Source organism: Chionomys nivalis, chromosome 3 (genome assembly GCF_950005125.1).
Source record: "Chionomys nivalis chromosome 3, mChiNiv1.1, whole genome shotgun sequence".
NCBI lineage: Eukaryota > Metazoa > Chordata > Mammalia > Rodentia > Cricetidae > Chionomys > Chionomys nivalis.
The window spans coordinates 50,640,802-50,899,385 of NC_080088.1; the positions used below are offsets into that span (position 1 = coordinate 50,640,802).

The window sequence follows — 258,584 nt, forward strand, 5'->3', positions numbered from 1 at the left end:
GAGGAACACACGCCATGCACCTGCTGCCGCCTGCTTGGTTCTTACTGAATGACTGTGCACAGTTTGGAACAAACCCTTTCAACTTGAGCGAGTCACATGAAAAGATCTTACCTAGTTTGCTTTTTATATCTGAGAGTCTTGCCTTGCTATCCCATCCTAACAAGCATTTAGACAGCTTGCTCTTACTTGCTCCTATCCGTGAAGTTTGTGTCATAAATATTGAAACAAATCGTTAGATATCTCTGCACAGAGAGCTCGGTTATTAGAAGAAAGGGAACCAAGCAGCCAAAATCACAGCAAAAAGACTTCCCCAAGAATCCAGATACAATGTGACACATGCCAGACTAAAGCACTGAACATCTTCCAGGCTAGAGAAGAGGTTGATAAATCACCATGAGAACTCTGATCAGGGATAAATATTAGTATGCTGCCGCTTATTTAGCAACTGCTATGTATTGAAACACATAATTTGGTCAATTATGACCAAAGAAAACCTGTATAACTGATTTTAGGCAGGTAAGAAAATGTAGCTAAGGTTTAAAAGTCTTTTAAAATTTTATTTGTTTGCTTGTTTGTTTGAAGTGTGCAGGTGTTTTGTTCCTGGTGCCCACAGAAACAAGAAAAGGGAATCCCTGAGATTGGGGTTACAAGAGTTGTGAACCAACATATAGGCACTGAGAATAGAACCTAGGTCCTCTGGCAGAGCAGCCAGTGCTCTTTACTGCTGAGCAAACTCTTTGACTTCAGTTTTGAATAATCAACTTTATATGGAGAAACAAAAAACCCAGGATAGCCAAAACAATCTTATACAATAAAGGAACTTCTGGAGGCATTACCATCCCTGACTTCAAACTCTATTACAGAGCTACAGTAATGAAAACAGCGTGGTACTGGCATAAAAACAGAGCAGTCGACCAATGGAATCGTATAGAAGACCCGGATTTTAACCCACAAACCTATGAACAACTGATTTTCGATAAAGGAGCTAAAAGTATACAATGGAAGAAAGAAAGCATCTTCAACAAATGGTGCTGGCACAATTGGATGTCAACCTGTAGAAGAATGAAAATAGACCCATATCTATCACCATGCACAAAACTCAAGTCCAAATGGATCAAAGACCTGAATCTGAACACACTGAACCTGATAGAAGAGAAAATGGGAAGTACCCTACAACATATGGGCACAGGAGATCGCTTCCTATGTATAACCCCAGCAGCACAGACATTAAGGGCAACATTGAATAAATGGGACCTCCTGAAACTGAGAAGCTTCTGTAAAGCAAAGGACACTGTCATTAAGACAAAAAGGCAGCCTACAGACTGGGAGAAGATCTTCACCAACCCCGCAACAGACAAAGGTCTGATCTCCAAAATATATAAAGAACTCAAGAAACTAGACTTTAAAAGGATAATTAACCCAATTAAAAAATGGGGCACTGAACTGAACAGAGAATTCTCAACAGAAGAAGTTCAAATGGCCAAAGGATACTTAAGGTCATGCTCAACCTCCTTAGCGATCAGAGAAATGCAAATCAAAACAACTTTGAGATATCATCTTACACCTGTCAGAATGGCTAAAATCAAAAACACCAAGGATAGCCTTTGCTGGAGAGGTTGTGGAGAAAGGGGTACCCTCATCCATTGCTGGTGGGACTGCAAACTTGTGCAACCACTTTGGAAATCAGTGTGGCGGTTTCTCAAAAAAATTGGGATCAACCTACCCCTGGACCCAGCAATACCACTCTTGGGAATATACCCAAGAGATGCCCTATCATATGACAAAAGCATTTGTCCAACTATGTTCATAGCAGCATTATTTGTAATAGCCAGAACCTGGAAGCAACCTAGATGCCCTTCAATGGAAGAATGGATGAAGAAAGTGTGGAATATATACACATTAGAGTACTACTCTGCGGTAAAAAACAATGACTTCTCGAATTTTGCATGCAAATGAATGGAAATAGAAAATACTATCCTGAGTGAGGTAACCCAGACCCAAAAAGAAGAACATGGGATGTACTCACTCATAATTGGTTTCTAGCCATGGATAGGGGCCACTGAGTCTATAATTTGTGATCCTAAAGAAGCTAAATAAGAGGGTAAACCCAAGGAAAAACATATAGATATCCTCCCAGCTATGGGAAATAGACATGATTGATGGGCAAAAAATTGGAATCTTGGGGGTGGGGTGGGATGGGGATGAGGGGTGATGGGGAGAGAAAAGTGTGAAGGAGAGGAGGAGGGGAACTGGGGGAATCGGGGTGATTGGGGATAAAGGAAGGTTGGATAGGGGAGCAGGGAAACTCATACCTTAGTTAAGGGAGCCACCTAAGGGTTGGCAAGAGACTTGAACTTGAAATGGCTACCAGATGCCCAGGGCAATGTCCCCAGTTAGTTCATTGGGGCACCTGAGGATAGGGAACCTGAAATGAACCTATCCTATAATCATACTGATGAATATCTTGCATATCGCCATAGAACCTTCATCTAGCGATGGATGGAGATAGAGACAGAGACACACACTGGAGCACCGGACTGAGCTCCCAAGGTTATAATGAGGAGCAAAAGGAGAGAGAACATGAACAAGGAAGTCAGGACCATGAGGGGTGCACCCGACCACTGAGACAGTGGGGCCGATCTATTGGGAGCTCACCAAGGCCAGCTGGACTGCTACTGAAAAAACATGGGATAAAACCGGACTCTCTGAATGTGGCGGACAATGAGAGCTGATGAGAGGCCAAGGAGAATGGCACGAGAACCTTCATCTGGCGAAGGATCGAGAGAGAGACAGAGACCCAATTTGGAGCAACGGTCTGAGCTCTTAAGGTCCAAATGAAGAGCAGAAGGAGGGAGAACGTGAGCAAGGAAATCAGGACCACGAGGCGTGCACCCACCCACTGTGACAGTGGAACTGATCTATTGGGAGCTCTCCAAGGCCAGCTGGACTGGGACCGAATAAGCATGGGTTGAACCTGGACTCTCTGAACATGGCGGACAATGAAGGCTGATGAGAAGCCAAGGACAATGGCACTAGGTTTCGATCCTATTACATGAACTGGCTTTGTGGGAGCTTAGCCTGTTTGGATGCTCACCTTCCCGGACCTAGATAGAAGTGGGAGGACCTTGGTCTTCCTGTAGGGCAGGGAATTTGGACTGCTCTTCAGTATCGAGAGGGAGGGGGAATGGACTGGGGGGAGGAGAAGAAGAGTGGGGATAGGGGGAGGGGAGCAGGGGGAGTGGGCAATATGTGGGAGGAGGGGGAGGGAAATGGGAAACGGGGAGCAGTTGGAAATTTTAATTAAAAAAGAATAAAAAAAAATGAAAAAAAAAAGATAAAATTAGTAGCCCAATGCCCAATGAGTAACTACATAGTTGGTAAGAAGCCAAGGCTGTTAATAAGTAAAATACAAATTTGCTGCTTGATGAAACCCCACACAGTCAAGGCCTAGTTGATTCACCCTACTGATATTGGAAAAAAAATCTGTATTTCCAGAAAAGGATAAAATCATAGAAGTTTCATGTAAAGATTTTTTAACCAAATTATAAGAGTAGAAACTACAGCTTGTGCATGCTGAATCTTTTTACTAATACAGAGAAAATACTTCTACAACCAGCAGGATACAGAATTTGTCAAACTCCCAAGCATGGATTTTTAAGCACGAGAATAGGGAACTTATTTCTCATTGGCAAAAAAATGTGTTGATTGTAATGGTTCGCAGTTTGATTAATAAAGACCTCCTTGAGCCTAGCTACAGTGATTTAAATTCATAGTATTCATGGTCTGAAGCTTCAGTTTCCTTTTCACCAGCCTGATGTTTTCCCATAAAGCGGTCTGGTGTCCAGGGTGATTCGACTTCCTAATTAAAAGATTGTTTCCTGGAACCACGGTTGACTTGAACATGGCCTCTCAACCAAGTGCTGTTTGGATGGCCCAGCAGTTTTCATCCCTGCAAATCTGCTTTAGGGAACTGCGTGGCAGCCACTGCTACTGACTGCAGAAGCTCAGCTCTGACTCCAGAAAGAACAGTCACCACCACGGTGTGTAAAGCAGCTGGCACCAGGCTGGTTTGCAGCCTCAAGTCTCTGTGAACTTTAACCCTGTATCACATTCACCCAGCAAGATTGATACACAGTTCCTCACACGGTCCAGCAAAAGGGCTGTATCGGTGGTTCTCAACCTGTGGGTCATGGCCCTTGGGGTTGGGGGTCAAAAGAGCCTTTCATAGCAGTAGTACATCAGAAATCCCACTTATCAGATATTTGCATTACAATTTATAATGGTAGCAAAATTACAGTTAGGAAGTAGCAATGAAAAGAATTTTATGGTTGAGGGTCACCACAGGAGGTTGTATTAAGGGGTCACAGCTTTAGGAAAGTTACGAATCTCTGGTCTATATAGTACTTAGTGGAAGGACAGCCTTTCATTTGCAGGAAGGACTGATTGACTGGTACATACACCCTGGCCACAACCCCTTCTGCCTATAAAGACAAGCTAAGCAGACCATTTCTGAGTTAGTTGCCTCCTGGTGTTGCAGCATTGCTTCCAATAAGAAGCTTTTTTTTTTTTTTTAGGTAGGATGTTTATTTGTTGTGCTTTTGCTTCCCCTATGCTTGATTTTTATCATTTGTAGAGAGGGTCAAGTTGGTAGCACCAAGAAGAGGTAGCGGAAGCAACAGCGGTGTGGTAGCAGTAGCAAAGGTGGTAACAGAATGGGAGGTGTCGCAGCAGGGAAAGCAGTGAGGCATAGGAGCAAGGACAGTGATGAGAGGGTAGTTAAAGGTCCCATGGAGACAACAAGAAAATAAAAGAAATAGATTTGAGTCTCTGGAGCCTATAGCTTGGATCACAAGGACTACAGTTCTCAGGGCATGGAGCTCTAAGCCTCTGTGACTGGTAGTCCAGCCACTGGGCCACGGGCTGCTCCTGGCCTGTGTATAGTTTCTCTCTGAATAGAGCAAAATAGCACCAAACAGTTGCTTGTCCACGGGATATTTCTTGAATGTTTGTGTCTTCTCTTCCCTTCCCTTCCCTGTTACTTCCAAAACGGTCTTTACAGTTCTTAGATGTTCTGTTCCCTTTCATAAGTTTTTTCTATCTCTACATTTCACTCTGAAAATTGCATATTGGCTCATCTTTAACATATTGATTCTCTCTTTAATCATGCAAAAATCTCTCTAGAATTTTCTCTGGAATTTTCCTTAGGACATCAATCTCTATTTTCTTTGACATGTGTTTCTATATATTGTCTCTATTCTCCATTAAATCTCTTACTGTGTCAACCTTAATTATTTTAAATTTTCTGTTTGGTAACTCTATTAATTACGGTTTCCATTAATTATGATTTCTTTCTTCATTTTTCTGGTCTTTTGTTGTACATCACTGAGAAGTGGATGTGCCGTTGAGATGTTGTACAATGGGTCTCTAGAATAAGAACATATGTTATGGTTAAAGTTGAGCTCACTTTAATGTTTGGTGTACTTATGAGGAGCAAAGTCATCCATGTCCTCTGGTGTGATTTTCATCTCCCATTTCACTCCAGGCTCGTTGGCACAGCTTGTCAAGGAGTATGTGTGTGTTGAAAGACTTCCAGCTATTATCTACTGATCGCTGTCTGGAATACTCTTGGTGTGGTAGAACAGTACAAACAGGGGAGAAGGATTCCTAGTCTTCAAGTTTAAATCTTGGTCTTTTAGTGGGCTTGTGTCTCTGACTCAGTTTTTCGAGTAGTTCAAGTGGTTTTTGTTGTGTGATTTCTCCCACCTTGGTGAGGCAGAGAGACAAGAAATTTCCTTACACCATAGGTATAGAACAAGGCTCAGGAAAAAAAAAAATCTGCTCCCATGAGCTGGACTTCATTGTTGACAGGCTCCAGGCACAATTAATCTTCCATTCTCCTCACCAGAATCACAGGAAAAAACCTCTCAGACCTTGAGCGTTTATTGTATTTCCTAGATGTAAAGTTAATACATGTGCAAAGTATCCTCTAAAACGAAAGTCCCTGAGTAACTTTCTTAATAGTCCTCATCCAGCCCTCAGAGTCTATCAAAACTGTGGTTTAAGCGTTCCTACTGGTGCATACTTCAATGGCTTCCGTGTCAGGTAAACAGCCTCACTGTGACTTGTTGGCTTGCTTGCCTCCCATGTTCATGATGATGCTTTCCTTGTCCCACAAGCTGGGATGGGTGAATGAAAAAGTGTCACTTTTTACTTTGTCAAGTTTTTAAGGATAAGGGTGACGAGTGCCAGGCTCCTTAAAACCCTCATTTAACTTTCATTGTTCGTGACCTCACATTAGATTTCATATTTAAGTCTTAAGAATGTTTGTTCCTTTCTTCTTGGCAATATATCAACTGCCGCTGATGTAAAATTTTATAACTAGCCATAAAAAGGCCACAGAGCATTTTATATACCATGCTGTCCGTTTCGAATCTGTGGTACTTCTTTTGCTTGCTGTGATTGGTTTTGTATCCATCAGCCACAAATCTGAAATGTGCAACTGAACATAAATAACGTCAAATTATTCTTTTAAATGTATGTGTGTATCTTTGTTTTACAAAGAAGATTTTACTATTTTATTATAAAGGTTATATTCAAAAGCATGCACAAACCACACACACAATTAGGTAGCAATGGAAATAGTGTCAGACCTTACTTTTGGGAAATCTTCCAGTTTATTTATGAAATAAAGTAATTATGTTAAGTACCAAAATATATGTATAAGTGATCCCTATTTGTATTTTACCAGGAATAGATATCCAACTTTTTCCAATAAATTTGTACATGAATGGAGATATGCAATTTTTCTCACAAACGCATTTTAATGATAAATTAATTAATTCCCTGACATTAACTCACTTTTGTAGTTTTGGACTAAATCCTACTCATCCATAATATTACATTTATCCTATGCTAATGATTGAAGTTTACTAATATTTCTTCAGCATTTGTTTCAACATTCAAATGTATTGGCATATAGTTTTAATTTTTTTGTGTGTTAGCTTTATGAAATTTATACTTTATGCTCTCAACTGCAAAACCTAGATATTGGAATTGTTGTAGTGGTATTTCACTTGTATTTTAATAAATACAACTTATTTAAAAATAATTGCCTGAAGATCAGAGAGTAAAACAACCCCACTTGTCAGCCTTACAGACCAGGTAGTGGTAACACACGCTTTAATCGCAGTAGCCAACTAATTGCCGTAGAAACTGGCTGGTGCATGCCTTTACTCCCAGGGGTGCACACGTTTAATCCCAGCCCTAGAGAGGATTATAAAAAGGGAGGAGACAGCTCTCATTCTGAGATTCCTAGAGGCAAGGATTGCCATTTTCAGACTGAGGTAAGGGCCAGTAACTGGCTATTTTTCTTTTTTTGACCTTCAGGTTGAACCCCAGTTTCTTTCTCTGAGCTTTTATTAATCATGCATCAAATTGTACTTGGTTTGTGATAAGAATATGGAAAGTTGCCTTTTTGTTTTATTTCTTTTTTTCCGTTTCTGAGACCAATTTTAATATCATTGAGATTACTTGCTTTCTGGAATGTGGTACATTCCCCTTGGGAAAACTACATGGTTCTGATGGGAAATTGAGAATTAGTTCATTGACAATTTCTCTTTTCTGTTTAAGAAAATTGTTCTGCTTGATCTCTTCATTTTAGTGTGTCAGTACTGGAACCAGCCTAGATGGCCTCAAACAGACTAATGGGTGAAGAGAATGTGGTGCATCTGTCCACTGGAATTTTATGCAACCACAAATAAAGAAAAGAAAGAAATTATGACAAATGGATGACACCAGAAATCATTATGCTGAAAGAATGAGCTGGTACAGTGTCTCTGTATATGTTTATAAACGTGTTTCCTTACAGTGAGACATTATTCTCTGATTTCTGGCTTAAGAGTCTTCTGTTGATTGTGACACTTAGGGCTTCATTTTTTTTAGACATGTCTACACTATTGCTTTGTCGCCTCCCTTTTAACGGAAAGCTTCCAAAATTTCTAGTTGCAAGAGAATGTTGTTTTTGTTCTTTAATTTTCATAGAGTTTTGTTTTCACTCTTAGTCTTTATGATACAGGATCTTATGCAGTCCAGGTCGGCCTCAAATTTACTTTGTATCTGAGAAGGACCTTGAACTTCTGATCCTCCTGCCTCTAAATTGTAAGTGCTGGGATTGCAGAAGTATGCCACCACACCCACTCAAATTTCCTAATCTAGTTGCACTACAATCAGAAAGTGCTGATGGATTTAATCTTCCTCCTTGAAATGATAGTTTCCTGTGTTACTTGTTGTCTGATCGATCTTTATAAATATCAGTATGTGCTTAAGAAGAAAGTGTGATCTGCACAGCTGCAGTGGAGGGCTGCAGGAATGAATACATACGCACACAAGCTCTGACTGATCCACTTTGTTTCCCCTGTCATTGCTTATGTGTCTGCCGTATGATCTGCTGTAGCATTACAGTGGCACTCACGAGTCTCCTGCATCTGGGTGCTGCCTCATGAAAGGAGGCAGTGAGTTACTGCGCACATAAATTTATCGAGAACTTTGTTATGAGTCTGCTGTTCTATTTCCCTATTTGGAGTTTTAGTTTGTTTTTGTTCTCATTTCAAGTTGAAGATATGAACTATATTTTTTCTGGTATGACATTTCAAACTTCATTTCCTTTTTCTTTGGGTGTAACTTTTGTGTCTTCCTCTATTTCCAGCATTTCCTGCTCTCTTCGCTTATGAAATATCTCTTAAATATGGCATGAGGTTCTGCTAATAGCCGATTAAATGACCTTTTTCTTTTGAATAAAAAGTTGAATCATTTTTATTGATAATAGTTTATGTACTTTTATGTGCACTCATATTCTGTTTTTTTTTTAATTGTACATTGCATGCAGTGTATCTGCTGTGAGCTTTCCATACATGCGCTCTTTTTATAAATGACTTTTAGGTTTAGGAAGGTTTTTACTCAGTGGTTGCTTTTATACTAATGCCTTCTAGAAAGTCTTTACCTCTTTTGTCCCCAACTCATGCTTGTACCATTTTGGTTTATTGCCTTTAGACGATACCATTTGGCTTTTATTATATTCAGAGTAGCTGAGCCACCAAACCCAAGCACTAACAGTTCCCACTCTGGGAAACAATGGCAGTGGTTTAGATGCTGTTCTCAGCTTATTTTGAAGCTTGTTTGAGCATTTTCTAGAGTACAAAGCCATCTCTGGATGGACTCCCTTAGGAGGACGTAGGAGCAAGGCGAGTCTGTAAAACCACAAAGAGACCGTGCCTCAACTCTGATTCTGATGAGAGTCTGGTAAGAGATAGAAGCAAGCTTCCTTAGTATCAAGGGTGATACATTCTAAGGCATACCCTGTTCACATTTGTACCTACAAAACAGGACTGGGTGTGTGACAACCTACATCAACCATGGATGCTCAGTACCATCACAGAGAAGGGATATAGTCTGGATAATCTGATGGAAAGGAGTCAGGCACCCATAGAAAAGTCAGCAAGCTCAGATCATTGAGGTTTGAAATTCAGAGCTCTCGAGTAGGTGGAAACTCTTCCCAGTGTTCTGGACCACGAAAGTCAGAACAGTTATTGCCAGCTCTGTTCTCAACCCTTCCAGCCAGGTGGTCACCAGGTAGAATGGGGCCCTTCTCCTCCCGGTCATACAGTTGAAGGTGGATGCCTTTCATTTAAGAAGAGAACAATTAACAGTTTTGTTTTGTTTTGATTTGGGGGAATTGTATTGTTTTGGTAGTTGCTTTAGAAAAACAATTCCTATAAACTAATTTTGTGGTTTGTGTTCTTTGTGTTTTTTTTTTTTTTTTTTTTTTTTCTCTGTGATTTTGGAGCCTGTCCTGGAACTAGCTCTTGTAGACCAGGCTGGTCTCGAACTCACAGAGATCCGCCTGCCTCTGCCTCCCAAGTGCTGGGATTAAAGGCGTGTGCCACCACCGCCCGGCTTGTGGTTTGTATTCTTAAGGAAAAAAGAAAACAACACCAGGAAATGGTTCCCCTTCATTCCAGCACTCAGGAGGCAGAAGCAAAAGGATCTCTGAGTTTGAGCCTGGTCTACAGAGTGAGTTCCAGGACAGCCAGGGCTACACAGAGAAAAGCCCTGTCTCTGTGTAGAGAAAAACAAAACAAAACAAAAACTTACTAGTAACTGTGCACAGTGTGCGGCCTTTGACAGGGTCATGCCCATTTATGAAGACAATGCATCTTGGGAGGGATTTTGCTGAGGTTCCCCCTTTACAAGTTAAAACTCACTTTGTTGTATGTTTGGTGCTTTCTGCCCTAGACAGGCTGCTAGCACATTTGCACCGGAGTTGAGCATGTTTTAAATATGAGAAGGGCCTGATATAGCTTAGATTCTGTACGTTTTGTTTATAAACATACTTTTTCTGGGAAGCACACATATATGTTACATGCCATGCCCAATTAACATGTCCATTCCACAGAAGGACACAGAGCTGATACCATCAGAGACAGTTCTGATGTCCTACGAATGGAGTGGTCAGTCCCTCACAATCAACAGCACATTTTTGAAGAGGTTCCCAAGGGTAAGGGGTGCATGTTACAGCTATGGAATTGGAAGTTCATCACACCACAGAGGCATCAGGCTCAAACCTTGGGCTTTAATTAGCAAACACTGTACTCTAACCAAAGGACTCTTTCGAAACCAGGACAGTAGCTTGCTTTCTCAACTACACACACACACACAGGTGCATATTTCACCCCAGCTGGCTATAAATGCCGCATAGATTCGTTATTCCTTTCTTTACACATCCTGGTCTGTGGTTTTTCTTACCCATTCAAGCTGTTTTCTCAAGGATGGAAAGAAGCTTGTACAGCCTGAGCTTCTCTCCCCTGCTGTGACCCTGTGTCCTGTGCCTTCACAGGAGACAGGATGGTGGTGGTGCTGCTGCATTCCCGTAGAACATGCACACTGCCCCCTGGTGGTTGTTTTTATTCAGGGTTTAGGGAGTTGCTTTGTTTCTTTTCCAGAATGTGGGATGTCTACCCAGGCAGAAAGGCCTTAGCTTTCCAATTAACCTGAAATATTTCTGCTCCCATGCCGTTCTCCGTGCATCCTGCCAAGCTGCATTATAGTCTGTACTGCGAAACTAAGGAAACTTGCTTCTCTTTAAAAGCAAAGACAAAGGATTTGAATAGACATTTATTCAAAGAAGACATGAAAATGGCTAATTGATATATGAAAAGTGTGTGATGTCAATAAGCACCGGCGAAATGTTAGTCAGAACCACAATGAGAAGTACCTCAGACGGTGGCTATGATCCCGAAATAAGAAGAAAGAAAGTGTCTATGAAGAAGCGGAAGAATGGAGGTCTTTTACCGGTGGAGAGAAATGAAAGACTGAGTGACCACTGCGGAGCATTAGAAATGCTGTCACCTCTCTGTCTGTCAGTCCTCGTAGATACAGATCCAAAGAAGGTAGAATAGAAAAAAAAACTATAGAGCTTGAGCTCACCGCAGCATTATTTATAGGAGCCAAGATAAGGAAATGACTTACATGTATGTCCATGAAAAGTAAAATTGCTGTATTCTATCTTAGCTGATCCATTAAGTGACTGACATAATTATTAATTATCTTGAATTGCCTTTTAGCTGTCAAAACCAGAATGTGTAGGTTCTGGGACTGGAACGGTTTATACCTGACTGATTTTTGAATGTTACGTCAAGCCTGGCTGCTCCTGTAATTACTGTTCGTAGCCTTTTCTGCACCAGCACCACGTTTTCGTTTTGCTTGCTTTTCCCAGGAAGTCAACTCGTAGTTATGACAAAAATACAAATCACTTTGCTGCCTGCTCAATGGGCTGTCTCTGGTTCACTGTTTGAGTTCCAGGGTAGGCCCGGCCTTTGCATTCTCCTCACATTCACGGTGGCCACCTTCAAAGTCCGTGTGCCATGTCCATCACACCACTGGTGATTCCCGCTAGTACGGAATTTATGTCATGCTATTTATTTTTGTTGGCTTTAACATTATTCAGCAAATGTGGCAGGAACATCTACTCAAAGGGAAGACCTTTAGCTGCTGTCTTCCCTTGTAAAGATGAATATGAAAACCCTTGCGCCATTGTTGGGCTTCTTTGAAACACTCATATGAATGGCAGATCTCCGAGAAAGTAGAAACATACACTTTCTTATAACTGATCTTTCCTGAAGTTTCCTGGTCAGTTTGGGGGTCTGTGGCCTGCGGTCAAAATGTGTGGTGTCTTCAGTAACAGAGTTTTTTCTTGTAGTTATGTTGGGTAACCATGGACAGTGGCGAGAGCCTGCATTAGGTTGGAGATCTCCAGGGCCTACCTAAACAGTAACTCTTTGAGAGGTATTCCATGCCACGTATTGTAATATCATTTACTAGCCCATGTCTCCTGGGAGCAACATTGTCCATCCGTGTGTGTAATCACGACTGACCTCTGTTTTAAGTAGTATTTTGAAATCTGCTTACTAACTAATGGGTTTCCATAGGCTTTTTCATAGATTCTTACTTTGAACCTACTCACTACATCCGCTCCCATTCCCTCATGCTCCTCCCTACATAATCCTTTTACCCCTAGTATTGTAATATGTGTGGCAATTTCATTTGTATGTTAACGAATAAAGCTTGCCTTGAAGACCAGAAAAGCAAAGCAGCCACACTGGCCAGCCTTACAGACCAGGCAGCAATGACACAGACCTTTAATCCCAGTAGCCACACTAATTTGTCAGAGAAATCTGGTGGTAGTGGTGCACACCCTTCAACCAGAACTAGACAGGATTGTAAAATGGGAGGAGATAGCTCTCAGTCTCAGTCTCATACTGAGATTCCTGGAGGCAGGACCACCATTTTCAGACTGAGGTAGAGGTAAGAGCCAGTGGCTGGCTGGTTTGTTATTCTGACCTTTAGGTTGAACCCCAATTTCTGTCTCTGAGTTTTTATTAATCATGCTGCAGCAATATAATATAGCCTCAGTGTAAGCTTAGAGATGGAAAAACCTGGCTTTTGGAAGACTGCGTAAATCTCCGTGCTACACTGCATTTGGAATTGTTTCGCCGAAAGGGAGGAAAATGGAATGAGCTCTCATATGTTTAAGACCCTTATGTTAGTTATAGCACCATCCTTTACATAGATCTGGTCTACAGATGAAAAGGCAAATGGAAAGAGGCTGACTAGATCAGGGTTTCCTTTTCCTTCCAGGATAACCCTGAATTCTGTGGAAACTATAAAACTGGTTCCCAATTCAGGTGATTCTTTCACTCGTATTTGACATTTACTCAAAATTCTATGGGGGAATAAAGTTAAGGACTACTCTGTCTTGTTGGAAATTATTCCGTAATTTGAAGTTCTAACATGTGGAGGGCACACCTTTGAAACAAAGTGTTCCCATTCTGTTATCTTCTTATTTCTGAATAGAAAGGGTTGCCACTCCAAAAGCAGAATGAACTATTGCCTGTCTCTCGAGCCCCATGCCCAGCACACAGCACGCCAGGCAGAACAGCTTGTATGGGCAGATGCATGTATGCAATGGAGAGGACAAGTGCCCAGGTCACCTTGTCGTCACTGAACTCAACAAGTCTCCTATCCAGTCCACACTAAAGGACTCTTTCTTGCTTCCATTGGTCCTCTAGAAGACAGAGGCCCCTTGTTTATGGAGAGGAAAGTGGAAAAAATGGAGTGAGGGACTTGAGTTGGGGCAGGGGAAGAATAACACAAAAGAAGGTGCAGGATTGCCTAAGTAAGAGATGTACAAGAACATCGTTAGACATGCTAACACAGAAAGGAAAGTAATGGATGCTGAGAGCAGAAGTAGTCTTCCCCAGGGATGGTACCCCTTAGTTCATAAGCCAATGCCAAGTGGTTAACCTTGGTATCATATATATTTAAGCTATAAATAGACTCAGTAGGATGTATTTATCATAAACACACACATGAAACATTAGCAATTAAAGAAAAAGAAGCCCTGAATTTGAGAGGGGAACATAGGAACAGACTGGAAAAATGTTAAGGGATCAATGTTGCAATTACAGTTTAATTTTAAAATACAGAAAACAAAATAAGTAATCACTTGTTATCTCCACCATTTTTCCAGGGGAACTGATGCCACTTATACCAAACCTACAGTGATAGAGTTAACATATTTTTCATGCTTTCAAGATTGTTTGTGGTCCAAGACAATGGAATTATTTTCTTGGCCAGACCTTCCTAAAATGAAACCTCATGCATGTAAGCCTCTCAGGTCATGGAATGGATCTTTTCTTCCTCCATCAAGAAACTGCCTTTTTACTATAGGTCTCAACATTTCTGTCATGCATTCCCTGTTGTATTTCTTCATTTTATAACAGATGCTTCATGGAAATTCCCATCCATCACCACAACAGAACGTGGTTAGCCATGGGCTAAGTGGAGGTGCTCACATCCAGAGGATGAGTTAGGTGGGGAGAAACTGGAAATAGTATCTCCCTGCCACTCACAGTACAGTTTGCTTCTCAGAAAACCTTACAAAGTCAGGGTGAGAATAGAGACTAGTGAGTCTTAGGGAGATTTGGCTTGACTCACTCCCCATCTTTTTTATAAATGTTTTTATTAGCATATATGACCCTGGTACTCTAGTGAAAGGGCAGAACTTAAGGCTAATATGTGCACCACCAGCCACCCTGCTCTATTTCCATGTGGGTAGAAATGAGCTAAGCTGAGCTAACTCTGGCCCACACCACTGAGAAGTGGTTGGGGGAGGGCACACCTCAAACCACATTGGTATATGTAGCCAACGCTGTCTGCCTTTGTCTGTGGGACTCTGCTGCCTGCTTCAATTAGTCGAGAGAAGGACAACAATTTGCATTGTTGATGGGTTTCTCTGTGCCTTTTCTAAGACAGCTCAATCATTAAACACCCTGAACCCATTACTGTCATCACTTGAGTTCTTTTGATTTTGCTCCTGATGCTACTGTGACTGCTATTGATGGGAAACGGTAGTCACCCTATGACAGTGCTATTTTTTTAAGTAGGAAATAAGTCACTTCAGTGTTAGTGGTCCACTGTTAACTTAAAAAACTAGTCTTTGAGGCTACTGTGGCTTTTACGTCTTTTAGAAATGAGCACTACCAGAAGGTAGTCTTTCATTGCAGTCCTCGCTTTATTCTGCTGAAGGGCTGTGACCTCATCATTACTTACCCACACCTATCTGAATATGCTACATCTAAGGGATAAAGAGATGGGAAAGGGGGTGTCATTTTATAATCTCCCAGAAAGGAAACATGAGAATGACCAGAGACAGAACAGTTCAATAGAAATTCTAGATCCAAACACAAGTAAGAAGTCACGCTCCAACTGTTTGGGAGAAGTTACCACTAAGAAGCTGTTACTTATGGAGGACTAATGTTTAATAATAAGAAAAGGCTTTTTTTTTCAACGTTTAAATGAACACACATCAATTATATGTGTTAATGTGCTTCATTATGACATTTCAGGCATGCATAAATGTATTTTGATCTTATCCACACACATGCCACCTTGTTACCCTCTCTTGTTAGTCTTCCAACTCCTGTTGATCCTGTCTGCTTCCCAGCTAGCCCCTACCAGGACATTCTAAATTAAGAGAATAGCACAGCAAATGTGGAGGCATTGAAGATATGACACTTAAGTTTATCCTTATGGTTGTTGAATCTTCCAAGGTTGACTGTTTTCAAAATATATCAGATGATAGTAATTGTTTACAACTTTAAGTGCCAAACTCAGATAGGAATAGTTTTAGTCTGATTTTTCTTTGTATTTATTCTTTTATTTGGTTTCATCACTTAATTTTATGTATTTATGCTGTGTTGGTCAGATATCTAAATGATTACCATTGTTTAATCTTCATGATGAATTGGGTATTCTATGAGTATAAAATAGTTGTCTTTGGCTTTGTTTTTCTTGTTTAAATTTCATAATTTGCATTTTAAAAATTACCTTAATTAAACTAATAGTTGAGGCTATAACAATCACTTCAAGTCTTCTGTTTAGATCTTGACAAGAAATCTCTTATCAACTCTGCTTTGAGGGTTGAGAGAGCCCTGAAAGCTGGGTGAATAAAACAGAGGCAAACAGGGAGTACAGACTCTCTCTCTCTCTCTCTCTCTCTCTCTCTCTCTCTCTCTCTCTCTCTCTCTCACACACACACACACACACACACACACACACACAAAGGTTAGATGGGTCAAAGTGGCATTTATTTCTTTTGTATAATGCTTGGAAACCGAAAATCACACCTCTATGCCTTCCGGAGTAAGGGCAGTGAGTCCCTGCAGTGTTGGAGCCATGATCCAAGACAAGCTATTAACACTTCCCAGATGTGCAGTAAATTCTTTACTGTATCAAGGTAAGCAGTGTTCTTCAAGTGGTAGTGTTCCTCCTGGCACCAGAGATGGAGAAAAAGGTTGGCTATACTTTTTCCTTGTTCATAAACAGCAAGTGTCCTTGTCATTTTGGGCTAAAGCTTGATTGGGCTGGGAGGAAAGAAACAGGCTGTGTGTTATTTGATGAAAATGCATCAGAAAACACTTATATTTTTATTCTGTACTGGCTACAAGTCAATGATAAAGCAGCAGAGTGAGTCATACAAGATAGGACAGAAATAAGATCTATAGTGAGAGGGACACAGAGGGAGAGACTGAGGGTTCAGTGGCAGGGCATAATAAGGCAGGGCCTGGTGTTTGTCAGGTATACTAGTGCTGCAAGCATTCTACCTTCCTTTCTCCCATTCTACCACCCTTACAGAGATCAGACAACAGTGAGGACCCTTTGCTTGCTAGGCAAGTGCTCTGTCACTAAGCTAAATCTGCCGTCCTGTAATTTTGCATGAGAAAGGAATATGAAATGTAGCCAGAAGAGAAGCCTGGTGCAGGCTGTATCTTTCAGATAAAAACGTGAGAAAGTTTGCTCTCACAAATTTTTAATCCCAGCACTCAGGAGGCAGAGGTAGAAGGGTCTTTGAGTTTGAACCTTGTCTACAGAGAGAACTCCAGGGCAGCCAGGCCTACACAGAGAGTTTTGTTTGTTTCAAAACAAAACAAAACTTTCCTGTTCATTTGCTTCTCTTCACTGCAGGTTTGTCCTTTCCCATTAGTTTCCCACTGTCTCGAGTGTGACCTGAATGGCTGACTTCTCAAATTAGAGGCAGTAAGAACAATAACTACATATTTTTAAGGGGAGGTCATAGAAGCATTTCTAGCTTCCACCTGTATCTCCAAGAATGTGTGTTCTTTGAGTCTCTATCAGACCCATTGCTTCAGGAAGACAGTTACCTTGGAGTCACCAACCATACCTGGCTCTTACAGTCTTTCTGCCTTTTCTTGTAAACAGAACTCTGAGTCCTGAGTGAAATGCTTTGATAAAGACTACCCACTTAGGGCTGAGTGTTCCATGACACTGCAAGAAGAACCTTCTCTGATGAGGGCTGAGCAGAGCACTGAGCTACAGGTATAGTGATATGTCACTAAAAGTTGTTTCGCCGCTCTGTTCATTTAAGAATGACACGGGAACCTTCATCTGGCGATGGATCGAGGTAGAGACAGAGACCCAATTTGGAGCAACGGTCTGAGCTCTTAAGGTCCAAATGAGGAGCAGAAGGAGGGAGAACATGATCAAGGAAATTAGGACCACGAGGCGTGCACCCACCCACTGTGACAGTGGAACTGATCTATTGGGAGCTCTCCAAGGCCAGCTGGACTGGGACTGAATAAGCATGGGTTGAAACTGGACTCTCTGAACATGGCGGACAATGAAGGCTGATGAGAAGCCAAGGACAATGGCACTAGGTTTCGATCCTAATACATGAACTGGCTTTGTGGGAGCTTAGCCTGTTTGGATGCTCACCTTCCTGGGCCTGGATGGAAGTGGGAGGACCTTGGTCTTCCTGTAGGGCAGGGAATTTGGACTGCTCTTCAGTATCGAGAGGGAGGGGGAATGGACTGGGGGGAGGAGAAGAGGAGTGGGGATGGGGGAGGGGAGTGGGGGGAGGGGGCAATGTGTGGGAGGAGGGGGAGGGGAATGGGAAACGGGGAGCAGTTGGAAATTTTAATTAAAAAAGAATAAAAAAAATAAGAATAAATTCAAGCCCACTAAAAAAAAACACCAATGTACATAAAATACATTAAAAAATAAATATTTTTTAAAGAAAGAAAAAAAAAGAATATAGTAGTGGAAGGTTTCCCCCTAAGGCTCATATAGTCTAGACCTATTTGGCCTCAGTTTCATGTCCACTTTAACAGGGTCAGGTATTGGTTTCACTTCATGGAGTGGGCTTCAAACCCAATTAAAAAGTGGTTGGTTATTGGCGCAGCATTTGTGCTACTATTGCATCAGTATATCGTTCAGGGAGGCTGATGTTGTGGGTTGTTGGGTAGCACTGATGATTATTTTTCTCTGGTAGCATGCAGAGTACCTTCCAGCACTGTGAGTACTAGACAGAGTTGAAGCTTATAGCAGAATATCAGTTCAATTTATTCATGTTCAATGACATAATATTCAGCAGTAGGTTACTATTAGTTTGTTCAGGATAACCAATAATCTTTGTAATAACCTATGCCATTTGAAGAGGATTGCCTAAAGGACCCCTTTGACCAAAAATTCATCAAGGTATAATCTGTTACTGGTACTGAGGGTTTTACTGGATGCCTAGTTGGGGCATTGCACCTCCATTATATGGTAACTCCACTTAAATTTCTTTCATATATGTATATGCAATGTAAATTCTACTGTGGTAGGTGTCATACAAAATCCAAGCACAGAAAAGGAAAGTGGACACAATGCCACACCCCTAACCAAGAAGCTATTTGCAAATGATACTTGCTAGAAGAGGAAAATTCAGATTAGTTTTCTTCAATGGAGAGACACTAGGTATACCAACCACACAACCAGGGCAGGAACCATGCCCAGGAGTGGTTGGTCAATACACAAAAGAGACACTGTTTACCACTCTCATTGGCAGCTTAAACATGAGAGAGCAGGGCCTAAAAATGAAGTAGACTAAAGCCTTATGCAATAGCAAATTTATTCAGAGCATTGGACAGTCTATATTCTGAAGGTTAAGACCAGTTACCCGAGTAAAGTATACAATCACAAGGACAGACTGCATGAGGCAAAACCACATTCTCCCACAGAGTCCTACAAACAAATAACAATAGTCAGCTGTAATGAATAATCTAATGTGAACTCATTCCTGCCTGCTACACCTGGGAGGGGCATGGTCACAGTCAAGAACAATTCCATGTTCTTGAAGAAACTGACATCACAAGGCCCTTGTTTTCTTGGACTTTTCCACCAAGCACTCAGAATTGCCCTCACCTGACTCCGTTCTCAGACTGTGTTCTGACAAAACTCGACGTTTTTTTTTTTGTGTGTGTGTGTGTGATTTTTGTTGTTTCTCTTTGGTAGTTTTTGTCTTATTGGGTTTTGTTTCTTAGATTTGATTTCTGGCATTGATTTTGATTGGTTTTAGAGAGAGAAAAAACATGAATTTGAGTTGGTAGGAAGAACCTTAGCGGGGTTGAGAGAGGGAAAAGAATATGATCAAAATACGTTGTATAAAAGTTTTAAGATAACAATTAAAAAAACAAAAGAATGCTTGTTCTTATATGTAGCTGCCAGGGTAATGGATGCTCAGGCTCATGAGAACGTGGCACACAAAGCTTTCTTAAAAATTTATGTCCTAATCTCCAAACTCTGCCAGCAATGTTGAGTTATCCATATTGAAAACTCTGACCAGCTGAGCTTTCAGATGCCCACATTTCACTGAAGCTATGTGAGAAACCCAAAATACCCTTCTGTCTGAGACCATGCCATGTGTTGAACCACAAGAGGCAGTCGTAACACAGAATATTCTTATGTAACCCCAACTTGCTGCTGAGTTTGTAAGATCAAGATAAGGACATTGTTACAAACTTCTTCTTTCTCTTCCTTCCTGACATTAGAGGTGCCAAAATACACACACTTGTTCTTTTTCTGTCTTTGCTTGTCACATCTTTACTTCCTCGAAACTCAATTTCTACCATTCAGAGACTGGTTTTACTGTCTGTGGTTTGTGCTTACTTTTGATTCTTGCTCATTTTCTTGTATTGTTAAGAAATCACTGGAAAAATGGTCTGGTTCAGTAGACTTTTTTGTCACACAGTTTTGCAAAACTCAAGAACTGAGGCCCCACATCTTGCTAACTTCTTAAAGCAACAGTACTGAGAGAGAACAGTAAAGTACAGTAAAAGTGAAGTTATCCGTAAATGTTATGCTCTCAATATCAAGAAGATAAAAAAAAAAAAACAATTAATAAACACATGTGCAAACATTTGTGAGAATAGTGGATGTCAGTATAGGGAGATTTCGTTCAGTAAATGGTCATGAAAGCATCTTCCATTCTTCATGAGACTTCTAGTAAATGCACACTCATGCATAGATATTTGGTGAGAATACAGTTTATTTACAGAATGTTATATAACATGTTGTTATACAGAGAAAGAGAGAGAGAGCTTGGTAAGAAAGATGCTTCCCAAACATGTCAATGAGCTCAACATTTCTTTCATTTCTTAAAAAAAGAATCATATTGGCTACCATGTTGCATGATGTGTGAGTAGGATGTTTATATGGCTGTCAGGAAAACTGGAAAGATCGCCTGAGGTCGGTTCTATGACTAGAGACTAAGGTAAAACCACAAAAATAAATGTCTGTTGTCTGAGGTTTTCTGTCCTACCCGGTTCCCGTATTCATTAAGTCCCAAAGAAATCACACAGAGGTCTACATTAGTTATAAACTGATTGGCCCATTAACTCATGCTTCTTATTAATTCTTACAACTTATATTAGCCCATTATTCTTGTCTATGTTAGCCACGTGGCTCGGTACCTTTTTCAGCGAGGCAGTAACATCTTGCTTGCTCTATGGTTGGGTCACAGATGCTGAGGCATAGACTTTCCTCTTTCTTGAATTTTCCTGTTCTCTTTTCCCCACTTCTACTTCCTGTTTGGTTGTCCCGCCTATACTTCCTGCCTGGCTATTGGCCAATCATGGTCTATTTAAAATATGATTGACAGAATACAGACCATTGTCCCAAACCAAATGTCCACTTGCAAGGAAATGCAGGAAAAACTTTGGAACTTCTGCTTGCCATGAAGTATCCTGTGAGGATAAATCCTATAAACGAAGCAGTGCTTCCTTCTACAAGATCCAGAGTTAACGCATGAGCCCTCACAGTGCTCCTGCTGCATCTGGGGTCTATGTTGATATCTGTAACCCATTTTACCACAGAGGCCATAGGGACCATGTGGGATGAAATCAGAGGGCCATGCTGAGCTGGCCTCACCCATTGCTGACCCTGGAAAAGTTGACCCTGCTCCTCAGTAGACACTGTACCAAGAGAGCTGGCTCTGACTCACAGGGCACCTAATCTCCACACTGGGGAGAATTGGCCCCACCCCTTACCATAGGCAAGGGAGAACTGGCCCTAGTGGAATGGGCATGGGAAAGTTATGCCTCTCACCTGAGGGGGGCAGCTCCAGTGGCCTGGACACACACAGCTCAGGTACCATCCAGGCTCACAGCTGTGCCCTGTATTGGTCCAATCTAACATCTACCCCATCTAGGACGTGCTGGAGCTTGTGAAATGTCTGGTTCTGTGAAATAATACCCACAGGGTCTCAATGACTCTGGGCAGTCATGGAACATTCAAGTGGAGTTTCAGTGAGGATCCAGGAGTGATGGAGTACTGAAAACCAGAGGCCTTGAACAAGACCAATCGACATTGCAGTGAACATTTGCAGGAAAAGCTGATTGGACCAAAGGGTATAAACTCGTTGACACACCCATGGAAGAATAAAGAGGTGTCAGAGAGCAGGAAGGATGGAGGAGTGCAGAGATTTTTGTTTGCTTCTTTGCTCTCTTCCTTGTTTTGGTTTGGTTTTACTTATTTTATTATTTTTTTAATTTTCTTTTGGGGGGAATACGGGAAGAGTAAGGGGCAGATATGGGGAAAATGGGAGATGATCAGAATTGGGATGCATGATGTGAAATTCCTTAAGAATCAATAAAGAAATTTGTTTAAAAAAGAAAAACCTGTTCTAATTTTTATGAGATTTATTTATTCTATTTAATGCACAGAGTGCTTTGTCTGAATGCATCTATGCTATGTGTGTGACTGGTAACCAAGAAGTCAGAAGAGGGGATCAAATCTCTTGGAACTGGAGTTACATGTGGGTACTGGGACCAAATCAAGGTCTCTACATAAATGTGTGCTCTTAACCACTGAGCAATCTCTCCACCACATAGAAATGTGTTTTTAATGAGACATATGAGAATTTTTTCACAAATAGCCTATATATCTATAGATAAATAACTACAACTCAATTTCATTTCTATCTTTAATTCATGATCATTAGCTTTGATAAATCTATTCACTAAATTGACAAGAGAAGTTTTTATTATAGTGATAATCAGTGTATTGGAACTTCTATTAAGTTACCAGCAATTACATTAATTTAAAAAAGTTACTTTTGATGGTCTAAGAGTAGAAAACTGATTTACCTCCTGCTTTGAAAGCATGAAGCTCCACAATCGTCAGTCCCTCACTTACAACACACTTACGTCAAGTAACAGAGTCACTCATTTACGTAACAATAGTAGGGACGTTGAAAATTGCTTCTTAGCTTGGAATTCTGTAAATTTTTCTACACAGGGAGATGCATTGTATCAAGACTCCATGACAGGTGAGGGCTGTGGTATCCTATGGCTTTTTGGAAGAAAGACAGTGGGAAAAAGGTTACCTTGATGAAAGTCAACTCAGGCATTTAAGTTGGAAAGTTTGCACAAACATACTGAGAAGTTAGAACTGCCTGCAACTTTCAGAGTCTTCCTGAACACGGCTTGGAATTTACTGATCCAGTTGAGGAGCTCCATAAAAGCATGGCAGTTTGTTTTTTTCAGGCCAACAATTCATGCAGTATTTTTTTGTTAAATCATAAGGTAGTAGGAGAACCAGAGGGTCAGTCCATTTTCTTATTCCTTCCATATCTCTTCACTACCCATCTTACATGCTATATTGAGGTGAAATCACTGAATTATCAAAATATTTTCTGTCAACAGGTGCCCAGGCTAGAAGTAGTAGCATTAAACACGAACACACGCAGGAACAGATGTGTCTATGTTACCCAGAAAGAAATATTGGGTAACATAACTTTATTATGGACACAGTGAATCAGGTTTTCTGGTGGAGACCATGGTTTCATCATGGTCCTCATTTCACAGTTGGGTTCTCAGCCTCCTCATTCTCAAACCAGTTGGCAGCAGCGGGCAGTGGTCCAGTCCATGCCTGCGCACTGACAGTGGCAAGTAATTCCATTCTGGACATCCCACGATCCACAACCATTGCCACATGCACAACCAGTGACAGCCATACCTGCATGGTCATGTGAGACACAGAAATCAGTGCCCTTGTATTGTAACGAAATAGTAAGTCCCCAACTGTTCTCCTTTGAAAGGTCATGGGGACATCTAAGCTTACGTAAAACTAATTCAATTTTGGAAAGTATCTTCAGGAAAAATGTCACTTAAAGTTCTTAAGCAAAAAAAAAAATCACTTAAACAAAACATTTTGGAGATTCAAGGTCGTTCAATTGATAAATTAACCTCTGCGTTGGCTCCCTGCCTAGCAATGCAAGGGAATAGATTGGGATAGAAATAAGGAGCATATCCACTACTAGACAAAGGATGATACTGGCTGGCATCTGAGAGTACAACAGAAAGAAATGAAAGGAAGAACAGAAACTCAATTTCTCTCAGTAGCATCTTAAAGGCACTGAAAATCAGTAAGGGATGGGTACTGGGGACTGTGGCTCACCTCCATGGTAGTACAAATTTAATTTAATAATTTGATATTAGAAGATTTATGGAGAAGAACATAGGACATATTGCTCAAAAATTCTTATTGTGGAGTTACTCACCAGCAGGACAGGAGGCCCATCTGCCTGATGTTTGGACACTAATGCAAGAGAGCTTCTTAGGCTCTGGAAGAGAGGATGCTCTGAGTAGTAGGGAACAAAGGGCATTGCTTGTGTTCTTGATTTCTCACATCCACCTTGAAAGGTTTCTTTGGTCTTAAAGTTGCTTCCCATCCATTCACCCCCTAAAGTCAGGTTACTCACTAAATTTTGAGGTTTAATTTATTTTTTAAAACCATTTTATGTGAATGGGTGTTTTGCCCACATGTTTGTTTGTGCATCAAATGCATGCCTCAGTCAGATCCTCTGGGGCAAGAGTTACAAATGTTTGTGAGTCACCATGTGGGTGGGTGCTAGGAATCAACCCGGGTCCTCCTAACCACCTTGTCATCTCTCTAGACCCCACATTTCATTTCTTAGTTAATGAAGTGAAAGTAATAGTTACTCTTAGCTTATAAATTGGCTGTAAAAGTTAAATGAACAACCCCGAGTCTGTGAAATATCCTTGATTCACAGTGTATTCTTACATTACAGCTATTACCCTTCTTATTCCTCATCAATGTTTCGATCAAAAGCTCAGGAAGGAGTAGGAGGATAAAGGAATCCCTGATGAGAAAGTAGGGCTAAAGTGGACTTAATCAGAGGCTGGGGTCTTCCTTTGAGATAGAGATGAAGCAAAGGTTTCGATTGCATAAGTAAGGATTAAGCTCAAATTTTTCTTACCCGAATGGTGACTTCTACTATTGAGAGCTTCCTGGATCTTTTTATTCACCGAAGAGTCTTTGGAGGCCTGAGTGTTCACTGGGATCATCAGTTGGAGAAGAGAGATGAAGATAAGAAGGAACCATATTGTAGACTTCATGTTTGTAGAGAGTCAGCCTTCTGGAGCTGGAAGGAAAATGGAAAGAAGGTGAATCTCTGAGCTCTGGTGTGGCCATGAATGAAGAGAGAGGACAATGTCTAATGCCAAGGGAGTAAATAGGGATGAACATCAATATCCATAATGTGGTTCTTATAAATTTTTGAAGTAGCAGGTAGGATTACCAAAAGCAGATTCACTCACCAGAATGTTCAGGATAGGTTTTGTCTGGGAGAGATCCTATCCTCCTGTGGAACTGTAGACCTGGACACCTGTTGTATATATATATATACACATATATGTGTGTGTGTGTGTGTGTGTGTATGTGTGTGTACACACATCAAAATGCCTTGGTGTCTTGTTAGTGGGATGTAACACACCACCATAATAAACTTTTGTGTGTTCTTGATAAGCAACAGCTGCCTTAGCTAGTTCTCTGCCAAGGGAGGTCATTCTGCCTGCTTGTTAACTCCACTCCCTTCTTGGTCACCTGATAAGGACAACACCTACACCTTCAGTTGTCTATCCCTTAATAGAGTCCTCTTGGTTGATCTTTCATCAGGAAGTAGGTGCTTTATGGTCTTCTGAGTGAAAGCTTTACTTAACACTTTTGCGGACACCTTTTATGTTTGAAAGCTAATGCCATCTATGTAAAAGTAGTAAATAATCTCACATTCCCTCACATAGAAATACAGAAAGAAAGGTATGGTGTACTGGCTTTTCCAGAGTCCTTTCAGAGTCTATAATGAGGCTAATCTTTTTGGATTTTTTTTCCACCATTCTTGGTTTATCTTTTGATAGTGCCCTTCTCATAGCCACAAGTAACAATTAACACTTTCTAAATCCAGACTGAGCAAAAATGAAAGATTGAGAACACCCCACTGTCTTTGGAGGTTTTGCCTTTTTCTCACTTTGGAAACTTACTATTTTTCTGTCAAGTTCTGGATCATATTACTTCCCCGTTATACCACATATGTCTGGTGTAATGTTCAATAGTCTCAACTTGGTGGGATTTAGAACCACTGTAGAAATAAACCTTTGTACATGTTTGTGAAACATGTTCTACATTAGGTTAGTTGGAGTAAAATGACACACCATCAATGTACATGGCCCTATTCTGTGGGCTCTGATCTCAGACTGAACAAAAAAGAGAAGTATAACTGGGCACCTGTACTTGAATCTTCCTATCCTCTGTCTGCAGATACAATATGAGCAGGTGCTTCATATGCTTGCCGAGAAATATTGGTTGCCATAATGGACCTCAACTTTTTATTAGCCAAAATAAATCTTTTTTACCTTGAGGTGCTTTTGAGAAAAGTGTCTAATACACAATACTGGGTCCTGAAGTAGGTTTGTAGCTGAATAAACTTGACCATGTTTTGTAAGCCTTTGGAACTAGTTTGCAGAAGGACTGTGAAACAGATTGGAACTTGCGGCTAGAATAATTCCATATTGCTGTGCATAGAGCATTATTGGGCTATTCTTGAGGGAGCTTAGAAGACAAGAATTTCAAGGGAAACATAAACATTCATCACCTCTCTCATGTTACAGAGGGTAGAAAGTACTACCCTGGGAACTGGGCTGGAGGCAATCAGTGTTAGACTTCAAGAAAGAGCAAGGCTGCATTTGCCTGTGCCCTGAGAACTTTAGTATGGTCTAATCAAAAAGTAATGTACTAATTTGTTTAGTAGTCGAAATATAAAATTAGGATTCCATTCTGAGGGTGGTATGGCTACTGCTTACTAGTCTCCAGCTCTGCAGTGTGAGAGCAAATTATGACGTCGAAAGAAAGTAAAAACATGCAGAGTGTGAGTGGTTTAAAATTACAGACAAGGCCCAGGAAGGAAGAGGACACCTGGTTCCAGTTGGCCTAGATGGGTACAAGACAACCATGTCCTTGAAACACCTCGACCCTAGGTGCTCAGGTGCCATTATAGTGAGTGAATATATTGTGGGGAAGTAGGAGAGGGAGAGGCAGAATGGGTTATGTGCTGTGCAGAGAGGTGGACCTGAAGAGATGCCTGTGGTGGGAATGGGCTATTGTGTCTGGTCTGCTTGCTACCTGGGGCCATGTTGACATCTGGGCCCAGACTGCTGCTGAGGGCCATGTCTGGGTCCATGTTCCTGCAGCAGTTGAGGTCTCTGTCTGTTGCCAATGTCACCACAGAGACAAATGTAAACCACGTGTTTTGAGCTGACCCTACCCCGCACTGGCTCTGGGAGAGCTGGCTTCGCCCCTAAAAGAGAACTGGCCCCCACCCCTCACCATGGGCATGGGGGAGCTGGCTCTGGCTCTGGCTCTCACCTGAGAGGGGTAGTCACAGTGTCCCAGAGACCAACACAGTTTTCACGAAGGCTCATATCCTGGGCATTCAGTTGATATACCTCAACATTCACCCTGTATGTGTATGACCTGCTGGAGCACTTAACTGGTTCTGTGGAACCATAGCCACAAGATCTCCATGACTTGGGGCAATAGCAGGGTATGTGAGAAGAGTTTCAGTGATGGTCCAGTATTGATGGTGTACTGGAAGACAGAGGTCTTCAACTTGTTACACCATGAGCATTGCAAGCAAAGCTGTTCGAACAAAAGAATCCACTGTGTGACACCCTACTGCTCCTAGTGGCACTAAGGCAAAGAAGAGGTGAAGAAATGGTGGAAAAGACAGAGAAGTGAAGTGATTTTGCTGCTGGGAGCTCTATGTTTTGTTTCTGTTTTTTGTTTGTTTGTTACTTTCTTTTAGTATTTTTATTTTTGTATTTTTTTAAACTTTTATTTGAGAGGGGGATGCTACAAGAGTGAAGGGCAGATACTGAGGGACTGGAAAATGAGTCGGGCTTAGGTGCATAATATGAAATTCCCAAAGAATTGATAAAAAAATTATCTTAAAAACGAATAAATAAAACAAAATTACAGTCAAGGCAGGTTGGAAAGTAGCTCTAACTGTTCAAGAATCCAAAACTCTTCACTCAGACAATAGGAAAAGTCCCCCAAAGGCAAGATCCCACCCATTGAAGGCTCCATCTTGTAAAGATTCAAATTCATTTGAAAGGAGAGCCCCTAAACTGTGAGTGCCACTGAAGAGGTTCCCTGCTGAAAAACAGCATCGTAGGGAAATGTTTCCTCATAGTCATCACATAGAAGTTGATGCAAATGTGGTCTAGGTGTGCCAATCTTCCTCTCCGTGTGGTAGACAAATGTGGGTGTGTGGTCCGTGTGGTACTGGTTTTACAGGCATGAAAGAAGTAAGACTGAGAAGGTCTTATGTTCCAGAGACACACTGAGGCCAGGATTTAGACTTACCATCGACACTAATATTATGGAGGGAGATTTTTATTATTAATTAGTTGAGGTGGGAAAATCCATTCTAAGACTCAGTGGAGCCATTTCATGAGCTGGGTTTTTGGACAGAATACAAAGGGCAAACAATACTTTTCGCACTCTGCTTCCTTACAGCTCATGGATGTAGTGTAGAAGCTTCCTCACAGCCCTGCAACCATGTCGCCACATCACGAACTGCAAACCAAGTGAATATTTCATTTCTTTAGTCACTTACATCAGCAATTTTGTCACTAGTATTGAAGTTAACTAATCCAGTGGGGTAATCAATAGATCTCTGTATTACATTTCCACTGACATCAAAAGAAGCCAGGAAAAACAAACTTCCAGAAAGAAAATTTAATTTTGACTCACTTTTGTTTTTGTTGTTTGTTTTCCTTGGGATTTCATGTTAGGGTATTACATTTACATCATTTCTATCCCTGTCTCTTACCTTCTAACTCCTTTTCCCGTGTTCATCTCCTTACAACTCTCTCTCAAATTCATGACCTCCACGACCTCTTCTTTTTAAATTATTACACACATGCACACACACAGACAGACACACAGACACACACACACACACACACACACAATTTAACATATTATGTGCCCTTAGTTGAATACTGATACTTGTAAGACATGTAACTGAGTTTGGAATTCTTTTATGATTCTGACCATCAAATTAGAGCAACTATAATTTGAAAGGTTCTTGATAAGGATACCCTTATTAAATACATGTTATATATTTTAGCCTATAATAAATAAAATATAAATTTTATAATATATTTTAAATTTTTTTATTAATTAATTTATTTAATTATTAAAGATTTCTGCCTCTTCCCCGCCACCACCTCCCATTCCCCCCCTCCCCCAATCAAGTCTTCCTCCCTCCTCAGCCCAAAGAGCAAGCAGCTTTCCCTGCCCTGTGGGAGGTCCAAGGACCACCCACCTCCATCCAGGTCTATTAAGGTTAGCATCCAAACTACCTAGGCTCCCACAAAGCCATTACGTGCAATAGGATCAAGAACCCATTGCCATTGTTCTTCAGTTCTCAGTAGTCCTCATTGTCCGTTATGTTCAGCGAGACCGGTTTTGTCCCATGCTTTTTCAGACCCTGGCCAGCCTTGGTGAGTTCCCGATAGAACATCCCCATTGCCTCAGTGTGTGGGTGCACCCCTCGCTGTCCTGAGTTCCTTGCTCGTGCTTTCTCTCCTTCTGCTCCTCCTTTGGATCGTGAGACTTCAGTCCAGTGCTCCAATGTTGGTCTCTGTCTCTGTCTTCTTTCATTGCCTGATGAAGGTTAATATTCAGGAGGATGCTTATATGTTTTTCTTTGGGTTCATCTTCTTATTTAGCTTCTCTAGAATCACGAATTATAGTCTCAATGTCCTTTATTTATGGCTAGAAACCAAATATGAGTGAGTACATCCCATGTTCCTCTTTTTGGGTCTGGCTTACCTCACTCAGGATAGTGTTTTCAATTTCCGTCCATTTGTATGCAAAATTCAAGAAGTCATTGTTTTTTACTGCTGAGTAGTACTCTAATATGTATATATTCCATACTTTCTTCATCCATTCTTCCATTGAAGGGCATCTAGGTTGTTCCCAGGTTCTGGCTATTACAAACAATGCTGCTATGAACATAGTTGAGCATATACTTTTGTTGTATGTTAGGGCATCTCTTGGGTATATTCCCAATAGTGGTATTGCTGGGTCGAGAGGTAGGTTGAACCCGACTTTCCTGAGAAACCGCCACACTGCTTTCCAAAGTGGTTGCACAAGTTTGCATTCCCACCAGCAATGGATGAGTGTGCCCCTTTCTCCACAACCTCTCCAGCAGAGGCTATCCCTGGTGTTTTTGATTTTAGCCATTCTGACAGGTGTAAGATGGTATCTTAATGTTGTCTTGATTTGCATTTCCCTGATTGCTAAGGAAGTTGAGCACGATCTTAAGTGTCTTTTGGCCATTTGAACTTCTTCTGTTGAAAAGTCTCTGTTCAGCTCAGTGCCCCATTTTATAATTGGATTGATTAACCTTTTACGGTCTAATTTCTTGAGTTCTTTATATATTTTGGATATCAGACCTTTGTCAGTTGCGGGGTTGGTGAAGATCTTCTCCCAGTCAGTGGGTTGCCTTTCTGTCTTAGTGACAGTGTCCTTTGCTTTACAGAAGCTTCTCAGTCTCAGGAGGTCCCATTTATTCAATGATGTCCTTAGTGTTTGTGCTGCTGGGGTTATACATAGGAAGTGTTCTCTGTGCCCATGTGTTGTAGAGTACTTCCCACTTTCTCTTCTATCAGGTTCAGTGTGTTTGGACTGATATTGAGGTCTTTAATCCATTTGGACTTGAGTTTTGTGCATGGTGATAGATATGGATCTATTTTCATTCTTCTACAGATTGACATCCAGTTTTGCCAGCACAATTTGTTGAAGATGCTCTCTTTTTTCCATTGTATACTTTTAGCTCCTTTATCGAAAATCAGGTGTTCATAGGTTTGTGGGCTAAAGTCAGGGTCTTCTATTCAATTCCATTGGTCGACTTCTCTGTTTTTATGCCAGTACCAAGCTGTTTTCAATACTGTAGCTCTGTAATAGAGTTTGAAGTCAGGGATGGTAATGCCTCCAGACAGTCCTTTATTGTATAAGATTGTTTTGGCTATCCTGGGTTTTTTGTTTTTCCATATAAAGTTGATTATTGTCTTCTCCAGATCTGTGAAGAATTTTGCTGGGATTTTGATGGGGATTGCGTTGAATCTATAGATTGCTTTTGGTAGAATTGCCATTTTTACTATGTTGATCCTCCCAATCCAAGAGCAAGGGAGATCCTTCCATTTTCTGGTGTCCTCTTCAATTTCTTTCTTCAAAGACTTAAAGTTCTTGCCAAATAGATCTTTCACTTCCTTGGTCAGAGTTACCCCAAGATATTTTATGCTATTTGTGGCTATCATGAAAGGTGATGCTTCTCTGATTTCCCTCTCTGCTTCCTTATCCTTTGTGTATAGGAAGGCAACTGATTTTTTGGAGTTGATCTTGCATCCTGCCACATTACTGAAGGAGCACTGTGTTTAAAGGACCTTTATGCTCCAAGAGGAAATTTCCTCTGCAATCCCATAGATCACTTCTGGGTTATGATCTCTGTCATGGTGTGACATTCAAGTTCGAAAGTCGATTGAGAAAGGACCACGGGGCCTCAACGCTATACAAAGATCTACAGGCCACTAAGGAATTCTAGGAGTGGGAGAATAGCCTTCCCCAGTAAAGACCATACTAATTGGTTATCCAATAGCAAATGGTCAGTTCTGAAAACATACATATAAGTAACATTATACAGACTCGGCAGGTTGTACTTATGCATTTAGAAATATATATATATATATATATATATATATATATGTATATATATATATATACACACACACACACTCAGATATATAACATCAATTAGTGAAAAAGAGACCATGGATTCAAAGGAGAGAATGGAGGGATATATGGAAGGGTTTGGAGGAAGGAAAGGAATGGGAGAAAATATTTAATTATATTATAACCTCAAATAGTAAAAGAAGTAATAAAAATGACTTAATTTATTTGGGGGAATTAAGTGAAAACACGTGTCTAGTGACAGATACTGCAAATGTTCTTTACTATAAGTCTTGCCATATAGCTTAACACAAAACTGCCTTTTATCTCTGATACTGCTTATGCCAAAATATATAATCCTACTGTTCTCACCTCTGATCCTTGAGAGAAATGACAAAAATATTCCTCAGTGAAAAAAGTCAATCTGCCACATATACACTGCCAACTGCTTTTATCTTTAGCAGAAGTACCATGACTAGACGAGAATAAAGGGTATATTTTTAGAAAATAATACATGGTTTTGCATTTTTTGATAATGCATTATTCATATAATAAAGTTATAAAGGTCAATAAATGAAGTGAGAAAAAATTAAGTATATATTTACTTTTCTTTAATTATTACCCATTATTACCACATGAGCATCACATGTTCCCTTTTATATTTGAACATGGGTCCTTTAGAAGAGCAGGCAGTGCTAATAATCTCTAAGTAATTCCTCCAGCCCTGTTGCTGTTATTAGTATTATCATTGTCTAAATGCTCTTAAATCAAACAGCAAGGTGGAGTGAGGATTTGCTTTGGCATGAGTGATCCGGTCTACTGATAACTGGGCAGACTTCACAAACACAAGCAGAAAGATAACTTCCTAAGGCACAGTGTTACATAGCTTCATTCATTTCTTGGGGTTTCTGTGACATATTAACTCAAAACAAAAGAAATTTATTGTGTGTATTATCTCAGCTATAGAGGCTAGAAGCCCTAATCCCAAGTGTCTGCAGGACCAGACTTTCTCTGACAGTTCCTGCATCTTTCCTTGCCTTGTCTAGATTCTGATACTGGCCAGCAACCTTAGGCTCTGGCTTGTAGCCGCTTCATTCCAACTACTACTGAATACACAGCATGTCTGGGTCTCTGCTTATACGAATGTAGGAGAAGAACATCCCTACTCGGATATGACTTCAACTTAACAGTGTGTAGTAGGGAGCTGCGGGCCTCTTCCCACAGCCCGGCTCATGGTTGCCTGGCTAGCTTATGCCCCAAAATAAAGACACACAAACTCTATTCTTTTAAACACTGCTTTCTCAGGCTTTCAGTAGATTCAGTGCCCCAATGTCTGGGCGCCATCTGTAGTGGGAGCCGCGGGCCTCTTCCCACAGCCCGGCTCCCGCATGGTTAGCTTTATACCCGAAATAACAACACAAGCATTGTATTCTTTTAAACACTGCTTGGCCCATTTCTGTTCATGTATGTAGCACCCCAAGGTGCGCTTACCGGGAAGATTCTAGCCTACATCCATCCTGGGTCAGAGCTTCATCGTGTCTGCTCTGGAGAGGAGAGCATGTGTTTAAAAGAATACAATGCTTGTGTTGTTATTTCGGGTATAAAGCTAACCATGCGGGAGCCGGGCTGTGGGAAGAGGCCCGCGGCTCCCACTACAACAGTGTCTCAAAATACCCTGTTTCCATGTAAGGACACATTCACAGGTACCAAGGATTAGGACTGCAATGTATGTTGTTGGGATATAAAATTCAGAAGATGATAATAAAGGTTTAAATTAAAGTTTGTGGTGGTGGAGAGAAGAGAACAGGTCCTTGCAGGGCCTGCCTTCTGCTCCCTCCTGTGTAGTGACCTCCATTGTCTTGACCTAGATTGTGACTAGCTGAGGCACTGGGTCAGCCTCATTCGCAACTAATCTCAGAGTACCTCTCGATCAGGACGTGGATGAGGCAAGGGTTCTAGACACTGGTACCTGGCCACTTGGTTTTTGATTTCTTTAGATAGTTCTGTGTTCCTTTTTTTATTTGGGGGAAGACTGACTGGGTTAAACTAGGGAAATGAAGTCAGAGAAAGGATGGGAGTGGTAGCTTAGATATGTTAAAAAAAAATAGGTTGTGTTATCTCAAAAAAACAGTGCATTCAGAAGTTACTACCATGTAATTTTTGTGTACATTTAAATGTCTGCATATTTCCTTATTCGTTTAAATGTAAAACAAAAACGATACAAATCTTAGCAGTCTCTCCCTTCAGAACAATAACAAAAACAAACTGAAAAAGAAAACTGAAAACTCAGTATCTTTCCTTAGATCGACCACAGGTCTATGGCCACTGGATGAATCAACAACCTGAAAACTGAAGAGGTTGGTGAATATGCCAGCCACTTATTCTCCACAATGACCCATCCAAATCTTCATAAAACCACAGATAGGACCATCCCTGCCCATAGCTTGTTGTCCTAAATGTACATACCTCTGATGGGGTTTAAACCAAGATGGCTACTAAATGGTTTAGGCTCAGGATACATAGCCTTGGTATCCTGGACAAGAGGATAATCTGCATCCCTGGCAGGGCAGGACACACGATTTAATCCTGCCTCTGTATAATATAGTTAGACCATAGTTAATACTGAAAATTTAAAGACACAGATGTTGGGGAAACTATGTAGAGAATGTGGATCAGTTAACTTGAGGCAGAAGCTAATAATAGGTAGAATACTAAAGGGATATTTTTGATGAATTGTGAGAGGTTGCAGACTGTGCTGAGATTTTAAAAACTCCTTGAGGCACATTTGCTTGAGTTTTAACTTTGGGACCCATATCACATTCTCATGGCAAATACAGAAGAAAAATCCTCTCATGTATGTCTCAGCCTACTTGTATTACTTGGGGAGAAAGTTCAAGAAACACTTGTGAAGTACACAGACCAGAGGGATAGAGGGATAGGCTCACTCAGACACTGAAATATGATTATAGCATCCACCGTGGGCTTACAGGCTGAAGGGCTTGCAGAGCCAGACCCTATGCAAGGTGTTCCTAGGCAGTCTAAAGACTGCAAGAGGGCTTATACAGAGTGCATAAACAAGGCAAGATAGGAAAGAAAAACTGTGGAGACATGAAGGGAAAGGAGCATCATCCCAGAGACTGGCGGAAAGCTCACCAATAAGCTGAGATGCTGAATTCCAACATTGACCAGAAGACAATTCAGTGGGTAAAGGGGGTAAAGGTGGTTGCTGCCAAGCCAGATGACCTGAGCTACATTCCTAGAACCCACATGGAAGAAGAAGAGAAATGATTCCCATAAGCAGTCCTTTGACTTTCATACAGGCACCATGAGTAACATGTGTGGGCATATACACATATACATGCTAAATAAGTATATTTTTAAAAAAGAATTCCAACAATTAACATACGGCCTTCCTCCACTTAGAAACTGACAGGTTTCTAAAAATTTTACCCTAACCTCTGCTAAGACACTGTCCTAAACTTTCATGTAAGCCTAGTGGCTCCTGCTTATAGTTATACTCTATCAGATTGCAATCACATCTAAGGCACTTCTGGAGCTACCCTATAAATAATCTTGCCAAACAAAAATAGAGAAAAGTGGGGAGGAGATTTCTTAGCAATTGTATTAGTCAGAATTCACTAGAGGAACAGAACTAGTGTGTGTGTGTGTGTGTGTGTGTGTGTGTGTGTGTGTGTGTGGTTTAAATGAGAATGTCCCCCATAAGCTCAAACATTTGTATGCTTAGTGCCAGTTAGTGTGGCTTTGTTGGAGCAGATATATTGCCGCAGGTGAGCTTTGGGATTTCTAAAGCCTATGCCAGGCCCAACCTTCTCTTTTTCTCCTTTTTTCTTTTACTCCCTCTTTGCCTGAGGATCAGGATTAGCTCTCAGCTACTTTTTCAGCACTATGCTTGCCTTGTGTGCTATCTTGCTCCCTGTCATACTATGCTTGCCTGGTGTGCTGCTACCTTACCCCCTGCCATGATGATAATGGACTAACCCTCTGAAACTGTAAGCAAGCAAGCCCCTAATTAATGCTTCGTCTTAAAAGAGTATCCTTTTAAGTCATGGTATCTCTTCACAGCCATAGAACGGTGACTAAGACGTGTGTGTGTGTGTGTGTGTGTGTGTGTGTGTGTGTGCGTGTGTGTGATCAGAGCGGCTTACAGGCTGTGGTCCAAGTAGTCTAACAATGACTGTCTCCAGTGGGAAAGCTAAGGATCTGGTAGTTGCCCAGTCCACAGAACGGGACATCTCATCAGTCCTAAACTGAATGCTAGCGTCTCAGAGAGGTCCCAGAGAGTTGCCCATCTTCAGTGTATGTTGGATTCTTGAATAAGTAAGTTCTAAAACCAGAGAAGGAATGCCTAGGCAACAGGATGGATGAATCTTCCAGTAAGAGAGAGGGAAAGTGAGCAAACAGGCAAGCCACCTTTTGGGTTTCTCGAATAGCATGGTCTATCTTCTTTGTACTTTCCAATGGTGATTCCTAGCCAGAAAATTTGGAAATTTCTGGGGAATTTTTGGTTGTTGTACCTAGCAAGAACAGGATAATAATTATCTGCCAGTGAATCTAGGACCTGAACAGTGGGAAATATTATGCAATGCCTAGAAGCCTCACAACAAGGAAATTCCTCACATGAAATATCGGGAGGCCTCCAGCATTCTAGCTATGGACATCATGTGAGGACCAAATTAGCTTCTGCCTCTGGTTTCTAAGCATGCTTTATAACTAGTTGCTCACTGTCAACAAAATGTCATTTCAGTACATATCACTACCAAACATGTTCACCTTGCATTTTGAAAGTTGAAATGAATCACAATGAGGTTTTAAAGCTGTGTAGGGCAAAGAAACAACTCAGACTGACAAAAATAAAAGTGTTATCCTGCTCATTTACAGAAAAGCTTGGCTGAATCTTTTCAGCCAGAACCTCTTAATAGCTTAGAGTGAAAAATTCCTTTGTGGCCTTTCGAATACATTTTTAATTTTTGAATAAAATTAATAACGTAAGAAAAAAAAAGAAATATCGGGAGGGCCAAATGTTCATTAACTCTTTACTAGAATGTGTACTTCTATCCTGAGATAGATGAGTCCATTTCTTAACTGAAAAGACTTTTGGTGCAGGTTTTGGAAAATTTAAAACAAAAATCCTTCTAAAACCCTCTGTTTGAACCTAATATACATGCTTTCCTACTCCGTATCTTAGGGGTTCACAAGCCAAATAGAGTAGAAGAGCGACAGAGAATTTGTCACATGTCTGACATTAGTATGTGTCCCTGTAACCCTGGCAATGCGAAGCATATTCTTAAACTATTTCAATTGACCAACAAAAACATACCAATTAAAACACGGGCATCAGGTACATTTCTCAGTAAACTTATACACAAGCAGGCAAAACAGTTACACACATAAAAATAAACAGATCTTTAAAAATAAACATCTAAAAATTGTTTTTCAAATGACCTTTAATGTTAGTTGTTTCTCCCCATCTCCCCATATTCCCTCCCTTACCCTACCCTCCTGATGTGGGATTCCCCTCTGTATGCTGTGAATACCATTGGTTAATAAAGAAACTGTCTTGGTCTGTGATAGGATAAAAGAGGAGAGCTAGGCAGGGAAAACTAAACTGATGCTGGGAGCAAGAAGGTGGAGTTTAGAGATGCCATGGAGCTGTCAGAGGGAAAAGACATGAGCTGCCAGCCAGAAACTTACTGGTAAGCCACATCCACGTGGCAATGCACAGATTAATAGAAATGAGTTGATTCAAGATGTAAGAGTTACCTAGAAATATGCACAAGCTAATAGGTCAAGTAGTGATTTAACTAATACAGTTTTTGTGTGGTTATTTTGGGTCTGGAAAGCCTGAACAAATGAGCGACCTCCTTACAACACCTTACCATATCCCCCCCCCCCAATTTAATTCTCCTACTCCACTTTTCTTTTATCTCTCCAAAGCACTTTATTATATTTCTCCTTCCTTGGGAGATCTTTGTGCCCTCTCTGGCCCCTTACTAGGTATATAACCTCTGTGATTATTCACATTATAGCACACATATCAAAACCTAAGAAGCTAACATGCACAGAAAACACAAAACGTGATATTTTTCTTCTTGGGTCTAGGTTACCTCACTCAAGATGATTGCTTCTAACTTCATCCATATACCTGAAATTTTCAAAACATCATTCTTCTTAAACACCAGGCAATACTCTATTGCATCAATGAACCACGTTTTCATTATCCACTCACCCCTAGACCCAACACAGGTAGCCCAAAGAATCAAATGTACCAGTGCAGAATCATTTCTGACTCCAAGTCAAGACTTAGAATGGAATGAACCTGAGAACCCACACTGGTAAGAACCAAGAAGCAGACTGAGGTCAGTCAATGACTTCATCTTTGCTTTCTCACTACTTGTGTTTGTTATCCTTCCCTTGTGGCAATGAAAAATCCCATTGTCAGGGTCTTCTATTCAATTCCATTGGTCGACATCTCTGTTTTTATGCCAGTACCAAGCTGTTTTCAATACTGTAGCTCTGTAATAGAGTTTGAAGTCAGGGATGGTAATGCCTCCAGAAGTTCCTTTATTGTATAAGATTGTTTTGGCTATCCTGGGTTTTTTGTTTTTCCATATAAAGTTGATTATTGTCTTCTCCAGATCTGTGAAAAATTTTGCTGGGATTTTGATGGGGATTGCATTGAATCTATAGATTGCTTTTGGTAGAAATGCCATTTTTACTATGTTGATCCTCCCAATCCAAGAGCAAGGGAGATCCTTCCATTTTCTGGTGTCCTCTTCAATTTCTTTCTTCAAAGACTTAAAGTTCTTGTCAAATAGATCTTTCACTTCCTTGGTCAGAGTTACCCCAAAAAGAGGAACATGGGATTTACTCACTCATATTTGGTTTCTAGCCATAAATAAAGGACATTGAGCCTAGAATTTGTGATCCTAGAGAAGCTAAATAAGAAGGTGAACCCAAAGAAAAACACATAGGCATCCTCCTGAACAGTAACCTTCATCAGGCGAGGAAAGGAGACAGATACAAAGACCCACATTGGAGAAACAGAAAAGGAGGCAACTGAATGAGGAAGGACTGGTACTAAGGAAGGAGGCCCCAGGCCATGAGACGCAATGCTCACTAAAAGCAGAACAAGAACAACATCAGATAAACTCAAACAGCAATCAGCTTGTGGTGATTTCCAACACTCAAGAAAGAGACTGACTTTTTAAATTCCAAAGCAAGCAATATGCAAACATAGAGGAAAGAACCAAGTTACATACATAGCCCCTCCTGTTTATACTAGATAAGAGTGAGACATTATTGCATTGCTGAGAACATTTTCAGGAAAGAATGAACATGCTTGACTATGAAATTATTATTTGTTTTGAGTTTGGGTGTGATTTATTAGTTGCCTCAGACTTAGAAGCACATGAAAGGAGAATATTTTGAGACTATTCTTCTAAACAAATTTACCACTTTGATAAAGCAAGACCATGTTTTTTCACACTTAAAATGAGCCAATTTAGCCACAAAAGCCCATTAACCAAGACATGGTTGAGTTACTGGCACTGATGTGAAAGAGGATAATGACATAACAATATGGTTTTCATAAAAATGCAATAATATTTATTAAATTCCATTACTACTTTTATACACCGCCTACTTAACCCTCTCCATTGCTCTTTCAAGTGTTGTTTGGCCAGTCTCAAGGTGAGGAAGTTGGGATCTTGAGAAGGTAAGTGGCCTCTTTCTTCACTATTAGGACAGGAGGAAAGGATGCCATTTTTTGAGATGCACTCAGAAGCCATGTAGAGATTGAAGAATAAGACGGGTAATCTGAGATTGTTTGTTGAGGTCAGAAAAAATAATTTGCCCCCCAAAAAATGACCAAAAAGATCCAGGAATGTCAGAGAACAGAAAGTTAAGAAATACCCCTTTTTTTTTTCATATGAAGGGGAATTTTGTGAATTTGTTTCTCTGACAGTGAGAAGGTTCATAAAAGGGGAAAAAACTGTAGAAATATCAGTCACATAGAAACCTGGGTGAGACAATATGATAAAGAATGAGCTGAATCTATTTCACCACCACAAAGTCTTTGTGATCCCCTCAGCTACAGCAAGTTATGGGAGACCCCATGTTCACTGCAGGGACATCTCCGGAATGATATGTAGCTTGAATAGACAGAATGTATGTATTTAAAGGCATGGGAGGCTTGAGAATCAAGAACACTAAAGCCATGTGATACATCAAGAGCTTCAGGTTCTGTTCTTAAATTTACCACTTCATCATACTGACTGTGGCAGGAACACTGAACAGACAAATTCCAGGAATACGGGGCCACTGTGAGCGCCAGCTGTAACACAAGGACCGTTTAATGGCTCTACTGCATGGAGCTCACAGTCACTCACTTTTCCTCGCTTCTTCCTGCACTGCAAACCAGACCTGCAACACTATGGTGTACCTCACTGCCTTCTCCCTGTTTCTTTTCAACAGTGGCCCCTACCAAAATCCTTGTATTTGCCAGCTACAGCTCAGAGGACCCAATGCTATTTCACTAACAATTTTCAAATGCGTTAGGATGTTTGCTCATTAAGCAAATGCTAGCATTATTACTGAATCATTAGCAATTTTCACATTTGTGTTCCTCTCTCAAGTGCCTTCACATCTTTTCAACTACCTTGCTCCACAAGTTCAGCATCTTTCATCAAGATTATTGAATGCTCCTTCAATGTCCCCAAATGTTTTCTTGCTCTGCTCCTTGCTCATGAATGCACAGGGCCCAGATAATGTGTTTCGAGTATGTATCTTTAATCCAGTAATACTCCCTGAATCCAGGAATGAGTGGATATGGTGGATTAGATAGGATCACTAGGAGGCAATGTTCTCCCATCTCCATGGACCATGGCATCTTCGCTTCTCGATGTGCTCCTTTCTCTGGAAATCTCGGGAAGGTTCTTGAGTGCTCTGTGCTCCAGACGATTTTTTGTTTGTTGTTTGTTTATGATTCTGTGACATGGCATGTGAAAACCTAGGCCTTTACAAAAGTACAATGAACAGTTGTGCTATATCTGGGCTATTTTCCTATCAATCCATCTTGGCCACTCCCATCTGAAAGTTCTCACCAGAGGGGTTACATCCTGCTCTGAGTCTTTGCCCCAGGTTGCTCTACCAATCTTCTGTCTCAGCATGGTGCCTTCCCTAGGAAAGACTCTTTTCTACTTTTAACTCTAACTTTTAACAAATGATAGCGAAATCTGCAGTTATTTCTGTAAATTGTTGTCATGTTTACTGTTTTCTCCTTCCACTGTACTATAATCTTCATGGGAGTAGAGGCTTTGATTACATAATATCATGCTTGGTTCTCTGATAGTAACTCAATATTTGCTTTGATTAGTGAATATAAATAAGGTATTAATGGATATAAAATATAAATATAAAAATAAAAGAGCTATCATGGAAGTTTAAGAAATGTTAAAAAAAAAAGAAGTCAGTAAAACAAAAATTGTTTGGACTACCTGCTTAAGTCTTCCCAAGTTGTGCTATTGAGATGAGGGATAGGTGCTCAAATGCTACTTCTCCCCAGAGAGCAGAATTTTGGAGGCAGGACCTGGCAAAGCAAGGACTGCAGCTGAAGCTGAAATATTTAGGACCTGCTTACTTTTCCATCAGTTCTTGATTTTGATAATGAACCTTTTTAGAAGCAAAGAGAGAAAAATGTAGTGTTTTTGTATTCTTTCTGGGAAAATGGAAAACAAAAACAGGCTAGTATCTCAGTCAGTAAATTACTTGAAGAGCAAACATGAGAACATTAGTTTGATATCCAAAACTCATCTAAAGAGCCAGGTATGGTGGTGTGTAATTGTAGTCCCAGTGTTGAGGAGGCAGAGATAGCCAGATTCCTGGGGGCTTGCTGGTCAGCCATCCTTACCAAATTAGCAAGTTTCTGGACATGAGAAAGCTCAAAACACAAAGCGGTCAGATCCTGAGGGCATCACCTAATAACGACCTGGAGTCTCCACACATACTCATGGTTTGCCACTATCCCCAAGACACCCAGAAATGGAGACTAAGTGCCAAAAGGCAAATCTGGAATGAGCATTTTCCTCTAGGCTAAGTCAAGCTCTTAGTAAGAAGTTCCAAATAGAACAACTTCTTTTGCCTGGGTTGAGAACTCAATAGGTGCTTTAGGAGGAACTGTGTGGCTCTTTCTTTGACACTTGATGCTTAAAGGACAAGTTAACTTTCTTAAATACAATGCATGCCTGGCTCTGAAGCCACAGTTCACAAATCTTAAATTGTTAGACTTTTCTACTCAGTTTATAGCATTGCTTTTATGCTTACTCTGTCTCAGGGTTTACATAACTCTTGACATCTTAGGTCCAAGATACTTGGTCCAAGTGGGGCACTTGGAACTTAAACTGAACTAAAATAAACAAATAAATAAATATGTTCACAAAGTTAACATTCTAGCCATCCTTCTGATTTTCTCTCTCTTGAACAACAGATTGCCCAGACCTTTAGTCCTAGCACCAGACTTCCAGGCCACACTTCACAAAGAGGTCGGCAGGGTCCATGCCAACACACAGCGACAACCTCACAAATAACCTGAATTCTTGCCAGATGTATAAATTACAGCTTGTCATTTTACTGTGAAATAAACAAAGAGGATGAGTGCTCAGAGAATGAACAAACATTGGAGTTGTCAGAAAGAGACAGCTAGGAGTCTTGTGCCATACTTGATGTCAACAGGAAATGCTGAGGTCGCATCCCAGATGTCACAGTTGGCATCAGTCAGATTCAGTCAGAACCAGTGGTTTAAATTGTTCCTTAATTCTAGACTTGAACTTTTAAACTCCAGAGAGGAAGTGAAGCAGGGAACAGCAGAAGTGTTCAGAGCAGAGGTAGCTCCTCAATGTTGATCTATGGCTCAACACCCAGGTTTGTGTAAATGTCAGTAGATAATGGCCATTCTGGTTGGCAGGGTAGCTCAAAAGTCTCCTGCCCAACTCGAAGCTCCTTCCCAGGACATGGCACGGAAAAGACAGAATAGTAATTATGGAAATCGCAGAAGACTGTGACATTGATCACAATACACATGATATGTATGATTGGAGGAGATAGTCTACAAAAAGATGAATACTGAACTAGAAGTTGTTGAAATTCTTTCACAAATCTTGCATGTTACTGTTTAGTTCTCTAATAAATGTCAATTACGCAGCAGGGTGAGTCAACATCCATCACTACACATTTGCTTTTGAAAGAATATTGTTAAGGATAATAAGACCCTTGAAGCTGAGTGCAAATAGCCTCTGTGGTATCAAGCGGTCTTGCATCCAGAAAAGAAAAATCAGTTTATGTTATTTTATATTATTGTTTAAAATTAAAGCATAATTTATATGACCTTATTCTTTTATGGTCGGTCTCCCAGTTAAATAGAGCAATGAGATGATATACACAAACTTGACAAATACCACGTCGTATTCCATTTCTTGTATTTCATATAGCCCCAGAGAAGTTAGACAACTTCATACAAAGGAGAATGCAGTGGAATGGAAAGACCTTGGTTCTTGTACCAGCTCCTAATCTACAAAATGCTCATCTGTGATAAATCACAGATGTAAATCACAAAGTAAACACGATGTTCACCTCAGTCTTGGGTTAGTTATCTTTTGAGTGATAACGTAAAATTAGATCAGGTCCAAGAACTTTTCAAGCTCTAAACTCTGATGTTGATGCCAGACTGACATCTGAAACATGAGATGCCTTAGGATACTGTAAGCCCATTCTGGTGGAAGTTTGGAATGTCAGAATGCCAGCAGAACTGTAGAAGGTGAAGACTGGATTCAAGGCATGGAGGGGGAATAAGAGTTCTATTGGGAATTGGACTAGAGACTGTTTATGTTAGATTCTGACAGGGCCTGGATGCATTCTACTGTATCCTGAAATTTTGAGTTAAGCCTTAATTCAAGGGTCATGCATGAATTTTATTGAATTTTGAGTCAAGAAAATGCCTCCACGGACTTGCCTATAAGACAAAGTTGTGCAGGAATTTTCTCAGGTTTTATCTTCCCAGATGACCCTAGTTTGTGACAAGTTAACAAAATCTAAACAGCATGCAAATAACAATTTGAGTAAGGTAGGGTATAAAAATCCACTATTATTCCAGGAGTCCCAGTTAAATATTCAGCTCATTTACCATTGCAGACATGGATACTGTAGGATTTAAAAAGTAACCTTGTCATGTTCCACATGTATTGTACAGGATCATAATACTCCCAAGGATTTAGCATCCCTCTGGTTCTTTTAGTGTATTTTGAGTGAGATCCCATTCTCATTCCTTTAGGTGCACCTGCATGCATGTATTTTTGGTGTATTTTAAAATATACAGAATCCTCAGAATTTAGCATCCTGCTATCTAGACAGTGGAATCTCTTCAGAGAGGATGGTCAGGATAACAAAGCAGGACGATAATCCTATGATAAATAGTGGCACTCTAAAGATAATCTTGAAGTACTCTAAAGGTCCACTGCTGACCATCCCAAGTAAATACAAATTGGACTTGATATACAATAACTAAAGGGTTTAAAAACAACAAAAATACCTACACATTTGCAAGGTCTAATTGAGCATGGGAAAACCCTCTCATTTGTATCAACTGTTTGGCTCCTTCATCATGGAGAATCTCCATGGGATGGGACTCCCATGCATTTTCCTCATCATATGAGGTTTTGGAACTATCGCAAGATACTCCTGCCTGGTTACATCCCACCCAGATTCTGGTACAGTCTGCTTGAACTGCCGCTTTGGCCACTCATATTCTTTCTCCTTCTCTCTCCTCTTCTCTCCTCACTCCCACTTCCTTCCCGCTACCTCTGTCTTGTGTTGTTTCGGTGTAATCCCAGGGCTAAAACAAATTCCGCCCTCAGCATACCTTTCTTCAGGAAGGAGATGCGCACACACAGTCACTCTGGATGGGTCATTGCTCACCGTTAGTGAAACTTGGTGCTTTTTACCTGGACTATTATATTCCCATATCCACCCACTGCTGCCCATTGCTCCTGGTGCTTTTTAGATTTGTCACGAAAGCACTTGGCTCCAGAATCTACCAAAGCCCAAGCAATTTGTATATTAGTAGCAGACTGGTGAGCTCATAGTTTGATAGGAGGTCTCCAGCCCATGCATGGCTCTCCCCTGCAGGCAACTTTGATCTCCCTGTCAGAGAAGGGGCTTCGGTGGTTTCCACCATAACAGGAGTTTCTGAGAAGACCACTTGTACCTTCCTAAGTTTTGCTCTTCCTTTTAACCCTTGGTGAAACACTGATTAGACTTGAAAAAAAAGTGTTCACTTTGTTTTGTTTTAATCAATATCCCTCCCCCTAAGATTTCTAAGAGTTAAAGTCTTGCACGTCTGTTTTTTAGTAACTGTACAGAATTCATCAATTGCTTTTCCTCTCCTCATCTCCTACTGTGTGTTTTAGTATCTTAAAAATTTATACTCTGGTCTCGATCATTTAGACCTTCAAAAGCCTCTCCTAACTGAAGAAAAAAGTCCGGTTTTATCATGGAACTCACCAGTCACTAAAGCCCAATAAAATACTTAAGTCTCTGATTAATTCAATTAAAAAAACATTTCTCCTGAGAACACAGTCCTGGTGAACTAGGGAGTGCATCACTTTTGTAAGTAAGTCTTAGTTTCTTTATTGCTACTTTTACATCGTGCTCTTATTCTATAGTACCTGCAGTTTTAAGTTTTTGAATCCCAGAAAGGGCTCTTAGCACAGGTCTAACTTTGACATTCCATTTCTTGGATCTTTCCAACTATAAGAAAAGATAAATTAATACCTCTATCTCATTTTCTCTTTTATCCAAGCAGAAGCTAATGCTCAGAAAACTAACAGAACATTCCTTTGCCTTTATAATGGCTACCTTACAAAGGCAAGTCCTCACTGACTAACCATCTTGGCAAAATATGACTTTTTACTACAAATGGAAATGGTTATGTGACCTCAGACTTGGCTTATGGATACTCTCTTCCCTTACTTTTTACTCTCAGGGACTGAAAAGAAATGCTCCAAATCTTTAACCTTTTTTGGGTTAACTATGTTCTCATATGGTAGCCCCCACTCTCCAAGCAGGCAAGTCACTCCATATCATACAAAGGAAAATAGCCCCATTTGGATTTCTCCTGCAGACCCTCTACTCAGACTCTTCCTCTGGATAGAAGACATCCTTGATTGTATGTCTCATCACCCAAAGCAAGACCCATGCAACACCGATATCAAAAAGGTGTACAATCCCATCTCATAGGAGGAAGAGGAGTTATATCAAGATTTCTGTCATGGATGTCTATCCTTTTAAAGATCAGCTTCATGTGGATGTCTCAATATCCCAACTCATCTTTGGTTCATGACTATACCCCTGATCATGTATCAAATGAATTGTGTGTACTTTTTTCTCAGAAGAAAAGACACACATGACTATTCTGAGAGAGAACTAATAATGGATTAACAAAACAAATCTACCGAAGCCCAGTTTGGTGAATCAGTAAGTTAGTGGAGTTCTTTATAGGTGTCTAGGTGGGGGTTACTTACAGGAGAAGGGATGAACCAAAAGCAAATGACCTCCTGAAAAACCCATCCAAGCATGGGTGGTTTTAGAGAGCAAAGAGCCCTGTGCAAACAGATACGCACTGGAGAAACCAGGAAAATTAAATTTACAGGTAACTTCTTGAAAGGAATGAGGAGGGAAGCTGTTCTTCCTGGAATACTAGGAATGATGTAGTTTTACAACCCGGTGGTCCTCTTGTCTGATGAGACAGGCTCCGACATGTCTCCCAGAATTTATGTTTTACTTATCCAAGACCTTTTCTCCTATTTTGAGCATTGTTTTTAGACCATAAAACCCACTCTTATGAGAGAGATCACTTGTACTTTACAACAGCCTAAGTGAATTCTGTGTTAATTTAGAGACAGGGAAATCCCAACACCCAAAGGTGTTATGCTTACCTCAGTAAAACTCCCTAGACCATATATCTTGGACACTATCTGCCACTGACCACCCCAGTCTGGTATGGGGTTTTCTGGGACATGGTTCCTCAAAGACTAGGTGGGTGGGATTTGGTGGTGACAAACAGAAAAAAAAAAAGAGGCAGTTTGAATCTGAGTGTATTTTGTTGCTCTCAAGCAGGGTTTTTATAAAAGAAAAACAGGTATTACAATTCTAAAAGATGTGTCCAGTAAAACAGTCAACAAAAAATAATTATAATAATCATTTGGCACAAAAAAACCCACAAAATCAATCAGGTATTACAGTTCCTAAATAGTGAGTTCAAAGAATCAATTACAAAGGGAACAGATAACATCATAATCACTAAATAGAACAAAATACAAAAAAATCACTTATAGTTAATGGCAAACTTTTAGGAGCGAATTCAAAAAGTCTTCAAGGGCACTTGGTTATAACCCCTAGGTCCTGATGAAGTTAGTAAATTTCTATGAGTAATCCTTAACATCTAGTTTCTGTCTTATTAAAAATGCTCAAAGTTTAATTTAAAACTATACTTAAACAATGCTTTTTATATCACAATGTCAGAGTCAACCTCATCTCCATATGCACAGCCATACAAGTTTATATATTGTTGGGAGGATGTTTTATCAAAGTACTATTTTCTAATTATGTAAATGATTATGAAGCAAAGAGTTGAATATCTCAGAGAGGAGGTTATGGCCAGTAACCCCATTTCAAGGGGTGGCTTATTATCCAATTTTCTCACTTAAAATCTTGGCCCAGGCTATCAGAAACATCTCGTAAAGATAGAAAAGGAATAGAAGAAGATAAAGCAGACAAACTGCCATGAGAACTACAGCTCAATAATTTCTCTCCGCCTAAAGAGTTCCACAACTGGTGCCAGGAGACCTCCTCCCTTTGGAGTCTAATGCTTCAGTCTGTGGAACTTGTCATACAGAATCTACTGGGATTGGTGTGGCATCTTTTCCTTTTTTATTTTTAATTGAAGTTTGTAAATATCTCTTTTGGCAGTGGAAATTAAAAAGAAGACTAGTCTGAAAATGAGTGGAGGAATAAGAAGAAGAAAAATTATTTTTGCAGCTATGGCGACAACAATAACTTAATGTAACCAACTTATTGGGTTTAAAGACCGCAAACCGGAATTAATAGACTGAGCCAAATCTTTTAGATTAATAGACCCGTCATGTGTCTTGCTCATAGTTGAGATTTGAGTTTGTAATTGAGCCATATTATGAGTAATATTATTGTCTTTTTAAATTTTTAACAAATGATTTTTAACATATGATTTTTATCATATGATAATGGCTTGGCACTTGGTAGAAAGCTGAACTTTAATAATTTTTATCTCTTGTCTTAATTTTAAAACTACATCTTCTAAAGCATAGAGCTTTATTTTTAATTTTTATTTATAATTTGTTGTCTTGCTAGTGTCAAAGAAATATTTTTATTTAAATCATTAACAAAATGTTTAGTTTTTATCTCTGAGACTAGAGCGGTTGATGAAACTGTAAGTGAAGTTATAATAGCTATTAAAGCATTAATACCTAAAATTAAGGCTGCCATAAAATGTTTTGGTCTAATGAGTTTATTAACTCTTTTAAGTATTTGTAAGGCTTTATTGGCAAACCAAGCATTATCTTTTAAATCTATAGGAAGCATAACTTAGGAAGGTCTTTGTAATATCAAAATGACTGGATAAGTCTTAGCTAAACTAGAATTAACACAATTACTTAAAATACAACTGGAACAGCTAACTTGATAATTTAATAATTTTTAAATCTGAAGATTGTTTAGCAAATATAATAATGATAGCCTAGGCAAGATATAATTTTTATAGGAGTGTTCTTAGATGTTTGAGGCTTTTTAAAATAAGCTAAGCTAGTTGTAGCAGAAAGTCTGAATAATCTTGGAAAAAAAATTTAAAAATCACCTGAGGGAGAATGACTGACATAAATAGGTTTGACCCATCCTGGTGTGAACCATCTATTAACAGACTTTTTTGTAAATACCTTAGGCTTATATCCATGAAAAAGCAATTTAAAAAAAATAAATATGCTCTGTAATTATTAAATGGTGAAACTATAGAATAGGCATGAATTGTTTTTTGAGTCTTTTAAGGATTATGTACTGAAGCCCAGTACTCAAACCCATATTTAAGCCAATTCAGCCTTACATTCCTAAGCAAAGTTTTTTTATATCTTTGTCCCAATATTTTTTTTAGACATGGTTTTAGAGGAATAGTTTTTTATAGTCTTACCATAGTGTTATTATTGTAAACGTCTTTTAAAATCTTTATTTTAATCTCTCATATAAACCTTTCACGATGTGGAAGTAACTTTTTTGGAGCCAATTCATCTGGAGCATCAGAAAGAAAAGTTTTGTAAGCAATGGGAAGGTAACCCATGGGAGTTGTTTCTATTACAGTAATATAAATTGAAGTAGAATTAGACATTTTTCATATTTAATTACAGTGGAGGTCAAATGGGAGGAAAAACTGGCATGTCCTCCCACCAGCCCAGTGTCATTAGTCATCAACCTGATATTCACATCATCTTCCCAACCCACGGGATCAAGAAGGGGAGGATGAAGAACATAAGCCCCAAATGAGGCTGTAGAGGCAGGATATACCTGTATACCAATGACAGCAAGCATAGCAAAAAAACCATATTTTCAATTGATGATGACTTTCCGGTATTGGAGTGCTTTTTGGGTGAGTTTTTTAAATTTTTTAATTGTCCCCAAGTGAGTGAATTTATTTTTGAGATGGATGACGAGGCAGGTGGAGTTGAAGATTCCTGTAAAGAAGAGAGATTAAGCTTTTATATTTTTTTAAATTGTTTTGTCTTTTGACTTTTGTAGGGGTTGATAGAAGTTTTTTGGTGGAAAGGTTGAATAAGTCTGTCTGGGATTTAGATTTTCTTTTTGTATCCTGTGGAAAAACATATTTATATCCTTTTTCTGAGGTTATTAGTACATCTGGCCCTTTTCAAATGCCCGTTAAAAGATTTTTTTTTTCAAATTACTAAAGGAACAGCTAAACAGGTAGGAGGCTCTCCTCTAGGCAGCACAACGGGTCACAGACTCCTAGTTAGTTGCTCCTGTAACACTAGGTAGGGGCATTTTGGAAACACTTTGGGAACACTCAAGTTTCAGATTTCCCAGGCATGTGGAGTTTGTTTACTCTGTGAGGCTCAAGAACCTCTCCACATGTCCTTAAGAGAATGTTTCAGTTCAGAGGAAATTGCAGTTAAAAAAATACACACACACACACACACACACAAAAAAAAAAAAAAAAAAAAAAACAACTATGCCTCAGCTGCCAAAGTTCTTTGGAAGTATAAGAAGTATTTACATGGAAGTGATGGAGGGTTGTGTGTTTTATATATTATGGGTAGCCAGGCTGATAATCCCACAGGGTCTAAAAGCATCCTTGCTTGGTCAGGCCTTAAAAACCTTTCTGGTTTATGTGAGTGAATCTTCTCTGTGAGAACACTCTTTGCTTCTGCAAATAGCTAGAATGGTTGCATCATGGTTACTTTGTTCTTCCTCCCTATTCTCTCCAGAGTATAACTGTCTCTTCTTTTCCCTCACAGCTAGCTACTCCACAGCTCAGTGATTTCATCATCCTTGCCTTTTTCTTCCAGCCCCAAGACACAAACATTCAAAAGGATGAAGACTACAATCTGCTCCCTGCTCATCATCATCTCCTTTCTTCAACTGATGGTCCCAGTGAATACGGAGGAGACCTTAGACTCTGTCATGAAGAAGCTCAAGGAAGTTCGCAGTCTAGGTAACTGATGCGGTAGGAGAATGCTGAGCTTAATCAGGGTTCATGTCTCCTATTCCTAAATTATAATTATATCTCTATCCTATTTCTAGACTCCACCCATATTTATTCAATTCTGGCCCTAACTCCCTGTTCAGGACTTCTTTATAATATTAACCTTTTTTGAGCTCATGGTTAAACACTCCATTTTCATTGATAGTCAATAGGCGTAGGAGGTTTATTTTATGTAATTTATGAACACATTTGAAATATAATATAAAAATAATATAAAGTTAGTTCATTTTAATTTTCACTGCCATTGTAAGAGGTAAGCACAACTACTATTTTGACTTCAAATATGAAGACATTGTCTTTTTTATTGATTTTTATTGAGCTGACCATTTTTCTCTTCTCTCCTCCCTGTCTCTCCCCTCCTCTTCAACCCTCTCCCAAGATCCCCATGCTCCCAATTTACTCAGGAGATCTTGTCTTTTTCTACTTTCCATGTTGATTATATCCATGCATGTCTCTCTTAGAGTCCTCTCCTCATTGTTGTCTAGGTTCTCTGGGATTTTGATTTGTGGGCTGGTTTTCTTTGCTTTATGTTTAAAAACCACTTATGAGTGAGTACATGTGATAACTGTCTTCCTGGGTCTGGGTTACCTCACTCAAAATGATGTTTTCTAGCTCCATCCATTCGCCTGTAAAATTCAAGATGGAAGACACTAAGTCTTAAAACTTAGTCATTAGCCCACTAGTGAAAACAGGGACATCTCCAAGATAGAGCATGACTAAGAACGGGAGCTTTAATAACAAGAGATTATGGCAATAACCCTTATTCTCTTACCTACAGAGCGTCCTCCCTCTGCTATGACTAAGAGTCTCTCCTGCACTACTATCAAGGCTTTAGGTACACTGGCTTCCTGTCCACCAGGTGAGTAACTCATAAGGGGAATTTTGAGTAAGAAGCCCTGTGCACGCCATCAAACTCTAATACCTGTATTTTCAAATACATCAGATTTTTCCTGCCATGGAGCTGAGCCATAATCCCAGTTGCCTAGACATACCTTCCTGATTTCCAGTTTCCTTAAGAATGTTACTGATGGACCCTGTGTTTGTTTTTCCAGTCACTTTTTCCTTCATATGACAGTCTACCTGGACTTCAGTTGTGTGGTCATGGATATGACCTTCTTTTCTTTCCCATTCTAGTCCCTTGTAGTGGTAGAATAGGAGCCAGTGCAGAGGTGGATTTGCCATCAACTGGAAGACAGTGAAACACCAAGTACTTTAAGTGATTTTTTTCTTGATGATCACTCTCAAAATTGATTTAGCTTTATGTCCCACAAAACATAGATATGTGCATGAGCTTCCTAGGGATAACAGTGAAGGGGTCTCCATCTTTTAAAGTCATATGTCTCTAATGGCTTTTTCTCACTCAACCATGCAGGAATGATTGCTACTGGTTGTTCATGTGGCTTTGCTTGTGGATCTTGGAATGTCCAGAATGAAAACATTTGCCACTGTCTGTGTCCAATCATAGACTGGACCGTTGCCCGCTGCTGCCAACTGAGGAAATGAAAAAGATGAGAATCCAGTTTTGAGATAATGATTATAATGAAACTGAGATTCCACCTAGGAGATCTGATTCATTGTCCTTGTTATGAATTCATATTACACAGTAATCCTACTTCTTAAGTAATAAAGAGAGATTTGCATTCATCTATGATTATGTCTTTAATGTTATTATTCGTAGCTTGTGGTGCATGTTGCAAGAAGACAATTTTAGTAGCTCAATGATTATATTTCACTGGACCTGAGATGGGTTGCCAAGAAAGAAAAGGATGGGAACAATGGATCTCCCCCATTCAATTCTCCTACTCACAAATTTTGATACAAGGTATAAGTACATTGGATGGCATGAAATACAGAAAAATGGACTAGCATGCTTTTATGGGAGCCAACATCTACAACATGTTCAAATAAGTTAAGGTAGCTAAGATTTAGAAGACTGTAAAGTGTGGGCAAATGGGGGGAAATTTAAAATAATTTTGTTCTAACTTTTCAACATGTATGTATATGCCTTACAATTCAAGTACCTTAAAGATGGCTTTAAGGTGACTTCTTTCCCAATCACATGTCTCACATATGTCGAAAACCACCACAGTCCTCACCTGTTACTGAGAATTATGATATTGCACCTTACTGGAGCATAAAAAAGTCACAGAGTTCCAAAGCAAAAACTAGTTTTAATATATTGATGACATTGTTAAGAAAGTGAAGAAGTGGTTAGGTAGTAAATGTTCTATAAGGTTGGGGTATCTAATTTTGAGCCTTTGTAAGAGGCTATAATTCATGTGTCAGCTTTAGACTATCAAAATAATTTTAAGTAATAAATAATGGTGTGACTATTGAGAACTTAAAAAGAATTAAAATAAATTAACTACAACTACAATAAAAATCTTTCTTTCCACCTTGTTAATTATGGTAGTAGGTTTCTCAAAGCTAGAAGCCATGAAGAACCCACTTTTTATATTTAAGATTCACATAAAATACCACCCATGTTAGTGTATACTAGTAATCCAAGTATTGAAGGGGCATAGACAGGCAGATTCCTTGGACTTACTGCCTAGCCAGGGTAACTGGATTGGCAAGCTTCAGGCAAAGTGAGAGAACAAGATGGACAAAATCTGAGGACAATTACAAGAATTGACTTCCGGCCTAAGAATTGACTTCTGGCCTGCTCACATATGTACAGAAACACAGCGAATGCACTCACACACACAGACACAGAGTGGAGAGGAGGTAGAGAGAAAAGGAGAGATGGTGAGACAAAAGAGAGGGAGAGAGAGAGAAAGAGAGAGAGAGAAAGGTAGGGATTAAACGTCAGATGGCGCATGTGGAATGAGCATTTTCCTCCTGGGTCAGTTAAGTCTAGGGGAGGAGTTCAAAGTGTAACAGCTGCCCTTACATGAGCTAAGGACACATGAGTTATTTATGTTTCATATTGTGATGTTAATATTAAAGTGAGATCTTAAGAATAAAAAACAAAGAGTTAGAAGTGAATAATGATGTGTTTGTATGTCAAGTTGACATGAGACAATTGTCGTGGTTGGGTTTTTGTTAGAGGTATATTTAGGAGAAGCTGTGGTTCCCCTTTCACTGGGGATACCTTACTGTTTAAATGATAACGACTTTAACTTATTTGAACATTTTACAGGCCAAGCTCTCAGACCGAATTTGCATTGACATTAGACTTTCTCACTTGGTTCTCGGTATTTCTTTTAAACTTACTTTGTCCCAGGGACTGTTCAGTTCACAATTTCTTGTTTTGTACTCCTGATAAAGTGACAGACTTAAAAATAGAACTAAAATTAAAAAAATAAATAAAAATCTTTTCAAAAGCAAACATTGTAGTAGCCCTCCAGGTTTTCTATCTTTTGGACAACACATTGCTCAGTCCTCAAAACCTAGTACTACTAGACTTCCTGGTTATATTTCACAAGGAGTTAGGCTCCTTACCAATAAACAATGGCATCCTCCAAAATGATCTGGATCCTTTCTAGATTTGTGTAAATATAACATACCAATTGTTGATGAAAGAGTGGAGTGAAGGAGAACTGAGAAAGTGAACAAAAACTGTAGCTGCTAGGATAGGGAACTGAGACATTATGAAGCCTTGTGCCAAACTTGATGTCAATAGGGCATGCTGGGATCACATCCCAGATGTATCAGCTGGCATCAGTCAGCTTTAATAATAAATGGTTGCTCAAGTTGTCGTTTAATTCTGTATCTGAAGTTCTAGACTTCCGAGAGGAACTTCAGCAAAGAAAAGCAGAAGTCTTGAGAGTAGAGCCAGCTCCTAGATGCAAATCCATGGGCACAGCACCCAGGCTGGTGCAAGTGACAGTAGATAATGGCTATTCAGCTTGATAACACCGCCTTAAAGTTTCATGCCCAGGTCTTTCTAGGGTTTGGCATGGAAAAGACACAATAATAGTGATGGAGGATATACCAGTGTGTGTAACACCCATGATGAGTGTTTAGTGATGTACTATAAAAACATAAATATCTGTAAGAATTGTTTTTCTTAACTCCTGCAGGTTCCTGCATAGTTTTATAATGAATATTAATTTTCTAGGAGGAGAGAAGGGGGTCAACATCCATCACCATAGCACTGCTTTTGAAACAAGTTTCTTTAGGAGAATAAAACTTTTGAAGCTGAGTATGAGAAGCCTTTGTGGTCTCAAGTGCTTTAGCACTTAAACTGAAACCATTTGTTTTATTTATTTCTTTGTTTGTTTATTGATTTTATTGAGCTCTACATTTTTCTCTTCACTCTTCCCTTACTTCCCCCCCCCCCCATTAAGCCCTCTCCCTTGGTCCCCATGCTCCGAACTTATTCAGGAGATCTTGTCTTTTTCTACTTCCCATGTAGATTAGATCCATGTATGTTTCTCTTAGTGTCTAGGTTTCTCTGGGATTGTGAATTTTAGGTTGGTTTTCTTTGCTTTATGACTAAAAGTCACTTATGAATGAGTACATATGATATTTGTCTTTCTGAGTTTAGGTTACCACACTCAATAAGATGCTTTCTAGCTTCATCCATTTGCCTGCAAATTTCAAGATGTCATTAATTTTTCTGCTATATAATACTCCATTGTGTAAATGTACCATATTTTCCTTATCCATCTTCAGTCGAGGGATATTTAGGTTGTTTTCAGGTTCTGGCTATAACCCAAAATGCTGCTATGAACATAGTTGAGCACATGTCCTTGTGGTACAATTGAGCATCCTTTGGGTATATACCCAAACGTGGTATTGCTGGGTCTTGAGGAAGGCTGTCTCCTAATTTTCTAAGAAATTGCCACACTGACATCAAAAGAGGCTGTACCAATTTGTACTCCCACCAGCAATGCAGGAGTGTTCCATTTACCCCACATCCTCTCCAGCATAAGTTGCCATCAGTGTTTTTGATCTTGGCCATACTTACAGGTGTAAGATGGAATCTCAGAGTTGTTTTGGTTTGCATTTCTCTGATGTCTGAGGATGCTGAGCATTTCCTTAAGTGTCTTTCAGCCATTTTAGATCCCTCTGTTGAGAGTTCTCTGTACTCCAATTTTTATTGCATTATTTGTTCTTTTGATGACAAATTTCTTGAGTTCTTTGTATATTTTGAAGATCAGACCTCTGTCTGATGTGGGCTGAATAAAGATGTTTTCCTGTTCTGTAGGCTGCTGTTTTGTTGTTGTTGTTGTTGTTGTTGACCATGTCCTTTGCTTTACAGAATCTTTTCAGTTTCAGGATGTACCATTTATTAATTGTTTCTCTCAGTGTCTGTGCTACTGGGGTTATATTTAAGAAGTGGTCTCCTGTGCCAATGCATTAAAGTGTACTTTCCACTTTCTCTTCTATGAGGTTCAGTATAGTTGGCTTTATGTTGAGGTCTTTGATCCATTTGGACTTGAGTTTTGTGCATGGCGATAGATATGGATCTATTTTCATTCTTCTACATGTTGATATCCCGTTCTGCCAGCACCATTTGTTAAATATGCTTTCTTTTTCCATTTGATATTTTTTGCTTCTTTGTCAAAAATCAGGTGTTCGAAGGTGTGTGGATTAATATCAGGGTCTTCGATTCATTTCCATTGTTCCTCCTGTCTGTTTTTATGCCAAAACCAAGCTGTTTTCAGTACTGTAGCTCTGTAGTAGAGTTTGAAGTCGGGGATTGTGATACTTCCAGAAGTTCCTAAATTGTATGGGATAGTTTTGGTTATCCTGAGTAATTTGCTTTTCCAAATAAAGTTGAGTACTGTTCTTTTGAGGTCTGTGAAGACTTTTGCTGGAATTTTGATGGGCATTGCATTGAATCTGTAGATTTCTTTTGGTAAGATTGTCATTTTTACTATGTTAATTCTACCTATGCAAGAGCATGGGAGATCTTTCCATTTTCTGGTGTCTTTTTGAATTTCTTTCTTCAAAGATTTAAAGTTCTTGTCATACAGGTTTTCCACTTATTTAGTTAGAGTTACTCCTAGATATGTTATGCTGTTTGTGGCTATTGTGAAGAGTGATGTTTCTCTGATTTCCTCTCAGCCCATTTATCATCTGTGTAAAGGAGGGCTATTGATTTTTTTTTTTTTTTTTTTTTTTTTTTAGTTATCTTGTATCCTGCTACATTACTGAAAGTGTTAATGGGTTGTAGAAGTTCCTTGGTAGAATTTTTGGGGTTGCTTATGTAAACTATTATATCATCAGCAAATAGTGAGAGTTTGACTTCTTTTCTGATTTGAATCCCCTTGATCTGCTTTTATTGTCTTATTGCTCTAGCTAGGACCTCAAGAACTATATTGAATAGATATGGATAGAGTGAACAATCTTGTCTTGTTTCTGATTTCAGTGGGATCTCTGTGAGTTTCTCTCTAGTTGGCTGTTGGCTTGCTGTATATTGCCGTTATTATTAGGTATATCTTTGTATCCATGCTCTCTCCAAGACCTTTATCATGAAGCAATGTTGCATTTTTTGAAGTTTTTTTCAGCATTTAATGAGAGGATCATGTGGTTTTTATTTTTCAGTTTATATGGTTTTCATATGTTGAACTATCCCTTCATCTGTGGGATCAAGCTGACTTGATCATGGTGGGTGATGTTTCTTATATGTTCTTTGATTTGTTTTGCCAGTATTTTATTAAGTACTTTTGCATCGATGTTCATGAGATTGGTCTCTAATTCTCTTTCTTAGTAATGTCTTTATGTGGTTTTCATATTAGGGAAATTGTAACCTCATAAAAAGAATTTGGCTCTTTTTATGTTCCTATTATGTGGAATAATTTGAGTATTTATATTAGTTCTTTGAAATTTTTGTAGAATTTTGAGCTGAAACCATCTGGTCCCGGGCTTTTCTTGGTTGGGAGACTTTTGATGACTGTTTCTATTTCTTTAGCAGTTATTGGTCTATTTAATTTGCTTATCTGATCTTTATTTAACTTTGCTAAGTGATATTTATCCAGAAAGTTGATCATTTCCTTTAAGTTTTCCAATTTTGTGGAGTATAGGTTTTCAAAATATGACCTAATGATTCTCTGGATTTCCTCTGTGTCTGATGTTATGTCTCCCTTTTCATTTTTGATTTTGTTAATTTGGATATTCTTTCTCTCTGCCTTTGGGTTAGTTTGTATAAAGGTTTGACTATTTTGTTGATTTTCTTGAAGTACCTACTCTTTGTCTCCTTGATTCTTTGTATTGTTTTGTTTCTATTTTGTTGATTTCAGATCTCAATTTGATTATTTCCTGGCTGAGTTTGCTTCTTTTTGTTCTAAAGTTGTCAAATGTTCTGTTAATTTACTAGTCTGGGATTTTTTCCAGCTTCTTTATGTAGGCACTTAGTGCTATGAACTTTCTTCTTAACACTGCTTTCATTGTGTGCCATAAATTTGGGTATGTTGTATGTTCATTTTCATTGAATTTTAGGAAGTTTTTAATTTCTTCCTTTATTTCTTCCTTGACCCATTGATGATTCAGGTGAGGATTGTTTAATTTCCATGTGCTTGTGGGCTTTCTAGAATAAATGCTACTGTTGAATTCTAATTTTAATCCATGGTGATCTAATAAGGTATATGGGGTTGTTCCAATTTTTTTTTGATATCTGTTGAGATTTGTTTTGTTACCTAGTAAGTGGTCAATATTTGAGAAAGTTCCATGAGGTGTGGAGAGAAGGTATATTCTTTTATGTTTGGATAGAATCTTCTATAGATGTCTATTAAGTTACTGTGAGTCATGACATCTGTTAGCTCCCTTAGTTCTCTTTTGATTTGTTTTTTTTTTTTTTGTCTGACAGACTCGGTCCAGTGGTGAGATGAAGTCTCCCACTATTAGTGTGTGGGTTTAATGTATGATTTAAGTTTTAGGAGTGTTTATTTTACATATGAGGGTGATTTGTATTCGGGGCATAGATGTTCAGTATTGAGATTTCCTCTTGATGGATTTTGCTTGTGACTAATATGAAACATCCTTCATTGTCTCTTTTGATTGATTTTAGTTTGAAGTCTATTTTGTTAGATATTAGTATAGCTACACCAGGTTGTTTCTTAGGTCCATTTGATTGGTTTATTTTTTTCCAACCCTTTTCTCTGACACGAGGTCCCATTTATTAATTGTTACTCTCAGTGTCTCCATTGTCTCTGCTACTGGTATTTAGAAAGTGGTCTCTTTTGCCCATGGGTTTAAGGGTATTTCCCACTTTCTTTTCCATGAGAGTGTATGATTTATGTTGAGGTCTTTGATTCATTTGGACTTGAGTTTTGTTCATGGGGATAGGTATGTATCTATTTGCATTCTTCTACATGTTGACATCCAGTCATGCCAGCACCATTTGTTGAAGATGCTTTCTTCCATTGTAAACTTTAGCTTCTTTGTCAAAGATCAGGTGATCACAGGTGTGTGGATTAGTATCAGCATTTTTTATTCAATTCCATTTGGGCCACCTGTCTGTTTTTATGTCAGGACCAAACTGTATTCATTACTATAGCTCTATAGTAGAGCTTGAAGTCAGGTATGGCAATTCCTCCAGAAGTTGCTTTATTGTACAGATTTTTTTTTCCACATGAAGTTGAGTATTGTTCTTTCTAGATCTGTGAAGAATTGTCTTAGGATTTTGATGGGGATTGCATTTTATCTATAGATTGCTTTTGGCAATATTGCCATTTTTATCATATTGATCCTACCTGTCCAAGAGCATGGGAGATATTCCCATTTTCTGATATCTTCTTCATTGTCTTTCTTCAAAGATTTAAGGTTATTTTCATACAGGTCTTTAACTTCTTTGGTTAGCATTACCCCAAGATATTTTATGTTACTTGTGGCTATTGCAAAGGGTGATGTTTCTCTGATTTCTTTCTCAGCCCATTTATTTTCTATATAGGAGGGCTACTGATTTTTTTTTTATGTATTTATTTATTTATTATATATACAATATTCTGTCTGTGTGTATGCCTGAAGACCAGAAGAGGGCACCGGACCTCATTACAGATGGTTGTGAGCCACCATGTGGTTGCTGGGAATTGAACTCAGGACCTTTGGAAGAGGAGGCAATGCTCTTAACCTCTGAGCCATCTCGCCAGCCCGGGCTACTGATTTTTTGAGTTGATCTTGTATCCTGTCACATTATTGAAGGTGTTTATCAGCTGTAGGAGTCCTCTGATAGAATTTTTGGGGTCACTTATGGAAGTAGATGCAGAGATTTACAGCTAAGGGCTGGACTGAGCTTTTAGAGACCAGTCAAAGAAAGGGAGAAGTGATAATATGAACAAAGGGGTCAAGACCATGATGGGAATACCCACAGAAACAGCTGAGCTGAGCGAGTGAGAGCTCACTGACACAAGCAGGAGAATTTGCACAGGACCAAAGTAGGCACTCTGAATGTGGGTGACAACTGTGTGGCTTGGGCAGTCCGTGGGATCACTGGCAGTGGGACCAGGATTTATCCCTAGCGCTTGAATTAGCTTTTTGAAGTCCATTGTTTTTAGAGGGATAGTTTTCTCAGCCTAGATACGGGGACAGAGGGTGGGGAGGTTCTGCTTCAAAGTGATGTGACAGACTAGGTTGAATCCTCATAGGAAGCTTTACCCTCTCTGAAGAAGGGATGAAGGGAAGTTAGGGGGAGTGAGAAGAGGGGAAAGAGTGGAATGTGATGGGTATGTAAAATGAGACAAGATTGTTTTAAAAAATAATTAAAATAAAAAATAAAAGAAACAGAAAAAAATGAGTCCCAGTAGCACAACTAGTATAAATTCTTTTAACATTAATGTTGGGAGATGTGGTCACAGGTTTCAGAGTGCATAACACCTAAAACAATGATTTGAAAATAACAAAGTTAGACTGAGAAATTTTTGTTAAACAGCTTTGCGGTGACAAAACTCAAGAAGATAATCTAATGTTTTTGAAAGATACATAGTTGAGTGCGGAACTTGTTAAGGTCAGAGAACAAGAACAAAGTAGCCAATTATCATTGGCTGATGTACCTTTCTTGCTAAAATCAGATGATGACCAAAGGTGATTATTAATTCCATATACACATTTCTGCCCTCAATCTCCTCATATAAAATACTATTAATGAGTGAATATGTAACCTAAGGATTTAAAGTAGAGTTGATTGATTCTTTTTCATATATAAAATTTTGGTTTGTGATTCATTTAAGATTCCTTATAAGGTTATCATTCAAGATAATTAATACAGTAATTGGCCCCTTCTTTGAAACTGCAAAACGTAGCCTGCCAGTAAAAAACCTGACAAAAAGACCTTGTTTGCCCACACAGTTAATCTATAAGAAGTTGGTTGGGTATGAATGTATGTTGCTTTTGGGGATAACTTGATTTTCACCTGTAATGTTAATGTTTAATATGTTAGGGAGACGAAAAACATGTTTTTACCTGTATTCATTATAATCATTCACTTTAAAAACGCTGTAAGTCCTACACTGCCTGAAACTTTGTTGGGGTGTAAAAGCTGTAGAAAAAAAGTATATAGTAGAAAGAACACAGGAAAAACACAAAGAGAACCAAAAATAAAGAAGGAAGCCAAGAAGAGAATGTGGGAGTTTTTTTTTTCCTAACCCCATCAGATAGAAACGTCCTAGCTTCTGCCAACTCCATGGATTGCATTCAAGACCCCGTGCTTCAGGAGGTTGGCCACGCAGAGAGCAAAATCTTACCATCTTGTTCTTTCTTGCAAACAACAGCAATGGCAATGCTTTTTGTAGTGATGGGGACTCAGAGACCTCTCTAGCCAACTACTCAGACTGTTTTCCTACCTCTTGATTCCTATTTAATAACATATGGAAGTGTCATTTTTACCCAATACAGGACGTCTTCTTTTGCCAAGTTCTTTAGCTATTGTTTTAATAATCAATATTATTTTAAAATTAACCAATGCCCGGAAGGGTTGTAAGGCTTGCAGAAGTACTGTTTTTCTTGGTTGTCTCAGTCAATTTCTGTATATCAGTGTTTATAATATGACTACACAAGCCAATCTTTTGTGGGTGTCTATACATAAAACTGAGCTGAATAAAACTTTGATTATGGATTTAGCTGTTATTCGCTTGAATGGAAATATTTGTATTAGGTCTGTAGCTGTGTCCACATACATGAGGGTATATTTAATTTCCTTGCTGGAAGGTACAGGCATTACATAGACTCACTTCACTTCCTCATGGGTCGAATCAGCTTATGTGTGACTACTGGGGTGTTAGGATACACAGCTGTTTATCATGCTGTATAAGATTTTTAGCTTATTCAAATGCTTCTTGATTCATTTCAGACCAATCCTATATCACACTCTTCTGTATATCAAGTTACACAAAGGGTGGGCTACTTGAGCTAAATGGGACTCTTCCAACATCTTGGGTGCTCCAAGAAAACCTGCAGATCTTTTACATGACAGGTATAGGATAGTGTAGGATTTTAATAATAACTTTTAGCTATTATATGTTTCATACAGGACGATAATCCTCCCAAGGATTTTACAACTGTGTCTAGCCATTGTACCTTGTGTGGATTCAGCTTTTACTCTTGTATTTTTATAGGTACATGAATGGTTTTCTATTTTATCTAATCTGAAAAATGCTCAGAGATTAGCATCATGATCACACTATTTTTTTTTTTTTTTTTTTTTATAGAGGACTATCACCAGGACACAGCCAGGACCCAGTGCACCATCCCACAGTAAAGAATGTAACTGTGAAAGTAACTTTGTGGCTATGAATATCTACTGTTGACCATTCCAGGCAAATTAAAGTTGTTTCTAATGGCCAGTAGGTAAGTAAATGCTAAAAAAAAAATGTGTCAGCAAGATCTAATACAGTCTTAAGGTATTGTAATATCTAATAGAATTGTTAGCCTTCCTTCTACTGAAGAAACTCAATGAGACATCCATGGATTTCCTTATGCCCAAAGCCTTGGTGGGGACATTTCAAATTAGTTTGTCCCAGGAACAAGGGGAAACAGCACCTTACATGCCTAGCTATACCACACCCAGGGGCTGATAGACTATTGATCTGAACTACAGTTCTGGCCACATCCACTGTCTGTCCATCCGGCATGCCTGGCATCAGTGAGAGCCCCATATTAGTTGGACAAGTTCTATTCCCAGCATACCTTTTAGTACAATTTTCTCTAGGGGAATTATTGCCCACACCTAGGACCAGCTTGGTTCTTTTCACTTGGACTATTTTCCCCCCAGATCCATCCACCTATTGCTTTTTGGGATTTTCATGCATTAATATAATTTTGGGTTTAATACCATCAAAATCTAAGTAACTTGTACTTTCATAGCAGACCCATGAATTCATTATTTGGCTAGAGGCCTCCACTTGCCTTCTACAGCCTTCAACTGCAGTCAGAGAAGCGGCTTGGTGGTTTCCATCCAATGACTTTGCCTTCCCCTGCATGGGGTGTAGAGGAGATCACTTCTACTCCTCCTGTTTTCACTCCTGTAACCTTTGCTTGGGCTTTAAAGCCTTTCAAAAAGCCACAAGCACAGTATTTGGCTTTTTATCAGTCCTCCCCCCCCAGGGACTTATGACACTTGCGTTTTAGTAACCTGACCATGACTCATCACTTGCTTTTTCCTTTCCTCATCTCTTCCTGAGTGCTTTAACATGTTTATAAACTCAGTTTATTTGCTGGTCTAGAATCATGTAGGTCTGCTAGAGACTTTTCAATTTCTTGTGGATCCTTTGTCACCAAGGGACATAGAAAATGCCGCTAATGCCCTGTAACAGTCTTGGGGTTGCTGATGAATCAAGTTTTCTTGAGTTTGGTTTTTTTTAACTTCTGAGTGGACATGGTCCTATTTTACCAGGTGAACTAGGCATTGGTCATCACTTCTGTAATCCTTACTTTGTTTATTATTTTCTTTTCTTGACTATCTGACTCTTCCTTGGATTTTAAGTATTTGGATACCATGAAGGGATCTTTAGTACAAATCTAACTTGAACTCTCTTTCTCTTCCATTTTGCCAGCTCTAAGAAGTGGATAAGACCATTTTTACACCAAACAAGGGCTCATGCAAAACATAACAGGTATATATTCCTTTTACTTTGTAATTTCTCCCTTCCACAAGCAAATTTCTACTGACTTGCCATCTTAACAGTAGATGTACTTTTTATTACACTTAGCAGTAGTTTGTCAACCCCACTACAGTATATACTCTCTTTCCTTACTTATTGCTCTCAAGGACCATAGAATTTTCTCTAAATCTTTAGCCTATTTCATAGCATTTTGAATTCACACAGCAGACCCCATTTATTGAAAAGGGATGTTACTCTATAATACTTAAAGGAAGACAGTTCCACTTAAATCTCTCCTACCCAGACTTTCCCACTGGGTAGATAGCTCAGCCTTGATTGCATGTTTTATCACCCAACACAAAGCCCCTTACTACTGCCGATGTAGCAACAGGTATGCTTCCCCCATGTGGGAAAAGGACTTAGAACCCATTGGAGAGACATGCACCCTCTCTTCCCTAACAACTCTGGTTCTCCTGTTTGAATTTTGATGCCAAGTGTGCTGTTTAAGACTTGTTTTTAGGACACAGAACACATTCTCTGTGTCTGTCGCTTTAAGTGCATGCATGCACACATGTGTTTGTGTGCATGTGTGTGTATTAATTTCAGGATCTAGACAACTTGAATGCAGCTCTATCACTGAAAAGCTCACACCAGAATAGTAGTGATTCCCTAATGCTGCATCTATAGAGCCCTCTACAAGGTTTTCCAGGAACCTCCATGGGCCAAGAATCATGACTTGGCTGTTCAGCTAAACAGAGTCAATAGCTGATTGCTTCTCCCATAAGTTTGTGGAGGAAAATCTTATTTCAGCTTCATCACATAAGTGAAGAGGCTTTACTTCCTCAATCTCAAGAAATTCACTGTTTGTACTTTAACCAACTGTCTTAATTCACAGGAAATTGCTATACAAGACATCCGGGCTGTCAAAACATACTGAAAGTGTTTACCTCATTGGGGTGTTCTTGTATATATTTGTGTATCCAGGTCAACAATCCCACAGCGTACTAAAGCGTCTCAGCTGCTCAGGCCCTGGAACCACTCCTGAGCTTCTGGTGAGTCAGTCAGCACTGTGGGGACCCTCTCTGCTTCTCTAAACAGCGAACACAGTTACAGCCTGGTGACTTGTGCTGCTCCCTCCCTACTCTCTCCAGAATATATCCTTTCCCCCACAGCCAAGCCAGAGCTCAGAGATCTCATCTTCTTTGCCTTTTTCTTCCAGCCCAAGGACACTGACTTTCAACAGGATGAAGACTGCAACTTGTTACCTTCTCATCTTCATCTCCCTTCTCCAGCTCATGGTTCCAATGAATACTGCGGAGACCTTAGACTCGCTCCTGGAGAAAAAGATCAAGAAACTTCTCCACTGTGGAGGTAAAGGATGAATAGTAGAAACCATAGGCTAATCCTTGCTCATGCAGACTGTTCATAAAACCTAAAGTCCTTTGTATCCCACTCTAAGATCGCAGCCTCTGTTCAGTCCACTTCTTCCCTGCCTTCCTAGTCAGGGATTTCCTTAGTACTCAACCCTTTGGAACTCTTAGGTAAGAACTCAGTGTTCTTGATGAGGATGAAGAAAAGGAGGCTAGGCCTGTAATTTGTGAATGCATAATGAAACAGGTATAATATTAAGCTTTTAGTTAGTTCATTTAATTTTCACGGCCACTTCAGAGGTAAGTATACTTTACTCTTTCTTGTCACAAATAAAGGAACTGATCTTAAAAGTGAGTGGACTAATTACGGAAACAGTGACGCTGCCGAGATAGAAGAGGACTTAAAGGGAATTGTGAGAGAGATCATGTATAACATCACATTTTCCTCTTACTCAGATGACTGTCCCTTCACTGCGACGAAGTCTTTGTCCTGCACTAGTGTCACGGCTAGAGGCAAACTAGCCTCCTGTCCCGCTGGTGAGTACTCCTCAAGGGGTGTTTGTGAATATGGTGTCCCTGTGTCTACCCCATCAATTTCCAAATACCACCTTATCCTAACTCAGGTTTATATTGCCATGGAGCTGAGCCATAGTCTCTTTCTAGTTTTCAGTGACCTGAAGGAGGTTATGAAGGCCTCTGGGCTCATTCTTCCTGCCACTTCTTCCTTGATGTCCCACATGCCAGCCCTTCTTGCTCCTCGATTGTCCAGTCATGGACAATTTATTTCCTAATCTCTATTCATTTCCTAATCTATTTCCTATATTAGTGGGCAGGAGACCACAACAAGGGTGAAATTCCCATCAATTTAATGGCTGTGAAACTCCTCCTTCCAAGTCCTTCAGTTTAAGTAATTTTTGCATTTCATTTGCTTGAAGAGAATTCTGAAATTTGAATAGCTTTATGCCCTGCAAAAACCTAGATCCACCCATGTGCCTCGGAAGATAAAAGGACAGTTAGGGATCTTCTATCTCTTGCAGTCTAAAGATTCTGATGTCTGTGTCTCATGTAACCTTGCAGGGATGGCTGTCACTGGTTGTGCCTGTGGCTATGGTTGTGGATCATGGGATGTCCAGAATGGAAATACCTGCCACTGTCAGTGCTCAGGCATGGACTGGACCACTGCCCGCTGCTGCCAACTGGCCTGAGAATGAGGAGGCTGAGAACCTAGTTTCATCTGCAAATTTCATGATGTTATTTTATTAAGAGCTGAGTAATACTCCATTGTGCAAATGTACCACATTTTCTCTATTCATTCTTTATTGAGGGACATCGAGGTTGTTTTCAGTTTCTGGTTATTATGAATAAAGCTTCTATAAACATGGTTAAACAAGTGTCCTTTTGGTAGGATGGAACGCCCCTTGAGTATATGCCTATGAGTAGTATAGCTGGGTCTTGAGGTAGATCAATTCCCAATTTTTTTGAGAAATGTCCATATTGGTTTACAAAGTGGCTATACAAAGTTTCACTCCCACTAACAATGGAGGAATATTCCCTTTGCCTTCCCATCTCATCACTATGACCGATCACTTGAGTTTTTAATCTTACCCATTCTGTCACGTTAAGACAGAATCTCGGATTCATTTTGGTTTACATTTCCCCGATGGCTAAGGATAGTGAACCTTTTTTCAGTGTTATTATTTGTTTTTCCAAGTCAGGGTTTCTCTTTGTAGCCCTAGTTTTCCTGGAACTCACTCTGTAGATTAGGCTGGCTTTGAACTCAAAGATCCACCTGCCTCTGCATTCCAAATGCAGGGATTAAAAACATGTGCCATCACCTTTAAGTGTTTCTTTGCCATTTGGGATTCCTTTGTTGAGAATTCCCTGTTTAGATTAATACCCCATTTTTCACTGGATTGTCTGATTTGTTGATGTCTAATTCCTTGAGTCCTTTATGGGAATAGATTTTCACCAACTCTGAAAATGATTTTAAATAATATTGACAACTCAAGAGGAATTTAAATATACTATCACTATAATATGAATATTCTTTCCCTGTCTATTTAATAATGACAGTGGATTTCTCAAAGCTAATAACTATGAAAAACAGAAACTCAATTAGATGATGTGATATAGCTGTGACTATATAAACTAAGGGAGAAGACCTTATATCCCCTAGTTAAAAATATATTCATAAGTATACTGTATTGCTGCAACCAGTGCAGCTAAAGCTAAAACTTGGAGTTCCTGGAAGAGAAGATCAATGATCAAGGGCAGATAGAGACATAGGCATCTTGAGTTTCTTTTACTGAGAAAAGAAAACTTTATTTTACAGTTTGGTATATTTTAAGGGCAGAGTAGAGTTACTAGGCATGTCAGCCCTTATATTAGCAGTCATAAGGGTTCACAGCAACCTTCTTAATATATTGAATATACTCACGGTGATCAGATTGCCCTTCAGTTTTCCACAGAGATGCAGATATGTGTGAAAGCCAAGGGGGTAATTATCTGAGTCATTGGTTGCCCTTGACTTTAATTTTGCCCTTTACTGTTCTCTCCATAGCAACAATCTACTTATTAGTTACTTATTCTATTGTTTTTCAAAAGTTCTATTCACTGGTAGACTGTTAATCACTGGAATCCTAGTTCAATGTCCTTATTTACTGCAATTCAAGTGAGCATTTTCAAACATAAAATAGACCACACACTATCTTATTTCACTAACTTCTTTATTCTAACTAACGTGCAGTTATTTTCAACCTATGGGTCATGACCCCTCTGGGAGTCATCTATGAGCTATTTACATTATGATTCATATCAGTAGTACAATTGGTTAAGAAATAGCATTGAAATAATCTTATGAATAGGGGTTACTAGAATATGAAGAACTGTTTTAAAGGGTCACAGCATTAGGAAGGGTAAGAACCATTACTCTAGTTGCTTCCGTTACATGAAAAATTATATCCTTGAGTTCTCAGTAGTCCTCATTGTCCATTATGTTCAGCAAGTCCGGTTTTATCCCATGCTTTTTCAGACCCAGGCCAGCTGGCCTTGGTGAGTTCCTGATAGAACATCCCCATTGTCTCAGTGTGTGGGTGCACCCCTCGCGGTCCTGAGTTCCTTGCTCGTGCTCTGTCTCCTGCTCATGATTTGGACCTTGAGATTTCAGTCCGGTGCTCCAATGTGGGTCTTTGTCTCTGTCTCCTTTCATCGCCTAAATGTTTTTCTTTGGGTTCACCTTCTTAATTAGCTTCTCTAGGACCACGCATAATAGGCTCAACGTCCCCTATTCATGGCTAGAAACCAAATATGAGTGAGTACATCCCATGTTCCTCTTTTTGGGTCTGGCTCACCTCACTCAGGATAGTGTTTTCTATTTCCGTCCATTTGCCTGCAAAATTCAGGAAGTCATTGTTTTTCACTGCTGAGTAGTACTCTCAAGAACATTGGCAATGGGTTTTTGATCCTACTGCACGTACTGGCTTTGTGGGAGCCTAGGCAGTTTGGATGCTCACCTTACTAGACCTGGATGGAGGTGGGTGGTCCTTGGACTTCCCACAGGGCAGGGAACCCGGATTACTCTTAGGGATGATGAGGGAGGGGGACTTGATGGGGGAGGGGGAGGGAAATGGGAGGTGGTGGTGGGGAGAAGGCAGAAATCTTTAATAAATAAATAAACAATAAAAAGAAAAAAAACAAAGAAAAGGCTTTAAGTGGGAAAAAAAGAAAAAAAAAGAAAAAGAAAAATTATATCCTATTTATTTGACCAAGGCTAACAAAATTCCCAAATGCTCTGGCCCCTGAATAGTCTTCTAAATTCATTTATGACCTTTGCTCACTTCACTTTGGCCACATCTGTGTTCCTATACACTTCATTCACCCTCCTGCTTCCTACCCTGCATGAACTAATTAATAAGTGGACAAGTCCAACTCTAACTCCAGGTCGGCTTCTCTTATTTTCTATGACGCTTCCTCTATCACAGTCCTGACGATACAGCAACAGATACTGTTTTAACAGGTGCCTGAGTCCCAAAGCGTCTCTAAATAAAATACATATTTTTCAGACAGTACCTCTGAGAAGGAAAATATAGAAGATGGAGATCAGAGGTTAGCAATAGCAAAGGCAGAAGTAAGACTCTGCAGGTCAGGTTAAAATAGTTGATGACTTTATGACCCATTTCTTGTCTTGTGTGCTAACAAAATTCTGATTTCATTCATGGTTATAAGGTATTTTGCCTAGGAGAATAAATATATACTAGATACAATGATGGAACTCACACCTTTCTTGGCCAAATATTCTGTTTCTTAATCATCTCTGTATAAGGTGAAGTTTTACAGACTAGTGGGTCACCTAAGTCAGACCATAAGAGAAATCTGCTTCAGGTTTCTGAGAGTTTGCTTTTGAAGTTAAAACAAACAAGCAAAAACAAACAAACAAAAAAACCCAGGGATATTTGTCTCGACTTTTGGGAGTAGGGACAGATATCGTTAAATGTATAACACATTTGAATGAAATTTCCATAGTAAAATTCATCACTATATGCAATAAATATATGCTAATTTTAAAAGTAAAGAAAGAAAAACTAGGCTCAAAATTGTCCAAGACCCTTGTTTCTTAGGTTGATCAGTAAGATAATGCCTCGTGCTATGGCAGTTGTCTTTCAGTCTGGAAGTGGGAAGTGTGCTGCTGTTACTCTCCCATAGAGAGAACGAGTTGAGAGCAATGCCATGCTGAGTAAGTAGATGACAACCAGTAATATTTCATCATATCATATATTTACTGCTTTTCCTTGTTGAAACAACAACCAGAGAACTTGTAATGAGAGATGCTATCAAAATTGGCAGCTTCTACCTAGTGGAGGTGGATAAAAGAAAAAAAAATAGGAAGACCCCCTCCCCCCACCCACATACACATAAGCAGAGAACAGAACAAAGGCAACTGGAGCCTCTCAGGACATTAGCTAGAATCTGTCTGTTGTGCTTTTTTTGTGTGTGTGTGTGTTTTTATTTTATTTTTTTTATGAATTTATTTAATTATTAAAGATTTCTGCCTCTTCCCCGCCACCACCTCCCATTCCCTCCCCCTCCCCCAATCAAGTCTTCCTTCCTCCTCAGCCCAAAGAGCAAGCAGGTTTCTCTGCCCTGTGGGAGGTCCAAGGACCACCAACCTCCATCCAGGTCTATTAAGGTGAGCATCCAAACTACCTGGGCTCCCACAAAGCCATTACGTGCAATAGGATCAAGAACCCATTGCCATTGTTCTTCAGTTCTCAGTAGTCCTCATTGTCCATTATGTTCAGCGAGACCGGTTTTGTCCCATGCTTTTTCAGACCCCGGCCAGCTGGCCTTGGTGAGTTCCTGATAGAACATCCCTATTGCCTCAGTGTGTGGGTGCACCCCTCGCAGTTTTTGAAAACTCCATCCTCTCCAGCTATCTTAGCTCACAGGTACTACTGGCATGTTTGCTGGAAGAAAGGAAAGGCTGAAGTTCTGATAGACCATACCTCTAAACAGCATCTATCCTCCCGACCTCTGCAGCTCTGTGATTCTAATTCATTACTATTAATATTCTGTAGCATCCCTGCCTCTCAGGAGTCTACACAGAAGCTTAGCCTTCCTACTCCTGCCAGAACCATGTCCTATTTTCCCTACCCATTTTCTTTGTTATATCTCCCAACCATTCTTGAGCAGTTACTGTATAAGTGTTTTCTTAACTCCTCACTTTTATCTTAAGAGGGAAGCAGTGTTAGTTTTTTTCATTTTACAGAAGAGGAAACTTGAGTTCTAAAGAGTTACATAATTCATCTGGTGGCACACAGCTATCAAGTGTCTTGCTCTTGCAGTTAAAGATTGGGGCAATGGCTCAGGAGTGAAGCATCTGCCACACAAACATGAATACCTGAGTTGAGTCCCCCAGGACACATGTAAATGCTATTAGGGTATGGTAGTCTGCTTGTAACGCCAGCGTTCAGGATGTGGAGACAGTGGCTAGCTAGACTGAGAAAATAGCAAACTCTGGATTCAGGTACAGAACAAAGAAGTCATTTGGTATCTACTTCTGTCCTCCAAAATGCACCAAAGAAAAATTTGTATTTTTCTTGGGAAGTATGAAGTAACTAACCATCTATGCTTGTCTTGTCTTATTTACCTTAAACCTCTCATAGACTTCTGTTTACATTAAATGTTGAGTCCCTCCCTTAGGAAATCTTCTGTGGTTTTGACTTAATTCTGCCAACTATTTGCCAGTGAGTAGTTAAAATTTCCTCTTACATAAGCATATGCAAGTCCTCACACATGCATGTACAATACACATATGCATACATACCACATGTAAAAACAGTGCTTAAGGTCTGGCTAGCCTGAAATTTTTCAGTGGGGTCTGGGATGTAAGATCCCTCCTTTGTAGCCTGTTATTCCCTGGCCTAGAGGTAGCTAGAACAGGTGGAGAATAACCTAGAGGAAGCCCAAGAGAGAAGCTAGAACAGGTGGAGAATAACCTAGAGGAAGCCCAAGAGAGAAGCTAGAACAGGTGGAGAATAACCTAGAGGAAGCCCAAGAGGGAAGCTAGAACAGGTGGAGAATAACCTAGAGAGGAAGCCCAAGAGAGAAGGTGGATGGTGTAATGAGTTACTGATTAAAAAAAACAAACAATGTTTTCCATACCTAGGAACTAGTTAGCAGTTCCTCCAGATCAACAATTCCCCAATTATCAAAGCATGGCTAATTTACATACTTCTTTATAGGTCTTCAGGTTTCTTTCCATTTTATCCACCAAAGGTGTTTGGTAAACAATTCTCTTCTAAAGTACCTTAAATTTCCCATTGGAAATTTTCTGTGCAGTACCTCAGATCCTCTCTACTACACTGCAGTCTCTGTCACAAATGCACCACCCAATCGTCATAGTGTGAGATTTTGTAGGGTGATGATGAGACAGCTGGGCCCAAGATAGGTGTTGGCTGAACCTTGCACAGGGTCCCATGCTTCTGGCTGCCTGGTTCTCCTATCAGAGTACACTTACTGTGAAGCAGTCCTACCATGGAGTCTGAAAAGTTTTCCCAACTTTTCTAGGTTCATTTAGAGCCTAGAACTGGACACTATGCTAATATCAAAAGACAGCCCCAGGAATCACATTAACCTGTAAATCTGTGATACTCAGGAACGAACGGAGGAGGCAGCCTTCAAGTTGAAGAGAAAGTGGCAAGTGTCATCGAGTCTCTAGCATCAATCCTTGGAAACATGCTCTCTATCATGGAATCATGAGCCAAGATGGGGCCTTCAACGTTTGATGTTTGTAGCTTGATCCAAATACATGGGAGATATAATCACTGTGCTACCTTTACACGCAACACAAATTAATCGTCACCTGCTTCAAGCTTGAAACACTGCATGAGTACTCCACACGTGGGATCTGTAGTCCTTCCTGTCAGGCTGACTAGTTCTCACTGATTTTTCAATAAGAAAGCATAAGTCATCAAGGTTACAGGATCTATCTATTGGAATATCACACATGGTTCAGTCTACTTCAATTCCACAATAGGAAATCAACAAAGAAAGAAAAGATACCTAGCTACCAGATGGGAGGAGGAGAAATGAAATCACCATCTCACCCTCATGGGTCTAGTGCGAAATACTCTTGCAAATCTAATTATAACTGACATCTACTACTGTGAGTGCTCCCTAAAAATCAAACTGATTCATTTTAAAGCACTGCTTGCTTTTTTTTTTTTTCAGATTCAAAGAAGTTAGCCTTCATACTGAAATCTCGGGAAAAAACTCTTTGATTCAAGGGGTGAGAGACGTATAAAAAAAATCTGTTACCAGGAATAAGTTTATTAGCTAGATTAAAGAAAACTGCTTACATCAGCGAATCTTTTAAATTACATGTGCATGATCTATATAATTTCAATAACTGTTATGATTATTGGTACTGATAGACTCAGGCTTATTCCTTTGCTTTAGGTTTTAATTAGCAGACAAAGTATTGGGCTTCATTAAGACATTCTCACACATACTTTGTTTTCACTGGTTCTCCTTCCCTACTCCCTTAACTGAGTTCCCTTTCCAGGACCAGTCTCCTGGTCCCCTTCATCCTTCCAGTGACCTTTTTTGGCTTTCTTGTCACATATTCTCTTTTTATTCCCTCCCCACACACCCTTAAGGCATTTTTCTTAAGGTCTTCTTTGTAGTTTCCTGACTTAAATATACTCTTTTAAGTGTAATTATTTTAGTAAGAACACAATATGCCCAAAGAGTATTTCCTGGGAAATATGGAGTAACTAACAACCTATGCTTGTCTTATTTACTTTAAACCTCTTGTAAAAATTTTGTTTACATTAAATGTTGACTGAGTCCCTCCCTCATGAAATCTTCTGTGGTTCTGACTTAATTCTGCTGACTGTTTGCCAATGAGTAGTTAAAACTTCCTATTCCCAGAATTTGTGATAAGTAGGGACGGCCAGGAAAGGGCAACAGGAGACGGATGCAGACACTGAGGAGGGCTGAGACTGTGCTAGATACACATGTGAGTTACTTCCCGACATAGGCTGAGAGCTGATTCTCACTGAGAAACATTATTACGAGTAAGGGTTATAGCCTTCTGTAATTATGAGACATCAGAATCCAACCATCACTAAAGAGCAATCACTTCAGAGATGATCAACCTAGATACTCTTTCCTCTCTTCCTACACTTTCAATGGCACAACCTAGAGAAACCCTCTATGTCCCCTCAGGGAAAACAAGCACAAAACAGAGAAATATAGTTATATCTAATGAACAAAACAACCCAAAATAACTGCATAAAAGTAAATTTCCATTTTGTGACCAAACTATCTACAAAGGTAGGCTCGAACATGCTTTCCAAACTTAAACATGTCTATTGTGTCTTATGATAAGATATTTAAATAAGAGTTTCCTAGCATAATTTCAGGACAAGATTGCATATCTTTTATTGTACCTAGATTATAAAATCACAATTTGAAAGACAAAATATTCATTGACACCAAAGTTGATCTAAATTAGATGTTATAATTATTGGATTAAGACTCTAAAGCAACTATCAAAAAAATGTAAGAATCAGAAAGCTTCTACTATCTCCTTACTTCCCAGTGCTGATAGATAAGTGATTTCTGGATCCTGAGCTGCTGGCCCAAACTAAAGCAATTACTCGAGATCCTGGCATTGGCAGGTAACAAGTTGCCGTATTTATGATACTTTGAAAAACCAGTTAATACCTGCTCTTTACATCTCTTCATTCATATTCTTGCAGTAAAGAAGCAATTCTTCATGAGCTCACACTAAGAAACATGAAGTCTCTGAAAGTATACTAAGTTACAGACATAATATATAGTTCTTCAAAAATAATGACAATTATAGTTAAGATGAACAGTTGATATTTTTAGAATTGCTTGAGTCACAGTATTCATTACACGCTAACTCCAAACTCTGATTTAACCTTCTTTTTGTCTTTCTGGAGGTCAGAAGCCATACAAATAACAATTGTAATAACAATCTAGACTATCTGAGTGTTCTAGTAGTCTGTGGGCCATTATTGAATTATGTCTTTTTAGCTTACATCTACTTCTGCTGCAATTGTCTTTGGGGCAACATAATTTTCTTCTTTTATTGAAATGAGAGGTGGCTGCTTGTTGTAGAATATTATTTTAAGGTGTGTTACATTTATTTATGCTCTGGAACATTTGTTTAATGATGGAAAGCTGTGTTGCTTTTGTCTATACTGCATTTGTTTAACTCTGTGAAGCTGTGGTACTGTGACTATCTAAAATACCTGATGGTCTATAAAAGAGCCAAATGGCCAATAGTGAGGCAGGAGAAAGGACAGGCAGGGCTGGGAATCAGAGAATATAAATAGTAGGAGACATCTGGAGAATGGAGGAACGAGAGAACAAGGAGAGGAGGACATCGGAGGCCAGTTACTCAGTCATCCAGTCAGGCACAGGGTAGAGTGAAAATAAGATACACAGATGTAAGAAAAAGCCCAGAGGCAAATGTTGTCAAAATAATTAGTTAAGAAAAGCTGGCAAGAAAATAAGCCTCCGTGTGTGTTTTATTTGGGACCTGGGTCATGGAACCCCCAAAAGAGCAAAATAGCCCAAAGAGTAAAGAGGAAAAAATAAACAAACTACAGCTGTTTTTACTTTTCTTTTAGGTAACCATCTCTTGACAAGAATGTCTCTACAGACCAACTTTAACTGTCAACTGTCAACTTGTTACAACATAGAGGTACATGGAAGAGAATCTCAGTGAGGGGCTATCTACATTGAGCTGGCCTGTGGACATATCTATATGGGATTGTATTAATTTATATGTGAAGAACTAGTCCATTGTGGGTGTCACTATTCTCAAGGTAGGGTGTCTTGAACTATGGAAGAGTAGTATAATTGGCTGAGTACAAGCAAACAAGAGAGTGTGTGTGTGTATACATACATTCATTTCTTTCTGCTCTTTACTACATATATGAAGTAACTATCTGTTCTAAGTTCTTGCATGAACTTCCCCATAATGATGGGATGAAACCTGGAAATTTAAGCAAAACCAAACTATTTTCTCCTCTAATATGCTTTTGTTTAGGTATTTTATAATAGCAAAACATGTAGAACTAGAACAGATATAGGTAGTGTGGTAGTGGGCACACCGATGTAATAAATCTGACCATGTGGCTTTCATGCCTTTTGACTGTGTATGCATTTGAAAAAGAAGTTGAATACTGGAAGCAGAGATTAATGGGCCATTTTTATAGGATCTCGGAAGAATGCTGAGAGGATATGGTCAAAATTTATTGTATGAGATTCCCAAAATTCTAATAATAATACAAAAAAAAAAGAATATTGAAAGAAACATTGAGAGTTGAGGCCTAGCTCATGGGCTTTAGAGAGAAACAAAGATTCTAGCAGGGATAGGAATAGGAGCTATTCATGCTATATTTTGACTAAGAATCTGTGAATGCTGATCAGGCTCACCTGAAGCTGAACTAAAGTTATGGTCGTTAAGAGATCAGCACCACTGACGTGAATTCTCATGAGCTTCATTGGGACAGTAGGGAAGGAAGTGTTTCCTCATAATCAGGACACAGGAGCAGATACAACTATGATCCAAGGGGGTCAGGCTATATCTTGAGCCAGCTAGCCAACAAGCAAGCATGGATCCATAAATTTCTCTCTGTTCTTGACTACAGATATGGAAAGACTAGCTATCTCAAGCTCCTGGTACTGTAAATTCCCAGTAGCGAGGGATTATAGCCAGGAATTGTGAGTAAAAGTCAACTTTTTCTTCCCCAATTGCTTCTTGTGGGGATAGTTTATTAGGGCAACAGAAATGTAGGTAGAGCACAGGGTGACCAGGATTGACTGACGAGGAAGAGACTCAGGAAAGCTGAGTCTATGCTCGCCTCAAAAACACAGAAAGAGTTTTAAAGTAATATAAAGAAAGCATGAAAAAAATTCAGTGTTACAACAGCAAAACTTATTTCAATGTTGTCATACAAATCCTCTTGCTCCCTGATGATCTTCCCATCAAGATGAGAGTAAAAGAAACTGGTGACAAGTGGTGCACTTTTAGTTTTGAATTTCAAATCAACATCTTTGAATCCACAATTGGGAAGTATTCTTGACAGTAAAGGTTTATTTGGAAAAGACGGGGATTTTCTGCACTGTAAAACATTGTTTTGCATAACAAGGGCAAAAAGCACACAGATTTAGTTTAAACCACAGGGCAGCTAAAATGTAAGGCACATTCTCCAGAACCTTAACCTTAGCAAAGAAAGCCCCTTTACTCTACATGACTGGAGGGGCTCAGAGGCTGTAGAACTACTTACACAATTGGTGCGCCGTCACTAGGAGACCCAGATATATACTCATGTGCTTTTCACAGTCAGAGAGATGATAGCAGTTTAAAGAAAATCCGGTAAAGAGTGAATCTAAGAATGCCTAGGCTTGTGATCTGTTCCCAAACTTCTTGAAAATTTAGAAACTTGCCTGAAGTGATACACATGGGTAGAGTCAAATTAAGCAATCTTTGTCCTAGGTCCAGCTGCATCTCTTACATGGACCTCCATGATAGCCATGTGATCCTGCTTTACCTGCTGAGATCTAATCTGCCCATCAGTATTTTTAGTGCCTTTTCTATTGTTGATTATCAACGTGTTTTGTGAGATTATGCCTAATTATCTATCTTTTGGACACCAAGGACTACTTTTTCCTTGACTTCAATTCCAAGTTTATAGGGAATTCTGGAAGACATACATGCCAGTAAAATGACACCTTCACTCTTCAAACTGGCAGAGATAGAGTGAGTTGAGACCACAGTATGTTGGGACTTTACTAAGTACTAACCACACTGGGCACCACTATGAACCCAAAGCATAGGCTAAGTATGTTCCATTTTAGATGAATGGCTTGGGTGCACAAAGAAGAAAACTCTATGTGGCATTAACCACAAACCTTTGTCTTTTCTATACTTAGCTGCTTGTCGTTAATGTCATATATAAAAGGATATATAGAGTGTTTGTCAATTGCATAGCTTTAAAACATTGATTCTAGCCTTCCCTGTTGGAATAACATGATTAACTATGATTTAGGCTATGACCACATTTTTTTTTCTGTCAAATATCTTCAATATAGTGTTTTTTCACAAATGAGTCCAAAATGTTGAGAGCTGTATGGTAGCATCAAAAGAATATTGATACTATCTCCTAGGATGAAAGAGGAAACAAATTGTTTCTTGATTTGAATATGAAACTCTTGACATTGGTTTGTAAAATATTTACCTATTCTTCTGTACATATCTGACAAAATAAACTTTCTCTTTTTCAGGCCCAAACACCAAGGGGACTTAATCACATTAAAGGTGTATGACAGCAGTTCCCTCTAGCAAATCTGTCTCCAAAAATATTTACATTATGATTCCTATCAGTAACAAAATTACAGTTATGCAGTAGCAACAAAAATAACTTTATGGTTGGGGGTCACAGCATTAGGCAGGTTGAGAACCACATTATTTCACAGGTATTTGGTGAGGTAGTTGAGTTCAGGCCTCAAGAAAGTAGGCTGGGCCTGAATGAGATTATTTAATACATCATCTGTTTGTATACATGATACGACTGGAGGTTGACTGTGTGAGGAGAGAGAAGTCCTGGTCATCCCAATAGGAAATTTGGCAGACTCTGAGTCTTTACCATCCAGGACCACAACAGAGGTCACATGTTTCTTCTAAGTGAATTTCTAATCTGAGTTCCAGCTAGCACCAAGTAATTTTGACTGAAATAGATGTAGACTGTTAAGATATAGTGTGAATTCTAACCAACTAGAATGCACATGAGCCTCTAAGCAACCTGAAAGACTATAGAGTTTAACATGAAACAGTATGTTGTACCTGGCAGAACCAATGAAGGGCTTCTTTACTATCTGCCCTGCTGTTAACCATGTTCAGTTCCTTCCATTTCAAAGATGGGTTCATTTAGAGCTGGATGATATCATCTTTCAGACACAGCATAGGGAAGCACCCTTGAAAATGAGGACCTGGACAGTCTCCTGGGCTCATGATCTTGTAAATGTCTACTTATTCATATAAACCAATATATTATGTGTCCTGACTTGTCAAGAATTTGGCTAAATAGTTTACTGTGACACTTGAGAGAGAACAGAATACAAGTACCTAGTTAAAATCTGGTTGCCTGCTTATGTCTAGGGCTATGCAATAGCCATCGTGTCCACTCACATTTAGCCATTAGAGAATTGCTTGGGGAGCCACTCACATGAACAGACATGTTCAACTGCAAAGAATTTCTACATGTGCAAAAAAGACACCAGCTAGACACACAACTCAAAGGATTGCACTCAAAGCATCCATAATATGAGAATATTTATAGGAGAGAAATCAACAGTAATGAAGTAGTACAAAATGTATTTATATGTCCCTATATGCACAGAAATAGATAATGGGAAGGGACTGCATCTAGACTGTAATCAAGTGGGATTTTCCTTCTGTGTATCAGTTTGATTTATAAACAATGACGCTTAAAACACAGACACTTCTTAGAACAATGGCATAATCTTCCCAAGCCTCTTTTCATATACAAAGTAGGAAGAGTAAAATGTATGTCCACGGGTTATCGAGAGAATTCAATAGATTTATAAATGATTTTATACAAAGCATCAGATAAGGTCCATAGTTAATTGGTGTATGTATATATGTATGTATGTATGTATGTATGCATGTATGCATATGCACATATATTTAAATGATTTTTTAAAGCATCAATTTAGGGTCTAGTCTCTAGCAAGTGCTCTGTATGGTCATTTATATCACTAGAGTTGATATTTCAAAAACATTGCTTCATCACTGACAATCTTATTTTTGTCTACAGCAATCACTTTTTCCCCCTAGTGCAAATAGCAGTGAATCTGGCAGAATAAGGCCTTTATCAAAAGCAGGGAGACCATGCAAAAAGATGTGAGTTGTTCCAGGGATCTGCCCATGTATCATCCCCAAAGAGATAAAGAAGACATCTGTAGAGCATTAACTTATAGGCCCAGAATTCTAAATTACATCGTCTATAAATCTCAGCTGCCCGTGAGTGAGACTTACACACAAGCATGAAAGCTAAAGAAAAATGGTGTTATTTATCTGCTAAAGTCACGTGGATGGCAGAGATCCAGACATAGCACTGATAAGCAAGACTGCCAAAGAAGCACTGACCATTGTAAATCACTTCTGGGTATTTTATCTGGTGGCAGTCTGTGCAGAATAATTCAGACAGGAGGTGAGAGTGCAGGCAGGAAATCCTCTGGGCAGTTTGGCTGGCTTTGCCTGCAGGTTATTTGCTCCCCCAGAAGAAAAGGTTGTAATCAGCAGGATTACCCCTTGTTGGTAGGTTTTTTGTCTTTTTTCCCCTCCTTCAAGAACTCAACCCAGGAGGAGTTTAAATGTGGGTTCTACAGTGCTGGAAGGACCTCAGAATTATGTGTTATGCTGGTTTACCGAGTTATTTTCATTTGTGATTAAAATGTGCCACAAATTGAAGGGGAATAAGGTGTTGTTATTTAATCACTTACTCCTCTAAGGAGAAACTGAAGTTCTTATGGTGTTAAGGTAAAACAGAAACAAAGCAAATACCACCAAAATGAAGATCAGACAAAACTGAGAGCACTATAGACCATCAAGTGACTACTAAAGAAATTTATCAGTAGAGAATAGAAACATAAATTTCCTTAAATGTTCTAGACAAGCTGTTAGCATATAACAATTTCCCAGAGCTCTGAATAAAGAGAATGTATACAGTCAAGGATGACGGAGAAATTTTGAAGGAAATTCAAAATGTGCCTGATATTTGCTATCTTAAAAGTTATCATCAAGGATATTTGTGAAATGTGTCACCATGGAAATGACATGAACTCCAGTAGAGAAATAGATATAAGCACAGACTCTTCTGCTAAGCATTGGTCAAAGGCTTGCATCTTTTGTTCTTACTATGATAGGTCCTGTAGTGGAAGGATAAACAGTAAAATTTATTTTCTGAAACTTCTGGAAAATCTTAATCATGTGAAACTATGTAGTCAAAAGTGAATTCAAGTATAAAATTAATCATTCAAGTTCAGGTTTGAGCTAGGAGTTACTGTTAGAGTAATAAGAAAGATCAAGTTTTAGTCCTGGCATCAACTTGATTTTGGTTCTGAACAGGTTACTTAGAAACCTTGAAAGAGGAACAAAGGCTGGGAAGAATCATGAACAAACTCTAGAGATGATCCTAATCTACCATGTGCCAGCCTGTTCTTTTAACATATGTTAGGATTCACAAGTGCCTGAACATACCATATATATATATATATGTTTAATGCTTGAAAAGAGATATTAACACTTGAGTACACAAGTGCACAATGTCAAATACCAGGCTATGCTGTGATTCATACTCCTTCATTTATCGTGGTTTTGTTATTACTAGGATTTGTGTACTAGGATGCTTTTGGAGTGAGGGTCAAATGGAGAAATAGCTGCCTTGACAACAGGCATTGGGCCTCACTGGTAACTAAATGCAAATTGTAATATACTTTTTATTTACTGGATTGGCAAATAATCAAATAATGATGTTTTAGCCCTTAACACTTCAGCATGGATGAATGACACATGAGTTCTGCCTCTAGCTAAGGAGCCACTGGCAGTTAATGGCTGCTGGGAAAAGGCAGTCATTTTCCTCAGGGAATGTAGTCATTGGTAAGTTAGTTACTCCTCATGATCCTGTAAATAATTTCACATTTGGGTGTATGCAAGATCCCTTTAAATTCAGCAGGTTATAATTTTTTTAAAGATGCGAAATTAGGAGTGAGGTTGTGTTAAGAAGAGAAAAGGTTGAGGGAGCTGGAGGGGATAAGTGAGGGGAATGGGGTGATTATGATCAGTATATACACGTATAAAATTATCAAATAAGGCATAAAATGTTATTTTAAAAGGAGAGTATGGCCTACTGTTAATGTATACACGTGAAGAGATGAGAAATTTCACATAATGGTCACTGGAAGTGGAACTGATGCTACTTTTTCTAGACTGTAGACTTTGACCTACAAATTTTTACAATCTTTAAAAGGGATACAGCCCTTACACTACTAATTTCCTCTAAAGAAACAAGTGTCACAAAATGTACACAAGATTTCTTCTCTAAAATTAACAAGGCATGATTATAAACCTAGACATTTTAATAAATTAGTTAAATAGGATTACAAACATGGTGCAGAATTGTCTGTATTCTGTCAATCATGTTTTAAATAAATGCTGATTGGCCAGGCAGGAAGTATAGGCGGGTCAATCAGATAGGAAGTAGAGGCAGGGCGATGAGAACAGGAGAATCTAGGAAGGAGGAAACCCATTCCTCCCAGTCCTGTCTCATCCACCTAAGAAACAAGATGTGACCTACCCTGATGAAAAAGGTACTGAGCCATGTGGCTAACAGATAAGAACAATGGGTTAATATAAGCTACAAGAGCTAATAAGAAGCCTGAGCTAATGGGCCAATCAGTTTATATCTAATGTAGACTACTGTGTGATTCTTTGAGGCTAAATGGCTGTGGGAACTGGGCAGGACAGAAACTCCAACAAGCAGCCCTCGTGTTACACAAACAGACATAAAGTTTATATAGCCATGACCTAGGTCTCATGAGATGACTGAATAATTAGGCTTATGCTCATCATGAGAGCTTCTAGTCCTCTTAATTTTTCAAAGTTTTAAGTTTCAAATTAAATATATTTGAAACACTTTAGTTGACTAAAACTTAAATGTGCCCTCTTAACTTGTTTTAAAGGAAATGAGAAGCTTTGCCTCTTAAGATTTAGTTTTGTTTTAGTTTTAGGAAATAAAGTTACAAGATAAGCAAATGAAAAGAAATTATTACAACTAATCACTTCCCTTTAACCTCGTTTTTCCTTTTGTTCAGAATCACTATCAAAATGTCCTCTATAGTCAATATGAAGATTAAACAGTACTTGCTAAGTTTTTGAAATAGCATGATATTTGAAAGTTATTGGCATATACATATCGAAAGTAATCTTAGAATTTTAATCAGGAGTGCTAAGAAACCAGACACAGAGGTTCAGGAGACTGAGATATGAGCTGCAAGTTCAAGGCCAGCCTGAGCTACTTCTTGTTTTACTGTCTCTTCTTTCTAGCATCTGAACTCTCTCCTTTCATGAACTGACCTGGTTGGAGACACTTTCGTTCATGCCCAGCTAGCTGTCTCAGGAAAGAAGCTACCAAATAATCCATTTTGAAAACAGTCTTCTAAGTCTCTGTTTCTTCCCTCATCTTCCAGAAGAATCCACATCTATAAACTTTTCCCTCGTTTCTATTTTGTTTTGTGAGCCATTCTGTTTGTGTGCCTGTGTTTAACTAAAATTGGAGGTTAAATTCCCTGAACTTTTTTCCTGTATATCAAATGTTCACCTTTGGTCTTTTATTAATTGAGAAAAGAAAGAATAAAATGCAGAATTCAGGATACAATTCATGACCACATATTATATAGGAAGGCCCCAATAAAATATTTGAGTAAAAAAAAAAAACTCTTATCTCTTTGAAAATGAAGTTTATGACTGAAATTATTGGGGGTAAATATTTTCTTGTTTTGATAAGGAGATTTTTGGGAGTATAAAAGTAGAGTTCTTAAAAAATATAATTTTCTGAGCAATGAGAACAATGGGTTTACAGTGAAGCTTGTCTGACCGTTACTTGATGTGTGGCCATTTCTGAGGGTTGGTTTCTAGTTTCTGAGTCTGTTTCCTTTCTATGAATGGATCAAATAACACCTGAGTATTTTACAGTGATTTGCAAATAGCCAACATTAAAAGTAACTGTCCATCCTTACAATGCACAAGTATTTATAATAATGCTGTCAGATTCAGTTTTATGTTGCCAATGACTGCTGGGGAGTATTAAAATTCATACAATTTTATTTCATTCAAGAAGCAAAGAATGAACAGTTTCTGTCAACCAATGAGCTTTCCTTGAATATTTCTTTTCAATCTTTCTAGGTATTTTAGTATTTTCTTTGTTTCTTGAAGCTATTAGGGATTGAATCTAGGATCTTGTGCACACTAGGAAGACATTTTACAACCGAGTTGTATCTTCAATCTTCTTCCTAAGTTTTAGTTTGAGACACAGTCTAAGTTGCCCTGGTTGTTCTTAAACTCAATCTGTAGCTCAGGCAGACCTTGAGTATGTGGTCCTCCTGTCTGTCTCTCAAGCAGCTGTCATTAAAGAGCTAAGTCACTCCACCCAACAGCCTTCATACTTCTGATACTACCTCTACAGATTCAAGGCTGGGCCTGGAATGCAGATGGCATGTGCAATTGCTAAGCATTGTAGTCTTGTCTTTTCAAAGCTGCTATCACAGAGACATAATTCAAATACTGACTAGAAGGTGTTTTACTATGCAGCATAGCAGAAAGATCATGGGTTTAGAGTTAGGCTGACTTAGCCAGGTCCAGCTCTTGGATAAGTTCCTTTTGGTTCATTTCTTTGTTTGACAGCACTTTCCAACTTTCAGAATGTTTGGAAGACTAAGTAAGGCAGGTAATAGTAAGTTACACAGCAATTTTGGAGCACAGAAGCGAAAGGGTACTCCCATTTCTTCTTTGTAATGCTCCCTTTAAGCCTCTCTTTGCTCTCCATCATTTAGGCTGGTGCTCAGGTATCTCCAGCAACTATGCTTCAGCATGAGATTCATGTTGGCTCTAAACTTGAATGCTGTAAGTCTTACATTTGGAAAGATCCAGCTGTAGAGTACTTTCTCCTTATATGATGCTAATTGCTTGGTCATATGGTATACAGAAATGAGAATTCAAATCTGTCATGATGAATGCCTGCATACTGAATATGCACCTAGGAAAAACAATTTCTCCCAGAAAGAAATGGTTCCAATTTACATATATGTGACTGATGCATAATGTGGGTCTTATAAATCACTGTGTCATCACCACCAAAAAATGCCCTCTAGCCATATTAAAAAGAACCCATGACAAGGGGCCTATCAAATTGAAAGGAAAGGCCATAAAACCATCAGTTCATTTGACATAAAACTGATATATGATGTGATAGTGCTTCAAGAAGAACCCGGGTCCCATCCATCAAACAGGCTGCTCCACACTAGGTTCTGAGCTGTGTATTAATGAAATTGTCACAGCTAACTCAAAATGCAGATTGTGCTCCCCAATCTGCAAAGGAGACACATACCAGAAAATATTCCAGTTGAAAACATTTCATCAGCTAATAAACTTTCCTAGGGGAAGCCCATAAAAAGATAGATGTCACAAAGCTTAATTGGATACATGTTATCACATGTAAAACATCAGGCAAGAGATTTGATTTTAAGAAAACCAAACCTGTCTGGGCTACAGAAGGAGTACAGGAGCTGGGGTACTCCATCTCATAGGTGGGACTTAGGATACCTTTAGCTTTACAAAGAGTCCTGGGCAATGTTGCCCCCCATGGTTTAATTTTTCTACTAAAAGTATTACTCCAGAACCAACAGCATTACCATCAGAAACTCATTAGAAATTCAGAATCTTAGCTCTCACCATAAATACTGAATCAGAACCCAAATTTTAACAAGATGCCTGGTGATTCAATATAGTTTTAGCAATATTAGGGGTATCTCATGGGCTTGGCTCCATAACAGCATCTTTTGGAGGATCTCTGAAGTACTCTAATGTCCCAGTTTTAACAATAAATAGAACCACATGTTTTTGTTGCTTGAATGTTTGCTCTAATCCCTCGTGATTCCAACGTGTTAGCTGGACCTTTGTCACTGTAACAAAATACCTGATAAAAGGGAGGGATTCTTTAATTTGATCCTTATGTTTTGTTTTGTTTTAGATGTTTCAGTCTATAATCCTTCCCTTCATACCCTGAGTCCATGATGTAGTGAGAGCATGTGTCAGATGTTCTTAACTTCCTGATAGACAAAAGACTGAAAGTGGAGAGAGAGAGGAGAGAGAGAGAGAGAGAGAGAGAGAGAGAGAGAGAGAGGAAGGGAGGAAGGGAGGGAGGGAGAGAGAGAGAGAGGGAGGGAGGGAGAGAGAGAGAGGGAGGGAGGGAGGGAGGAAGAGAGAGAGAGAGAGAGAGAGAGAGAGAGAGAGAGAGAGAGAGAGGGAGGAGAGACTGGTCCCAAGAATATGCACCCAGTGACTGACTTTCTCAGCAAGTCTGAAACACTTGTCACTACCTTACTAAATAAAACCACAAATGGACACTAAGTTTTCAACAAAGGAGCCTGTTGGAGACTCTGGCATCCCCAAACCTCAACAAATATGTAGCCAGGCATGAGACCCACTAGCTTAGAATTTCATTTACCCTTTAAACGTGAAGCCTCTGCTGGAGTCTCCACACCAAGATGATAGGAATCGGTACAGTGAAGTAATGGGCTTCAAACAGCAGCAGACAGAAGGGTCCTATTATATTCTTTCATGTCAGTGATAGGGTTATGGTATCAAGTGCTGTAGCTCATGAACAGGATGGGGGCCTTTTGAATGAAAAGTACAGGCACCCAAAGCAGATTATAGCATCCACTCCTTTCTTCCCCGTTTCTCTTTTCATCCTTCTTTTCCTCCACTCCTTTTTTACCTCTCCCCAAGCAGCGTTAAGAAGAGTTTTTCTTGGTGCAGATGCGTACTTCCATGACTTTTGAAGTAATAGTAATTTAACTTCTCTTTAATGCCTCCATCAGGTATATTAAATATTCGCTAAGTTTTCATAGGTTTTTCTAAGTCAAAGTATTATTGAATCAGTTTCTCCATTAAATAACAGAAATATAAGTATATTTATTCTATAAAACTGTATTTTAAATGTTTCAAAGTTTTAGTTTTTTTTTTTGTTTTGTTTTGTTTTGTTTTTTTTTTTGTTTTTCGAGACAGGGTTTCTCTGTAGTTTTGGAGCCTGTCCTGGAACTAGCTCTTATAGACCAGGCTGGTCTCGAACTCACAGAGATCCGCCTGCCTCTGTCTCCCGAGTGCTGGGATTAAAGGCGTGCGCCAGCACCGCCCGGCTGTTTCAAAGTATTAAATTATTACTATGCCTTGAGTGTCAGTGGTAAATGTAGAAAATTCTGTGTGGATTTCTACAATCACTGAAAAGGTCACTCTAGTGAGCAATTGTTTCCAGCCATTGTACTAGTCTAAAATGACTATTCTATGTAAGTTCCATTTAAATCTGTTTTCCATGAGGTTGACTGGCACAGACTGTAAGGCCTATTTAAGCATGTGCAATAGTTTAACCACACTCTTGTGATTTATGTGGCACAGAATGCATGCTGTGAATTATCCCTAAGAGCTGAGATCCTTGTTCTCAGGTTCATCTGTTCAAGAACTATGTGTAAAATATCACTCAGGTATGCTGCTGATCTGTGACTAGTATGCCTTTGATGGGTAAAGAGAAGAGGGAGGCAGAAGACCGATGTGAGGTTTCTCCCTTATGGAACACGCTGCCATGCTTGGTGGTATACAACTGTAATCTCAGCCACAAAGGAAGCAAGAGAATCAATCACTAAGCCTATGAATTCAAGACCAGCCTGAGCTAGGCAACAAGGTATTGTCTCAAACAACCCCAAACAACAAACAAACAAAAACAAAACAAAGAACCTGAAGGACAACATCAGGAGACTTGTTAACACAGGAAATCCACAGGGATCCAAACCCTAGACAAAAAACTACAGGCAACTGTGGAAGGCTGAGTAGGAAATACAATCCTCTTCAGGGAAGAGCCTTCCAACTGGTTACCTCATACCAGGTGGGCCTGAAAACTATTAAGTGCAAGTAACATTATGTGAACTGAACCTGCTGTATTTATATATTCACGAAAGTGTGAGTAGAAACACATTTAAAAAGAATTAAAAAAAAAGAGACCCTAAATTTGAGGGTTGGGTGTAATAAAGAGAATGGAGAAAGTGATGTAATTATATCTTAATTTAAACAAATTTAACAAATAAATTATATATACACATCGCTAACAAATGATGGCCCTAAACTTCCATTTAGCTTTTTATTGTAATGATCTGATAATACTGTAAATGTGATTATAATTTATTAAATAGTTCACTTTTTTAAAAAAAAAAAAGGAAAACACTTCACCTTCAGTTGCTGAGGTATGGCTTTGTCTCATGCTCTTGGGATTGAAAGGAATTCTTCCTTGAATTAAAATAATGTAAACGTATCTTTATTGCTTAGAAACAGCTCTTAGAAGAAACTACAGGTCCCTAGCACCCGTTTCTTCAACATTGCTATTTTCTCTGAGTGGACAGAGCACATTTAACTACGCTACTAAAAGCACAGCAGTGGCTGCTAAACTTCATGGCCCTAAAGAAAGGGTGTAACCTCTGAGACCTGTTTTAAACAAACACCAACATGGCATTAGAAATTTAGAAGGTAAAACATATGCCCTTATCCTTTTAAAACACTGATCAGGAGTCATCAACCTTGATGTTAAAATGTGCATGTCTGACTTTATTCTCAAGTGAGACACTGTCACCTTGTAAGGCTATCCTAATCTTGTTTTGTTTCTATCTTGACTGAAGAAATAACTTCATAACTCCTAAGTACTCAGCTTCTTCAGTTTCCTTTTTTCTATTTCTTTTCCTACAATTCATTCCTTCTTTCTTTTGTCCTCTTTTCCTATCCTCTCCTTCCTTCTTCCTATACCTGCTCCACTTCCTCTGTCAAAAAGCAGGTATAATATGGAGAGAATAACACTGATCGTGGTAGAAAATTATAGCTTGGAGTCATGACTCTATTTATGAGTTGTGTGACCTCAGTAAATCAGTGTCCTTGACATCTAAATCAACAGTTTTCAACCTGTGGGTTGTGATGCCTTTGACAAACCTCTACCAACAAAAATATTTAATTATGATTCATAACAGTAGTAAAATTACAGTTATGAAGTAGCACTGAAATAATTTTATGGTTGGGTGTCACTACAACATAAGCAAGTGTATTTAAGAGTCACGGCATTGGGAAGGTTGAGAAACACTGATCTAAAGGAAGATTAATAACTTCTACAATGGCAGGAAAAATAAGCAAAGTAAAATGATACAAATATATGAAAATGTCACAATGAAACACATCACTGTGTACTCTATCACTGCTGGCTGTTCACAGCCTTATGAGGTGGTATCCATACACTAAAGTTCAAGTAGTTCAAATACATCAAACAAAGGTTATAAGGGTGAGACAGTATTTGGAGTTTTGTAAACTTAGAAGTAGTACTAATGGCTATACTCTCTGGCCTCTTCAACTTATCAAGGGTAGATCAATAAAAAATACATTCTGTCATCAAAAGTAAATTTAAACAGGTTAAATAAGTCACATGAAGTTTGCTACTTTGGGAGAGAAAACAAATAAATGCTCCTTTAATACGACAGCTCTAAGGCATGTACTTGTTTTGTTGTTGATATATTCTAGAAAAAGAGGCAACTGAGAAGTTAGGAAATTTTTTAATTACACCATGTTTCTGGGAATTAAAAAAAATCTAAATTTATGGGGCTAGAGAGAAAACTCAATAGTTGGATGTACTTATTGTTTTTGCAGAAGACCAATGCTCCATTCACTACACCCACATAGTGGGCCACAACCACCTATAAATCCAGTTTCACAGGATCCGACACCCTTCTCTGACACATAGAGGCACTCAGATGGTGCACATACATGCACACACATACACATAAAATATTTAAAAATTCAAACCTAGACTTACTCAAGAAAACCAAACTCTACTATTCCAATAGCTTCCAAAATGTACACTAAACCACCCATCTATAATATTCACTAATGAGGCAGATTCCCAGACCGCTGCTTGGAATATGCATTTATATAAATACGCTACCACGATGGCAGTCTAGGACTGGCTCTGACAACCTGCACCTTCTAGTCTATACAGCTAGTACCTACGCAAGAAAATCATGCTTATTTATTTTATTTGGCTATAAATCAAAGTAGTACACTAAGCTTTTCCAATCATATAATTCATATCTGACAGGTAAATACATTATTTAGGAATATCTTTAAAATGTAATGGCATTCTTGACAAATTTAAAAGCCAAATATGCATTCCTGAACCACAGGATTTGACTCTCATTTTTTAAACTGTAAAAGACTAAGGGAAAAAAAAGTAGTATTAATAATTAAGTCAAGATAATTTTCAATAACTGGAATCATCTTAATCAAACTACAGGGAGAAGTCAAACTCTTGCCACCATGTCACTATATCACTACCATATCTTTATATTTTATATACCAATACTGTAGCCGTAGTAAAAAACGGTCAGCATACTGGGTTTATCCCGCTTAATTGGAAGAGAACTACTTAAGAAGTATTATGTGCTACTTTTGTTATGTACAAAGTAAATCCAAAAATGGATGCAGATGTCAACACTAGTAGAAACACCAACTAGGGGACCACCTGTATTACAATCCCAGCAAATGCTACTATATCCCATTTGTAACTGTCACCTTAAATAAATTATTTCCCCCTTATCTGAGTCTTGAGATTCAACCTCTGTAAAGAAATCATAGTAATATATACTACATATATATCAAAGTACCAAACACACCTGAAGGTATCCTATAAAAGCTGTAAAATAGTATATACATAAAAAATTAACAGAAAGGAATATATCACAAGGCATATCATCCAGCAGAAGCTGTAGATTATTAGATACTTTTAGATATTTTATTACTTTTAAAATGGTATGTTTATGTTATACATATGGAGGTGTGTGCACTTGTGCACATGTCCAGAGGTCAAAAGAAGGCTCTAGTCTCATGTTCTCCCTCTCCCCACCGTATTCCCTTGAGATGAGATCTCCACTGGGTAGGCTAGCTTGTCAGCAAGCTCCTAGCATCCTTCTGTCTCCAACTTCTTGTTAGAGTATGTAAAGGCACGCCAGATTATTTTTTCAGGGTGTCTGGATTTGAACTCAGGTCCTCATGCTTGGGTAGTAAGCCCAAAATATTTTTTTTTTTTTTTTTGGTTTTTCGAGACAGGGTTTCTCTGTGGTTTTGGAGCCTGTCCTGGAACTAGCCCTTGTAGACCAGGCTGGTCTCGAACTCACAGAGATCCACCTGCCTCTGCCTCCCAAGTGCTGGGATTAAAGGCGTGCGCCACCACCGCCCGGCCCAAAATATTTTTGATACAAATACTGCCATGCTAGGAGCTTGTTGGTCATTAGCTGGTTTCCTGAGCATGGTAAAATCATTCCTCAGAAGAAAGCATGGCAGTGAACACAACTGTGCATCGACAATTTTATAGCTCCATTACCTTCACATCTGTAGAACTAGACATGACTTTGTGGGGTATTAAACTTCTACATTCTCACTATATACCAGTGATTGTGTTAAGTCTTCTGGCTCCTTACTTGAAGCCAAGAATGAATTGTGCCACACTGCATGTGAGATCAAAGGATAAGCTGAACGACTAGTAGTTCTTTACTTTCCAGGGATAGAACTCAAGGCATTGGGCTTTGCAACAAACACTCATCAGCACTATCACTCTAGCACAGGAGCCAGGAAAGGAGACACATGGCAGAGTATCGGGACCCATCAGCACCAGGAGGCTTACCTACTACACAGCCACATGACTTTGGGCAAGAAACACCTGCCAGAGACAGATAAGAAAAGCACTGAATCCTCAACTTCTTGTGTTTACAGATGGAAAATGTTATGAAGAGCAATAAAATGCAACTATAAAATCCCACCTTCTTTAAGTCACTTCCATTTAATTTACATGTGCTTTAGATCTGTCTTAATCTCTGGCTCAGCTCTGGTGTGATTAGCTGGTCTATTAGCATGAAGCCAAAGGACATGTTGCATAATACTATTCCAACAATTATCTCATTAAAAGGCTGAATTAAATTCCAATGTCTAAAACTGATCTTAGGTATAGCTACCTGCCTTGCATCAGATCTTGGTTAACTGCCCGTTGGAGTGGCCAGGGAATTTTTCTGGTAGCAAAATATGGAGTCTGCAGGTGGGGCATGTTCCCATGGTCTAACGCACTAAGGAGCAAAATGATTAAGTCAGAGTTTCAAATTTAGCCTAGCAAAGGCAGCTTCCACTCTACACATCAGTCACCAACCAACATGCCTTCTCCTCTGGTGGTTCTGAAAGCCAAGCCATCTGCTACAACTATGGTTTGCTAAGCTATCCATGGCAACGGCAGAGTATTTTTAAGCCAGTCTATTTGGCTCAAATTTGTTTTCCCCCTATTTTAAAAAATGACTAGTAGTTCTACAAGGATATTGGAGAAGCTTGCTGTTTACTCTTTGGTTGATTTTATTTATATTTTTTTCACTTATAATTAAACAAATAACAACTAGGCATATGAAAATTACCAATTCCTTGATAGGGCTCAAAAGCTGAATCCCCCTGGAAGAACAGTCTCTTTTTTTTTACAGATTGTTTTCTGCAGTGAAACAGTAATCCTGAACTGTGAAGTATTTGTTATGTTTTTGATGTTTGAATAATGGAGAGGCAAATCAGATAACAGGATTAAAAGTGTAGGGACTATATTTGATGTCTAATAACTAACCTTGAAGAGTAAACGGAATGAATTATATATTTCCTTTTCACTGGGCAATGGCAAGTAAGTTTTGACAAACATTCTTATTGTAAAATATTCACACATTAAACTTTCAAAATGGAAAAACTGGGTGGCTAAGTGTCATTTTGGAGACTTTATGGGATTAACAATTTTTCAAACCTCTTCAGATCAAAGCAGACAACACACATAATTTTGTACCACATATTTTATCTTTATAACATGGTTGGAAAAAATCAGGCAATTGTTTACTTCCCCAAGAAAAACACTTCTTGTCTAAGATTATCTTTTCTGTTGTTGAATCACATTTTCCCCCAAAGGATTTGGACCATACATTGTAATCAGTAACAGTTACACAGCAGCAGCACCAGGAGTTAATCCATATACATAGTAAGAACACAAAAGATATGTCGGCCTCACATTTTTCTAATATTAATCCAAGTCTCAGAGTCTTCAAACATAAACACAAGAGGTTAGATTACTAAAACAAGTCAGTTTTAAAATGCGAGGGGCCATTATTACATATGGACAATAGACACTGTAGAATTTACAGCAAGGAAGGGTAAAATGTCACTTCTTTGTTACTAGTCACTCAATTGCTTTATCAATGAATATTTCTCCTAGTTTGCTCAAGGAAACTGTATACTGTATACCATTTAAATCTCCAGGCTGTCCTCCTGAAAACAGTAGTCCAGCCATGACTGCAGTGAAAGATGTAAACGTTCTGCATGGCACTCAGAGAAGGAAGTGCAGTGATGGCCAGTGGGGCTGTGAAATGACACTGGATGCTGATACACCTTGTAAGCAAGGCAGTAAGCTTGCTTAGCTGACTAATGCTAAAATATTAACAGGACAAGCTTAAATGTTTACCTGAGAGTGAGATTTGTGAGCACAAGGTAAAACAGAAAGGTTTTCTGGAGACAAATTTTCACGACAGATTACACAGGGCTCCTCTTCTTCCTCTTCATTATCCTAGCCAAAAATAGATATGATAAAATTTAGGCTTTTTTCCCCCTCTCAGATCTAAATGTGTTTTTAGTGAACAAGATCTGTCTCACCAAGTCCTTGTCTCCTTCCCATGTGGTAGAACCTTGTGGTGACTTGGGGGTCTGGGGAGCACTAGGCTGCGATGAAGTGTGGCTGGGTGATGAACTATTACCATCTGGCGCAGATTTTTCTTCACTCTAAAAATAATGTTTATTTTTAAAAATTATCCTAAAACAGTATTAACTGACAGATTGAATAAAATAAATTGTAGCAAAAATTACCAAAAGGATAAATAATACTCATGATAAACCTTGAAATAAAGTGTTGGTAACATTTGTTAGGGCTACATAAAGCATTAGTTTAAATAAAAGAAATCTTTGCAAAAAATTAGAAAAAAGAAACTTGCATTCAGAATTGTTCAAAGCAGTCTTTAGAAAATTCAAAGGGGATCAGTTTTATTCTACTCTGATCTAAAACAATCCATGTCATCTGTAAGTTGAACATGTAGGATTATTTACTGTTAATGAATGATGTCCTATGATTATGTTATTGATTCTTGACTCTCTAAACATGTTATGGCACTATTACAGAAACAAGAATAGAGAATTAAAGTTAGTTGCTGTTGTTTATTGGCTTGCTTGGTTTACCTCAGATTTCTTGGGCTCAATCATTTGAGCAATCTTGTAAACAATTTCATCAAAGGTAAGTCGAGACACGGACTTCCCATGAGAATCCTTGAGCTGTTTTAAGAAATCTGTAAGCTCCTTCCTGGAGGAGATGAAGAATAGAGAAGGTTGGTGTTCCCTGCTCCTCTGAGGAAGTGCCCTCATAGGTGAGATTGAAAATCCTGCCCATATGACACTCAGCAGACAGACTCAACTCAGTAGTTTTGAATCTAAAAAATGTTACCTGCATGCATTTGAAACCATAATAAAAACTACTAATTGTGTCCAAAAGCTATATTTAATGTGTTTACCAGTGAAAGTTAACTATGCTTATGAAAGTACTCATTATGTGGAAACTGAGTTGATTCATTTACATATTGAGAACTTTATATCTCAAATTTCATTCAGGACTAAACTATTCCTTTTTAGTAACTATTTTAAAAATAACTATTTGAATAGCAACTTTTGCTATTATTTTCTCAGTTTTGTAGTATTTAAATGTTTTACCTTCATAAAACTCAGAGAAAAAAATAAAGATTAAAAAAGTAAAGAAAGCAAAAGATACATTCATTGCATGATAAAATAATTAACTTCTAATTACTTTAATCAGTATTTGCCTTTTTAATCCTCCACTGCCACCTATACTTATAATAGGAAGATTTTTCTTTCCTTTGGTTTATAATTTATTCATTTTATAATTATCTATAACTATATAATTCTATTTTTCTATTTATAATTATGAAATTTATTAAAATCATACCCTAATTAGATAACAGGGTATGATATTTTCAAATGAAAATACAAAGTAAAATTAGACTTATTTCCAAACATACAAGAGCAGAGATTTTAGAATTAACTTTTCTTCTCCTAAAGTCAGACAGTGAAAGCCAGAACAATTGTGATATCTTATACTGAACTGTGTTCACTCACACATAAATCATAGGAACCTCAATAAAATAAAAAAAAAAATTGAAACCTGATGACATTGGGCTCAGCATACAATTAATTGAAAATTTGATAACTTTTTATTACGGTAATTATTATACCTAGAAGCATTCAAATTGGGTAAGTTTATAGCTACTACTTCGAGCAAATGAGCAAACATAAATTTAAGTACTTTATCTTCTCATGCCTTAAGACTAATAAAAAAATTAAGTTTACCTAGCATTTCTGTTGAGGACTATGCTTTCTTAGTCAATTTTATTTTACTAAGACCATGGTAAGAAAATAGTTGTACTTATGGGTATATGTTAAGTGTTTCATTTCTACAATTAGGGCTATGAAAACTGTAAAAACAAACAAATAAAAACCCAGTGTAACCACTAAGGAAAAGTCAAAGTACCTTGTTTGCTGTGGAAAAGCCATTCTCAGTCTGTCTGTAATCCTCTCCCAGTTTATCATGAGAGGTTCACTGCACAGACTTGCACTGGGTGACACAGTATCAGCTATAGGCGTTGGCATAGCCCAGGTTATACCAGGCATCTGTAAAGGGCAGAGATATAACCATCAGCTTCAATAAGTAGGTAACACCACATGTCAACATAACACTTTGATGCCTCAGAAGAAAAGCAGAATGAAGAGTCATATCAACATTCTCTTCTTAGAGCTTTTTTCTCAACAGATACAGTATTTCTAACTTGTTGTTATCTATTTTAAAAGCAGGTTGTTTGCCCTGTAATTACCAGCAAATATAGAAACAGAGTGCACTGCTGAGTTTTTAAGAAATAATAGTGAAAAACTGAAAACTACGTAAAATATGCCAACACGGGATTAAGTAAAAGAAATTATAGCAAATCAATCAAGTTTTCACAAATAGATGTATATGTCTGGGCATAAGAGATACCCATGGAATATATTTAGGTTTTTTAAAAATTAGTTTATAGCATAAAATTTATAGTATGACTCCTTTAATATTAAAATGTTTAATAACTGCATGCATATAAACACACAAAAGCATCTGTAAGTTATATAATAATATACAAATGGTTATTTTTTTCTAGGGATTCAACAAGATAATTTTACTTTCAACTGTCTATATTTCTCTATCATCTATATTTTTCCAACTATTAAATATACTTCTATTATTATAAAAATAACAAAGATAAAATTTTAAGTTCTAAATAAAGATGATGATAGTAATAGAAGTGTTTTTGCTAAAAGGCTCAAAAATATCACAGACAATGACAATGTGAAAAGTACAATATATCTAATGGACCTATGACACCAACAACAATTTTTGTGTGTATTTTATGGAAGTTCTTAGAAACATCAAGTGAATTAATATCATTAAGAAAATCTTTAGAGCACTAATTGAGTTACTAAAGCAGTTAAACCATGACAATGTTTACTGAAACCTATGAGTCACCATGAAAAGTAAGCAACAACTAGCAGTAGTTGGTCTCTAACACGATCTGCCTCAGTCTCTAGCTTCCATCAGGAACCCGAAGATAATTTTATTAGGAGGCTAAAAGATTTCAATGTTTTCAATAAAATTCTACTCTGGTCATTAGAGAATAACAGCAAGCAAATTGCATAAGCACCACAGTTAACATAGTGACAAAATGTGTGGTACTTATTTAAAATGTTGAGACTTATACACATAGTTTTGTAGACAGTTAGCATTGACATAAATGAATCCATCTAGCTACAAATTTCAAAAAGATTGAGAGCAAGATACAAAAACTATATACTACTATATATATTCATATGTGGAAATACAAACATACATTCAAACACACACACACACACACACACACACACACACACACACACACACGCCTGAGTTCCTTTATGAGAAAGTCAGAAATAGAAATTTTTTTCCCTAATTATATCTGACATTATTCGTTCTGGAATTTTGTTGTTGTTGTTTTTGTTTTTCTTAAAGTTTAGTCAAGACAACAAAAAATAATTCTAGCCATTCTAAATGTCTTTATTCTTTCTTCTGGTTTGAATAAAACTTATCTGACTAGCTACAATTAGGAAGATTGAAAACTTTAGGATTTTTGTTCCAAGCTGATGTTACTCATTTTATTGGTTACAGATACAGTAGAACCACTCTGGGTGTGTATGTAAGCTTAGTAGCTACATAGTTCACTGTGATTTGTCCCCTTTGCTTTTCTACACAATAGCTATGTCAAAAATAAAAATGCCAATCTATCTCACAGTTTTATTTGTTAGAGAAGTAAAACTGCAATTCCAAGGACTTGAAAGTATAAAAATACAAATTTTGTATTTCAAAACCAGGCTAATGTTATGTAAAACAGGTATTCATTCATCTTTTAATTATCATCATTACCAGCATTACCAAATTATCCTAACAAACAAATGAAGACAAAAGTTTTATTCAGGAATCCCATTATATAGTTATAAAAAACTAGTTAATATTATTTCATCAGGAAAGCCACTTACCAGGGGCGGTCTAGGCTGTACAGCTGCAGAAATAACCCCAGGGCAAACTGCAGGCATTTGAGGAACAGTAAGTATGGGTCTAAAGAAAGATTCCTTCACAAGGGGTCTTCCTAAGAACTGCTGTATCTAGCATATAAAAAAAAATTAAATAAAATAAAACTCTGCGCATATATAGAGTCATTTTTATTTTGGTATGGACAATGCTTTAAAATCAGAACAATGTAGGAGTAAAACACTGATTGGAAATTCAGATACAAAGTATATTGGAAGCAATGAGTATATCAAAATCCTATTTAAATCTATGAGAATTTGAATGAGCAAAGGAAAAAGATAGAATAGAAAGAACAATAATAAAAAGAATAGAAAATTAAGAGTTTATCACGACCTTCTCTGTACCTGGTTGGATAACTCTGGATGCCAAATTCTTAGATTATAAAATAAGAGGCTTAGATGAAACGATCTTTAAGATTCACCCACAGAAGCTAAGTAACAAGATGAACCTTAAGAGAAACATATAAAGATCCCCTTGGGAATGGGAAATAGACAAGATCTCCTGACAAAACTGGGAGCATGGGGGTGGGGGAGAAGAGTGGGTGAAAAGGGAGGAGGATTAGAGAAGGGGAGGGGGAGAAAACTTGAGGGAACAGAATAGACACAATGGGGGAAGGACAGAGACGGAGAGAAAGAAAAGAGATATTTTGATTGAGGGAGCCTTTATGGGACTAGCAAGAAACTTGGCACTAGAGAAATTCCCAGGAATCCATAAAGATGACCCCAGCTAAGACCCTAAGCAATAGAGGAGAGGGTACCCAAACTGGCCTTGCCCTATAGACATATTGATAACTATCTTAAATGTCACCACAGAACCTTCATCCAGCAACTGATGGAAACGGGCAGAGATCCACAGCAGAGCACTTGGCTGAGCTTCCAAAGTCCAGTTGAAAAGTGGGAGGAGTGAGAATATAGTAAAGAAGACAATGACGAGGACACCCTCTGAAACCTGAGCTAATGGGAGCTCAACCACTCCAGCCAGACAAGGAATGAACCAGCAAAGGACAAAGCTAGACCTGCTGAATTTGGGTGACAGGTATGGCTGGGGCAGACTGCAGGGTCACTGGCAGTGACATCAGGATTTGTCCCTGATGTTTGTACTGGCTTTTTGGAACCCATTCTCTCTGGATGTATACCTTGCTCAGTGTGGATATAGTGGGGAGGGCCTTACCCTCTCCTGAAGAGTTCATGGTCGGTAGGGTAGAGTGAAAGGTGGAGGGAATGGGAGAAAAGGAAGGAGTAGGAACTGGGACTGGTATGTAAAATGAAAAAAGATTGTTTCCTTTTTAAAAAATAAGGTGGGGAAAAAAGATCCACACTCAGATCTAATAATATAAGACCCTCAAAGGTATAATATGAATGTACAAAGATATAATATCTATAAATCTCAAAGGTCTCAGAGAATGCTGTACATGTTGAGAAACAATACTCAATAATTTCATTTAAAAATCCTCAAAATTATCCACAGAAAATATATCTGTAAGGAAGCTGCCATTTGATGGAATCTGGATTTTAGTTTTAAAGACAATAGAAGAATGAAGTAGGGCTCATAACAAGGGATACTCCATCACACCTTTAGGGTGTGCTTGTATTTCCAAAGGGGTCTTGGCAATTGTTAGTTGGAGAGAAACTTTGGTTTGTTTGTTTTTTTGAGTATAGAAGGGGACAGGTTTAGGGAATTTTTGCAGTGTGCTAGGTCTAACATGATCATAAATCGGAACAATAATAATTTGCTAAAGTAGAAAAAGAACATTAACAGAGCTCTAAGTTATGATCTTAAACAAAGTGAAAAGTTAATGGTGAACTTTATAGTGCGCAGACAGATTGACACTTGATTCTTAATCACCAGGGAACAGACACTGTATGCCTTATAGGTAAAAAAGGATATTTTGAAACAATTAAAATATAAATTCTAACTAGATATTAAATATTAATATAATCAGTAATTTACAGTTTTATTATTTAAGATAATGATGTTGTGATTATACCTAGTAAGAGTTCCTTATCTTTTCGGATATATATCAAAGTATAAATGGATGAAATTATATGATTCCCAGAGTTTGCTTTATAGTAGTCCAGGGAGAAGGAGATGATATAAAACAAGACTGTCAACTGTTAATAATGTTGAAGCTGCATTTCAATTTTCCTTATTTTTTACATATATTTATTATGTAAAATCAAGTTACACATGAATATAACATATATATGTAACTATATAAGAAATTATATATAAATTTCAATTTTTGTTAAATTTTAAAATGATGAGTAAGTGGTGGGTACTAAGTCTGTATTGAGGTCCCTCTGAGAACCTCTACTGCCAATTTAACAATAATTCTCTGAGAATAATTGTGGACTTTTCCCTTCTTCTGCTACCTAGCACATCATGAAGTTAACTGCTCTTCCATTCCACAATCTTCTTGCCATATGGACCCCTCTGACACTGGCCCAAAAGATGTTCTTCTTCCCTTGTTGCTTTGTTAGATACTTCATCATAGTGACTATAAATAAAAAACAGAACACTAGAACTCAGTAGTGGATTTCACTAATGACTAAATCTGATCATATGGTTTATAGGATTTTGGAACTGGTTGTGGCAAGAATTTGGAAATATTTGACAAGAAAAAAGAATGCTGTAAGCAGAGCTTAATGGGTCATTTTAGTGAACGTTCAGAAGACCAGAATGCTTATAGTAATGTGAACAGCAATGGAGTACAATAATGAAGTTTAGATTGAAATAGGGCTCTACTAAGAATTGGACAACAGCCATTTGTGTTACATTCTAGGTAATAAGTGGTCCTTGCTATACTCAATAGTGAGTAGTAATAAAGTTTACAGAGCATGAATGCCAATATCAAAAGCCACCTGCCTCTAAGTATCTTATCTTTCTTTACTTTCTATATTCAGACTTACACTAAAAATAAAAAAGTATCACCAAATAATAACTTAAAAGTTCATGGAAACTATTTCTCAGATTAAGTACTCTAGTCTCTAAAGTACACAGATCAGTACATCCAGTTAAACCTAATGGCTCTTAATAAGTGGAGTAGTGGTGGAAGGGGAAACTGCTCTTACTGTCAAAAACACAGATTAGAAAAGTTAAAGAAAGTATAAGGTACAAGGAGAGGGGACTGACTCTCTAGTAAGCTTTCTAGGTAATGCTTTAGTTATATAGTTCTAACAGAAGAGAAATGAGAATGCTGAGCATTCGTGAGCTATCTCTCACAATGTATGTAAGTTCTAGAGGATGAAAACAGCACTTTTAGACTTCACATGCCTGATTAATATGAACCAGTCTCAGTCAAACTGTAGCAGCATGGATTGGCCACCAGTAGCAACTGGTATTTAAAACATGAACTTAATTCCATTTGAGTACCCACCAAACATACTGTATATTCTGTATTTTACACCTTATCACTTATCAAAATGAAGACAGCAACTTTCCAAAATGCCAGGAATCTTACCAGTGTCTCAGGACTTGGTGGTGGTGGGGGAAGTTGGATTGGAGGCAAGGTACTCAAGGCAAACCCTTGTTTCACCTTATTGATTTGTTCATTGTACTGTGTCTGAGAGAGAAAAACACATTTTAGACAACCACTGACTTTAAAGAAACAGCTTATAGTAGCGTTTGATTTGAATAATCCAACATAAACTAGTAGTTCTCAACTCACTGACAGAAAAAAATATAACAATTTCTGACATAAAAATAATTCTATAGGCTTTCATGCCCACATTTAAATAGCTGTGTTTCAGGGTTTATTGATAAAATACAGCGACATATTTCAGTTGCTTACTGTAACTCCCCTGTTTTTCCAATGTTTCCAGTTTCCAAATAGAAACACTGACACAAAGTGAGTATAGGATCTAAAGAGTTTAATACCTATAAGAAACACAAGGGCTAATAAGAAAACAAACACATTTTAACAAAGAACCACATATATTGTCAATGTTCATTTTTTAAAGTAAAAGGAAATATTAGAAAAAGGTTAATTATATATTCATAATTTTATATATCTAAAAATATTTCAGCTCTTGCTTGTTATAGTTCTATAAATGTTTTGTTCTCTTAGAGTGTGGGAGTAGGAAAGGGGAGGTCAGAAAAGAGAGAGGAAGAGATGAAAGGAGAGGAAGAGAGGAGACGAGCAAGTTTACTTTGGGAAATTTTAATGTTTTCAATATTTTTTGGCATTACTCCCAGTTTTCTTTGTTCATTTTAGGAAACAACCCATAAGAACTGGATAACCTTTTTTAAATGTAGAGATTTCCATGCAAGAAATAGGTTTCTGAAGATAATATTTTGAATACTCCTAAAAGTACTTTTAAGTACCACTAAAGACAAAGGAACAATGATCCCAGGGAGAAGTGATTAAAACCATCATTTAAAAAGTGGATAAGTCCATAGTGTTTTGAGCTAGCTCTTTGTAACTGACCACCACTGCTACATTTATAGATGTATGTAGTATGGATGCAAAAAATAATGTTAATCAATATTACAAATAAAGATCTTAGGGCTATGACTATAGTCACTAGAATAGCTTTTTCATAGTCTCAATTCAATTAAATCAGTAATTAAGATTCCACATTATAGAAAAATTGTATAAAATGTTAATAATAAAAATGAATATTGCTCTATTCGACATTTCACTTAATTCTATAGCTGATTGGGACATTTAATTTTGTTTGGCTTTGAAATTCTGAGAAAGCTAGGTAAGGAAAAACTTTTGAGTTATCTTTTCCTGGGATAAGGATCTAAAAAGTCACACATTTGACTCTCTAATTTATAACTAACACTAACTATATGAAAACAATTACAAACAGAGAACGTAAAGTTTGCTGAGGTTAAAAATGTTCTAAAGTTTCTCAGCTATTTGCTTTTAGTGTTAGACGTTCTTCCTGTATGTAAGTATACTTCAGCACTCACCCTCAGGTACGCAATCTTGTTTCTAACATCTGCCACAATGGCATTCCAGCTATCCACAGCAGCCTTTAATTGAAGTGATTCTAGATTGCTGATATAGAAAAGAAGACACAGTGGAGCTTTCTTTATATATAACATTTAGGTTTCCAAAAATTTCAAAAGTGTTCTCTAGTATTTATGTCAATAACATAAAATAAAATTATTCAATACTAGCAATTACCTCAAAGGTTAAAGAAACATGGAAAGGTTTGTTATTAAACAGAGAAACTGGCAATATATACACCCGTTCTAAGGGAAGAACAATACACAAGCTTCTAGAATACCATTTTTCTTTCCTATCTTGATAATACCCAATCTATCTCCAATGCAGCAGGAAAGCAGGGAATTCCAAACAGGGAAACTATCTTAGTAAGTAAAGCAATTGCAATCTCAAGAAAGAGTCCCATCTTGGAGGAAGGTTTTGGATCATGTTCATGCTAACCCTGATATCAGAGCCAGAATTGATCTATCTAGCTCTAACGTAATCCATAAAATTAAAGTGTTTCTGAGATGACAATTATAAAAACAATCACACACAGAGATACAAACAAAACTAATGAGTACTTTCCTGTGAGGAAGAATGCTATCACTTCCCTGATGAAGTACAAAAAATGTATCAGTATAGCAACTGTTTATTGGTATATGTCCTATAAATAGTTAAGACAGGAAAAACTCAGAAAGCTTTAGTGCATACAGTTTCTAGAAGAAATTTTCTGTGGATATCCAAAAGGGTTATCTATAGCAGCATCACCTCATCTACATCATGAGCCCCACAATCTACAAAAGCAAAACAAGTCAACACCAAGCTCAGACAAAAAAAGAGCTTCACAATACTCTAATTTGTACAATGTTCTTTCTCCTTCTGGCAAGCAAAGACTGATCACTCACAATCGTACCTTCTCAGCTTTCGTATACATCAGTATTAAAAAATAACAGTAATTTTAAAAATGATGATTTTTATAAAATGTTTTGATCTCAGAGATAATTAACTCATTAAATTTTAAAGGTATACCCTGTAGGATTATAAATTTAAGTAAAATTTCATGAGGTTCATTTTAATTATCTGAAAATTAATATAGCAAAGCAATAATTGTCATTTATCATGTAACATTAGGTGTTATTACCAATTTTTTCATAAACATATTACAAAAGCACTTTAAAAATCAAGCATTAGTAGAAAACAATTATAAAACAGTTTTCCAATAAGATCTATCTTGTACATATCTGGTCTGCATGCATGCCTCTCACTGGGGAGGAAGCTGCCACTGAATTCAGTACTTCTCAGAAATTCAGGAAATGAAACACAATGCATCAAGAACAAGGAAACAAACAAACCCAAGAGCTTGGAATTACTCCAACAGCTGAACACATAAGTAAACTCCATCAACTCTGGAGATATCTGTCCGTCTCTGAGGTCATAGTGAATGAAGAAGAGAAAGTTACCTTGCTGCCATGTGAGTCACCCTGGCGAGTTGATTGAGGCACTCCTTTTCTGTCTGCTCGAGGTGCAGTAAACCAAAATCTCTACGACACTGTAAGAAGTATACCTACAGATTTTTGAAAGAGAAAGAAACTGAAGTAAGCATCTTCTTCTTAGTCATCTTAAGAAAACCAAAATTATTTTTCAGTCTCTCCCAGAAATACTGCAGTGTCCTGACAAGAAGCATCAAAAATGTTTTCTAATCACGGTAACTCTGCAATTGAAGTTATTTTAGTCAATAGTTACTGGGTCAGTAAGAACCTAAGAACATTACTTTTCAAATTTTTCCATATACTGGACTAGTCTTGAAAACTTTAAAAGTGGTGCTTTGGTCCCAGAGATACTAACTTAATTGATAACAGGGATAGAATCTAATTTGCAGCAAAGTCAGAAAATACTCAAAAGAAATCCTGCTGTTTATATGTTCATGATGCAGAGCTACAGAAGTACAGAAGTAATCAGACTACAGAAAATGCACTGTCCCAATTGTCCTTACAAAGCTTCTGGTCCAATATTTGTCCCACAGCAGGAAGACTTACAACATCTTTACTAATGTACTATCATTTAGTCTAAAGTTTTAGCTATTAATCACTCAATAATTACCAAAGTGAATACTCTTAGACAGCATGTTAGAAACTGTTTCCTAAAATTAGTAATACAAGCACACAGGCACATTTAACTAAAGCTCTGAAGAACAAAGAAGAAACATGAGCCAAAAGGTAAGGCGTTTTTTTCCTTTGTGGGGGTAAGGCTACAGGACTGTGTCTATGGTGTGCTTGGATTATCATTCGTTGGTTGTTCTGGAATCCCAAGAACACTACCAGGGAACAGTGCCTACCAATGACAAGTGGCAAGGTTTGTAATGCTTTCTGATGTCAGCAAGCTCTTCAAATAATATGAATCTTATTATAGAGCAAGTTTCATTAGCTATAGATAAAAATTACATGTACTCTTATTTCTTCTGAGACCCTAGCTGTGGTACTATAAGCTAACTTTAACAGTATTAGGTGACTTTCAAGGATTATGGAAAATAAACTGGCTTTTGACATTGGTGCTTATTATGATATTTATGTATTTTTGGAAGACTTGTATGGGACATAGCAGAGAATGTGGTATTACAGCAATAGTGAAATGTTATTTTTACACGTATGACTTACAGACTGACCTAGCTTCATGAGAATTAGTCTCTAACTATAAATATTTGATTTCTTGGACTCACTGAAGGAAAAACCATAAAATTAGAAATATTCAAGTACTCACATGCCAGTGAGACAAAAGGGTCTGAGGAGTTTAAAGCTGTATTTTTCTGAATGATACTAAGGTATTTTATTTCTGTTTATTCAATCCAATTTTTTCAACCTTTAATTATACTAAAGTAAACCTATCCTCCCTCTTCCATTCCCATTTTCCTTTTACCTCAGCTGTTAAGGCTCTATTAGTTTCTGCATTCAGTTTGTTTAAATATGCTTTAACTGTGCTTTCCAGATTATGTTTCTCCATTTCCCACTGAGATCTGAAATGAATGATTGTTAAAAATTAGGAACATTACAATGACAATCCTTTCCATCATATTCAGAAGGAAGACTATAAAACTATCACAAGAAGGAAATGTTTTCTTAGAAAAGTATATAAAGCATAGAAAAACAAGAGAAGTCATTGTTTAAAACTTATAGATATTCTTTACAACCAAAAATACAGTTTTAAGGTCCTTAGTACAGAGGCTATGACTAAATTCTAAATCCATAATCTTAAAATGAATCTTACCTCTGTAACCTATTAAATATAAAACCTTAGACAAAAACAATGGATTGAACTTCTAAATTCTCCTTACTCACAATTCATTAGTTGAAACCTTCAAGCCTGTTCTGTAAGTTTCCTCCAAGATTTAAACATTCCATCTTGCAGAAAAACCACTTAAACAGTTAGGAATAAACAATTTGAAACAGCTTCAGGAAGTCCCTGAAACTGACCAGATTAACTAGGCCCCTCCTTACCAAAGTAAGTAATAAAGCAAAGAGTCCCTCTCAGAAGAGCAGAGCCAAGCTGCAAAATCACTCTGAGACCAACCAGCTACCTAGAAGAGGTTTAGACCAACTGAGACATCTGCAAAGGACACTAACCAACCGATGAGATACCACAGGCTATGCAGTGTGATCCAGGTTTCCAATTTTGTGACCTGCCACCTATGCTGAGATGGATCTTTGTGATGCAGCTGTCTTTGAGACATTTCTGCTCCTATATGTAACTTCACACTCACAAACTCATCTGGTTCATCAAGCTGGACTTTGGTAGTATCTGTACTTTGTCGTGGATTCCCTATCTGGGGTGAGTAGAACAAACCCCAAAGTAAGAATTTTGGAGGAGGCAGTACTTTTTCCCTAATGAGTTGAACACAGAACTTTGGGAAGTAATATGGACAATAAGGATGAAGCTGTTATGGATGGGAATAATACTTTATTTTAAATTACGCATTGAGATAGCTCAACAGCCCTACTATGATGCTAGAGCAAAATGAGAAGATGAAGAAGACCTGCAAGGAGGCAGAAAGCCCTTATTAGATATGAAACTGGGTGTCACTCCAACTTGGAGCCATCAGTGTCTGCTGGAGAGAAACTTAAAGCCATCCCACTAAAATCAGGAACACGCCAAGGCTGTCCACTCTCTCCATACCTCTTCAATATAGTGCTTGAAGTTTTAGCAATAGCAATAAGACAACATAAGGGGATCAAGGGGATTCGAATTGGAAAGGAAGAAGTTAAACTTGCATTATTTGCAGATGATATGATAGTGTACATAAGCGACCCCAAAAACTCCACCAAAGAACTCCTACAGCTGATAAACACCTTTAGTAATGTGGCAGGATACAAGATCAACTCCAAAAAATCAGTCGCCCTCTTATACACAAAGGATATGGAAGCAGAGAGGGAAATAAGAGAATCATCACCTTTCACGATAGCCACAAAAAGCATAAAATATCTTGGGGTAACTCTAACCAAGGAAGTGAAAGATCTATTTGACAAAAACTTTAAGGCATTGAAGAAAGAAATTGAAGAGGATACCAGAAAATGGAAGAATCTCCCTTGCTCTTGGATTGGGAGGATCAACATAGTAAAAATGGCAATTCTACCAAAGGCAATTTATAGATTCAATGCAATCCCCATCAAGGTTCCATCAAAATTCTTCACAGATCTTGAGAGGGCAATAATCAACTTTATATGGAAAAACAAAAAACCCAGGATAGCCAAAACAATCTTATACAATAAAGGAACTTCTGGAGGAATTACCATCCCTGACTTCAAACTCTATTACAGAGCTACAGTAATGAAAACAGCGTGGTACTGGCATAAAAACAGAGAAGTCGACCAATGGAATCGTATAGAAGACCCGGATTTTAACCCACAAACCTATGAACACCTCATTTTCGATAAAGGAGCTAAAAGTATACAATGGAAGAAAGAAAGCATCTTCAACAAATGGTGCTGGCACAACTGGATGTTAACCTGTAGAAGAATGAAAATAGACCCATATCTATCACCATGCACAAAACTCAAGTCCAAATGGATCAAAGACCTCAATATCAATCTGAACACACTGAACCTGATAGAAGAGAAAATGGGAAGTACCCTACAACATATGGGCACAGGAGATCGCTTCCTATGTATAACCCCAGCAGCACAGACATTAAGGGCAACATTGAATAAATGGGACCTCCTGAAACTGAGAAGCTGTAAAGCAAAGGACACTGTCACTAAGACAAAAAGGCAACCCACTGACTGGGAGAAGATCTTCACCAACCCTGCAACAGACAAAGGTCTGATCTCCAAAATATATAAAGAACTCAAGAAACTAGATGCTAAAATGCTAACTAACCCAATTAAAAAATGGGGTACTGAACTGAACAGAGAATTCTCAACAGAAGAAGTTCAAATGGCCAAAAGATACTTAAGGTCATGATCAACCTCAATAGCGATCAGAGAAATGCAAATCAAAACAACTTTGAGATATCATCTTACACCTGTCAGAATGGCTAAAATCAAAAACACCAATGATAGCCTTTGCTGGAGAGGTTGTGGAGAAAGGGGTACACTCATCCATTGCTGGTGGGAATGCAAACTTGTGCAACCACTTTGGAAATAAGTGTGGCGGTTTCTCAGGAAATTTGGGATCAACCTACCCCTGGACCCAGCAATACCATTCTTGGGAATATACCCAAGAGATGCCCTATCATATGACAAAAGCATTTGTTCAACTATGTTCATAGCAGCATTATTTGTAATAGCCAGAACCTGGAAGCAACCTAGATGTCCTTCAATGGAAGAATGGATGAAGAAAATGTGGACTATATACACATTAGAGTACTACTCTGCAGTAAAAAACAATGACTTCTCGAATTTTGCATGCAAATGGATGGAAATAGAAAATACTATCCTGAGTGAGGTAACCCAGACCCAAAAAGAAGATCATGGGATGTACTCACTCATAATTGGTTTCTCGCCATGGATAGGGGCCACTGAGTCTATAATTTGTGATCCTAAAGAAGCTAAATAAGAGGGTGAACCCAAGGAAAAACATATAGTTATCCTCCTGGCTATGGGAAGTAGACAAGATTGCTGGGCAAAAAAATTGGAATCTTGGGAGTGGGGTGGGATAGGGGTAAGGAGAGATGGGGAGAGAAAAGTGAGAAGGAGAGGATGGGGGGAACTTGGGGAAACGGGATGATTGGGGATAAAGGAAGTTTGGATAGGTGAGCAGGGAAGCACATATCTTAGTTAAGGGAGCCACCTAAGGGTTGGCAAGAGACTTGAACCTGGAGTGGCTACCAGGTGCCCAGGGCAATGTCCCCAGTTAGTTCCTTGGGCAGCTGAGGATAGGGAACCTGAAATGACCCTATCCTATAGCCATACTGATGACTATCTTGCATATCACCATAGAACCTTCATCTAGAGATGGATGGAGATAGAGACAGAGACCCACACTGGAGCACTGGACTGAGCTCCCAAGGTCCCATTGAGGAGCAGAAGGAGGGAGAACATGAACAAGGAAGTCAGGACCACGAGGGGTGCACCCACCCACTGAGACAGTGGAGCTGATCTATTGGGAGCTCACCAAGGCCAGCTGGACTGCGACTGAAAAAACCGGACTTTCTGAACATGGCGGACAATGAGAGCTGATGAGAAGCTAAGGACAATGGCACGGGGTTTTGATCCTACTTCATGTTCTGGCTTTGTGGGAGCCTAGCCAGTTTGGATGTTCACCTTCCTAGACCTGGATGGAGGGGGAAGGACCTTGGACTTTCCACAGGGCAGGTAACCCTGACTGCTCTTCGGACTGGAGAGGGAGGAGAAGAGGAGTGGGGGGAGGGGGAGAGGGGCTGGAGGAGGGGAAGGGAAATGGGAGGTGGGGAGGAGGCAGAAAATTTAAAAAAAAAAAAAAAGAAATACACTGTATGAAATTAAAAAAAAATAAAAATGTGTATATAAAGGCAAAAAAAAAAACCCAAAACAACAACAACAACAACAAAAAAATAGTGAGTAATAGTAGAGGAACATGTGAGCGAGATGCTTAGTTCTCTATATTTAGCTTCTACACATGTGAAAATGGACAAAGCTCTATCACCATGAAAAATTCCTCTGAATGTAATTCAGAAATATACATAAACATTCCATGTTTGATATTACGTACGAAATGTTAGGTATTGTTTTTAAATTTTATTTAACAGTGCCTGCTCTTGCATGAACAACAGCAGCCATGTAAATCCTTAACCTTGTAATAAGGAAGTCACTGCAATCAAAGTTTATTAGTTAATTAGGTATTTGGATTTCTTACCTTAGAATGAAACTGAATTCCATAGGTTGGAATATAAGAAGACAACCATACTGTATAGGCGATTACAGACTGTGGAACCTCTGAGGATTCTTTCTCTTTTTACCCCCATCCCTTTCAAGCTTCTTACACTGAAATCTCAGAATTACACAGCCTACAAACTAAATTTTGCCTTTAACAGGAACAATTGAAGGTGTAACTTTATAATAAGCAACAGCACAGAAACCATTTTCAATGTTTTGTTAAGAGAAATACACTCAGATGCTTAAAAACTTAAAAAACTGTTGGTAGGGAACATGAATAAATATATATATATTTATATATATATATAAAACTAAGGATGGCGTTTACTAGGGAGAAAAATATCATAATATATTTAAGCAGATACATTACCTCAACACACACATTAACTATTATGGCAATAAATATTGTATAAAAATTGCCTAAAATAAAAAGCACAAAACAAAAAAGTTGTGCTTTAAAGACATCAGACAAATGGAAAAACAACTTACAGAACATGTAAAAATACTCAGATCAAAATTGTGTACAGGGCTGGTGAAAGCTTATTGCTAGAGCACTTCCCTAACATTCATGAGGCACAGCAAAAATCCTACTTGCACTAAAACTCATGCAAAGAACTCATAGCATTCAGCAGTAAAAAAAAATTCCAAATTTTAAAATAGGCCAAAAGTCTGAATAAAAGTTCACTTAAGAAGATAAAACTTAGAGGGATTTAAAACCAGTCAGTATGTTAAACGAAAGAAGCTAGCTACAAGAAGCCACATATATAACTGCATTTATATGAGATGCTCAGAATACACAAATTCAAATGACACAAAGTAAATTAGTGTTTATCAGAAACTAAAGGAATAAGGAGGGGTAACACTACATAAAAGAGCACATAGTTTGTTTTAGAGGTTACAAAAATGTTCTGAAAATAGACAGTAGTCATAGTTATGTACTTCAAAGACTGTATTAAAATCTAGTGAACCACATGTCCTAGCCAGGTGAATTTTATGCTATATGAATTAGTGAATCTTGGTAAAACTTGCAGCTAGCAGTATTAACAGAAGAAATTCCAGTTTCTGGCGTAATTTGCTGTGAGACCGCAACACTGCTGACTGAACTGTTATCAGTTTTCTCCAGTCAGAGTTACGATAAATATACCTTCCAATTTGTCTACACCTCTTTCTATTTATACCCATTAACCCAATGCAGTTGCTGATATTACTCAATCTAATGTGCAAAAGTGATGTCTGGATAATAAATTATTGGTTATTGCAGCTAAAATGTTGAGTAACATGCAGTTTGAGAAAGGGAGTATCAACAAGAGGAAATGCTGTACCTTTTCATGGAAAGTTCATCTTTAAGGCTCTTAATTTCATCATCTTTAGCATGGATTTGGCGCTGTAATCTAAACATATAAAGAAGTAAATCATAAAACATTAGAAGTTACGCATTAACACAGAAAAGCTCTAGCTGAGAAATTGACTCAGCATGTCTTATATAAATCACAAATCTTAGTCTTGAAAACAGCAAATTAACTTCTATACCTCATCTATTTGAAATTTATCTCTCTATCTTCTTATTCTGACTTCTTCAGAAAAGGACATAAGGCCTCTATAATTCTTACTGTGCAGTCACACTGCCATCTAGTGGCTGCAGAGAGATTAAGACTAAAGGAGGCAAATTCAGAATTTTCACTTTTATTAAAAGTTTGACTTACTTGGACACTTTGTTGATTCCAAAAGCCACTTGTTGGTTAAGAGATACAATAATTTTTTCTTTCTTTTTGATCTGCATTTGATTTTCATGCCACCTGAATGTCACTGTTTTCAGTTGCCTTTTGTAATCCTGTTCAATGAAAAATATTGTATCCAGCATTCAAGTCATCAAAAAGTTGAAATTGAGGTAAATTTTAAATGAGCTTTATTATAAAAACATTTGCAAATAAATCAAAACATTGCATACTCAAATTAACCAGATTAAAAGTCTATACAATGTAATGAACTTATTATATATGATTAGCATTGTCAATTAAAATGGGAGCTATGAAGCTCACATTAAATATTTAATTTTCAGTATCAAATATCTCATGCATTTATCCACAACAAAAAAAACCTATGGTAAAAGAAAACTTTATATTATTTTTCATAACTTATCTATTTATGCATATTTAACCAACCCTCCTCATCCCCTTCTTCAGTTTTTTTTATTCTCTTTACATTATGCTGTACCTACATGCACGCTTGTTTATATATATATTTATTTATATATAATTATATATATACATATATATTATTGACTAGGTTATACATATGAGAATGAGTATGTACTTTTTTCTGAGACTGCGTGATCTCAATTAATATCATACATAGAAGTCCATCCATTTTCCTGTAGATTTTTAAAACTTCATTTTCCTTTAGAGTTAAATTGTATTCATATATGTGTGTATACATACTCTCACACACATATATGCATCAAATTTTCTTTTTCGTCTTTTATTGAAAATAATTTTTTTTTCACATAGTATATCCTGATTATGGCTTCCCCACCCTCTACTCTTCCCAGTTCTTCCCGACATCCCCTCCTTTTCTTGATCCACTCCCTTATAATAAAACAAAACCACATCAGAGATAGACAAAATATGGAATGCTTCACTAATTTGTGTGCCATCCTTGCACAACGGTCATGCTGATATTTCCTATGATATTCCAATTTCAGTCTATGTGCTACTGAAGCTACCATCACCCAAATTTTCATTCATCTACTGATAGAGAAGACTGACCTCAGTTCTTTGCTATAGTGAATGAACTTGCAAAAACCATGAAGAAACATGGGGTGTGCAATTATCTATGGTAGGGTATAGACTGCTCTGAGTATATAGCGAGGAGCAAGGAGGACGGGCCATACTGTAGTTCTACTTTTAGCTCTATGAGAAAATTGACACACTGATTTCCACAATGGTTGTATTAATTTGTACCCCCACCAATAATGAATTAAGGTTTATTTCACTGAGTTCTTTAAAACAATGTCATTGAATTTAAACATTTGAAATATTTATTACTTCCCTTAGATTTAATGACAAAAGTACTCACTTCACACTCATACTGCAATTTATAAAGCTGGTGCTGATAAGCAAGTCTTTCCTTTTCAGTTTCTTTACAGTCTGTACTTTCCTTTCCAGATGAGCCCTTAAGCAAACGGAACAATCATATTTATTTCCTATTAAAAAAAAACCACTAACATTTTTTTACAGGGTTTCTCCTGTTTCCATCTATAACAATTCCCCAAAACGGTTTACTTCCCGAACAGCACTCATTAAATAATACAATGTACAACAGCTGTAAGTTCCGGCTACTGCTGAGTGACACTCATGCTTGCTACTTGAAGTATATGTAATGCTCATATTTTTATAGAAATCATACGATGAGGTACTTTCTATTTTCATTTTAAGATATTAAAAGGATTAAGTAACTTACCTATGTTTGCAGATAGTAAATGGAGGAGCCTGAATTCTAACTCAGGCAATACTAACTAGTATTCTAAATTACAGCAATGCACCAACTTATTTTAATGTGCAACTTCTCTCCTATATTATAAACAGTATACATTAGGACCTCATTATAGCAGTTATCATACCTTGCAAGTGGCTCAATGATTTTTAAATAAGTGAATAAACATTTTCTGCAAGTATGTGACATTTTTATTCTCATTTAGATTTCTTCTGGATTACTGGACTAACATTAATGGCCCCATATGTAATAGCCAAAGTTGCACCAATTCAGTGTGTGTGTGTGTGTGTATGTATATATATATTCTAATACTACAGTCAGGGATTTATTCACATCAACTTGACCCTTGGGGAGTTGGGTACCTGTGATGTATACACATTTTAAACCAGAGAGTAGCTTACCACTAACTTCAAACATGGTGTGTTTGTATATGTGTGTGTGTGTACACGTGTGCGTGCGTTTCAATCCTTCATCTACTTTGTATAGTTAATTACACTTTTGAGCACTAATATTCTTATTATTTCAAGCAGTGGCTACTACCAGAAAAAGAGCTAGAAAAAATTGGTATACACTAAGTGCTTTTCAGCAGAAATTTCATGGTTGTAACCAAGTTTAACTAAAAGAAAATTAAAGTAGTTTTGATTTTTTATGACATTTAATGTAATGGGATTTAAGCTAGTTAATGTGTTGTTGTCTCTTTCTTATTTGTTCCTTCATTCTCTTCAGAAACGACTTTTTTTCCCCCCAGAAATGCATTTATCAACTTTACCCAGTAATTAAGAAATGATTTGTGAGCACATGTGAAGTTCGGAATGTCAATGATTGTTTTTGTAATCCCCTTTGTCTTGCAATACCCCCTTTTCCTGTTTTTGTTGCTTTTCTGCTGGGCTTTTCAAACGACAAACTGCTTAAAGAGCTAGAGAAAACAAAATTAGTTCTTTCTACAAGGACGGCAGAGCTGAGCCCTCTCCACTGCTCACCTGCTCTATCATGTCCAGAATATGCAGTTCGTCCAGACTACAGAACTTGTCCTCAGCTGCAGAATCTTCTTGCGCATCGCTTGCATCAGTTTTTATGTATGTACTGAGTGTGTGCATATCTCCTTGTTCTGTTTCCAGCTGGTCATCCTTATCTACTGTATATGAGCTATAGTGGGGACAAAGTCAAAGTGAACTTTCATAATGGTATAGTGCTTTCTTTATAGGCTACTTCCTCTCAAATTAACATTATACTGCCTTGTGAGATACTCTGTATTAGAAGGTTCATGATCAAAGTCTTTCCAGTGCTCACACTGTTCTTTTCTCTTAAACGCTAACAATGGACATTAACAGATATGAGATAGTATTTGCTCAAAGTACCTATTTAATGGCTCATAGTGGTGTTTCCAAGAATTGTAACATCACAGAGTTTATTTTCCAAATTACAGCTATTAATTAACATTAGTTACTTTGAAAACAGTATTTTGAGACAGGATAGGAAGCATTTCCACATCTTCAATATTATACTGTCATCAAAATTCACACATTTACCCCAACCAAAGAATGTATATATGTCTGTCAGGAACATAAGAATGATCTATCCATTAAAGTTAAGTATTAGTCTATGTATATTAACTATTTTATTAAGCATTAAGTCACTGTCTGAATGAGTTAGTGTGTTAGATGACTTCGAGTAATGTTACAGAAAAAAAAATGGTTATTTTTACAAAGTTAATAATAATCTAACCTTCAGTAAATACCAATTTATTAAAACAAAGAACTATTTTTCTCTTTGGAAGTTTCCAAGAAGATATCTGTGTATTATTGAAAAAGCACACCTTAAAAATACTAAGAAACTATTAAAATGTAAATACTTACCCTTGTTCTTCTTCTGAGTCCTTATCCTGAAAAGACGGTATTACCAGAATTAATAATCTGTATCAACTACTCTAGCTCAACACAGTGATAAGACTGCATTTAGGTGTGTTTCAAACATCTACAAAACTAAACATTTTGTAGAATTATGCTACATACTTATGTATCATCAGTCAATTATGAAAGAGAAATGTGAATTCTATAAAATACATAACCACAGAATATGTGAGGCAATTTTTGTAATTCCTACTTATCCTATTTTCTTTTTAAAATGTTTGTATCTCATTAAATTTATTTTATAATCTTGATTTTACATCACTGATTAAGATGATAGAGGTGAATACTGGACATGAGTTTATATATATGAGGAAACCATGGGACAGAGTGTCTGTAATATCCATTATTTCTACAGTAACAGAAGGATTTTTGAAAAACTACATGGAAAGAAAATAATCAGACAGACAATTGAAGAATCTTATACATTTACACAACAAATTGGGAATATTAATAAGGAGTATTGACTTCTACTATCTATGATTCTGAGTTGCCTATATAGGTACAAGGCTGTTTTCTCATTTTTTCATACTAATTTCTTCTTACGATTTAGGAATATTGACTTCTACCTTGGTTCTAAATATCTGAATACTTGAGATGTATACCTGACATGAAAAGACCTTTAGTTGTTCATACTGAATGCATCTAACAGTTGATTGTTTCCCAAAGCCCACTTTAGCTCTTCCCATAAAAAGTTTAGTCTACTCTAGCCTCTTAGTACAAATCTCTGCAATTCTCTCTATATTGTGACCACCAAATTTAAAGGGCTGGATTCATTGTCTGTCAAGTTTCTTTCTTCTTATGGCTGCCACAAAAAACAAAACAAAACAAAACAACAATAACAACAACAACAAAAATCCCTAGTTTTTTTGCTTGCTCTAAATCTGGTAGGAGATATGCCATATTTGACTGCTTTTCTTGCAGATAACTCCTGATAGGCATTTTTAGGGCTACTGTTACACTGTTAGGTCCATAAGTTATAAACCAAAACAACAGAGAAAGTAGGTTACAATTTCTCACAGAGACTTTGTCATTACTTTGTATAACAAACAAACTTTCTTATGCTAACCATTTTCATGAGAATTCTTGATTAGATAATGAGGCTGACAGCTTTCAGGGCTTCCTGTATATACTACAAAAGTATATACACTGTTGCATCAATTGTAACAATGACTGTGTAACACAAATATAACATAACTACATGCCTAATTATTTTTAACATTTGTAAATAACTTAATGCCAAGACTAAAATATAACATAAATTTGTCTTGTAATGCCAAAATTTCACCTTAATAAAACTATCATTTTCAAAAGTAGCTCAATTTCTTTAATAAAATTAAACTTCAAAAACCCAGAATGTTAAAGAAGCAGTCATTAGATACATGCTAAATTATGGGGTATGACCTTGAGACTTAATGTTGTCTTGGAAAATATATATCACTAATGATTGCTGCTATACCTTATTAAAGAGTAACTATTAAAATTACACTTATTTTTAATGTAATTTTCATAATAGCTATTGAGTAAATGTTATAATGGTTATGATAATATGACAAAAGAACTGATATTTTACTCGGCACATTAAAATGTTATTTTATTCTTAATCTTAATATTTTATAAATTAACCTTCATTAAGCTTCATTCATCATTAAAATGTTTATATACAATGCAGTGGCTAGTAACATAAAAAGCTGATTGTAGTTAGAGAAACTATAGTCAGTTTATAATACACATAAATATTAAGATTTTCGGTATGTTCCACATAGAAAAACAAGGATTTTTCTTTTAACCACAAAGTTCAAAGTTTACATGGCATAATTATTAGCCATATGTCCCATTAAAAAGTTTCCATTTTTCTTATACTTATCAAAGCAAACCAGAGATGCTTTAATGACATCTATGATCTATACAGTAACTTTTCTTTTTGGAAGCTGACAAAAGTCTGAGGACTGGATAATGTAAGATTTTTTTAAAGCTTTGAGAAAAAAAACTTTGGAATACAGTAGGGATATAACAAAAAAAAAATGCTATTAAAATAAGAAACTATTTGTTGAAGGTATTTGTACACGGTATGAAAATGTATTACTGCGATTGGTGTACTATCTAGGCAGGAGGTACAGATGGGACAAAAGAAGAGAAGGGTGAACTAAGGCATGCAAAAGATGCCATGGAGACATAGAATGAGTCAGACACCCCGAATGGGAAAGAGGGAAAAGCCACATGGCAGAATGTAGATTAATAAAAAATATGGGTTAATTGAAATTATAAGAGTTAGGGGGAACAAGTCTAAGCTAAGGTCGAGCTTTCATAGTTAAATAGTAAGTCTCCATGCTATTATTTGTGAACTGTTGGCCCAAAGAAAAATTTGACTAGAGCTATCATTAAAAATGAGAGCATATTGCAGAAATTAATGAAATGAAAAGTGACTCATTTGACAGTTAACTTTATAAACACAGACGTATATAAATTTATGTTCAAAAAGGTTTTGAATAAATAGTATTATATGTCCATCTGGAAGAATTTAAGTTCTAATTGTGACTTCATGTATTAAGATTCAGGTATTCACAATCAGACATCCCTCTGTTACAATGTCAATGCAGCATCTTACCTTTTTATTCTTAGTTTTTTTCTTTTTCTTTGTTTTACTTTTAACCTGATAAGAAATAAACCATTTATTTAGTATGTAAGTCAAGCTGTACAATGGATATTATCTAATGTTTCTTCTAACCACTGAAGTTTGTCTAATACTTATTTTTCTAGATTTTTATAGATCATGTTTTTCTAAAATTTTATGGAAACAAGTATTATATTTATTTAATCTCAATCTTCTACCCTTGAAAAAGAACACAGAACACATACCAAACAAGAACAACAACAAAAAAAGAGAGAAAGGAACTTTTTAAAGAGGAACAATATATTCATACACATAAAAGTTTCAGCCAAAGAATAAATCAATATCTATACAGTAGCTGTTAAGCCATCTAGATTTTATCTAGATGATAATCTCTACTTCTGTGTTAGAGATATTGAAATATCTCAATATTCTTATTTCTTTATCTCTTCTACTCTTATTGTATCTTCTCCCTCTTTCCTCTCCCAAATGTACTTCCAATGATAGGTAATAAAAAACGTACTCCCATAGCTATTACAGAGCTTGACTTTTGGTAAAACAATTACTAAAGGATGTTGTAAATACCACCATTACCGAATGGTAGTAAGTAACGGGCAAAGGGTCATTCCAGTCAGACTCTGTGTGAGCACTGTTGCCTTCAATGTTCTGAATGTAGTACATGCAGAATAAGTTCTTCAAATTCAAATATTAAACCTTGTACCTCCTGAAGATCTTTAACAGATTCTGTTGAAGATTCACTAGGTATTGAGGCTACATCTTTATTTAGTTCTGCTAACTGCATTTCAGTGTTTGATTTCACATCTATACTGTATTCCATTAGAGGTGGACTCAACTCTTCTTCATCATTCTGTAACTCTTCTATATCAATACCTAAATAGTAAAGAGAAAGGTATAAAATCTAGTGGCAAAGTTTTGAAAAGTTCAATCTTTTGTTATAATTATAAAAATACTTGCTAGACCAGCAAGACAATGCAGTGGGTAAAGGCCTGATGACCTGAGCCCGATTCCCAGAACCCACATGGTAAAGGGAGAGAACCAATCCAAGAAGTTGTCCTTTGACTTCAACATTTGCACCGTGGGGAGCATATAAACATTTAGTTATTATATGAAAATTGCAATATTTACTTACTCATAAAACACAGGCATGCACAGAATGGAACAAACTAATATAAATCAAACATTGATATTTAAGTAAATTCCAAGTTTTAGGTATTTTAAATTCTGCCATTGACCTTATTAAAATGCAACTAATATTATTCTATAAAATATAAATGGGACATAAAAAAAGGAAAAACTATCATTTTCTCTTTTACTTTTTCATAAAATATAAGTGCACCATATTATATGACTACTTGTTTGAATCCTTGTTCTCTCTCTCAGTGTCCCAAAGATTCAGCCTTAAAACTTCCTCAAAGATGGCCCAACTTTAATCTCAAACACATGGTATTGTTTTCTAAAGAAAAACTTTTATTTGAGATGTAAATTACATTGAGAATGTAAATTTAATATATAATTGTTCATTTAAGATTTATTTGTATGTGTCCATGTGCATGAATGTGCTTGTACCCGTGTGTGTGTGTGTGTGTGTGTGTGTACAGAGGCAAGAGGAGAGTATGGATTCTCTTGGAGCTGGAGGTATATAGGTATACAGGTGATTATGAGCAGTCTGTGGGTGATGGAAACTCAAGCAGGGTCCTCTGCAAGAGCAGCAAGTTCTCTTAACCACTGAGCAATCTCTTTAGCCCCCTAAATTTTATTACTTAAAGCCTCTGAATGGAAAGTACTAAACCAGGCTGGGAGCCACGTGTTGCAGTCCCAGATATCCAGATACTTATGAATACAGGAAGAAGGTTTGAACATAGCTTGGACAACACTGCTTATAAGAACAACAACAAAAGCAAAACAAAAACAAAAACCAGCTTAAAAAAAAAGGAAGTGAAAACTAGCAATTCACCACCTGTCCCTGCAATACACAACTACAGACAATGGCTTATTAAGACAATAAAGCTACATAAAGCAGCACAGTTAAGCAAGTAGAACAAACAGACAGGCATTTCTGGCTGCTTAAGTCCTGAGTATAAAAATCTTGAGCCTCATCTTTGAGTAAGACGCGTGGAAAGCACCAAAGTCAGAGACTAGGATCAGCGGACCAACATTATAATCATAATTTTTATGTAAGATTTTGGGTAATATACAGTTTAGTATATAGTTTATCTAAATACATGCCAAAACCATATTTATGTCTTAAGATTATGAGCAAAAAAGGTCATTCATGCATTTTGGGTTTAAATGTACTTACGTTGTGTGCCTGTTATTGACTGTAGAGCAATTCCTATGACAAACAGAGAAAAAAATAATTAGGAATGTGATTGCAAGCACAACCAACCAATATCTGACCAGGATTAAGAAATGCCAAAAATCCTTTATAAAGCATTCATCTATTCCGTAACCACCTAGAAAAGAAGCAGCACTGCTCACTAATGCAGTTTATATAGGTACAATCTGACTATCATATAATAGCTATAAATCCAGGATTCAAAAACAGAAGGAAAACAAAAAAGACAGTTTATAATAGTTAAAACCTGGAGCATCAACAAACAACTTTTTTTTTTAGTTGAAATACAATTACATTGTTTGCCCATTCCATGTCTCCTCCTTTCCTACCAATTTTCCCCTGCTTCCTCCCTTTTGAAATCATGGACTTTTTCTTTAGTAGTTATTGTTACATATGCTTACATATAAATACGATCTATTCAGTTCACTTAATGTTACTGGCATATGATTTTAGGTACTGGATAACCAATTAGGGAACTCATTTCCGAGGAACACTATTTTTCCTACTCTCAGCAATGCCTTAGTTGCACACAGTTCTTTGTCTCAAGGTGGGTCCCTCCAGAGATCTCCTCCTTCCATATTAGTGCATCTACTGCAGTTGTACTTCTCATTTCTGGATTAAGCAGTTATATTGCTAAGGTGTTATGGGTGATGCTTCCCTGTCATTTCTAAAAAGCACAATTTCACAGCCGTTTTCCTGATCCTCTGGCTCTTCCAATCTTCCTGCACCCTCTTTTGGAGTGTTCCCTGAGCCCTAGGTGCAGGGGTTGTGTTGTGACTGCATTAGTTGCAGGTGTACACCCATCATCACTTAAACATTTTACATGCAGCAATTCTTATTATTATTCTAAAGACTGTGAAGGAATTCATGAAATGTATAGTATGTTCCTACTGAAAGTTTGAGTCTTCTAAGCCATACAATTTACTCCAAACATGACTCCATTCCCTGTCCTAGTCTATTAAATCTACTGACCATCTATGATATGTAACAGGCTGTATTAGAACCTAGAGATTAAATATTAAAGGTTAAAAAGAAAAAAATATCTTCATGTAGATAGTGGATGTTGGACCTGTAAATGAAAATTGAAGTTTTAATTAATTAAGAAAAGAGAAAAAAGTTACTATAAAAGCCTCTATTAAAGGTATTTGACCATAAACTCTTTAAGTGAAAATTACTTGAAATGCTCTGTACTTAATTACTACTCAGAGCTCTTTACTCAAATATGTGTATACAAATACAAATATGTATATACATATATATATGTATGTATATACATACACACACAATTTGGGTAGTTGTGATTTTTAAGACCTCTAAATTATACATCAAGGGTTCTTGTCTAGTTGTCTTCCATACTGAATAAAAGGCTCTAAAACACTAAATAGGAAAACAAAGTAAGTATACCTAAACACAGAACAGACACTCAAAAATGGTTTGCTGGCTTATGAAGTAATGATTTAGTACCTTGTTGATAGCAGGATAACATCCTCTGGATGATTTCTGGTACTGGTATGCCTAGATAAATGGACAGCTGATGATAATCAAGGGAGATATTCTCAATAGGATTCTCCTTGACTTTGTCAATATCCTCTTGTTTCATTCCAAGGCGCAGAAGAATATCAGAAACTTTTTTCCAAATTGAATTGAACTGTAACTCAGTGAGACCATTCATCAGAATCTCACTGAGGAGGATATCTCTGTACTTGCAGAGCCTCAGAATGTCTGCAGACTTAGAGAGATCAGAAGACGGTGGTTCCATATCCCAGCCTTTTCTGGGTGCAGGGAATACATTCAGATGTTTAATGAGTGCTAATAAGAGGCATAAGTCAAACTGTTTGGACTGTGGTAGTTCCTTGTTTGGGGGATAAAGCAGATGCCATGATCCACCCAAAGGGTGATTGGTCCAAAGATGATTGTAGTAGGGTTCCAGCACATTCTTGTGTATAAGCAGTTCTTTTTTCAAAAGAGTGGGTGGCATAGCCTCATCAAATATTTGTCGGACAATGTCAGTACCAGAAATAATAATTATATGAAGCAGATGATAGAAATAATTATAATCAAGTTTGAAGATAGGCATTTCATCTGAAAATGAATTTGGAGAAGTCAAAACAATCCATATTACTGTTCTTTTTCTATGTGGTTTCTCACATTGCACCCTAAGATCCTGTAGGTCAGAAACTATTTCCAGGAATGAAGTAAAAGTAATTTTACCGTATCAGTGTTCAATATGCATGCTGCTCTCTGACTACCTATCAAAAACTTTAGTCAAAAGGAATATGCTTCTAAGAGAAGAAACTGAAGATTCCTCTAACTCAGGAGAAGGCTTTCAATCAACCATCTATGTTATTTAAGTAAATTAACTTTGGCAAAAAAATGGCAAAGTAGATCTGAAAATTCTGGAATACGTAAGGAATAGCAATTTTCTAAGTTTAAATATAATTTACATAAATATTTTTGCTTATATTTTACATGAAGTCAGTACTGTCCAGTAGAACTTGCCATGCCAAAAGTGGTACATGCACAGTCTACTACACAATGAGTGATCAACAACTGAGACTTAAAGGTTATTTGATGTCACTGCAAATTTAACTACACATGGCTACTGTCTATCATATTAGATAGCTCAAATACATACTAGTCAACATAGTTATCTAATGAGTTGCTACTAAAAGTACAGTCCATAGACCAGAAGTTTCAGCACCTATCTGAGACACGCACAATCTTGGGTACCACCACAAACCTACCTTTTGAATAAACACCTGAGAATTTGTTTGGTTGGTTTGTTTTGGGGGGGTTTCTTTTATTTGTTTGTTTGTTTGATTTTTAATCATCAGATGATAGGATTTAAGAAGGACTTACTAATAAACTTAATAATTGCATTGCTATTTTAACAATGAAATGGAATGAAGAACCAGACTAAATTACTTGATACTTTCCAGTTTAACTAGACTTCAAAGCAAAGTTGGCTAAAATAGGTTTGAAAGTGATGGAAATTCAGTCTATGATAGTATTTAGTTTTTGTGTGAACAGTAAACTGTGTGTTTATCATAAAAATACAGCTTTACTATTTTCCTTCACGGTTTTGTATTTTAAGAGATTTTTAATGAATAACTTTGCTTAGTAAACTTGATATGCCCTGTGAAAACAAACACAATGTAAGAGAAATTTCTCAGAAGGCCTTCTCTACACTGCCAAGCACAGAACACACTAGCAATAGGGGCATCTAGTCTCCCTAGTAAGAGGTGTTGACCCCAATTCTTCTTCCTTGGAAACAGGGACCAATATGGTCTCCAATGGTGAACAGAATTGTGCCTGGTACACTTCTAAAGAGCTGGCAAGTGAATTTAGAATACTTGACCCCAAGCTCCAAAATGTTCAGTCCTTCCCTTTTGGATTGCTTACATGCTTGTTCTTTTAAGTTGGATGAAAACTCTCATGAGGTAAATCCTACCATATACTCACAAATACGTTCCAGAGTTAACATGCTCGCCATAGAATGCCAAAGCAATATGAGAGCCATACATATTGATGTTTTATTGTCTATGGGTTCTAGAATACAGCAAGAACTGTTGGGTGGAATAAACCTGATGTCTGTGAATAGCAACCATTAGTAACTGCATAACTGCAATTATGAATGATACTTTACAGAGACAGTAAATAATTCCACAATACTTTTCTGTAGGAGTTGTATAAAAAAGTAATACCTTTCGTATTGAATTTTAAATCAAATTCTGATCTTATATCAGTGTCAGTTAATTCCAGAGACATCAACTTCTTATAACTGCAAGTAGAAAAAAAAAGTATTATAGTGAAAAGTACCAAAGTGAGATCACATTTTTGATATAACCAACAGATGTGAGTGTTTTTTCTTCTATTTACAAATAATTTGAAAGGAAAGGGAAAAGATAATTTGAATACAAAATAAAAGCCACCAGCAATGACAAGTCTACACTGTAATTTCATTGTAACAAGAAGAACACAGAATTAAAAACATTCATTCAAAGAGAATTCTATGATGCAAGAACTACGTGGTAGCTGAAAGAGGGAAATAAAAGGATTAATAGTTCCAGCTCCCCTATGCCCACTTTAAAGACAAAAAGCAGCAAACCGGAACTCTGTCATGTACTATCATGATCAGAAAAGTTAAATAAATAATAACTAAAGGTATTATTTATTCAACTTATTCAATTTCAAGAGATATTTAAAAAATAAAAACTCTTATAATAATATTAACGTAATTAGAAGGAATGAAAGGAAAAGCGAGAAAATTTGCTAAACAGGTAAATGTTGTCAATAAGTGAAAACTGTATTTTAGCTTTGAAATGAACTTTAAACCACATAACAAATACCAGATAGTAATAATAGGAAATGCACTTTGTGGTTGTTATTGTTTGTTGGTAATGGATCATATCCCTGGTATCTTTATATGGAAAATCTAAAGCTCAAATGAATTACTGTTAAAAAACTAGATAAAAAGAATTATATAAGACTGGTCATAGGAAATGTAAATTGGTAAAACTAATGTGGAAAAAAAGTTTAACAGTATCTAGTAAGTTAAAGATATGCATAAAACGTCTAGAAGTTCTAAGTAAATGTTATGAAAATTTTCCACACATATTTATATTTATTTTAGCACTATTTATATAGTTTAAGATAAGTAACACTATTATCTAATAGTAGTGTAAGTGTTGATATAAAACAAAGTTACAGCAAGGAAATAACACAAATGATTCACACTATATATAGTTTAAGAATGCACAAAATACAAATGTGTTTATACACAGGTTCTCCACAAAAAACTTATTATGAGCAAAAAAATACATTATGCAACTTTGAAAACAAGCTACACTAGGTTAGAAATGTATACTAGAAATTCTTGAGTAACCACTTAAAAACAAAAAAAACAGCATGAAAAGTAATAGGACATCAGTGCTGGAAGGACGGCTCAGCAGTTAAGAGCACTCACTGCGTTAGCAGAAGACACCAGTTTAGTGCCCTGCACCAGCATGTGGCCCACAACTGTCTATAACTTCAGCTCTATAGGATTTAACACCTGTTCTGACTTTCACAAGCTCCTACACACACAAGCGTGCACACACACACACACACACAAAATCTATTAAGACACACAAATAAAAAAACGATGAGATGGAAAAATATAAGATATAGATTTAAATAATCTCAATAACTGCAGAATATACATATTTAAAATATGTATGAATAAAGATTAATAAAGGCAAAGATTAAAAATTGAAAATAAAAGAGATAATCTTTGCTATCTACAAAAATAAATCAAGTTCCAATGAGATACATAGGCTGAAAAAAAGGGATAAAAAAGAAATGCAAATGTTAATACCAGACAAGAGATCTGAAGTAGGATTGTAAGGGACAGTAAAGATTTTAAGTGTGGGACTACATAAATGACGTGCATTTAAACACCTAATAAAACAGCCAAAAATAAATGAATAAATAAATATAAACCAAAGACAGCAGATAACTTTTTTAATTTTGTCAAGATACAGATATAAAACACTGAAACTAAGTGTAAATTGGTACCCAATGTGGGGCCCAAATTTTCACATAGTGCATGAAAGCTGAAACAAACAAAAACAGATATGGTTTCTTTAAGAGGCACTGCTGTGCAGTGGAGAACTTGAGAGGCTGGCACACTAAGTAGAAACAGCAATCTAAGTAAAAATGAGAGTCACAGTGCAGGCACCAAATTCCTAAAATGGGGACAGTTAAATGCAAGCTCAGCTCTCATGGACTCAAGTATGGTGCACAGCCAACTTCTAGAGTCACTGTGGAGGGCCTAGCTGCCACTTAGCAGGCAGTTAAAGGTTGGGCTCATGTATTCAGAGAACACTACAGGTGCACAGTAAAACAGGTTCAGACTTAAAAACAAACAAACAAACAAACACGTTAAAACAGGTTACAGTGTACATAGGTGCTTAAAAGAGAAAAGAAAATGGGTATAGACAGGAAACAACAAACAGTTTAAAACTAATTAAGCAAACTCTTTAAAGGTAAGAGTAAGTGAATAAGCTACACAAAGATGGGAACCTGTATGGTGCTTTGCTGACTTTGAATTGTTTTAATTTTAATCGGTGAACAACAGCTGCTTAGAGATACAGGATTGTAAAAGGAACATACTTTAGGAATATCTTAACTTTAAAATAGAATTCATAAAATGTATTGTGCTGGGGAGGTTATGCTTTTATTTCCACAGGAAATGAAAGGCTGTGGATTCATTCAAAATTAATAGAGATTAGATTTGATTGGGGGATAGCCCCTGGAAATCTTGGCTATAGACATAAAGAAATAAACTAAGTAAAATTATAAGACAGGTGGCATATATGCTGATGCCTTGGCATGGGAACAGCATTAAGACTGGATGAGACATGATAAATCCTGTTAGTTACACAGAGATCTCTCCATGACTTATTACATGCCATCCTTTCACACGGTACGGAAAGCGGTTTGGTTATACAGTCCAAATAAACTTACAAAGTTGACAGACATATTTTTTTTTCTTTTGGTTTTTTGATGGGATTTCTCTGTGTAACAGCCACAGCTATCCTAGCTCCTGTAGATGAGGCTGTTCTTGAACCCAGAGATCTGCCTGCCTCTGCCTCCCAAGTGCTAGGATTAAAGGCGTGTGCCACCACCGCCTGGTTGGTTCGTTTTTGTTTCTTTGTTTCGTTTTGTTGGACAGACATCTTTTACCTGATGAAAGATAAATACTAAAAAAAAATCACCTTTGGCTGGCTAACACAGTCCATATTTGTGTGAATGCAGATACGTATGTTAACCTTTGAAAGATTGTTTGTTTTCAGAAAAAAAAAATGGACCAGATACCAATGAAAATGGGTGGTCCAGGTGATGGGGGATGTCCTTCTGCATATATGTTGCTTTTACTGGCTGATGAATAAAGCTGTTTGGACAAATGGCTTAGCAGAGTAAATCCAGGCAGGAAATCCAGACAGATATATGAAGAGAAAGCAGGCAGACTCAAGGACATGCCATGTAGCTGCTGAAGGAGAAAGACACAGCTAAAACCTTACTGGTAGGCCACAATCTCATGGTGACATATAGATTAACAAAAATGAGTTAATTAAAGATAGAGTTAGCCATGAATAAGCCTGAGGTATTGGCCAAACAGTGTTGTAATTAATATAGTTTTTGTGTGAATATTCAGATCTGGGTGCTGGGGAAATGAACAAGTAGTCTCCGTCTACACCCAGATGATCAAGCCTTTCACAGGGCCTCTGTTGCAGTTTGTTTAGAGTTCTGAGTTCAGAACACTTCAAGGCTGCTAGTTGAGAAATTCCAGCCACATAGATTATTCACGCCAGGACTTCAGATAAGTCATGACTTTCCTATAACAGAAACTAGACAAGTGTTATAACTAGTTTTCTTAGGACTTGACCAGTATTTCATTTTTTTTCCGGCACCCCTGGGGATACCATGGCACACAGACAACAGGAAGAAGTCTAGAGAACACACACCCATATTCTCAAGAGGTGGGGTGGACGATTTCAATCATTTGGTAGGTAATGGATATTTGTCATCATTTTGTGGGGATATAGGAATACAAAATCAAAAGAAAACTATTCATCTCAAATATTTTACATTGGTATGGATTTTTGTATATCAAAAGAAATTCAAGGTTATTTTTGTTACACTATATGTTTCTACTCTTGTTTAAAGTATTGTACCTAAGCAGCTCATTTAAAAATGTAAAGTTCTAGTCCTTGAAAACTATTATTATAAACTGCCCAGAAAAATTAAGAAATGTAGGTCAGCAGTTAGTTATCTATAACAATCAAACTTATAGTTAAGTTAGGTGTATTTTTCAAGGTTAAACATATATATTTTAGATAACTAATCTTTATATGCTTCAGAGAACTACAGAATACGATATTCAAGATGTTTAATAATATAAAGCTTTTCATGATACTGAGACACATCTGCTCTTGACAGCACCATCTACTTAATAAAAGGATGACGGGCAAAGAAGAACCTCTGTATGGAGTTTGCTTTCTTTGTGACAAAGCTAGCTATTTAGGCAAGAACCTACCACTGCCTAGACTACTGACAGTATACTGCAGAGGAACCTTAGGTGACTGTCCAGGCAGACAGATATCTTTGTCATTTCTAGTTTTGCAAGTTGTTTGCTCTGCACTTCCTGTTTACTCACATCATATTAAATCCTTCTCAGGTCTCTAATGGAGTTGAAGACAAGATAGTTATAGTTTTCCTTGTTACCAAATTCAAAAAAGAACTTATAGAATAGATGCAAAGTTTATAAGATTGAGAAACATAAAAGTCTAAATTATTTATCTAAGAAAATATTTTGAGTTTTAAAAAATAATTTTGGGTTGGGAATACAAGTTAGGGTAGGAAGTAAACTAGGAACAAAACTTTGGACTCACCAAGAATATAATACATAATGGAGTATTTTCTCTGAATTTGCCAAATGCGAATGGGCAATCAAGAGCCAGAGAGAGACCGTGAGCTCAGTGGGTTGTGAGCATGTTTGTAAATTCAATCCCTAGATTACACAGGTGGTAAGAGAGAACTGACTCCCAAAAGCTCTCCTCTGCTTTTCACATAGATGCCATGGCAGATGTATGTACACACACACATTCACCATGTAAACAAAGATTTTAAAAGAAAATATGAAGCAAATTAGTAAACACAATACAAACAGAAGCAGGAAAGTAATAAAGAGAAAACATTAAGATTTAAGAAATAAGCCGGGCGGTGGTGGCGCACACCTTTAATCCCAGCACTTGGGAGGCAGAGGCAGGCGGATCTCTGAGTTCGAGGCCAGCCTGGTCTACAAGAGCTAGTTCCGGGACAGGCACCAAAGCTACAGAGAAACCCTGCCTCGAAAAACCAAAAAAAAAAAAAAAAAGATTTAAGAAATACTGCACATGTCTTTAATCCCAGTACATAGAAGGCAGAAGGAGGCATATCTCTTAGGCCAACCTGGTCTACTGGGTTCCAGCAAAGCCAGGGCAATATAGAGAAACCTAGTCACAATAAAAAACAAACAAACCAGAATTTGTAAACAATAAAGAAAAAAACAGTGAGAAAAAAAATAACATGATTCTTGGAAAGAATCAATAAAATTGAAAAAAAGTTTTAATTTAGAATAGTTAAGAAAAAGAGAGAAAAGATCCAAACTGCAAAAACAGGAAATGAAGTGACATTATTACATCATTATAAACCTAAAATTCCTACTTAAAGAAACCATAAAATTAAATCAGTGAAATGAATAGACAGAGTTACCTTGGGAGGAGTCAGAAATTCTCTTGTCTGACCTGCCAGTCACCTAGTGTTTTCAAAATTAAAACAGTCCATCCAAAGGCCAATGATCTCTACTGAAACTACCACCCAAGAAACAAACTATACAGTTTAAAATCAGTCACATTAACCACCTATCAAAACAAAAGTAAATTATACATTGGAGAATAATAGAATTCAGAATCTTATGTTTCAGGTAATATTTTGTGGGCTGGGAGCAAACCAGCAAGCAATACAAAAATACCCTCACTGACTATCAAATGCTTATCTTCTAATAGGCAAGCAAGTATAATAAACATTAGTACATGTTTTCAGAAGCATAGAAGGAGTTATGATTAAACCCCCACTCTCAATAACTAGGCAAAACCCAAAAAAGTACAATATTTAATGCCAAGTCTGAGTGTTTTACCTCTAGGTAAAATTCTGGAGATTACTTAAGATGACACACTCCACTCAACAAACTACAAGAAGCTCATTCATACAGTCGAAGCAGAATGGTAGGAGATGATATAGTGAGTTCAGCAGGACAAGGTGAATATAGAAACAAGCTAAGTAGACTGGCATTGATTCTAAAAGGAACGTGAAGCCTCTGAAATATTGTCAAACACAAAAATCATATATTTGAATTCTTTTCTTTAAAAAGTACTAGTCAAGCCGGGCGGTGGTGGTGCACGCCTTTAATCCCAGCACTCGGGAGGCAGAGGCAGGCGGATCTCTGTGAGTTCGAGACCAGCCTGGTCTACAGAGCTAGTTCCAGGACAGGCTCCAAAACCACAGAGAAACCCTGTCTCGAAAAAAAACAAAACAAAAAAAAAAAAAAAAAAAAAAAAAAAAAAAGTACTAGTCAGCCGGGCGGTGTTGGCACACACCTTTAATCACAGCACTTGGGAGGCAGAGGCAGGCGGATCTCTGTGAGTTCGAGACCAGCCTGGTCTACAAGAGCTAGTTCCAGGACAGGCTCCAAAACCACAGAGAAACCCTGTCTCAAAAAACCAAAAAAAAAAAAAAAAAAAGTACTAGTCAAAGCTAAATAAACAAGAGACTTCAGAAAAAAGCATGGTTAAGGACAGACCTGTTAAGAAGAAATTTTAAAATGGTCATATTATGGAAAGAAGAAATTTTAAAATGGTCATACTATACAAAGCATCCTAAGATTCAATACAATATCTACAAAAACTCCTTAATAATTTTTACTGAACTAAAGGAAAGAATCCTAAATTTCATATAGATAAAGATCCCCAAATAGACAAAGCAAACGTGAGTAGAAAGAGGAACAACCAGGAGTGGGCCTGGGATGGTAAACACCACAGTAGCAGGACTGAGCCAGCGACCTAGGCCAGAGCAGGCCTGAGTTGGGGAGCTCCACAGGAGTGGGGTTGAGCTACCTAGGCCAGAGTGGGCCTGAGAGAAAGCTCCCAAGGAGCGGGAGGAGATCCAGACCAGGGACATTTTTGTAGGAAGGACTGAGCCAGCAACCTGGGCGGGAGCAAGCATTGAACAGCAAACTCCACATGAGCAGGATTGAGCCAGGAACCTGGGCTGGAGCGGCCTTGGACGGTGAACTCTATGGGAGCAGGAACTGATCCAGACCAGGGACAGTTGCAGAAGGACTAGGCCAGCGACCTAGGCTAGAGCAGACCCTAAGAGAGACATACACGGATCTAAACTACATGGGAAGTAGTAAAAGACAAGATCTCCTGAGTAAATTGAGAGCATGGGGATCTTGGGAGAGGGCTTAAGTGGGGGGAAGGTAGGGAGGGGAACAGTGAAAAATGTATAGCTCAATAAAATCAAGAAAGAAGGAAAGATAGAAAGTCAGCATACCACAGAATACTTCTAAATTTATGGATATAATGGCATTTTTCAGAGAAGTCAAGTCATAGAATTAGCCTAGGTTACCACTTGACAATGAATGGGTAAGAAAAACAGAGTAAGATTCAACCACAAGAAGAACTAAATCACATCATTCACAAGAAAATGGATGAAACCAACGAATATTGTATTAAAAAAAACAAAGAAACACGGCCTCTTGAAAAAGATAATTACCATCTTATACCTCACATATGGGATGTAGATGAAATTAAGATGAAGGAAGAGGAGCTGCAGGGAGTAGCAAAAGCAGAAGTGAGATCAGCAAATCTCTGGAGATTACTGGCCAGCATTCTGTCTCAGAAGAAAAGATCAAGAGCACCAAGGAAGACATTCAATGTTGACATCTGGCCTATGAATGTACATGCACACTGCCATATGAATACATACATGTAACTCACCGCTCAACTAATATATTTAAGAAAAGGGAAGGATTAGAATAATGTTTTAATAACTGTAGCTTCTAATTTCCACAGCAATATTTTATGCCTCTGTAAATATGTTCCTTAACATATACATCAACACTCTTGAGCAATGTGTTTTGGTTACCTACAAAATAGGAAGATTTTAAATTTAAGATAAGCTTTGTGGTCTACATAAGCTTTGAAAAATAGTTTTTATATTATGACAAAAAACTTAATGTTATTTTAAGAAATATGTTTTGTTTTCAGAAAATGGTTAGTTTTACAATTAGTGGTAACCATGTAATTTTTCCTTCCTTGTTTTTTTTTTTTTTTTTTTGGTTTTTCGAGACAGGGTTTCTCTGTGGCTGTGGAGCCTGTCCTGGAACTAGCTCTGTAGACCAGGCTGGTCTCGAACTCACAGAGATCCGCCTGCCTCTGCCTCCCAAGTGCTGGGATTAAAGGCATGCGCCACCACCGCCCGGCTCCTTCCTTGTTTTAAAATGCAAATACCTACAACAGTAGGAAAAGAAGGAGGAACAAAGGAGAACTCACTGTGATTTCTTTTTCCATAACAAATACTATCAAATAGATGCCCTAAAACTGACAGAAAACAGAAAGAACAAATGAAACACTGAAATGCTCAGAAAAAAGTAACAATATTTTATTTCAAGCTTACCTTGCTCCTAAATTTTCGATGGTTATATATTCATCCTTTCTCACCACTTCAAACTGCAAGTGATGGAGAAAAAAAGCCCTAAAATAGTTCAATTTTCAAAATTCTTTAAGTTCTTAACTTCCACATTTACAAAAAGATACTTAGTATAAAAGCACATTGACTATAAAACAAATGACACAAGCTAAACAACACAAAACACCATTCAGGTGACAAATTACAGTTGCTCTTAAAAGCAGTCAATTTAACATTATCATGTGATTTGAATGCTGACACTGAAATATAAAGATATAAAAGAACAATAAATAGCAAGACAAATGATAAAAATAAGTTCATTTATAGTTCTAGCTTTAATTCTGCTTATTTTAAACTAAAAATTTCAAATATTCTATGAATTAAAAACTATGTGTACTATGTTTTATTTAACAGGTAACAGATGTACATTAAACATACATTAGTTATTTACAAACTAAATGGTTCAGGGCCTGGAGATAGAGCTCAGCAGTAAGGTATACTTTGAGCATGTTGAGGCCCTTTATTCAACTTGACCTTCTACCAAAAGAGAGAAAGAGTCAGAAAGTCTAAATTTATTTTGAATTTAAATTGGAAAGAAGTAGTTAAATTATCATACTTTATCATTCTTGGTCTATAATATATTCCTCACCACTAGTTCATTGATGGTATATTTATCTATTTCTACTGTTTAGATTTTCTTATACTTAAAGATCATTTAATATACCATATAAAACAGGAATAAAAAGGGCAGAGAGCTGAGTTACCAAAACTAGAATGTAGCTAGGATTCTGTTGTTATTGTTAAGAATATGCCAAAAATAGTACTACAAAGAAGGCAGGCAAGAAAAATCAGGAAAAGTCACTCACCAAAATTTTGACAATTCCAGGTACATCGCATTGTAGCATCCTTACCATGTCACCTGCACATCCATCTTTCAAACATTTTTTCCCACTAAAACTCTAAAATCGTTCATAGAAAAATATAAAATTATAAAATCAGCATTGTACAAATCTAAGGCACTTAAGCAATGAAGGTTAGAAGCAGATAATGTTGTGTGACAAACTGAATGATATGAATAAATTAAAAGTAAGCTGTTCAGTTACAGGTTCAAAAACAGCTTTTACCCAACACCCCCACCCCGCCCCAAACACACACTTATACTTCCCTACAACACAACACTGTTAGAATATATGGACTTAATGTTTTTCCCAGGAAGAATTAGGTCTATTAATTAGACCTTTGTTAGTGACGTGGTCACTGGCATGAAATAATGTCCATAAAAGAATGGGTAAGGGTGCCTCCAGGGTGTGTCAGCTGAGAGCAAGTGCATGTGTGGATAGTTATTATTTAGTAATTCATGCATGACAAAACCTATTAAGGTTTGTACAAAAATGTAAGTACTATTTCTGGATAAGAATTCATAGTTTATTACTATTTTGATCTTGACTTTACTGTGCGACCTAAGTATGTACTACTCAGTAGAAATGACAGATAAGAGATTTCAAATGTTTAAGTAGTCACTATATAAGCAGAGCAAGTGAAATGAGTTATCAATCTTTATTTAAATAAAATCAAAGTTCAACAAAAAATTAGTGAGCTGTTCAATATATTTTTTATCAATGTGTATGTATGTTGTAACATTTTACTTTAATTTTTTAGATTCAAACTTTTTAAATTTTTTTTAAAAAATTATTGAGGTATTCATTTTTCTCCACTCCCCTCCCTTCCTTACCTCTTTCTTTCTACTTTCTCCCTTAAGGAGCTATAATACAGCCTAAAGAATACAAGAAAATCCTGAAAAGAAATTTTAAGTAACATGTACTCAGCACAAAGTGTATTAAATTTCCATAAGCTACTTAAGGATTCTAGAGAAAAGGGAGTAATAAAAACAGTGAGGTTTCTGGCCCTGATCTTGCCATTTCCTCTGGTTAATTTCTATTTTCTGTACTTTTCTGTCTAATACTGAGAAAAACCAATTGTCCCATCAACTACATGGACTTAAAAGTATCTATGTATCACTTTAATGCCTTATATGCTTTATTTTTATAGTATGACATGCCAGTTTATTGCCTTTATCTGCTCACTCCCCCACAAACCCTATGAAATATGTACACCTCTCTGTCATTTCAGAGCTGATAAATATTAGTCACAATGGTGTAGTTACCAGTCTAATAAAATAAAACTGGAACTTGGTTCAAGCTAGATTTGATCCCAAATCTGCCACCTCCAAGTCCAATGTTCTTTTCTACTGTACCCCTATTGCTTAAGGGCATTTTTCTTGTTTACATGATGTAAAATTTGTAAAACTTAAAGTCACAAAATAACCATGGCAATAGAACGAATAATTAATACAGAAAAAAGCTCTGGATTTCACTTTAACACTAACTCTATCACGACTGACATGACTATACCTGAACACTAACTCTTCTTCTCCTATTCCAACTTTCAAATTGAATTTACCCATAAAATATGAGTGTCAAGGAGACAAACACCAGACAGAACTGAAGGTGGAAAGCACGAAAAAGTGAGTGTGAGCACAAAAAGAACACGGGGAAGGGAGTGACATGCTGTGCTGTGGGAGACAGTGCAATACCTCATCACTTTCTCCTGGATACTTTAAGTTCTTGAACTTTTTCCAACAAATTTTATGGAAGTAAACACAGCAACTTTTACTGCACATTAGCTGAAAAAATCCCTTGGAAAAATATAGATACAGAAATATAATTCATGTTAACATAGAAATACCATCTGAAGTCATTTTAAAATTCTATAATTTACAGATTATACTTTATTATAATACTGTTTTATACAACATTCAGAGTTAGCAAAACCTGTATATACCAAATGAACTTCTGATACTGTAGAATTAATAAAGTCAGAAAAATAAGGACAATAAAAAAGGAGAGAAGGGCAATAATTTGAACTAGGCAATGTAAAATTTTCCATATTCTATGGTACAAGAAAATAACAAACACCCTCAATTTTTTTTTTTTTTTGTGGAACACGCTATCTATGCATCCCCACTTTTACATTCCTCTTTTCCTCCAGCTCAACCCACTTCTGTAACATTATTCTTTGAATTCCTCTGTTAACCTCCCAAGAGACCTGGTGAAAGAGTTCCATGTCTACTATATTTTCCAAGAATAAACTGTTGTACTCTCTCCAGGAACTACTTCCTTTAAATAGAAATTCTCCTTAGATTACAAAAGTCTCAACTATAACCAGAACTTTTGTTACTACATGACATTCATTTGGTTGAAATCCTGAAGCTACTCTAAACCATAGACTGACTTATCACAGCCCCAAAGACTTGAATACTACATCTCTCTGCCTGTCCTACTTGTGCAGAGAAACCCACAGCTGAGATGCTAGCCACTTTATTTCAGAAGCAGAATCTGACATGTACTGAGAGTGATAGTTCTCACCCTGATTCAGAGATTACAAGATCAAAGTGGCTCACATTCCTGCTTTTACTCTTTCTTCACCCAAGGATTCACACAGAGAGAATGATCACTTATTTAGTAACATGAGCCCTGAGAATTAATCACTTCTAAGTATATATGCCACTTTTCCCAATTTCTACCATTTTTCTTTATAAAGCAGAAGAAAATTTATCTTTTTATTATCTTACTTTTGAGAACTTCATAAACACTGCATTTAACATCACTTTTCGCCTCCTCCCTCTCAAATTCATCTTTTTCTTATTATTGTACATATACACACATGTCTGAATGTACATAGTGTGCATATATATATGCATATCTGTATAAACAAACTATTGGCTCAACTTAGTGTTGTTAGTCTGTACATGTACACAAGACTGACTGAATAATCTACGCTGCAGCTCCTCCTTGTAAGAATCTGATCGTCCCTTTCTCAGCAGACATTGACCATCTTGGGAAGGGACCATGTGGAATTTTCCCTGTTTGCACTGGCAGGTCAACTTCTGTCATTATTAGGCAACCACATGTTAATATTCAAGGATGTACTTTCCCTGTCAAGTGTAGGGAACACTATGTAGCTTCTGGGCTTCTGGCTCTTATAATCTTTCCACCTCTTATTTTTTTTAATGATTTTACCTGAGTCTTAAGTATTGGGAGTATGTGGCAGACTTATCAGCTGGGGCTGAGCACTCCATAGTTACGTGTGTGTGTGTGTGTGTGTGTGTGTGTGTGTGTGTGTAAATGCTGCTATGTAACATTGGGTGATATTGCTTTCCACAAAAGCCACGCCTATCTGACAAAAACCACAGAGACAGACAGAAGAAAGAAAACTCCCTCCCAGTTGTTGGTCAAAGGAATAGAAGAGTTCCCCAAAACAATGCAAAAAATTGACATTTCCTTTAGTTGACTTCCAGAGCTTTAAGATAAAGCCGTATTTCTGCAGACACCTCTAATATCAGACACAGAATTTGGAGCAACGGAGCAAGAATTGACTTGGAAGCCTCCTCCCTAAATTCCGCTGTTCACGGTTACCAGAATGTACTATAAAAGCTGCTGAAGAAGAAGAGTAAACTCTAGTGTTACTCAGCTATAAACCACAACAACGACTACACCATCAAGATATCCACAATGATGCAATGCTGGCAATATTATCTTGGGGGTAACCAAAAGCTGTCTATTGGATTTAAGGCCTACTCAGTGGGAGGGAACTTGTGCTTCATACTAGAACCTAGCCAAATATCCTTGGCTGGAGAGGTAACATGCCCCAAAGGAGAACTGATCATTGTCATTTTCTAAATGTATAGCCAACATATAACCAATACAATATCTAACTATAGTCTAAATATTTATCCTTATTCCCACAGATAAGTGTAGCTCTTACCACTCATCAAAGAAGCTTCTTTTTGCAACAGAGATTATTTCAGAAATCCACAACTGGTCAAAATATAGAGAACAGATTATTTTACTGTATGAATGATGGGCAAATAGCTTCAGAGGCAGGTGAATATTACAAAAACTTCAGCAAAACCAACCTATTCTTCTACTGATTCATAGAATATAATTAATATTGACTGTGAATACATGTTCTCAGAGACAAACTACTTCTTAATTATATCATATTATAATTAAAGTAAATACTGTTCTTTTTTTTTCACAGAGCTGGGACAAAATCCAGGAACCTGCACTTACCTCAGTAGAGCTCTGACAAAGAGCCACATCCTACACCTTACATAGTATTTTCATGTATATTGCTAAAATAATGTTAACTGTTTTATATTCTATGACATTTAAAATCATTAACTGATAATTATGTTACCTTATAGTTGGTGTTCTTTAAAATGTCAGCTTCACAAGAGCGCTCACAATCAAGATAACTGCAAATGGTCTGTTTCATTATATTACTTTCAGTTGTTTGGATAAAATTATCGAGAACATCCTAGAATTTAAAAACACATACTCTTGTGAATTATCTATAATAAATTAAGCCAGAAACATATCCAAGATTTACCTTAAGTAACATGCAAGGATCCCATTTTAAATTACTCTGTGTTTGTGTATGCATGTATGTATAATAGTAACACAACTTATTTATCCAGTCCAAAGTAAATAAATAGAAAAGCCCTAAACTAGGAAAAAATGGCTATCTTACAGATAGAAAGTAGACAAATCTATGTTTGAATCTCTATTTTCTCTTCCATATTCTAAGCCATGGTATGTTCTTATCAGGAACTGTATACATATTTATTTCAGAATTAGAGCCAATCAAGACACAATGACAGTGGAACTACTACGATGGTGCAATATGACAATTAATGGTACAGTGGGCAGAAGAATGATACAGAAATATTTATCCAGTGCCACGTCATAGCATGGAATAAATTTTCTCATTTTAAACTAGTTAACTTTAAGCAAATTACATTATATTATTTGAGTTAGACAAGGGCCTTAATACCTTTTAGAGAGAATATGTTATATCAAGTAGTAACAATATACAACGAATATATACAATATGAAAAGTAACCCTTTACAGGTTATTTAATGAACCGTAACAACATATATAAATTTTACAAAAATCTGACAGAAGATATACCAAAATAACAACAACAAAACCAATAACAAAAAAAAAAACACTCAAAAAAGTAGTAATATTAGCAAATTAGTCTATTCATAGGGCAAAGACTATGACTAATAAGCATCAAAACAATAAAAAAAATGAGAATTTATCCTTAACAACTCTTAGAAAGAAAATGGAAAAAGTAAAATAGGTTACATGTAAAAAGCTAAAAATCAGACTAACATCAGATTTTTTTTAAAATAAGGTTAAAGGATCGAAAATAATGGAGAAAAAAATGTAATGTGTTAAGCTGTTTGTCCTGTATTATGTTTGTATACCATTTGTGTAGATTCCCCATGGAGGGCAGAGATGGGGCACTCGATCCTCTGAGACTAGAGTTATAGATGGTTATGAACTGCTGTTGGGTCTTGGGATTAAATCTGGGTCTTCTGGAAGAAGTGCCGGTGTTCTTAACCACTGAACAATCTCTCCACGCACCAGGAAAAATTTTTAATGATGGAAAAATTATTTGAACCTACAATTCTATGTCTAGGCAAGGCATATATAAAGTTCACAAAAATAGATTATTTTGAGAATTAAAAGATTTCAAAAAATTTAGCTCCCGATTAAGCACTTAAGCTCGTGTTGAAGTTACACCAGTCAAAACAAGAAAGAAGGCCTAACGTAAAACTTCAGTTCTGAGACAGAATTTTACACAGAAAAGAGAAAGATAAAAATCATCCCCAGGGTGAGGCCAATTTAACAAAATTCAGTAAGATGAGAGAAGTGTGTGCATGAGAGATGGGAGAGCATGTGTATACTTAAAGGAGATGATATCTATTTAAGAGAGTTCTCTAGTCCCAAACTGTTATACAGGAAGGGCAAGACAATACCTAAAAAAATTTAAATACTAGAAAAGCTTTCAAATAAGGAGGGGGGAAAAAGGCTATCTAAAGATCATAAATTATAGATGCAGACAATGAAGCAAAAACTGGACTTTTAAGTCTTTAGTTTTTAATATTTTTCAATAAAATTGCCTCTATAAACTTCTTTGTATGAAATAAAGTGAAACTAAAAGTTTGAATACTAAGGAAAATGATTGAAGGGAGGAAAACAGTAAAAACATTAAAAAAAAACCAATTAGGGACTGTTTAGATAGGAAAATTTGAATACTTTAAAAATATACAAAATTACTATTTAGTTAAGTCCATTAAAAGTCCTTTTCATCTTGACAATGGCACAAAATAATCAGTCTACTGATTACTCATAAATGCATATTAAAATACATCATTCTGAATGGAAGTTTATAAAATTAATCCTTCCAGTTCTGACAACTGAAACCTGATTTTGAACTTCTATACAATACGCCTCTTGATTTTCAGGGATGCTATTAGCCTTAAAGGCAAAATAAAATGTAATTATTCAAAAAGATTTAAAGTAAAAGTTTAGTGAAAGATTTGCTCTTGAAATGTCTACCAAGAGAAACATAGGGCTATTTCCACTTTAAACAAAGCAATTCAATGGCTTTGCATTAAAACTGCCAGAAGGTCTGGGGAGATAGAAGCTCTCATTCTTTATAATGAATATACACTCGTCTTCTGTACTAAGAGGAAGTAAAGAAACAACCATCAACACCTTTATCATGCAATAGCAGTGGCTTCATGAGTCTACCATATAAATGTTATTCTAACAAAATGCTATCAGAATATACAAAGAGAATTTTACGTAAGAATGAAAAAACTGCAAAGTTTTAGGTTAGACTATATATTCAATAATACATACTAGTAGACACAGAGTAAAACTTGGTGTATTATACCAATTTTAATAAACACGCAGGAAATTATTAATGTGTACATCCATATGTATATAGAGAAGCAATTAAAAGGGAGAGAAGAATAATTTCTCCATTTGAATAAAAAGGAGTAAAATTAATTTTTCTTTATAGATAAAGGAGGTATTTTTCTAACCAAATGATTTAGTAATATGCAAATTAAACAAAAAATAAAATAGCAAATACAATTATATAAAAACCTTAATTATTAAACATGTGTTTTTTAAAAGACAAATATTAGGCTAGTTAAGCTACTCGTCTTTGTATCTTGAAAATGGTAATAGTGATTCCTTTTTTATATCTAAATGTGCTCACATTCTGCACCAGGTAATAAAATTAATTAAAGTTCTTTCTTACACACAAAAAATATTGCCAATAAAATAATGTATTATAGAATATTAGACACTTGATTTTAAGGTTACTTGTTAAAGATTACTTTGAGTTGTCACAAGTTGTGAACTATTTTTAATAATTTCTTACTTTGAAAGTTGTAGGGAAATCTTCATCATCTGTAGGATCTACGTCAAACCAATCATCATCTGTATCTCCTATTTCTCGCAAGCTTTTGTGAAATTCTAGTAGTCCTCCATTATACCTGCAAGGCAGTTTAAAGTAAATGTCAGTTTGAACTGGACTCAGGTGCTATATAGTTTATCAATGAGGGAACCAGAAACCCAAGGAAGGTGGTGATAACCTCTGGCATGCTGTAGAAATACAAATACTAGGTCTCTCACCTGTGGTAGACTGGGATGAAATACAGGTAGGAGGGGAGGCACTAGGTTATGTAGTAGCTCAAGCTTGAACAGTATGGGGGCCATGGTAATTAAAGGGGTTGTAGAGTTGGTTGGCTTTTGTTAACTGTCTTGGAGGCCTTGAAGAAAGAGAATGACAGGTATAGGTCAGCCAACTATAAGTTTAGCATGCACTTTGAAAGCCAGAAGGCCTCTAAGGCAGCATTTAAATTGATTCTCATTTCCTATACTCAATGTGTGCTGAAATTAAGGGCCAAATTTAATTAGAAGATAGGGCAAAGTATAAAAGTAAACAAATGCACAGCCTTGACAGGCTATTATCAAATCAGGACACTCTGTAAAAGCTAGAAGAATACTATGCTATGATAGTTTATAGAATTCTAACATTATATCATGTCAAAACTGAGGCCTGAATTTTATAATAAAAGGTAAAGCACCTGCAATAAGACTTCAGGCCGAGCCTCAACGGGACTACTATTCTAAAATTAGGGGTTTGATAATGAATAAATAGACCTAGATATCTGAAATGAGGATATGTAAGTGAATGTGCTCAGAAATTGCAAGTGTATGAATTATTGTTTACCAATTTGACTAGGAAGGATTTCTTCTTCCTTGCTAGAATACAGCTGCGCCCCCCATTATTTAGAGATCATTAAAAAATACCATCAGAGATGCATATCCCAAAAGAAGAAGACTATCTTCTTCAGATTTTTCTCTCTTCACTCACTGCCCTTGGACCATGACAGCTAGGATCAGACATGGCCCAAGATGGAAATCAAAGACCAAGTCCAGGAAGAATAAAACACATATATATTCATCTAGTAATTGTCCAACATGACTGATATGGAAGAAACATGGAAGTAGATCCTAAGAATGTGAAACCAAGGGAAAACACAAGCCTTAATGAGGAAGTGGATACGGATATAGGACAACTCACACACAAGTCATGATTCACTATTCTTTTTTGGGGGGCGGGTGAGACAAGATTTCTCTGCGTAACAGCCCTAGTTGTACTGGAATTAGCTCTTGTAAACGAGGCTGTCCACAAACTCACAGAGATCCACCTGCCTCTGCCTCCTGAGTGCTGGGATTAAAGGTGTGTGCCACCACTGCCCATCTAATGATTCACTATTCTTGCAGGGACACCTGAAGCCAATCCTAACATGCTTTCAGAAACTTGATACAATTATGGTCAACAGTAAATGAGGTACAAAGGCTGGAAATTTCTTGATATAGTATTAATAGAATCAAGAGGTTCAAAGGGTTCTAACAGGGTTGCTCTGTAAGAACACAGAACCTATCATATTTTGGGAGTGTAAAAAGCCCTGCCGGGCGGTGGTGGCGCACGCCTTTAATCCCAGCACTCGGGAGGCAGAGGCAGGCGGATCTCTGTGAGTTCGAGGCCAGCCTGGTCTACAAAGGGAGTTCCAGGACAGGCTCCAAAACCACAGAGAAACCCTGTCTTGAAAAACAAAACAAAACAAAACAAAACAAAACAAAACAAAAAAAAGCCCTGAGTGAATTTGGTCATGGTCCTGTCAAAGATCCTATAGCTACAGACTCAAAAGAATGGCAAAACCTTTCTTGGAGGACAACTGTGAGTGCTGACAATTGCATGTAGAAAATGTGCAACGTAGTTTTCTCCCTTTGGACACTTACAGTCTAAAGAATGTTCCACTATAGACTACTCCTACTGACATTAGCTAAAGCTGTCTCCTTGATCCAGCTACATAAAAAGCCCTATGTCATTGATTATCTGAACTATTACTATTATGTAGTAACTCTACCTCCTTGTTCAGCTGTATGTAATAATTCTGCCTCTTTGTTCAGATCTATATAATAAACATGCTTATTTTCCAGGGCTTTGTGGTCTCTCCAGCCAGGAGTCCAGACCACCTGATCCAAGTTTTGGTCCATGTGTCTCCCTATGTTTTTTTTTTTTTTTTATTCCCTCAATGCCTGAGTCATGTCTGTTCCTGGAGTTGTACTGTATATAGCAATCACAAATGTTCCTGGAAGAAACACTGACTAATGCACTAAGAAATATAAAGGGCATCATTAACTCTGAAAAGCTCCTCTACAGTCCAGGGAAGAAGAATGCATAGTCATGCTCCTTCTACTTGTTAGCTTTCAAGATCTACTATTTCTGCTACTCGACCAACAGTTTTCGTTTGCTTTTATTTTATTCCAACATTAGTTGTATTGAATATTATAATTTTTGATAAGTTGGCTTGTTTAATCACGTGAGTCAAAACTACAACCAAAGTTTCTATAACCTACCATTTTCAAAGACAAAATGAACTTGTTGGAGAAACAGTTGAAATATAGAAAAATAACTTAGAAAGTGATGATTCTGCCATTTAAAGAGGTTTTTGTGTCAATGATATAGAAGACCAATCAAGAGAGAAGAAAAGGTAGTTTGCCTTTCTCAGGAAAGGTACACATCTTTGTATTGATTTATGTTAAGTATCTATCAGTGAATCATCTTTCCATTTGGATCTTTACATTCTGCAAAGCATCATACTAACACTGGGACACTGATGATGTCATTCTAGCCAGACTCAGTGACTAGGAAGTGGGAAGACTCTGATTTTCTAGCACAAGAGCCATGCCAGAGGATAGAAACTAAATCTGAAACAGAATAAACCACCATCTACATGGTAGTTTTAGGTCTGCAATGATTCTTGCCAGCAGCATTCCCTTTCCTAGTTATCCCTTATATATCAGCCAACAATTATAACTTTAGACTTTTGCTGATTTTCTAGATCATTTTGGAGTACCAATAAGTACTTGAATTACTCAGTTTTCTTCCACAGCTCTTAAACATGTTTCATTCTTCATTACTGGGTATTTTGAATGAATACTTGATTAGCCTACATGTTTCACAATACTTTTAGTTCTATATCATGTTTTATAAAGTACTGTATCCCTAGGACCAAGCACAATCCTTGGATAGATGCTTAAGATAAATCAAATAAATGATTGATGCTACAAAAGCTACGAATATCTATAGAGGAAGTGAACAAAGAATTTGCATTGGTTTCTCTATAATTTCACCTTCCTAAAATACGTAATACCTAGCATTCTCAACACTCAGTACTTGGACCTTTCAACTTGCTTGTTTTCATTTGTTTGCTTTAAGTTCTTAGGAGAGAGTATCACTCTATGGCCTAGGCTGACCTTGAACTCATTATCCTACTGCTTTTGTCTTCTTATTGCAGGGATTGGACATATGCGAACTCCCTTCCAATTCTGTTTCAGGTCACTTATACTTAAAAAACTCAGTGGTGAGAATGTCAGTAAGTACAATTATCAATTATCATGAACTAGGCACTGTTATTCACCACATAAAATTTTTATGATATAGATATTAATCTTTGTTACATTTTAGATATCTGAAAAATCAGGCTTAGCAAAACTAAGTTTCTTAGGGTAAGTGGTAGGAAAAATGTATTTGAATCCAGGTTGTCATATTCTAAGCCCATATTACTAACATTGATGATGGGCTGCTTCACACTGCCAAGGCCTGTTAGGTTCTACATTAAGTATTACCAAGCAAATGGAATTATTAACTACCAGGAATTAGAAAGAAGAAAAGAAAACTCTGAGACTATAGATTTTATGAACAATGGTATCCAGTGCAAATGTGATTCCTACTTTACAATAATGAAAGGCAACCAGTGAAGATACACCTAAAGAAAATGCTTACCTCTTCTGAGCGCATCGAAGTAAACCACGTCCAAAATAAGCTAAAGTCATAAAGTTTTCACAAATTTCATTTTCTTGGATCACCATCTTCATCACTAGAAACTTATTTTCAGCTTCTATGAAGTCCTGTAGTGACACAATAGATTTGGTTGGCTGTGTATAAAATGCCTTTTTCCTTTACATTAGATATTCATTCCGCAACTAGAAAACTTAGAACACATTTAAGAATTCAGACTGGAGAGATGGCTAAGAGGTTAAGAAAAGAATAATGATGCAATCATCTGATTATGTATGTGCTAATATCCATAATTTTAACATATCTCAAATTGATTATAAAGCTGAGGTACTAAACATTTAACATAGTTAACAAACAGAAAAACATAACTATATTTTTAACCATTTCAAAGGGAAATTGTGACAATTTTTGGATATAAAATGGTACAAAATTGTCTGCCAAATAAAAGCAGGTATAACCACTATCAGAATGTAATAAATGCTTTTTTTAAAAAAAAAATTCTCATCAGAGAATAATATGTTGAGCTTTTCAAAATGGAAGTGGGTGACTCCTGACCACAGGTATAGTTTCTTCTAAGGAGAAAAACACAATATAGACTTGCAGCTAAAGATTAGAATTAGTTCTAACAATAGATGCCTCAGTTGCATGTGTGTGTGATAAAATTTAGTAAAGAGCAAGGACTGGTAAAAAGCAAAGACAAAGGCTATCAAGGCTGCAAAAAATAAGACAAACAATTAAAAGAAAAGGAAGATTTCTAGTTAATGTCCAGATCTCTATTCATTTGGTTTCACTTTAATTTGACAAAATAAAAAATTGAGGTAAAACTCTTAATTCATCAGAGTAAGATTAAGAAAAAGAGACTAAGCTGCATTTGAAACAGACTAATATATATTACTAAGTATAAAAATAAGAATCACTTAACAAAAATAGCCTCAAGATAGATATTTGAAATATAAACTAATATTAAGTTCCCCTTTATTTCAAATCACAACATAACTCTTCAACATTATTATTATTTATTTAATATAAATATAAGACAGAAAACTTACAGAATGCCTCCAATTTCAAATGTTCTTTGTTTTGGATCAGCACTTTCAACTGCTACAATTAAGCTAAAGAGTATAAAAAGATTTATAAGATAAGTAATACATGTTACATACCTCTTTCTTTCCTCTTTCAGTGAGTGCTACTCCATACAAAAATAGTAATGTCAAGTAATAATCAATATTAATTTGGTGTACCTACAAAAATATGTTAATTGGTTATTTACATCTTGTTACTTTTCAGTTTGACAGAGATACTTAGAAGTCCTTGACCTATTTAATAACTACTAAAAATAGTGCAAATTTTCATTTTATTACCCATTATTTGCTAATAACTATAGAAATGCATATTATTTTCATTTGGCAAAATTATCCACAAAAAAAAAACTTGATTAAAGATAAAAGCAAATTCAATTAAAATTTATTACATTTAGCCTTTCAAAAAATGTTTTATTTTTTTTTTAATAATGCTACATTCTAGTTATTAAAAAACCCCTACAAGACACTACAGGCAAACAAATAAAAAACACAGTGCCAGGAATGAGTTATCTTTTTCCATGTTGTTGGCGAATGAGTTCCTATAGATCCCTATGAATTATAGGCATTGCCACTGCTATTGGTTATTCTCCAGAACGTTATGGTATTGTTGAAGACACAATATGCAACAGATGTTAAGTAGCAGAGCATGGAGATATCAAGCTGTACTGACCTAGAAACTTCTTTCATAGTTGTGGGAGGTGTTGTACACACTACTGGAGGAGAAAGTAATTATTAATGTTTCCTAGTGTGAATTCTATGAACTACTATAATGCCTGGCATGGCAAGACATACCTACTAGTGCAATGGTGTCATGGGCATCATGTAAGTAATCAACAACTTTCCTACTGGATTTAAGTTCTGCTGCATAAGATAAAATCCATCTCTGGCACCACAGGCTAGATAGACTTGTGACTAGATAGGTCTCAGGCCCTACTACTGTTCCACTCCTAAATGGACAGTATTAAAATAACTCCTAATGAACTATTACTATAACCATAATTTAATGCATCTCTCAAACTTCATCAAAGAAAACTTGTATCTGCAGTAGATGGTGATTAGCACAAAGATCTACAATGGGACAAAGTGCAAAGAAGAAGAGACTGTGGGATGCTCAGCACTAAAGGGGGCATCTATATTAAATCCCCTTCTCCTAAGATTCCAGGATCATTGTGAGCAGAGCAGAAAGACTCTAGAGACAGAGGTAGTAGATGAATAAAAGGAAGTAGTGCTCTACAGAGACAATAGGGCACCATAACAGCAGAAGAGGCTAATAAGTCAGGAAAAGGAGAGATGAGGGTTTTTTCTTTCTTCACACTGACAAATGTCCACATATTTATTTATACAACAATATTTGAATACATATGCATTGTATAATGACTACAACAAGACCATTTATACATGAATGGCTTTATATATTTACCACTTTGTGGTAAAAATTTATAATCTCAATATTCTTAAAAATTCAGTATGTTGCTATTAACTATAATCATAAGAAGATATAACAGCTCTCTTAAAGCATTTTCCCTCACAACTAAATGAATTTTATATAATTTGACCAACATCTTTCAATTCCTCCCCTGTACCCTACCTTGATGACCATCACCCTATTCTCTGTTCAACATTTTTGGACTCCTTATGTAGCTACATTTCTGTGTCTGAATCATTTTCTGAAGTTCATGACTGTTTATAAACTGGAATGCCCAGTTCCACCATTCAAGTGTTTTTTAATCTAAGAAAATACAAATAGGCACATGCTGCTGTTCTCTCATTTCGGACATTCGATACAAAATACTCACAGTACAATTAGAAGCTTGAATGTTTCTAAGTGCTGTTTCCAGTTGTGTTATTAAAAACTGTAATGTTAAAGCAGGAACAGTTTCTTCCCCAGTCTGGCTATTAGCTGAAACTTCCCTCTGTGAAGAATAAGTGAGGTGAAAATGTCTTTAAGCTAGGATTTCTAAACATATTATACAAAAAGAAAAGTGTATAATCCTTCCTTGTTAGAGACAAGTATTTTTTAAATTACCTTAGCAATATACACTATTTACATATTTATTATGCTAATGTTAACCAGTCTGATTAATCTCCTCAGTAGGTATTTCCTTAAAAATTCCAAACGAATAAATAAATAAAATTTTTTCGCTTTGTCTTATTAAGTGAGAAGTTGGCAACATGGTTTATTACTTTAGAGAAAAGTCCAATCCCACTTTCTTCTAACCACTTCCATTTTCTAGCACAGGTAAACATTTCTTTGCCTGAGATACTAGGAGAGTTTTCAGCAGCCTTACATCCAGAGAAAACAGAGTGAGCGCATGGCTAGGCAAGAAAGGAGGCTAAGGTTAGCACCCTACTCTCAGGAGGTTCAGCTTCTGATGTGGACAGAATGCTGACAGCCTCTGCTCTCTGTCTCTATTTTCTACATGCTCAACTGATAATTATAAAATCAAAATACAGCCATGCATGGCCCTCCATGCCTTTAATCACAATACTCAGAAGGCCGAGTTAGGTAAATCTCTGTGAGTTGGAGATGTGTCTCGTCTACATACAGAGTACCTCAACAGTTGGGGCTAAGTAGTAAGATCTTGTGTAAAAAACACAAATACCAAAAAAGAATAACGTATGTATTTTTTTTAACTATGGCAAATTTCACTGCATCCTACAAAAACAAATATTCTGCCAATATTTAATTCTTTGTGTAAAAATTAACATCAACCTTATTAGTATACAAATTTGCTATTGTCTTTAATAAATGTCAAATTACGCCTACACAGAATAAATTTCCTATGTTTTATTGGTAGTAACTGTTTGATGTGTATATTATATACTGGGGTGATGTAAAAAATTCTCAGATGAAAAATGATCAAAGAAGAAAGATTTTTTAATGCCCCAATCTACTAAACATTCTGTATGGAATTAATTTTATCAACAAATACAAATATTTAGATATTGTATTTTTTTTTAAAAAAAAAACTTGTCAATATTTTTCAAATTAAGAAAACAAAAAACAAAGTAGTCACTGGCCAGAAGTGTCACATTTATATTACTGTTGAATCATAATCAACACTAAGCTTTATTGTTTACGACAAAAACCTATGTTCCCTACGATGACTTTTAAATCTTTTGGTAATAAGTCCATAGTCAAAGTTGACAGCAAACCTTTGATATGCATCAGATGGAGATTTTAAGACTCTGATTACACCATCTAGCTTTAAAAGTCATACATCGATGTGCATCTGCACTTCGGAGAAATAATGATGTTACCTGCAGAGTCTGGAAGGAGAAATCTTCTTGTATGAACTTTTCAACATTAGGGACCACACCTTTGGGTAGAGCACTGATTGCATTTAATAGCTTCTTTATTTCTAATAATGGGTTAACAGGGTCAAGATCTGTAGGTATATCCTTTTTCTCTTTGTCCTACAAGACATTTAATTTATTAAAATACACATAATACAGTTTCATTTATTTTAGTGACAGGGGGCTGGAGAGATGGCTCAGTGGTTAAGAGCATTGCCTGCTCTTCCAAAGGTCCTGAGTTCAATTCCCAGCAACCACATGGTGGCTCACAACCATCTATAATGTGGTCTGGTGCCCTCTTCTGGCCTGCAGGCATACACACAGACAGAATATTGTATACATAATAAATAAATAAATATTTATTTTAGTGACAAAAATCACCAAAGCATTAAAAAAGGGGGCAAAGTTCTTTCACATATAGAGGTGAAGTGTCAGAACCATAAAATGTAAGAATAAGACCATTTCTGCTTCCCCAAAACTTATATTATACAGATTATTCTAAGTAGGAAAACTATTGTTTTTTAAATGATATGATGATCTTTCAGCTTCTTTCTAGACCATGGATTAAATGGCTTAAGTTTCAAAACTATATTAAAAACAAAGAGAAAGACTTTTTTCAACTTAGTCAGAACTGATCAATTAATAATAATTTTATTCACAGACTTAATATAGTCATCATTAATAGTTAACTAATAAGTAAACAGCCAAACCCTGATAGATATTTACTAACAATAGTTGTAAAGAACCAGTGAAGAACAGAGACAGACAAAGAGACAGATCTAACAGATGGCAGTTCTTCTTCACAAGGGAAACTTCGAGAATATGGTGTCATGGTTAGTTTCTAAAAATCAGAACAAAAAGCTTATTACAGACCTAGAAAGAGCTTACTTACTAAAAATGCCCAAGTGTGAGATACTTAATTCTTGGATTCTTAGCAAAACAATAATTAGACAGAAAAGCAATTAAGAATTAATAAAGCCCACTGTGACCCTGTCTATACTCTCTCTTGTAGGGCTGAGTCTCATAATTATTATCCCATCCTTAGCCATTATGAAGAACTGATACATCTTATATTTTACAGTACTTCATGAATGACAATTATATCCAATGTCTTTTAAAAATAAGGTTAGAAACTGCCAAATATCTGTTACAGAATCTTTTACTTGAAATTTTCAAAAAGTTTTTTTTAAAAAGCCCACAAAAGAGCTTTAAAAATCTTACAAAGAAAAAAAAAATCTTACAAAGAATAATTATCACCTGTGGTACAATTATGTCAAATTAAAGATCAATTCTATCAGCAGAAGTTACTAAGGAGGCCGGGCGGTGGCGCACGCCTTTAATCCCAGCACTTGGGAGGCAGAGGCAGGCGGATCTCTGTGAGTTCGAGACCAGCCTGGTCTACAAGAGCTAGTTCCAGGACAGGCTCCAAAACCACAGAGAAACCCTGTCTCGAAAAAAATCAAAAAAAAAAAAGAAAGAAAGAAAAAAAAAAGTTACTAAGGAATCTGATACGGTTAACACATTTATACATAGACACGATTATGACATGAATAAATACTTAAGAAAATGTCATGGATACTGTAAATTTATGTTATGTTAATTTTAACATTTTAAATTTTGTTGTCAAAATATTTTATGCTTGATTATTTTAAGAAAGTTTATTTAACATATAATCCAAATTGAGGTTGTAATGTATGGTGTTTTGAATGAGAATGGTTCCCAAGGTTCATGCTTTTGAATATTCCAGTTTGTGAAACTGTTTAGGAAAAATTAAGAGGTGTAGTCTTGTTGGAAGTGATGTGCCACTCTCTGCTCCCTGGTTCTGACACAAAATGTAAACTCTCTAATTCTGCCAGCCTGCCATTCTTCCTGCCATCATGGTCATGGACTCACCTAGGAAACTCTGGCCCTCATTAAATGCTTTCTTTTTTAAGTTGCCTAGATTACAATGTCTTATCACAAAATTAAGAAAGACACAGTGTCTAACTTTTCTTAATTTTATAGTCCTAATTTTTATTTAGAAATGCTTTTTCTGGATCTAATAACCCTAGTTCCTGCCTTTACTCAACTGTATAACCTGTGTATACTGGAACATATTATAACTATTCTGAAATATTTTCTAGTGATAAACTCATGCTATAATGGGTATTTTCCTAATATGTTACTATAAAACCCTCCAAAGAAATGCTAGAAGTAAAACCAAAAAGATTAAATAAATAAATAAATAAATAAATAAATAAATAAATAAACTTTTTTAAAAAAGCACGCTTTCCCTTTATGTATGTATGGGCACTGTGTGTGTCTGATGTACACAAAGGAAAGAATTGAGCATGAGATCTTCTAGAACTGAAGTTACAGAGAGTTGTGAATTTCCACATGGGTCCTGAAACTGGATCTACACCCTTGCAAGAACATCAAGTGTTCATAACCATTAGGCCATCTCTCCAGTCTTTCATGTCAATAAAAGTTTTAAATTAATATATAATTCAGGCTCATTATCTTCCACTTACAAGTTCTAACATTAAAGATAATAAAATGAAGAGAATTAGTTTCAGAAATAAGCCAATAAAACTTTTTGATAAAATTCTGGATGTGTCTTTTCCTTCACACACACACACACACACAGACACACACACACACACACACACAGACACACACACACAGCTTGATTTTGTTTGAATTCTTCTTCTCATAGATAAATGAGGTTAGGAGGTTATATATAGTCCTTGCCTAGTATAGTTTCATCCATAGTATTACGAAGAAAAAAACAAATGAAACATGATTGTTCAGATGTTTCTGGATAAGTTCAATTTTCAATGGATTTAAACTCCTCATGAGGATTAGAATATCCTTCACATACAGCAGGAATCATCCAAGAATGACTTAAGAATGAACAATTGACTTTTTCAGAAAATGACTTACTAAAAATTTTATAACTAGACTTTTCATTGTATCTTCACGTACAAATCAATCAACTCATTAATAATTTATTAGGTGTTAATTAAAAGTAATTTTCTCTTACCAGTTGACTGACTGGTTTCTCTACATTATTTTCAGTTTCTTCCTTGGTTTGCTCCTCCACATCAGGATTTTCACTTTAAATTAAAAAAAAAAAAAAGTGAGTTAAGAACATCTCTCAAAGATCATAAATTATAGCAGTCCGGACAAAACATTATCAACGATACATCATTAGGACAATCCCTCGACTCCCAAAGTCAGCAGGAAGCAGTCATGAGAGACTGGGCTACGCCCCTATTCCCTACCCGTTAAGACCCGTCCACCCACCTCGATTTTTTTTTTAATAAAACCAAAAGGGTGAAATGCTGTTCTTTTGGAGACAAGGCCACGCATGCGCAGAAAATACAGCCTCAGTGGACTACGAACCCCAGCGGTACAATGGAAAACCACGCATGCGCAGGACATTTTCTCCCAGAATGCCCAGAGCCCTTTAAAAACGGGCGTTCCAACCCGCCCTTCCCTTTCTCCCCTTCCGTCTCTTCACTCCCGCTCATTGTCTGTTACCCTCCCCCATTAAAGCTCACCCACGTGGGACCCCACGTGTCTCGTCTCTCCTTCCCGCACCCCCCGCATAAAAAATAATAACAGTATTAGTTGCTATATTTTCTCCAGCTTCCAGAGTAAAATTAAGTACATAATCCCAATTAGTTCTCATCTCCTCCTTTACACAACACAAAAACCCCTATCCAGAAAAGTACAAATCTTCCAGGAAAAGTACTTAGCATGTAAGTTCTTAAGTGCATTCACTTTTCTGGTTTTGTATGTGTTTGTGGTACTAGGATTGAACTCGTAATTGAGAATCAGCTGGGCAAATGTTCCACTACTGAACCACATCATCATCTTTCAGGGCCAAGCTAAATAAATTTCTCAGTCTTACTTCAAACTTGACAACCTATTACCTTAGATTCCTATTAGCTACAATTAGACACATATACAACCAACTTAGGTTCTTAAGTACATTTTTTGCTCTTTCCAATTCAAATGATCATCTATTCTATCCTGCTTCTACAGTCATCAAATGTTTCTCATCTTCTAATAATCAGTTCTATGTCTATTTGGTAAAAACTCAATGGCCAATTATTATTTTTTCCCATAAACCCACAATATCTGTGATATTATACTCATATACTTTGCCTAGGGATATACATTTTATATATGTTCTGACTACATCAGAAGCTCTACTTACAAAGTTCTTTTCTTAGGTCTTGATCTTCAAGTACCAAGGAATCAATAAAACATAAAACAAAACCCACTAAAATCAAAGACAATTTATACTTAGTCAATTGAAGTGCCTGTTAAAACATTATTTTTGTTAAAACAAACAACAAAAAATTGCCCCAAGTGAGGGACTGGAGAGATGGACTGGTGGTTAAAAAATGATTAACATGAATTGGTTGCTCATCTAAAGGACCGAATTTTGATCCCCAACACCCACATTGTGGCTCATATCCACTGGGCTCCAGTCCCAGTGGATCGGAAGCCCTCCTCTGGTTTCTTCTCATACTGCACATGAGCACACATACACAGAGCCATACAAATACATGTAAGCAAAACACCTAAAAAAATTTTTTTAAGTGATGACTATGTACCTTGAAAAGAAATGCCCCCAAGTATGGAACACCGTTTGATATTTTGTTCTTTAAAAGTGGATTTCACTCAAGTCTATAATTCACGCCAATCAAAAGTGTTAAATTGCCTTGAAGCTTAGTGACATTTAATTCAGAATAGCTTCTGAAGTTTATGGAGAAAAGTCTTATGTTGTAATACCTTTGGAATACAATAGCTGTAGTTGGTTGTGTTAACCCATTCCTTACCTCACAAAAAATTCTTCTGTTAGAGAATCCATGTTACAAAATGATCCTTTACAAAACTTATTCCAATGCTTGCAAGCAGACTTTTACTACGGCCATTTGACTCTGTAAGAAAAATATTTTTAAAAGGAGGACACAAAATGTTTCTTTCTCCTCTGTACAGACAAATACATGGTTATTTTTTAAATTTCTTGATGTTGCCATAAAAGAATAATAGCTTCAGCATTCAAATATAGTTGCCATCTAGAATTTACAGTTTTCTGGGCACAGGAATATTTTATCAGTCTACAATCATATTGCAATAGTTTCTTTCTTGTAGCACTAAATGCTGTGTCAAAATCACCTTTCACAGTATTTTAGTCTCTGATATTATACAATAGGTGGCTCACTGTGTTTTGTTTGCTGTTCTGTGGGTTGTGCTTAGAACCTTGTGTGCACTGGACAAGCACTAAGCCAGCTAGATCCCTGACCCTATTTGATATTTGTTTTACTTCTATTGGTTCTTTGAGAATTTTTTATAGCACGCTTTGATCATATTCATGTGCAAAATATTCCCAGATCACTCTTATTTTTCTACACATTCAACTTTGAGTGTTTTTTGCAAAATCTCATTAAGACCAGTTTGTATTGCTCAAATAATCATGGATGTGGCACAAGGTCATTCTAAACTGCCCAAGCTAGCTTCAATTCCCCACATAGTATAAGCAGTACTTGAATTATAATGCTCCTTTTTATTAGAGTTTTCTTTCCATTTGATTAGGGTTTTCTTAACCATTTTCTTACAACATAGAACTAGATTTTCCATTTTTCCATCATAAGTTATTCCACAAACTCTACTGATTTCTAACCCTTTTATTATATTAATAGTATTTCCTTACAATAAGTTCAAAGTAGAATTGCTGCATAAAAAGATATATTATTTGGTTCACTTATGCATACTGTCAAATGATTCCTATTAGAAGCACGTCAGTTCCTGCTCAATTATAATACTAACAGTAGTGAACATTCTTTCTTTTCAGTACAAAAATGCTACTATCCTCCCCATAAAATATGACGTGAGATATAATAAGCTCTTGCATATTCGCCAGCTCAAATATCCAAAAAATTTTATACATACACTTTTCTTCTCCCCTTAGCCCCCCTTTTAAAACATAGGGTCTCACTGTGTAGTCCTATAACTTACCATGTAGACCAGGTTGGCCCTGAACTCAGAGATACTCCTGCCTCTGTCTCTAGAGTGCTGGAATTAAGGACATGGGCCATCACCACCCAGCTAAGATTGGTGAAAATAGCTTTTAAAGGCCTTTAAGCATATGCAAGTTTCACATTAATCAAGAAAATATATGCCACAAGATTCATCTATTAAGAAACAGATGGTATTTAAAAAACATTGTCTTTATGATAAAGAGAACTTAAGGATCAAACCCTTGTCTTAAGGTATGAGGATCTACCTACTAATGAACTTAAAATAGGAGGTGGTAAACCACCCTGGTACAAGGGCCATAAGTTCTACAGAGATCATTGCAAAGTAGAAATGTCCTATGAAAGTATGACACTCCCAATAGTCTATACTGACTGTGACTGCAAACCATATAGATTAGAACTGTAAAAGTAACTTAACAATCTGACACCACTCAGCACACAAATGCAAAGACGCATGCAGATGAGGGGAGAACGTTCTGTGAATTTCCTCATTAGAAGCAGAGAGCTTTTTTAACACCTCTCATTTCTTGCCATGTATCAGCTTTAGTATTTACTATGTAGAATTCTCTGTGGTAAATTATTTTATCTTATAGTTTTACTTAGTAAGTAAAATCATAATCAGTCACACTAAATGTGTATTACTAACAAAATACATAAGCAACAGCTAATAATGACAACAGAGAGAGGATGAGTAATTTTCCATACTGACCAGATCTACATCATATCTTAAATAAAAATACAGCTTTGGGAATTTTGTGATTCTGTGAATTATTTTTCTTTTTGGTCCTATAAACGAAAAAAGAACCATCAATAAAGCATTATTTCACAACTATAACACAGATACATGTTTGCCTTTTCTGGATATCCCAGATTTATTAAAGTTCGGACATGGAGACCTTGTTCTCAGGAAGGTCTCCTTTAACTAAACTAAAATTTCCTGTGAAGATCATATGAAAGAATTACATAAGGATGAATATCTGGATACAAGGTAAAAGGCAGAAGTACTCTCTAAGCTGTACTGTATTAAAATGAAAAGGGGTAAAAAGTTAATAAATCAAAAGACATTTATATACTGAATTGATATTTAAGACAGGTCAGTAGCTTTTCTGCCTGTTTAAAATATAACACGAGACAAATCTGTATGAGGAAATGTCCAAGAACGCAGATTATCAATATTATTATTCCCTAGTAGCAGAGCAAGTAGTGTGGCTAGTAGCAGAAACCACATTTTACAGCCTCAGCTGGGAAGGCCTAAGTGCCTAGCAACCAAAAGAAAGCAAAGTGTTACCAGTGTCCAACTACAATAAGCCAGGGGTGTTTAACTTTTTAGAAATGGTCAGAAAAAACCTTTAAAGGCAGGATTAAGATAGGAGAAAAGGTGAATCTAGTTTCCCCCAATGCATTCATTTCAGTAGACTTTCCTTTCATAGGAGACAATTCACTGTCTTCCTGAAACCAAGGCTGCTTCTGTTTCTCAGAACTTATCAGGTTCCTGCTTGACTGGAGGGCAAGCTACAGCTCACTGTCAATTTCTACACATCGCATCCATCAACGATTCAATCCACAGGCTGTTTTTCACTGGCAGAGGAACAAATGTTGCTATCTATACCAGTAAAATGCCTTTTTTATTGTTGCCCTCGAGATCCCAGCTCTCATTTTTATTTACTGCTATTGCAGAAAACTCCTTTACTCATTTGTAGAAGTGGTTTTGGTTCCCATTTTTAGGCTGTGACTAGTCACATCAAAGCAGACATGACAGTTACTTATAATTTAAACCTTTATATTGTAGCAACTGCCACTTTCCCCGACTGTACATGGATTTTTGCAAAATTCCACTCCAATGTTCATCTTGACTAAGTTACCTGCCCAAATTTGTAGACTCTGATTTGTTAAGAAGTTCCCATTTCAGAGGGTGTACAGAGGCCCATAATTCTCTACCCTTCCCAACTCCAGCACTTACTGAATGCAGGTGGAAAACTTATCAGAGTAGGGAACAATAAAAGTAGATCTCATATCTGTCTCAACGCTAGTGTTTAAAAATAAAGCATTATATTTGGAATGTCCAGGAGAGGATTTTATTAAGAGTTTTTCATCTGTAAACTAAGAACTCTCAGTCCCACTGTGGCAACCAATCTATTTCAAGATGATTTCATTCCCTGGAATATAGACTATGCTGGATGGAGAATGACTAAGTTAAAAGAATGCATTGTGTTAAGAAGCTTAAGTAGTAAACATAGAAAAGATTTTGCTCTCAGTAAGAAAATAAGACCATTCTAATTATGATGTTTATATAAATACAGATAATAAAACATGTTTATAAGAAAGTGAAATTGCAAGTTATTATACTCATTCTGCAATATACAGTTCTGTTCAGATACATACTAGGTGTTCAACTTTATATGAAAATTTAAAAAATAATCTATGTGTGTTCATCTGAAAATGGAGATGAAAATGGTATCTGTACTTGATGGAGTTGTAAACAGTCCTTGTCACATACTAAGACCTATAATGCATGTTTCTTCCATAACCATTTTCATTATCATAATCACCACCATCACTTCATTGTTTAGGCACACAGCAAAAATTAGTTCACTTTCCTCTATTCTTCTACTGTGAAAGGAAAATGCTATGGTATAGAAAGCAATAGTAATACTAAGACAAGAAATGGGCAAAAAATTATTTTTTAAATATATTACATGATCTAAGTTGCAACTTAAGAGTCATTGTTTAGCCTCTCCCATTTTCATATTAGTACACAAACATCTACTTTACTCTTTGCCAGTGTATCGTTTTTAACCATGGTACTATTAATGAAAATGTCACTTGTACTAGGTTTGACACATTAAAGAATTTTGCTATTACAGAAATGCTGCATTAAAAAACCTTTAATAGGGGCTGGAGAGACGGCTCAGCCTAAGAGCACTGGCAGCTCTTTCAGAGGTCTTGAGTTCAAATCCCAGTAACCAGAGTGGCTCACAACCATCTGTTTTGAGATCTGGTGCCCTCTTCTGGCATGGAAGTATATATGCAGAAGGAACATTATATACATAATAAATAAATCTGAAAAAAAACCTTTAATAGACAACTAGACAACTTCCTAACATTTTGAGTTTTTGAATTCAAAGAATCTCTATTCCTTTTCTATCTTTTGTGGTTTTTTCTTTTCCTTTCTTTCTTTCTTTCTTTCTTTCTTTTTTTTTTTTTTTTTTTTTTTTTTGGTTTTTTGAGACAGGGTTTCTCTGAATAACAGTCCTGGCTGTCCTGGAACTTGCTGTATAGACCAGACCAAACTCATAGAGATCCACCTCCCAAATAAGTGGTGGGACTAAAGGCAAGCGCCACCACTGTCCAGCTAAGAAGATGTATTCTTGTGAGAAGATATATTCTTGTGACAACACTAATTAAACATATTCCAGAAGTTTATGAGTCTCTTGACAAGCTGAATCTGACACTGCTATTATGTTTGCTTAACTTAAAAATTAAAACTCCTAAGACATAATAAGTCATAACTACTTCAAAATTCAATGTCGGACCCAGTGGCACAACCTATAACCTTGCTACTGAGGAGGTTGAACCTTGATGCTTTCATGTTCAAGATCAGCCTGAACAACTCAGTAGCATTTTTTCCTATAAAATTAAAAGGAGGAAAGTGATAACTGAAGATTTTCTAAGGGCAATTAAGACATTTTGTGACTAGAGCTTGTGTGGTTTAAATAGGTATGGGTCCCATAGATTCAGGTGTTTGAATGCTTGGCCCACAGGGAGTGGTACTATTAGGAGGCGTGGCCTTGTTGGAGGAAGTGTGTCACTGTGGGGGCAGGCTTTCAGATGTCATATGCTTAAGCTACACATCAGCTCCTTCTGCTGCCTATGGGTCAAGATATAGAACTCTTAGCTACCACTCAAGCACCATGTCTGTTTGCATGCTGCCAATGTTTCAGGCATGATAATGGACTAAACTTTTGAACTGTAAGGCAGCCTCAATTAAATGCTATCCTTTATAAGAGCTACAGTGGTCATGGTGTCTCTTCACAGCAATAAAACCCTAAAAAAAAGCTCTTATTATTTAACTGTTGTAATTCTGTGTCTGTTGGAAAAACACCAATAGTGATCCTTAGTGGTTTTTAATATGGTACTTGTCTTTGTCCCTGAGGCTACTATAATGAAGAACAACAGACTGGCTGCCTTACAGACAACTGAAATTTCTCCGTTCCATAGGGTAAAATTCCAGCATCAAGAAACCACCACAGTCAACCCTAACACTGGGTTGTAGCCTGGTAAGTTCTCGTCATATCTTCATGTAGGAGGAATAGGGTAAGAGTTCTCTGAAGTTCAGAAGCTCTATCCCATGAATAATTTCTCTCTTAAAGGCCCTATTTTCTAATGCCATCATACTAAGAAGCTACAATTTAACAAATTTAGAAGGAAGGGAACAAATTCAACCTACTGCATAGGTGATTTGTGTCTTCAGTATCAAAGTCTTTGTTTTTCATGTTAGTGGTATCTAGCATGACAAAAATAGAGTGATTCACCAGACTTAATTCAGTGTCAAGCTGCACAAATCTTTTATATTAGCAGTACTAATAATGAATAAAATGTACTGATGACTTGTGTGTGGAATCATGGAAGTTGGCATAGCCTAGCTGCTTTCAGAGGTTTTTCAGGTTAGAGTCCATTGCTCCTGGGGCACAATGTGCCTTCCAGTACCTGAGAGACCAACACACTCCCTAAGGCAATGAAGTGTTCAGGACACTTTATGTTTCTCTGTATATTCTTCAAGCCAAGGAGGCATAGAAGCTTGACAGGACAATTGGTCTTGGACATCTTGTGTACCCTGTATAGCTTACAAACATCACTGTATTCTGGCAACTACAACTGTATTGATCCTGGCAATTGCCATTATATTCTGTTTCTGATAAAGGTATAAAAAGTCTGATTGCTCTGAATAAAATTGCCATACCTTAAGTTTTGCTGTGGACCCTCCAAGTGGCCTGCTTTCATTCTCACAGCCAAAACAGGTATCCTTGGCCCAGTAAGTAAGTGTGTCTAATTTTTTTCATCTTTAGTATTAAATTCCTGTAGATTAATATCTATATCATAAAAATTTTATGTGGTGAATAACAGTGCCTAGTTCATGATAATTGATAATTGTACTTACTGACATTCTCACCACTGAGTTTTTTAAGTATAAGTGACCTGAAACAGAATTGGAAGGGAATTCGCATATGTCCAATCCCTGCAATAAGAAGACAAAAGCAGTAGGATAATGAGTTCAAGGTCAGCCTAGGCCATAGAGTGATACTCTCTCCTAAGAACTTAAAGCAAACAAATGAAAACAAGCAAGTTGAAAGGTCCAAGTACTGAGTGTTGAGAATGCTAGGTATTACGTATTTTAGGAAGGTGAAATTATAGAGAAACCAATGAATTTAGACAAACATAGACACACCATTATAACTCCCTTCAAAAAATTCCAGGATGATAGTTGGAAAATATTTCCAACTATTTTCAAGATTTTGACCATGCATTTTGTGCACCCCACTAAGAAAAGTTCATTTCAACTCTTGCCTCATTTAGAAAGATGACTGTTAAAACTACTTGGCAACTCAAACTAGGAAACAGGACACTTGAAATGTACACTCACGACTTCCTTATTACAAATTAGCCTGTAAGTATGCCTCCCTACAGCAAAATTAGCATTGTCTCAGCAACAATTTTTTTTTGACACCATATCTTGTTATGTTGCCCAAGATGACTTCAATCTTGTCATGCTACCTCTGATTTATTTCCAATTGCTGGAATTATAGGCAACTACCACTAGCCCTGAGGTAACACATCTTTAATTCTAGTCAAATCTAGTCAGTTGCTTTTGTACATACTTATCTCATAATGGTGACATTGTGTGGTTTCATTAAGAGTAAGATTTCCTCAGCTCCTGTGTATAAAACTATGAACTATATAACTATGTACACTGAATAAACATGTCTCCACACAACACTGAAGGATAAACATTATTGTAATCCGTTAGAAAAACTGTAAAACTAAAGACTTAGAATTCTCATTACTAACAAATCACTGAACATAGAAAATCATGTAAAAATGCAATTCTTTCCACTCTTCTCCTTGACTTCTAGGGCCATACTTGACTTTGTATAAGTTAAGGATGCAAATGAGTTCAGCTAGATCTACATGTACACAATCAGAAACAAAGCTATATGGGCCTACTATTAGCCATCAAATAATCTGTAAATATATTATATGCAATATTTATAGTGAATTAATCACATAAACCTTTGCTAGGCATTTTTCTTGTCAATGAAGTAAATCAGAACAACTATTGACCGGATACTACACATGGTACTGGAATGAATGATATAAACCTGTCTCTGGATTTAAAATCTTTCTATATAGTTTTGACATATCCATTGCTTTCTTTTAAAAAAGCTTCTTGCTTTAATTCACAAGATTCTACTTGTTTCATAAATTTAACTAAAAATTTTTATGAGATATACAGAGGACCTTATTCTATTCAAAGAAGTAGGCCTTCAAGAAAATTATCATTAAAACTGTCAAGTATGTCTCTTGCATCTTTACTTACTTAAGAAACAGAATTCAGAAACAATGTGTAGTAATTGTGTGAAACAAACAAAAAAGTCCAGGCAAATTCTGAACAATATGACATAAAATTAGATGGGAAAATAGGGGGAAAATATTAATTCAAATTATCAAGACTTCTACTCTTGGCATAGATATGAATTCTGTAAAATATATAGAAAGAAAAGCTGTAAGTTTATTTCAAAAGTTGAAAGTAAATTTTATGGCTTGATCAATCAGTAAAGAAAATAGAATTATCATACCTCTTAGTGATAGGAACATCAGACTTTTATTTTACTATTGTACAAACATGTTAAGTGCCCTTTAATACACACCGATAGGGCAATGGAAAATCACTAGACATGGCCTTAATATAAAAAATTTGGTAAACAACAGACATATGAAGGTATTTTTTTCTGGTTTGACGTGACATATACCATTTTACATTAAGCTTTTTAATTACAAATACCAGAGCATTTCAAGGTAATGATAAGTGTGATACAGTAATTACACAAAACATTAATAATTTATTTGTAGCATACATATCTGTATATGCTACACTTTTATATGATGTTGTCATTTAATGTGTTGCATTATGACACCATGGCAACTAGGATGTCACCTGGTCATAGGAAGTTTCCAATTTAACACGATCTTTCTGGACCAACATCAAACACACATCATGACCAAAGCATCATTATGGGGATGTGCCTATTATTTCAACAAAAGAGATAATATTCTTTTCTTTCTTTCCTTTTTTAAAAAACCTTTTTCTTTTTAGCACTTTGGCTTTGTAATAAGGGCTAATATTCCTCATAAATAGGAAAAATCCGATAGTTTCACGGGGGGTGGCACTGCATAAAGGATGAAAAGTTCAGTATCAATATTTGAAAAGTTTTAGTTGTAGCAGGGACATGGCTCTAAATAACCACATGCTTAATCTGTTATTTCTTACTCCTGGATATCTCTGTCATCAAAGTTTAGAACCTAGTAACTGAAACATTTGTTGTGTCTGCTGAATGTCTATGAATAAACCCCTTGTTTTGAAACCTGAGCCAATGAAATATTTGTCCTGTTTCAGTTGATAGCTACTAATAATCCCTTTTTTGGAACTTGGGCCCAAGAAACATTTGTGGTTTCTGTTATTAATGTTCACTATGTAATTCCTTATTTTAGATTTGGCCTCATGTCCCCACTGGAATGCAAGTTCCACAAGTCAGAACATTATTTGTCACCTGACATGGTTTACACACTCAATATTCATTCAACCAATAATGCCACCTATCTCTTTTCAGCATCAAAACCTTGAAGGCAGAACAAGATGCTGCTAAGAGTAAGACTGTTCTGCTAACCTAGACTTCTGTTAAGAGGTAGTAAATAGGTTCTTTAGATGTAAGATGATTACAGGGTTAACAGAGCACTTATATTCGATTGCAGTTCCTTCTTAGTCAGATCTAGGGTTTTCTCCATGTCTCTCTAATCTCTAAATACTTAATTACTCTAAGTTCCAGACTTAGAAAGAAATTTCTTCTCTATCCATACTGACTTCTACAACATTTTGCCTTGAAGCATTCATTTCTTTGCATCCCCAATGTCTTTATTACTAATAAATTTAATAGAATACACATCTCCTACAGAAATCTTGACATAATGTAAACTGATGTCTAGATAGTTATCACTTTCCACAAAATAGCTGAATAGACACACTTAGCCAATTTTAATCTAGGTTGGTCTGACCAGTCAACCTCCACACCCATGAACAAGAAATAAATCCTGATTTTTAACTATTTTGTTTTCTATACAAGTCGGCTGCCTAAATCTGCAATCAAAAATGGAAACATTTTAATCCTCAGTACCATCCTCTCTCTCTTCCCTGAGTTTTCCACCAAAACACATACTAACGTTCATAATTTATTTACGTCTTATATATTATCTCTTCACTAAAATGAAAACTCTACTTGGGTGGAAATTCACCACTGTATCCTCAGAATCGAGGTATGTACTAACCACCTAACTTCATGAAGTATATGATAGATGCATGAACTATTGGTTTGTGCTATGATCCCTACATCACATTCTACAGTTCTATAAAAACTTCATTCAGATTGATTTATTAATATTAAATGTTGGTTATGTTAAAATTGTTGTTTCTATTCAGTACTGAAGTCAATACTTTTAATTTCTTCTGAAACCAAATGAGCTAACAATCTAAAACTTTAGTTTTAAAATCATAAGCAAGCATTATTTCTTTTAAGCCTCTTTCCTACATTATAAACTGGAGGACTATCTAGATAAAATGTAAACCGCAGTTAAAAAAAAAAGCTTACATGGAGGAAAGATTTTATGCTATGAACTGGATTTCATCTAAAATAATGTATTCCTAATAACACTCTACTTTTCCCAGTAACACTTATAGTTCTCCAGACTTTACCCTCTTTCCTGACTAGTTTTTATGTCAACCTGACACAAAAATAACATTTGCCACAAACCCAAAATGAGAAAATAAGAAAAGTACTGAAAATTCTAACTTCAAGACACAAGGCATGGAATCCTGAGTAAAATCAGAAGTCCTTTTGCTACTACTGCCTTTGTGAGCTTCACAAACACCTTATGTCATACTTTGCAATCTATAAAATAGTAATCAACTAGATGGCGCTGACTTTATGAGAATTAAGTAGTCCTTAGAATGTCCTTTAGTGGATGGTAAGTACTCAAAAGTGTTTGTTATTATTAGTAGCCAACAAAAAAAAAAATCAAGCTAATTCGCTGTATTACTTTAAAAGGAAAACCAAATGTATAAACATTTTAAAAAACAAAAGAGATGAAGAGAAATGTCCTCGCCTTTAATCCCAGCACTCGGGAGGCAGAGGCAGGCGGATCTCTGGGAGTTCGAGGCCAGCCTGGTCTACAAGAGCTAGTTCCAGGACAGGCTCCAAAGCTACAGAGAAACCCTGTCTCAAAAAACCAAAAAAAAAAAAAATGTCCTAAACATGAACAATTATAAACTGTTCTGGTTATAATGTTGGAGATCTTCTCTATCATCATGATGTCCATGTTGTCGCGATTCTATTAATGCAATAAACTGAGACACTTTATAGGAAATTATGTTTATAGACAATATACATGTAGGAAACCAAAGAGGTACACTAAACTTTTAGACTTAACAAAATTTGGTAAGTAGCTGACTTAAAGATACATCAAAACCCAGTTAAAAAAAAAAACAAAAAAAAACCCCAGTAACTGTATTTTCGAATAGCAAAATATAATAAGAAAAGGAAATTCTCACATAATACCTAGGAATACACTTAATTAGAAAAATACAGAACTGACAAACTCTATAAAATTTCACTGAATCTAAAAGATACAATTATTACATTATCTCTACCTTCTTAATCCTATCTGGAAACTTGAAATCTGTTCTAGATTGTGGAGATGGCACTTGATATAGGCAGCTTGGGATACTTCCTACTTGTCCAAATGGGGATGATGCTGGACACTTGTCACTATAGTCGTACAACTCCATTTACCAATGACTGTCCTTAACACAGAAGAGCCATCAGTCAACAACTAACCCTTCACAGTGATTAACTGATTTGACAATAGTCTGCAAGACCATTATATGACTTGATTTTCCATGTCACTACTCGGCCTCGCTCTCTGGCGACTACAAGTTCAGGCTCTTCATGGCACACTGTCATATTCCCCCCCTGACCTCTGTCCATGTTACTTCAACTAACGGGCAGCATTTTCTCCTACAGAGTCTGATTCCCAACTATTGAAACGATTTCCTCCATGGTCTTTTTTTGTTTGAGTGAGGCCTATCCTGACCTCTTCTCCTGTCCTCATCACCATTATCCAGAGTATTTTTTTCTCTTGGTTTATTCTATTTTTTTCTCCCCAGAATGTTAAATCCAGTGCCCATTGACTGAGCCTCTTGTGACCAGAAGAGTGCCCACCCCAATGCAGACGCTTGGTAAGTATTTATTGAATGAACAGTCATATGAAACAGGATACCCTCGGATTTTACTTTATGAAAGGACTGAAGCAGTAAGAAGCAATCACAGAGGAGGCAAAGGAGTTTATAAGCCAACTGGCTCCACTCTTCATGGATGGTGCATTTCTCATGTAGTGGATTCCAAGAGTACTTTTCTGCTTAGACCATGTCCCTTATTAGAAGTTGCTTCTCAGCAGGCAACACTTCCCCGTCTTTGTTCTGAGTGCCAATCCCTAGTCCGTTATACATACTTGTTTAAAATGGAATGAATGGATGCATGCACAAATGAATACATAAGCCACGAAGTCTTGCGTAACAGCAGCACAATCGTTGCTACCTCACTTCGTTATATAGCCATGCAATATTACCTCTAATTTAAATATATATATATACATATATATGTATATATATGTATATATATATTTATAAACAGACTTTTTTTAAGAGTCACTAAAATATACAAAGTAATCAATCACGCCAGACAGGAACAGGCACCTTCGCCTACAGATATCAACGCTGATGAGAACACAGCTCGGGAGTACCTCCGGTCAGGGTGCTCTCTGGGGGGAGTGTGACAAATTCCATTGTAAGGCCATGCCTAACTTGCCCCAGGATCCCGAAGGCCACAGGTTTAGTCGAGGACCCAAGAGAGGAACTGCGGCCCCTCCCCCGCCACATCCAGACCTAAGTCACAGAGATGCCGCTCGGAGTTCCTCACCGTGCTAGACTAGGGGAGCGGCCGTGTCCGAGCAGAGGCTGACGCGCACGAACACCAGGCCCCGCAGCGCCGCCGCCGCCGAGGACGCCCACGCAACCAGAGCCCCCGACGCGCACCGACCCCGTGCGCCCCGCAGCCCCTCCACAAGTTGAGCCGCACTCGCGTGTCTCGCGAGATCCCGCGTCTTCGCGGAGCTTCTCGCGGCCGCTCGGCTGAAAGGGGGCTGCAGCGGGGCTCCCCGCCGCCACCTCCCCGCTCACCCAGAGCCTCGACCCTCGGCCCACCCCCGCCAATCACAGGCAGAATTCCCGGAGGCTGCCCGGAGACTTCCGGAAGCCGACCGGAACCGGAAGCAGCCGGAGCCGAAGCGGCGGGACCTAAGAAAATCAAAAAAAGCGCGGCTTCAGCTGGAGGCCGTGGCGAGCGGGTGGCTGTGGCCGCTGACAGGACGGCCCCTCGACATGGACTCCACCGCCTGCTTGAAGTCCTTGCTCCTGAGCATCAGTCAATACAAAGCCGTTAAGTCGGAGGCGAACGCCACCCAGCTCCTGAGGCACCTGGAGGTAAGGGGTTTCGGGGCGCGAGGGGGTGTCCCCTTGAGTCATCCAGCGAGTGGCGGTGACGGCGACTGGGTGGGTGCCCAGAGGGGGACGGTGGCCTGCTCCGGACCAGCAGGTTTAGGAGTGTGTCTTGACTGGAGAGAGAGGGGAAGAGGGGAGTGTGTGTGCGTGTTCTAAATTCATTTTGTTTTCTTTTTTGGATATTGAGTGGCTTCATCATTCGATATAATCAGGGCGATTCATTCAGGTTGCATGCACTAGCAGGACTTACTTTTTATGTTATGTGTAATTCCATTTATATAAGTATACCACAGGTTGTGTACCTGTTGATAGACATTTGGATTTTTTTTCCAGGTCTGGATGGAATTATGAATCAGGTCATTGTAATCATACTTTTTTTTTTTTTATTTTGAATGCATTTGTTTCTTATAAACCTACCAGTCGAGCTATCAGGTTATGAGAAAGGCCTATGTTCCCTATTTTCTTGTTTTAATTTTTTTAATTTAATTATGTTTGCGTATGTGTGATGCACATGTGCCTGAGTGCAGGACCTTCAGAAGGCAGAAGAGGGCATTATATCCTCTGGAGCTAGTGAAGCAGCTGTGAGCTCCTTGATGTGGGTGCTGGGACTGAAACTCAGGACCTCTGCAAAAATTAGTACATTCTCCTATCTGCTGAGCCATCCAATCCACATTCACTTTCATTTCGTATTGCTAGAAACAGTTCTCAAAAAGATTTGCAGCATTTTGCTTCCTAGCAATATATCAAAACTGCCATCACTCAGCCATATCATCCTTAGTATTTACCTTTTTTTGTTAATGGTTGGTGTCGTCATGCCGAGCACTGCAAGCTTTCTGAGGAATATACAAGTATATGTCACAAAAAGAGATATTTTTCATTATTTTGAACTTCTGCTGCCATAGTTTGACTTTAGAACCCCACACAAACCTGCACTTTGAGTCATCTCGTGATGGTCAGGGCAAAGCTGAGCTGTTGTCGTATTTATTGATAGCATTCACATCACTGACTGTGTAACTAGTTATTAAAAGCATGGTTTCACCTCTTTGAAGAAGTCTTGGTTGTGTGCCTTTATTATCAGTGAATGTCTCAGTTTACTCAAATATAAATCAAATCAGTAGCATTTAACTTAAAGAGTTATGAATATGAAAAAGAATAACAGATGTAAAGCACTCAGGCCAATGCCAAGGCCAGATAAGTTTTATCAGTAAAATAAACTAGTTTTCATTAGGAGAAAATTTATTTTTTACCTTGTATTAACTAATTATTATATGTTAGAATATTATTGAAATATAAGTCCAGTTCCAATCATGTTCAAAGCAAAAAGTGTCATCTTCTAGATAGCTAAAATTTTATTTATTTTTTCATTTATTTTTTGTTTTTTCAAGATAGGGTTTCTCAGTGTAGCCCTAGATTTCACTAGATTTCACTTTGTAGACCAGGCTAGCCTCAGACTCAAAGACATCCCCCTGCCTGAATGCTGGGATTAAAGGCATTCACCACCATGCCTGACTAATGGCTAAGATTATTAATAGATAAAAGAGACCATGTTCAGAAAATTATTAACCTCAAGATAAGTTACCAGTTACAAATTTGTTTCCAGTTTTTTGGATTTTTGTTGTTGTTGTTTTGTGTTTTTGAGACAGAGTTTCTCTGTGAAACATTTCTGGCTGTTATGGAACTCAGTTTGTAGACCAGGCTGGCCTCAAATTCAGAGATCTACCTGCCTCTGTTGGAGGAGGCCACTTGTTTTGTTCCTGACTGCTCAGCCCCAAAATAATCACACAGAAACTATATTATTTATGTCACTGCTTGGCCCATTAGGTCTAGCTTCTTATTGGCTAACTCTTACATCTTAATTTAACCCATTTCTACTAATCTGTGTATTGCCATGAGGCTGTGGCTTACTGGGTAAAGTTCCAAAGTTCCATCTGTTTCTGGTGGCTACATGGCATCTCCTTGACTCTGCCTTCTTCATCTCAGCATTCAGTTTAGTCCATCCGTCGTTCCCCCCCCTCCCCGCCTACCTAAGTTCTGCCCTATCAACAGGCCCAGGCAGTTTCTTTATTAACCAATGGTATTCACAGCATACAGAGGGGAATTCCAGATTGTGCTTCTGCGTCCCTGGGATTAAAGGTGTGGCCACCACAGCCCAGCTTGTTTCCAGTCTTATAGACATTAACGTTAAAGCACATTCTGTTAGTGAATAGGTAATGTGAAATTCCAAGAGTGAAGCTTGGTAAGAAAGTGAGAAAATGGGAAGGAGATACAGAAAGGAGGTATTAGACTCTAATAATTAGAGGGTTATTAAAGCAATCTGTTTAGATGTGACTCTTTAGAGTTTGTATATAAGATGTGTTAGTCTAATTCTAAAATATCAAATCGTTTGATACCAGGTTTATGTTGACTCTCCCTTACTAAAATAACTTGGTTGAAAAGTGAAAATTTTATCTTTGCTAGATTTAAAAAATATTCTTCATTAACTTTTGTTTCTGCATAATTTCCTAACTTCTAGACTCAACCTGAAAGGAGTTGTTATCCATTGGGCTTCATATACCATTCTCAGAGTAGATGGTATGAGTATACTAGGCTTCAGAATAATAAATCTGCTTGGGCCTTTTCTTAGTTAGGGTTTCTATTGCTATGAAAAGGCACCATAACTACAGCAGCTCTTACAAAGGAAACATTTAATTGGGATGACTTGCTTACAGTTCAGAGGTTCAGTCCTTTGTTGTCATGGCTGGAAGCAATGCAGCATACAGGCAGACATGGTATTAGAGGAGCTGAGAGTTCTTACATCTTGATGCACAGGCAACAGGAAATGGTCTGAGATACTGGGCCTGTTTTGAGCATACATGAGACCTCAAAGCCAGTCCCCAGAGTGACACACTTCCTCCAAAAAAGCCACACCTCCTAATAGTGCCACTTGCTATGAGTTTATGGGAGCAAATTAAATTCAAACTACCAAAGTTCTAGTATACATTTTTAGTCTGTGTTCAGTATAGTATAATACAGACAGTATATAAATGGTAGTCAGAAGTTCACTAATACATTAATAATAGTATACTGTAAGGCTGTGTAATAAGTAAAACTTAGATGATTTAAGTGGCTTATTGAAATGTTTCTGGAGAAAGTAAACAAACTGAAATCTAGGTAATTCGACTAGAGAAGGAGAGAGTCTGTATATGGGCAGAAAGGTGTGTTTTCTAAACTGGGAAAGAAAAGGCTAAGTAGCACGTCATAAAAATGGTTTACTTGAAATGCAGAAGAAATAGAAATTGCCAGCACTTAACACATTTGCTTCCTATTTCATAGGTAGTTTGTGGACAAAAGCTGACACGACTGTTTACATCACAGCAGATACTACCAAGTGAATGTTTGAGTTGCCTCGTAGAACTTCTTGAAGACCCAAACATAAGTGCTTCACTGATCTTAAGTATTATCAGTTTGCTGTCTCAACTGGGTAATGTGTTCATACTTCCTTTTTTTTAGAGTTTGAAATACTATGAAATTATTTTTTTTAAGATTTATTTAGCTGGGCGGTGGTGGCGCACGCCTTTAATCCCAGCACTTGGGAGGCAGAGGCAGGCGGATCTCTGAGTTCGAGACCAACCTGGTCTACAAGAGCTAGTTCCAGGACAGGCTCCAAAGCCACAGAGAAACCCTGTCTCGAAAAACCAAAAAAAAAAAAAAAAAAATTTATTTATTTTATGTATATGAGTGCTCTATCTGCATGTACTCCTGCACGCCAAAAGAATCCCACTATAAATGGCTGTGAGCCACCATGTGGTTGCTGTAATGGAACTCAGGACCTCTGGAAGAGCAGCTAGTACTTTTAACCACTGAGCCATCTCTCCAGCCCTGAACTTAATATTTTCTAAAGGGCATATAAAATTAATAGAATTTCTTCAAAAATGATTTAGTTTCAAAATATTTCTTCATTGTAGAACCATTTAAAGTTTGTCTTATGGTTCTTTCAAAAGAGTCTCTGTAGCTGGGTGGTGGTGGCACATGCCTTTAATTTCAGCACTTGGGACAGAGCTAGGAGAATCTCTGAGTTCAATGCCAGCTGAGTCTACAGAGTGAGTTCCAGGACAGTCAGGGCTAAACAGAGAAACCCTGTCTCAAAGAAAAAGAGTCCCTGAGTATATACATATATACATACACACACATACATGTACTTATGAACTCATATATATATATACCATATCTCAAAGACTTTCATATTCTATAGAAAAGAATGTATATGGGGAAATGACATTCTATTGAATTTTAAAACAACAAAAAGGCACGTGAACATAATGCCAATATTAAAGACAACAATCAGAAAGATGTAATAGTCTCTAAAAATAATCCTTCAGTAATAGTCTACATTGAACTTAGAACCAAAGATAAACTATAGTTATTTTTTTCTATTACTTCCCGTTATGTTTCATTTTTAAATGTTCATCTATTAATCATTTTCCCCTTGATTTGTGTATGCACAGAGGTGTTAGATATTTATGTCTATGGTTATAATCAGTTATCTTAGTAATAGAGAAGTATTAGCAGAGAGCAGCATTGCATTGTTTTGCAGAACAATCTAAATATTGTTAGTGATAGAAATATTCTGGTTTGTATTGTTCCTTAGAGTAGCCTCTTGCCATATAGGCTTGTCAAGCATTTGAAGTCTGGGGAGCTGAATCTAATTTTGATTAAACTTAATTTAAATAGTTGCAGAGTAATATGTACTAGTGGCTGTTATATTAGATAATACAGATAAGAGTAAAATGGCATGAGTTGTTAGTAATTATCCCAGCCTTCTTTATCATTTCTACCTTTAGGGATACAATCTTAGTTAATGGTTTGATGTGTACCTTCTAATTTAAATTATTTATTTTTAAGTAATAGATTTTATATTTTAAGTCTTTGGATTTATAAAAGAAGTTGAAATGATAATCTGACTGCATACTATATAATCCAGGCTAAGATGGAACTCAAAATTTTCTTGCCTCATTCTCCTAAGTGGGGATTACACGCATATACCACCAACCCCAGCTGTTATATTGTTTTAACAGCCAAGCTTCAAGACATACGTAAAACAAGGCTTTTTTTCCCTTTGATAGTAATCTATGTAGAAAAATTATTTATACTTTGAAATTGGTGTGCATTAATTAAAAAAAAGAAAAAAATCTGTCTTGGCCAGTCATGGTGGCTTAATCCTGTAACCTCAGCATTCCTAAGGCTGAGACAGGAGGAACTGCCATGAATTCCAGGCCAATCTGGGCTACAGAGTGAGATCCTGATTCAAAAACTCAAAATTAAACACTTTCTCATGTTTTGTCTTCTTTAAAGATAAGATTATATGACATAAAATTATTTTACTATTGTGGAAAGATTTCTGCATGTAAAAGTGATACATTTTATGCCATTTTATTTTACCTTTTAGCTGTAGATACTGAAACCAGAGACTGTCTTCAGAGTATATACAACCTGAATAGTGTGTTGGCAGGAGTGGTTTGTCGGAGCAGCACTTGCCACAGTGATTCAGTGTTTTTACAGGTATACAGATCCTCATAGTATGTTGACTCCTGTTCTCCTTTCTTTATTCTCAGACAAGAATGGGTAAGATGTAGCCAGCTTTCCCGGACAGCCAGCTTCAAATCATGATGCAAAGACTTATTGCTAATTATAAATGTTTGGCATTAGCTCTAGGTTTGTTTCTAGCTAGCTTTTTTCTTTAACTTGTATTTACCCCCTTCTTTTAATCTATGTGTTTCCCTGAGGCTCATTTACCTCATCTACATACTGTCTATCCAGCTTTCCTGCTTCTTCTGTGTCTGGCTGGCTGATCCCCTGGCTGGCTGGCTAGCTTCCCTTTTCTCTCTGCGCCCCCAGTCCCACCTATAACTCCTCCGTCTAGCCATTGGCCATTCAGCTTTTTACTAATCAGGTGCCTTAGGCAGGCAAGGTAAAACATCAACACATCTTTACATAGTTAAATAAATGCAACATAAACAAAAGCAGTGCACTGTTGCATAGTTAAACAATTATTCTGCAACACAAATAAATGTGATACTTCTTTATATAGTTAAACAAATATTCTCTTCCAAAACAGTAAGATGTTTTATTTTATATGCTGACATGACATCATCAGGCATAGTACTTATTGGTCATGAGATAGATATGTAAATATTTCTAAAGAAGGAATCAGAGATAACCAGATCTGCATTATCACCACTTTTAACTATAAGTTAAGGAAACAGATGTGTGCTTTTTGAAGTGTGAACTATTCATGTTAAAATTATAATTTAGGTTATATAGCCTTGGACTGTTGAAGAAAAAATTTACAAAGAAAATAATCTTACAAAACTTTAAGCTATGGTTTATACTTGTTTAGCATAATTTGAAAACTCTTTCACCCATCATTTTATTGAATCTAAAATGTCATCATCTGCAAGAAAGATAAACATGACCAATTGAACTGACATTCACTTTTAGACATAAAATGTAAAGGGAAAAAGATATTTTCAAATTAATTCAACCCACACTCAAGTTTAGTGTATGTAGGGGAACAAGGTAGATGACTGGTCAGATTTAGTTACTACAGCTGAATACTTGGGAGTAGTTCATTTGATAAGGAAAAATATGTATTTATCTCATAGGTTTGGTGGTTCAAGGACATGCTATTTATATCAACTATTTTTTAGATCTGGCAAAGGGTCTTCTGGCTATAATCATAGCAAATAGAAAGGGTGGGAATATGATCATATCTCAGGTAAGATAGGAGAGATACTGGGACCAGACTTGTTCCTTTTTCTGCTCTTAAGAACTACCATCAGGGTCACATGGGAAATACATGGTACCTTCAGTGACCTAAGGACCTCTATTTAAGCCCTAACTTGTACAAGTTCTGCCACCTCCCGGTACCATCATCTAAGAAACTAAGGTTTAAATCACAGGACCCACCTTGAATGGACATAACTAGGTGCCATCCAAACCATAGCAGTGACAAGACATTAAATAAAATATGTAGAAATGGATAAATTAAGACATGACTCCCATGGTTCTTAGTAGTCTCATTGCTTAGAATATATGTTTTGAAGTAAAATTAAGCTTAAAAAATGGCATGGATCTTGCTCTAGTGTTTGGTGCCTAAAATGATATACTAAAATGAAATACTTGCAATAGTTTATTTTTATGAGTGGGCAGTATGTTTTCATGTGTATACTCACAATTTTCTTATTCTCAGTGCATTCAACTTCTGCAGAGGTTAACATATAATGTCAAGTTTTTCCATTCTGGTGCCCACATAGATGACTTAATTACATTCCTGATTGGTCATATGTAAGTATACAACCAAGCTGTAATTTATTCATTTATTTTTAAACTAAAACTAGGTGGTAGATCATTTCTCCTTAGTTAATGTTTTCTAACTTTAAAAGCAAAAAAAAAAAAAATTCATTTATTTTTATGTATGTGTTTGTGCCTAAGTACATGAGGTACACCATGTATGTGTAGGTATCTGTGGAGGACAAAAGAGGCCTTCATATTTTTCTGGAGCTGGAGTTACAGAGAGTTATGTGCTGTCCAGTGTGAGTGCTTGGAACTGAGCCCCAGTCCTCTAAAAGAGCAATCATCTTACCAGCTTTCTAGGTTTTTAAACTAATTAATATCTGTTTCCTCCACTTGGATGATTTTAAGGGTTGAGTATCATAAAGCAGGTGTAATTTTCATAAGTAAGATTTAACAAATTGATTTAGGAAGAAAATTAATCAAGGTGAACATTGTATGCTCTGTAGGTGAGCATAATAAAATATAGTCATTCTGACTGCTATTTCTTTATTTCTGTGGCACATTTGAATGGGATAATTTAGCTTTAAAGCATAAAAGAAATAGTATACTCTGACTATGATAATCTTGTTTTTACATGTGAAAGCTTATGTATATTAACTACTCTATGATTTTGACTAATTAGAGTGGATACCATGCTTTCTGTCTTTACAACAGTCAGTCTTCTGAAGATGAGTTAACGATGCCTTGCCTAGGATTGTTGGCAAATCTTTGTCGGCACAATCTTTCTGTTCAAACACAAATAAAAACTTTGGTGAGTTGAGGGTTTGATCATGTATGTGTGTATATTTTATAGGAGGTTCTATTCCTAAATTCTTCCAAGTTTTTCTCTTTTCTTTTTAAATTTCCAATGCTAAGTTTGGAACCTATGGCCTTGCCCATGCCATTTGGGTACCTTTACCAAAAAAGAAAATTTTCTCCAGATTCTGTGTATAACAAATAGTCCTTTAATTTCTATTTATCTATGTTGTAAAATTTTCCTTTAAGTATTAATAATAATTTTCCCGTTTAAAAATAGTCACCGTGTGTTGAAAAGTTCATGATAATGTTCAATAAGCTTGTCCACTCTGTACAATTGCATTTTTCAACCAAAATGTACATTTTAAAATTCAGTTTCTTTCCTCCTTCAGAGTAATGTGAAATCCTTTTATCGAACTCTCATAAGCTTCCTAGCACACAGCAGTTTGACTGTAGTTGTGTTTGCACTTTCAATATTATCCAGTTTGACGCTAAATGAAGAAGTGGGAGAAAAGGTAATTTTTTTTCTATTTTTGAAATTAATTTTGAGATCATAGTGTTTAATATTTTAAAATCATTAAGATATCAGCTTGTAATTTCATGTGTATAACACAGTTTTCCCAATTTTTCAAAGCTATTTCATGCTCGAAACATTCATCAGACTTTCCAACTAATATTTAATATTCTAATAAATGGTGATGGTACTCTAACAAGAAAGTACTCAGTCGACCTACTTATGGATCTCCTTAAAAATCCTAAAATTGCTGATTATCTTACCAGGTATGTTATTTATCAATATAACATTTTTTTATTTATTATTTTCGATTCTGTGTGTGAGTGTTGTGCCAGCATATGTGTGCATATACCACATTTGTGCCTCGTGCCTGTTAAAACTAGAAGAAGGTCTAGGATCCCTGGAACTAGAGTTGAACACGTGTGAGCTGCCTTGTGGATGCTGGGAACTGAACCCAATACTGTGACAAAGAACATTCTTAATTGTTAAGCCATATCTCCAGCACCAGAACATTTTTATATTTGTCTCCAAGTGTCTCTTGTCACTTACATTTGAAAGGCAGTAACATACTTTCTAAAAGTTCATTGCGTTAGAGTCTTTGTAGTAAATAGAAATCATCTTTTGGATGTGGTCTCAGGAAACAGAAAGATGACTACGTAGCAGCCGTGGGAGACTGCTAAGCTAATACTCCTTTCAGTCTCTCAGTTGCATTCTTTCCTTCTCTTTTTTGTACAGAATAGATCTCCAAGAACCATGTTTTCTTCTTTTGAGGCCATTTGTTAAGACCTCAATCTTGAATCTGTTTCTAACCAAATAGGAGAAAATCACACAGCTTTCCCTGGAACAGACCCCTTTTATTTATTCTGCCAGCTTTCTTCATACCTACAATGTCTCATTCAAATATGCATTGCTTTCTTTTGCTGCCTTTCATGCTCAAGCTTACTTTATCCTTTATCTTTTGCTTTTTTTTCTTTTTGGTGTTTGTGTGTGTGTGTGTGTGTGTGTGTGTGTGTGTGTGTAGGGCTGTTTTGGAACTTACTCTGTAGACCAGGCTGGCCTTGAACTCACAGAGATCCACCTGCCTCTGCCTCCTGAGTGCTGGAATTAAAGGCGTGCCCCGCTACAACCTGGCCTTACTTTGTCTTTATTTCAAATACAGGAAAAACAAAATGAAGACTCCCACCTGCTTAGCGTCCCCCCCCCCTTATTTGCACGCCTAGACAAACTTGTTTCTGCACATTCTTTCTTAGCTCTAGCCTGTTCTAGTCATAAACATTTTATTACAGTGTGCTATAAACCTCACTCTGTCATCTTCAGCAGATTATTTTCATATTTCATGGACTGTTTCCTATTCATCTGTCACTTCTCTTATACGTGTGCTTAAGCATTAACTTTTGTTTCAACCATTATATCCCTTTGATCGTTTTCAAGGTAAAGACCTAAATCTAAGCCTGGCCACATACCAGCTTTATTTCTTGACCTTTGTAGTGCTAGACAGTGACTGTAAGCTGCAGGTGAAAATCAGCCCCTCAAGTCACAATGGTAAACAACCAGTCAACTACAATGTACTATGTTGCTATGTTTTATTAGTCAGTAGATCGGGTTGCAGAAAATACATTTTTCACATGGAGTAGTTTTAAGTTTATATGGATTTATGGGTACAAAAACTATGTCATAAATCATGTAAACATTGTAAGCAAATTTGGTATATTTTTTGAGAATTTCATGTATGTTTGTCATATGTTTTGATGAGATCTACCCCTTTGCTTTGCCTACAATTCTTCCTCTTTTGTCATTTAATGTATACCTTTAAACCTAGGTATGAACACTTCTCTTCATGTCTTAATCAAGTTCTCGGACTTCTAAATGCGAAAGACCCCGATTCTTCTTCAAAGGTATGTAAAAGCATGACATTTTGTTTTATACTTTTAAAGATTAAAATGTACAGCAAAACCTAAGTTAGCTGCTCTGCAGATTTAGAAACTTCACACTCATTTAACCAATGTTGAAATCAGAATGAGTGCATTACAAAATGGAAGCTACTTTAAGTTTTTCTTTCAGAGAGACAAATCCCAGTGCCATTACCTTTGGCCCCTCAGTCTGCCACATTTGTCAACCACATTCAGAGGGTCCAGTTTGATCCAATGCTCGTTTGTTCCCAGTCCAGCTGGATTTGGTGAGACAGGTTGGCACACTGTCTCAGTGGGTGAGCCAACCCTTCGTGGTGCTGACTTCCTTGTTCATATTCTCCCTTCTTCTGCTCTTCAACTGGACCTTGGGTGCTCAGTCCAGTGCTCCGATGTGGGTCTGTCTCTGTCTCCATCTGTTGCCAGACGAAGGTTCTATGATGATACTCAAGATAGTCATCAGTCTGACTTCGGGACAAGGCCAGTTCAGACTTGAATTTTGCATGCAAATGGATGGAAGTAGAAAACACTATCCTGAGTGAGATAACCCAGACCCAAAAATATGACTATGGTATGTACTCATTCATTAGTGGTTTCTAACCATAAACAAAATGACATTGAGCCTATAGTTCATGATCCTCAAGAAGCTAAGTATTAAGATGAATCCAAAGAAAAACACATACAGATCCTCCTGGAAATTGGAAGCAGACAAGATTGCCAGGCAAAAGTTGGAAGCATGGGGGCAGGAGGGTAGAGGGAGGGGGGAAAAGGAGAGAGAGAGGGAAGAAGGGGAATGGTATGGGACAATTGTCTATATTCTGTCAATTCCCCAAAAATGGACTATGCTTTTTTTTTTTTTTTTTTTTTTTTGCTTTTTCGAGACAGGCTGGTCTCGAACTCACAGAGATCCGCCTGCCTCTGCCTCCCAAGTGCTGGGATTAAAGGCGTGCGCCACCACCGCCCGGCTGCATTTTTTTAAAAAAAAAAAAAAAGAGGGGAAGTGGTGTGGGACAATTGTCTATATTCTGTCAATTATGTTTTAAATAAACACTAATTGGCCAGTAGCCAGGCAGGAACTATAGGCAGGACAACCAGACAGGAAGTAAAGGTGGGTCAATGAGAACAGGAAAATTCTGGGAAGAGGGAGGCTCCCTCTGCAGTCCTGTCCAGACACAGAAGAAGCAAGATGTGACTACTCCGTTGAAAAGGTACAGAGCCATGTGACTAACACAGATAAGAATAATGGCTAATGTAAGTTATAAGAGTTAATAAGAAGCCTGAGCTAATGGGCCAATCAGTTTATGATTAATGTAGACCGCTGAGTGATTTCTTTGGGACTTAATGACTATGGGAACTGGGCAGGACAGAAACCTCAGACAACAGGGGAGGGTTGGGGAGAGCTTGGGAAAGTGGGATGGTTGAGATTGAGGAAGGACAGATATGGGAGTAGGGAAGGAGATATCTTAATTACGGGAGCCATTTTGGGATTGGCAAGAAACTTGGCTCTGGGGGGCTTCCCAGGAGTCCATGGGTCAGTGGAGAAGAGGGTGTCTGAACTGGCCTTGTCTTGTAGTTGTACTGATGACTATCTTGAATATCACCATAAAACCTTCATCCGGCGACAGATGGAAACAGAATGTTTTCTTTAAAAATGCATGGCATTTTTAGTGTCATTGTATGCTTTGTCTGTTAAAGGCCAATGAAGTTGGTATTTAATGAAGACTTTATATTACACAGGTTTTAGAATTGCTTCTTGCATTCTGTGCAGTGGCTCAGCTGCGCCATGTGCTCAGTCAGATGATGTTTGAACAGTCTCCATCTGGCAACAGCATTCTGGGAAGCCGTCCTAAAAGCTTAGAACCTACTGTGGCTCTGCTTCGTTGGTTAAGCCAACCTTTGGATGGATCTGAAAACTGTTCTGTTTTAGCACTGGAGTTGTTCAAGGAAATCTTTGAGGTAATGAAATGATTGACAAATGGACTTTTCTGCTTTCACTTAACAATTTGTTTTATGACACTTTTGTGTAAGCCAATTGTTCACACATGAGATAAAATTAATTATACTCCAGAGTGTCTAAAGTTCAACTACTGGGGGTTTTGTTTCCTGCAGACTCACATGCATTAGCATTTTCCATGTTTCTACTGAATGCTTTGTATGTATTTTCTTACATACGTACATACATACATGTAAAAATTTCTTAAACTATCTATTACACAGAATCTATGTGATTTCCTATTGTGCTTTAGTTGTTTTCTTTCTCACATTTTGTCTGCTGCCTTTTATTAATTCTATAAAATATTGATCTTAATTCGTGAAATGAGACAGGATGCAGATAGATGCAATGCACTTAGTAGAATGAAGACAAATAATCTTGAGCTGTAGATTATGCTATTAGGCAATTTAACATTATCTACTCTTCACCTACCTGCTTTTATACTCATTCAGCCTCTCCGGTCTTCCATATTATTTTTCAATCTCATAATTGGATACTATGCACAAATATGTATGTGACTGATCAAGTCTATTCATAAAAACTTTTGCATAAATTGCTTTTTGTGTTTTTCTAGGTCCTGACTGATTATAGCATTTAAAAAACCTTTGAAATTATTTGTGATTTTACACTATAAAAGTCAGTCACTTACTATTTAATTTCATTTTGCAAATTCAGGTTATTGTCATTAAACACTAAACATATTACAATAACAATTAAATCGTGGAATCCTTTAAAATGTCTTTTTTACAAAATTATATGGCTTCATTTGAGAAAGAAGCCAGGATAAACCTGAAAGATGGCTAACATGGTAAACTGTTAAACATAGCTTTAAAAATAGAAGACTTGAATGGACTAATGAAATAAAAGGTAAAAATTTAAAGAATTGATATAGCTCAGTAATAACTGCTTTGTGTTACATGTTCCATATTTTCAATTATTCTTGATAATCAATTTTCTAGGATGTCATTGATACTGGTAACTGCTCCTCAACTGACCGTTTTGTGACCCTTCTGCTGCCTACAATCCTTGATCAGCTTCAGTTCACAGAACAAAATCTGAATGAGGCCTTAATAAGAAAAAAATGTGAAAGGATGGTCAAAGCCATTGAAATTTTATTAAATATCCTTTACCATAATATAAATGGAAAGTATAAAACTCCAATTTTGTCTTTATTTGTAATCTTATAAGTTCTTACATAATATCAGAAATAATGGCCGGGCGGTGGTGGCGCACGCTTTTAATCCCAGCACTTGGGAGGCAGAGGCAGGTGGATCTCTGTGAGTTCGAGACCAGCCTGGTCTACAAGAGCTAGTTCCAGGACAGGCTCCAAAACCACAGAGAAACCCTGCCTCGAAAAAACCAAAAAAAAAAAAAGAAAGAAAGAAATAATGTACCAAGGAACTGGGGAGATAGCTTAGTCATTAAAATGCTTCCCTTGAGAGCATGAGAACTTAGTTTAGTTTCCAGCAACCCACACGAAAACGTCAGACAAGCATGATGGTGTGGGCTTGTAGTTCTGGGGCTAGGGAAGCAGATAAACCTGGGGTTTGCTGGCTAGCTGTTGACCTCGTGAAGGACCTCCAGTTCATGAGTAACCCTGCTCAAATAAACAGACTATGGTTCTGAGGATGACACCCTAGGTTGTCCTCTGGCCTCCATTTGTTTATGCATACGAAAACATGTATGAATACGCATTACATAGTAAGAGAAAGGATGTTGAACTGAAAATTAAACAAAGTTTCAGGGATACCTGAAAAAGTTCTCCAGGTTTTCTGTGTTTAATTTATGCTTACTTAAAAGTACTTTTAGAACTCATTTTTTTTTTTTTAGATACATCCTTGTGTGGTTATATGTGTGCATGTGGCCACTGCAGAGAATCAGACTAATCACCTATTATTTACTATTGAACTACATTCCCATCCAATAAATGTTCTTAAAATATGATTGTTTTTAAATAACAGTTTGAGCTTTGAAGGCATATGCTGAGGTGACTCCTTATAACTCTCCTGCAGTTTTAATACCTGTTACTACTTCTGTGAGTTTTTGGCCGATGTATCAGTGCATAAGCAAATACTGATACAGTTTTCATGATTTTAGCCCCCATTCCCTTTGTGTGTGATTGTTTAATCTATTGTGTTTCTTGGTTTTTTTTTTGGTTTTTTTGTTGTTGTTGTTTGTATGTTTGGTTTGTTTGTTTGTTTGTTCTTTGTAGTTTTGGAGCCTGACCTGGAAGTAGCTCTTGTAGACTAAGCTGGCCTCGAACTCACAGAGATCCTCCTGCCTTTGCTTCCCGAGTGCTGGTATTAAAGGCATGCACCACCACTGCCCGAATATTCTCGTGCTTCTGACATGTACCAAGGTTGAAAATTACTGCTATAGAGGCGGAGCAGTTGCTCTGTTTAACCTTAAAGGTGTTTTATAATGTGGCCCTTTTTTTCTGATATTCATAGTAATTTATAAATTATGAGGATATAACTCCCTATAATACATCCAATGTTCATTGAAACATTTTGATTACTGCTAATAGGTAAATAAATAAGTAAACAAACATCCAATGAAGACCTATCCTTTCTCTGCTTTTACCGTGTGTTAAACACTTTTGAGTCCATCTCTTGCTATTTACTAGTCACCTTAATACTTTGGAGTTTCACTTTTCTAACATGCCTTAAAGCAATCAAATAATTACACTGAATTGCAGTGATGCAATAACTTGTTTGAAATTATTCTGAATGCCACAAGTTATATATAGCTACACACTATATACCAAGTATTTTGATTTTTGTGTGTCTTAACCAAACTTAACCTCTGTGTGGAGATGACACTCTAAAAATGCATATTGTAAAAATATTGACTACTATAAAGTGCACCACGCTGATTGAACAACAGTTTACATATGGCAAGATTGACCTGGGATTTGGAACAAAGGTAGCAGATTCTGAATTATGGTGAGTATTTCAAATCCAAATGGAATACTGGCAGTAAAAATTATAAAATATAGTTATCATATTTAAGGATCTTCCCTAATTATGTTCTATTAACTCAAAGGATAGCTGGAAATTGCTTAAATTTTGAATTAAAAATTCAATTTATGGATTGCATACTTCTGAAAGGTTTTGACATCTGCAGTTTATATTTTAGTAGGACTTTTTCTTTCCTTTGCATGCGTGTGAAAGAGAGATTACAGATTCTGAACATTTCTCTTCTGAAACTCCTTTTGACATTGCCGTGGTTATTTAATTTTTGCTTCATTTAATCTTACATTTTTAAAGAGAAAAGCGTGACAAAATGGATAGTTTTATTACCAGAAAGCCAGTCCCTGCTGAAAGCTTAATAACAAAGACAACTCCTCTCTTCTACTTCACACATCAGAGCTTTGGTTAAAGGTGGATGCTCACAGAGTAATGAGCAATTATTTATGCCCCCTTCTCTCGTGAGCAAGTTTTCCTAATGAATATTTATTGAAAACTAATAAGTGCCAAACACTAAAATTTGTTCCCATTTCCATAAATAACTGTCAGCAACTGTTGTCTTCTTCTTCTTTTTTCTTTCTTTGTATAATAGCTCTTAGCTGTCCTGAAGCTAGCTCTTGTAGACCAGACTGGCCTCAAAGAAACCAAATCCACTTACCTCTGCCTCCCGAGTGCTGGTATTAAAGGCATGCACCAACACCACTGCCCAGCAGCAATTGTATTCTTAAACAACAAGAATTACCTTTTCACTTTTAAAAGGTGTGTGTGTGTGTGTGTGTGTGATAAGTATAAGGTCATTTGACCACAGCTTGTATGGATGTCAGTACAATCTGAGGTGGAAAGACCCTTACCCATCGGACCATCTCACCAGTCCTCTTTTAAACTTTTTACTCCCTTTCAGATGCAGACTAAAGTGAGTGCATGGTCTTGCATAATTCATTCTCTTCGTATTAGGTTTTGTTTTTAACTTTAGAAACAGTTACTAAAACTGAAGTGAGTCACGTTCTAATACTTGTATTTAATTCAGCAGACATTTGTACCGTGTTTGTATTTAAGAGTAGATAATGGTCTGAAGTTTATATTCAGTATTAACTTGTTCTTTCTGGAACTCAAGTACTAAAAATACTAATTTTAAAAAATATTTTAATTCTTAGAAGTAATACTTTATCTTTTTGAATTTTATAAACAAATTTATTAGATTTTTCATTTACTGTAGAATTAAAAACAAAAATATGCTATTTTTCTTGTTTTCTAATTTAAATGTGATGACTTTTATTTTTAAAGCAAACTTGCTGCTGATGTAATTTTGAAGACTCTTAATTTGATGAACAAACTAAAACAACTGGTTCCTGGTATGGAAGTAAGCTTCTACAAAATCCTTCAGGTAACTTTAGACTTTTCACATATTTTATTGTCATGTGTTTGTTTGTGTGCATGTTTGTACATATATTTTATATTTACATAGTCTTGTGGTACGTATATGTTTTGATACATGTATGTGCATGCATGTGGAAAGCCAGTGTTGTCTGTCTTCTTCAATTCCTTGTTTTCCTTTTTTTGTTTTGCATCAGAGTCTCACTGTCCTGGAGCTCACCAGTCCAGCTAGACTGGCTAATAGATGAGCTCTAGAGTTCCAGCTCTCTCTGTCCCTGTCTCTCTACTTCCTACTCCTAGGGATAAGACTACAGATGTGACACTAAGTCCTGCATTCTCGGTGGGGTCTGAGGATTGAACTCAGGTCCTTGTGTCTGAGCAGCATCTCTAGTTCCTCTACCATGGTTTGTAATAATTCTCCCTTTGTTTCTTTCTTGATTTCTTGTTTATTTGTTTTATTGTTATCACCATGTAGGTCAGTTTGTCTCTGAACTCAGCTTTCTTCTGCCTTGACCTCATAAGTGCTAGGGTTATAGGCCCATGCATTGTGCCTCTCTTACATATTTCTGCTTTAATATTCTACATCCTTACAGGATATTTTTCTTAGAGAAAAAAGTTGACAGTTCTATGTATTGTAATTAGAATAGTCTCATTATATATCTTAGAAACTAAACTAACTTCCTCCAGGTTCTAAGGTAGTAATTTCCCAGCGTTTCCTTTCATTATTTTTGTACTTGCAGCTTTCTTGATCTATGTTGCCATTGGGAAAGTCTGTCTGTCTGTCTGTCTGTCTGTCTCTCTCTCTCTCTCTCTCTGTGTGTGTGTGTGTGTGTGTGTATAATTATACACCTATGGGTGACAAACGTGTGACGGCCTAAGGATGACTTTGAGTATAATTCCTTAAGCCCTCCTTGTCCACCTTTTTCCCCCTTTGGGTCTCTTCACTGTTCTGGACCTCACCACCAAGCACCACCAAGGAGAATAGGCTGGTGGCTAATGAGCTGCAGGAATCTGTTCCTCTGCCTCCCCAGCAGGGTGGTTACAAGCACATACCCAGCACTCATTAAACTCAAGTTTACTAACTGGGCCATCATCCCTAGGTGAGCTTTTCATTTTGATCAGAGTTGGTGACATGAAATAGTAAGAGGTTAGAAAACATCTGAAAGAAACGGACTAATAAGATTGGTGAGGGTTTGCTGAAAATAGCACAAGCTTACAATATAGTAGCTGAAAAGTTCTAGATGTTATCAGAAAGCAAAGTTAGAACAGACTTAATTTAAAGATTTATTTCTATTTTACTTCCTACTCTGCCACAAACCCAAACCTTAAGACATGCCATATAAGTACTCCATTACAGGGCTACACTACCAGTCCTCATTTGCTTTTCAAGAATTAGGGAACATCTGATTTTGTAAAATCCATGAGTGTTCTTGGCTCAGCTGGAGGTGGTGGGTTTTATAGCTAGAAAAGGGTTCATCAAAAGAAGATTGATTGTCCCTGTTACTTTCCTTATAGGAGAAAGGGCTTTCTATGCTACTATAATTTATCTTGCTTATTTTTGAAAAAATCAAGCTAGAGTTTTTTTTTTTTTATTATGTAATAGTTAGCTCATAGGACTTCATTTTTTTTGGTTTTGATTTTTTTTTTGGTTTTATCTGGTTTTCTGTGTTTAGGCCAGGGTTCAACATTACCCATGTTAATTATCTATATTATCTAGTTTATAAGAGTTATTTAACAAAAATGCAAAATTATTTTTTTCTTAATTAAGCTAATGAAGTAGCTTAGAAAGGGTGAGGGTGAATGTTCAGATAGAATAGAAGCTGAACTGAACCCATAGGCGGTGACAGTGGCCTCTATAACAGCATTATGCTCAAGAGGCATGGTTCATAGTTGGCTGAATTAGTTGCTAGTCAGTGTAGGCTTGAGCAATTAATTTTCCATCTTTGTACTTCAGATACCTTTACCGCAAACAACAATTAGTGATTCTCCACTCTGGGAAAAATTGTGAAGGGATTCTGTTGAGAGTAGTAAAGGCTGAATTGTACTTAAGTACTTACAAATCATTTACCATCTTAATTATAAAAGCTTGATATTAATATTTTCTTCATTAGTAGTTTTTCTTTAAAAGAATTGAGTGAGGGCAGGGGAAATGACTCAGTGAGCAAAGTACTTAAAGTTTAGATTCCTAGAACCCATATAAAAGGTTCTGTATTCCAGCGCTGAGAGGCAGAGACAGCAGGGCACAGGGCTTTCTGACTAACTGGTCTAGCCAGTTAGTGAGCTCCAGTTTCCAAGAAAGACTCCTTATTAAAAAATAAAGTGGAAAGCAATAGAGAAAGACATCTAACATAGATCTCTGGCCTCTATACCTATATACATATCAAAACATGCATAGCAGCTAGTCATTTTTTCCTTTCAGTTTTTAGGTGTTTTTCACGGTAGGTGATTTTAGAGCTTATGGCTACTAGTGTGAAATACTGACAAAGGAAATTTGAGGTGTACTGCTTTAGTCATTAGTTTTCTAATTTGCATTCATTAGTTCAAATATTTATTCAATGACTTTAACAATTATTGGCCATTCAAAGTTTTCATTTATTAGAAATAAAATAGTATCTAAATACTATTTTATTTTGAACAATTTAAATTTATCAAAATATTTAAGTTATAATTCTGATAAGCATAATTTAAAACAAGAAGCCTTTTGCTGGATAATTCTTAGTTTCTCAATGGATTGCAATACAGTACATATAGCTATAAGGTGCTAAAGTGTAAGAACATGCAAGCATCATGCAGGAGTACTTTAGAATACTCTTACTTTTGACTAAAGACTCAGCAGTATGTGAGTCTTACTTGCTGACGCTTACTTGCTGGTTTTTGATTTTTTTAGGATCCACGATTGATTACTCCGTTGGCTTTTGCTTTAACATCAGATAATAGAGAACAAGTACAGTCTGGATTGGGAATATTGCTGGAAGCTTCTCCACTGCCAGATTTCCCTGCCTTAGTGTAAGTTATAATCATTTGCAATGTCTCTTAATACAATTAGATGTCATGCTATGTTTCTTCATAATCCTCCACACATATTTACTACTAAATTGTTGAAACTGAAGATTTTATTGTAATATCAATAATCTTTCAAATAATTAAAATTCTGATTTCTGTAATGGAAAAGGACAAATACTTTTTCAAAGAAAACATAGATGCAGATGATTAGCAGTATTCATCGTGCTGTTCTGAACATAAACTCTAGGCACTGAAGCTTGAACCAATTGCTTTACTTTTTTTTGGAGAAAGAACTTTTCCTTTCTGGTTTATTTGCCAAGGAGTCCTAAGAACTACATTAACTCATACTAAGCTGGGAAGGATCTATGTGGGAGATTCTGAAAGAAATATTAAGTTTTTTTGTCATAAGCTAGAGTAGATGATGGCCAGGCCAAAAAAAAGAAAAATTTACTACGTTCTTTCATTTCAGATAATAGAATTGAATATGATGTGGGGTTTATTGTTTGTTTGTTTTGTTTTCAATTGGGCTTGTGTCAGAGGAAGAGAATATGTAAACTGAATGGTACTGTAGTCTATACTTGGGGCTTAATATTTAGAACTTTAAGTAATTCATATAATAAAATTTGTAAAAGTCACTTAAATAATTTGAAACTAGAGGTTAATAAGCAGGCTAGTAAACAAGTTTTTACTTTGTAAATAGTTTTATCACACCAAAGCCATATCCATCATTCATCTTTAAACCTCTGTTGTCTGTGCTGTTTTTACTCTAAATGTAGGAGATGAGTTTGTTAATCCATGCTGTCTGTTGTTAAGTGACTTTAGTTGCATTTTGCAGAATTGCTCATAAATAATCATAAAAGTTAAAAAACTATTAAACCAATATCTTAGCCAAATATCCATACAATAAAAATTCCTTTCCTCACTTCATGTGGTAGTGTTGGTTTGGAGGGAAAAAACAAACTCAAATCTTCACCAAAAACCCCCCAAAATCCAAGACGTTTGCAAGTTGTTTTATTTTTATTTCTAGGATTATAGCATAATTGCATTTTTTTCCTTTCCTTTCCTCTGTCAGAACACTTTCCTTTTAATTTATGGTTTCTTCTTTCATTAATTGTTATTGCATGTATATATGTGTTATGTCTGTATATGCATGCATATATGTATTTCTTTCTATATGGACATGCTAAAGTGTACTGGGGAAAGCTCACAAGATCTTAACCCTACACAAAGAACTATAGGCAATTGAGGAAATCTGGGAGTGGGATAGAATCTAGATAGTGAGGAGAGTAGACAACCCAGGAACCTAGGGAGAAAACTGTTCTGTTTTTTTTTCTTTTTCTTTGTTTTTTTTTTTTTTTTTTTAAGGTAGCAATGAAATAACTTCTGATGCCATTCTGCTGTAGTCACAGATCAGTGTCTTGCACAGTCATCATCAGAGAAGCTTCCTCCTACAACAGATGGGAACAAATTCAGATATAGAGACCCACAGCCAGACAGTATGCAGAGAGTGAGAGACCTTGGAACACTCAGCCCTAACCAGGATGTCTCCATCAAATCCCTTCTCTCGGGGAACTTGTAAAATAGGAGACAAAAATAGTTTAAGGCAGAAGGGATGGAGGATGCCATGAAAACAAGGCCCTCTAAATCAGCATGATCAAAGCTCATGAACTCAAAGAGACTGAGGCAGACTGCACGGTCTGCACCAGGTCCTCAGTTAATATAGTATAGCTTCCATTGTAATGTTTTCATAGGATTCCCAAGTGTGTGAACCACCGCAACTGAGTCTGATTCTTGTGCCTTCTCTTGGTCTCTTTTCCTTCTGTTAATTTGTTTTGTCCAATTCTAATATGTTAGTTCTTTTATCTTATTATATTTTGTTATTTTATTATTAAAAAATTAAAGGTTCATAAAATGTCCATCAATGTGGAGAGGAATAGCTAATTATTCATATTACATAGGACATTAATGAAAACCTCTCTGGAGAGCTGAATTTGAACCAAGATCCTATGGTAAGGAATCAGCCCTCTTCTGATAGTTTCAAATAAAGGAACAGCTTATCCAAAGGCCTTGAGACATATAAACAGGATTGTCTTTTAGTGGAGCACAATAGAAGTCAGGTGCATGAGGATATACTGGGAGAAAAAGAGGGGTCAGAAGAGAGTATAGATGAAACCAGGTGATACCATATATGATAAGGTTGTCCTGAGTACTACAGTAACTTAGTACTCATTACAAATACTCTACACTCGCTAACTAGTGCTCGAATGCCTCCAAATCAAACATGGAATTGTCATATTTAATAAGTAGAAAAGAGTCCTCTGGAAAATTGGAAATATTTTCCCTAGCCATGCTTTATTGTGATTACCAAAAATATGATTTCCAGTGCATTGAGACATATAGTCCCCAAAGAAGACTCATTGCAAATTTTGCCATAGTTCTGTAACAACTCTGCCTTTTGCTCAATTTTTGTGATCAATTTTTCTTCCTGGCTCTTACTCAGTCTTGGAGAAAGTATAGCAGCAAACAATATATACAGACAGCAAGAAACTGAACATCTGCCCAGGAAAATGCCTTTGCAGCCCTTAAATCCCTGTTTTCCAGCGTCAACGAAGTGCTTGTCGCCTCCTCTTTCAAAGGATAATGCTCCTCCATTGAACATTGAGGAGCTAATAGAAAAACTGCAGGCCGGAGTAATGGTGAGTGATGAATAGCACCGTAAATGGGCTTGTGCTTGGTAGGGCCAGCTAAGTGTCAGCTCTGATTACAGTATTTACTTAAACAACTTTACATGCAGATATTTTCGCCGAAACCTTACCCTTTGACATAAAAAGTAAAATCTGGACATTTTTCAAAGAAAAGAAATGGTATAAAATTTTAACATTTTTTTAAAAAAAGCAGCTATCATTCTTATTCTAGTCCCCTTTTTGCCTGCCTACCAGATGACTACATAAATACTTTTAAATCTCTCACATGAGTACTGAACCTTGCTCAGATAGCCAAGTTAATGAAGTATTTGTAACCCACCTGACAGAATGTGTTTTACTCTTCAACGTTAATGATTTAGTTGCAAAGTAGGCTTTTACTTTTCTTTTGTCAAATTTACATTTTTCTGATTTTAACTCTATAAAACCAGGTAAAGGATCAGATTAATGATGTAAGAATATCTGACATAATGGATGTTTATGAGATGAAACTTTCCACATTAGCTGTGAGTACAAGCTTCTTTTAACTATGTAATGTATGCATTTGACAGATGTTTTCCTAAACAATGGACATTAACAGTGTATTTTCTTCTAGTCTAAAGAGAGCAGGTTACAAGATCTCCTGGAAGCAAAAGCCCTGGCTCTTGCACAGGCTGACAGACTCATCGCTCAGTATCGCTGTCAGAGAACTCAAGCAGAGACAGAGGTCTGTACACTATATAAATAAAGCATGTCTGAGACTTCATTAATGAAATAAAAGCATGCACAGCACTAGTTACAAGTATGTTCCTATCATGTGTTGGAACTAAGATGAATTACCTTGATTTTATGCTCAAGCTTTTGAAGCTTTTTACTACATTATCATCTCAATTTTCTTTTATACCTGATTGTGTATTTGTCATTAATGTTTTACCGTTGAATGTCAGAGATCCTCAGAATTATATTGAGTCCTTCCTTATTTTTCTGTTGTATAGTTTCAGCTACTAATAAAAGTCAATGTTCCCAAATTTATGACAAGCAGAGATCTTTGTGCCTCAGCATTAAATGCATTATGTTACTGAATTTAGTCATTTGAGAAATGCTTGAAACTCTGTTTAATTTGTGGTAAAGCACTTACCCCTGGCTTTAAAATATACTTGTAGTATAGTGGTCTGTGTACTGCTTGAGTTTTCTGACTTAGAACCCTGGAAATCACTGTTTCCCTCCTGTATTATTCACCAGGTTTGGCTGATTAACTTAACTTTCTGTAGTCTTCCTTCTTGTCTGTTACTCAGACACTTACACTTAAGTGGTATTCTGTGCTTTGTCCACTTCCCAAGGGCATCTAAAGGAATACCTCATCCTATTTCTCCAGTGCTCCATGGTAGTTGTCATTGAAATTTTTTATTTTTTTATTTTTTTTTTTGTATTTTTTTGTATTTTTTTTTTAAGTTTTTCGAGACAGGGTTTCTCTGTGGTTTTGGAGCCTGTCCTGGAACTAGCTCTTGTAGACCAGGCTGGTCTCGAACTCACAGAGATCCACCTGCCTCTGCCTCCCAAGTGCTGGGATTAAAGGCGTGCGCCACCACCACCCGGCCTCATTGAAATTTTTTAATTTGACAAAAAAAAAAAAGTCTCACTTCACCCTACTTCTTCTATATTTTGCTAGTAAACTGCGGGTAACTGCTTAAATTGATTTGCATTTTGGTAGAACTTATCATAGTCTTAAGTTTTCCTTAACTTTTAATTCCTTTAACCATATTTAGAGTGCCTTTTCCTCTTTCCTTACTTAATGCCTCATCATCATTGGTTTTCATTTAAATGCCCACATCCCCACAATGGCCTTCCATGGCCATTTTCTCACTCGTATGTTTGACTTTCCTTCTGTGCCTCTACTTTGTGATTGCCTCTTCACAGTACTTCCCATACCATATGAAAATCATACCACTTCCCACCCCTATTGTGATAATAAAGACTACTTCTGAATCTCTAAGCCCCAGTACATCCTTGGCATATGGTTATTACTTTATAAGTTTTATAATTAAAGTATTTATAATATACACTTTATGAGTAAAAACTTTCCTTAATAATATGAAATTCTCAGCAGAATTTATTCATTATTTCTTTAAACAAATTACAAAATTGTAGGAGTTTGAAAGTGGGATTAAAATTGCTGATAAATAAAATACCTTTAAAATATTTGCAGAATAAAGGTATCCTAAAAATTATAAAGAAATATTACTGAAAAGAAAGGGGGAAAAATAAACGTATATTCTATCTCTGATTTATGTATTGTCTAGGTTACATTTCCTATTGCTGAAGTAAAATACCTTGACTAAAGCGACTTAAGAAAGGATTTATTTTAACCTATAATTCAGAGGTATATTGGCAAGGAAATCAAAGTGTTAGGAGTTTGAAGTGACAGGTTACATTGCACACACTGTCAGGGAGTAGAGTAACCAGTACACTAATGCTCTGCTCACTTTCTCCATTTCATGCATTCCTGGATCCCTTGCAGAGGAAATGGTCCCATCCAAAATTGAGACGGGTCTTTCCACATCAATTAACCTAACCAGATAATCAAAAGAGACCCATTTCCCAGGTCATTTCAGACTCTGGTTAGGTGACAAGACTAACCATCACATGTATTAATATAAAAGCATAATTTCCTGTAAAAATAAACCCTCCTCTTTTTAGTATTCAAGAGTTTATATTTAAAAATATATGAAAAAGATTTAAAAAGAAGTAGGAATGCTTAATATCCTTCTTCCCTCACACCATATTTTAGCATGCTTTCATTTTTCTTGACTACATTGAACTTCTAAATGCCAAGAATGGAAATTAGTAATATTCAAAGAGTTATTCTTCTTACTTTTCATACCATTCTCTTACATTGTATGTCTTTTGGGCATATTGTTCATTTTATTACACAATTTAATGTTTTATCTCATAAAAATAACACTAATTATTATCTTTTTTTATAGTCAAGTTTCTATCAAACATTTGAAAATTTCTTTTAATACAAAATGGTAGATAGTATACATTCCTTATTCTAATTACTACTTATTTAGGCTGTGCTTCCTAGTTAATTAGTTAATGTTAGTTTAATTTTAAATGTTAGGTCAGTATCTTGTTGTTGATTCTTACCTGAAATGAAAAAACTGATGTATGTAAACTTAGCAGTATAGTGTTGATGACTACCCCTAAGGAATGTATACTTTCACCTGAATATTATATGGAGAGTTAATTTTTTATCTTTCAGCTGTATTGATTTCTGTTATTCTGGTCATGTTGAAATTGCTTTTGCCAAAACAGTCTATTCAATTATAATTTATAATAGTATAGTTTTAGTGTCCAAATTTTTGAAAGCCAAAATACTTCAAAAATCTGTTATGTTGGACTGATGAGATGGAGTAGTAGGTAGAGGCCTTTTTCACCAGTCCTGATGAGCTCAGTTCAATCCCAAGAACAAAGATGGTGGAAAGAGAAGACTGATTTCCACTCCACATTGCACAGTGATATGCATGAACCCAGAGACACACACAAATAAATAAATGATGCAGTTTTTAAAAGTAGCTTTTAACCCTATCATGATATGGGTGGAAAATTCTCCACTATGAAATTTTAATGACCAAATATTTAAAACAGAAGTTATGTATATGAGGGATATGAAATATAAATAAATTCTACGCCTAGATTCGGGCCTCATATGTATGTTATGTATGTGGAATATCCAAAACCCTGCGGAATATGAAATAGTCCTGATCTTCAGCCTGAATCAGATTTGGAACTAGTTAAGAATATACAACTAATATAGCTTTTTTTGGGGGGGGGTATATTTTTTTTCTTTTTTTGGTTTTTCAAGACAGGGTTTTCTCTGTAGCTACCTAGCTCTTGTAGAACAGGCTGGCCTCAAACTCACAGAGGTCTGCCTCTGCCTCCCTAGTGCTGGGATTAAAGTCATGTGAACCACTGCCTGGCTCTAATATAGTTTGCTATAGCCCAGTACATACTAAATTAGTATTTGATAACTCTTTTAAATTGTACAATTTATCAACTATGATGTTTGTTCATATTGCATGCGTGCATTATTTAGTACATTTTGAGAAGTATGTTAGACAGTTGTAGTGCCAGCATCACATAGTGTACTTAAGCTAAGATAACTAGGCACAATAATCTAGTTGAACCATCACCAGCTAGGTGATACATTTTTATCGAAGCATTCCAACATGATGTATGTATAAATGGTAGTTGAAAAGCACGTTTCATTTTCTTTTGAGGCACGGACACTTGCGAGTATGTTAAGAGAAGCTGAAAGAAAAAATGAAGATCTTAGTATGTTGCTGAAATCACAACAGCTGGAATCGGAAAGAGCCCAGAATGATATTGAGCATCTCTTTCAACACAATAGGAAATTAGAGTCTGTGGCTAAAGAACATGAAATACTGACAAAGTCCTACATGGAACTTGTTCAAAGGTAAAGTAAGTAAAAGTTTCTGTGTGAAGTTAGAACTCAGTGAATATGCCACACTTCCTCAACCCTAAATAATTCTTTAAACATTTCTTAAATTGTGGTGGCACCATAAAATATGTAGTTCGTAAGAGATTTGAGACTGCCTAAAATGAACTGAATGAGAGAACAACAGTAGACATGCCCAAGTAGATAAGGAAAAGACCATGAGCCACAACCCTACACAAAGAACTACAGGTAACTAAGGAGTACTGGTAGCAATAGAAGTAGCCCAGTCCAGGGAAGAGCAGACAAACTCGTTGATTTTCCAATACCAAATGATTATCCATGCAAATATACACGTAACGTTACACAAACCAACAGGTTATATGCATTAATAGTCAGTCACAGGTTATCTGGGATGTAAGCTTATCAGAGACAGGTTTCTTCATTTTGGTCACTGTGACCTAGAAGAAGTAGTGATTGATAGTGAGCAAGATGGCTCAGTGCATAAAGGTTCTTGCTACCAAGCCTGGCAACTTAAGTTTGATCCCTAGAATATACATGTTGGAAGGAGAGAGCCAATGTTCACAGACATTCATACACTCACACCATAGCACATATGTACCCCTCCTGTACACACACATAACCCATATGTAATTGTAAAGGAATTACTGAATGAACTTAGTTGTCACAATTATTATAATATTAGAAATGACTGTTGGTCATTTCAGAAAGTCAAAATTAGTTAAGCAACCTAATACCACAGAAATTTGTGTTACTCCTTAACTTGACTTTTATTATCATTGAATATTGTTTACTGTGCCATGCAATGAGCTCTTTAGTTAAATTGTGTAGTTAAGGAGCATTATGATTGATAATCTTGATGAGCATTTCCAGGTACTTATGCTGCTTTCCTCCGTGAAGACACTAACACATTTCCTTGTATTCTTAGAAATGAGACTACTGAAAAGAAGAATGCCGACTTACAGACTACGTGTGAGTCCCTGAGTAAACAGATTGAGACAGTGAAAAAGCTGAATGAGTCACTCAAGCAGCAAAATGAAAGGTAAAATCTCTAATTCTATATTCTAATTGTTTGTTATTTTGGAAATGCAATGATTCTCTTTCTACACAGATTATTGGTTTTTATTGATAGCTAGTAGACCTCTTCTTTCAGATTATAGTATAAATTTGTCATACTTATAAGTAATTAAAAGTTTTATGTAATATTTTAGAGGATAAAATATTACAAATAATTTTATTCACTTTTCTTTTGTAACTTTAGAACTATTGCTCAGTTAATGGAAACAGAAGAACAGAGAAAAGAAGTCCAGAGCCAATTAGCAGACAGAGAATGTAAATTATCAAGTAAGTGGCTTTGTTTGACACACTATCTGTTTTCAGCCCATTTTGTTTTGGAAGATAATCAGCATTGGTTGTTTTAACTACTTCCCTTGTTTTAAAGATACTGTTTTATTATTCTTTGTGTGTGTGTATCGTTAACTGGGTCATATGCACATGAGTGCAAGTGGCCATGGAAGATGTCTTGGTTAAACTGATTTTCAGCAAAAGCAGTACCTACTCCAAACTGCTGAACCCCAATTTCATTATTTTTCAAATTACTTCCTAAACAACTTCTCCTTTCTTTGAACTTTCGTTGGAGCATTTTCATTCATTTGATCAAGTAGAAAATATGGTCTTTTCCTTCCATTTTAGAGATTATCAGTAATAGCCCTTTTTAAAATAAAATTTTTATCATAACAGCAGGTGGCAGTGTTGGGTAACTTTAGAGTTATTAGTCTCTAAGTGCTGTAATCTGTGAAATGACCATTGCTGTTTTAACTCACCTTTTTTAGTACACAGAGACCAAGCCTGCTTGATTTGCCATATTTTTTGATCCCCATTTTTTGGTAACCCTTTAAGCTTTTCATGTTCCGTCATGCCTCCATCCTGTCCTCATTTTGTGTGTCCCCACCCCCATCCTCTTCTCACAATGCTTGTTTAAAACAGGAAGTGGGGAAAGACATAAAGACTTGCTATTTTATGTAGAATACTGGTAAAAAGGAAGAATTTGGGTTATTTTTGTTTTACTCTTTACATCTGTTTTATAGAGGATAGGCATTGCCCGTGTGGTAGGTTCCAGGGTTTAATTCAGGTGATGGTAAGCAAGTTTACCTTCTGAGCCATCTCGCCCTCTCTTGAGATATTTTTTTAAGTCAGTAAATTTTATATAAACATATTTCCAACAAACTATTTGATTACCTTTCTCATCTTTCTTTTCCTTTTAGTAGTAAATACTTAAGTGCATGACTGTTTGTTTTTAGATTTGCATAAAAAAGCAAAGTCCCAAGAAGAAATGATTAATGTTTTACTAAAGGAAAAAGAAGATAAGCAGGAAACCATTGATATCCTTAGGAAAGAATTAAGCAGAACAGAACAAATAAGAAAAGAATTGAGTATTAAGGTAAGACCCTTCCGTTTTCCTTGCAGGAAAATAAAAAAAAAAAAAAAAAAAAAAAAAAAAAGAAAGAAAGAAAGAAAGAAAGAAAGAAAGAAAGAAAAATAGGTTTTGAATAGAATGAGCATGTGTAGATGTCTTAGGATTTCTATTGCTGTGAATAGACTCTTACAAAAAAAAAGGCATTTAATTGGGGCTGGCCTACAGTTCAGAGGTTTAGTTCATTTTCATCATGGTATGAAGTATGGCAGGACACAGGTAGACATGGTGCTGGAGAAATAGAAAATGAGACACTGGGCCTGGTTTGAGCATCTCCGATGTCAAAGCCCAACCCAGTGACACACTTCTGCAAACACAGCCAGACCTACTCCAACAAGGCCACACCTCCTAGTGATGCTGCTCCCAGTATGTCTATAGAGTCCATTTACATTCAAACCACCACAATAGATTAATGTTGTTCTTTAGTAATTTAAAGTCATTATAGATTTCTTAAGTACATACTACAGCTTTTAAGTGTATAGAGAACATAAAAAGGGGTTCTAGGTCTTCACGTGGCACGCAAGTAGCTTTAGGTTGGTAGCTCTGTCTTTACTTATACGAGTAGTAAGGAATTTATATTTCTTTAGAGCCTTATAATTTGCAAAGAACTCCTAAAATTGTTCTGTTGATTATTTTCTCTAACAAATATAAATATCAAATATTAACACTTGTAACTTACCAAGGAGGAATTGGAGTTACATATAATTGAAATAATATATATTGTCAATTTTAATCTACTCCTTGTATTTCTCAGATGAGAAACGTTCTGGCCTATTTACTCTCTATTTCTTGTCATTTCTTCCTCACTCCTTAGGCTTCCTCCCTAGAAGTGCAGAAGGCTCAATTAGAAGGTCGTTTGGAAGAGAAAGAATCTTTGGTGAAACTTCAGCAAGACGAGTTGAACAAGCACTCTCACATGATAGCAATGATCCACAGTTTAAGTGGAGGAAAAATAAGCCCAGAAACTGTGAATCTCAGTATATAAATATTGTGGCTTTGATGAATTGGCAAATGTATACTTTTGATGTGTTTATATATTGGAGGTGGCAGTCAGTGGAGAAATTGTGACTCCAAAATAGTTATCATTTGCTTACTACCTACTAACTTAGTAAAAATCCTAATTTGACCCTTGTTTTATTTGATCTTTGGAATATTAATTTTTTTTAGATTTTTGTATTTTGGTTTCTCTAATGTTTGCTCTTACATGTCTTAGGTATTCTTATTTCTGATCATAGTCATGGGTTATTTCATATCTACCATGAGTACACTTTCATAAATGTGCTTTTAAGCACTCTCTTTATTGTATTAACACGTTTGAGTAGACACACAGACTACAAGGGCTACAGTGTCTTCTTTTAGTACTGTCATAATAAATACGCTTTGTCACTGACTTTGTGATGATGACAAAGTAATGTATTTGTTAAATTAAGCTTTCTTGATAGAACAGTCTTGAAGATGATCAGTTAAGATCAATTAGTTAAAAGGAGAAATGGTCTGATACTAAGTTAATTTCTCTCTAAAGTTAACAGAAAATAATAGATTGAAAGGAGTTTGTATTACTGCATTTAAAATAAAATAATGTAAGGCCTAAACTCTAAATTTGAAAACAGATGCAGTAGTTATCAGAAATAATGTTTAAAAATTGGGTAGTATCCATTGTGTTAAATGATTACTTAGTCTCTTAAAATTAATAATTTGTAGAATTATTTGCAACTTTTTTCAGTTCTTTTATTTGTCTTTTTCTTTGTTGCTTTTTTCCCCTTGACATCTCATATACCTAAGGTATATTTAACCCACTCAATTTCCGTTTTATTCTTTGCTATTATTTTTAATTTTGTTGTTGTTTGCCTTTTGAGATGACGTTTTTCTCTAATGCAAACTGATCTTGAATTTACTATGGAGTTCATGCTGATCTTGACTTGAGCCCATGATGATCTCCTGCCTCGGCCTCCCAAGGACTGGAATGATAGGTGTGACCTGCTATATCCAGATGTGTTTTCTCCTTAAGATGTGGTATGTTGACAAATTCATTTTTGCTTTCAAGAGTAACTGAATTTTTGTTCTAGCTACAGTCATACATGTTATTTCTTATAGTATACACATCTAATATATAAATATTTTTAATGAGCCATTGACTTTTAAAGCAAAAGTTAAGTATCCCTGTTTAGATATTTCAATCATACAAAGGAATTTTTTTAGCACTTTTCAAATGGTAATAAGTGTAATATGCTTAAGAAACCATTTTAGGTCGGTACTGTAGTTTCAGTTACTTTGCTAAACTTTTATCTGAAAAAGTAGAAATCATAATGCCTAAGTTTTAAATTGCACATGATTCTGAGTTGGTGAAATCTTAATATTTTTTGCTCTATTATGGGTCAAGAATCATCTCTTTATCCATCATGTTTCAACTGCATAGTCCACCTGCAATTGGCCACTTACTAGGTAACTCAGTTATCAAATCATGTTCTTGGATATTATAATGCTGTATTCAACTAACCCTTATTATATAGTACTTAATAATATGGCCCCACATATGCAAAACCTTGTCATTTTGGATATAACTATTATCTAGTATAATTAAAGGAAGTAGAATAAGTACAATAATATTTTGATATTAAGAATATAATTAACCCATTATAGCATCTTTTTATAATTACCATTTTTAATTATTATCAATTGTTATTCCCTTGAAGTACCTAATTTATAAATTAAATTTTGTAGCTTGGTATAACAGTGTGTGCCTACAACTCTCTTTGAAAGCACAGTCAGGTGGATCCCAAGTTCAGGTTCATTTGAGCTGCACAGTGAGGTCTTGGTTTACATAAAGATGAAACCATGGGGTTTAGTAGAACAGAAGTTATTTAAATTTTCTAATATGTATTATATGAAGAATTATAATACATTAGAACTCAGTACTACCTCCAATTCAGGTCATCTGTGAGAGTTTTAGAATATTTCTTTAGGTGGGTGAGGACTACTATACTCTAATATATTACTAGTAGCATTTCTCAAAGTGAAGTCATTTCAGTCTTTCCTCTCTGAAAGAAAAGCATCTTTCATCACTTTCTTTTGTTTCTTGTAGCACATTTCTTATCATTCTTATTGTTCTTTTCAACACTTAGTATATTGGGTACTTTTTTGCTTGTATCTTTTGTTTGATTGATTTTTGTTTCTGGTTCTATGTACCTCAGATTTTAAAAGCAAAAGTTTATATCTAAATACATTTTTTTCTAAAAATTTTTAGATAGTTTCACACTATTTTAACATAGGTGAAAATTTAGAGATGATTAGTATCTGTATACCATGTCTCAAAAGAAAAGAACAAACTTAAGAAATTTATCACTAGTATCTCATCTGCTTAAATTTTGGGGGGTATAAGTTTTCTAAAATACACACTATTATATTTCCTTGTACAATTTATACTTACTGCTTGAATAAATAATGTTCTTTCAACTGATTAAAGTTTATTCTAACTTTATTAATTTAATATGAGGCTAGAAAGATGGAAAGGTATTGCTGTATCTTACAAAGAAATCAGATTAGTGCTCTTGGGTTATAATGTCATAAACACTATCTGAAGATTGGAAGGAGATACCATCATTAATTACATTTGTTATTTTAGGCTGTGGAAGACATAAGGTCATACTCATAACTATTAAACTCTGCTATTGTAACACAAAAGCAGCCTTGGACAGTACATAAGTAAATATCTCTAGCTGGGTTCTAGTAAACCCTATTAATGAAAACTGTCAGTGATTTGCTATTAAATATTGAATTTACCTACTAAGAAATCATTGAAAATCTTCATCTTATGATGTTTTGTTTACTAATATCTGCTAATTAATTTTTGTATTTTCTCTTGTCCTGCTAGATTGTGTCTTTTGCTTTTGTGAATTTACATATAAAATATATGACTTATAGATATTATGTAACTAGAACTGCCTTCTTAAATCTGTTGGACATTAAGTTCTTTTAATTTCATCCTCCATGTAAAAGTTAATATTGTAACACAATATATAGCAGTGTTTCTCAACTTTCTAATGCTGCAGCCCTTTAATACAGTTCCACATGTTGTGGTGACCCCCAACCATAGAATTATTTTGCTACTGTTGTGAATCAAAATGTAATTATCTGTGTTTTCAGGTGGTCTTAGGTGACCACTACAAAAGGGCTTTTTGACACCACCCCGAAGTGGTCACAGCTCACAGGTTGAGACCACTGATAAACAGAAAGTAAATCTTGCTTCTCCATAGCACCGTTCATCACATTATCTTTTATGCTATAGTTGACAGTGTATGTTGCCTATATGTAAATAATTAATACCTATGCGGTATTACAATATTAGCTTTAAGTAGGTAAATGGAAAAGCTTCAGCTGCCATCAATATATTTATTTGCTTGTAATGATGCAGAGTATTTTATTATAATGTGACTTGTGGGTTTGTGAGCATCTTAGTGTTTCTATTGCTGTGAAAAGATACCATGGCCACAGTAACTCTTATAAAGGAAAACATTTAATTGGGATTGGCATATAGTTTCAGAGGTTTAGTCCATTATCATCATGGTGGCATGCAGGTAGACATGATCCTGGAAAAGGAGCTGGTCTCCATCTTGATCCACAGACAACAGGAAGTGAATTGTATTGCTGGGTGAAACTTGAGCATAGGACCTCAAAGCCCACCCCACACATTTCTAAGACCATACCTATTTCAACAAAGCCACACCTCCTAATAGTTGCAGTTCCTGAGGGGGCCATTTCTTTCAAACCACCACAGGGAGTAAGAACTGTTGTAGCCAGAGTCAGCCAATACTTTTCTTCTCTTACAATTTTTATATATTTAGATTAAACTGTTGCGGGAGGTCCTTCCACTCCTCCAGCCAATAGCCGCTGAGATACCAGCCCATTGGGGCATGGTCTCTTTCCCTTTAAAAAAGCGACTACTTCCCTCCTCGCTCTCTTTACTTCCTGTTCCGGTTCCAGCGACTAGACTTCTTCCTAATTGCGCAGAGGGCTGTTGTCTGGGATGGTGATCTGTAAGTTTTTTCCCCTTTAAATAAATAGCACCCTATTAATCATAATTCCAAACTGGTGTGGGATTGTTTATGACTTAAGCCATCATTAAACCTTTTGTTTCTACTTCTTAGCTAAATCAATTATTAAACTGACAGTTACCAATTTTTCCTTTATTTTAAATGGCAGAAATTGAACATTTTTATAATACCATAAATGTATATACCATAAATGTCAGTTAATTATATCATTTATATTTGGAAAATTGAAGTACCTAACAGTTTTGCAATTAGCATAGCATGTTCATAAGTTGAGAGATAGTGAGTATATAGGTACATTGTTACAAACCAGGAGTTTGAGCTTTGTGTACTATATTTGAAAAAAAATAAATAATGGATGTTAAGAATGCTGAAAACAACCAGGCAGTGATAGCATGTGTCTTAAATCCCAACACTAGGGAGATAGAGATAGGTGGATTTCTGTGAGTTGAGGCCATCCTGGTCTACAGAATGAGTTCCAGGACAGCCAGGACTGTTTCACCGAGAAACCCTGTCTTAAGAAGGAAGAAAAGAAGAATGTTCAAGATGACTAGCCAGGAAAGCACCCCACAACTCCAGTAGACATTCTCTGAGTGCCTGCCATCCAAACTTGCTAGAGGAAAGCAAGTAAAGCAGGTAGGTGAGCTTCAGACCTTGACTCTTCCTCCTCTCTTCCAAATCCATCCCCCAGTCTTATCCCTCCCTACTCTGTAGTAGGCTGCCTGTTGTGGCTTTTCCTCTCTGCCCCATTCCCAAGTGTGGTGGTTTGAATAAAAATGGCCTCATAGGCCTGTAAGGACTGGCACTATTATGAGTTGTGACCATGCTGGACTAGGTATGTGTAACATGAAGGCATGGGTGCCATTCTGTAACATGAGGGCCTGCTTGTTAGGGTTTCTGTCCCACCCAGTCCCCCAGCCATTTAGTCCCAAAGAAAATCAGACAGGGGTCTCCATAAGTTATAAACTGATTGGCCCATTAGCTCAGGCTTCTTGTTAACTCTTGTAACTTATATTAACCCATTATTCTTATCTATATTAGCCACATGGCTCGGTATCTTTTTCAGCCAGGTAGGTCACATCCTGCTTGAGTGGTCTGTGCAGGACTAGGGAGGAATGGACTTCCTCCTTTCTAGAATTCTCCTGTTCTCATTGCCTCACCTCTACTTTCTGTCTGGTTGACCTGACTATACTTCCTGCCTGGCCAATCAGCATTTATTTAAAACATGATTAACAGAATATAGACAATTCTCCCGCACCACTTCCCCTTCTTTTTTTAAACAAAGGAAAATATCCACAATCCATTTTGGGGGAATGTGGGCATAGTATTCCAGGCTACTTCCAGCTGGTTGGGGGCGCTGATAATCTTATGGAGACCTAAAGAAAATTTAGAGTTATGATCAAGTCCTGATTGGAGTATCCTGTGAGGCTTGATCATTTCAGGCAGCATCTTTCCTGGACCGATGCATAAACTGAACATAAAGAATTCACAGAGAGATAGATGACTTGCCAAAAGGTGAGATGATCCTACAGGGTTCCTGACACATAAAAGAGTCTGTGAGACATTCTGCAGGATACAGAATAAAAGTGGCTGAGCTGTCTTTAAAATTTCCTGCTTCATGGAAATGTCTGCTGGATACTGTGGGCCTGTAGGCTGAAGATGGATGCCCCAACGGTACAGAGGAACTTTGGGTGAGTGTCTAGGCAGTGAGAAGTCTGTCATTTCTAGAGTTTTGGAAGTTGCTTACAATGTACTTCCTGTTTACTTAGGTAATATTATATCCTTCTGAAGTCTGATAGAGTTGAAGAATTGATAGTTATAGTTTTCCTTTGTTATGATAAAAGATAAAATAGATCTAAATTTGTAATTGTAGTTCTTGCTTTTTACCTGTTATATGTAATTTTACTATGTTAAAGCCTTCCTTTTTGTTTAAACAGAAAAGGGAAAATGATGTAGGAGGTCCTTCTGTATTTGTGTTGCTTTCATTGGTTATTAAAGAAACTGCCTTGGCCTAGTTGATTGGGCAGGTCTCGGGTAGGCGGGGAAGACAGAACAGAATTCTGGGAAGAAGGCCAGAGTGGCAGACGCCATGAAGCTCCTGCCTGAGACTGAAGCTGGTTAAAATCTTTCCCGGTAAGCCACGACCTCGTGGTGAACACAGATTAGTAGAAATGGGTTAGATCAAGATGTGAGAGTTGGCCAAGAAGAGGCTAGATATAATGTACCAGGCAGTAATTTAATTAATACAATTTCTGTGTGGTTATTTCGGGGGCTAAGCTAGTTGGGCGGCAGGATGCAGCCCGTTCCTCCTACAGGTATGGTTTGTTGGATGAAGCATATCACTGGGTACAGACTTTAGGGTTTCAGAAGCTTATGTTAGGCCTGTTGGTTTACTGGCTTTTCCTGCTGTTTGACAATCCAGTTGTAAAATTGTAAGCCACTTCTCTAGCACCTTGTCTGCCTGTGTCCTGCCATTATTGCCATGATGACAGTGGACTAAACCTTTGAACTTTAAGCTAGCCCCAATTAAATGCTTTCCTTTATGAAATTTGCAGTGGTCATGGTGTCTCTTCACAGCAATAAAAATTGTAACTAAGAAGTTGATACCAGGGAATGGGTGTTCCTGTGATAGGCATGACCATGCTTTTGTTCAGAGGAATGTGGTACTTTGGTAATTGGCCACTTTAATTGGATTTAATAGACTATAGTAATAGAAGCATGGAAGATGGTGGTGCTAAGGGTGTTTTGAACTCTAGGGGCTCAGCTCAAGAAGTTTCAGAGAAGAATCAACTAGAGAAAATTCTTAAATATTTTGGTGAAGAATGTGACTGCTTTCTGTCCTTGTCCAAAAAAAAAAACTAACTGAAGCTAAATTGAAGAGTGTTGTATTGATTCCATTTGCAGAAGAAATTTCAACACGGACTGATGTTCACTGTATCTTGTGGTTATTAGTGGGTAATCTTATGCAGATGTCTAATGGAGAAATGCAAAATGTATAGTTAAAGGAGACAGTGGCACCAGGGAGTATAATGGAGCTAAGTCCTGTGTTCAAAAAGATCAACAGATTAAAGAAAAGCCTGATTCTAAATGGAATAAAGGAAATGGTGACCTCGTGTCAAGATCCCACCGAGCTAAATTTCAAAGTTGTGAAAAGAGATTAAAGGAAAGCAAGTGTGTTGCAGTCAACAAAGCTGAAAGGAGTTGGAGATCTGAAGAGCACTTTGACATCAGGCATGGAGATGGAGAGTTTGGAGTTTGTCCAGCTGGGTTTTGGTCTTGCTTTGGTTCAGTATTTCCTCACTATGCTCCCTTTCCTACATTTTGGTGTGATAATGTATATGCTGTGCCATTATATGTTGGAATTATGTGATCTGCGTTTTCATTTTGAGTTTTCAGGGGATTATAGTTAAGGGATTGCATGAATCTGAGAAGAGATGTTGAACTCTGAAACAAATTTGAGAGTGTTATGAACTGGGGACTTTTTAAGTTGGACTAAATGCATCTTGAATTATTATATGACTACAAGCTTTTGTGGGCCATCAAGTGGAATGTGGTGGTTTCAATAAAAGTGGCCCTCATGGGCCCATAGGGAGTACTAGGATATGTGACCTTGTTGTAGAGTGTGTCAGAGGTGGTGGGCTTTGAGGTTTCAGAAGCTCCAACTAGGCATAGTGGTTCACTGGCCCTTCTCACTGTCCTCCAGATGTAGAACTCTCAGCTACCCCTTCAGCACCATGTCTGCCTGCATCCTGCCATGGCTCCCACTATAGTGACAGTGGACTAAACATCTGAACTTAAACCAGGCCCAACTAAATGCTTTCCTTTATAAAGGTTGTAGTGGTCATGGTGTCTCTTCACAGCAATAAGAACCTCAACTAAGACTCCAAGGAACTTAGTAGATCTTGGTGGAACACCCTGCTTTCCTCCCTCCTGTGGACTTCCTAAGTGCTCTTCCAAATTGATCTCAATTTCTAAGTGTCAGGTTCTAATACCTATAAACACATTTTTATCTGAAATTCCCATATCTACATCTAGCAGTATCCCAGAAGAATTCCCTCCCAAAAAGCACAGTCAGCACACTCTCCTAACAACCTAGAAAGGCAACAGAAAATAAGAAAAAAAAAAAAAAAAAAAAAAACACTCACCCAACAAAGAAAGGCAAGAACAGATATAAGTCCCTAGAATTACAATAGTCCCAAACTCAGATGGCTAATTCCAGCATAAAAACAATATCCAGGGCAATATGTCTTCACTGGAGCAAACTAACCCTACCACAGTAGGTCCTGAGAATTGCAACATAGCTGAAGTACAAGAAAAAGACCTTAAAAATAGCCTTTATGAAGATAATAAAGGTCCTTAATGAAGAAATGAATAAATCCCTTAAAAACTAGGAATGTACAAATAAGCAGTAGAAGTAAATGAATAACAGTTCACAGCTTGAAGCTGGAAATTGTAGAAGGAGGGGGCTGCTTGTTAGTCCTGGCTGCTAAACTAGCTTATTTCTGAAATAATCACGCAGAAACTGTATTCATTAAATCACTGCTTGGCCCATTAGCTCTAACTTCTTATTGACTAACTCTTACATCTTAGTTTAACCCATTTCCATTAATCTGTGTATCACCATGTGTACGTGGCTTACCAGTAAAGTTCTGGCATGTCTGACTGGAAGCAGCTCCATGGCAGCTCTTTCTGCCTTTCTTCTCCCAGCATTCAGTACAGTTTTTCCCACCTACCTAAGTTCTGCCCTATTAACAAGACCAAGGCAGTTTCTTTATTCATTAACCAATAAAAGTAACACAGGCAAAAGGACCTCCCACACCAGGAATAGGAACAATAAGGAAGACAGATAAAGTGAAATATGGAAATGAAAAATTTAGGAACTTGAACAAAGGCAAGCCTCACCAACAGTACACAAGAGATGGAGGAGAATGTCAAAGAATGAAGACATGATACAAGAAATGGGATACCTAGGTCAAAGAAAATGTTAAGTTTTACAAACTCTTGGCACAATCTGGAAATTTGGAACACTGAAAAGACCAAATCTAAGAATATTAGGAATAGAGGAGAGGACAGAAACCCAGATCAAAGGCAAAATATACAATCATAGAAGAAATTTTCCCTTAGTAGGAGATGCTTATCTGGGTAGAAAAAGGATACAGAACACCAATTAGACCAGACAAGAAAAGGTCCCTTTAGGACATAATCAAAATACTAAATAGACAAGACAAAAATATTAAAAGCTGCAAGGGGCAAAGGCCGGAGAATGATGTATTAAAATAACATCTGACTTCTCAAAGAAGACTAAAAGCAAAAAGGGCCTGGACAGATACACTGTTGGCCTAGAGACCGCAGATGTCAGCCCAGCCTATTGTACCCAGCAAAAAGATCAATCTTTTTAAAAACTATGACATTTCATTATAAAATGAAGTTTAAGCACTGTCTGTTTACAGATCCAATCACATAGAAGGTGCTAGAAGGAAAACTCAATGCCAATAAATTATTCCACAAAATAGAAACAAACAACATTGTCCAGTTCTTTGAAGACACAATTACCCTTGATACCAAGGCAAACAAAATTACAGAACAAGTTCCTTATGGGCATAGATGTAAAAAGTCTCAATAAAATGTTTGCCAACTAAATCCAAAAATATGCCAAAGTGATCATCCACCACAAACAAGTATGCTTTATGCCAGAGATAGAGGGATGGTTCAACATGTGTAAATAGATGAATGCAATACTCCACATAAGCTGAAAGGCAAAACCACTTGATCATTTCATTAAATGTTAAAAGTGCCTTTGGCAAAATAGAAGACAGTCTTGTGATAAAAGTCCTGAAGAGATTAGGCATAAAAGGGATAAATCTCAACATAATTAAGGCAGTTTTTACAGCAAGCCTATAGCCAAAATCAACATAAATAGAAACTCAAAGCAATTCCACTAAATCAGGAAGAAAGTGAGGTTGTTCACTCCATACCTATCCAATATAGTAATTGTAGTCTTGGCTAGAGCATAAGACAACTTGAGATTTAGGGGATCCACACTGAAAAGGAACAAGTTAAAGTATCTTTACTTGTCATTGATATGATAGTGACATAAGTGACCCAAGAACATCCACCAGGCAACTTTTACAGCAGATAAACACTTTGGGGAAATTACCTGGGTACAAAATTAACTCAGAAAAATCAATAGCTTTCCTAGGGAAACTGGGGAAACAACACATTTTATGATAGCCTCATATAACATAAAATGTTATGGGGTAAACAAGCAATAGAAAGACTTGTACAATAAAAACTTTAAGACATGGAAGAAAGAAATTGAAGCTATCAGAAGATGGAAAGTTTTCTGATGCTCATGGACTGGTAGAATTAATATAGTAAGAATGACCATCATCTCAAAAAGCAATCTATAGCCGGTCGGTGGTGGTGCACGCCTTTAATCCCAGCACTCGGCGGGCAGAGGCAGGCGGATCTCTGGGAGTTCGAGGCCAGCTAGTTCCAGGACAGGAACCAAAGCTACAGAGAAACCCTGTCTTGAAAAACCAAAAAAAAAAAAAAAAAAAAAAAAAAAGCAATCTATAGGTTAACTGTAATTCCCATCCAAATTTAAGACAACAGATTTCGAAATAAAAATTTTCCATTTCATATGGAAACACAAACCCAGTGTAGCTAAAACAATTCTGAATAATAAAAGAACTGCCTAGATATCACTGTCCCCAATTTCAGAGCTATAGGAAGCAACATGGTATTGGCACAAAACAGATCCACAATGGGATGTACTAAAGACCCAGAAGAATTCACACACTTGTAGACGCCTGTTTTGTTTTGTTTTTTGTTTTTTGTTTTTTTATGAAGAAGCCAGAAACATCTTGGAAAAAGCGTCATTGACAAATGCTGTTTGAACTGAATGGCTGTATATAGAAGTTACATACTTGATCACCCTGTACAAACTTTAACTCCAATGGATCCAAGACCTCAACATAAAACTAGATGTACTGAACCTGATAGAAAAGAAAGTGAGCATTAATTACAGCACGTGGCTATCAACATTTTTTAAAGTCATGAAGTTGCATTCTTATTATATCAAAAAATGTAGAAGGTGAGAGCCCAGTAAAGGGAACTATCAGGCAAAGTATTCTCTTGTTAAGTTCACTTAGGTCTTCTATACAGTGACATGATAGCCTGCTAATCTACATTCTGAAACATAACGATGGAACCTGAAATGGCGTTCAGTGTTAGAAATGGAAGATACTTTAATAGAATTTGTTTTAAACAGAACAATAATGTCAATAAGTAAAACTTCTTAGCGAAACGTCTAAGGTGATAATAAAACTCCTCTATGCAGATGTATTACAATTTATCCCTCCCACTATAGTTCTGGAAGCATTGAAGTCTAAAATTTTAAATGGTTTTTCCAAAGTCAATGTTCCCAATAAATATTAGTAATAGCTGAAACCCTGGCTATATTAATATTTGCTTATTTATTTTAACATGCTTGAAATCAAAATAAAAGATGAGTACTGAAACCCTGGTTATATTAAGAAAGAAAGAAAGAAAGAAAGAAAGAAAGAAAGAAAGAAAGAAAGAAAGAAAGAAAGAAAGAAAGAAAGAGAGGCCAGATGGTGGCACATGTCTTTAATCAGCACTTGTGAGGCAGAGGCAGGCGGATCTCTGAGTTTGAGGCCAACCTAGTCTACAAGAGCTAGTTCCAGGACAGGCTTCAAAAGCTACAGAGAATTGCTCGCTTAGGCGGCACATACACTAAATTGGAACAGTACAGAGAAGATTAGCATGGCCCATGCACAAGGATGATATGCAAATTCATGAAGTGTTCCATATATTTAAATACCTGAACGCATGAATAGCTTCAGATGGAAGAATCTCATCGGGATTATAAACCTTGGACTACACAGAATTGCTCAGTAAAAGATTTGGGGTTTCCTCTCAAAACTCCTCCTTCAGTTGAATCACTTTTCTGAATAAAAATATCAAACTTTCAAAAAAATAAAAGCTACAGAGAAACCCTATCTCAAAAAACCAAAAAAAAAAAAAAAAAAAAGTGAGAACTAACTTTGATCTCATTGGCACAGGAAAAGATTTTCTTTTTTTTTTCTTTGGTTTTTCAAGACAGGGTTTCTCTGTAGCTTTGGAGCCTGTTTTGGAACTGGAACTAGCTCTTGTAGACCAGGTTAGCCTCAAACTCACAGAGATCCACCTGCCTCTGCCTCCCGAGTGTTGGAATTAAAGGCGTGTGTCACTGCTGCCCAGTAGGAAAAGATTTTTCTGAAGAGAACACTGTTAGCACAATTCTTAAGATCAGTAATTAATAAATAATACATCATGAAATTGAAAAGCACACTATCATTCAAAGGGACAGTGTACAGAATGGGAGATTTTTACCAACCTTGTATCCTATAAAGATATCAGTAATCAATACAGGTAGTTCTCCATATGGAAGAGAAGTAGAATAGATAGAATGAACTGAGCGTGGGTACTGGAAGTGGAAGATCAAGTGGGGAAGACAGGGAACAAGTTAAATAATATAGTCATAGAAAGCTGAAGTTATTGACCATTTGAAAGGTAGTTTGGAAACCTAAAAGCAATAGATGCTTCCTAAAAATATACACATATATGATGGTGATCTAAATGAAGTTACCAAATAATGGAGATGACAGAGCCTCAACTGAACATCTTTTGTTACCAAATGAAGCTTCATTGCTAGTAATGGATTACATCTAACTTAGTTCTTGACCAACGACATCCCAGGCTATGTCCAAGACTATAGGTTGCTCTTTGGAAACTAACAGTGATGATAAGACAACGCCTATACAAACTCATTGAACATGGATAAATCAAGCCAGTACCTACATAAAGCCTTCACCTCTGTGTGAAATGTACTCTGCACACAAGCAAAATATTTGTAAAGACCAACTAGCTACAATCCTTTGATATGCAGTAGTGGCCTGCCTGAAGTATATGTTATAGCAATGGTGACAGACTTGTGGGCACAACCAACCAGTATCTGATTTGATTCCACTCCATGAGATGGAATTCATCTGACAGTGCTTGGGTGATTAAGAATCTAGGGACCTAAGGTAAAACCAAATACTACTGTTCTGCTAAAAGAATATAGCAATAAAATGACTCTTAATGCTATTCTGCTATACTCAGATCAGTATTGCATAGCTATCATCAGAGTACCTTCCTTCTACCTCCTGCATCAGGGAATATACAGAAACCCAGAGTCAAACAATGTACAGAATGTGAGAGCCTTCTTCAGAACATTCAGTGTCTACATCAAACCTCTCATATCTCTCAGAGCCTTGTGGTAGTGGAGGCAGAAATAGTGTAAGAGACAGAGGGGATGGAGGATATCAACAAAACAAGGCCCTCTAAATAACAGGATGGGTACACATAAGAACTCAGAGTTTAAGATAGCACACACAAGGCCTTCATGGGTCTGTATCAGGTGGAGTCCTAGAGCTGAAAGGAGAAATGGGTACATACCTCCATCCCTAACCCAGAAGTAATTTTCAATTAATAACCACTTGGAAATGAAAATTTGGTTTTGGGATTTTTTTCCAGTGAAGTCTCCTTGGGGAAACAAACTGCTCTTACGGTAGACTGCAGGCCCAGCAGTAGATGGCTAACAGAAAACAAACTCACTAGCATCTTTAGAGGTTCCTTTTCTCATAATGCCATACCAGAACTTATTTTTTCAAGTTTTATCTTTTACTATATTTTATCTTTTTCTTTTTACATGCCTTTGCCTATATGTAGCATCACCTTAAATACTGCATGAGATACTTGAATATGCAAACAAGTGGGTCTTTCTGCATCTGTGTTGATTTAGTTGTTCCTTTTCTTGAGTTCTTTTTCTTTGTCCTATTCTGATATGTTAGAATTTGTTCTATCTCATTTTATATTTTTTAAAGCTTGTTTGTTTTCTAATGAGAAATAGATATGGAGAAGACCTAGATGAGAGGGGAGGTTAAGAGGGGTGAATATAATCAGGATATAGTATATGAAAAAAATATTTTATATAAAAGGAAAATTTTTTGAATGCTGAAGATATTTTGTTTTCCAAAATCATATTTTATTTTCTTTCCATACTCTCTAAGTATTATTAAATCATGAAGTTTTATTTACTTGTATATCACTTTTTTGCTCTTTCAATGATTATCAGTAAATATTAAATGTGTTTCCTTCAATTATAGATTAATAATCATATTTTCAGCTTTCAATGATCTTATATTCAAAATAATTACTTTTTTAATGTGGGCAATGTAACTGAATATTTTAGTTACTTAATTTCCCAATTACCCAGTATTTATAGGGTTTTGCTCTTTCAGAAGAAGATTAATAAATAATACTAGAATACATAATAAAGGCCTTCTAATGTGAATCTGATAAAGCGACATTTTCAAAGTTAATAGAGAAGATTGGATCAGTTTTGTTGTGCTATTAAAAACTAATTTTCCAGTAGCAGCAGAGCATTTGGCAATGTGTTACTAGTCAATATGAGTTTACTCTGTTTTACTTTCTAGACTGACATTTTAAGATATATATTTCATTTTAATCTCAACACAAAAAGATCTAATGTATTAGTATATCTAGCCTTATCCTTTTTTCCATTTTCAAATAAGACAGCTCATGATTAAGCCCTAGGAAAAAACAATAATGTTCATATTCAATTAAGCAAGATTTTAATATACCCACAAGTCTAGGTAATAAGCAATATAATGTCCATAGAAATAATTCAAAGAGAATAGTGAGTTTAAGCTCTTTGTGTTAAATAAACATTAAGGCTCATTTTGTATTTAAAGAAAGTACCCCATGATTTAGATATGAAGTAATACATGATCAAAATGTTACACGTAGATTTTACTTATAGAGATTTATTTAGGTATATTTTTATATTTCTTTAAATGAATATAAGTATAGTTATATTTATTTAGTTTAGTTTTAACTTACAGGGATTTATTATTTATACATTAAAATTTAGTCACAGCAGTAATCATATACCAACATTGCTATCGAAAAAATTTTAAATAAGCTGTCTCAGGCTTTTTACTGCTCTAAAGATATACTATAACTCTTATAAAGGAAAACATTTAATGGGGCGGCTTAAACTTTCTGAGGTTTAGTTTATTATCATCATGGTGGGACATAGTAGCATGCAGATAGAAAGGGTGCTGGAGAAGGAGCTGAGAGTTTTGCATCTTGATATGCAGGGAACAGACAGTGGGTGTGGCTTGAACATATCTTAATCTTTGAAGTCTGCCTCCACAGTAACATACTTTCTCCAATAAGACCACTCCTACTCCAAAAAGGCCACAGCTTCTAATCATGCCACTCTTTTTGTGGACCATTTTCTTTTAACCACCACATTCTACTTGCTGGCCTCCAAAGGCCTGTAGTCATATTGTAATACAAAAATTCATTCAGTCCAACTTCAAAAATCCTCATAGTCTATCACAGTCTCAAATTTGTTCCAAAGTCTAAAGTTCTAAGTCTCTTCTGAGTTTCATGCAATCTTTTAACTGAAATCCTCTGTAAAACCAAATGAAAAATCAGATCGCATACTCCCAACATATATTGGGAGCGTATACATTACCATTCCAAAATGGTAGGGAATGTAGGGAAGAGAGCATAGTGAGGAAATACTGCAACACCCAAAACCAGCTGGGTGAATTCCAAGCTCTGCATCTCCATGTTTGATGGCAAAATGCTCTTCAGATCTCCAACTCCTTTCAGCTTTGTTGACAACACACCTCTTTCTTTTGTACTTATTCCATTCCCTCCTAGCAGCTTTCTTCAGGTGTCTCACAACTCTGACATCTCCAACATCTTGGGTCTCCAAGGCAATCCAGGCTTCACCTTCCCAGATTCACACAATATCCACTCTGGGCCTCCATTCAGGGAGACCCCGAATACATTCCTGACCTCAGCAGCTTTCCTTAGTCATGGAGGAATATTCCCTAACAGCTTTCTTCTGTCCTTGACTCTAAAGCCAGAACCATGTGACCGAAGCTGCCAAATTCTGCTGCATAGCTTTCTGTTTTTGATAGTTACCTTCACTGCCTAAGGTTGGATATTCTGGAACTTGCCCTGTAGACCACGCTGACCTCAAACTCAAGAGTCCCTCAAGCCTCTGCCTCTGTAGTTCTGGGATTAAAGGTGTGGACCATTACACCTGGCTCTAGGATTTTCTTTAATTCCCTTTCACAAGTTGGAAATTTAGCTGGGTCAGATGTTGCCCCGAGGTTACCACTCCCTTTTATTCCTGTTATGCCCAGATCACAGGGTTCCCCCTCCCCCGAAAACCACCGTGGAGTCAGCTCTTTATTCAAGCTCAAGCTTGGACTCTCAGTCTATCCAGTGCAGCAGATGAAAGCAGAGCGCTTCAAGCCCAGGCACGATAGGACTTTTATCATAGTAAAAGTTGGGAGTGAGGTGATTTCTAGGGTTCAATACCCTGAACATTTGTCTAGGGATATCATATTTTAACAAAAGGGGAATAAGTGTGTGCTGAACTCAGGAACATCTGGCGAGCTTATCTAATTTTTTCTAACGGTTGATAAGCCCAGTACTTCCCTTTAGATGCTGGCCCTCCCTGGGTGGTGTCAGCTTATGGCTTTTTCTGGATCCCAGTGCTGCTTGCCAATAAACTGAAACTCAGGCCTACTTTTTAGCTGGTTTTTATTAAGTGTCATTGCAACAGTGGCCAACCTGTTCTGGGCCCCACAATTCTAATTCTCAATCTCTTTAATCCTCTTGAACACAGGACTTAGCTCCATTTCACTTCCTGGTGCTCCTTTTCTCCTTGCATTGTACCCTGCTCATCTCGCTCCTTTTCATTGTAAGTCTTCATTAGTAATACCACTAATAACCACATGACAGAGTCTATACTAGGCTGTTTTCTGAGAAGCTTTGGCACAGCAAAGGACACCATCATTTGTACAAAGTAACAGCCTACAGAATGGGAAAATATTTTTTACCAACTCCATCTGATAGAGGACTAATATCCAAAATATATAAAAAACCCAAGAAACCAGATATCAAGAAAACAAATAATCCAAATTAAAATAATCCAACTTAAAAATTTCCTAAACAGAATTCTCAATAGAGCACTGAAAAGTTTTTACGTCCCAATAAACCTCTCTACCAACGCAATAATTCAAATCAGACTAAATCAAACCGAATTAGAAAAAGCCCAGGTTTAATGAATGCCAGCAGTTGGCCTCCCCTCCCCCCCAGAGAAAGAGACAAGGAAGGAAGACCAGAAAACAACAGAGAGTGAAAAAAGGAAGACCAAAAGACCATATGTTTGTTCTCAGGGCAGTTTAAATAGCCTGTGGGAGTGGTCTTGAGCATCTCTGGGGAGGGGTCATTGTTTGGCGGGCTTTCTTTGAGGTGGAGTCTGTACTGAGGCAATTCCAAGAGGAAGGACTTGGGATGGAATTTACCACCCAAACATTGGAGGCCTTTTGGGTATAGGGCTGCCAGGGACTGGAGTGAAGCTTCCGCACAAACAACCACATACAAATGGCTTAGAAATTCTTTAAAAAATGTTCAATTCTTAGCCATCATAGAAATGTGATGTGAACTGTTTGGGTGGAACTGTCCTTATGTTTCTATTCTCTCTTGTAGCATCTGCTAATCTAGTCCTTAATGGGACCACCTTGTGCTTTCCTGACTTTTGCCATATACACTAGGATTTCTAAGTTGGTCAGCTGACACAGGTTCCTAAAAAAGTTTTGTCTATCTGTTAAAATAATGTGGCCACACTATGCTTCTTTTATGTCTATGTGTGTATGCTTCCATAGTATGCTTGTCTTATTTCCGTGTGTGTATGTGTGCATGTTTTAAGATCTGTAAAACTTGTAACTCCAGATTAAAACATCTCTTAAAAAATACAAACATGTGAGCAACTGCCATTTTGACCTCAGCACCATCTTTGATAAGAGTACTCACATGTGTTGGACCTACCAAGGAGACATTCCACCTATAATATTCTTTGACTTATTAAAATAGTTCTTTTAATCTACTTACATTTACCAGCATTGGTAAGCTGTAATTAATTGGGTAAACTATATGCCTAAATTTAACTTATATGTCTAATTTAAATATAAATAACAGGTAATGGTACCCTAATTCTCAAGTGCATTTACAGATCTGGGAGTATGGCATTTAACAAAAGAGCTTCTAACACAGAAACATGCCAGCTCCTGCAGCATCATGTAGCTCCTCCAAGAAGATGCATGGTTGCAAAAGACCTTCCACCTGGTGGCTTGCCTTTGGGTATGGCAAAGCTACCCACACAGCAGAAAAGCAGCCTTCCACCTCATCAGCTTCCTGGACATTACACTGGGGAATCAATCGTCTCATCCTGCCAAGACAGGCAGACTAAATTCTACCCCCATAGGAAAATCTTCAGGCATCTTGGCCTCAGCAGCTAAGGCAAGTTACTGCTTCTAAGGCTGGTATTCACCAACAATTGCAGAGAGACTTTGGATTGCCTGTATAGCTAAAAATGCTGTCTCGTTTCTGCTCATTTATTTCTCCCAGATCTGTCTAATGACATTTGATGATTTAAGGTACTGGTAGCTCATTACTCATTACTTCATTTTTTTCAAGTTTCCTGCTAAAAATACAGACAGTTGTGCCTCTTTCAGAGGCTTCATAGTCCAGGGTTAACAAGTTTCAGATGTATCTTCAGAGATCCAGAGTTCCCAATTCCCTTTAATTGTCTTCTAAAATGTTCCTGTTCTAGTTGTCTTACAGAAACCCATGGAGGCCTGAAATTATGAGCCTCTTTCCACATTGAACAAAGGTCAGAGAGTTGGAACTTACAAGATTATTGTGCTTCTACCTCAAACAAAGGCCCCACCTAAATGTTGGTCAGAGAGTTCTAGTCTCTCAAGGTTATTGTCAGCAGGTGCCTAATTGCTAGACCTTGAACAAAAGTCTAAGGATCCAACTAACTTCCAGTTCCCTTTATGGAAATAACTTGGTATTCTACCCAGGGAATGGTTTGCCTACACAGTATTTTGGTCTGGGGCATGAGCATGATTTGGTAACTTGTTTTGTTCTAGCAACAGAATGCTTAAATATGAATGTAGTCCGTGACTTTCAATTGGTATGTTCATTTCCTTGTATCCTGTTAATGCAGTCTTTTGTCTTACTCCTACCTCTTGGGGTCAGGGGTATTTTAAATAGTTGGAAATTAAATTTGGATTAATTTTCAGTACTCACAGAAATTCCCTCCCAATAATATCCTATATATTTCTCCATTTTATTATTTTCATTTGCGCCTTCATATTCTTTACTATATTTATAATCCCCACTGCTTTTACCCTGGCAAGAGGTATTTTCGTTGATGCTGGTCCCCAACAAATACCTATAGGTTCCTGGAAAAAGTTCTGTTGCTGTGCCAAAAACCAGGTCTGGTAAAAAACAAACAAAAACAAAACAAAACAAAAAAACCCTAACAGTCTCCAGAACCTATATTAACCCCACCCATTTCCAAGCATATTTTACAGGCCACTCCTGTCTGGGCCAAGACCAACTTACAAAGGGCCTTCTAGTTAATGCCAATACCTGCACCAGCTCCTGGGATTTCACCATTGTACCAACTCTCCTGGCTGAAAAGGACACCTACCTACTAAAATCTGGTTTTATTTTATTATTTATTTATTTATTTATATTTATTTATTTAGGTTTTTTTGAGACAGGGTTTCTCTGTGGTTTTGGAGCCTGTCCTGGAACTAGCTCTTGTAGACCAGGCTGGTCTCGAACTCACAGAGATCCGCCTGCCTCTGCCTCCCAAGTGCTGGGATTAAAGGCGTGTGCCACCACCGCCCGGCCATGCGTCACCACCGCCCGGCTGGCTCAGCCGTTAAAGGCTAGGCTCACAACCAAAAATAAAATCTGGTTTTAAAAGGGCACATCTGCTCTCGTGTCTCACTCATTCACCCAAGCCTCTCCTGTGCAACCAGGGCACTTTTTTGTCGGATTCTTTCTGACAGTTAATGACCCTTCCTATGGCTAGCCCCATTCATAGTGCCAATAATAACAATCCATTTTTTCTTCTAGCCACCTGCCTTCTCATCTCCCTTAAGGAACAGATGCCTGAGGTCTCCAGGATGGCAGTAAACTGCACATGAGCCTACCAGATACCAACTCTCTCCTCTCCCACATTGTCCCTGCCTGTAGGAAGTAGCCAGAATTGAGTTGACACCTCCTATACCCAAAGAGTCTGGGAGTTTGGCTGGAGGTGTCACCTCAGCCCCTATCATCCTTATCTAAAGAGTCTGGGATATTTGGTTGGAGGCTTCACTCCAGTGCCCTGGCACCCCTATATCCAGGGATTCTGGAATGTTTGGGTCTAGGCTTCACCCCAGCCCCTGGGTGCCCCTAAATCCATGGAGTCTGGAATGTTTGGGTGGAACTTTCCATCCCAGCCCCATTCCCTGGGAGTTGCTGCAGTCTAGACTCCACCTCTGAGAAAGTCCAACAATCAGTGACCCCTCCCCAGAGAGGGTGAAGACCACATCCACAGACTATTTAAACTGCCCAGCAGAGAACAAACGTGGTCTTTCCAGTTCTCCGTCCCCCTCTCTGACTAGAAGACCACCTGAGAGTGCTGGCATCCATTAAACTTGGGCCTTTTCTAATTTGGTTTGATTTGGTCTGATTTGGATTATTGCACTGGTGAAGGGGTTTATCAAGCCATAAAAACTTTACATCTGGAGGTCCCACTGAGGGGGCCGTTTTTTCCCACTGGCCCAGGGCTACATGTTGGAAAACACCCTTCTCGCCTGCACCTGCTCTCCACCAGGCTAAGATCGGCTTCATCTGGGTGAGTTCCCCTTTTCCACATCATTGCCATTAGGGACCAGAAGTGCTGCTTACCAAAGTTGCATCATTTCAACTCTGCAGATCACAATTCTCCAGCACCCTTATAATTTCTGAAATTACCTGGCATGAGTGAGAAGGAAAGCATGAAACACACAACAAACCCACTTAGGAGTTTATTAGAGGAGACGTATACAGGCATGGTGAAGTTGGTGTGCAGAAAGAGAGGGATGAAGATGTCATGTCCAGCTTTTAAAGGTTCTCTAGCTCATGCACACAGGGATGACGTAGCTACTTCATATGCAGATGGTGGACCTCACATGTGCACAAGGGCTATATAACTGTGTTATATACATGTGATTCAACCGTGCCGCTATGTGGGTCACACAGGTTTTTAAGGTCACTGGGGTGGCTAGGTATTTTGCTTGAGGGCTTATCTGCACATGTGTGGCCCTGAAATGCAGAAGTGCCAGCCATGCCAGTTGGCTAAAATCATAACATTCCACCCTTTGCTTATTATAAAAATTTGGGGTCTTTAATGAGTGGGAATGGGGAATTGTCAGGTCTCTTGAAACTGCTTTTGGCTGTTTTTGTGGGCATCAGAGAGTTGAGGTACTTGACCCCATCCTGGGGTGGCTGGTTAATATTTTTTCAGGATCTGTGGAAATGGTTGGTTGGCAGCTTGGACCTCGCAAGATGCTGGAAAGGCAGAAAATTATATCTGGAAAAAATTTTGATCCTGGTGATTGAGAGAGGAGAGTCCAAAGATGGAAGATGGAGGGATTTTTGAGGGGGGGGGATTTGGAGGATGGAATTTCTCAGGGGTTCTTAAGACCAGGAATGATAAGGGAAGAATTAAATAGTTATTCTGGGCGAGTCTGGTTTGTTTAGGTAGGTCCAATTGGCTCCCTGGAGCTTATGGGAAAATGTTTGAAAAGAAATAAGTTTTAAACATATTAAAAGCTTATGATTATGGTAGTATAGTGTTGGAATAGAAGACAGTGGGGAGAAGGGAAGAAAAGAAGAGGGAAATATGGAAAGGGGAATTATTAGACCCCTCAATGTTTTTCCTTAAACAAAACTTAAGGCGCTTGTTTTCTTTAGTATCACGGTATTACCTTAACATCCAGGAGGCACTGCTGCAGTCAGTAATAAACCTGTTATGTTAAAGTCTGTTTTGTGAAGTTTTTTGGTGTCTGGCATTGTGAATGTCCCCACACTCATTATTGTTTCTTTCCACCTGGACTTTTGGCAATCCTTGTACCTCTGGCTCTATGTTTACTGATGGTCCTTGTAATAACAGTTGAGTGGTTAACTGGAAATTTAAGTATGACTTTGGAGATATAGAGAATTTGGTAAAGCAGATAGGAAAGAGAGGAAGAGGGAGAGCATATGAAGTTTTTGGCATAGGAGGGTTGAGTATGGCGATGAGACTTTTATTCTTCTGGAGCTGAAGAGAAAGTGGCTGATCTTGGTGTCCTTTGGAACTTAAGGGAGCAGGGCCCTATTTGTGTTACAATATATGAGGGGATATCTTGAGCTGGAAGAGTAAAAGGTTTAAGATGAGACAGGTGAATCCAATGAGGGAGTTCCTCGAGCTTGGCAGCTGTGGGGGTTACAAGAATTGCTTTAAAAGGGTCCTGCCATTTAGGGGAAAGAGCTGAGGGTCATTGGTCTGGGTGGAGAGTTGTACCTGATCTGTTTTAATTGGTGGTCGACATGAATTGGCACACAGTTGAGTAGTGAGTAGTCAGTAAAATCCCATAATAGGGAGCAAAGATGGGATAACAGCAGAGTAAGCAGGTGATCAATCATAAAGGGGAAAGGTTTTTGGTGAGAGGCTGGGGGTTAAAACTGGCTGCCCATACATGAATTCAAAGGATGAGATGGAAAGTGGGCTTTTGGGGAGAGCCCTGAGCCTGAAAAGGGCCAGAGGCAAAAGTTTTACCCAGTCAAGGTGAAGCTCCTGTGACATATTAACAAGAACATTTTTAAAGGAATGGTTAGTTCATTTTACCTTTCCTAAAGACTGAGTATAGTATGGGATATGAGAATGCCAGGGAATGTTAATAGCCTTAGATAAATGTAGTGAGAGGCTGAGAGGCAAGCAGCAGGCAGGCCTGCTTTTCATCCCGCCCGACTAGCTTTATACCTGAAATAGCAACACACAAATTGTATTCAATTAAACACTGCCTGGCCCATTAGTTTCAGCTTCTTATTGGCTAATTCTCACATCTTGCTTAACCCATTTCTAATAATCTGTGTAGCACCACGAAGTGGTGGCTTACCGGGAAAGATTCAGCATGTCTGACCTGGTGGCTGGCTCCATGGCATCTGACCAACTATGCTTTCTTACTCCCAGCATTCTGTTCTGTCTACTCCACCTATCTAAATCCTGCTCTATCAAAAAGCCAAGGCAGTTTCTTTTTATTAACCAATGAGAGTAACACATAGACAGATGACCCTCCTCCATCATATAAAGTTTGAGAGATCTGGAAGGTAAACACTGACCCATTATCTGAATGAAGAGAGGTTGGAATTCCAAACCGGGGGATAATTCTCAGATAAGAACATTGGAAACTGTCTGGGCCCTCTTGTTAGTGGTGGGGAATGCTTTAATCCACCCAGACAGGAGATATTTAACTTGTCTGACATGGGCATATGAGTAAAATCAAGCTACCAGTCAGTTTCTGGAAGGGAGCCCTTGGAAAAGGGAAGCTATGACATTTGGTCTTGGGATCTGACTTTTGACAGATTTTACAAGAGGCAGTGATAGCTTTTAAGAACTCTAAGTCCTCAGGGGTGGAATGGAGGTGAGCCTTAACAAAATGAAACAGAGCTTTGCTATTAGAATGAAAGAGCTGATGTAGGTAGGACAGAATTTGCCAGGTGTCAGTGGGTGTCTGTGAGAATGTGGGCTGTACTGTATGAACCACCTGAGGTGGGCTCTGGAATGCTGCTGTTCTAGCTGCTTGGTGAGCCTGGTTATTTCCCTTGGGAATAATGGAACTGTTGGTCTCATGAGACTGACAGTGAATAATTCCTAAAGCTTTGTGGCAATGGGAGGCTTTTTAGCAAGTCCATAATACGAACTGAGGTAGTTATAGATCCTCCTTTCATCATTAGAAGCCCATGCTCTTTCCAGATAGCTGTGTGGGACAAGAGGATATGAAAGGCATATTTGGAGTCTGTGTCAACATTTAAAGATTGTCCCTTTGCTAACTGGAAGGCACGGGTAAGGGCTATTAGCTCAACCTGCTGATTAGTGGTGATGGGGAAGAGTCTTCTGTTTTGTGTTAATTTCATTGGTTAAATAAAGAGACTGCCTTGGCCCTTATAGGACAGAAAATTAGGTAGGCTGAGTAGACTGAACAGAATGCTGGGAGAAAGAAGCCGAGTCAGTCAGTCGCCCTGATTCTCCCACCCTACACAGATGCAGGTTAAGATCTTCCCTGATAAGCTACCTCGTGGTGCTACACACATTATTAGAAATGGGTTAAAGCAAGATGAGAGAATTAGCCAATAAGAAGCTAGAACTAATGGGCCAGGCAGTGTTTAAAAAAATACAGTCCGTGTAATTATTTCGGGGCATAAGCTAGCCATGCGGGAGATGGGGCAGCCGGAACGCAGCCCACAGCTCCCTACTACATAGTGGTATGGGCAGGAAGTGCCTGTACCTCTGCCACCCCAGTATCTGACACTATGGCATAGCCTGCTCTACTGGTCCCCTCACATAAAAAGGAACCAGGTATATGTGTACCAGGTATTAGTGGCCTGGGACAGTTTGCCCTCCTGTATATGTGAGGGTTAGGGCAGTAGATCCTCTAAGGTTTCTATTCAGGAATGAGATGGGGAATAATTAATGTTAGGATGAGATAGGAGATATGAGATATTAAGGGGTGGGCAGGATTGGAAAGTGAGTGTGGCATCCTCTACTAGTGCCTCCTGGAGGGAAAGAACTCGGGAAGAGGGTAAGGTTTGTAAGCCTTTGTAAGTTAAGAGATGGGACAGATTATGGTGGAAGAAGACAGTGGTGGGTGACCCAAAGGTTAGTTCTTTGACTCATGAATAAGTAGCTAAGAAGCCACTAAAGCACATATGCAGGGTGCCCAGGTGGTCCAACTTCTTTGAGAGGTATGCTACAGGTGCAAATGAAGGTCCCAGCTGATGTCCAAGCATATATTCCTTCTTCTCTGTTATATAGAAGGGCATTAAGGCCTAGGGTTTCAGGGTCTCTTAAAGGCATTCCAGAGGGGAGGTTGCATTGATGATCTTTGTTGGCTTGTTACCCATTACTGAAACCATGAAAACCCATGAGAACAGCAACACCACAAGGCTTTTAGGAGGACATCTCCTCTCTATAGGCAGGGTGTGAAACAGTGGTACCACATAGTCTGTAGGAAGATGTCTCTTCTGTACAGGTGGGGTGTTGAAGCCTGACTGGTTCCAGTCCAGGCAACTCAGAAGCCAGAGAGACTAGAGTCCGCTCCAAGTGGTCTCTCATGGCAGGGTCCACTTACGAGTGGTCCAAAAGGAAAAACAAACAAACAAACAAAAAAGAAAAGAAAAAGTAAAAGAAAAATCTGAGGGATCCTGGGCCCCAAAGTAAACACACTGCCCAGCGTGGTCAGTCCTAGTGCAGGTGGACTACCCTGGGTTGTCCAATCACCTTTTTAGCTATGGGAAGCAAGCAGAGATGAATTGTCAGCAAAGGGCTCAACAGAAGGCCATGCTTGGGGGCTTTCTCCACATTTCTAAGAACACCAGAAGATTTCCAGGAGCTCAATGGTCAATTCCTCCAGTTCAGAAAACAGTTAAGCTGACTAGAATGGGGAAAATCACTAATTGAAGCGGGTGGTGTGTATAGAGGTCACACTCAGGCAGATGGAACATGTGGTTGTTGTAGAACCTGGTCAGGGTCCCTATCCCAGGCGAGGGGTGGGAGGACCTACCGAGTTTCATGGCACCAATGAAATTACCTGACATGAGTGAGAAGGAAGCCTGAAACACACAACAAACCTGTTTAGGAGTTTATTAAAGGGGATGTGTACAGGCCTGGTGAAGTCAGTATGCAGAGAGGGCTGAAGATGGCATGCCCAGCTTTTAAAGGCTGCCTAGTGCATGTGCACAGGGGGATGATGTAGCTATATCATATGCACAGGGGGATTACAGAGCTCATGCATGCATGCAAGGGCTTGTGTAATTGCTTCATACGTAGGTGATGCAACCATGCACACGTGGGTCACGCAGGGTCTTTTAATGTTCCCAGGGCAGCTAGGTAGTTTTGCCTGAGGGTTTGTCCAACCTCCAGCCATGCTAGTTGGCTAAAATCATAACACTTTCTTTTTAAATGATACTCACCGAGTTGTGGGAGTTTTCTTATACCTTTTCTTTAGGAAATTTCATGTGGGCTTTGAAGGATAAAAACAAAATGACAGTCACTTTAGTCAAAAAAATCCCTTGGAAAAAAAAATCCCTGCAACCATGGAACCATATAGCATGATAGCATGATCATTCTGCTATATGGTTAACACCAAGCTGCTAGACAACTTAGATAAGTAAAATATGCTTCAAAAAAAGGTATATTTGATAATCAAGATTTATAAATTCCTAAGGTTTACTTGGGTTTACAGAATATTTGTCTAGCTTCATCTTTGCTCAATGGAGCTTTATCTATTTGGATAAACTAAATCATGAAAAAAATAAATATTTTATAAAGTTGGAATCCACAAGAAAGTCCTTTTTTCAAGGTCAGGCATTTAGACAAAAGCCCCCATTCCCTCAGGGGCTTGAAAAAAGTTTCTGCTTGCTACAAAGGGAGTCATTTGTTTAATCTCTTGCAAGAGGAACTGGTGGCCCTCCATTAACATATGGCAGTAATGCCTATTAACTTGTCAAGGTCAATGCTAGCCAGCTCACAGGCTTATGTTTCTCCCATTTGATCCTTTGTGCAATTATAGAGCATAAAAGATGGTACCTTTTTTCAACAAAGCAGCAGTCATCCTGATTCACCCTCAGATAGTGTCAGTCTCCTTCCCTTACTGACATACTTCCTCTTTGGGATCCGAACTCTGTTGGAGCTAGAAAGTGGCAGAAGTGCAAATCAAAACTACTTTGAGATTTCTACTTACACCTGACAGAATGGCTGAGATCAATAAAACAAGTGACAGCCTATATTGTCAAGGATTTAGTGTAAGGGAACACTCATCCATTGCTGGTGGGAGTGCAAACTTGTATAGCCACTATAGAAATCAGTGTAGTGGTTCCTCAGGAAAATGGAAATTGATCTACATCAGGATACAGCTATACCACTCTTGGGCACATACTCAAAAGACACTTTATCCTAGCACAGAGAAACATGCTCAATGATGTTCATTGCTGCTCTATTCAATTTTAAACAAGCTACATATCCCTCAGTAGATGAATGAGTAAAGAAAAATGTGGTTTGTTCACCATGGAGGCAAATGCCTTTAATCCCAGAGACAGGCAGATCTCCGTGAGTTCAAGGCCAGCCTGATCTACAGAGTGAGTGCCAGGACAGGCTACAAAGCTATACAGAGAAACCCTGTCTCAGAAAAATCAAAAAGAAAAGAAAGAAAATGTGGTTTATTTATACAATGGAATATTATTCAGCTGTTAAAAAATTTTTTCCAGGGATTATAACTGTGTGCCATTGCACCCGACTCAGTCATTTAAAGATTTAAATAAGATTTTTATCAGGTTATTTTGATTTAACTTTAAATAATATTAACTGATATATACGCAAAATTTGAGCACATTTTTAGGTAACATAGCATTTTAGTGTATGTATTCATTTTGTAATGTTTAAATCTGGATATATATGTCTCCTTAACATTATTTCTTCATGATGAAAACATTTAAAGTTCCTCTAGGATTTTAGAAATATACAATACTTTATCGTTATCTACAATAATCCTGCTATTAAGTAGTTACCCCAGTTTCCTTCCCATTGCTGTGACAAAACAATCTGACCAAAAGTAACTTGGGAGAGGAAAATGTTTATTTCAGCTTTCACTTTGAGGTCATAATACATAAATGACAGAAGTCAGGGCAGGTACTCAAGACAGAAGCCTGAAACAGAACCATAGAGGAATGCTGCTTACTGGCTTGTTATGTGGCTGGGCACTCCCACGTTAATGAGCAATCAAGACATTTGGCCACAGTCAAATAGGATCTGGGCAATTTGTCAATTAAAGTCCCCTCATTTTAAGTGATTTCAAGAATGAAGACTAACACACTAGATCTATTAACTCCAATCAGTAGCTTGTTACTCATTAGCCAATCTTTCCTTTGACTCTTCCCAACCTCTGATGACTGCCACCCATACAAGTGATGCCATGTAGTACTTGGCTTTCTTTGCCTGGCTAATTTATATAACCAAATGATCATTGTTTCTTTCTATATTTTTCATGTAGTATATTTAAATATATGATCAATATTTTATTATGTACACATTTTCTTTGTGTGTATTTGGACTTTCCTTTGGGCCACCAGCTCACAAATGATGACACAGAGAACCTTGCCCTTAGCTTGCACTTTCCCCCAACTAGGTCTTATAACTTAAATTAACCTGTTTTTATTACTCTACATTCTGCCACATGGCTTAGTTACCTCTTCACTGCACTCTATGTCTGACATTGTCAATGTCTCGCTGGCACCCCTTGTGTGTCAGATTCATCCTGAGTTCTTTTCTCTGCCTGGAAGTTCCACCTATTCTTATTAAACCAACCACAGTGACACATCTTCACACAGTGTAAACAATACTCTGCCAACATTTCTTGCTTATTTTCTAAAAAGAAAAAGTTCAACTCTAACACAGTAAAACTATATATAATAAGAAAAATTATCAGGTAAGAATTACATTTGCAATGTCTAGGCCATTTGTATTTGGCAATTTTGGAGAAACTACTCCCTTATCTATATCTTACCTTGGCTAAGTTCAATGTTTTGTACCTAATTTAATTTCTATCATAACTTGTATTAACAACTGGGAAAAATCTTTTTAGACCTTAAAACATTTACTTAGATGAACAACTTAAGCTTTTATGTCCCTCAAACTTTTACATGTTACACCTCTCTTGTTAGTTTCTTTTCTGAATTTTGTAAGAAGGATAACTGTAACTATAACTATCTAGTTCTCAACATCATCAAAGACCTGAGAAGGATGTAATATTACTTGAGTAAACAGGAAGTACAGAGCAAACATCTTCTTAAACTATAGAAACAACAGAGACATCTGACTGTCTAGACAGTCACTCAAGGTTCCTTTACAATGGTGGAGCATCCCCTTTGGCCTACAGGCTGCGAATATCTGACAGACTTTTCTGAGAAGCAGCAATTTTGAAGGACTGTCCTAACTTGTCTTAGTAAAGTTGGCAGTCAACTTTTTTGTGTCCTGCTTGTCCAGTTTGTCCAGTATACTGTCAAAAGTTGAGGTAAGGGCAGTTTCTTTCCCAGTGTTTAACTTTGTTATAATGAAAACAAACTCCATATGGAGGTTCTTCAGTTCCCATCATCCTTTCTTCAAGTAAATTGGTGCTGCTAGGAGCAGATGTATCTTGTTGTCAGGAAAAGCTTTATGTTATTAAAACATCTTAAATGCTATATTCTGTAGATCTCTGAATTGCTTGAAGACCATTTATATATTTAAAATATATCTCTGTATAACCTTGAAAATATTTGATTGTTTTAAATAACTAACTACTAACCTGCATTTTTTAAATTATACATTATATTTTTAAGTGAGCTGCATAGGTACAATACCATCAACAAGAGTAAAAACATATTCAGTGTAACAAAAATGACCTTAAATTTGTATCAGTATACAAAAATCCATACCATTGTAGAATGTTTAGACTAGTAGTTGCTTTTAGTTTAAAAGTAAATTTAATAATCTACCATTTTATTCTATCATTCCAGTATCCTCCCTTTTTTCTTTTCAGAATGAGATCCCTGAATCTAACCTCTTTTGTTTAGTTTCCTCCCTGACCATGACCAATAACAACTTGCAACTAACTGCTCTAATCAATGACAAATATCCACTGAATGACAAAAAAAAAAATCACCCACTCTACCTACTGTGAATGTGGGAATTATGTTCTTAAAATTATTTCCTAATATCTGGGGATGATGGCATCTTTGGAAATCCCTGAAAAAATTGAGATAATGGTTGAGTCCTAGCAGGACTAGCTGCATCATTTGTTGTCCAGTCTTTATGTGATGGGAAATGGTAGGGCTTATCTGAAGTCTTGGTAGGAGTGTTCTGTGAGGATAGACCATCTGGGGTAGCAACTTTGAAGTTGTTCTGGTTACAGATTTTTTTTATTTATTGAAGATTTCTGCCTCCTCCCCGCCACCACCTCCCATTTCCGTCCCCCTCCCTCATCATCCCTAAGAGTAATCCAGGTTCCCTGCCCTGTGGGAAGTCCAAGGACCACCCAGCTCCATCCAGGTCTAGTAAGGTGAGCATCCAAACTGCCTAGGCTCCCACAAAGCCAGTACGTGCAGTAGGATCAAAAACCCATTGGCATTGTTCTTGAGTTCTCAGTAGTCCTCATTGTCTATTATGTTCAGCAAGTCCGGTTTTATCCCATGCTTTTTTCAGACCCAGGCCAGCTAGCCTTGGTGAGTTCCTGATAGAACATCTCCATTGTCTCAGTGTGTGGGTGCACCCCTCGCGGTCCTGAGTTCCTTGCTCGTGTTCTGTCTCCTGCTCTTGATTTGGACCTTGAGATTTCAGTCCAGTGCTCCAGTGTGGGTCTTTGTCTCTGTCTCCTTTCATCACCTAAATGTTTTTCTTTGGGTTCACCTTCTTAATTAGCTTCTCTAGGATCACGCATAATAGGCTCAACGTCCCCTATTCATGGCTAGAAACCAAATATGAGTGAGTACATCACATGTTCCTCTTTTTGGGTCTGGCTCACCTCACTCAGGATAGTATTTTCTATTTCCGTCCATTTGCCTGCAATATTCAGGAAGTCCATTGTTTTTTACTGCTGAGTAATACTCTAATATGTATATATTCCATACTTTCTTCATCCATTCTTCCATTGAAGGTCATCTAGGTTGTTTCCAGGTTGTGGCTATTACAAACAATGCTGCTATGAACATAGTTGAGCATATACTTTTGTTGTATGATAGGGCATTTCTTGGGTATATTCCCAAGAGTGGTATTGCTGGGTCCAGGGGTAGGTGGATCCCGAAATTCCTGAGAAACCGCCACACTGTTTTCCAAAATGGTTGCACAAGTTTGCATTCCCACCAGCAATGGATGAGTGTACCCCTTTCTCCACAACCTCTCCAGCAAAGGCTATCATTGGTGTTTTTTATTTTAGCCATTCTGATAGGTGTAAGATGGTATCTTAAAGTTGTCTTGATTTGCATTTCCCTGATTGCTAAGGAAGTTGAGCATGACCTTAAATGTCTTTTGGCCATTCGAACTTCTTCTGTTGAGAATTCTCTGTTCAGCGCAGTGCCCCATTTTTTAATTGGGTTGATTAGCCCTTTACGGTCTACTTTCTTGAGTTCACTATATATTTTGGAGATCAGACCTTTGTCTGTTGCGGGGTTGGTGAAGATCTTCTCCCAGTCAGTGGGTTGCCTTTTTGTCTTAGTGACAGTGTCCTTTGCTTTACAGAAGCTTCTCAGTCTCAGGAGATCCCATTTATTCAATGATGCCCTTAATGTCTGTGCTGCTGGGGTTGTACGTAGGAAGTGTTCTCCTGTGCCCATGTGTTGTAGAGTACTTCCCACCTTCTCTTCTATCAGGTTCAGTGTGTTCGGACTGATATTGAGGTCTTTAATCCATTTGGACTTGAGTTTTGAGCATGGTGATAGATATGTGGTTACAGATTTTTAACAGAACTACAAGAGTCATTCTAAGAGGCTAGATCACCTGAACAATTTATCTCCCTTGGTGTCCAGTCCCCCTTTCCCCTGAAAACACACAAACTTTTAAAGATAACATATATATTTGCATTAACATAAGTATGGAATGTACAGTGTGCACAAATCAGCTAAAGATGATTTTCTATTCTATGTTTGAGCAGGTAAAAGGCGAATGTCAACTTTATAAGTCAATTTGGACTGCATAATCAAACTGTAATATAATCTCTATTCATGAATGGATGGCATGTAATAAGTAATGAGGACTCAGTAGCCAAAAAGATTTATCATGTCTCATCCAGTCTCAGAGCTACTCCCATTTTGATCAGTTTAGACATTACCTGTCTTTTTTTTCTTTATGTTGGTAGCCATGATTTCCAGAAGATAAAATTTGGTCTTTATTAATTTCGAAAGAATCATAGCTTTTTGTTTCCTGTAGAAGCAAAAGCATAACCTCTACCTCAATGCAACATATTTTCTGACTCCCATTTTAAAGTTAACACATCCTTAAAATATGTAGGGTTGTTTAATTTAGAAATTTTTTATAATTCATTGTCTCTCAACGGCATTTGCCCTTTATTCATCAACTGTCCAAAAATTCAAAGTTAACAAAGCATCATACAGAGTCCAGACTATGCTTATATTTCCCACCCTTACTTGACTTTTTCTTACAACAGTCTAAACAAGTTTAGCATCAAAGTACATTTTGAAGTATTCTCTACCTGTTTAGAAGCTTTCTCAGCCTGGATCTGACTTTTTGCATACCTGTAGATGCCTCTGACCATGTGAGTGAAACCGTAAAACTTCTGGGCTCCCTACCATGTAGCTAGATCAGCCCATGGAACTGGCAGCTAGCTCTAACCCCTTTTGGACTAAGGCTGATTTTCCTTTTGGCTCCACCCAGTCCAACATGGCAGAGGTCTGTTCAGAGCAAGCTTTGTGCACAGCTCCATATTGGGTGCCAATTTGTTGTGGGAGGCTGCTTGTTCATTTCCCAGCTGCTCAGACTCCCAAAATAATCACATAGAAATCTGTATTAATTTCAATAATGTTTAATCAGAAGCTTATGCATATTTCTAGCTAACTCTATCTTAAATTAACCCATTCCATTTATCTGTGTATCGCCATGTGGCTGTGGCTTACTGGAAAGTTTCCATCACATCTGTCTCTGACTATTTTATGGTGTCTCACTGACTCCGCCTACTTTCTGCCAGCATTCAGTTTAGTTTTGCCACCTAGCTCTATTCTGCCCTACTACAGGCCAAAGCAGCTTCTTTATTCAATAACCAATAAAAGCAACACATATATAGAAGGACTTCTCACACCAGACTTTCCTTTGGGCTATCAGCTCACAAATAATGGCAGAGAGACTTAATAATTATGAAAGCTTGGCCTTAGCTCAGGCTTTTTCCAACTAGCTTTTATATTTTAACCTGTTTTTATTAGTCTGTGTTCTGCCACTTGGATCAGTTACCTCTCCTGTGTACCCCATATCTGACTTTTTCAGAGTCTTATTGGCATCCCTTGCATGCCTAGATTCATCCTGAGTTCCTTTCTTTGCCTAGTCTCTCCTGTCTTGCTATTGGACATTCAGCTCTTTAGTAACCCAATCACAGTGACACATCTTCACAGAGTGTAAATAAATATTCTGCAATAGTTCATTAGTTAATATTAACTTTTCTCAATTTCTTTGCTATGATGGGAAGTACTACAATTAACACAGGACTGGTATATTCACTGACTGTATTTTCTTATGCTGGATCTTATGGTGGTTCAAATTTTAAGTTTTTGAGAAAATCTTACTGTACTGTGTTCTATGTTTACCCTTTAATCCCCATTAACAAGAGTTGTTCCCTTTGTATTATATATTCACTAGCACATCTGTTCTTAGTCTCCTAAATAAAAGTCATTCTTAGTTGGAAAGTGATATTTAATTGTGGTTTGATTTCTATTTCCTTTATAGGTAATGATGATCAGCCATTTTCTTTCACATATCTACCTCCCATTTGAATGTCTATTTAGGTCTATTGCATATGCTATTTGGTTTTCTTTTGAGTTTTGGAAGTCTCCTACAGACCCTTGTTAGACAAATAGTTTCAAAATATTTTCTTCCATGCTGTAAGTTGTCTCTATATTCTGTGGATTATTTTATTTGTTTGCAGAAGTTTTCAATGTGATTCTGAGATCTTGTTCATAAAATTCTTACCAATTCTGGTATTTTGAAACATTTCACTTTTGTTTTCTTTTACTGGTTTTGTAGTTATGTGACTTAAAGTTAAGTCTTTGATTCATTTATGTTTTTTTCAATTATTGGGGAATAAGTGTTACTTTCATTTTTCTCCATGTAGATATCCAATTTTCCTGTCACTTATTGAGAAGACTATCCATTCTAAAATGTATGAGGAATAGTAGTGTTTTTTTTCTTGAAAGTTCTTGGTATGTGGCAAAGCCACAAACATGTATAAATTGGGACCCTATGTAGGAATATAGAATGCATGCATTTTACAGGAATTTCTTCTGAACTACAACATTCTGTTCTGGAGCACAGCACCCTAAGAGTCTGAAAGTTCTGAAGGGAGGCTTCTTAGGACTTAAGAAGGAAACAACTCACAAATCTCAATATATCTGTAATGCTTAGCATTTATGCAGTCCCTCACTCTTTGAGGTTTTATACATGGTAATGACTGCTATAGAAAGAAGCGTTCCAACTGCCTGAGCTGCCTGAAAGTTGTGCAGAAAGTTCCAGGTTACCAGATTCCATGAGTCATCACCCATACTGGAGAGGGTGTTTGGAGATGCATCTGCCTTTGAGTTATCTGTGCTACTGTAAGTAACCCCTCACCCATAATCCATACTCCTGTATATAACCCCAATAAAGTAATTGGTTCATCAGGTTGGAATTTGATGGCACTGTTGTTTCTTTAGTCTTCCTTAGACTTGTATCTGAAGTAGTAGATTTTTGCTCATGTCTACTCAGAAATAGCATCATGAAGCACGAGTTCTAATAGGTCTCAATAATAAGAGTCCAAAGTCAGATACAGGGGAAAATGCTGAGAGATCAGAGAGATGAAGGAGCAAAACCACAGCCACCTTCCCTACTCAACTTCCCAGTCAAAAAGAGACTGAGTTTCTGTGTCCTTCTGCCTTATCACTTTTTCTCTTTTCCCAGTCATATCACTTCCTGTCTGTCTATATAGACCTCCAGATCTCTAATTAACTAGTGGCTAGCTCTTCCCTCTGATCTTCAGGCAAGCTTTATTTGTACAAGCAAAATATCACCACAGTGCTGCACAAGTGTCACACATTTATTATGATTTGGTAGTTCATGTAATTTAGAATGTAACTGAAAATATATAGTAGAATCTATATGTACAATTAGAATGAATCATTAGTAAATTAAACAAAGTGAAAAACACTGCCATATTTTCCCCCAGAGGACATTAAATGACTTCTACTCAAAGTCAGGGCTTGCCTTGAAATCTTAGAAGAGGCTAGTAAAAAAGTAATGCATTCCCTGTTTGGAAGTAAAGAGAAATTTCAGAAAGAGAAATAAGTAGTTCTTTAATACAAGAATTTTATCTGTAAAAGGTAAACTTGTAAATTTGAAGAACTTTTTGTATTGTCAATCACTCCATGAGCATTTGAGGAATCGTTGAAATACATTATTGTCCAGCTGCTGCCAAAATCATCATATGACTCACTTACAGAATACTAGTGAGAAAACAAGATAAAAAAAAGAAATGTCAATGATAATCACCAAAGTTTACATCAGAGAGTTCCAAATGTAGATAACATTCATTTAATTTGAAAATAGAGACTACACTCTTACCCATTATATATTATATATATATAGTCATGCATTATTTAACAAGGATGCTTCAAAAGTATGTTTAATAATGCAATCAGAAATGCATTGTTAGGTAATTTTTATTAATATGTATGTTAGTTACTTTTAAATCGCTGTGATAAGACACCATGACCAAAGGAACTTACAGATATTCTATTGGAAGCTGATAGTTTCAGAGGATTAGTCCATGACCATCATGGTGGCAGACCATTAACAACAGGCTGGCTGACATTGCAGTGGGGCAGTAGCTCACTGATTACATTTTGATCCACAGCATAAGGCAAAGAAAGCTAACTAGGAATGGTGAGGACATTGGAAACTTTAAATCCTACCACTTGTGATACACTTCCTCCAACAAACCATACATCAGACACTCCCTCCCTCCAAAAATAATTTCCACCAACAAGAGACGAAATATTCAAATAGAAAAGCCTATTTGGGTCATTGTTATCCAAATCAACACATTCCACTCTCTGGCCCCATAGGCTTGTAGCCCTATTACAATGAAGTTCCTTGTAATTTCAAAAGTCCCCTTAGTTTTTCATAGTCTCAACAGTTTTAAAATCTGAACTCTCTTTTGAGAATCAAGGTAATCTCTTAATTGTAACCTTTCTGCAAAATAAAAATCAAATTACATAATTCCAACATATAATGGCACCGAATGTGCATTATCATTACAAAAGGGAGAAAAGGGGGCATAGTGAGGGAATATTAAACCAGTAAGAGTGAAATCCAGCAGGGAAAATTCCAAATTCAGTAGTTCTTCATCTGGTATCAACAGGCTTAGGCAGTTCTGTCTATCCAGCTCGATGACTGTAGCACACCTCTCTCTATGAAATGGTTCCAGACTCTTTCTGCACCTCTCCTTCATGGAAGCCACACAGCTCTGGTACCCTGAACACCCTGAGGTCACCAAGGCAATCCAGGAATCCCTTTTCATAGATTTACACAATGGCCTCTTAAGACCTTTATACAAGAACTCCCTGAAACATGCCTGGCTTCAGCAGCTTTCCTTAACAACAGAGAAAGATTCTACAATCCTTCCTGACTCTAAGGGCAGAATTATTTGGATGACACTGCCAAGTGTGGCTACCCACTTTTGATGGAGCCAGGCCCCTCCTTTAATTACATTTGCATAAGTTATTGTGTAAGTTTTTTTTTTTTTTTTTTTTTTTGGTTTTTCGAGACAGGGTTTCTCTGTGGCTTTGGAGCCTGTCCTGGAACTAGCTCTTATTTTGTTTCAGAAGCAGAAAATTTTCCTAGACATTGTGGGACCCAGGGCAACCTGGTCATACATGTGGGGCCCAGGGAAACAAGGTCACACATAATAGGGCCCAGGCCACACAGCTGCCATAGCAGGCAGCACTAAGTTCCAGAAAAAGCCATAAGGTAACACCACCCAGGGACAGCCAGCATCTAAGGGGAAGCCAAAGATCAGCAGATGTCTGTGATCACAGGACTCCCCCATTCTCCTTTTGCCAAGACCCCTAGACAAATGTTCAGACTCCTGAAACCTGGAAATCCCCTCATCCCAACCTCTACTATGATATAAACCTTACCCCTACTGGGCTTGGGACTCTCTGCTCTCAACTACTGTGTTAGACAAATGGAGAGTCCAAGCTTAAGCTTGGATAAAGGCTCTTTACTTTTACATGCAGCACTCAGTTTCCTAGTTGGTTTTGGGGTGACTCTGTGATCTGGGCATAACAGGCATTTCCTTTTTACAAGTTTAGTTGGGTGGATCTAGCCCTGTGAGCAGCTTTCCTTTTATTCCATTTTTCACCAAGCCTCTCCTTATCTCTTTCAACAAAAGCTTTGGCTCCAATAATAAATTTCCTGTGTTCTGTTCCTCTTGAAACTTTCCATGTTATATTTCTCATTGTTTCCTTGGTCCTTTTCATTATAGACCTACATTGAGAGTGATTACTAATAGCCATATGAAAGAGTCAGCATTAGTTTGTTTTGAGATCTCCTCAGTCAAGAAAATTAATCCATTATTTGCCTCAGGCAAAATTTTAGGACAAGGGCAGGAAGCACCCACATTCTGTAGCACAAATAATAAAAACCCAGGCACAGATATTGGGGTTCAAGCTGAAAATCAGAAAACCAAAGGGGCCAGCCATAGGCTCTTACCTCTACCTCAGACCAAAATGGCCAATTCTGCCTCCACGAATCTTCAGACTAAGACTATTTTTGAGACCTGCCTCCCATTTTATATTCCTCTCTAATGCTGGAACTAAATGGCTACACCATCATTGCCTTACCTCTATGGCTAACTACTGTGGCTGCTGTTATTAAAGTTGTGTGCCACTACTGCTTGGCCTGGATGGCTGACTAGTGTGGCTGCTCTGCACTCTGATCTTCAGGCAAGTTTTGTTTATTAAAACACAAATAATATACTATAACAGTCTTTGTCAAAATATCACAAGAATAGTTTCTAGCCCAGTTACTAATAGTATTCTATTTTGCAACCTCTTGAATTGGGCCTCCAGAGTCCATATTGCTCTGGGCACTATTGTCTTCAAAACCTCTAATAGGAATGAAATGAAAATGAAACGTATGCCCTGACAATGCTGAAGTATGCAATGTGAAGTATGGCGGTTCTGTTGAACTAGTTCATATTGGGTTTAATGGTCTAAGTTGATGACGACAATTGACCAAGTCTCTTCCTCAAGAAGGCACCAGATCTCATTACAGATGGTTGTGAGCCACCATGTGGTTGCTGGGAATTGAACTCAGGACCTTTGGAAGAGCAGGCAGTGCTATCTCTTCAGGCCCCATAGTGTACATTGTTCTAGGCACTACTGTCTTCAAACCTCATACTAGGAAGCACATTAAACCCCACTTATAGCCTTCTACCACTTTCTTCGTTCAAAGTACCAAAGTTTTCCACATTCTTTCAACAAATAGCATGGTCAGGCTTGTCACAGCAGCATCCTACTTCCTGGTACCAACTTTTATCTTAGTTTCAAATTGCTTTGAGAAGATACCATGACTGCTAACAATCATCATGTGGGTATCCCGATGCTGTGGGTGACCCAAGGCTGCATGGGGGCAGGAGATCCCACTTGCTTCAGTGGGAAGGGGGGGACATTGGGAGTGGGCGGTGCTTGTCTCTTAATGGGACAGGATACACAGGTGATAGGCCAGGTCAGCAGATTTACTTTTGCAACATTTCCACCTTTTTCTTATAATAACAAGGCAGGGAGTTAGGCATGGCAGGTTGAGGGGATTCAGGTGTCAGATTCTCAAGACTGCTTCCTACTTATTTGTTGACACTAGAGTTTGGGGGGCCTGATGAAGTTGGGTGCTGGTCACATTCTGGGGTAGCTAGCTGCTTTACTCCTGTCCAGGATTTGTAATGTGAAACTGTCCAGTGTCTCTTGGACCTGGCAAGGTGTTGACAGAGCAGAGGACAAGGTTAAGCATAGGAAGAAAAAAAAAATCTTCCTTTAGGTCCTGGTAATTGAGGATGAAGTTAGGTATCAGGACCAGGGAATTGAGAGAGGGGTGTATCTAACCTATTTCGTGTAAATCCTTCAATTTGGTTCTCTGGAACTCGCAAGAATGTTTTGAGTTTGTGAAAACTTAAGTTTTAGACACATACATTTGATGATATGTATTTTGAAATACATTGTATAAACAGCAGCATATGACTGTGACAGATTTTTTTTTTTTACAATGAAAAGTATCTTTAGAAAATGACCAAAGAGATTTTAAAATCTTGATTTTGCAGTTGTGGTAGTAGTAGTACTCTGCCAGAGTTAGATCCTTTATCAGCATTTTATTGATAATGTTGAGACTATGAAAGCTATCATGAGAGAAATTTGATGACTTGCATTTATCCTCACCACCTTTATAACTTGCAGTTACACATCTTAATAACTTGAATTTGTATATCTTAAAACACCTTTTTGGTTTGAGCTTTTTTGTCTTAAACACCTTTTATTTAAAACATGGTAAGAATTTACACTGAAATTGGTGTTACCTATCAGCTGTCAAACTACATCAGAGATCTTTGAGAAAGATAAAATTTTACTTGAGTTATTGATTTAAAAAATGACAGAGAGCTTACTCGATTAGCTACCTGGAACCACTCCTCAGGGTCCTCCATGGTCATTGAGGACAGGGGCATCAGGATTGAATTTGCCTTCTCTTGTCTAGTGCAGTGCCTTCCAGGTTATAGAAGATCCTGTGGGTTAGTAAATCTCTAAGAAGACAAGCCTACCTTGACCTGAACAGCTGGGCTGTCAATTTCAGTGATTCTGTCCACTGTGTGGAGATCTTTAGGAGTTTAGACGAAAGGCAGTTTTTCCCAGTGGTTAGTGCTTTTTGCTTAACCCAGCAAATTGCGGATGGACATTGTTCTGTGCTTATTCTGTGCCCATTTGTCTTCTGTCTTCTTTGGAGGAGAAGGAGTGCTGCTTTTAGGAACCAATCTGTTTCTCTGTTATAAAAAGCCTTTAACAATTAAACATTTTAATGCCATAGTCCCCAGATCTCTGAGCATTTAAGGGCTGTTTATTGGGCATATATTTAAAGTTATGAATACAGTATAAAATCTGCCTGTAGATCTCGGTCCAAGTTTAATTGTACTGGTTTTTAACTTCAATAGGTAAGATTTGTACTTGTGAAAGACAATGAAGAAAAGCTGTTTGCAATGAAAGCAAAACAATAGTGGAAAGCAGCTTAATATATTTTAAAGATAGGTTGGATTATATACACAGTATTCTGTAAGAGATTAAATATATAACGATTTAAAATATTTGAGATTTACTGCCTTTTTCTAGTCTGGAATGAGATTCAATAAACAGAACTCATTAGGATTGGGACTACTAAAACATTTTTTAACAGTAAGTATGGAAATTGATATGCACAGTTGAATTTAAGTTTCATACACATATACACACAGAGTTAAAACTAACTTATGTTCATACATAAAGTTAACTCAAAAGTCACATGCTTGCACACACACACACACACACATATATTAAATAGGAATTGGGTGAAGTGGATGCTCTGGTGGACCCTACCAAAAGCATGCCACTGTGCATAACACACATGTAATAGAGGCAGTAAGAAGAATTTAGAAACAAAAATGTAGGTAAACAGTGACATGAGGCAAGGGACACCTCGGTAAAGATGGTGACTTGGTTACGTGACCTGTCCTTAGTCAATATGGCAGTGAGGTCATTTGACATGCCCTCTTTGACCTTAGTTAAGATGGCGGTAGTCATGTGTTGCATGGAGAAACCGTGTTTTTAGAGCTGCAAACGGAATTTTAAACAGATACAAATAACAAAAGAGACTTAGAGGCTGTGCAGTACATATATGTAAAACAGAATCACATATGTTTGGTTACAACATTCACACATTCTTTCATACATGAAGTAGACTGAAAATTACTCAGTGCCCCCTGCTGCAGTGGGGAGTAAGGAGTGCAGAGCATGGCTAAATAGAAACTTTTTCATATGTCTTTTTGTTGATAGAAATTAGAAAGCTCCTGTGTTGGGGTCTGCCGGTAGGCCACTTGTTAGTGCAGTGGTTAGTAAGGTTAGTAATCTGTAAGGCATTAAAGCTTACAGTTTTTAGGCACCAATGTTCCCAGTGGGGAGGTTTGACTGATAGCTTTAGAAAGTTTATTCTTGTCTTTTTTTCTACTACCCATGTAGATTAGATCCATGTATGTCTCTCTGAGGGTCCTCATTGTTGTCTAGGTTCTCTGGGATTTTGATTTGTGGGCTGGTTTTCTTTGCTTTATGTTTAAAAACCACTTATGAGTGAGTACATGTGATAATTGTCTTTTGGGGTCTGGGTTACTTCACTCAAAATGATGTTTTCTAGCTCCACCCATTTGCCTACAAAATTCAAGATTTTCAAAGAAAAACTAATACCAATATTTCTCAAATTGTTTCACACAATAGAAACAGAAGGAATATTGCCTAGTTCTTTTTATGAGGCTACAATTACTCTGATACACAAACCACATAAAGACATTACTAAAAAAGAGAATTACAGACCAATCTCACTCATGAACATTGATGCTAAAATCCCAAATAAAATACTGACAAACTGAATCCAAGAACACATCAGAAATATCATCCACCATGATCAAGCCGACTTCATCCCAGAGATGCAGGTATGGATCAATACATGAATATCTGTCAATGTAATTCACCATATAAACAAACTGAAAAGTAAAAACCACATGATCATCTCATTAGATGCCGATAAAGCTTTTGACATAATACAACATCCCTTAATAATAAAGGTCTTGGAGAGAGCAGGAATACAAGGAACATACCTAAACCTAATAAAGGCAATATGCATCAAGCCAATAGCCAAAATCAAACTAAATAAAGAGAAATTCCCAGCAACCCCACTGAAATCAGGAATAAGACAAGGCTGTCCACTCTCCATATCTATTCAATATGTTTCTTGAGGTTCTAGCTACAGCAACAAGACACCAAAAGAAGATCAAGAGGATACAAATTGTAGAAGTCAAACTCTCGCTGTTTGCTGATGAAATGATAGTTTACGTAAGCGACCCCAAAAATTCTACAAAGGAACTTCTACAACTCATAAACACTTTCAGTAATGTAGCAGGATACAAGATTAAGTAAAAAAAAAAAAAATGAGTAGCCCTCCTGTATTCAGATGATAAAAGGGCTGAGAAAGAAATCAGAGAAACATCACCCTTCACAATAGCCACAAATAGCATAAAATATCTCAGAGTAACTCTAACCAAACAAGTAGAAGACTTTTATGACAAGAACTTTAAATCTTTGAAGAAGGAAATTGGATAAGACATCAGAAAGTGGAAAGATCTCCCATGCTCTTGGGTAGGTAGAATTAACATAGTAACAATGGCAATCTTACCAAAAGCAATCTACAGATTCAATGCAATGCCCATCAAAATCTCAGCAAAATTCTTCACAAACCTCGAAAGAATGGTACTCAACTTCATATGAAAAAACAAATAACCCAGGATAGCCAAAAACAATCCTGCACAGTAAAAGAACTTCTGGAGGCATCACAATCCCTGACTTCAAACTCTACTACAGAGTTACAGTACTGAAAACAGCCTGGTATTGGCATAAAAACAGACAGGCGGACCAATGGAACTGAATTGAAGACACACATATTATCCACACACCTTCAAACACCCGATTTTTGACAAAGAAGCAAAAAATATCAAATGGAAAAAGAAAGCATATTTAACAAGTGGTGCTTGCATAACTGGATATCAATATGTAGAAAAATGAAAATAGACCCATATCTATCAGCATGCACAAAACTCAGGTCCAAATGGATCAAAGACTTCAGCATAAAGCCAGCCACACTGAACCTTATAGAAGAGAAAGTGAGAAGTACATTTGAATGCATTGGCACAGGAGACCACTTCCTAAATATAACCCCAGTAGCACAGACCCTGAGAGAAACAATTAATAATTGGGACCTCCTGAAGCTGAAAAGCTTCTGTAAAGCAAAGGACACGTTCTTGATCTATTTACTTAATCAAAGATGCTGCTTAGAGGAAGAAACACTACACTGGTTTTGTGATGAACACTGGCTTGTAAAGGGACACATATCTCATTTCCCAAAGTGCCTGTATTCTGCTGTCCTCCTTCTATACCACCCCCTACCCCTGGCCCCTTTATACTTTCTTGTTTTTTGCAAATGTTGTGTACTTACATTTGAAGATTTGGGACTAGGAATCACAGATGAGATAGAACATGTGGCATTTTTTTCTGGGTCTTGGTTTATATACTCAACATAATAAATATATTCTTTTCTAGGTCCATCTATTCACCTTCATATTTTATTCTTTTTTACAGATGAATTGTATTTTATTGTGTATATGTACTACATCTTCATTATTTTTGAATCTGTTGAGGGACAGTTAGGTTGTTTCCATTTCTTGGCTATTGTGAATTCCTAAACAAAGAACTGCAGGCAATTGATGGCTGCTGGGAGAAGGAGAATTAGCCTTTCCCAAGGCTGAGCCCTCTTACTAATTATCCATTGCAAAGTAGTCATCTTTGAAACCATGTACACACAAACAACAAAAACAGACTCAGCAGGTTGCATCGTGTACACACACACACACACACACACATAACAATAGTAAAGAAAAAGAGGCTAGGAACTTGAGAAGAGTAAAGGGAAGGTAGTTGGGGCAACTAGAGAAAGGAAAATGAGGGGGAAAATGTAATTATATGTCAATTAAAAGTATTTATTTAAACAAGGAGGTGAATTATTATTATCACTAAGCAAATCTAGACTGCAAAAGTGGAGAGGTATTTCAGTAAGTTGAGTGGCCACTTCATTTTTAGAGACCCAAGGTTTTGGTCTTCAGCACCTCAGTTGGGCAACTCACAACTGCCTTTACCTCCAGATCCACCAGATTTAACACCGTTTTCTGGCCTCTGAGGACACCTACAAAATGAGCATACACGTACACAGACATTGTCTTAGTTACCTTTCCATTGCAGTAAAGACTTACCATAACCAAAGCAACTTAGAAAAGAAAGCATCTAACTGGAGTCTTGCTAATAGCTTCAGGGAGTCCATCCATAATAGCCATTATGGTAGAGAACAAATCAGCAGGAATGGTGATGTCAAAGCAGTAGTTTAGAGCTTGTATCTTATCCAAAAGTTGGAGGGAGAGAGGGAAGGACAAGAAAGGAGAGAGAGAGAGAGAGAGAGAGAGAGAGAGAGAGAGAGAGAGAGAGAGAGAGAGAGAGAGAGAGAGAGAGAGAACGGGCTTTTGAAGCATCAAAGCTTAACCCCAGTGACACACCTCCTTTAACAAGGCACACCTCACAATCCTTCCTAAAACAGTTCCACTAACTAGTGGTCAAACATTCAAATATATGAGCCTATGGTAAGGCCATTCTCTTCCAAACCACCACAGATATGCATACACAGACATGAAAAAAAATTAAAAAAAATATTGAATGCTGTTCTATTATTCAAATAATATTTATCCTATTTGCTACTACAGCAATTTAGTAGAGATTAAAAGACGAGCTTATTCATGACATCTTGTCCCTGTACAACACTGGTAACATCTAATTATTGGAATATCCGAAGTTCATGAGATTCTCATTTTGCCAGAAAAATTAGACTTTTAAATTTATTTTTTTCTATTTTTAGCCTACAACATTACATCCGAGAAAAACTTTTGTGTATCCCCAGTATCCTTGAAACCTAGCATTGATTCAGTCTCTGAGAATCAATTCTTTCAGGTATTCATTTCTGGAAAAGAGGAGGTTTTGTTTACTTGGAAGATGTTCCTCTGTTAAGTAATTTTCCTCAACAATCACATAATTTAGGCTTTTTAAAAGTTCATTCTGTTTATATCAGCATGTAAATGACTTACCATTCCCCTCCATATCTTGTAATGAATGATGCTTGAATTAAGTCACCTACAGTTAATAAGTTCTCCACTGCAGCTGTATCCATCCTTTTATTGCAGCATCCAAAATGAGCATTTTTCTTTCAACATGGGTGTCCTGGTGTAGAAATCTATCTGGTTTCAATCCTGGTCATTGGAAGTCTCTGTAATATCTAGTAAAGGTCCTTCTTGAATTTTTGTTAATCTTGGTGTCTTTCATCAAGCAGATTCCTTAAGTCCTTTATACTTTATCCTTATTCTTTAACATCTTTAATAACTGGTGATAGCTGGAACCTTCCGTGAAAACAAACATCAATCATCAGTGATCTGGAATTTTACCTAAAGAATGGAAGCCATGACTATAGACCAATAGAAAAGATACTTGATCTTTATACACGTAAGAGCCCTGGATTATCTATTTCCAGGTTGCATAAAATACATAAACTTCTGTCCCCTTTAAGTCATTGTTATTTTGGTGATTTCTATTCTTGTGCACTGGCAAATAACAATTCTGTTATTGTTGCCATTCCCCTTGGTAACTAATACTGGGGCTATCCACAACCACTGACTAAATATAACCATATAAAATCCTTCAAAACTAAAGAAAAATTATGTTATGAAAAGATGCATGTGCTTAAGTTTATTAAGGTATGAAACAAAACATAAATAAAATCAGATGATAAACCATAGATTGATAAGTTAAAATAATCATAACGACAGTCATAGAATTAGGATACAAAACAGAGCCTGGAAAGATGGTTCAAGAGTTAAGAGCACTTGCTTCTCTTGCACAGGCCCTTTGTTGATTTGAAGTGCCCACATCATGTGGATCTCACCTGTCTGCAACTCTGTCTCCAGGAGGTCTGATGTCTTTTCTGGCCTCTGTGGGCGCTGCAACAATGTGCAAACACACACACACACTTAAATAAATAATAGCATTTTATTTAAAAATATCAAATTAACAAGGAACAAATGCATTTGTAAAAAGGAATATCCTAACAGAAAGATGAATAAAATAAACAGGTGACTCAAACAAAAGAGATAAAAGGCAATCCACATGTCTGTTAAGCATTTGAAAAAATGACAGAAAGATTAGTAGAGAAATGTAATGAAAGTGGTAATGAGATATTCCTATGTGATGTTCCAGAAAGGTTTAAATGATATCAGCTCTGAATCTTTTGGCTGAGAGGCCAGGTCCTAGACCTGGGCATCTCAGCCTCCCAGAAATGGAAGAAGTAACCTGATCTTCATATATTAATCATGTGGACTATTTTGTTACACAACTGTGAAGGAGTCTAGTGTAGAGATGTGCTATGGATGAGAAAGCTACATCACATAGTGAACAAAGAACACCTTCAAGTTCAAGAAGACAAATTGGTGTTTACACTTAAGCTGTCTAATTTCAGAAGCTGTATTCTTTCTCATAAGGCAGGATAAGTTTTATCCACAGTGATATAGTTTTATTATCCCCCCAATAGTGTATTGTATGTATTGAGAAATTCTGAGATATGCTCAACACAAAATAACAGTGATGAAATACATCCCATGCAATGTATAGGTATGGAACAGGAAAAAAAAATGAATGCTATTTAGAGCAACATCAAATCATAAAGTTTTCTCAATAAAACTGACTCAACAGCTGAGAAAAGATACACATGTGGGGCAAGCTTTGCCTCTTTTGGGATGTGATGAAGCACTGGGAAGTATCGGTGCCTAGGTCACCCGTAAAGACTCAGCAGGGCTGCTTTGTGGGACTGGCTTGGTAGACAGATCTAATGAGAATTTAGCAGTAGTCGCTGTTGATCTCTTTGCTTTCTTATTACAGGAAACACATTTACTCTGGCCTAGTTCAGAATGCATTCATTGAGAAGAAATGTCAACTAATTTAGACTCATTGCATTTGATCTCTTTTCTTAATCTTGTTGATGAAATCAAGAAACCAGAACCTCAGTCATCACCTTTTCCTCAGCTACATAATTATGTTCATTGACATCAAAGCAAAACACTTTGGGATAGATCTGATGGGCTCAATCTTTTGACTAGATCTCAGCAAATTCCTTCCACTAGAGAAAACTTTGGTGAAAGAGGGCAAGTCCTGTGGTGATGCATGAGTAATTCAGACTCTGTAGTAATATTTTTCTAATTAGCAGGAAAATATGAACATTGCAATTATTGACCTGTTTCAAGTAATTTGTAGAGAGGTTACGATACAAGTCTAGGTGTTTCTGCTCTAGTAGGTGATTTTCCTAAGGATAAATTCTGTGTTAGTTTTCTGCCACTAAGGCAAAATACCTGAGAAATTCAAGGATTTGACTCATAGCAACAGAAAAGTCAGTCCACGGTTAGGAAGTTCATTGCCTTTTAGGCCCATAAAGTAGGCAGTTCATCATGCCAGAAATGTGAAACAGAAGAAAAACACCTCATGGCAGTCAGAAAGCAAAAAGAAATGAAGGGGCTGGGGGACAAAATGTACATTTCAAAGAAATGTTGCAATAAGCAGATTCTTCCTAAGGATATACCTCGTAAATTTTCTATCATTTCCCAGTAAAGTTATGAGTATATAAGTGGATCAACCATTTCACTGAGATCAAAGCCGCATGATCCAGTCACCTCCCTAAGGCCCACCTCTGAACATGGCTGCAGGTCTCTAACACATAAGCTTCTGGGGTATTAGAGACCTAAAGCAAAATAGATACTTGCCTTATTCCCTGATGTTCATCCTGTGACAAGATAAAATCCAGCTGCTCAATAAAAGGATCATGAGTTAAGCTGAGAGATCAGAGCACATTAACTTTCCAAGAGAATAGGAATAGGAAAAGGAAACAAAATTAAATTGTAGAAGAGAAAAATTAATGCCATACTTGAAAAGGTTACTATGTTGCTTAGTATGTAGTATGCATTAAATACAAATGCAAATACAGCATATTGGATATGCCTCACAACATACATCAGGTACCTGATAGGTATGTGTTAAAATTTTTTTTATTAAATTTTTTTAATTAAAAATTCCCACCTCCTCCCCACTTCCCTTTTCTCTCCCCCCACTCCCCACACCCCACTCCCTTCCCCCTCCCTCTCTAGTCCAAAGAGCAGTCAGGGTTCCCTGCCCTGTGGCCAGTCCAAGGTCCTACCCCCTCCATCCAGGTCTGTAGTGGGAGCTGCGGGCTGTGTTCCTGCCGCCCCAGCTCCTGGTAGCCTGGCTAGCTTATGCCCCAAAATAACAACACACAGACTCTATTCATTTAAACACTGCTTGACCCATTTCTGTTCATGTGTGTAGCACCCCAAGGTGCGCTTACCGGGAAGATTCTAGCCTACATCCATCCTGGGTCAGAGCTTCATCGCATCTGCTCTGGAGAGGAGAGCATGGCGTCTGTCTCTCAGAGGAGCTGCCCTGCATCTGCCCGGGAGAGGAGAGCATGGCGTCTGAGCTCACTTCCTCTTCCTCCCAGCATTCTGTTCTGTTTACTCCACCCACCTATGTTCTAACCTATGAGGGCCAAGCAGTTTCTTTATTTTTTAATCAATGACCTTCCTCCATCACAGGTCTAGGAAGGTGAGCATCCAAACCGGCTAGGCTCCCACAAAGCCAGTTCATGCAGTAGGGTCAAAACTCAGTGCCGTTGTTCTTGGCTTCTCAGCAGCCCTCATTGTCCACCATATTCAGAGTCCAGTTTTATCCCATGCATTTTCAGTCCCAGTCCAGCTGGCCTTGGTGATCTCCTAATAGATCAGCCCCACCGTCTCAGTGGGTGGGTGCCCCCCTCGCGGTCTTGACTTCCTTGCTCATGTTCTCACTCCTTCTGTTCCTCATTTGGACCTTGGGAGGTCAGTCCATTGCTCCAGTGTGGGCCTCTGTCTCTATCTCCATCCATCTCCAGATGAAGGTTCTATGGTGATATGCAAGATATTCATCAGTATGGCAATAGGATAGGGCCATTTCAGGCTCTCTCTCCTCAGCTGCCCAAGGACCTAGTTGGGTACATCTCTCTGGACCACTGGGAACCCCTCTAGAGTCAAGGCTCTTGCCAACCCTAAAATGGCTGCCTTAATTAAGACATATACTTCCCTGCTCCCATATCCATCCTTCCATTATCCCAACCATCCCATTCCCCCAAGTTCTCCCTATCCTCCCCTTCTCACTTTTCTCTCCCCATCTCCCCTTTCCCCCATCCCATCCCACCCCCCAGTTCCCAAATTTTTGCCCAGCAATCTTGACTACTTCCAATATCCAGGAGGATAACTATATGTTTTTCTTTGGGTTCACCTTTTTATTTAGCTTCTCTAGGATTGCGAAGTATAGGCTCAATGTCCTATATTTATGGCTAAAAACCAATTATGAGTGAGTACATCCCATGTTCATCTTTTTGGGTCTGGGTTACCTCACTCAGAATAGTGTTTTCTATTTCCATCCATTTGCATGCAAAATTCAAGAAATCATTGTTTTTTACTGTTAAGTAGTACTCTAATATGTATATATTCCACACTTTCTTTATCCATTCTTTCGTGGAAGGGCATCTAGGTTGTTTCCAGGTTCTGGCTATTACAAATAATGTTGCAATGAACATAGTTGAACAAATACTTTTGTAGTATGATAGGGCATCTATTGGGTATATTCCCAAGAGTGGTATTGCTGGGTCCAGGGGTAGGTTGATCCCAAATTTCCTGAGAAACCACCACACTGCTTTCCATAGTGGTTGGACAAGTTTGCATTCCCACCAGCAATGGATGAGTGTACCCCTTACTCCACATCCTCTCCAGCAAAGGCTATCATTGGTGTTTTTGATTTTAGCCATTCTGACAGGTGTAAGATGGTATCTCAAAGTGTATGTGTTAAAATTTAAATGTGCTTGTTGGTGTCATACAATGTTTAACAAACTGCTTCATGGAGAGCTGGTTTATCAAAGCATTGCTCTGTAGGTCTAGCTTTAATGGACTAGTTCAATCACTAGTGGATAGTTTCATCATGAGAGAAGTCATCCTGTTGAATGACGTTTTTGAGAGATGCTGGGATTGTAAATGAGAAGTTTATAATTGATATTTGCTCCTTTTTTTCCAAAAGTCATTATTATACACAATAAAAGGATAAAAGAGACATTTTTGGTAGTCTTAGGCTCTTAATTCTAATTATAGAACATTTTAATAACTCAAATTTAGTGATGTGACTTCCTTTTTTAAAAAAATTGTATATATTTTTTTTTACTATGCAGTAGACATTGGTACAATCTATTTTGGAAGTCATGTTTTGCCAAAGGCAAACAGATATTAGTCCATACTGTAACCCATGGCATGAGTTTCCTCTGTCTTTACCTGTTAAAGATAAAGCCAACTATACTGATTTTTAATTTGTAAATGTATAGGATAGGCATAAAAACAACAGAAATTATTCCTTTACATTATATCGCTCATTGAAAAAACATCTAGCAATGTCAACCCTTTTAGCAGGAATGTAGATTTTTTTTGCTGTTGTTTTGCTTTTTTTCCGACAAGCCCTTTCTTTGGTAATTCTACCAGATTTGAATAGAAGTTTCTTGATTGTTGAGATCGCTGAATGTGAAGTGTGGACAATTGCTATCTGTCTTCTGATAAGCAGTAGGTAGCAGAAGGGCTTTCTTCTGTTTATAATGGTACTGGTTTACTTCTGGTTGATACTTTGCCAAGTAAACAAGCATTGTCTGTGAAGACATCAGTTTCTACCTGACAATAGAAACAGTGATATCTGGGAATGATTTTGTTGGAAAAGAGAGGCTAGGTGAAATAAACTCAGCAGAATACTGTAAATGAGCCCAAGGGTTCATAATCTATGTATTTAAAATATCACAAATTTTTTATAAAATTATGTTTTACACCAAATCATTAGTCTGAAAATATCTTATCTATCTTTGTCACAAATTTAGAGTTAATCATATAAATTCTTTAATGCCGTAATTTTTACAGTAATACGTTGTGTTCCATGTGCCAGCAAGTTTTTTTCCATCTTTCACTGTCATCCTCTATTCCTTCAGTGAATTCAAGTTTCTGTTTTTTTTTCTTCTGCTTTGACCTTTTTTAAAAGTAATTTTTAATTGTTTACTATTCAGTTCAAATAAATAGAAGTAAAAACAGATAGCATAAGTCTTCTTTACTTTGTTGGTTGTTTATGAAAAAAATACAAGTTTATTTTCAAACAGATGTATCTCCTTTTAAGTTCTATTTGTATTAATATTTTTCAATTCTACTTATATGCTAATAAATATTGATTTATACTAATAAACATATCTTAACTAATTATCATGTTGAAGTTCTTTTGCTATGACCCAATTAATTTTCCTCATTTTCTTAACTGTTTCCTAACATATATGTAGGTTCAAAGTTACTTGGGATTAGGCCTGCCTCCAGCGGCCAGAGGCACATCAGCATCCTTGTTGCTAATACGTTGAAAATGCAAATGGTAGACAGTTACTAGGAATAGTCTTGGAAGGCACAGTTCTTTTTAATCTCTTGTTTTTCTAAGTGTAAGTAGAGAAAATAACTGGATCTCCAACAGAATTTGAACTGTAACTTTATCCAGGGAATGAAAGCCATGGTTATAGTTCATCAAGATAGTAGATACTTGATCCGTATACACTTAAGAGTCTTGGATTAGCTGCTTCCACGTTGCATAAAATAAATAAACTTCTGTCCCCTTTAAGTCGTGGTGATTTCAGTTCTTGTGCACTGGCAAAGAACAATTCTGTTATTGTTGCCATTCCCCTTGGTAACCACTGACTAAATATAACCATATATAATCCTTCAAAGCTAAAGAAGAAAAATTACGTTATGAAAAGATACATGTGTTAACTTTATTAAGGTATGAAACAAAAAATAAATAAATTCAGATGATAAACCAGAGAGTTGATAAGTTAAAATAATAATCATGATGACAGAATTAGGATTAGGATACAAATAGGAGCTGGAGAGATGGTTCAGCAGTAAAGAGCACTTACTGCTCTTATAGAGAACCCGAGTTGATTACAATCACCCAGATCAAGTAGATCACACCTGCCTATAACTCCAGGAGTTCTGATGCCTGTTCTGGCCTCTTTAGCAATGTAAGCATGTGCACGTACAGATACATACACACACACTTAAATAACTAATAACATTTTTAGAAAAAAATACAAAAGAAACAAGTGACAGCTGCATTTGAAAAGAAAAGGAATACTCTAACAAAAAAAATGAATAAAACAACCAGGCAGTTAAGTAACAGAAATAAAAGACATTCCACATGACTGATAAGCATTTGATAAAATGCTCAAAAATTTTAACAGGAAATTGAAATTAAAGTAACAATGAGATACTACTATTCAAGTGCCCAAGACAATAAAAGATGTCACCTCTTAACCTTTTTTTTTTTGAAGCCTACAAAAAAATCTGAGATTTTATTCATACTGCACTCAAATTGTACACAGAAAATCAAGAAATCAACAGAATTAACAAGAAAATATATCTTTTTTTTTATTCTTTTTTACTTAAAATTTCCAACTGCTCCCCGTTTCCCATTTCCCTCCCCCTCCTCCCACATATTGCCCCCTCCCCCTGTTCCCCTCCCCCTATCCCCACTCCACTTCTCCTCCCCCTAGTCCACTCCCCCTCCCTCTCGATACTGAAGAGCAGTCCAAATTCCCTGCTCTACATGAAGACCAAGGTCCTCCCACTTCTATCTAGGTCCAGGAAGGTGAGCATCCAAACAGGCTACGCTCCCACAAAGCCAGTTCATGTATTAGGATCGAAACCTAGTGCCATTGTCCTTGGCTTCTCATCAGCCTTCATTGTCCGCCTTGTTCAGAGAGTCCAGTTTCAACCCATGCTTATTCAGTCCCAGTCCAGCTGGCCTTGGAGAGCTCCCAATAGATCAGTTCCACTGTCACAGTGGGTGGGTGCACCCCTCGTGGTCCTGATTTCCTTGCTCATGTTCTCCCTCCTTCTGCTCCTCATTTGGACCTTAAGAGCTCAGACGGTTGATCCAAATTGGGACTCTGTCTCTCTCTCGATCCATCGCCAGATGAAAGTTCCTGTGCCATTCTCCTTGGCCTCTCGTCAGCTCTCATTGTCCACCATATTAAGAGAGTCCGGTTTTATCCCATGTTTTTTTCAGTAGCAGTCCAGCTGGCCTTGGTGAGCTCCCAATTGACTCAGATCAAGAACAACTTTTGTTATTGTTAGTGAATATTGTGGTAGCGTGGAAACTCAGTAGGTAAAGGCACCTGCTACCAAGGCTTCCTGATGATGACTTGAGTCACTGGGACCAGCATGACTGAGGGAATGAGAGAACTGACTCCTGCGAGTTTTCATTTCCTTTCCACACAAGGGCAACGGTACATGAATACTCCCAATCACACACACACATATATGCACATTTACTCACTCATATATGCACACTCCCCCAAAAAATATAAAATTAAAAATTTAATGAGATTGCCTAACACTGTCAAAAACGAGAGGAATAATTTTATGTAGTGTGCTACTGAGACATAGAAGTGTGGATAAAAATATTGAGGAATTTACTCTAAATCAATAACTGGATGATAGGAAAGTAGATGAGTAGTAGAGACCTTGCCTGGCACATACAAGACCCTAGGTTCTGTTCTCATCACCACAAAATAAAGTGTTTAACTGGGCTCCTGTATGGGAGAGGGTAATGTAGGATAATCTTCATGAATGACTGAAAGAATGCAAGGTCTGATTTGCGTTGTATCAAGAGAACAAAGACAAGCCAGGAAACCTGGAGCTTTAGAATGTGTCTGACTTATTTCCATGTAAACTTTTCCATGTAGATTTTTAAGTGGAACGATTTGTGCTCATCAATATATAAAAGACCTTCAAGGGGGCTTCTATGTTAGAAACAGATATTAAATTTTACTGTCAAATTGTATCTGGAGATTTGACCACTTGAATATGGCAACTCTCTAGAGAACCAAGTTTTCGTAAGATTTTTAAAAAGGACATACTTGTCATGCAAACCCTTGTTTTAACTCTTACTCTCTATTCAGCCTGGGGATAAAGTCACCCATCCTCACACCCTGCTAGATTGCCTTAATGACCTCATAGGCCAATCTGAATCTCCAATTCTATTATATGACTACCTACCCCATACATTTAGCAATTACCAGATACCAACTATATACAGCCCCATCTCAAATGTTTTGTCCTTCTTGGGATATTGTTTTCACACACTATCTTTCTTGTGTACTCTTCCCCTTGTGGCCTCAGAATACTGGCTGCCAGCTCTTCTGATTGGTCACAAATGGTAACAGGCTTTTAACCTTTAGCAGCTGTCTCTCATCTATTCCAAATTAAGCCCTTCTGAAAACCAGTCTGGTTGGTTTCCTCTGCAGTTTGAATCCTCAGTTCACAGAGGATTGCTGTAAGTCAAGTTGTTATGTCTGTTTTATCTGGATTAATTCTTGCTTAAAACATCCAAACACACCACACCCTTTTTTTATTTCCAGCCTTTTTTATTTCTACACGGCACAATGGCTTGTGATCTCTCAAAGGTCAAATAGAGAGCTTTAATGTCCGTGTTTTATAAAGCAACAGCCAGCCAGAATGGGTTTTCTCAGCCAGTCTACCATGGGTTTCTGCGAGGTCACTGCTGCCAGTTTGCGTGTTCTAATTAAATCACATTCCTGATAGAAGCAACAAAGATCATCGTAGCTAGAATGCCATGTCAGCACATTTTCAGTCTAACTGACCATTTTCCAGCCATCCAGCACTTAAGCATTTGTTACTAGAGCTTGTTTTTGCCCTCAAAGCTGTCATACTAATGAGGCTTTAGTCAAGTGTCTGTGTACTACTTCCTTTTCCCCTCAATGGGAAATGGTTAATCATGCTTTGGAGGAGTGAAGAGTTTTGTAGAACTGGCCTACCGTTAGTAAGCTTGGGTTTCCTTTTTAATATTATTTCTAAAAAGTTATTTTAAACATAATTCAATCTTTGGCTCAAGAGATCATTTCAGGTTGCACAAAATGCTTTCAGATCTTGTAAGAATGACTCAAAGTCAAGGCCCTTGGCTGCCTAATTTATTATTATTTTTATTATTATTACTACTACTACTACTACTAGCTAGGAGCTTCACCTAGAGACTGAGAAAATGCCCTACATGTTGGAAAAGATAAATAGCAATAAATTTCCTTGGAGAGATGAAGGCTTTTTAAAAACTGCGATTTGGGGTTGGGAGGGGGAAATAAAAAATGTTATCCAATCTCTGAATTGATAATTATACATCATAGTGGCTACAAAAGAGAAAGTTGGACTTCCAACATTTTAGGTTCAAATCTTGTCTCACTGGCTCAGCTGAGCATGATGGCACCCACCAGTAATCTGAACTACTTGAGGTTCAGACAGGAGAATCACAGGCTACAGGTCAGGCTGGGCAACTTATTGGCAATTTATCTCAAAATTTAAAAGTAAAAAAGTTATGTGTGTAGCTCAGTGGTGGACCACTTACCGGGCATGTGTGAGGCCCTAGTTTCAGTCAGTTGTCACACTGAAGGATTGGGTCAATAGTTATTTGTTGCTTTTACCTGTTTCTTTATTTGTAAACTAGGGATAACAAAACCTTCTTTATATTGTTATGTGGTTTAGCTGAGGTCACATATGCAGTATAGAATAGGGATTGAGACATAGTGTACCCTTAATAAATTTTATTTCCTATTATTCCAAATATGACCTAAATAAGTAGTAGAAATTGCTAGTGAGTATTTTCTTGCAAGGATTAAACATTGTTGAGACCGCTAACTGTTGGGCTTACTAGGAGAGGGACTCTAGAGCCAGTGATGCTGCTGTTGCTTCTCTTATTAATATTGCCTAATCTCATTATACAGCAAACATTTGGAGAACGGGTCAAATTAGCCTGTGGATTTCAGTTCTTGAAATGGAATTGTTCCCTGGCATCTCATAGAGTTCTCTTAGAGACATTTTGGGTGCCAGATTCATATCCATGGGTTCAACTTCTCAAAAACCAGCAGACAAATTTAGAAACAATGTCAGAATTGACTGAGGTTGTCACTCATGACCTTGACAGTAGTGTATAAAGTCTGGCTAAGACCGGATCTATGCGTTTCTTTTGCTCTTGGAAAGGTAGGCTTTTGTGTCTCTATACCAACATATTAAGTAGCAGGTATGAAAGTTTGATATTTTTACTAGGTTTTAACCATGGGGTTATTCATTATATGCAATGTAATATGTTAATACAATTTGTTTACAATATTTTATGATTTATGTAAGGTAATACTTTCAACAACACAGCTTGTTTCCCATTATTACAATGGGATGAATGCACATCTGTTATTGTACAAATACTGAAGATCATCTGCTGACAAGTTTATCTTCTACTAGACTTAAATATGGAAAGCAGAGGTTAAATATTGATAGCTCTGATACCCTAAGTATTTTTTCAACTCTTAACATTTGCTAGATATTTTTAAAAGTGCTTGTTAAATTTAATTGAGGTTGATTATATAATATCCTGCTTTACTTGAAGTAAGTGTATCATTGAATACTTGTGAATATATGGATTGCAGTAGTGCTTAATAAAAAGTTCCATAATTAACTCGAGGTGAGGCCATAGCATTCAGATTACATAAAAAACAAAGAACATGTTGCAAATAATAACATAGGTTTACATGAGCCTTTAAATTCACTAAATATATTTAATGTGTATCTTTTGTGCTAAATAATAACATCAGCAGTTGTACCCTGCAGCTTATGGATTCATGCCATTAATGAATATAATCACATTCTGTTACAATTAGCATTTACTATCTACTAATTTGTTTTTTGTGGAAGAGTATATTTACTTTCTGAAGAATAAGCATTAAAAAAACCTCAGTCATACTCTTCCTTAATTTTTCTTTTTAGTATATTTGAAAAAAATTTCTTAGAACTAAGGATACTTTCAACCTGACTCTATTGCTGTTGGATGGTGAATTCAATGCAACAATTTATTTAACAGTTTTTGTTACTTTTTTAAAATTACAGAGCACTGAGCAAGTTAGTTTTAAAATTGAACCATGAAAAATCCTGAGATATAATCAACTCTGAGGTTAGATTCCTAATGTGTTTATACTTTGAGGCTGAAACAAGAAGATGGTGCGCTCTAGGATTGTTTGGAATATGTAGTGAAACTCTGTCTGGAAGGGGGGGAAAGGATCTGGGGATAATTCAATGCACATGTCATGAGCTGACTATATTTATTTTAAAATGAAGCTAAATGCTTAAATATGTCTTTCCAATTCGATTTCCCTGATGCAGTCATACAGTTGCTTTTATCCTTATACTTTGGATGATTGAACCATTAATCTAAAAATGCATTTTTTCATATAGTCTATAAAACAAGATGGTGATGGTTTCAAAATGTATTTATTTGTCTGTGTGTTGAGGGCATGGTAGCCAAGGCACATATGTGAAAGATAGACACCCTTAGGTGTTGGAATTTGTTAGAATCACGGTCTTTTTTTTTTTTTTTTTTTTTTTTTCCTGTTGTGTCCTTGTTGGGTTTCCAGTGCTGCAGAAGTTCATGTTACTGGTCTGGCTTTTCTGAGAACTCTGGTTTTATATTTCCCCAGTGTGAGAACCTGAGTTTGATTCCTCAAAACCTATATAAAACCAGGGAAATGGATTAGACTTTGTTAGTTGGCTAATTCTCTAGATATTTACTAAGATCTTATCCTGTGCAAAAAGATCACAATTCACTCTAACTGTGTCTTACTACTGAATTCACAAGCTTCAGGCCAGGCTAGGCAACTTAAATTTAATATATGACAGAATTTAATCAGAACTTTCTTTACATAAATAGTAAATTATCACCATGAAGGGACCCAAGATCTGGATGAAAGATGGAGAAACAAGGGAGTGTGTGGAGAGGGGGCACCACACTAGATGGCACAGAAGCTGCAAGAGGGAACTAGAGGAAGAAAGGGGCTGAACAGAAGTGGCCGCATGCCCGTCGGGGTGGGTCTTGAATGCACTAGACAGCTTTGTGTCACTATGACAGAATACCTGAGAAAAATAACACAAGAATGGAAAATCTTCTGAATCGTGGTTCCAAGGTTGCAGTCCATGCCAACTGGCTCCAATGCCTCAGGGACTACAGCACATAGAACTGTATGGCAGAACCAAGCTGCTCACTTCATTGCAACCTAGAAGCAAGGAAAGAGGGAACTGGAAACAAGACATGTCCTTTGCTCCCAATGATAGTCTTTCCCCAAATAGGCTCTACCTCCTAATACCCCCATTCAGCAAATTGATGGTGAATATACCAATGGATTCGTCAATGGATAAAGTTACATCCTTCATATCTAATCACTGCTCAAGGACATTGCCAACTGGAACCAAGTTTTCAATGCAAACACCTTTAAGGCTATTTTTAAGCCCAAACCATAACAATTAATTAGTATCCCAATTATTTTTTCAGTGTTCTTGATTTATAATTCAATTAAACATTTTCACATTTCTCCTCATGGAGATAACTTGGCAAAGGCACCCGCTTTTATTAAGATCAAACTGTATATGCGTAAATACAGTGCTATAGCCCATGGAAGTTGGTGGATTTCTTTGAAGGACTGTGTGCATGTGGGTTTTCTACCAAGCAAATCTTTCAGAGGGAAGGCAAAAATGGGATTATCCTGAAGCATGAATATTAGCAGGCATCAGCATTATTGTTTTACACTGTGGCGTCCCTAATTACAAGCACTCCCGGATTTGTGGTGTTCACTGGGGCTTGTATTTAAATGGGTTTCATTTACTGCCTTGAGACATATGCCCCAGCTTGTTCGGGATCATTTACATGTTTGGTAATTCTGTTCTTCCTCTGTTGACATCTGGAGAAATCCATTTTCATTCTTTTTGGCATATTGTCTTCACTGTGAACAATCAAAGCAGCTTTGCTGAAAGATACTTAGTGCTTATTTACTGGATAAATATTTGTATTTTCTGCATAATTTACAGCATGGTTTCCCAGTAATGGAAAGTTTTAAGGGAAAATATACATGGAATAACTCAAGGGAATCTAATAAATTATGATGAAACTAACATGGAAAACTATCAGAGCCGCTTATATGAAAATCATCCAACTATTTTATCAATTTCCTAAGAGGTATCAATGAAGTTTCTGCATACAGTTAGACATTAAAAACCACCATTGTATCTAATTCTACATTCCTTTTCTAGAAAGCTTACTGTACACCAGGTAGATAAGAACAATGAGCTATAGCCTAACTGAGGTCATCAGGGGTATGATTAAAGGGAACATAATCTCCCAGGGAAGGTCACAATCCAAGCAGCTTTTTGCATTGTTGTATTTACGTTTGTAGCTGTCTTCTTGAAATTTTCCCTCATACTTCCTGATATGGTTTGAATGCATTGAAAAACTGATTTTCAAACTTATGATGATAACCATCATCAATAAACTAACCCTCTTATGGATTGTAGAGAGGTTTATTTTTAATAAAATAAAAGCAGGCACTTTCTGGCATGCTTGCTCTATCATATGATGATATTTGCCATTTCAGGACACAGCAAGTAGGCCCTTGCCAGACGCTAATGATGATAGCATCATTCACTTAAATTTCCAGATCTCTAGAGTAATTAACTAAATAAATATGTATTTATTCTTTATGGGTTTGTGGTAGCAGTTACAATAACAAAAAAGAAACTGAAACACCAGTCTTAGCTGCTATTCTCTGTTAACAACTTCGTATATCTCAGAATCACAGACTAACTTAGAAAGCAAAGATACTGTCCTACATATTTAGCAAAGCAATCAGAAAATATACAAATATCTATTGAGCAAGATCAATTAATACTTTAAACTTTTATCACATTTACTTGTGTGTGTGTGCAGACGTGTGTGTAGACACGCATGCCATGGTGTATGTGGAGGTCAGAGAACAACTTGCAGAAGCACAGTCCCTCCTTCCACCATGCATATTTTGGGGATCAAACACATGCTATCAGTTGTCAGGGTTGGCAGCAAGTACCTTTACCAAACACTGAGCCATCTTTCTGGCTACAAAAGAATTGTTAATAATAATAATAATAATAATAATAATAGAGATTTTATATGTATCAAGAAATGTGCTGACTCGTATAAATACCCTACATTTTCTAGGACAGAAAATAAGAACCAAGTGTGACAAATTGTTTTATTTAAAGGTATTTTGAATGAAAATAAGAGAATGAGAAATGCACTCAAGGTCACTTAAATTGGGGCTTACATTGGAGGAGTTGATTGAGAATTTGTTGAATCTACAGGAACCATAACCAAGAAATGGCTCTACGTCTCACTGGATACCATTGCTAGGAAAGCTACCTCTCTCTTCCCTTCCTTACTCTCATATGCTGATTTTGCTCAGTCTTGTGGCTTCCTCGTTACTGATACCTTTGCTGATTAGGGCACAGGTGTCACTGGTAGTCACCCTGGAGTGTCAACCTCAACCTTCGAGTTGATACCATTTCATTCAGGCAGTAATCAGACTGAGAGTGGCCACTAAATTCCAAAACCACAGCCCAGGGCACATTCTTACTGTCCATGTGGAACATGTACTCAAGTATGGTCTAATCATCTGGGTCGAGAAATATGGGCTTCATTACAGACATAGTTATGTCTGGCTTGTGCCTAGAAATGAGGCCAGACACTTGTCAGAGAAAAGGGGAGGCTTCACGGTAATCTAAGCTATGCCAAATAGTGGGTAAAGACTTGATAAACACGGAAGCAGTAGGACATGATGATTCTTTGAATATGCACGTGGTAGAGAAGGAAGAATCAGAGAAATGCCAAGGGTTCTATCTTTGGGGAACAGGAAACCAAAGTCAGGAAGACACTCTTTGACTCAAGTGTTAGGAAATGATGGAGAAATGGAGTTTGTCTCAGAAAGTAGTGACTCACTGTGTCACACTGAAGCTTCTATAAGAAGATTTTGAAATTTTCCCCTTTATTTATTTTCTTTTTTTTCTTAAATTTTGCTTTATTGGGGGCAGGAGCAGGGGTGGAGAACAGATGTGAAGGGATAGGGAAATGAATGTGATCAAGATACATGATGTAAAAGACATTTAGAATAATAAAAAGAGTAGAAAAATAAAAACAAAATAAAAAAAGTAAAAAAAGTAGAGATCAAAAGTATTTCCCAGTATAAAGCAACCACGAAAAACTATTTGCTCAGGACATGAGTTGGGGGTTTGGGCTCTATGAGTACACCTCTTCCTTCCTTATTCTCCTTCCTGCTCTATCACTCTCACTGTACAGTACCAGCTCCTCATTTGATGGTGAGTAGAGATTTCTTTATAAAAATTGCCTATAGTACAACCATAATTTAAGACAAAGAAATTCATTTCTAGGCTTACTTTAGGCTAACTCATTTGCCTGGCAATTCAATCTCACCAAGAATTTCTTGATCCAGTGAACATTTTAACTCATATCTGCTTTACCCCCTCACCCCAACCTGCTTTCCATTCCCAACCTTTGCTTTCTCTTTACTGCTTTTGGCATTTCCTTGGTGTCTACCTGCCTTTGTAAACTCTCTGATCCAGACAATCAATTCCTAAAGGATACTTACATTTTTATTATTTTATACTCATGCTGAAAACAAATCTGAATACCTTTTCTCCTCTGTCATCTCACTCTATGTCTGAT

The 258,584-nt window shown here is 37.3% G+C and overlaps 5 protein-coding genes and 2 non-coding genes across 11 annotated transcripts; 4 read left to right on the plus strand and 3 right to left on the minus strand.

Annotated features, from left to right (window-relative positions):
• Positions 1-23,281: 23,281 nt before the first annotated feature.
• On the minus strand, positions 23,282-24,812 carry LOC130872107 (resistin-like beta). Its single transcript, XM_057765922.1, has 3 exons — positions 24,686-24,812; positions 23,954-24,016; positions 23,282-23,409 (listed from the first exon to the last, which is right to left on the minus strand). The coding sequence occupies exons 1-3, from the start codon at positions 24,810-24,812 to the stop codon at positions 23,282-23,284; spliced, it is 318 nt and encodes a 105-aa protein (XP_057621905.1).
• A 14,355-nt stretch (positions 24,813-39,167) lies between these two features.
• LOC130872085 (resistin-like alpha) lies at positions 39,168-51,963 on the plus strand. The gene is made up of 4 exons (XM_057765892.1): positions 39,168-39,223; positions 50,160-50,305; positions 51,135-51,215; positions 51,729-51,963. The coding sequence occupies exons 2-4, from the start codon at positions 50,185-50,187 to the stop codon at positions 51,857-51,859; spliced, it is 333 nt and encodes a 110-aa protein (XP_057621875.1). The 5' UTR covers positions 39,168-39,223; positions 50,160-50,184; the 3' UTR covers positions 51,860-51,963.
• Positions 51,964-64,331: 12,368 nt separating this feature from the next.
• On the plus strand, positions 64,332-65,959 carry LOC130871881 (resistin-like gamma). Its single transcript, XM_057765564.1, has 4 exons — positions 64,332-64,394; positions 64,562-64,713; positions 65,169-65,249; positions 65,790-65,959. The coding sequence occupies exons 2-4, from the start codon at positions 64,587-64,589 to the stop codon at positions 65,915-65,917; spliced, it is 336 nt and encodes a 111-aa protein (XP_057621547.1). The 5' UTR covers positions 64,332-64,394; positions 64,562-64,586; the 3' UTR covers positions 65,918-65,959.
• A 25,742-nt stretch (positions 65,960-91,701) lies between these two features.
• On the minus strand, positions 91,702-166,099 carry Dzip3 (DAZ interacting zinc finger protein 3). Of its 5 annotated transcripts, XM_057764173.1 has the most exons (32): positions 165,838-166,099; positions 159,693-159,770; positions 153,335-153,436; positions 151,525-151,597; positions 148,467-148,622; positions 147,002-147,118; positions 145,284-145,364; positions 144,109-144,233; positions 140,128-140,242; positions 137,079-137,198; positions 134,413-134,514; positions 132,686-132,778; positions 131,808-131,860; positions 123,251-123,327; positions 121,011-121,628; positions 119,511-119,543; positions 117,912-118,081; positions 117,188-117,232; positions 114,529-114,554; positions 113,653-113,818; positions 112,256-112,351; positions 110,884-111,011; positions 110,503-110,571; positions 104,751-104,847; positions 103,298-103,401; positions 101,819-101,906; positions 100,362-100,463; positions 96,850-96,975; positions 94,784-94,923; positions 93,424-93,544; positions 92,848-92,973; positions 91,702-92,761 (listed from the first exon to the last, which is right to left on the minus strand). In XM_057764173.1, the coding sequence occupies exons 3-32, from the start codon at positions 153,364-153,366 to the stop codon at positions 92,648-92,650; spliced, it is 3,513 nt and encodes a 1,170-aa protein (XP_057620156.1). In that variant the 5' UTR covers positions 153,367-153,436; positions 159,693-159,770; positions 165,838-166,099; the 3' UTR covers positions 91,702-92,647. The 5 variants fall into 5 exon arrangements, with proteins under 5 accessions (XP_057620156.1, XP_057620155.1, XP_057620157.1 ...); XM_057764172.1 differs by lacking the exon at positions 159,693-159,770; XM_057764174.1 differs by lacking the exons at positions 159,693-159,770; positions 165,838-166,099 and adding an exon at positions 159,495-159,513.
• On the minus strand, positions 111,799-111,908 carry LOC130872362 (U6 spliceosomal RNA). Its single transcript, XR_009056959.1, has one exon. It is a non-coding gene; the product is annotated as a U6 spliceosomal RNA (small nuclear RNA).
• A 142-nt stretch (positions 166,100-166,241) lies between the features above and the next one.
• Positions 166,242-197,366, plus strand: Cip2a (cellular inhibitor of PP2A). Its single transcript, XM_057765279.1, has 21 exons — positions 166,242-166,400; positions 169,731-169,878; positions 171,844-171,956; positions 173,647-173,741; positions 174,405-174,501; positions 174,878-175,000; positions 175,120-175,265; positions 176,819-176,894; positions 178,644-178,862; positions 179,859-180,018; positions 181,703-181,844; positions 183,153-183,252; positions 186,130-186,248; positions 188,746-188,941; positions 189,379-189,453; positions 189,543-189,653; positions 193,207-193,403; positions 194,332-194,445; positions 194,665-194,747; positions 195,704-195,843; positions 196,691-197,366. Exons 1-21 carry the CDS (start codon positions 166,299-166,301, stop codon positions 196,859-196,861), a joined length of 2,727 nt encoding a protein of 908 aa, XP_057621262.1. The 5' UTR covers positions 166,242-166,298; the 3' UTR covers positions 196,862-197,366.
• An 11,293-nt stretch (positions 197,367-208,659) lies between these two features.
• Positions 208,660-208,764, plus strand: LOC130872346 (U6 spliceosomal RNA). Its single transcript, XR_009056947.1, has one exon. It is a non-coding gene; the product is annotated as a U6 spliceosomal RNA (small nuclear RNA).
• Positions 208,765-258,584: the final 49,820 nt, after the last annotated feature.

Excerpts from the sequence above, each read along its gene's own strand:
- LOC130872107 (XM_057765922.1), bottom strand. The coding sequence starts at position 24,812 with ATGAAGTCTACAATATGGTTCCTTCTTATCTTCATCTCTCTTCTCCAA. Across the intron at positions 24,017-24,685 it reads GGAAGCTCTCAATAGTAGAA|AGCCTAAGAAGCTCTCTTGC; the intron begins GTCACCATTCGG and ends CCTCTCTTCCAG. Across the intron at positions 23,410-23,953 it reads ATGGGCCTCCTGTCCTGCTG|GTATGGCTGTCACTGGTTGT; the intron begins GTGAGTAACTCC and ends ATGACCATGCAG.
- LOC130872085 (XM_057765892.1), top strand. The coding sequence starts at position 50,185 with ATGAAGACTACAATCTGCTCCCTGCTCATCATCATCTCCTTTCTTCAA. Across the intron at positions 50,306-51,134 it reads CAAGGAAGTTCGCAGTCTAG|AGCGTCCTCCCTCTGCTATG; the intron begins GTAACTGATGCG and ends TCTTACCTACAG. Across the intron at positions 51,216-51,728 it reads ACTGGCTTCCTGTCCACCAG|GAATGATTGCTACTGGTTGT; the intron begins GTGAGTAACTCA and ends TCAACCATGCAG.
- LOC130871881 (XM_057765564.1), top strand. The coding sequence starts at position 64,587 with ATGAAGACTGCAACTTGTTACCTTCTCATCTTCATCTCCCTTCTCCAG. Across the intron at positions 64,714-65,168 it reads GAAACTTCTCCACTGTGGAG|ATGACTGTCCCTTCACTGCG; the intron begins GTAAAGGATGAA and ends CCTCTTACTCAG. Across the intron at positions 65,250-65,789 it reads ACTAGCCTCCTGTCCCGCTG|GGATGGCTGTCACTGGTTGT; the intron begins GTGAGTACTCCT and ends GTAACCTTGCAG.
- Dzip3 (XM_057764172.1), bottom strand. The coding sequence starts at position 153,366 with ATGGATTCTCTAACAGAAGAATTTTTTGTGAG. Across the intron at positions 111,012-112,255 it reads AATTGCAGTATGAGTGTGAA|GATTACAAAAGGCAACTGAA; the intron begins GTGAGTACTTTT and ends TTCATTGAACAG. Across the intron at positions 92,762-92,847 it reads GGGAAGGAGACAAGGACTTG|GATAATGAAGAGGAAGAAGA; the intron begins GTGAGACAGATC and ends ATTTTTGGCTAG.
- Cip2a (XM_057765279.1), top strand. The coding sequence starts at position 166,299 with ATGGACTCCACCGCCTGCTTGAAGTCCTTGCTCCTGAGCATCAGTCAA. Across the intron at positions 186,249-188,745 it reads CCAGATTTCCCTGCCTTAGT|TCTTGGAGAAAGTATAGCAG; the intron begins GTAAGTTATAAT and ends GCTCTTACTCAG. Across the intron at positions 194,748-195,703 it reads CAGAGAATGTAAATTATCAA|ATTTGCATAAAAAAGCAAAG; the intron begins GTAAGTGGCTTT and ends GTTTGTTTTTAG.